Source organism: Trachurus trachurus, assembly GCF_905171665.1.
Source record: "Trachurus trachurus genome assembly, chromosome: 17".
Taxonomy (NCBI): domain Eukaryota; kingdom Metazoa; phylum Chordata; class Actinopteri; order Carangiformes; family Carangidae; genus Trachurus; species Trachurus trachurus.
The window spans coordinates 19,835,203-20,123,560 of record NC_139900.1 but is presented as its reverse complement, the minus strand read 5'-3'; the positions used below and the strand labels follow the sequence as shown (position 1 = coordinate 20,123,560).

At 43.0% G+C, this 288,358-nt stretch overlaps 1 protein-coding gene across 1 annotated transcript; it reads right to left on the bottom strand.

Annotated features, from left to right (window-relative positions):
* Positions 1-184,080: 184,080 nt before the first annotated feature.
* Positions 184,081-194,011, bottom strand: LOC311000028 (G2/M phase-specific E3 ubiquitin-protein ligase-like; the record flags this gene model as incomplete). Its single annotated transcript, XM_083990665.1, has 11 exons — positions 193,944-194,011; positions 193,309-193,367; positions 193,002-193,207; positions 192,799-192,892; positions 192,512-192,671; positions 192,302-192,405; positions 192,059-192,203; positions 191,682-191,808; positions 191,385-191,405; positions 191,008-191,249; positions 184,081-184,167 (listed from the first exon to the last, which is right to left on the bottom strand). The coding sequence occupies exons 3-11, from the start codon at positions 193,189-193,191 to the stop codon at positions 184,081-184,083; spliced, it is 1,170 nt and encodes a 389-aa protein (XP_083846791.1). The 5' UTR covers positions 193,192-193,207; positions 193,309-193,367; positions 193,944-194,011.
* Positions 194,012-288,358: the final 94,347 nt, after the last annotated feature.

Sequence of the window (288,358 nt, the reverse complement as noted above, 5' to 3'; positions counted from 1 at the left end):
CACGCCTGTTAAAAGAGCTCTGGAGGAGCAAAGGTTTGTAAGGAGGCTCTTCAGCACAGCCAAAGCCAAAGCTCCAGCCAAAGCTCCAGCCAAAGCTCCTCCTACTAAAGGTAGAGGTTCTTCTAGAAGATCATCATCTGAGTCAGAAAAGAAGGAATACTTCTGTCTTGTCTGCCAAGAGGCATTTTCCAACAGCCGACCAGGGGAAATCTGGATTCAGTGCACTGAGTGCAAGGAGTGGGCACATGAGTTGTGCACTGAAATGGGCCAGACATCCTACGTATGCCAAAACTGTGATTCCAGTGATTCTGATTAGGCCTAAATGTGACATAAAACACAGTCAGATGAGGAGAAATAAAAATGGGTGATATGCTATAGTTCAGTGAATATTTTCTCTTTAAAAAAAATAAAATAAAAAAAAGCTCTTACATTTTCTGTTTGATGTTCCATGTTTTATCTTGTTCGTGGCCTTAAACGCCCTGTTTAAATGTTATACATGCATGCATATACATGCAATCTTCTTAAATTTTAATATTTATCTTCATTGTTAGGATTAAATTTCGCATTTATTGTATATTGGTTGCATCATCAATTAATTTTTACATTGTGCCAACCAACCCCATGAAGTGTGCCAACCAACCCCATGTCGGGGGTGGTTGGCACAAGTGCGCAGCATGATTTTATTCATTCATTTTCTATACCGCTTATCCTGCACTAGGGTCACGGGTGAGCTGGAGCCTATCTCAGCTGACTTTGGGCGAGAGGCGGGGTACATCCTGGACAGGTCGCCAGTCTATCGCAGGGCTAACATATATAGACAGACAACCATTCACACTCTCATTCACACCTATGGGCAATTTAGAGTCACCAATTAACCTAACCTGCATGTCTTTGGACTGTGGGAGGAAGCCGGAGTACCCGGAGAGAACCCACACATGCACGGGGAGAACATGCAAACTCCACACAGAAGGGCCCCAGCCGGCCGGCGGGTTCGAACCCAGAACCCTCTTGCTGTGAGGCGACAGTGCTAACCACTGCACCACCGTGCCGCATGATTTATTCATTAATAAAAAAAATTTAGAATATAACTGTGGACATTGAAGTGTGTTTAATTGAAGCTGACACCTTAACCTTTCATTTAATGCTGGTTTGAATATTCTCACATAAATGATGCCAGAGTGCTATGGCAAAGAGTGAAAAGTGTGCCAACCATCCCCGGTCTCCCCTACTCCCTGCAGGCATTTCATATTTATCTTATGTTTTTGTTACTTCTTTAAACAGAATACTTTACCCAACTGTAAATGATGGCCCCCAGAAAAGTGATACATACGAGTAACCATAAGACAATAAAGAAATTTAGCACAACATCTTTCATACTTGTGTTCCTTTTATCTATTTAGCCTTAGCGGGATTAAATGAAAATGCTATAGTGAGCTTAGCGACTCGTGAATTATGTGCTTTACTATGTGTAAGCGTTTTAGCGTGTCAGACCTTCTTCATCTTCAACCTACAAATATACCGTTAATGTATACACAGAGTTGAACCCTCAGGACCCCTTGGTAGGGCCGGTCGATGGAGAGGAGCGCTTTTTCACCTCCTTCCAAGCTGTCTTCTGGGTGCAAGGGTAGACTACCCTGCCCCGATGGACCACTCCAGAGGATTATTCTGCCTCTTTGTTGGAGTAGTCTTTCTCAGAACCAGCCGGTTCTGGGCTCGTTTCCTTCAGGTCCTTGTGGATCTCAGCTACGGACCTCTGTGGGGCCGTGGATGCGGCGCACTGGCTCCAGTGGAACCAGGTGTCCCCTTTACCTCTCAGCCGGACTGCGTGTGAAGTTCTCTCGGTGACCTGGAAGGGGCCGGTCCACCGTGGCTCGGTCCACTTTGTTTTGATGACTCGGAGCAGGACCCACTCAGCCCCAGGTACAGCTCCACTGCTGCCTCCTTGTTCTTTCTCACCAACCTGTTTGGAGAAAGCTGACAGCAGGCCTTGCAATTCAGCAAAATAAGCTTTGGTCGTTAGCCTGGCACAATCCTCAGTGTTTACCCCTGGGAACTTACTATGTGGCCCTGGAAATGACCTGCCAGTCTGCAGCTCGAATGGCGTGAACCCCGTTCCCTGATTTACGGCACTACAGATTGCCATTAGTGCCAGTGGTAGAGCATCTACCCAATTCATATTTGTTTTGGCACATATCTTGGCTAACTTATTTTTTACCGTCTGGTTCATGCCTTCCACTTTCCCTTGTGACTGGGGGTGGTAGACGGTTCCAAAGGAATGTTTTAGCCCTAGAGCAGCTTCCACCTTTTGTAAATCCTGATTTTTGAAATGAGTTCCATTATCTGACCTAATTTTCTCAGGGAACCCATGTCTTGGAATATACTGATTGATCAGGGATTTAGCCACTGATTGGCTGTCTTCTTTTTTCGTGGGGCACGCCTCAGGCCATCCTGTATATGCGTCAACGCACATTAGCACATACCGGTACCCCTTGTGTGTTTCGATCATGTCGGTATAATCTATGATGATCTCCGCCCCTGCCTGGGTTCTCAGAGGGTACCGTCCTATTTCTGGCTTGATTGTTGGCCGTGAGTTATATTTAGAACAGATATGACAACCCCCCAGCCATTCTTTCAACATATCTTTTAAAAACGGATGCCACCATTCTTTTAGGTTTCTCATCATTTGTGTGACCCCTACGTGTCCCACCCCGTGAGCTTCTTCGAATGCTGTTTGTCGTAAGCCTGGGGGAATGATCAACCTGCCATCCGGCCCTCTCCAAGCTCCACTGTGGTTGTTTCCCCCTCTGGCTTTCCACACCGTCTGCTCTTGGGGCAAGGCTTTCCTCTGCATTTCACCTATTCTGTCTAACTCCGTGTTGTGTCTTATTTCATTCTCTGCACACATCAGTATCAGTTTGGCATTGTACCCTGCGACCTCTTTGGCTGCTGTGTCTGCATTCCCTTTTGCTGTCATTGACTGACTGATGTCGTGACCTTTACATTTGATCACGGCAACTTGCTCAGGTAAGAGTAGCGCTTCTGCTAAGGTTTTCATTTCTTCTTCATGTTTTATTGGTTTGTTTGAGGCTGTCAAAAAACCTGTCCTGATCCATTGCCCCAACTCCACGTGTACTGCTCCTACTGCGTAGGCTGAATCTGTATAGATGTTAACTTTCTGTCCTTCTCCTAGTTTTAGGGTCTCTATTACTGCTATAACTTCGGCTCTCTGGGCTGATTGTGGTCCGGTCAGTCTGTCTGTTTTTCTTACCTCGAACTGTCCTTGTTTTTCTTGTACTACTGCATACCCTGCTTTGAGCCCTTCCTTTTCGTCTCTGAAACAACACCCATCCGTGTATAAATTGATCCCCCCTTCTATTGGGTCTGCCTGTAGATCAGGTCTAACTTTTTCTTCCTTCACCACTTGTTCTGCACACATGTGTGGTTGTCCCGTTCCTATTCATTCTGCCATGTTGATTCCTTCGTGTGTGTATGTTATATTGGGTGCTTCCAATACCCTGCTCAGTTTCTGTTGTCTTAGTGATGTCAAAGTAAATGCTTGTGAGTTCACATATGCTACTACACTATGTGTGGTCAGTACTCTCAGTGGGTGGCCCATCACTACGTGTGCAGTTTTTTGAATCAGCTTCGCTAGTCCTGCTGCATGTTGTGTGCATTGTGGGTGTCGTTTTTCCATTCTGTCTAGCATCACACTTCCATACATCAGTACCCTTCTCTCTCCCCCTTTTTTCTGGAACAGAACGCCATTAACGACACCTTCTGTTCCGGAAACATCTAGGCAAAATGGTGTTGCGTAGTCAGGAGTAGCGAGGTCAGCTGCCGTAGCAAGCGCTTGTTTTAATGTAATGAACGCCTGTTCAGCTTCTTGGGACCACATTATGTTCGAGTTGAGGTTCTGCATACCTTGTTCTCTGATGCATGTGCGTAAGGACACATGTTGGGTAAGACCTGTATAGCTAGGAATGTACTGTCGACTGTACCCTGTGAGTCCCAGAAATGAGAGCATGTCTTTCACCTTTTGGGGCTGTGGATGGTGTAAAATACTCGCCCTATGTTCAGGTGATAAGCCTGCCCCCTTTTGAGATATTACCCGACCAAGAAATGAGACTTGCTTCCTGGCTATCTGATGTTTCGCCTTACTCACTTTGAACCCCTTCTTAGCGAGGTGGCGCAATACCTGTTCTGTAGCGTCCAGACAGGATGCTCCGGTCGGAGCCGCCAGAAGTAAGTCATCCACGTATTGTATCAATGTCGTGCCCTCCGGCATCTCACAACCAGACAACGCATCTTTTAGTACCTGGTTAAAGAGGCCGGGCGAAAGTGCAAACCCCTGTGGCAACCTGGTGTACCTCAGTTGTCTACCCTTAAATGTGAACGAGAAAATGTCTCTACATTCCTCCGCCAGCGGGAGGCAGAAAAATGCATTTGCCAGGTCAATACATGTAAACCATTCATGAGAAGGATCCAGGTTAGTCAGTGCGACGTATGGGTTAGGCACAGGCACAGTGGGTGTAAGTAAGATATCATTAATGGCCCTTAAATCATGTGCCATTCTATACTTGCCAGTTCCCTTCTTTTCTACTGGCAAAATTGGGGTGTTCCATGATGCTTGTGAGGGCTCTAGAACCCCTTGTGCTAGTAACCCCTGGATTGTATGTGCAATCCCTTCCTCAGCCTGTGGTTTATGCGGATACTGTCTCACCCAGATCGGGCGTTGTGTTGAGACTGCAAATGATATTGGCTCGCAGTCTGTGAGACCTACATCCGTAGGTCCCTGTGCCCAAAGTGTATGTGGTAGTGAGTCAATGATTTGTGCTGCCTGTGGGTGATCTGTTTTTTCCCTCCCATGACACCGAGAAACTTGAGCCTCTTCCAGGACAGCCGTATTAGAGCCAGAGACCTGGATGAAATAGGTTTTAGCCGCGTGTGAGTACAGTACCCCCCTAATTCCCTAGCCTGATGGCTTGGGTGTATTGCGAGTGACACATGTGGCACAGCCTCCCCTCCCATCCTGTACCATTCTAACTGTTCATTTGTGAGGTTTACCGCCACTGCCACACCTTCTGATGCTATATAAATATTGCGTGTGGTAATTTCCCACGTTTCACCCTGTAGTCTTTCACGAAACTGTTCCTGATACCATTCTGTCTGGTTTCTATCATAAAACAGGGTGACATGAGGAGGATCAGGCGGAGGCATGTAGGGTTCGAGAGAGGCAATCCATGGTTTCCACCGCATGAAGGCAGAGAGGATACCCATGTGCTCTGGTGTTTCAGGAGTTAGCAGGGCCCAATATATGTCAGCGTACTGTTCTGTGACAGGTTGCACCAAATATTGTCCTTCGTGGGGGTGGGGGTGTGTGATGCACGGCAGAGCGGTACCATCCGGGAGAGTGACTACGAGCCCGTCCGGGCCGCACATGATTGACGCTCCTAATTTAATCAGGAGGTCCCGTCCCAGTAAGTTCACTGGTACCGTGGGTGAGTAAAGGTAAGAATGACAAATGTTCTGACTCCCCAAGGTGGTTAGCAGCGGTTTAGTAAGTGGCAGAGTTTGTGATTCCCCAGAGAACCCCATCACTGTGGTGGTTTGTTCTGACAATGTATCTGGTCTGATGGTGTTCATTGTGGAGCATGTAGCTCCGGTGTCGACCAGAAACGGCAGGATGTGTTCGTCGACCTTGACGGGCAGCATCGGATCTGCCGTTATGATGCTGCCTGAGTCTCTCTGTGGGGTGTGTCATTGGGAGTTGGACGGTCCCCAGCTGTCCCAGGAGTGTTCGTTCGTTAGGGGCATCTGTCGTGGTGATGCCCCGCCCCTGCCGTTGTGACCCCCAAAATGAGGGCCGCTTCCTCTCCCCCGACCCCTGTACCCTTCCTGTAGATGTGGACAGTTTCTGACCCAGTGCCCAGGCTCTCCGCAGTAGAAACACATGCCTCCTCCCCGCCCCCCTTGATAGTCCCCACGGCCGCCTCTCCCTCTAAAGCCTCCACGCCCCCTTGGCTGATCTGATCCGAAACCCCCTTGGTACATCATCATGTCGCTTGGTGGGTGTGGGCGGGCCTCCCAGGAGGGACACGGATAGAGATCCGGAAACTCCGGTCTCGCCGAGGCCAGCATTACCTTGGCTTTCTCGACCTTAGGTTCTTTTTTCTTTTCTGTAGCTTTTTGTCGCGCCTCACCTAATTGGAGTTTAAGCAATTGTGCCTGCAGCTCCTTGAGGTTTTCACCCTCCTGGTAGAGGTCTTCACGGGTCCAATTTGATGGACCCGAACCCAAATGGACCCGTGAAAATTGGACCCGGAGCCGACTGGCCCTGAGCTTTTATTGTAAATATGAGCTCCGAGCCGAAATGGACCCGTGAAAATTGAACCCGGACCCGACTGGCCCCGAGCTATTATTGTAAATATGAGTTCCGAACCCGAGCCGAACCCTTAAAAACCCGTGGACCCGAAATGCCCAAGTTGCTTTATGATTTAATACAAGTTGTCTAGCGTTAAATAAAACTTGTTTTTACTTTCTGTTTCTTACCTAAACGTAGTCTTCTTCTACCTGCTCCGGCTGCGGCCGCTGCCAGCCCCCCTGGCCATAACGTGATGTAAACAGAAATAAATCCACGTCTCCTTTTTCTTGTTTAGATGGTCATGTACTGTAATCCTTCTTCTTAGCCATTGCTAATGTGACAGTTGAGGTTCCTGTCACTATGCCTCCAATTGATCATGTGCCCTGGCTACTTGGCCAAGGGGATGTCCCTTTGGGTGACTGGCAAGCGCGCATGACTCTTACCCGGGAGGTGTGGGTTCAATCCCCGCCCGGGCCCTCTTCACCTTGCCACATTCTGGCGTTGTTGGCAGGATCCATGTAGCACTAGGGGTGGGTCCATGGATTCCTAATGTGTGGCAGCCTGCGCGGAAGCACGAGGACGTGCTTGTGAAAAGAGGGGGAGAGATGTGACAGTTGAGATTCCTGTCACTATGCCTCCAATTGATCATGTGCCCTGGCTACTTGGCCAAGGGGATGTCCCTTTGGGTGACTGGCAAGCGCGCATGACTCTTACCCGGGAGGTGTGGGTTCAATCCCCGCCCGGGCCCTCTTCACCTTGCCACACTAACGTCAATCCACCGGTCATTTCCTCTTGTTTAATTAACGTTATAATTTTGGAGTTTCCATGTGCTTTGCGGAGCATACCGCGGTAACAACACGCTACGGCAACTCGATTGTTTAACCATTTTGAACCATTAACCATAACGTTACGTTAATAAACAAACTTTTTAACTGCCCCGAGTCCTGACCTAGGCTCTAACTTTTGCTTGAACTGTCACCTTTGACGTCATCATAAGAGTCGTGTAGTTGTTTTGATCACGTGACATAAGTCACACAGGCAGCTCGCAGCCTCGCATTGGACGGAAGGGGGGGGGGCGGGGTGATTGACAGCTGTGACAGCCAATCGCCGGGTCCTCTCGGGTACTGTAGGACCCGGCCTTTCACAATAAGAGCTCCGAGACCCGAGGCAAACTCTACCGGTTCCGACCCGGCCCCGGCGTCACTTCTTGTGAGTGGACCCAAACCCGAGCCGGGTCGGGTCGGAACCTCGGGTTTTCGGGTTGTCGTTTTTTTCCGAAGACCTCTACCTCCTGGTTTTCTCTATCCTGGGCTCTGGACAGGTGGTGGACTAGATGCTTGTCCCACACCTGTGACTCGCTTCCCGCCAAATCAGGGTTGTTGGCTATGGCTTCTTTTACAGGTTTTGGCACCCCCTCCAGTATAGCCTGGCGGTACAACTCTCTCTGCAGCCCTGCTTTCCCAGGATGCGCCCCTGTGTGACGGATCCACATGTCCTTACATTTATCTAGAAAATCTCTGGGATTCTGGTTGCTGTCCCACTTTATTTTGGGCACAACTGCAGTCATGGGTAGAGGGTATTTGCTTCTCATTGCATCGCTTATTTTTGTACTCAGACGTAAAACGCACATTATCTGAATCGCGAGCTGCATTGGCTTCCTCTTCTATCTCTCTCACATCTGCTCCTGTCATGCATCTGTTTGCTACAGCCCTAAAATCTCCCAAAGCCAGAGTCTGACCCGCGGTGAGGCTGTCTAGTTTCCCTAACCATAATGCTCCTCCTTCTGACACTGGGGGTAGTTTGTCTACCAGGGCCTGCACGTCTCCCAACCCAAAAGGTCGATATTTATGACTGTGGTCGGATGCCATAAGGGGCAGTGTATATTTGATCCCGTCAGTGTGCCTATTTCTCAAAGTCATAGGGTGTCTCCCTTTTTGGATTTTCTTCTCTGCTGGCTCAGGAGATGGTCTGGGAAAGTATGATTCATCGCTTCTGAAAACCACCTTGGCTCTTTTCCTTTCCTTACTGCTTCATATGTTCTACCGGCTTCTCCTAGTTGCTCCTCCTCCTCGTCCTCTGTTTCTTCCTGTACTAATTTGTCCTTTTCGCTCCACTCTTCTACGTCCTGATCTTGAACCCAATGTCCCTGTAATTTTCCTGTTATTTGTGTTACCTGTTGATGACCATCCCAATCTCCATCTATGTGGAATCCTACCTTACCCCTACCTGGGGCGCTGTTACTCTTGGGTGTAGACATTCTAATCTCACCTGATTTCTTCCTACTCTTCTCAACTTCTGATTCTTGTCTCTGTCACCACTCTCTATTCTTTCGTTCTTTCTCTCTCGCATTCTTCACCTTCTCTTCCTGTTCAATCTCCCATAACACTTTCTTTAGCCTTTCGTCTTGTTCCTGTTCTCCTTCTCTTTCCTCCCTATATGCAAATGGGAGGCTGTCTTTGCTCTCACCTTGTGCTCCTCTTATTTCCTTCCTCTTTGTTACTGCGGGGATTGATGGAGTCTCTTTTTCTGTTTGTGGAAAGCTTTTCACGAATACCTCTCCCTCTTCCACCTTTAACACGGGTACAGACCTGGTGGGTTACTCCCTTTTGTGGGTGAGAAGGTTGGAGGAGCGTACGGAGGTGGCTGTTTTTCCTCCATCACTCCTTCCTTCTTGGTCTGTCTAGTTAAATGCTGGATGCTTTGCCACCAGAGTCCTGCTGCCATCCACCACTTTCTAGCTTTCTCTGCCAGTTTTGCTTGTTTTTGCAGTTTGTTCTTTTGTATTAGTCCTGCTTTTTCTTCTTCCTGCCTGGCTTTGTCTCTCTCTTCTTTGTATTTATTTTCCCTATCCCAGATAATGCGGCTTAATGGTTCTACCTCGGAGCCGTCTTTTCCCTCTTCTTTTATTGCTTCCTCGAGTTTTTCTCGAATCTCCCTCTCTATACCGTCCCTTTTTTTTCTTTTGTTCTTTTGATAGCACTCCTGCTGTTGTAGTCACAAGTTGAATTTGAACCATAAGAGGCTTCCAGGTGTTCAATGTACCCCATCCCCCATCATCTAATTCCCTATCAAATTCCCCATCCATTGTTAAAATGTCACCTCAGCCAGTCAGTTTGTATGACACTTACGTTCCGAGCAACTGACCCAGCGATCTTTGGGGCGGTAGGCGCAGCCGATCAGTTAGTATGGCACATACGTCCCTGGCAACTGATCAGAAGACAAGAGTCTGCTGCTTGCGTTGACACCGTGAGGTTTCCGCAGCCAGCTGTTTACGTTATCACCATTAGGTTTCCACAGCTGTTGACTCATCCGGGAGAGTGACTAGACACTGCTCCGCATCATCCAAGATCTATTGACACTGAGGCAACCCCTCCCTTTTATCTCCCTTGGTGTGGTGTTCTTTACCGTGGTGGTGAGCTTCTTTTTTTCCTCTCTGTCTGTTCTCCTCCACGCCACGATCTCTCGTGCAGAGAAAAAATGATCCTGTCAACACTTTTCATAAGACATATAAAAACATTAATTATCAGTACAACAATTTTTTGTTAATTTGGGGGACCCTCAATTTCCCCGGGACTAACTACACCCAGCCGCCTACCTCAGGCTCTGTCCCCTCGTCAGAGGACAGTGGGACTTGCCACAGTCTAGGGTGACTTTAGTGGTTGCTTTTAGGAGGGCTGTTCCCTCCACGGGGCTCTAAACCGACACTGTTAATTTGGGGGACCCTCAATTTCCCCGGGACTAACTACACCCAGCCGCCTACCTCAGGCTCTGTCCCCTCGTCAGAGGACAGTGGGACTTGCCACAGGGTGACTTTAGTGGTTGCTTTTAGGAGGGCTGTTCCCTCCACGGGGCTCTAAACCGACACTGTTTGTCCTAGTGGTTGCTTTTAGGAGGGCTGTTCCCTCCACGGGGCTCTAAACCGACACTGTTTGTCCTAGTGGTTGCTTTTAGGAGGGCTCTTCCCTCCACGGGGCTCTAAACCGACACTGTCCTTTAAACTCTTTTTTATTTTTTTATTACTCTTATTCTCTCTGCTTTTTACTGATCTCACACTCCAACACTTTAACCAAAGCAATTTGAAATGCCCAATGTGCAGAATTCGTTAAACAGGTTTCTGCTTACCTATGTATTTGGGTCGACCCTGGTTGCAGTGTTGTTGGTGCTTGATCCTATTTTGCCGGATTCTCGTCTCCCTCCTTGCATCCCGGACTGAGCCCCCAAATTGTTGAAGTACGCCTCTGACTTCCCCGCGGTTAGTTTGATGCAAGGAAAGAACTAGTTGCACGAGAGAATTAGAGTTGATATATCATCAGCATTTATTAAGCAAAGATCTTTGGAGAACACACTACAGCAGATCTGTGTCTGGGGCCAAGCGCCCTGTGTTCAGGTGATGCTGAAACTTCTGCTGTGGTCCTTATATGGACTTCTGCTCTGAGACAGGCTTCGACAGAACACAGTGTACATAAGCAAATCACACACACACATAGTGGATGGCCACTTCAGTGCCACATATTATAAGCAAATCACACACACACATATTCAGATACATAGTGAATACATAGTGGGTCTCATTCATGAAACGTGAGCAGCACGGATTTGCGTGTAAACCCTGAGCAGCGCAAATTTACGTGGATTTCCGCATTGATCAATCTTTTAGTAGTGCTGATTTTTTCGTAGCTACTCACAAAATCTACACCTGCTCCGGACTGTGTGTAGCGCTTGTGTAAATGTGGGAATGCAAATAAATACTGCTTGTCACTGTTGAAAATTACAATTTTAATCCGTATTACTCTCTCTCATGTTCAAAATACACCGACGCCTTTGAAACACGTCATTTAAACATGACAAACAATTAGAAATATTTGGAGAGAGAGACGTTTTAGGGATCGGACACGCACAAACACGTCAAGGCTCCATCTAATGATGATAATAATCTGATATAAAACCGGAAAAAAACTTTTTTGTGTTGCTACACGCTTGGTGGGCGCACACTTCACCCTGCGCAGCAGCGCAGTCAGCACCGGTTTGGATGGAGCTGTGACAGACGGCTGGTGCTTCTGTAACAATATAACCTGCCTATATAACTTCATGTGTTGATACAACCATGCTCCTCTACAGCTGAGGCTGTGAAGAGCCTCTTCCTCCCGGCGCTGCTGTAGCTCTGGAGTTGTGTGTATTTTTTTTTTTTTTCACGTTTCATATCGAACTATTCTGGCTTTATTTCTTAAACGGTTCTTTAATCAACCAAGGATAGGCCTACTTAATTCACTAAATCTGTTTCTTCCCTCCACGCCTTTGACCTGTCCCAGTCACACCACCACTAACAGAAGAGAATTAAATATTTTTTCTGGACTCCACTTCACCCAAAATGACTCTCTTTTTTTCTCTCTCCCTCTTTCCTCGTTTGCGTCATGGCCGCAGGTGAACAGGATGCACCTACCTCCTAATATGGTGGTCAGGATCTCCTTATATGGCTATTCATGTATGGAGATCTATGCTAATTGCTGATCACCAGGGGCGTGTTGTTAGTTTACGATGGGTTGGCATTCATGAAGTTACACGCGTGTTTACGATCAAATCTGAGTTTCCCGCACCGTTCATGAATCCGGAGTAGAGTTTTAGTAGAGTGAGCTTTTATGTGCAAATCTACACACAGATTTACTCACGTTTCATGAATGAGACCCAGTGAACGGCCATTTCCCACATTATCAAGAAATCCGCTTCTAGTGCTCATTTTAGTTCATTTTATGGATGAAAACATGCGCAAAAACAATTTAAAAACTACGGTAGCCTATTTATTTTATTTCCGGCGGTGTCCCTTTTATGTGCACTGCTGCAGCAGCCCGCACACGTCGCCTGCTGTGTGTTGTTGTGCTGTGCGTCAGCTGGCTGGCTGAGACACATGACTGTGGGTGCAGCGCGGCTGTTTGTGTTTGTCAATGAATGAAACCAGCTATCGACTTTATATCGACCGCAGACGTCAGGAATAGATATTGGGCTTTTGGCTCGTTCCGTTCATCTCCGTATAGCGCTCGTTGTCCGTTATTGGCGTACAGAGAGAGAGATATTCAAGATTCAAGATTCTTTATTTGTCACATGCAAAGTTAAAGTGTACACTTACAACAAGCAGTGAAATGAAGTCCTGACTACACCCCCCAGACTGTGCTGACACCCCCCAGACTGTGGACAGAGAGAGAGAGAGAGAGAGAGAGAGAGAAGCTAAAAGCTAATTATAGGCCTAACACGTTCTTCCAAACAACCAGCTGTTATAATTTCACAGAAGTAAAAAAAAATAGTGAACCATATATGGTTTAGAAAGAGGACAGTAGTCTATAATATACGCTAAGAAGTTAGCGCCAGCAGGCTAAACTATTATTTTGACGGTTTTACACTTCACTTCCGCTTCCGGTCTGTCCGCCGTCATATCATATTCATAAAAAAAAGAAACGAAAAACGACAAAATTAATTTACAAAAACCAAATTTCAGCCGTTATTTGGTTTTGGTTCTTTGGTTTTCTCGTTTTTTAAGCTGACAACAAAAACCCAGCAAAAACCGTTTTTCCGTTTTTGTTTTAAAACGAAAAAACGGATTATACTTTTATACCCGGACCACACACCAGGGGCAGACTGGCCATCTGTGTGATCTGAAGAATCACACATATTAGCGCTAGCTAGTGGTCAAGTGTGACTTTCTGTACTTTGGGGTTAACTAGTTACTCCAAACTGATTGATTGATTGTAACCAAACCTTAGTGATTGATTATATTTTTATGTTTTACAACGAAACAAAAAATAGAGAATAGCATAAAGAATACACTTCCCTATTCTCTTTCAAGCTTAAAAACAGCTATTGATTGATTTTTTAGGCCATGTGGGGGCATGGAGAAAAAACTGTAAACACAACACTGAGAACTCTGTTCACACATTTTATTCTTTCACCATCACACAACCTACTGTGCCTACCACACACTCACAGTAAATGCCATAATCATTTACAACCTTGCATACATGTACCATGTACGTAGTATTTGCAGAACAAACACACAAGTCTCATTAAAACCCACACTTAAAGTAATTTCTGCTCCATACCATTAATTCTAGATAATGAAGTGATACAGCAGCTGGAGCTGCAGGAAAAAAATGCATTGTTCTTTTTGCTTCCTTTGAACATTGGTTGTCGTGGCCTGTGTTTCTTCAAAGGAAATTACATATATATTTTAACAGATAATGAATGGGACTTCTCTTCAGACTCTTGACATTTTATTAGCTCTTTGAGAATTTCACCCTCTTGGCACAAGGCAAAAAAGAATGTGAAAAATCAAACAGCAATTTTAGTAAATCATGTTTCTGGGTGGTGTCGCCCTCTGGCTAACTTTAAATATTCTAATATCTGCTCACACGCCGCCAACTTACCCAATGACAGTTCCGTTTGTTCAGTAGGTGACTGAATAAAGCCTATTTAAAACTTTGAATCTAACTTTGTGTGAAGCAGATCATGTCTATAAGGAGACTTAAGCTACAGTATTTTCAGAGTCAGCTCCCCCCAACACTGGGTGACCATCAGGACAACGATTTAGGGGTCAAAAATGGCCGTAATTCTCCTTTAAGATTCTCCTTCTAAATGTATCAAAAACCAAATGTATTATTTTTGGATCAAACTTTGCACTGAGGTAAGATATCAAATTATGCGTCTCCATAAATGGCAGCTGTATTGAGCAAGTTAATGAGGTTAAACCTCTAGGGATTAACCTTGACAGTAAATTATCATGGCAGAAGATAAAATTGTAGGAAAAATGGTAAGAAATATATCTATGATAAGAAGATGCTCCTCCCTTCTTTCTCCGAGCACCACCTTGCAGGTTATTCTAGCGTTGGTACTTTCTCATATTGATTATTGTTCACCTATCTGGTCAAGTGTAGCTAATGACGAACTTTATAAGCTGCAGTTGGTGCAAAATAGAGCAGCGCGTCTTGCCCTTCGGTGCTCAATGAGGAAAAGCATAGACAAAATGCATGCTGGCTGAAAGTGGAAGACAGATTTAAGACGAAGTCTTCTAACTTTATTTAGATATATAAATATATGTACATTTTTTCAAAACAGACATGGTCATGAAACAAGACAGGTGAGAAGGGGTCATGTTATGATTCCTAGACTAAGAACCAATGCCATAAAAAAACGGTTATGTTTAGAGCCATTTCTCAGTGGAATAATAATAATAGTGGAATAATAATAATAATAATAATAATAAATTATTACAATAAGTTGCCATTTATTACAAACCCAAGCAGCAAGTAAAGATTTTTTTTTTTTTTTTTTTAAACAGCTAACCCCCACTCCGAACGGACAGATGGACGCAATCAGAAAGGAAACAGAGGCTGTGTATTGACCCTTTTTTTCCTTTTTGGGATCAAACGGATCATGTGCATAATTAACTGCAAAACAAGCAAATACTTCATATTAATGACGTTCATTATGCTTCTAGCCTGTCTAGCCTCTACCTGGTCTTTTTACTCAACTTAACCAACTCCTTTCTTCATTACCTAAACCCAAACAAAGCAAAATTTATTATTTTTTTCTCCTTCAGTCTGCTGTCAGCGGAGCGGCGGCTGCAGCAGGCTCGCGCCCGTGAAGTGGGCTCAGGCCGGGTTCAGCCACGCTTAAGCGGAGTGGGGGGAGTATATTTCTTTTACTCTGTGGGAGATCTCCCACAACGGACTGGGGGAGAAAGCGGGGTGGGATCTGCCCAGTCCCTGAGCAGCGCACGTTTCACAGACAAGCCACAACGCAGAATGTAAACAACGTCACGCGGTTCAGCACCATGGACAGCTGAGGGGGGGTTGGAACAGCGGTGTGTCGGGGGAACATTCGGAATAGCAGTGTTTCGGAGTGGGGGGGTTTCGGAACAGCGGTGTGTCGGAATGGAGAGCTGTCCCCATTGAGTGTCTGTGACTCGGCTTGTGCCTGGAGGATGATCAACGTAGTTGTTTTTGTTTTTTTCTGCAGTTATAAAACACACACGGTGCTAGTTAGCGTTAGCAGCTAGATCTTACAATGTTGAGCTGTTCTTATATGAAGCGCAGCGTAAGTAACCTGTAAGTCCTCCTGTGTAACTTTTTGCTGTAAAATATGACTGAAAAACTAAAAAAGAAAGACTAAAAAAAACCTATAGTTATTGGTCAAAGATATTGTTATCAGTTAGCGGTTAGTTTGCAAACGTCTTTGTCCTCCGCGGCCACCGTCACTTTGCTGACGGGAGGGGTGAGCGAGTGAGCGCTGCAATCTAGAATCTGAATGCTGGGTGTCACGGTTTAGCCCCAATACTACATACTGCTTTAATATTTCATATGCTAGTATTAAAATGGTTGCATCTTCAATGACCACTTTCAGCAATATAAAACCAAGCTATCTTTTAAAATTTACCATCATCAAGACAGTTCTTGACAACATAGCAAATCCCCTCTATAGCAGATAATTCTGTGAAAACGGTTTCATCCACCTCAGTGCCAGAATCATCTTCCACAGTGACTTTATCTACGTTTATAGAGAACTTGTCTCTCACTGCATGATGAGGTTAAGAGACAAAATAGCACAACATTGTGTTTATAATATAATGACTTTAACTCAGTTTCGATTGGTCATATCTCAGTTGGGAATTTACCTTCAGATCAAAATCAGCTTCTGGGGCGGTGCGTGACGCAGTGGTTAAAGCGGCCGCCTCATGTGGAGGCTATAGTCCTCAACGCAGGCGTCCCCGGTTCGAGTCCTGCGTCGGGCAGACATTTTCTGCATGTCATTCCCCCTCTCTCTGCCTCCCCCTTTCCTGTCTATGACTGTCTATCAAAAAAGCCAAAAAATATACTTTAATTAAAAGAAAAAAGATCAAAATCAGCTTCTTGCTGTAACTTTATGTACTTCTTGCCGTTTTGATACTGCACCTTAAGGATGGCGTTCCACATTACACTTTTTACCGACCGACACACTAGCACCACAGATCAGACACACACACTTGTCGTTAACGTTGGTAAAACAAAACTCTGTTAACCATTCTTTGTGGAAATTATATACAGGCCTAGTTTTTTTTGCCTCTTACTCGTATGAGCTGCCCCCACGGACATGACCCATCTTTTCTTTTTTCTCTCTCTCTCTTCACCACTGACTTACATTCATTGATGTCCCTTTCAGCTTCTCCTCTAGTGGTCATCTGAGATTCATCAGGACCATAGCTTGATGCATCTGTGTTCAGGTTTTTGAAAGGACACTCCATCTCTTTCATGACTTGAACTACAGTACAAAATTTTGCATTAGCCAATTCGTTTTTTGCTATAAAGTAGGCTGTTTTGAGAAGCCCCTTTGTTTCCTCCTTGCCCTGCAACTGTGCCTCTTCAATAGCTTTAGCCATCAAATTTTTTTCTGAATCTGCTTTACATTTCTTTTCACAGCTGCTGTATAAGAAACACCATCTGAGTGGCGACACAAAATTGACATTTTGTAACATCAGCTGGAAAAAGGCACAGCACCGTACATCTTACAAATTGAGCAGCTCATTTCACCATTGTTATGTTCAAGCCACTGATATATACAGAGCCAGTTAGACTGTAATTTGTCTTTTGGTTGCTTAGTAACGTTAATGTAGGGGTGTGCGATATTAGATTGTGAAGGTTTAGAACATGTAAACGATCTGCCAAAGTGCAGAGATCGTAGGGATTGTCTAGGGCACATTCTACAAATTGCAGTTCTTTTTGTGTCTCACATTGGGAACACCTACAGCGTGACCTCATCAGAAGCTTATATTCCATTCTGCCAGCCAGGATTGGCTGGAATCAGGCGCGTCAGTGTCAGAGAGGGCGGGGACCAGGGGCGGATTGGCCATAGGGACTACCGGGAGTTTTCCCGGTGGGCCGGTCACTAATGGGCCGATAAGCGGCCGTTTTTTATTTATTTATTTATTTAACTTTTTTTTCGCCATGCCTCGCCTTGCCTATTGTAACTCTCCTGGCCCAGGGAGAGAGACATGCATCGGCTCGGCCCACAGTGCTCAGCTGCAGACACAGCAGAGAGGTGACGATTGGCCAAGTGGCTTGTCTACCTGGCCCAATGGCCCTATGAGAGGCTACAGAGGCCCAGGAGTCCCACCCCCGCATGTTCTAGACCCCCCCTCGTCCAATCACTTTTAATGATGAGGAGTCATGATGAGAGAGAGAGCGAGAGAGAGAGAAAAACAAAAACACCAGTGCACGAAAACGGAAAAGAAAAGTAAAAAAAACGCAAAGGCAGCGCGGAAAAATGGAGGAAAGTAACAGAAAAAGAAAAGCTCTAGCAGCACAGACTGCTGAAAGTACAACAATTACGCAGATGTTTGCTGCAGGGGCCACCTGCCTGGCCAGGGCTAGAAGCACCGATGCTGCAGCTTCAGCAGCAGGTCCTTCACGTGAGTCTGAAGGGAGTGAGGCTCCCATTACCACTGCCCTTATGGTGCAGGAGGAGGCTGAAAAAATAAGTGTTGAGGAAGACTCTCCACCATGTGAAGGAGGTAGTGATTGTTAAGCAGGTAGGCTATGTGCTTTCCAGAATGGTGTGGATAAACATTCATTAAAATACTGTAAATGGTCCAGAACGGTTGCTATGAACTTTACTTGACATAATAAATAGCTATAGCTAATAACTCTGATGGTGTGGTGTGTTACAGCTAAATCTAGTTATCTAAAGTATTGGAAAACAATAACTATATTCATATACTATCCTGGTTAATTGATTAGTTGCTTTTATTAAAGTGCCCTCACTCAAATTTGGTCATGAAGGACATTGAGCTAACAACTAAACAAATATGTATGCTTTCCATATTTTTTTCAGTCAGTGTTTATGGTTTATTGTCCTTTCAACAGTTTAACATTATACAGTTAAAATTAATAAAACACTTATTAACTACTGTTACAGTAAAACATCATTCTGCATACATATTACTCATGATGCAGTACACAAATTACAAGTAGGCTATTTCTTGTCATGCTTCATTGTCTATACATTATGTTGAGCTGTACTGTCTTTCTAAGATAAAATTAGTGTTTGTCCATTTTTCAGATCATTGTACTATTGTTTTCCATACTTTAGCCGACTAGCCAAAGTTCTGATTGCATGCAGACTCATTATGTGCATGTAATTTTGTCCAAACTTAACTTATTCCACACTATTCCTCTACTTTGTTGTATATTGTATATCGTTTAGTAGTGGTGTTATTAAGAGCTTGTGTGTTTGTATGTACATCAACAGTGCTAGTTGGCAAAATATCCGCGTGCAGATAGTGGGCCGGTCTGGACCAAAAAGTCCAGGGCCAAATTTTTGTCCCAGTCCACCCCTGGCGGGGACCCTCCCCTATGAAAGGGCTTGACACAGCGCTGTCAGTTATTCAAAAACCTCTTCTCGCCACGAGCATAAGTTCCATCCCTCGTCTTCCATGCTAACTGTCTCTCCAGGACCTAGCTTAACTGTCAACAGACTCAAGCGGAATCTCGGTCACTGGGTGCTTGGTTCGAGCTTGCTCTGTTGCTGGAAGCTAGCTCATAGCCTGTTACCAAACAGCAGTGAGCCGCCACCTGTCGAAGAGTAGAATTACTTTTTAACAGTTGGTTAGACCAAGTGGTAACACTTACACGGTAGCAATACCCTCCCCCAGCATGGTAGCAGTACCGCCAGAAGTCGAAAGACTTCCCCAAACCACCAGGCTAATAGCAACACTTTCAGTAGGTCCTCGAGCTAGCCCCCTAGCCACACTAGGTTAGCTACAGCATACAGCTAAGCTGCCGCTGCCGCCAGCATCCCCACTAAAGCAGAGGTGAAAAAAATACACCCTAACCCTGCACCTGTGGAAATATAATTTCTGGTTGGGATACTCACTAGGTTCAGATTCATCTTTGCGAAGGACGCATGAATCCTGTCATGTACAAGGTTATCCTTGAAAAAAAACTTGCTTTATTCTGCTCTGACAATGTTCCCCAACTCAGAGGACTGGTTTTTCCAGCAGGACAATGCTCCTTGCCGCACAGCTAGGTCAGTCAAGGTGTGGATGGAGGACCACCAGATCAAGACCCTGTCATGGCCAGCCCAATCTCCAGACCTGAACCCCATTGAAAACCTCTGGAATGTGATCAAGAGGAAGATGGACGGTCACAAGCTATCAAACAAAGCTGAGCTGTTTGAGTTTTTGCACCAGGAGTGGCCTAAGGTCACCCACCAGCAATGTGAAAGACTGGTGGAGAGCATGCCAAGATGCATAAAAGCTGTCATTAAAAGTCAGGGTTATTCCACCAAATATTGATTTCCGAATTCTTCCTAAGTATTGTGATGTTTCAAAATAAATATTAACTTGTTTTGTTTGCGTTATTTGAGGTCTGAAAACACTGCATCTTTTTTGTTATTTTGACCATTTGTCATTTTCTGCAAATAAATGCTATAAATGACAATATTTTTATTTGGAATTTGGGAGAAATGTTGGCAGTAGTTTAAAGAATGAAACTAAAATGTGTATTTTACTCAAACACATATAAATAGTAAAATCAGAATCTCTTAATTTTTTCCAGAGCTGTAATAAGGAAAAAAGTGAGTATATAAAAACAATAAATACAGATTAACAAAATAACAAAATGCAACTCAAATCTCAGATCTTACAGATCAATTTGTGTAATCAAAAACACAAATTTCCACAGGTGTATCCCCAGTCCTTTGGTTAACTCTTTGACTGCCAGCCATTCTCACAGCAGCTACCTCAAGCCCAGGCATTTTCCAGCTTTTTGACCATATATTATGTACTATTACTATACACATCCATCATCCATCAATTTAAAGAAGAGAGTCTCTACTTTCCAACTGTGTGTTTCTGTTTTGTTCCAGTCTTGAGTAATTGGCGGTTGAATATAGGTTTGTTTAGCCCAAAAAGCCATTTTGTCACCAAAATCTTGAGAAAAAGAGGTTTTAGTGTGACGTTCGGAACAGCTGTGTTTCAGAGTGGAGGTGTTTCGGAACAGCGGGGTGTCAGAGGAGCAGAAGAGCTGTCCCCACTCCAGTGCACTCCTCTCCTTTCCTCTCCTCCCTCTCCAGTATCTGGGTGCTCAGCTCTGGGACCGGTACTGAGAGACCTCACCTCTGCCTTCACCCCGTCTTTGATCCCAAAGTACAAAAAGTAAGCATGTCGCACGTGTGTGTGTTGAATGCTCCCTTTATCTTTGTATTTTTTGTGAGGACAATGCTCTGCTCCTGTCAGTCTTATGAAAAAGGTATTTTACAAAGGAAACAACAAAATGCAACAAAGAATGGCCTCCTACATGCTGGGGCTGACGTCTTTGTGCCACGTAACTAACGTCAACACAGAGCATCTGTCTGTTTATTGTAATTACAGCCATTTTGTTTTGTGTGGTTGATTGGTGAGGGGTTTAGTGATTGTGTTTGGGCACAAGAAAATTCTCTATACTGTCGATTTGGGCTTCCTGTGAATGATATGTGCTTGAACTGAAATGATTATGACAAATAATACTGGAACATTACATAACTGTTGACATCGATTCTTGTATTTAAATCATTCACCTCATGCTGTTATTTGGAGCAAACATGCGTGAAGTTGCCCTGAACTCAAAAGTTCTTAATGCCGTTTTAAAAGGGGCCTCAGGCATTCATAATCAAAAACCAAGTGCTTCATCACATCCTGACTCACTTTCAGACACTGGATTCATAATGTCATTGAAGCTGCATGTTTTTCACCTACATTTTCACAACGCAAAATTATTAATGTCCCCTTTGGCTATAATATCATTGTGTTGTAACTCTCTGAGCAGAGTGATCCTGGATGTCAAAGTAGCTCTCATAATGATTAAGACACTTTAATATACAGCAGTTCTACATTTACAGCCACCATCTATCACAGTCACCTGGATTTAATACATCTGCTTTAACAGTAGGTATCTTCTTTTTCTATTAGATTGATAAGCATATGCTTGAATTTGTATAGTTTGCACAACAGAGACCTAGTCTTTTGTTTCAAAAAATATATTTGTCTCCGAGTGATGAAGACTTTCTGGAGCGAGCTGCTGATCCAGAGGAAGCTCTCCCTAGCTCTGCTCCACAGACAGCAGGTACATCTGCTGGATTCTACATCAACCAGAGATCAACTGGCCGCCAAGCAGCATGCCCCTCCACTAACAGATTATCTGCTCCACCCCCACATTCTGATTTGGAAGAAAGGCTGCCGAAAAGAAGAGCAATGACACCTCGACCAACTCCAAAATCAAAGCGTTCAAGAGCGGATGAAGAGGAATCCTGAAGAAGACGAGGAAAATGAGAGAAAAAAGGGTACTGCATCATATGACAGGCTGTTCAAAAATCAAGCCCTTGTACACAGACATAGTGACTCTCAAGGCTCATTTTCAACCCTACCAAAATATCTGTATCAATGAGAGGATGGTGTCATCGAAGGCCCGCATAAGCATGAAGCAATATATGAAGGACAAGCCCACAAAGTGGGGGTACAAACTGTATGTCCTCAGTATTCTGCACCTGAAATTCGTTTGTGTATTCTGGCAAGAATGAGTCTGCCACAGGCAAGGGTCTGGGTTACTCGTCCATCAACACCAAGCAATTAATGACCACATATCAAAATTTCCATTGCACCATCCATTCAAACATGTTCACCGCTATCGGCATGCTACTTCATGCTACACACACAAACACGGTGTCATATGAAAGCTGAGACTCAGACGATTCCATCAGTACCATCCATGTCGCTCTACAACCAAAACTCTGTAGGCCTAAACCAGCAGCCAGAGATGAGCAAAAATAAAAACACTTTTATACCGCTAGAACCATAAATGATGTCTTACCTTTGCTGTTTTGTGATGAAAGTTGTGTTTGAAGGCAATAAACGCTGCTTTTAGTTAGTCCAATGTGTTGGTCCGTCTTTGAAAACATTCCTGACACTTTAGATTTCACAGTGTCAGTTCCGGAGGACTTTTCGTTCCCAGGAGGGGGCGTGTGTCATTTTGGCTGCCACTGGCTCCTGATTAGCCGACTAGCTGATGATCAGCTCGGGATTGGCCGATTAGGGATGGGCGATATGGACTAAAAAATGTATCACAAAAATTTATCCCGATAACGATAAAAAATACCAATTCACCTGTACTGCAAAACTGTAATGACTCAAATCAAACAAGTTTGAAATGTGAGAACAGATTCAACATTTATTCAAATGCTGGAGCCTCGCTGTCAGCTCCGCCTTCCGTCATGTTTGTTATTGTTCTTCACGTGAGCCAAGGGATCTGCACGCAGGTGCCTGTCACGTGAGCTGGGCTGCGAGTGCGTGGTTGCACACAACGTCATCAATATATCCCACACAGCACCCTCCGTCGCAGCGACGTCGGCGTTACAGAGGATCGTCGCTACTACATCGCGTTCCATTTGTGTATGTAGAGTAGACGTCGGCTGGGCAGTGGCAGCGCGATGACAATCAGCCGCAGATTCGAGACATCGGTAAGGCGTCGGTATCACGTAGCACCCAAGGAGGGTGATTGCTCCAGTATTCCCACGTTCTCAAGGACATAAACTGCAAATTCACATGCAATGTCAGGGAGTGAGTGGGTACACATGATATTGATCACTCTAATGTTATCCCTGATTGGTGAAAGTGATGCTGTTACAACCATCCCTTTGTTACAACCATCCTCAGTCTCCCCTATATAAGCTTGACATACTAACAATAAATATACTTTTTGTATCACGTTACTTTCTTTCTCAATCACTCACTGGGTAATAATATGACCTTAAAGGGCCACTCCGCTCCGCCGTTCTAAAAATAGCTTGCACCGACAATTAAAGGTAACAAACCTACTGCTATGACTTTAGCGATTATGGCAATGGGCCAATTTGCCAAAATGTTGAACTATCCATTTAACTTTTAACACCGGTTTTGTATGCACTTTCATTTTGTCATTATGTCTGCTCAGATAGCTTTTGGAAAACAAATACAACTAGGACAAATGTTTTATTCCATCCTTCTCACATCAATAAGCTATTCACAGAAATACCCATTTAAACCAACACTAAGGAACTTTTCAACCTTCATATAATATTTTCATAACTTTTGTGATGGTACATCGACTTACAACAGGTTGAATGACACCTCTGTCATGGCCTGAGGGGGTCTGTATCTCCCTCACTGGCACTAAGCAACTTTGAGGAGCATGGGTTAGGGTTAGGGTTAGGAACCCTGCTCTCACTTAAGTTTCACTTTCACTTTTGCGAGTCACGACAAGGAGGGAGCAGCAATGCAGCACCTTTCCGTCGGATTTCACAGTGTGTTTACTGAGAAATGATCCGAGAAATGATCTGCTGTTAACAGAAACTTAGTTTGGACGTCTTCTGTTAATTTCCACGTGCTAGTGCTCATGGGAGATGGAGTCTTCCTTCAGGCAAAACACTACCGCTTTGGGCCACTGGCGCCGCCAAACTCAACCAAAACTGAAAGTTGTTTAGTACTGCTTTAAGTAATCACACATTTTAAAAATATTCAATAATCTAAATGGGCAAAGTGTAAGGGAAAAAAGTCATAAGTAGGAAGCAGTTGAGTGAAAACCTATGGGGCCCTAGTTTCGTAGACCGGGCGAAGTCTAACCTCAGGGCAGCTTCGCCACGTCAACGGGGTGTGGCCCAGGTCCATTTCGCAAGTTTGCTGGGCCGCGCAGTCAGACTTAGACCAGCGCAAGCCCTCCCCTCGTCCCTCCTACCGGCGCAAACGGTGAAGAGGGAGGCCTGGAGTGGGTTTGACACAGCCGAGTCAGATCTTCACCAATCAAATGAGCTCCTCTCCTCACCTTTAAAGCAGATATCAGCTTCACGGCCGTTTCGGCTAATGCTGCGTTCAAGGCAGGCTTTTGAAACCGTAAGTTACAGCTTCAAGTCACAACTACGACTTGGTAGCGTTCCAGGTAACCCGTAGCTCGTGTTTTTACCATCCTGTTGTCTGTGAAAGTTCCCTATAACGGCCACTCGTAACTTCCGACCCGTGAACTCGTACCAGATCGAACTGGTATGACTTCACAGGAAGGAAAAACACAAAGTACGAGTTTCTTTGAACGCACCATGAGTTAGCAGCCCCCGCCCTTGTCAGGCATCAATTCGAGGGCTTAGAACCAAAAGGGCGTAAGTGACATTTGACAAACTTTACAGGAGAGGCAAAACAAAATTTTGACCAGACGTCAATCAACTGTATTCATTAACCTTAAACCACAACATTGCAACCACAGATATGCTTATATGAATGAGTATTTATGTAATAAACTTATGACATATTAACGCAATGAACATGCTCTTAAACATTTTAAAATAAAAAAAATATGTAAAAAACGTCACATACGCCTTTTTGGCACCAAACATTTCCAAGTCTTCTAGGACATATTGGGCGTATCTGCTGAACAATGCATTGAACTGATTGAATAATTAACACTCGAATAAGTAATTAATTGTCATGTAACTCATTCATTAATTATTTTAAAAGGGTCCTATGTTCCCCGCTGTTGCTGGTTGATGGACTCTCTCTACTTATCTGGACTCTATCCATCTATCTGGCCTGTCTAGCCTCTACCTGGTCTTTTTACTGTACTAAACTTAACCAACTCCTGTCTTTATTGCCTAAACCCAACCAATGGGACAATTCCACTTCTCACTCAAAGTCACAACTCAACTTCTCACTCAAAAATAGGCAAAAATCTGCAAAGTCACAACTCCACTGCAGGTATGGGACAAAAAATGGCATGTTGCCCTGGTCTTTTTGGGGAAAAGCGGGGAACATAGGACCCTTTTTCTATGAAAGGGTTCTATGTTGCCCAGTCACACACATAACAGGTACATAGGAGCCGGGGAACATAGGGATGACTCCAGTAAGGCTCTCAAGGCATGATTCTGTCTTATTGTAATCACTCTTGTGAGGGCATACATTCAAAAACAACTCTGCCTCATCTTTAACTTCTTTAATATAGGATTCATCAGTTTGTTTCATAATATTCATCAAAATCTTTTCTGCCTCAGACAGTTCCATGTCTTCAGTTTTCTCTGCCATTTTCAATGCTGTTTAAGGGCAACAACTACACTTACGCCCTTCTGGCTCTGAACCAACATGTGGGTCCGACATGTATTTAGATGTATTTTTCAGTGCCAGAAGGGCGTAAGTGCACTTACGCCCTTCTGGCTCCAAACATTACTCACATTTTTGAGTTAGGTCTTTATGGTTTTGTTGCTTTATTCAATACAGTTTGATCTCAGATGGGTCATTTTGGCATCATTGGATAGAGCTCATCAAGACCTTTCTTTTGATATATAGAACTCATTTTCGCCCAAAATGTCACTTACGCCCTTTTGGTTCTAACCCCTCGAATTGGTCCTCGTGCTACGTCACCACATTCACGCGCATCCCTTGGCTGCACACATAGCCCTTCATGCCGTTCTCTCTCCTCATTGGATAACACTTGTATCCCACAAGGAAAATTTTCTCCTCGGGTTACAGCAGAGCAGAGTGACGGAGAGACTCGTGTTTAGGCTGAAATACTTCATGTAAGTGATTGCTGACGGAAAATAGGACTATTTAGGACTTATATTAACAAAAACATTCCACTGATATCTGCTTTAACTGCGCGGCGGGCGATGCGCGCTGCAAGTTTGTCATTTTATACTTGGACATGGACGGAGGAGACAGCGACGCCAGAGGCCGAACCTCTCCCAGGAGGAAACAGCTGTGCGGTCCGGAGGTCCGAGCTCAGAGTGACCAATAATGAGTTTACTAATATACTTAACCAGGATTGATCTGATATACTGATGCCCAGTGTAAGAAACAACAACTAATAAACTAATAAAGAAACTCACATTTATTCAAACCCTGTGTAAGCAAGATGAGAGGTGTAGCCTACACTAATCACAACATAAACAAACACCATGCGGAATGAAATCAGCGTAAAGGACGCGCTCTCTCTCTCTCTCTCTGTCCGTCTCTTTTTTTTCTGTGATAGAGATGGGCCGGTGCATATTCTCATTTGCCCAGGTCATAGTATTTCAAAGGAGGTTAAATCGAAAGCAACTGGACTTAGTTATTTGTCTAGGAAGACGTTTCACCTCTCATCCAAGAGGCTTCATCAGTTCATGTACGCAACTGACCAGGCTGGGACTGGTCCAACTATCTGGTGTGGAGACTCACTATTTAACCTCTTGTGTGGGCGTTCACAAGGGTGATGATGTCACTGGTTCCCTTTTGTGCTCCAAGTGCCAACGACAGTCGTTGGAGTGACAGTCGTTGGTGGGAAGTTGGTTTCGACTTCGTTAGTGCCCTATTGTGTTCTAACAACAGTCGTTGGAGTCACTTGCCACTTGTGAACAGTGGTTGTTCTTTGAGGCTAGATTGTTCACAATCTAGCCTCGAAGAAAATGCAGTCATCCACCCTCAGTCCTGCTTGGGACATCCACAGCTGCTTTTCAGTGCCAGTTCGTCCCTGCTGTGTTAATTCAGGTGGAGTTTCCATTACGCTGCCGACAGCCTTTGATCTCTGCTTTGATCTGACGTCAGATGTGACGGGAGAATCTATATAGATATAAATCCACGTGTTGATTCCGTTAGTTGCATTAAATAGTGGTTATTGTGGATATGTATTGCATTGAAATGTGCCTGGAACTGTGTAAATCTGCCTGTGAGGTCTTGGTGACGTGTGTGCACTGCAGGTCAGTCAGCCAAACTTCCACTGCACCTGCTGCGCTCCGCCCTGCGCTGACAGTAGACCTGGTTGGAGGTGGCGAGCTTTCAGCGCAACCTCGGCGGGACATTTTCGCACGAAACTTCCACTGCACCAAGCTGAATCTGTGACGCCTATCTCAGCGCAGCGCGATCTGCCAATCTTCCAATCTGACTTTGCACTAGGCTGCGCTGGTCGAAACTTGCATTAGACCGGCTGCGTTACCTTGCGCCACCTGCACTGCGCCACCAAACTAGGGCCCAAGGTCTTTAAATAAATTGTGCACTGCAACAAGTTTGCAGTGGGCATTCCCAGCAGTCATGAGTGTGGTATTTCATGACAAAAACATTTAGAAGTTACTTTATTGTTAAATCTCGCAATTTTGAATGTTGTGTTTATAAACAGCAATGGTCATTCTGCCTTTAAACTGAATTCTACAGACTTCCTGAGGTTATCCCTCACTTTCCCCCCCTTTACTAGATAAGTTTTTTTCTGTTGTTGTTTTTTGAAAATACAAAAGCTTTTAGCCTTTTGTATGTTATGCAGAAACTATGCCAGCAAAATTGGCTAACTTAGACCAAATATAATTATAACTGGAGTATTGTGAAGCTACAGAGATGCCCTGTTATGCCCCAGGTAGGGGTGTCCATGACACATGAAAGAACAACCCCCTAGTCTCAGATCTATAAAACAGATGCCGACTGAATGACTGCTGAATGGGTGAATTTATTTATAATGATGAGTTTTAAGCATTAACGAAGGATTGACAGGCTGCACGAAAGGAGTACTAACAACCAAATTAACAAAAATAAATTAAGATGAGGGACAAACCAACCAAAATAAAGAGCCCGAAATACAATGAGCTCTCTAACTTAGCAAATGCGGGGAAAATTAGATCCTCTGCAAATCTAGACACTACAATGCTGGAGCCTTGACAGATCACAGATCACATCATTCAGATGTGTGTCAAACACAGAATGACAGCAGTTGGGTAGGGAACTAAGGCAGAACATGCAGCTCTGCTTCCATGGGTTGCCGTCTCCTGTTTATTGAAGAATGAAAACTGGGGCTCCCGGTGGTGTGCAGACATCTCCTGGAAATTGGCCGATCATGTTGGAACCACCACACAGTTTATTTGACTCTGAAAAAACACACAAAAAAGACATCTCATATGATTACAAAATCTTTAAAGAAATCACTTTTTTTCCAGGTGGAAATTTAAATTATAATGAAAACATTATTTACGCATTATCTGAAAAGATAATCATGCCAATGACTGAGCGAGATGTTTTCACCTACAGTCTGTGGCTTCCACTCCACTTCCAAACGTTATCGTTAACACATGGTGCAAAGTGCCGCACATGTCAGCAGCTTTTGAAATATGATTTTATCATGAAAGAATATTATGAACTGTTTCAACTGTTTTCTTAAAATACCCACAATATTTTTTTTCTGGACAATGTTCGACCTAAGTAGTTAAAGGAGCTAAATTTTGACTGCTTTCTGAATGATTTATTAGTCTTAAACTTTCATATAATCATAAGAGAAATTAGTTGATAGTAACAGGTTTATCAACATTGGCATTAATCAATTGATGAGGCTAGCTACAATTATCTTAGTTATCTTACTAAAGTATCATCTTTTCCATCACAACAAGTATAGAGTTCTAATGGAAACGATAACATTTAAAAGTCCTAATGTTCAGTCGGGAGAGTGGGGGGTATTGGCGGGGGGCTGGCATCATTCAGCCAGGAAGTAGGGGACAACTTTGAATGTTGTGTTTATAAACAGCAATGGTCATTCTGCCTTTAAACTGAATGGAATGCACGACCTGAAAGCATTATGATATGAGCAATCTCCAAAAATGTGTGGGTTTTTGGTGAATGAGGCTACAAAACTAAAAGTGGCAAGTCACGTGACAGCGATGATTTCTAACTTCTCTGTTTTCACGGTTTCAGTACGTGCTCAGTGCATGTTTGTCAAAATACTATGTCGTCAATATTTAATGAAAATATTTCTCCCTGGTGCGTACCTGCTAGCAGAGTGGCTAACCTTTGCAAAGAGATGACACTATACTTTTCACTACAACCATGTAAAAGCCAATGTACTGAAGATGTTACGCCAGATTCCAAAAAAAATGTCACATGTATTTCCATATATATGAATAATCTTAATAGAAATGGTAGAATACCCTCAAAATGTCTTTTGTTAGGCATAAACGGCTATCTTATGCAATTCTCCCATACACTGTAATTTACTCTGCACTTACTGAGCTCTCGACAGCCCTCTGTTGGTAAAAGAGCTGACCCTCTTCTTACATACAGCCTCTTTGGCACAACCTGAAAAAAGAAAAGTGTCAGTATCAGTCACAGTCATCATTGGTAACAAAACACTCAAACATAATGCATTAATTACAAGCACACACATGCCACATCTTTTTATTGAACCTTTTTGAGCACCATTTGACATTCAGCACTCAGGATTAGGCTGCACGATATCAGGAAAATGTGCGATGTGGCTGTTCAGTATTGCGGGGTCCGCCCGCTATTCAGACATCCCGCTATTCCGACATGTCTCTATTTAGACATCCCGCTATTGCGACATCCCTCTATCTAGACATGCCGGTAGTCCGACACTTTTTGATACCGCTATTCCGACACGTGGTCTTTTTTTTTTTTTTTTTTTTACAGCTGCGATACCCAGGCGCGTCTCTCTCTCTCTTTTCTTTTCAGCATGCCTACTGGTTTGATGGAGTGATGTTCTTAATCAAAACAAAACAACTAAACTATCAAGTCACAAACAAAACTGACACACACGATAAACAAACAGAACTATGCTGCAGTTTGTTTGTCAAGTTAACCTGTGACCGTCAGCACCACAGACAGCGCTGCGGATGAGCCGCGGAGCTGCAGCTGTGAGCGTCTCCGGGCTTAGGGCCAGGGGCCCTCATTTATCAAAACTGTAAGTAAGCAGTGTAAAACTGCTGCTATTAATTTTTTTTGCTTAGGCCTACGGCGAAAAGAAACCCAAAATATTTATACCTTTTTCAGATTTTCAGCACGTGCATATTAATTAGCCATGTGCGCTCTGTGGAGCGGCAACAAAGTGACAATGAAGACAACGGGCGGAGGGTGGGGGAGAGAAAGCGAGATACATGGCATCGGGCAATAAATCAGTCAGAAAAATGATCTTGCATTTTAATAAGCTACAATAAAAACAAAAACCTCCCAAATCTCAGCTGCCTGTGTGTTTTTAAACTTGGAGGGTTTGTTTTTTCTTCTCTAATAGGCCTATGTATTTGTGTATGAGAAACAGTGTCTCAGATGAAAAAAAAAAAAAAATCAGAAGGACACGTCTGACTATAAGGTAATCAATCAATGTCGGAAAAGCGGAATGTTTGAAAAATAGTAAAGTGCCGCTACTCCGACAATGAAAAAAAAAATGTCGGAATAGTGGGACGCTTGAAAAATAATGTTAATGCCGCTATTCCGACAATTAGAAGTCAATGTCGAAATAGCGGCATGTCGGAATAGCAGCATGTAACCCAGTAATGCGATGACGATATGACTTGCGATAAATAATCAAACATTCAGGTGTGCTGCATATTAACCATACAGTTCCTGTGTCTTTCTGAAAACAACCTCAATACACTGAAGTAGATACACCAGGGGTCTGTTTCAGGAAGCAGGCTCAACAAACTCTGAGTCAAATCCCAAGGTCAGGGTTGACTGATCAGAATTAGTTCAATCAACCCTGAGTATGTTGAGCCTGAGGGAGGCGCGTTCACAGTGGAGCACAGATGACACGATTCACAACGACAGAAAGAAAGAAACAGAGCCGCGAATCTCACACCGACCCAACTGGAGAGTTTAATGACGGCGTATGTGGAGTATGAACACATTAAAAAACATCAGATTCAGCCGAAACGTAGCTCACTCGGTAACGCGTTACACTCTGAAGCCACTTTCAAACAGAGATCGCGCTATATTGCCGTCATGGAAGACCGTCACTATGCTGGCAGCCACCACAGTCTCTCACTGGGAAAGAAGGAGTTAGTCTAATGTGTTTTTTTAAACAGCCTTTCACCACCTCTCATCCCTGTCAGTCAACTCCTCCTGCCGACCTCGGCCTCTCTATCGCACGCGGATACGCGACCACACACGTGCGGTGTGCATGGACAGAGTCCTGCTGAAACTCTAATAAAAGCTAAATGTGCTAAATCGCGCTAATAACTAATTAATTTTCCCCACGATTCCGATCAGCGACCGCTCCTGCTGCCGCCTGTTTGTTTTCTTTTTTTTCCCTCTTCTGTGTGTGAGCTGCACTTTCAGTGTGATGGGGGGGAGTCACTGGCTGTGTTCGAAACCACATACTCCATACTACATACTTCCATACTGCATACTTCCATACTCCATACTACATACTAATCGATCATACAGTATGCAGAGCGTTCACACTGCTGCGTACTATGATAACCCACAATGCATTTCGCTCCTGCCCGAGCCGAAATCAGCCGCCCTGAAGCTGATTTCACTTAAGCTCTAAACTCTGTAAATATATAACTTCAGCAACATTTGAAACATTTTCAGGCGAGAAAGTACTACTTCGTATCCCCATGGTGTTGAAAAAATGACAAAATAACACCTATTTACAATTTTAGTCGGACGAAGTCGGACTTCTCTGGCGTTAGTAAAACCAGCCGTAGTGAGCACTGTACTTCCGGTTTCTGTGTCAAAATAAAGCACCCGTTGCAATTGACCATAAAGAAAGCCGTTACAATGACGTCAGTGCTCTTACTTTATAAACAGGAAGTGAACCTGTCCCCACTGTGGCTAGCTTGGAAACGCCGTTTGGACCGACCTCGTGCCGTTAACGGAATTTGCCCGTTCAAAATGCCTTACCGGAGAGTTTTGCCTGCTCTGAGACGAAGATCCGCCCGCCGTCTTCGCTACATCATACTTGCTCTGGACTGGGGATTGCTCCAAGATGTAAGTTTACTGTTTATTCCCATAAAGACAGCAAACATTATGAAAAAACAATAAAGGCTAACATACCCCACTGTAACACAATAGGAGGGAAAAATGAGCATCATTTAGCAACAAAGTTGTTGTGAATCATCCGATTAAGTTTAATAATTCAAATAAATACATACATAAGTTAAAAATATTCCATTTTTAAACATTTCAGACCATTAATCATTTCAGATGGGCAATTGTCCTGAAAAAACATATTGATCTATATATATAAATAAAGTTTGATTGATTGATTGATTGATTGATTGATTGATTGATTGATTGATTGATTGATCATTCATCTGTTATGTTACAGGTGGCTTCAAGAGGGCCATACTGCCGGGTTAATCCCCATGTCCCACTGGTGCGCCTCTATTTTAATGGAGGTGATATCAGGAAGGACTTTCGTTTGTCCCGAGAGTCCCTGGACAGCCTCATCCAGCTCCTGCCACACAAGGACCATGGCTGGGCAAAGTCCTTTGAGGTCTTGGTGTTTTTGTTTTGGTTGGCCTGTGGAACATCGTACCGGGTCGTTTCAGAGGCATTTGAAGTCCCCCGCACCACATGCCATGACATGATTCACCGTGTCTGCAGAGTCATCCTTGGTGTGTTCAGGAGGCTGATCCACTTCCCAGACATGGAGGAGCTGGAGGAGATAGGTGCTGGGTTCCAGGAGCTGTCTGGCTGTCCAGCTCTGTCCAGAGTGGCGGGGAGCATTGATGGTTGCCATGTCCGCATTGTTCAACCTGGGCAATTTGCAGCGGACTACTTCAATAGGAAGCTCTTCCACTCGGTCCAGTTCCAGGCCATCTGTGACCACAAGGGGCATTTCCTGGACGTGGTGGTGGGCTTCCCTGGCTGTGTCCACGACGCCAGGGTCCTCAGGAGCAGCCCCTTCTACGTGCACCAGCTGTACCCACCGCCTGGATGGTACCTGATCGGGGACAGCGGGTACCCGTGCCTGGCTGAGCCAATCCGCCTGCTGACGCCATTCAGGGAGCCTGTGGCAAATACAGTGGAGGGGAGGTTCAACGCTAGGCTGTCCAGGGCACGCTGCGTAGTGGAGAGGGCTTTTGGAGTCCTGAAGACCAGGTGGCGCTCCATCTTCCTCAAGGCACTGGAGGTGAAGGTGGAGTTTGTGCCTGAGGTGATCACTGCCTGCCTGTTCCTCCACAACCTCTGCATCACCCATGGGGACATCCTGGAGCCTAAACCTGCAGAGGAAGAAGAAGATGGTGGTGATGGAGAGGAGGGCCACGAGCCTGTCCAGCGGTCTGGGGACACCCTCAGACAGAGGCTTGCAGCTGCGGTGTCTGCCCCAGGACACAGAATCGCAGTTCTGCAAGAACATGACTATTGTTAATTTGTACATATACAGGGAGTTCATTTTTTAGTTCAAGTTGTTGTAGTATCTAACCCTGTTGTAAATAGTTTTTGTAAATAGTGCCTCTTACAAATCCAACCCCACGTCCAAGTCGTAAGAGGTGGAAACAAGTAAAGTACAGGATTGCCAGACAGGGCCAAATATGGTGGGTGGTCCACTCATCCTGGCTGATACAGTAACCAAGGAGGCCTGTCTGGGTTGACCTAGAAATACGCTGGCTAACGGGGCTCTGGTAAATGTGCTATACAACAATGTCTCCCTTTGGTGAATATACTGTGAATAAAGCTACTCTTGCATTTGTTATTAATCTGTCTGTGAAGGTTGTTATTCATCCCTGTCATGGCTATCCAAAGCTGTGAATGCTCAAACTTGCACATCCCATACTGTTGTCTAGTTTAAGGAAGGTGTAGATGTAATACCGGCACTGTAAAATGTAATCAATTCTATTACATGTCATTCTAAAGAATCAGATTGTGTAAAGCTAAACTTGGTTTGTGGGGTCATCAACCTAATATTTCTGCATTAGTCTGTTGCTATTCTCAATCACTCGTCTTCAACACATTCGTTTATAACATCACAACAGAAACACACTACACACTCAAAACTTTCTGTCCCTCAACTTTTAATTTGACATAGAATAAGCTCCTTATTTCTCCAAAAACTTATTATTTCAACAAAAACTTCTTATTTCTCCAAAAAATTATTATTTCAACAAAAACTTCTTATTTCTCCAAAAACATATTATTTCTACAAAACCTTATTTCTAAAACAACTTGTTATTTCTACAAAACCTTCTTATTTCTACAACAACTTCTTATTTATCCAAAAACTTCTTCAACATCGCCATCAGTTTCTCCTCTCTTGCCCAACTCTCTCTATCTCGCTCCTCTCTCTCACGCCGCTCCTCCCTCATCCTCATGTCCATCCATTCTCTCCATTCCCTTTCTCTCCTCTCCAAGCTCCGTTCCTGGTCCTGTCGTCTTTCCCTCTCCAGTTCTTCCTCTCTCTCCTGCATCTCTCTCATTCTTCTGTCTGCCCTCTCCTCTGCTCGAGCCTCCCTTTCGTCCAGCTCCCGGAGGACAGTGGCCCAACCGTCACGTTTCCCCCGGGAGCCGGCTGATGTTGATGGTTGGGGGGTTAGGGGGGGTGGGGAGGGAGGGGAGGGGGGAGAGGCCACTGCTGCAGTCGGTGCCACGGATGAGGTGATGAGGATAGGGGGGGTTATTGATGGCCTGCCCCCCAACACCTCATCCATGGCACCAAACCACTTCCAACTGGCAGCAGTGGCCTCTCCTCCCTCCGTACTCACACCGGTGCGGGGCGCCTTCAGTTCCTACAAAACACATACACCAAGCACGACACACACACAGACATACTCACTCACATTTCTCTATCATGCAATCATGTCATTTTTCAGCAATAGTCAAATAGTAATCATAATCAAATTTACTTACTTACACTGACACTGTCCTGTTTCTTTATTATTCTACTCACTTTGTACTTCTGTTTTAAGTTCTCCCACTTCTTTTTTACAAAGGCTGCCTCCACTTTGCCCTCCAGCCCATGGTCATGGATGAACGTCCTGCATAAGCATGCAATGGTAGTACAGTTGAGGATACTCGATTCATCCCTAACAGGGAATTTGTAAATAGTCCAGCAGCTCACACAACAATGGCACCAAAACGACAGAGAGATGAATACAAAAACTGTGGAGATTATTCCCCCATGACAGGCTACTTTAAAATGTATTATGGTAAATCAGAAGAAACACATTTCTTACTCAAACCCCCGTACAGCCGCATTTCGCCTGCCTGTGAAGAGGGCCTCATTCTCCCCCCTCCACTTTATCAGGCGCTCCGTGTCCTCATCAGTCCCTTGACAGACACACATAAGGATGAGATATGCGACCTAACTTGGGTTTTTGGTTAAAGGTTAAACTGTCCTCCTCATTATTACCTGTATAGGCTATTAGCTTATTACGCTATTTCTACTGCCGACGACGTTACGTGTCATTACACGCTAATTAGCAGGAGCGATAACATAACTGTACAAGTAACACTCTAGACAGCTTATGGACACGGACATCTTAATCTGATATGTCGACATATTACTCCACCACACACACACCGGCTGGTTGCAAAGTAGGTATTTAACAAAATTACTACTCACATTTGTATTGCTGCCCCTCCATTTTTCCTCTCGTCCGCTCGGCTCCTCCTTCTCCGTTCTTTTTTTTTTTTTTTTTTTTTCGCGGCAAGGAAGAGGCGGTCCTTGACGTCACGTTGCGTTGCATCTTGGGTAGTTTGAGTATGAGTAGTGACCTCATGATGTACACTCAACATTTCGGCCGAATCTAGTATGCATCCGGGAACTTCTCGCCTACTGCAAATCGCATACTGCGCAGTGTGAACATACTGCATACTCAAATCGTTAGTATGAGTAGTACGAGTAGTAGGAGAAGTATGCGGTTTCGAACACAGCCACTGTGAGTGTGTGGAGGCCATAGGTTGAGGCTCAACAGTGATTGGACATCAACTCATGGGGGCGGGCTTTCGCCTTAAACGGCCAGGCACACACATACACGGCACAGCTGCCTGTAAAGCAGTAAGAGCTGATGCAAGCTGAATCTGAAATACCGCGGTCCAAGAGCGTATTGCACCGTGCAGGCCGTACCGAACGGATCGGTATTTTACCGAGAACCGTTGCATCCCTAGTTTCCACTAATCTCACTTTCTGAAACGGACCCCTGGCCTGTAGTGGTGGTGCTGTAACGCTGCCACACAAATACACCACAAACAGAGAAGAGTGGAAAACTTGCGATGCAGTAAACCAGGGGTTGGCAACCTTTGTGACATGGAGTGCCGGTTTGAAATTTTCTTGTCAATAAGTGTGCCACTACAATAAAACAATGTGACACAGAATACACACACTGGCCCTCATTTATTAAACTTGCGTACACCAAAAAAATGGGTGTACACCAAATTCACCGCAAGGATCGGCATTTATTAATCTGAGCGTGAGCGTACGGTACGCACAAATCTCACGCCAGCTCTGACCAGGTGTACGCACATTTGGAACCAGCGTAGAACATGCAGGAACGAGTGCTGCTGTGTCAGAACGATTATTAAACCATAGTCTAATAACGCAGCGATGTGGATGTTGTTGTTGTTTATATTGATAAAAAAGATAAAAAGTAGCCAAAAAAAAAAAAAGAAACGATAAAACCAAGTCCGTGTTGAAAATAGTTCCCGAGTTTTATTTTGGGCAACTGAGATGAATTAAAAACCACGACGTGACAGATGCTCATTAATCAGCTGTGTAAACAGAAACAGTCAATGACAGACAGACCTGTTATTGTAGATCACACACACAAACTTCCAACATCTCCTGCACCAGAGCATGACCAGACGGCTCCTCAGTCTCTCTCTCTGCCGGACACCGGAGGGGGGGGGGGGGCTCTCTGGTACCGTCCAGGTGCAGCTGATCTCCGCGGCGGAGTGTTTTTTTTCCTTTTTTTTCCCCCGGTCACCGGGACCTGTCAGCGGGACATCGGGCCGGTGTTTCACATCCCTCCATCAGCCGAACCATGCCAGCGGTGCTGATGGTCATAAAGTAGCGTTCGCAGCAGTAATATGCCTATGATTTCTCCTCAGTCACTTGTGTTTAGTAAACTGCAGGAGCATTTCATGAGATCGCTGGGTTTCCTGACGTGGTCGGTGACACGTGCGTCTGCAGCCTCCATCCACCGGGATGACGCTTATCAATCACAAAATCTATCAATCTATCAATGTCCAGATATTTAATGTTGCCGCCCTCTCCCTGTTCAACGCGGTAATGTCGGTAAAGTCCGTCTTCTTGGCCGTCTTCCGTGTCTCCATGTCGTAAAAGGGGCAGGGCGACGCCTCTAAAGCAGGAATATAACGGGGCGTGACATTTAAATGACGCTCGTTTTCAGCCGCTGGATTTATCAACACCACGCCGGTTCTACGCCGAAATCAGCAGCGTACACACTTTTAGTAAATCACACGTGACACTTGCCGTACACTGATATTTACACCAGAATCTACACCAGATCCTGCGCAAGTTTGATAAATGAGGGCCACTAAAACACAGAAACACTACACACACACAGAAAAACACAACTGTGATTTTATGAAAATCCCAGTTATGTTGTTTATATATGGATAGATAAAATCATTTAATCTATATAGCCCACATGTAAGACCGAAGGAGAGGAGATTAACAAGAGACGCGTAGCTTGTTGGTACGGTAACGGTAACGTCTGCCCCGACAATAAAGCAGCAGCGGCGTTAATGACGCAGAGTCAGTCCGCTCACCGTCACTGAAACACTTGAATGATAGAATCTCTGACGAGCTGCGAGCGTTTTTCACCGACAGCGGCTTTTGAAAAGTTTTTTCTTTCTTTTTTTTAAACATTGGACAGAGATGGTGAACGCAGCAACGAGACAACGGCTCGCCGGGCCGTACAGCGCTCTGTTACAAGACAAGACTACGCAGGTTTTCATGTGGGACAGTGTGAAGATACAGTAGGAACCTCTGTCGGCCCCTCGATGTCCATAGCCTGTTCATCAATTAAATGAACCGAAGCCAAATACTGAAATAATGAAGTACCGTAAGCTAAATGTTTTTGTTTGATCTGGATTACGGCTGAATAAATCAATAGATCTATCAAATTAAATTAGGGATTTTGAGACACCACAGATTACACACAACCACATAAGATACTCTTATAATCATGAGAAAATGCATTGCCAACCAAAATCTAAAATTCATCGCTGGATTCGAACCTGGGTTAACTGCGTAAAAGTACGATACGCTACCAAGTGAGCTATATCACACCACTCAATCATCGTCAATGAGCTTATCAGAGCTTTTTTAGAGAACACACTTGCGCTCTTTTTCTAACGTCAGCTCACGCGTTTTGCATGTTGATATTGCAATGACAATGGAAGTACGATTTATCGGGCAGCCCTACTCAGGATCCGCCACGCAGACAGGCATCTTCTGAAATTTGCAGACACAGTATAGAGGGATTATTTGTTTACCAACACGGCGGATGCATGCGCAACCTGACTGCAGAAAGAACCGGAACCAATAGTGTGAAGCTGCAGTACTGGAGTTCTACAGCAGCTGTAGGACCCCTTCGATTACACAGCACCCCCTATGTCACAGCGCCATGCTGTGTTCAAGCAGAAGCTTCTGAAAAGAAAGAGGATGGAGGGATTTAATTTTTATTAAAAATGGAGGAAAAGGGCAGAGGAGGGGGACAGAAAAGAAGGAGACAGAGCAGCTGCAAACTGGAGTTATTTGATCGGTCATCATGCAAACCAACAGTTTCCAGTGTGTGTCTGTTTTTAGATTATTGCAGACCAAAGATGACCAAATTCCTTTTCTTTTAAAAGTATTTATATAAGGGACGGTGAGGTTCAGGGCATATAGATAAAAATAAAAGCCGCCAACCGGTTTCGACTGTCGTGGTCTTCTTCAGGGCGTGTCGGTAAAGGACCAGAGCGACAGCTGGGAGTCCCTTATATAGACTCAGAGGGTGGGTTAGAAACTGGCTGCTATATAAAGACAGTATTGATAAATTAATACAGTTATTCAATTGCAAGTGCATGTCAATCAAATAATAGGCTATGTTTATAAATTATGAGGACATGCCAAACAATTATTGACACAACATCAACAACACTTGTGTGGACTTACTCTGTGAGCCAACATAGCTTAGAAGGTGTTCCTGGTGCCCTTTGAGGGGAAATTTGTTTGCATTCCCCTCTCTGTGTTTTTTATTTTTGGGTTGATTGTGGCATTTGGGTTGATTGTGGCATTTAAACCTGATGTCTGTCAGGTCAGCAATGTACTCCCTGGTTGAGTTTGGCTAGATGGCGTCCTTGTGTGGCGCGATGTGGTGCAGAGGGGGAAGTTGTCCAACAACGCCACCTGGGGAATTGCACCCCAGGAAATAAACTTGACCCGGTACTAAGACTACTATGAGGTCACACAGGTTCGTTACACAAAGTTTTAAAGAGGACATGAGACGGACTTCCAAAAAGATATAAATTATTTTTATTTAACAATGGTTTATTAGATTTAAAATGAACATGTTCTTTGGGGACCCGAGTGTCTGCTTCACCACGGTAAGTTAAGGGGGAAATAAACAAAAAAGGGGAACAGGGCCAAACTCAGGGAGGCGGACAGACTAAAGAAACTTAAAACACACAAAAATACTACAAACCAAACCACCACGTGCCACAGCAAACTTAAGGGATGTGAGATGGGGACCACCACCAGGGAGTCTGCCACGCACTACCCAGCTCCTGTCCAGGGAGAAAAGAAACAAAATTAGGTGAGCGACACTCAAGGGTTGGGTTAGACAATTAGTTAAAATGGCCTATCCTAAAACACTCACACACAACATTCACACCCACATGCACACCAACATAAAGAATACAAATTATTTGTTTTAAAGTGAGTACAAATACTTAAATTATAACTTAAATAATAACTCAGCTATGGGTGGCAATCAGGTGTTGCGTTAGAGCCTACCCATAGCTAAATAAACAAAATCAAAAATATAACCAAAATAAAACTAAACAAAATAACCATATGTGACTTAAAGAAAATGGATAAACAGAAAGAAAATGCTCTAAACAGCTGGCCCAACAAGGAACCAGAAAAACAAATAAATTATTAACCAAAAATAAACAAAGAAATAACCAAATAAACCAACAAACAAAGAAACAAAAACAATTGCGGTGGGGCTTCAGTCTGTTGCTGCGTGGAGAGCTGCAACCAAAAACAAAACAATGGCGTGGACGACAGAGTGAAAACGGAGCGGCTGCACCAGGGCTGGAGGCCGCAGATGTTACACTTAGATGGCCGTGATGGTCAGCAATAGGCGGTGCAATACATCCTCGGAGCGCAGGAGGAGAGACGAAACCGCTGCAGATACCGCAGCTACAGCAGGACAGAGCAGAGGGCAACAGCTGTTAGCCTAAGGCTACTATAGACAACAAAGATTAATAAAAGAGCATGCTTACCGATAAAGAGAGCTTTAACACTCACGATCAAGTCCCAGTCTGCAAAACGGCAGAGAGGGGACACCACACTTCCTCCAGCTGCAACCCAACTGACACGGCCAACACTGAGAACAAAATCACGGCGGTTGTTACCCCATAATGTGCCATAACGTTACACAACGTTGCACGACGCACCCACACTTACCTTGCGAACAACCACACAATCACGCCAACACCAAGCGAACAGAGCACGCCAAACAGCCGGAGCACGCCGACACAGGGCCTTTCCAGATCAGTGCCAGGGAGAGAATGCGCCCCGCAGGAGCGCAATGATTAACAGGTGCTGGCAATGTGCAATCAAGCACCGGTCGATTGAGTGGGAGGGGGTGGAGCAGAGCAACACCCGACCTGCCACACTTGCATGGTGGCCACCGTACAACAATAAAGCTGCGCTTCTCAGCTGTGCAAAATCAGATGCATAGATGAGAAGGTGTTCCTTTGGTTCCACTCCCCTCTTACATGGAACCCCTCTTCTGTTTTTTGTTTTTTTTTCTTGCAGGGGCTTGTGTTTGGGTTCAACCTCGGGCCCTTTGCTGCCTGTTGCCATCTCTCTCTCCTTCCCTGTCTATGCTGCAGCTGCCAAGAGAAGCAGAAATGTCAATATACATTAGGACTTTTAAATGTTATCTTTTCCATTAGAACAAAACATTAGAACTCTATACTTGTTGTGATGGAAAAGATGATACTTTAGTAAGATAACTAAGCTAATTGTAGCTAGCCTCATCAATTGATTAATGCCAATGTTGATAAACCAAAAAGGATGTTACTATCAACTAATTTCCCTTACGATTATATGAAAGTTTAAGACTAATAAATCATTCAGAAAGCAGTCAAAATGTAGCTCCTTTAACTACTTAGGTTGAACATTGTCCAGAAAGAAATATTGTGGGTATTTTAAGAAAACAGTTGAAACAGTTAAAGCAGAAGTGAGTGGTCCGGTCGTTTTCGCTAATGCTGCGTTCCAGGCAGGCTTTTGAAATCGTAAATTACAGCTTCAAGTCACAACTTACGACTTTGTAGCGTTTCAGGCAACCCACTCGTGTTTTTCCGACCTGTTTTACCGGTGAAAGTGCACTATAACGACCACTCGTAACTTCCGACCGGTGAACTCGTACCAGATTGAACTGGTACCACTTCACGGTCGGAAAAATACGAGTTTCCTTGAACGCACCATAACAGTCACTCGTCCCTACGTCGCCACAATCACGGCGTTCCTTGGCTGCACACACAGCCCTGCATGCCGTTCTCTCTCCTCATTGGATAAAAACTGTAGGATACGATAAATGTTTTCTCTTCGGCTCAGAGCAGAGCAGAGGGACTGAGAGACCCGTGTTTCAGTCCAAACACTCTATGTAAGTGATTGCTGTCGGAAGATATAACTATTTAAGACTTATATTAACACAAATATATCACTCACTTCTGCTTTAATAATATTCTTGGAGGTTTAAATGAGAGACAACAGGATGGAATGGGAGTCATTTTTTTGGAATTTAGACAGGAGTATTTTTATACAATAAATTCACACACTTCCGCAATGTTTTTTACAACTCAAACTCTTGGACAGCTAATTCTGAAAAAATACCTTCAATATTTAAGACTTTATAAAGTCATGAAAAGACTTTTTAATACTTTTTAAGGGTCTTAATTTTCCCCAAATTGATTTATCACCTTTTAATACTTGTCAAGACCCCGCGGATACCCTGTGTATATGTCTGCTGTACGGGACCGTGTGTGTGTGTGTGATGATCGCGACCAATTATCGATTTAGCGCGTTTATGCAGCAGCAGGAGGAGGAAGAGGGGCTGACTGACAGAGAGGAAAGGTGGTGAAACGCTGTTAAACACCACAATATATTTTTTGGGATGAGAGCCCAAACCAGACTGTGGCAGGACACCTAACCCTCTGCAGCCTGTGGAGCCAATGTTTCACTTTATGTTGTTGGTAAATAATGTTGTTGTAAAAGTAGTAAGCTAAAGTTAAATTATTTTGTATGCACTAATTTAAGGGTCAGAGTTTTAAGAGACATTTTTACTTTTATGTTTCATTAGATATATTTTTTGTAAGAACCACAATTGATAAATGTAGGTTATACTGTATATTTCAGTGAATAACTAGCCTACTTGTTCTTGAGCATTTGTTCAAGATAAATGTCTTTGCTAATTCCAACATGCTTTTCATTTATTGGGCAATGTCTTCTTTCTTGCAGTGCCAGAATCTCACCTCTTTTTAACCTCAGACTGTCACAATGATGTATCAGATTTCACACTGCCTCATTCTTTCAGTTTTACAAGACATAGGCTATTTGACTTTCCCAATGATCAACGTATACCTAACTGAACCAAAAACCATAACCACAAAACCGTGAACTGAACCGAACCGTGGATTTTGTGAACTGTTACACCATCAGTTATTATTAATACATGAAAAATCAAAATTGCTAACAGTCAATGCCAGTTTGAAATAACCTCTGATGAAGCAAATGAAGGTGCAGTACTTGCTCCCTCCATTCTAAAGTCTTCATCATCTCAGCATCTACTTCATGTCTGGAGTCGTCACTGAAACAGCGGCAGATTAATCAACTTCAGTCACATTTTCAAGGTAAGATTACCAACTCATCATGTATATTACTATGTCTACGACAAAACATGATAATTTTGATAGACATATGCGGCATTATTATTATGTGCAGCAGGAAAGAAAATAGCTCCTAATCATACTAAAACAAAAGGAAGAAGAAACAAGAAAGGAGGTTCATTAGGATAATTTTGTCAGTTTGTAGACCTAATGCCAAATCTGTCTGTTTTATCTTTTATGTGTGATCCCATTACATTTGGATGCTAATACTGAAGCAACTGGACACACCTAAACTCCCCATATAGCTGAATTTAATTAGACTGGGTCAGCTATCATAACGGTTGCGTTGTGGTGGTAGGCGCGAGCGAATTCTTATCACCGTCTCCAGGGCAACTCCAAATTACTCTACTCTCAGCTCTGCTTTACTCGTCTGCTCGATCTACACGTCTCCCCGATATCGTTAATAATCAATATTTGTAAATATTTTTTGGAATTTTAAATCTGTAAATATATCATTATTAAGTATAATCAGTTCGTTTTATTGTAGTTTTGTATTCAAGTTTAGACAACAGGTAAGTGAATTCGCTTTTACTCAATTGTGTCCATATTAACGTTAACGTTTCCTTGGATTAACGGCTGAAGTAACATGTTAAGATCTGATGGTGTTATAGTTACAACATACCGTAGTTATGTTCTACTCAGACAAGGTGTCACTAAAACAATTAAAAAGCAACCAAGCTACCGTTATCGTTACCATCAGCAAACAAAGATTTGTGCCCGGTAACGATAAAGGGCTAGTGTTTACAACATGACCAAGCCAACGTTAACGCTAGAAGAGTTAACCGTTACCGTGAAAACGACATATAAAATGTTAGGTTACGTGTGTCATAATAAGATTAATAATAATAATTATAAGTGAACGTTAAGGTAAAGCAGTTGTGCTAACGGTTATTTAAATTGACAAACTGACACGTTTAATGACGTTAATCTTATTCGTTTCACTTGCCTCACGTGACTGTTAACTTACTCGCCTTGCCTCGAACGCTTGCCAGTCCTAACCATAGCCCTACAGACGACAAAAACCCGCTTTTAGCCATAATAATGATCCACAAAGCCACTAAATGCCATAGCCTGACGCAGATGGCTAATTTAACGCACATAAGTTAGCAAACTTTAGCAGAGTTTGCAGACTGCGCCCGTGCATTCCCAAATACAAATCAATTAACGCTTGCGTGCGATTACGTTAAGTATGTGAACACGCACACACAAGCATGATAAATAATCTATGCATTATTATTTTTGGCCAATTTACCTGTAAGCATGAATATGTCAACGGCCGTCCCCGACTCAGCCTGTGCAAGACCTGCAGGATTTCTCCTTTTCGTCTTCTTCTGTTGATTTTAATGGCGGCCGGCATCCGGCTTACAGGTGCATTGCCGCCAGCTCACAGGTGCACTGCCGCCACCTACCGGACTGGAGTGTGGTACATTCAGTTAGCAGTAATAAAAAAAAGTAAATAAAATTAAAATAAAATAAAATAAATAAGTAATAATAATAGTAACTAAACCCTGTCCATTAATCCTGTTTTCCTCAGGTACTTTCTTACACACTTTCCCGATCGTTGCAGCAGGTTTCCTATAGTAAAACTCACCTTTTCTATTTGCAGGGCTGCTTTCAATTCTCTCAGCATGTTTCCCTGTTATGTGTAGTGTGCTATGGGCCCTATGCACAGCTTCACTCCTTCATGCTGCTCCTTTATTTCCTGTCTTACATTATTGGACAAATTGATTAATCCAGGTGTGTCTGACCATTGTGGCTACTCAGACACACCTGGATTAACCAATTTGTCCAATAACATAAGACAATAATCGTAGTAAATAAAGGAGCAGCATTAAGTTCAGGAAGAAGTGGAGCTGTGAATAGAACCCGAGCCCTGTATGCCCTTGCCTGAGGCAGGTGATTATGCATGATTCCTCTAATTACTGCTCAGTCTTAACCCATTTAATCCCAAATTGTTCCCAGACATGAAAAAAATCAAATTCAAATCATGTGCCATTAGCAGATAATCAATCTTTTTTTTCATTTTTTTTTCATGAAAACATAGGTGAAAGTGTGTTTTATAGTCAGCCACAATTGTGACCGGTGGGATAATATGCATACTAATTTTACATATCCATCATAGCTATCACATTTTTTATATTCCAACTTTTTTTTAGAGCAAAAACAAAAAGACACCTATAAACATCACCATTGTCACTTGTGCAACATTTAAGACATAATGTTGTAACTTTGTTGTTGGATTTACATTTTAGTGCAATATTGCTTTAGTGTGCTTTTCGTTTTACCATTGTAAAAAGAAAATTTAAACATAGGGGGGTCACTCAGAATAGATGTAACCTGCATAACCTCAGTCTTACTTTTGTTCAGGTTCAAATATAATTTCAAAAGACCTAAAACCAACATGATTACAAAATGTACATTTTAACAAATCTGATGCAAGCTTTTAAAACAAATTTTTAATTAAAAAAATCATAAATTGCTCATCTTGTCAACCCTTATTTGTCACTGAGCCATCATGTATGAGACTTCCTTTCAACAACTTGTCTGAAGAAGAGACACTTAAACCTGACTTGCTCCTCTTCTGAAAAACTCTGACATGTCAAACTTTAGGATGTGTTAGCGGACTAATTAATCTGTTTAACCATCAGAACTATGACACATGAAACTGTAAACATAGCTGATCGATTGAAAAAAAATTACCACCCAAGTGAATTCACTTTCTGTGATTGAGAGCAGGTTCTTGAATGTAACTCGGTCAAAGTCAGACGTATCCTCACAATGTTTTGCAGTTCTGTTAGGTCATGCATGATGTACATGCTGACAAAGTTAGACATGTCAAACTGGTACTGGAGAAAATCGCCTCATTACTTTCCTCGTTTCACAACTTTGGCAGCTCTGCCACTCGTCTTTTTGCCACTCAGTGAGCGTTCTTCAGTGACTTCTGAATACCGTGACGTCATTTGCATACCCTCTATATTGGCCTGTCTCACCCTTATAGTCCATATCACAGTCAATTGGGACAGTGTCTATTTCACTTTGAGAAATAGGTTAACTGAAATGCTTTAGGGTCAGTGAGGTCCAACATAATGTATTTGATTCAAATGTTTTATTTTTTTTAAAGGAAAAGAGTAGAAAGTTACACTGTGTTATCCTACCGGGCACTATTGATGACATCAACAGTTTTACACATTCTGTGATCACACTTAACACAGTTGAATGGTTTCAAATGAATATGTCAATACTAGACACCTTAAAGATGATGTGTCCCAAAAATCTTGTCTTATCTTTGTCAACCTTCTTTATTGACCTTCTTTGTCGAGGCTTTGATGCAGCCATCTTCCACGGATCGTGCAACCAGGAAGTAATCAGCTCTGATCATGTAACAATTGAACATATGAAACTGCACATATGTGATCAGAAGGGTTTCTTGCTTCAGTATTTTTGGAAACATGAGGATACTCCACTTACTAACCTTTTTAGGGCCTTTCTACTGGAAATATCTTTTGATGGGATTAAATGGGTTAAAGGCTGCACAGTGCTTCCCCCAGCAGTCAACACAAAGGCACAGTGTGTTATTTAATTATAGATAATAATAATAATAATAATAATAATAATAATAATAATAATCATTATAATTATAATAATCTAATTTATATAGCACCTTTTATACAAAACGTCCATCTCAAGGTGCTTTAAACAAAACATCTAGACCTTGTGATTGCAGAGATATACTCTATTCATTATGAACGGGGACAGCTCTCCATTCCGACACACCTCCACTTCGACACCCCGCTGTTCCGAAATACCCCCACTTCGAAACACCGCTGTTCCGACACCCTCCCCCCCGCAGTCCAAGGTGCTGAACCGCGTGACGTTGTTTACATTCAGCTTTGTGGCTTGTCTGTGAAACGTGCGCTGCGAGACTGGGCAGATCTGTCCCACTTGCTTTCTCCCTGACTCCGTTGTTGGAGATCTCCCACACAGTAATAGAAATACACTTTTTTTCTCCCCCCCTGCTCCGCTCGAGCGCGGCTGAACCCGGTTCAGGGTTTCCCCCAGTGTATTATAAGCCTGGCGGGCCGCCAGGCCTTACTTGCCCCCCCCCCCCCCCCGCCAGGCTAAGCATCGTTTATTAATTTTTTTAAAGGAGTCATCACCTGGTTTTTTATGTATCCAATCCCCCGTAAATTGCTTTGAATCAGTTCTTAAAACTAATTGGAAACATTAAAAAAAAAAAAATTCAAACAGAGCTTGTTCTGACACTTTTTCATATGGCAACTTTCTCTCGTGAGAGTAAGCGCGAGGTTTTGACTGGTCCGGATGTTCATTGTATTAATATGTAATGAGGAACGCATTGATTGGACGCAGGGAGGACAGAGCCGGAATGGTGACTGGCCCAGTGGGCTACATGCAGGCTGTATTGGAAACCGCATACTATGCTGCTCTGTTGTGTACCGTAACCATGTTATAACTTCATAAAATAAAACAAAATTGTATCGGTTCATTGTAAAACATGTATTTATTGATGCAAATGTTGTGATTTCTGTACGTAGGCTACAGAGCCCCGGGGCAAAGCTGCTGCTGCTCTGTGTGAAGCTTCACTTTTCATTCAAACAAACTAATACGACTGCCACAATTGTTAGATTTCATCAATGAGACCAACATTTATCTCCTAAAAAGAATTTAACCAGTCGGCGGTAAACCTCTACAAACCTGCGGGTAAGTTAATTAACGACCGTTTCCTCCGCGGGCATGACAACGTAGTTTGACCGGTTAACGAGCAGCTGCAGGCGGGTTGCTGACGAGTCACTCTCCGCTCCTCTGCCTCGCTGGAGCACTTCTCCCAACGCGAAGCAAACTTCTAAGCCGTCATTTGTATAAACTAACCGCACATTGGGGATCTAAACCCTTACTTTCTCGCATGAATAAATATTAAAACTTAATAAATTAACGATCCTTTCCTCCGGCGGCACGACGACGTTGTTATCGGCCGGCTAAACGAGCACTGCAGGCGGGTTGAGGAGTCACTCCTCCTCCGCTCCTCTGGTGCTCACTGCAGCTGGCTGCACCTCACTTCTCCCAACGCGGAGCAAACTTCTAAACAGCCGTCATTTGTATAAACTAACCGCACATTGGGGATCTAAACCCTTACTTTCTCGCATGAAAAAATATTAAAACGTAATAAATTAACGATAGTTTCTTTCGGCGGCATGACAATGTCGTTCGGCCAGGTAAACGAGCGCTGCAGGCGGGTTGAGGAGTCACTCCTCCACTCCTCTGGTGCTCACTGCAGCTGGCTGCACCTCACTTCTCCCAACGCGGAGAAAACTTATAAACAGCCGTCATTTGGATAAACTAACCGCACATTGGGGATCTAAACCCTTACTTTCTCGCATGAAAAAATATTAAAACGTAATAAATTAACGATAGTTTCTTTCGGCGGCATGACAATGTCGTTCGGCCAGGTAAACGAGCGCTGCAGGCGGGTTGAGGAGTCACTCCTCCACTCCTCTGGTGCTCACTGCAGCTGGCTGCACCTCACTTCTCCCAACGCGGAGAAAACTTATAAACAGCCGTCATTTGGATAAACTAACCGCACATTGGGGATCTAAACCCTTACTTTCTCGCATGAAAAATTATTAAAACTTAATAAAGTGACGAAATAACAGCGCTACAGTGGGAAATAAAACAACCCGTAATGGCGGCGCGGCAGAAGTCGGGGTGGTGGAAGAGAGGTGTGTTTATGAAAGCAGGCTCCTATGGTGACGTTTTGTTGGAGCAGAATCAAAATCTCGTAATGTTGTGGTGTGCAGCCTTATGAGCTACTCTGGCTTAAACAAAGAGCCCAAACGAAAAAACTCAGCCACTTTCAAACCCCAGGTTTCCAGGCAAGTTTCCACTGAGGTCCAACACCAGTATACATGTTTTAACAAGGAAAAATGCGATTTCCGGGTGATGACTCCTTTAAATCAGTTTTTATAGTCCATAAACACGTGATCCGGTGTCTTTTTCATCACCTGACAACGTCACAACTTCGTCGCGCATAACGGGACACGTCACGGACATCATGCTCCTCAGACCGCATCTATGATCAGACCGCTGCTTCACCAGCTGACCGAGAGGAACACATTGAGTCCACGTTAACGTGAGCCGAGCCGCGGCTCCAAGAGGCAGTCAGCTGCTGCAGCTGTTAGCTGGTAGCTGTTAGCACGTCGTCCCCTGCCATAGATATCCCCTGCAGCGTCAGAGCTCCGGACTCCTGTGAGCCGCGGGGCTTTGACCTGATGTGAAAATGATCCATTGTTTCATTTTTCAGCTCGTAAAGTTCGCGATCACACACGTTTGTTTTCTCTGGTCCAAACAGTAAATCCGCCAGTGTCACGTTTCCATGACAACTGACTGGAAAAAGAGCATGGTACGTCATTACGTGACTCCAAATCTTTTACAGTCTATGCTCCAGATGTAAAAAATCTCAGAGAATAAAAAAAATAAAATCTGAGAAATAAAGCTAAAGGAGACACCAGGCAGTTGTTCTTTTTAGTTTTTAATGCAAACAGTTGATGCTATTTATTTAAATATTATTTTATAATTATAATTATCATTTATTTATTTTTGTGGTTATTGAACAGCATTTCAAGAGTCCCTTTCTGTAAGACTTTATTAATGAATCTGTTACCTACAGGGCCCTGCCATCAGTCAATGGTCAGGGTCAGGCCCCTGTCACAAAAAAACATGCTTGGGCACCGGTGGCCCGGCGATGGGCCGCGGATGGGCCGCCGGTGCCACCCTACCACCGGGCTTAACAAGTTTTCTGGGGGAAACCCTGCGGTTTGAGCTCACAGGGGCGTGAGGCTGCTGCAGCCGCCGTTCGCGCTGACAGAGGGAGATGCTTTGGTTGGGCTTAGGCAATGAAGAAAGGAGTTGGTTAAGTTTAGTAAAAAGACCAGGTAGAGGCTAGACAGGCTAGAAGCATAATGAACGTTACATGTCATTAATATGAAGTATTTGCTTGTTTTGCAGTTAATTATGCACATGATCCGTTTCGACCCCAAAAAGGAAAAAAGGATCACTGCGCACTGGGGGTTTCCCCAATAGCCTTTTCGGAATAGCGGGGTCTTTAGAAAAAATAGAAAACCCCGCTATTACGATGAATGGAAGTCTATTGTCGGAAAGGCGGGGCTTCAGAAAGGCGGGGTGTAACCATTATGAACATGTCATTTTCAAGCAGAATTCCAAAAATAGAGGCTAGTTCTTAACAGGTTGCCCCGTGTGCTCCCTGCATGCTGCAGGGGTTTAATCTAAAAATGAATGTGATAATGCCTTCTTGAGAATGGTGTTTTGTGTTTGATGACATATGATGCCACCTGCTGTATGTTCCATTGGTGTCAGGTAAAAAAAAACAAAAAACGCACGTCACACTGTCACACTCTGCGAAGACATCATTTATCGTAATTGCAGTAAATGCAGCACCTCTGTCAGCCTCTCCTTGCCTTTATTAACCTGGCAGCCTGATGCAGTGTCTGGATTTGATGAGCCCTTTGCAACCTCTACTTAGCCATGCTGAGGGAGAGCCACTCCTGAGCGTGCCTGCTTCCATCAATGGTGATCTCAACAGTGATACTTAACTGCACCTCATTAAACTAGTTTGTCTCCAGGAGCACAGGAAGGAGATGGCTCAAGAACCAATTACAGCGAGTGCAGAGTATCAGGAAAGGTATTTTCACCATAAGAAATGTGTAGGGAGGAGAGGAGAATATTATTTGATAAAATAACCACCAAGGTAACATAAGACATGTGAAGTGTTAAGGAACGTAATTTACTTAACGCTGGATTGGACCTACGCGTACACAATGCGCCATGTCTGTGCATATACATATACGACACCTTGACATGCTTGACAGTAAAATTATAATTATAAATTATAATTATAATTATTATTATAATTATAAATTATAATTTCTTGTAAAATTATAATTATAAATTATAATTTTACTTATTTAGCAATTTGCGATGGAAAAAGAAGTAATGGAGGTGGTATGTGCGGCCCCTCAATCAAAGCCATCGAGACAACAGGTAATTTGTTTTCCTTGTCTTAAAGACATAATAATAATAATAATAATAATAATAATAATAATAATAATAATAATAATAATAATAATAGTTTATTTGTATAGCACCTTTCATGCACAAAGTGCAGCCCAAAGTGCTTTACAGGTTAAAAGAATAGTACAGTAAAAGGCAAATACAGATGAGATACTAACATTAAAACATAGTGCATAAATTTTACAGTTTACAACAACAGTAAGGGAAAAAAGGGAAGTAAAAAGATTAAAAATAAGATAAAATAGATCTTTTTAAAAAAAACAGAGATAATACCGGTGATTAATTAAAAGCCAGAGTATAAAAATAGGTCTTCAAGTGAGTCTTGAAGCACTCTATGGAGGTTGCTTCTCTGATATAAGTGGGTAATCTATTCCAGGCCATTGGGGCATAAAAACAGAATGCTGCTTCGCCGTGCTTTTTGTAGTTCATTTTGGGGACGTTGAGCAGGCCAGCACCAGACGATCTGAGAGTCCGGGTTGGAGTATATTCAGATAAGCAGTCGGAGAGGTAGGAGGGGGCGAGGCCATGTAATGTTTTAAAAACCAGCAAGAGAATTTTAAAATCAATCCTAAAAGCTACAGGCAGCCAGTGGAGAGATGCTAAAACTGGGGTGATGTGTTCTCTCATCCTAGTTTTTGTTAAAACTCTGGCTGCCGCATTTTGTACAAGTTGTAGCTTATCAATACTTTTCTTTGGAAGACCAGTAAAAAGACCATTACAATAATCTAGGCGAGAAAAAACAAATGCATGCATCAATTTTTTTACATCATCCATAGAAAGATAGGGCCTAACCCTAGCAATGTTTCTGAGGTGAAAATAGGCTGTCCTAGTTACACCGTTAATATGACTTTCAAAATCCAACTCGGAGTCAATAATGACACCTAGGTTTTTCACCTTAGCCCTATTTTGTGCGACCAGAGCACCAAGTCTACTTGAGACCATTTGCCTCTGTGTGCTAGTGCCGACTATGAGGATTTCTGTTTTTTCTTCATTTAGTTTGAGGAAATTTTCACTCATCCACCGTCTAATGGCAAACAAACATTCAATTAAGGGATCAAGTGCCTTTGGGTCGTCTGGTGCCGCAGACAGATAAAGCTGAGTATCGTCAGCGTAAAAGTGGAAATTGACTCCGTAGTCACCAATTATTTTTCCAAGTGGTAGCATATACAGGCTGAAGAGCAGCGGTCCAAGGATGGAGCCCTGTGGAACACCAGAGAAGATGGGGCGTTTTGTTGAGATATGCTCAGAGAGTTTGACCTGATAACTTCTGTCGGTAAGATAAGAGTGAAACCAAGAAAGAGCATTTCCCGAGATGCCAATCCAGCTTTCAAGGCGGTGGAGGAGAATGTTGTGATCAACCGTGTCGAAAGCAGCTGTAATGTCTAGGAGCATAAGAATGGAGGTGTTTTTATTGTCACGGCTCACCCTGAGGTCATTGACCACTTTAACAAGTGCAGTCTCTGTGCTATGTCCTTGTTTGAAGCCAGATTGGAATTTGTCATGAATCTTATTTTCATGTAAGAAGGCGTCCAGTTGTTTATATATTACTTTTTCGAGGATCTTACCCAAAAAAGGAAGATTAGATATTGGCCTGTAATTACTAAGGTTTGAAGGATCGAGGTCATGTTTCTTTAGTAATGGTTTTACTATGGCCATTTTCAGAGAGTCTGGAAAAACACCAGATTCCAAGGAGCTGTTTACAATGATCAGTAAATCCTCAAGCAGACAGTCTAAAACCTCCTTGAGGAACGCAGTGGGGATAGCATCCAAAGAGCAGGTAGTTGACTTCATTTGTAAAATAGTTTTGCGGAGTTCTTCTTTACTAGTTTTGTGAAAAAAGGTCAAAGAGCTTGGAGGAGGATTAACAGAGGGATGGCTGCTGAGATTGGTGGCGCTATTCGAGATACCAGCCCGAATGCTGAGCAGTTTACAGTCAAAGAAAGTTGCAAACTCTTCACACTTTGAATTTGATGCTAAACATAGCTGTGCAGTGGACTGGGGGGGATTTATAAGGCGGTCAATCGTGGAGAACAAAACTTTAGGGTTATGCCTGTTTTCATTTATAATGCCAGAGAAATATGCCTGTCTCGCATGACGCAGGGATTTGTTATAGACAAGTACAGAATTTTTTAGGATGTCACCATGAATGGTAAGCTTACTTTCCTCCACATTCGCTCAGCCCTACGACACTTTCTCTTGAGAAGTTGTAATTGCTCATTCTTCCAGGGTATTGATAATCTCTGTGATCTCTTCTTAATTCTTAGAGGAGCTACTGAGTCGAGGGCGTGCTGTATTTTAGAGTTGAAGTGGTTAACTTTATCGTGGACTGTGGAGTCAACTGTTAAATGAGGTAAACTATGCAGAAAAAGAGGGAAATTGGTGGCGGCCGATGGATTAAAAATACGCCTCTTAGTCAAGCTCTCTGTGCGGCTACTTATTAAACCAGAGGTGGACATGGTAAAAAATAGGCAGAAATGATCAGACAACCTAGTATCTACAACCTTGCTGACATTAATATCCAGGCCTTTAGAGATCAATAAATCTAGGATGTGACCACCAGTGTGGGTTGGCTCCCAGACATGTTGTGTGAAGCCTAGGGAGGATAGAAGGTTCAAAAATTCTTTATCTTTAGTGTCTGAAGTATTATCTATATGCAGGTTGAAGTCACCTGATAGAAGAATTCTATCAAAATTTGTAAGGCAAAGTGACATTAATTCTGATATTTCATGTGAGAAAGAAGCTGCATATTTAGGAGGCCGGTAAATAGTGATCAGTAACACTGGGAGATTACTTTCTAGTAGGATGGCCTGGTATTCAAAAGTTGCAAAACTCCCAAGGTGTTTGCGACTACATTTAAAGTCATTTGAGAAAATAGCTGCCAAACCGCCACCTCTCTTTCCTTCGCGGGCGGTGTGGATAAAGCTATACTTTGGAGGAGAGGCTTCAGCCAGGAGTGCCGCACCGTCAGAGTTGAGCCAAGTTTCAGTCAGAAACATAAAATCTATTTTTTCATCACAAATGAGGTCATTAATAGAAAAGGTCTTATTTGTAAGAGCCCTGGTATTTAGCAGGGCTAAATTTAGGCTCTTATGGTTTGAACCTGCTATGTTGTGACATTTCAGAGGGACTCTGACCGAGGAAGACAGTCTCCTCAGGGCCTTCTTTGTCTTGGTGGCATCTCTGTTAGAAATAACGGTTTTAATTTTGTACACTTTAGTTTGTAGTGGAGATGGACAGCAGAGGGCGCTGTCAAAGGTCCCAGCAAAAGCTCCAATATTATTTGTATTTTTCTTAGGGAGGTCAACTGTTGAGGGGGTTGTTACCAGGTGTGGCCAGCAGAGGGAGCACCCATGTGAAGCTGTGGTCTGTGGCGTCGCTATGGGGATGGAGGGGGAGGACTGGGGAGGAGTGAGTAGTCAGTCGAAATCGCATGGGTGGGAATGAACAGTGTGCTGCAGGTTCGCCGCTAGGAGGCGGCTTCCTAATTTGTTGGGATGGATTCCGTCAGATTTGTAAAATGAGAGGCGGTTCCAGAACAGATTGAAATTGTCAATGAAAATTACACCGTGTGCCCTACAGGCAGACTGGAGCCAGGTGTGGAGGCAAAGGATTCTGCTAAACGACGCAGAGCCACGGCCGAGCGTTGGGATTGGGCCGCTGATGAAGACGGACTTTCCACAGCTAGTTAGGAAGTTTAAGAGTCGGTTGAAGTGGGTTTTGGTAATCTCGGACTGATGCAGGGATGTGTCATTTGTGCCCACGTGAATTATAATTCTTCGGATGGAGGTTGGTAGGGATTCTAGCAGAGGAGGGAGCTTCGCTAGTATATCAAGGATCTTTGCGCCAGGAAAGCAGCGTGTAGTAGCATTAAAATAGCGGATGTGTCTGATAATAGAGTCACCAACTATTAAGAGTCTTCGGAGGAAAGAGAGGGCGGGTAGAAGTGGCAAGTGAGGCCAGGGAGGGCGAGGAGGATGGAGGGATTGATGAGGAAGACTTTTCCTGGGGGCAGATAGATGGGCCAGGGGGGATAGAGGCTGATCGCGGCGCTGGGGGGGGGCAGAGATGGCAGAGGGCAGGAAGAACCTTCGGGTGGCTGTGGGAATGGAGATGTGGGCTGAGATGCTGCAGTCAAAGGAGGAAAGTCCTGTTGGCTGAGGATTTCATATTTGTTCTCGAGGTGGATATTGTAGTGAAGAGGTGACAGTTTTTCTTTCTTGCCTTTCCTGTTGTATGTAGGCCTTCTGACTTGGGTCCAGATATCATGGTGGGATGGGGTGGAGCTGACCGGGATCTTGGGTTTAGCCCCAAGCCGTAGCCAGGAGGTCTCAGAATCAGAAAGAGTGAGGGGAGGGGGAGCAGTATTTGCAGGACAGTGAGTAGTAGTGACAGGCTCTGAGAGAGGGGTGGGCGTGGCCGGGGTGGCATTGTGGGGGACAGTAGTGTCAGGCTGCAGGGCACTGGCTGCATCAGTTTGGGCTGGTCCGAAGATGATGGTGGTGTCCAGAAGTTTCTCGGATTCCTGGATCTTGTAAAGATTGGAGATCCGTTCTTCAAGCTCGTGGATCTTCCCAACCATGCGGGCGCAGCTGTCACAGCCGGAGGGAGAGGTGAGAGGGGGCATGATGGCACGGTGCAGGTCCGCTGAAACAGAGGGAAAACAGCAGCCAGAAGACAGCCAGAGAACGCCGGACAGACCAGGCAATGGGTTCAAAGGATAATCAGAGACAGGAGAGTGTCGAAGAGGACACGTACACACCAGGGCTCCGACCTGGAGCCCGCAGCGGTGAAATAGAAGATCGACGACGCTGGGCAGAGAGGGACACTTACGGCGAAGCCCCCGGAAGAGGGGGCGCTGATGGTGGAAGCTTCAGGTAAATCTCCGTCTGCGGATGTAGCAAGCGAGCTAGCTGCTGGATTGTGAAGAATCGAGGTGGCTTCGGCCCCTCAGTCCTGAGCCGAAATGTCCACGGGGGGTTCGTCCAGGTGACAGTCGGCGGTCGTGTCCGTGTGATGATCGTAGACCACGGAAAAAAGAGTGTTTTACGAGAAAACAGTGTCGCTCCAATGGCGGTTCCGGGTTGTTGGCGGTGCCACACTTGAGCACAATAAATCCAGTGATCCGTCAGTCCGATCAATAAAAACGGTGATCCTATGTAGTGTAACACTGTTTAGGTTGAGGATCTTAAAGTTGAAACTGTTTAAAAAACAATATAAATAGGTTTAAAAGGAGTTTCCAAGGAGCTGAGGTGACGGAGGTTTGTGAGACGCCACGCATGCGCATTCAGTATACTTGCAACCTACATAGGCTACACCAGGCATGTTCGGCCTCTGTCATAAAATCAATAATATGCGGCCCGCCAGCACGTACAACTTTATTTTTTTTCCAGCGATGATAAATTGCCATGTGCATGCCTGTTTGTTTCCCTCGTCTGTGGACTCCAAACAGGCTGAATGACAAGAGGCTTCACTCTGTGAATCGGTCTCAGCACCTGGGCGCGTTTGTTCCATAGCGGAATGAAATGAAGGGAGTGAACCCTCTTGTCAGTCATCCAGGATCTTTGTCTCTGTGGGGGGAGGCGGGGCCGCTACCACACACACAGTGCAGCATGTGAGCCTGTGAGGAGCAACGCAAGGTAACGTCAGTGTTGCCAACTTGGCGACTTTCTCCCTAAATCTGGCGACTTTCCAAACCCTCTCATCGACTTTCTTTTTGACAAAAGCCACTAGCGACAAATCTAGCGACTTTTCCGGTGCTGTTACTGTTACAAACGTTTCTGGTTTGGAGACTCGGACGTGAAAGCACGTCATCACTGCGACATACACAGCCTCAGCTCAGTCACTACTCACCTCATCTACTGTGATGACACGGTCAATATCTATTCAAGTGCAGTTTTGTTGAGACTTGATAAGCATTTTATTTATTGTTTTGCTTGTGTGTGGTTTTATATTTGAGTGCATCTTTTCTTAACACTAGAAGTGCCAGAATTAGAGGGTGGATCGGGCCTGGAAATTAAGCCCGTGCCCGGCCCGAGCCCGAGACTTTCAGACCCGACCCGACCCGATACCCGAAATATTATTATGCAAAATTCACGTTATTTTCAATGACGACAAACAGCGGCAGCGCAGCTTCTCCTGATGAGACGCGAGCCAGCTCTCTGTCCACACCAAGGGGGCAGTTGTGGGTCTGAGAAGTGAAGCTCACTTCCGCGTTCAAAAAACTGCAATCCCCCCGGCTTCCTCTGGGGGCTGGTGTCAGAAGGGAGCATTCCCCATAGACCCCATGTTAAAATCGCCGATTTTACATCCTCAATAAACATGTTAAAAGCCTGGTGTCAGAACGTTTTTTTTTCTCAATCGATAGTTTCTACCCCCGCACACACTCTGAGGGGGGTGAATTTTTTTTTAACTCTACCGTTTTACTAGCCTGACAAGCCAGACTATATCATTAAAATGTATAGTCTGGCAACGACCGGTAGACCTCGGCTCAATCCAGGGGGCGGGATGAAGGCTGTCTTTCAAACTGCCTCTGCACGCAATAGGGTAACGCTACGACCAATCAGAGCAAAGAGCAGGATGACGTAGTCAGAGCGACGGAAATACATCAGGGTGAGCTGGATGCCAACGCCGTAAAAAAAACGTCTTTGCTAAAACGAAAAGAAGAAGGAGAAGAAGTGAAGTGGTGATGGAGACCCATGATGGAGACTGACGACTGTTGTCGATTGTGCAACAAAAATCTTAGGATAGCTGGTGTATTAGTACACGCTACAAGTTTGTTTGACAAGCAAAAGAAACCGCAGAGTATATCAGAGAGACTTCAGCATGTTGGAGTGGCGGTTGCAAATAGACCAGGAAAGTCCAAACGGGTTTGTCATCAGTGTGTCAACATGCTATCAAGACTTGAAAGAGACCTGCCTGTGTATTGGAGATGGGTGGAAGGCGACAAGAACGACGAAGCCTCCTCAGACGCAACCACGACATCTTCGGACAAAAGAGACCGCAAACCTACTCCGTCGAAAACACCGAGGAAGCTGAAAAAGTTTTGCCGCAACCCTGCAAGTAACGTTACAGGAGGAGTTAATGTTCGACGGAGTATTACTGAGGTAAGTTAGCCTAGAAACCTAGACGCACCCTATACATTTTAATGATATAGTCTGGCTTGTCAGGCTAGAGATAAGTTTTATGTGGTGTTAAATTTTATTTAAACGATGTGTTACAGTAACTTACAGAACTGCATGACCTCGGTTACAGACATGTTGTCTAACGTTATTTATAACGTTATCTTCGGCTCCTTAGCTAACGTAACGTTAGAAATCTTGATTTGTTGAGGTGGGCTAGCTTGTCTACTCGAGTATTTTGCGTTCAAGACAACTCGGAAGTCGGAAAAAAACGAGCTCCGAGTTGTAAAAAATTAATTGAACGGCGTCGAACTCGGAAATTACAGGTCGGGAACTCGGGTATCATATCAGAGCTCCGAGTTTCCGACTTGACGTCACGACAACATCAAAACATGGCAGCCCTCATCTTAAATGGTTAGAATTTAGACATTTTATGTTATTTGTTGAGGTTTGAATGCATATTTTTGTGTAATATTGCAGTAGCCTATATGAAATACGTTTATATTAAGCTGTGATTGTTGTATGGTGTGAAATTGTGTTCCTCGTATGTGACGTAAATAACGTTTAACTGTTATCAAGGCTATAACATTATATGTGCACTCATCTGCAGCGTCTCCTCTCCTCCAAAATAAACATAATTTACTGCTGCATTTATTTTTCATATTCAGCTATGAGCCACAATATGTCAAACTCCTTCAGGTATCCATGTTTTTTTCTTCCGAGTTCCTGCAGCGTGAACGCAATGATGTCGGAAGTCGGAAATTTCCGAGTTGGAAATCCCGACCTCCGAGTTGTTATGAACGCAGCAGCATTGTGTGTGGCATATATGTTACCTACTTGTGGTCATGTTTTGATGTGATGTAGTGTGATATAGTAGCCTGACAAGCCATACTGCCTTTAGGGTACGTTTAGATTTCAAGGCTAGTGATATAGCTTATTCTTTCTCATGCTCCCCATTAACTATCATGTTAACAAAATGTCAAATCTTTTTTTTTTTTTGAAAATCAAAAATATTTCCCATTAAAACTTAATGTATTATCTTTCAGGCCGTCACCAATCCGAAGGTGTGTGACCCAGAAGAGGCTCTTATGATGAAACACATCAACAACAGAAGATGGAAAGCGGCAGCCAAGTCAATTATGAACCACAAAGACCTGTCCAAAGAAGTGAGAATCCTCTTCCTTTCACTCGTTGAGAGGGAGTGCAAGACACTATGCAACCCCAACAACAAGTTCATGTTATGGAGGTCGTCGCCAGAGGACCTCAAGTCCTTTTCATTTGCCAGCCTTGAATCAGACCTTCAGCGTCTGTCACCAGTACTGTTGTCTGTCTTTGCAACCACCTCCAACCACTCCCGTCCTGTCACCTGTGCTGCTGCAGCGATAGCATTGAGAGCAAGACAACCACGTCTGTCAGCATTTTCACATTACATAAACAGTATTCTGCAGTATGGGGGTGCAAAAAAGGCAGTTTTTGATCGGCTAAGCAAACTTGCTATTACAACTGCTCACTCTAACGCAATAGGCAAGCAAAAGGAGCTATCAAACTCCCATAGAGCTGGTCTTTCAAAGTTAAAGGTGGACAACGAAGCATTTCTGAACCTGGAAGCTGAGCGTCATGACACAGTCAGACTTGAAGAGGATGAAACATTGCAAGAGCCCACAAGTGAGTCTGGGACATTACTCAACAATGTCTTCAGGTGCTTGGAAGAACTTCAGTTGTCAGGTGAGATATAATACACACACACAAACATCGTTTCATTAATATGTGTGGGGAGGTGTTTTTTGTGTCTTCATGTAGGTATATTTGTTGCATCCCAACAGAGGAGGTGGCTGAAAGCAGTGCTGAGGACCAGGTTCCTGAAAACGAAGATGTGAGGATCCTATCCCTGCCATTGCCGGAGCAACAGCCAACTACACCACCTACATATTCGATAATATTCGACAATTTGGATTTTTTCATGCATGCGCACCACCAGTCCACCCTCCGCAGTAACAGATCCATACACTGGATCCATCACATGGCTGTGCAGGACCGGATCCCTACATATCACCTCTCCGACAACAAACCACTTGTGGATCTTCTTCAGTACGACCTGAGTATGTCGCTCCCTTGCCTGGAGACACAATCGCATATGCGAAGAGAATTCATTGTCCTTGGTAGCCGAATCCTAACAAAGTATCTGGATGTTTTCAAACCATTCTCCAACGTTGTGGTGCATCACATGCCACATCAATACACTGAAGAAATGACACAGCGTTCAACTGATGTAAGAATTGAAAGTAATATTCAATTAATGTCTCTACTAACCTCTAACCGTTAGTGTAGTAAATTAAATTTGTTTCTATTTTTCTGATTACAGTACCCATTGGGACTGCTGTTCAAAGACGAAAACAAAACCGGTGACTTGTCAGAGGTACTTCAACACATTCAGCACAAGTAAGTAACAAGTAGGGCAACACCATTTTTGTGTTCTCTGTATATGTATCATTGGGCCAGCCATGTAGCCTATATTTCTAGACATACTCTAGTGGTACCAGCCATGGCCTACTGCTTTTAATGCTTACCAGATATGCAGAATGAGGGCAGGGAGGTGGTCAAACATTGCTGTCTCCTCCACATCCATAGATTGAATTCCCTAGAGCAAGGCACTTAAGCCATCGCTGCCCTCAGCTCTGGGGTTCTGTGTTTCACCTCAATTTGTGCTGTATATATCAGTGTAACTAATTGACAGATGAGTTAAATACAGAGACCAAATTGGCTTCATGGGATAAATGAGTGTACATGTATATCGCTGAATATTGTTTGTAAAACTATCTCTGTCTTCACTACAGTTATGTTCCAAAAGGCCCTGACGGTGTGTCAACAACGTTGGTCGGAGGTGACCGGCTCACTGAAGCAAATTGCAGAAATATACAGTGGGCATTTGCAGATGGAGCCACCAAGGAGGAGAGGCTGGAAGGTATGGTGTTCAAGTTCGAGGACTGGCATGCCATTAGGGTTTTATTTGAAGTAAGTAATCCATCACAACAAATTAACATCATATGTACATCAATTGTTAATTGCAGTTAGTTATTTTACTTGAGACTTTCTGTCCTGGAACAGTACTGTGCTGTGCTGCACTGTATTGCAAGCTGACTTCTCTATCAATTTTGTTTTAACTTTCCTTTGCTTTTGATTGTAGATCCACTTTAAAGTTTTCTTCAGTGTCAAGTCTGGCAAGGACCATGGGACACTCTGTGCCAACATGACAAAGTTGAGGTACATCTGCCGTATTGATAATATGACTTAATGTTTTTTTTTTGTCAACTTCTGGTCACTCAGCCAGCATTAAGTGCATGCTTCCTAATGTTAGGTTAGGTTAGGTTAGTTTATTAGTCTCCACCAGGGAGAAATTTGTTGCGGAGACAGGGAACATGTTGCATAGCCTACATAAAAAACACATACAGTACAAAAAGAACATCAAGTTCAAAGACTGGTGGAGTAAACAGACCACTGGACAATCCTGCACATGCAGCAAGCTGATGTGAACGTCATTCAGATTCAGATTCAGATTCAGCTTTATTTGTCCTTTGCAAGGAAACTTGTTTTCACCCCCGTACGCAACACACAACCTCAAGATACATAAATACATACATTACATTACCCACCCATACACATTAAACAGGAACACACATTTAGCGACGCAATCGATTTAGTTCTGTTATAGCAGAGGGGACGAAGCTTCGGCTGAACTTGACCCTCTTCCAGGTCAGGGACCTGTACCGGCGGCCAGATGGAAGCAGCACAAAGTACGGGTTTAGGGGGTGACTGGGGTCCTGGGTGATGGTGAGTGCTCTGCGTGTTATGGCTATGGTGTTGAGGTCAGAGAGGATGGGGGTGGGGAGGCCAATGATTTTGGCAGCTCTGTGAGTGATTTGTGTCAGTCTTTTTGTGTTGGGGGATGACAACATGTTGAAGAAACAGGAGGAGCAGTAGAGGAGGATGGGCTGAATTATGCTTTTGTACAGTAACAGTAGGAGGTGGGGGGCCACTGAGAGGGCTCTCAGTTTCCTGATGGCAGAGAGTCTTTGTTGGCTGCGTTTATGGATGTCGTGGATGTGTGATTCAAAGGTGAGTTTATTGTCTATAATGAGTCCCAGGTATCTGAACGTATCTACCACCTCTACGGCTTCTCCATTGATGCTGATGGGGTTGTGCATTCACATGCATCCACACCACTACTCTAACTGTAATCATAAATATACATTCATATCAGCATCACATAACCTCAAGCATACATTAATCCATTCACTCACATATATCCATAGTTTGACTCATAATACATTCATTTCCATATACACATAGCCTATGTTCGTATACATATACAGAAACATCACAATAATTTCCTGCTGTTGAGAAGCTTGGTTGATACAGGCACAAAGGAATGTTTGTATCGATTGTGCCTGCACAAAGGAAGCCTATATCTCTTTCCAGAGTTCAGGAGAGTATATTCACTATTCAGCACATGAGAACTATCTGTTAAAATGGCATTTGCCTGTCTGATCGTCGCCTGCTCAAAAAGGTCCTGTGGATTAAGGGGGGGTGTTATTCCCATAATCTTGCCAGCAGTTTTGACAAGGCTTGAGATTTCAGATCTAGATTTAACAGTTAAATTACCAAACCAGCTGGTGATACCATAGCGGAGTATTGACTCAATTGCTGCTCTATAAAAAATGTGTTAATGTATACATTATTGATTAATTTGTTGACAATGTTTTCTACAGTTTTACCCGTGCATAAAATCCTGTCGCCATGGACATCTGGATACTTGATGAATTTATACTCTCTGTTGTGGGATTGGAAATGCACTTTTGCCATCATGAAAAACAGAGTCATTCCCTGGTTCTATGAATTGACTAGTATGGTATGATCTTATGAATTCTGCATTATATTTTTATATTTTGAGAGGTGATTGCACGTGCACATGTGAGTATATGCATGCATGCTTGTGTGGGTGTGTATGTGTGTGTACACCAAGGCCCATGTGAGAGACACTGATGCACAGAAGAGGATTTTCAAATTGAGTTTTGAATTTTATATGCATGTGTCACAGGTGCAGCAATGCCAAGCAGGGTCCCAGTGGTGCCTACAATGCCTACAAGCACTTTTTCACGACCGACACAACTGCACTGTTCCTGGCGGCTGCCATGGAGCAATTCGGGCTGCAGGATGTATCAGGTAAAGGTGTTATTAAATAGGACTGTGCTGTCACACTTTGTTGGGAAGTGATGAGTGGATTGTTATGTTTCACTTGTTTGTCTCAAATTTTCTTTTGTGTGATTTAGAAATGCCGGATTCCTTTGTTCCGGAGCACATTGCATCAGGATCACCCGAAGTAAGGAGAGCCTGGTTGCATGAAAAAACGTCTGAGGTGGTGGATAAGTGCATCATGCTTGGGGATGTGCCCGAGGTTGTGGCCGGTGTCTGCGAAGCTTCTGTGACATCGACTCAGAAGAAACAGTTTCCTTGTCGGGCCCAGGGATGTCCACAGATTTTCACTTATCTCAAAGCCAGAGACAACCACGAGCTTAAAAAACATCACATGGACCGGTTTTCCCAAACACTGCCTGAACAAACACCACCTTCCAACCGTGACTACAAACACGAACACACCTTGGCACGGCTCAGCTTTGGGTTTTTTCTTATGGACATGTTAGATGCTGTGAAAGAGGGTGATGGCGAGAGACTTATGAGGCTGTACAAGGTTGCTCTCCTGTACTACAAAGCCTATGCACATAGCCACTATGCCTACAGTACATTTCTTCTGACACTGCAGGTCAATGCTTCTCTGTCCCCTCGGATGGCGCACAGCGTGACCTGGAACAGGTTTTGGAGCACCAGAGGAGGGAAGGGTGGCAACATACCTCTAGATCTTCATCTGGAACACCTTAATAATTTCCTGAAATCTTTTCTGAAGGGTTTGGGTCCAAACCTTTCCGAAGCAGCAGCACGCCGGATCAGTCAGTCCATCGGTGTTCTGAGAGAAATGATGGAGAAGGTGGATGGGGAATTGTGTGTCAGAAATCCAGCTGGCACGCATCGTTCCGAGCAGCAGGAAATTGATGTGATGACCCTGGTCGGTGTTTTCAGGGAAGGGCAGTTGTTTTCAGAAATACCTGGTTGACAATTTAATGCCTTTCCTCGCTTTGAGAAGAACCTCTTGGGAAAAATTCAACACAAAGAGCTTTGGCTGTGGATGAAAGCGAAACTGAAGGAGTGGAGAAATCTCCAAATTTGAGGGACATGTTTGTGCATTTTAAGTTTGTCTCTAGAGACCTTGTAAATACTCTGTAGATATCAAACTTTAAGTTAATTGCATATTTACTTAAATTGATTGCATACCCACCATGTTCAGTATGGTTATATATGAATTCCCCTTCATTGCTTTGGATTGTAATGTTAATAAAAAAAACCCACAAAAGTTTGAAATATATCTCCATTTTTATTTAAACATGCAGTCATTTGAAAACACTTGAGGGACTATTAAATCAGAAACATCAATGACAGTCTGAAAGTTTCAGAGGTGAAAGCCCCAGAGGTGAAAGCCCAGATTCTGAACTGCTGCATGCTGATAGGCTGTTTTGATCATCAGTGTCTTCATCAAAGTAACCCAGGTAATATGGGTCTGCCACCAAGAAGTCTTCACGAGGCAGATCAACCTCAGTGTATTGAAAATCCTCAAAAACTTCAAAAAAAATTCTGAGAATTTCCTGTGCATGCATTTTACTAAACACAGGGAGATTGTCCATAATGTAAGTCAGATCAAATATCTCTCTGCAGTGCTCCAGTACACAACTGATTAGCTCATCACTGAAACCGGTACAATTTGTGCTGTTAGTGTACAGATGTGTCTCCTGAACTAAGCTGATCTTGTACTTGCACAAAAGATCCCTAATCAAAACTTTGTCACCCTCAGTAACTTCCCTGCTTTTGACAGGGACCTGAATCTCCTTTTTTGACAGTTCATATTCTGGAGTTGCCACATCACAACCTGTAGAGGCACATGAACAAACAGAATGACAGTATGTGCAGCACAAATGCCCTGGCTCAACATTGTCAGTGTGCCTTTCAAAGTGTGAGAATAGAGCTTTCCGAAAGCAGCTATTGATGCTTTGGTCTAGTAATGTTTTCACTCCCTGTTCCATTCTTGTGTGCTGCTTTCTGTAAACAATAGCATGTGATTGAGACCCATCTCTCCCAGCCCTCCCAACCTCCTGTAGAATGGCCTCAACATCCTCCGGTACACCATACATAACAACATGGGATATCTTTTGGAAGTTTAATCCCATTCCAAGAGCTGTTGTTGCCACCACAACTCTGCACAAACCATATCCAGCTAATGAAGTCAGTACTCTATTTTTGTTATGGGGAAGGGTCTGGCTATGAAACATTCCAATCATTAAATTTTCTGCCCTGTGCTCTGGATCCCTATCAACCCAACAGTCATCACCAAGTTCTGCTTTAAGGTAACAGAAGACCTTGCCAACAGTCATTAATGTCCGACAGTAAATTATTACTGGCGTCATGATGGGCCCACGCTCTTTCAGTTCCTTCACAATCCAGTCCAGGCAGTCAAGACTATGGGAAGACACAGTAGTAACTCCAAGTCTGATGTTTTTCCGGTTTGGGCTTATGGTGACTTGAGTGGCATTCTCTAAATGCAGCTGTCTCTTGATAATGGCTCTGGAATCAAGGTCTGCTGTTGCAGTCAAGGCCAAAATAGGTGTACCTGAAAGACAAAAGAAAATGCATACATACCTAAATAAACTGCCATACAAATTTTCAAAGTGCTACACTGAAAAGATGTAAATAATGTAACACATACATTTCTGTAAATGATTGGTTGTAGGCTGTGTAAGTTAGTAATAAATATTCTCAGCCAAGATTTGAGTGTAACTCTAGCACAGTGTCAAGTGTGTGTGGAAAAAAAAAAGGCATCTTAGGCGGGAGGGGGAACAGAAAAACAAGATGGAGTCTGTCTTGAGGTGTGGGGAAAGGGAGCTCCTGACAACTAACAAGAAGCATCAGAGCCTTTTAAACATGCCACATAGACCTTTATATTCTTCCAGACAATGGGCTGAAGACAGAATCAGGGCCTGGGTCACGTGAGGGGCAGCTGTTACCTACAGGTTGCAGTGGACCAGCTGCCCACTGCTCTTGGTTGATGTGTCTGTTCACTCACTGGGTAACCAGTGTGTGCTCTGTGCTTGTGTACTTGTAGCTAAATATATGTAAAAACAAAAAAAATTACTCACCTTGTTTGACGATGGATCGAAGTTCACCCAGCTTGGCAAAACACTCTCTGAAGGCCTTCTCCCCTTTACCAGCCTTTCCCCTGATGGAAAAATCAGAGTAAATTTTAATGATAAAATAATCATTGTGCCAACATAAATGACTATATCAATATGGCAATGCATTCAACATCACAAATCAGTTAGTTTTGATCAATCTATCCATCAACACTACTGCCCATCCCTGTGATCCTAATTTATCAGCTACTTCAAGTTTAACACATAATAGGGCCATGTGTAAACAGGGTTTCTGCTGGTACCAGCAAATCTTATTTAATGTCTATTAATGCCCTTTTAATGACATTTCAAACTTATTTAATGTCCACGACTAACTGCAAATGCTATACATGTGCATATACATACGCACAGATGAAATATCCATATCCATATTAAATGTAAACATACTAATAAGAGCACTCTTGCAAAAAAAGAAAAAGAAATGGCACTTGGCTTAGCCTGACAAGCCAGACTATGTCTAGATTTCTAGGCTAGAAGTAGCTTACAATTAATATGAAAAGAACAAATGTTGTCTTTATTGCTCTTGCCTGGATGCTGCTGCATGACTCCGGTCATGTTACTGTATATTAAGTTACTAATATTGTAGGCAATAGTAGGCTACTAGCGTTTAGCTCGGCTAGCCACTTAGCTAAAGTAAACTGGCTTTACATTCAGTTCACATTACTTCTAAATAATATACTTTATTGCTATAACTTTGTTTACTATTATATCTTACCATTTGTAAATCAGATGTGCCTCATCCACCACGATTCCAAGGAGGTCATCCTGGAAGACTCTGGAGGCTAACATGTCACGCCATTGTTTTTGCAGGAGCCAGGCTTCAGGACTACCAAATAACAACTGACAATGGCCACTTCGAATTTCATCCGTCTTGTCAACACTTAGTTGCATGGCCTTTAGTCCGAATTTCGTAGCCTCTTTCACCTGGTCCTCCATAAGGGCGATCAGTGGCGACACAACCACCACCAGTGGGTTTTCACTCAGTCCCATTTTTTTCGCTACCAGCGGAGCAAGCTGGTAGATTAAACTTTTCCCATATCCCGTCGGCAAAACACCAAATACATCCTTCTTCGAAATGAATGACTTCAGCGCCGTTTCTTGCTCAACTTTTAAAGAAAATGACAAGTTTAATTCTTTCAAAGTTGATGCCAACGCCGATTCAAACGATTCCTTTGCCAAAGAAGCCATCTTGTCATGTTTTTCACCGTCGCAAGTATGTCGTCATCGCATTAAGCCCGCCCAACGACTCAAACAGATGGAGCGCTGTGATTGGTGAACACAATCGGTGTTCGAGACTCAACAAGTTCCAATGGCTCGTTTCTAGACCCACCTACGGAGCAAATATTTTTGCTGCCGCTAGGGGGCGTCTAGATTTCTAGGCTACCGTTTTACTGTTATTAGGTTAAAACTCTGGCCAATTAGGGCGCGAAAACGTTGAGTGACAGGTCCGAGCAGCTCCGTGGACAGCTGCTTCGAGGCCAGTGGGCGGGTTCTCGGCCGGCCAATCCAACATGGCGCTGTTCAGGCCGCCATATTTGAGTCACAAAAACGACTCCCCAAAACCAATGGGTGACGTCACGGACGCTACGTCCATTCTTTTTACAGTCTATGGTCCACACTGAATCCGTGCGTCTGTTGGAATGGAAGCACATCAGCTGTGCGCTCGTCCGCTCGACAGACTGGAGACACAACTACCCAGTTAAAAGATGGGTGAATACTTGGTTACGTTTGTACCTAAACATAATGCAGGATTTTCTGTAACATTAAAAGACGGCGCCACAGTCCAGTCAAAAGCACGTAGAGGGTCCGGCGGCTCCTGTTCTTACATTTTTCATGTATTAAAACGAATAAACACACTTGGCATCCGAAGGAGGCGATGCGTAAACGGGAAGCAGAGCAGACCGTGGTAGTTTTCATTCACACACTCCCCTACTTTACCTAACCTACTGCCTGCTGCCTCTGACCTGCTCCTGCTATACAGCCCATCATCAAAGGCTCCATGATCGTTTCTCTCTATCTAGCTCCTCGGTCAATGCCGCCCACTGTCCCCAGTGAGGTGTCAGGTGTGGCCTCTGCCTTTGAGTGACAGGCCCTGTAAGCAGGCTGTTACCTGCATGGTTGGGTTAGGTCTATAGGTTTTTTTCCCTTCCCTCCATCGGTCAGAGTGTCCAGGTCCAGGTGTACTTCACCCTCGGTCCTGCTTACCTGTTGTGTCTTCTCCATGTCTGTTGGTTTGTTTAACTCCTCCTGGCCTTGCCGGTGTTGGGTGGTGTGGACGGTCCCTGTAAAAGGGCCCCACGACCTCCTCGGCCCTGGTTTCAAGGGGTTCGTTTACATTTGGATTGACCGTTGTTTTCCCTCTCCTCCTGTCTCCACCTCCTCTCTCCCCTCCCACAGTTCAATCAACGAGTTCCACAATGTCTTCACCTCAAGAGGAGTTCAAGCAGCTGCTCCAGGCTCTGGAAACATACCTGCTCGCCCACAACAAGGGCTCCCTGCTCCCTTCTGGGCCAGAGGATCCTCTGCCTCAATTTCTGGCGGAGGCGGAGGCCTATCTCATTCACCTGATCTGCCCCTACCAGCCGTCAGAGGAATTCCGCCTCTGTGCGCACCACAACGCTAAAGCTTGGACGGCTGCGACCCTGGACACGCTGAGGGACCACTACCTTCGGATTCAGGATGACGCCATCAGGACCATTGCCACCCTCTTCGTCCCCACGTGGGAACGGGCTCTCCTGGTGGCCACGCGATGGACCACACGTCGTACGCCTGGGCTCCGAGAAGCGTCAGTGCTGGCTGCACGCACTATGCTCACTAGGATCATGTCCCTCTCCCCCCCGTTTGTTGCAATTTTAGAAAATATAATCCAGGAAAAAATAAATTACAAACATGGTCCAAAACAGCTCCATAATACGCACAAAAATCCAAAAGAAACGAAAATTTAATAAAAATTAAATAAAAAAGTTAATTAAATAGCATGAAGGGCTCAATGTGCATGCCTCTGTGACGCACAGAGAAATAAAAACACACTTGCAAACTGAACCACTGCAGGGGGGTTATTATTATTATTGTTATTATTATATGATTGCTGTCAAATACGACGAAGAGAGGGAGAAGACAGTGTTGAGTTCTCTTTCTGCATCATAACTATATGGACAGTGCCATGGATTTATCGGTGAAGAGTGAACTGCTGACATTTTGTCTTAGTAGTGCTGAAACATTATCAAGCACGCTGTCCGCTGTCTCAGTGCTGAAATAACGGGCAGTACAGCATAGGGGAGCTCTCCCCAGTGCTGAACGCCCGCCGCGGATGCATTTTCTCCAAGACGATGCGCAGCGACCCTGGGTCTGCCTCTTTTTCTTTTCTTTCCCCCCCCCCCCCCATCAGCATTACTGTTTGTGTACACTTTTGTCCTCTGGCTTGCTTATGAGAACCTATACATATGATTTACTATTGCGCATTTTCTTTTGCTGCTATAATAAACATCTGCTTAGGATTGATTGTGATACAAAATGGAAACTGGTAAAAAAAAATTTAAAAAAACAACAAACGTGCATCAAAATTAGCTGTCACCTCTTTCAAAATTACAAAGAAGTTTTGCTCGGTGCAGAGTGAGAGAGAGCGTGAGAGCTGCATGAGCAGAGCAAATGAATAATTATTATTTAATAGGCCTATATTTTACAGAAATTACTCTCAGAATAAACAGCCTACAAAATATATTCGATTTTGTATTTTAGACCTATTTTAACTAAATAAAGATAACACCTCCAGGATATAAACAAAACAGTCACTACTCCACTATAACAACAAAGCATCACTCTTGTTGGTGTTTAAGTCGTAAATCAATCAAAAAAGGGAAATATTTTCATTTTCAAGCAGAAATAAACGAGAATCGTCAGGCTTAACCTTTATCATTACGCACAGACATGGCTGGTTCTCAAGTCAATAAAAAACATATGCATATTGCATTAATGCATGCTAAAAATATATGTAGTTTTACTTTGAGTGAACAAAAAAAATAAAGTTTGTCCCTGACAGTGGGCTAACAGGTGACTGACAGCCACAACTTTATTAAAGCAGAAGTGAGTGATCCAGTCGTTTTCGCTAATGCTGTGTTCCAGGCAGGCTTTTGAAATCATAAATTACAGCTTCAAGTCACAACTTACGACTTTGTAGCGTTCCAGGCAACCCACTCGTGTTTTTCCGACCTGTTTTACCGGTGAAAGTCACTATAACGGCCACTCGTAACTTCCGACCCGTGAACTCGTACCAGTACGTCTTTTTGTACAGTCTGAATCCCTGTGTGCCTTCCACCATCCAAGAACATCTCTGTCGTTGTCCATGGTGTCTACCGCACTGATATATCTCTGTAATTCATCCTCCTCAGTGGCTGTTTCTTGTGAGTTTTCCCACTCCAACTCCAGCGCGCACGGCGCGGCTCTTTTCTTGGCACGGGGTGGCCCTTCACTGGATACAGAGGCAGGTGGTCCATCTTCTTCTGGAGGTGTAGGCCTGCCTGGAAAGTAGTGAGCCATCCGCAACCTGGCTTCTCTGTGGACTCTCGCTCTGTCCGCTGCAGAGAGAGAATTGGAAATTTATGTTATTAATATTATTAATGATTGATGATCATCATTATGGACAGGACAGGAGACATGTATAGTATAGGCTTACAGTAGCTACATTAAAATTAATAGCCCAAATATGGTACTCATTTTAGATCGTAATTATATGGCAATAAACTGACCTGTGTTCATCATGCGTAGTTGGCTGAATTTTGGCCAGAGAAACAAGGCCAACTTGTGGAGTGGTGTTATCTCTATTTTCCTCTCCAGCCATTCCAGGTGCCTTCTTCTGATGGTGGCTTGTTGTGGGGTGTCAGACGGGTCAGGCTCGCAGTGACGTGTAAGTTTCTCATACCAGATCAGGACAGGCTGTATTGTAGCATATTTATCACCCTCAAGCTCCTTCTGGGCTTCATGGAACGGACGGAGGAAATCAACCAGGAAAGAGAGGATTTCAGGTGATACATTATCCATGCGGTGGCTCTCGTCGCGACTGGCCAGTTTATCAGTGAGCTCTCCATACACTGCATTGACAGATTGTAAGGTCAGAAAAACGCTACTGAATCTGGTGTCAGCCATCTGTTTAGCAGTAGTAGACAGTGTGCTGTTGATTCCTGACTTCTTCACATATTTTACGAGGGCCTTGGCTGCCACTATAGTCTCTCAGACTTCAGGGGCTTCCTGTTTTAGCTCTTCTAGATCGAGTGCATGTTTAAGAGCAGTGTTGATGGTATGATCGATGCAGGACATGTGGGGATATGGCTCGAGTGCTTTTGTTACAACCCGGCTCAGAGATTGCAACAAAAGCATAGGGAGGGACGCAAACGGCGGAGCAAAAATGATAATTTATTTAACACAAAGGTCAAAGTAAATGATGCAAACAGGTGAGATGTGTAAGTCAGTGATATCAGTAGTGTGAATGTGGATGTGTGTGGAAACGTAATGTGTGTGAATGTTGTAATGTGAAATAAAACAACAAAAAGAAACGAGCTGGCTGGTGGAGCTGCTGGGTCGAAGCAAGGGAAGAGAAAGAGCTCATCAGAGGCAGGGCTTAAGTAGCTGCAGAACACCGGGCCCAGGTGCTCCACATCAGGTGGCAATCAGTCCATGGCAACCTCGGAGAAACACAGGTCTTAGACACACCCACCAGACACTGTCACACAGACACCTATACAGGGGTCGTCACACTTTCAAAATGTTCGCACCCTGGTCTGTAACCCACATCACCTTGTTGAAGACACTGGCATCAAAACCCAGCACAGAGATCAGTAGTCGTTTAAGCTCCCTTCTGATATTTTCGCCACTTTTGGCTTCTTCGAGAGGGAACTTGGCTGTGACAAGGACACGACTCTTGAGCTGAAAATCTGCTGTCACATAATGACAGGTAACAGAGGTGTAGCTGGCCTGTCGGAAAGAGTCACTCCACATATCAGTGGTCATGGAGACATTTACACCAGTAGAGATGAGATCTGATATCTCCTTAACAAGCACTTTCCTGTCATTTTCCGTCTCTGTGGCTGTATTATTGGAGACAGTGGTAACATCAGGCAGCACATCTTCAACTTTAGGGTAGGTGGTGGCGTAGGTCGCCCCGACATTGATGAGCTCCTGAGCAAGCGCCAAAAATCCCTCCCCCTCGATGGTCGCGAAGGGCAGCAGAACTTGACTGTTTTCTTTGTGACTTGACATTTTGCCGAAGCTGGAACTTTAGGTGAACTTCAGACGGTGAAACCAGTTAGTTGCAGCTGTCTCCCACTTCCAGCCCCAAAACGATTGCACCCTCCCCCTTCAAGGTGACGGCGAAGGCTGTTGGTCCCCGTGCCCTTACTGTGATATGATAGGACACTGTGACACTTACGGCACTGCACAAAGCCGGTCATTTCTTTGATCTGAGGATCAAACACCAGGTCATAGTGCTCCCATAATTCAGCATTAGTTCCACGTCGGGTATTTGGCACCTTAATTAGCTCACCTGTAGCTAATTTCTCCCTGATTGCGGAAGCATTCGACATGGCTGCCGCCACTTGTAATTAAGCTAGTTGGTGGCTCCCGCGGCGCGAATTTGTTTGTCGCGCTTTGATAACATAGGCTATCACTTTATTGGCGCGATCAAAATAAAAAGTTCTATCTATTGTTCTAGATGCCACACCCACCCCCATCCACACGTCACACACACACCCCCACACACACCCACCCCCATCCACACGTCACACACACACCCCCACTCCCCTCTCTCTCTCTCTCTTCTCTCTCTCTCCCTCTCCGTTATTTGAAATGAGAAGCGGTAGTGGAGGAGGAGGTAAGGCGGCTACCGCCCGTCCATCATTTTAATTCACCAACTGAAAAACAGCCATCCATCATTTCATGAAGTGTGCTTAATGAGCGCTCATGAGGAACGTCAACGTTTATCTCATCACAGTCCGTCGTGCAGCCCGGCCCGGCCCGTTACCCGGGCGGGCTGCCCGACCCGAGCGGGTACCCGGCCCGATTCCAGCCTCTAGCCAGAATTCCAAACCTACTAGAACGGCCATAAGCAGTCAAAATGACCGTTTGATTCAAAACCCTGTCATCTCTTACAAAAAAAACTAAGTTGAAAAATTAATTAATTTATTGTGTTGTGATATCTTTTTTAAACAACATAACACCAACACATATATTTCAAAAAGGTAATAACTTAAAGTAATTCACATTAGAACAAAGAACAAACTCTGTGGCCGGGAACAAACTGACAACGATATGATCAGAAACTCTTTCAAGTATGTGGACTGTCTGTAAAGACTGACTGGAGTGACGCAGCTTCATCCAGTCCCTCCAGGAATTCGCGATGTTGCGAACGCAACAATTAACGCAAATTCAGCCAATCCCCGCAAATTTTTGCGATCTTGCAATTTTTAACAATCACCGCAACTTTTCCGCAAATTGGACCAATTGTCGGTGCTTTCCGCAAGTTACACAGCAGAGAGTGCGAGTCTGGACGGAGCGGTGGTTGAAAGTGAGTCCACGGAGGAACAGCGTGGCTGGGCTGACGGCAAGAAACTTGATACAACGTGCACAAAGTGATAAGTAAAGGAACACAAGCTGAGTTGAACGTGTTGAGTGTGTGAGCTGTCCTGGTTGACCACCCGAGGCTGTGTCAACCCTGCAGCACTCGCCGAGGGGGTATCCGCGGGTCATTCCGACATACCGCCACTCCGACATTGACGTCTAATTGTCGTAATGGCGGCACTTCCATTAATTGAAAACGTCCCACCACTCCGACAATTTTTGTTTCCATTGTCGGAATGGCGGTACTTTCCTTTTTTGGAAACGTCCCGCCATTCCGACATAAGGTCATTAAATGTGTAGGTTAATAATGATCACCGCCTCCCTGCCTGCCCATCTCTCTCCTCTAACAGCACTTTGACTCTGGTCAACGCCCTTGTCACATCCCATCTCGATTATATGCATTATTATTATTATTATTATTATTGGCGCTGTGCTACTTCATTTGCAGCTGTGGTCGAGAGAGCTAAAGAGTTAATGGAGAGAGCGACCGCTACGCCGGTGAATCAGATCAGTGATGTTGTTTTTTATTGTATCACAGTGGTTACAGTACGTTCAACAGGATCAGTGGTTCTCATGGGGGTCCTGGACCCCTGCATATTTTTGATCTCTCCTGTAGCCTGGCCGGGTCTGGCTCCAAGTTTAATTATAGACAATCTGATCTGCAGACGCACAGAGGCATGCGTAAAACACATATTTTGACTACTTCGTGCTGTTGCTATTTTTTTTAAACTTACTTTTCGTTTCCTTTGGATTTTTGTGCGTATTATGGAGCCGTCCTGGTCCATGTTTGTAAGCCTTTTTACCAGGAGTAAATTCCCAAAAGTTGCAACAACTTGTAGTGATCCACTGGGTTTTGCCTGGCCATAGTCTATTGGAGCTGGGGTAGTTGATTTGCAGGTTTGCTGCAGGCTTTTTTCATTGTGTATTAGGCCAGGGAAATGATCAATTATCCTTGTGGTTTGTGCACTTGGACGTGCGGACCTTTAATGAATGAATGAATGTTTCTTTTTTGCTGTAAGTTGTGTGCGTAATGCGTAAAAGTGCATTAGTGGGACCGAGGGTTTAAATGGAGAAGTGACGTGGTGAGAGGGGAGGAGAGGCGGCATAGTGGATTATTTTTCCCGGTGGATTACCCTGTGGATCATAACGGCCCGTTTGGACACCGCACGGCCCGTTCTCAGCCAAGCTGGACGAGGGAGAGGACTGGTGGTCACCTCGGCGGAGCCGCGGCGTCTCTCCCGTGTGGACAGTAGGACAAACAAACTCTCTCTCACTCACCCTCACCACGCACCAACACGCGCACGCGCGCACACACACACACACACACACACATGTCCGGCACGGACAGTGACAATGCGCTCGCGCACCCACACACACACTCATTCCCACTCGGATTTAATGGACAGTGGGAGGGGGGAGGTCTTTCGGGTTCTGTTGATCTGTGTGTAATAGTTTATTATATGCCGCCTGTGATGGGCACGTTTTGAGTTCAGTGAAATACAGAGACTCAGACTAAGTAGCGACTTTGATTATTGCTTCCCTGGACGCACCAGTAGCGCGAGCCTAGGTCCGCCTGCAGCAGGACTGCGTTGTGCCAGTTCCCCTTATATCCTTATTGTAAGGGAAATTGTTACAAACTGACATCGGAGTGTGTGATTGTAAATGGCGAGACTTTGTGTTTGTGTTTATTTATTAAGCTTCCACTGACTGTATCGCATCCGTACACATGTCTTAAAACATGAAAAAAAAAATAAAAAAAAGCCTTGTCGGAATGGCGGGACGAAACTGTCGGAATGGCAGGACGTTTTCATGTCGGAATGGTGGTATGTCTGAATGGTGACATGTCTGAATAGTAGAATGTCGGAATGGCGATATGTCGGAGTGGCAGCATGTCGGAATGGCAGCATGTAACCCGCCGAGGGGGAATCCAGTAAGTGCGCCACTGCAGGGCCAGAGTGGAGCAGCCGGCGGCCAGGTGCCCCTTCCCCCATCCTAAGGCCCTGGCCCTGGACTTGAGTAGCCAGGCTCCCCTTTTTGTTCAAAGACTGGACTGTTTTAATGGCATTTTAAAACAGTTTTACCACGATTTTTAAACAGACATTTTAATTAAAAGTAAAACAACTTTCAACTCTATATAATTTTCCTGTGCCTTTCTTAACATGTGGGAAATTGCTGGTATAACAGGACCTCACATTATTTTGTGACATTTCAATATTTTCAATTTTCCTATTTTTGCAACTTTCGCTGTCTCCCGCAATGTAATCGCAACAAAAGCGCTTGAAACATCGCAACACGCACCGCAATTTTTTCAAAATGTGGCCGCAAAATCAGGCATTTTAGGCCGCAACAATCACAAAAAAAGCCCGCGAAATCCTGGAGGGACTGTTCATCCTCTGCTTCAGAGAGGGACAGCCTTGCACTGTCGGACCTATGTAACCCCCGTAACCCCGTAAAGACACACCAAAAAACATCCAAATACCTCCATAGTGCTCGTCTGTAATGTCCCTCTTGTATTGAAGCCCCAACATGAGAAATTGTTCCGAAAATAATGAATTTAGTATATATATATTGTATATATATATATATATATATATATATATTGTCAGGCGTGTTCGTTTATTTGAGAGAGGACAAACGAAGTTCCAGTTAACTATTTATTAAATTGGATCATTAAAAAGAGTCTTGTACATGGATCGTCTCTGATTAGGAAATCGCAGTCTGCAAGCAGTTACCTGCAACCACCAGCACAGAGAGAAGATGATTCGCAAAAACGTTTGCATGCGCATAATATATTTCGCACTATGTGTGTGGAATTAATTCTATTGGTTCAAAACTGGTGGGGAGGAACTTCGGTTTAGACTTAGCCCTCCCATCGTTGGTGCACAGGCTGGTCCCAGCCTCTTGGCACACGACCCGTCCAATGTGGAAGTAATATAAAACACTATAAACATCCTGGCCTCTGTCTTCACTGCTTGCTCTTCTCCATCAGGTCATACCAGGACATTACAGCTCAGTCATTACATTTCTTAATAGTCTTCACTTCATTCTGAGAGTAGCTTAAAGTAATGAGGATAACTTGTAATCAGTAAACATTTCAGTGTGCAGTTCTACCACGTTCACATCAATCTGAGGTTATATGTTGAGTGCTCTCTAAATTCTACAGTGTAAACTCATTCTACAGCAAACATGTGCGTGTGCCTTTAATCATTGAGGTAATAATTGGTAGGTGTAATAGTCAGTAGAGTACAATAATCAATGTTTGAGGAGGATTCTACCTAACAATATTATATATATATATTTTTTTTTTAAGTATATTTTTTGGCTTTTTTGCCTTTATTTGATAGCACAGTGAGATAGACAGGAGAGGGGGAGTGACATGCAGGAAAGGTCTGCCCGATGCGGGATTCGAACCGGGGACGCCTGCGTTGAGGACTGTAGCCTCTACATGGGGCGGCCGCTTTAACCACTGCGCCACACACCGCCCCAAAATAAGTATTTTAAGCTTGTTTGTAGCGGAAGCTCCCAGCACTGCTCTTCCTGATCCGTCCAAATCGCGCAAGATTTGGACGGATAAAAATATAGTATATAATATAATCAAAATATATATTTATATATATATATATATTTGATCCGATGCATGCAATGACAGCATGTGTGTTCATCTCTCTCGCGCTCTGTTTAGATAAATAAACACAAATCGCTACAGGGCCCAACTCGTCATATAGTGACGAACAGGCAGCAGCTGCAGCGACCATCACACACCTATAATATGTGTGTGTGGGTTGTGTGCGTGCGCCGCCCATGATCCAGTGGATTAATAGAGAGCTCAGGTGGGACACACAGATCGAAACGCTCTGACCACTGACCAGAGGGATCAAAGACGGGTGAAGGCAGCGGTGTCCCGGACTGAGAGACGGAGCTGAACAGCCAGGTACTGGAGAGGAGAGGAGAGGAGCGCACTGCAGGATAGACGTGCCCCGTGCGTAACGGCACGTAAAAGACTTTTAACACTGCTGAAAAACTGTTACAGAATTATCCAGACGTGAGGAAATGCAGAGATGTAAGATCATGGGGCTCTAGTAGGCATCAAATCAATAAACGCATACGTTTTCACAAAGTTGTATCAGTTAGTACATGGTTTTCAGACGTGGTAAATAAAGACGCAAAAACAACCACCGCAATCTCTTCCTGGTTCACATTGGGTGCGCTAAATAAATCGATTTGCATCTACTCCTCCCAGTATTTTGCGCGTTCTGGCAGAAACGCCCATATTTACATATTCATCAAGGCAAACACGCTAAATGGATTGCATGTGCTATTTTGCCCATTTGAGAGACGCAATCCTCGGTGCGCCCGGTTAGTAGATCAGGTTCCACATGTGTTTGCGCGTGCAATCACGTTTGCACACGTTTTAATACACGCAAACCTTTAGTAAATCCGGCCATCAGTGTGCAAGGGCCTTACTGTCTCCTTCAAGGGCTCTCATTTTCCCTGCATTCTTCTGTTTTGAATTTCGCTCGCTTGACTTCTGGACCCGACCTGAACGTCTCATGGGGCGGGCGCAGCTGACCATTCAGCCAATCATGCTCGTTTTTCTGAGACAAACGCATTAACGTCACTCGTGATTGGCTGGAAACTTGTCACATGGGAACAGATGCCTTCAGGGTTCACAAAAAAAATCCGGCAGATAGTTGCGGCAGGCTGATTACAACCACACATTCACGAAATGGTCAAATTATCGTACATTTGGCCCTTTTTGGGATTATTGATCGTACAGAGGGCCAAATTATCGTACAAATACGATAATTATCGTACACCTGGCAACACTGAGAATACGGAACGTATTTGTTCCACTTCCACAATCAGTCGCTCATCATCTATCGGGCCGACTCTCCGAGACTCTCTGGTAGCACCGGTAATGATGTAAAGTTGATGTGAAGCTGTATGACGTGCATATTTTGTTTTATTTTGAAAGGGGGCGAAAGTGTTTTACTTTGAAACTGTGTCAGACTTCCTGTCTGGTGCAATCTGCTCTGTTGAGCTTGCCGCGATTTAACAACGGCCGCGGCAAAAATAGAACTGCTACAGATTGATAGCGCTGCGGCGTGGAGAGCCGCTGCTGAGACGCGCCCAATGGAATTATTAATATTGATTAGTGTGGCAGCGATTAGCTGCTGTGACCGCGACACTGACACTCCTGGTGGAAATCCGGGGTAGTCGACATGAGGGTGAGTAGATAATGAGTGAAATATGAATTTTGGGTTAACTATCCCTTTAAATATCAGGAATAAATTAGCGTAATTCGCCGTTTTGAAAGCTACATGACATGGCTAACTGCTACCCCTAGCCGAAGTTAGCATCGAGCTAGCTCACTATAACTGCCCTAATACTTGTTACCAGTCGAGGCTTTAGTTGTCAGTGACGGTTGGGAATCGGTCCGCGGCTCCAGCGCTTCACTCAGAGACTGTATTTCTTTTTCTTTGCAGTCCTGCCTGGTGCTGCTGAGAGAGACACTCAGCAGCATCAGAGACAGCTAGTGCAGCTAGCAGTCCTGAGCCCTCCTACTCTGCTGCACGTAGCTTCACCTGAGCTCCGTCATTGGCTGGAGAGAAAACACAGACTCTCTCGCTTTCCACCCAGAAACGTCCACGTGCATAACAAAACACAGCAAAAGACCAATACAGGCAGGGGGAGAGGGCTGCAGACACAGCCCCCACCACAGGACGAGAAGCCCATAGGTGATTAAGACAGATTTCATTTGTATTGTCAAATGTTTATTTTTGGGCACAAAACTCCAGACCCAACCTTTAACCAACTCCTTCCTTCATTAAGCCCAACCAGTGCAAAATCTCTTGGGGGATAAAATACTTTATTCAAGGAATTGTCGCAAAGGCAGGATGTTTAAAAAAAAAAGAAAAAAATATCGTCATTTCGACCATAGGAGGCAAAAATTGTCGGAATGATGGGACATTTGATAGAAAATTAAGTGTTGCCATTTAGACAATTAGAGGCCTATGTCGGACTGGTGGGATGGCGGTTGACCCCCTGATTTCAGTATCACTCAAAGGGACTAAGGCTACCTATATTTTTTGGATAGATGTCTGTAGTTTATTTTTTTGTATGATAGCCTTTCCAGGTGAGTAGCTAAATCTTGGTTATCAGCTCATTAAGTTAACCACCCCCTAAGGAAAATTGCATGTTAGACGTGGGTGCATGACCTTTTTTACCCTCATGGTTAGGACTTTTCTCAATGTTCAATAATATTGTGTTTTTGGTATCATTTTAAAGGGGACCTTCTAAGCTTTCATTTAAACCGATGTGATGCTTCCATGTGATCTCAGCAGCCTTTGCATACAAGGCTTGGTCAAATACGCAGACAATCTCTTTCAGGCCTAAGTCTTGCATGATGCTCAGTGACTGGTTGAGCACTTCATTGACAGTAGACATTTGTGTCAGATTCAGATTTATTTATTTAAAAAAAAAATGGGAACAGTACATATTGATGGACATTGACATGTAAATATGTGGGATTATAGCCAAGTGGCCAAGTGTCATTGGAGCATTGATGGTAGGCAGGTAGCCTACATTGTCAGGGATGACGATTATGTCACCTCCAGTCAGGATGTTGAAGCCAGTCCAATTGCTGACTGACTAGTGTCCTTGCTGTGAAATGTGTGCAAGGACCCACACAAGGTTCTTCTCTCTGGCAAGGTGAGTATTGGCAGCAGTATCAACATCTGTACTTTTGCTTTGTGGTGGCACCACTCGTTGTCCAGCATTGTAAATTGGCAACACTGGTCATGGGTTGCACAGGAACTTGGTTGACTGGCTTTGCTGGCACAGCAATCCCATTGACTCTGTGAGATGTTCCCTCGCCACTGATGGTTTCTTCAAGACGATCAATATTGTCCCTAGCTAAAGTTGTGAATATTCCTGGATGGATGTTACCTGGTGAGGCTGTATCTCTTCCTGATGACGAGAGCTTCTGAAAACTGTCAATCTCTGCCATCTGGGAATATGACCCTTACGAAAGAAAAATATATTTACTTGAAATATATTGCAATATATTATTTTTCCATTACATTTCCCCTCCTTGAACCGCCACCTTACCGTGGTGGAGGGGTTTGAGCACCCGAATGATCCTGGGAGCTATGTTGTCCGGGGCTTAATGCCCCTGGTAGGGTCTCCCAAGGCAAACAGGTCCTAGGTGACGGGTCAGACTAAGAGCGGTTCCAAAACCCCTCAAGAGTGAAAAAATATCAAGGACGTGCACGTCGCCCAGATCGGCGTCACCGGGGCCCCACCCTGGAGCCAGGCCTGGGGTTGGGGCTCGCAGGCGAGCACCTGGTGGTCTCCGCCCACGGGACCCGGCCGGGCCCAGCCCGAAGGAGCGACGTGGGCCCGCCTTCCAGTAGGCCCACCACCCGCAGGAAGGACCATGAGGGGGCGGTGCCGTGTGTTTTGGGTGGCAGCCGTGGGCGGGGGCCCCGGCGACCCAATCCCCGGACAACGACTCTGGCTTTAGGGACATGGAATGTCACCTCGCTGGGGGGGAAAGAGCCTGAGCTCGTGCGGGAGGTTGAGAGGTATCGGCTAGAGATAGTCGGGCTCACCTCCACGCACAGCCTGGGCTCTGGAACCCAACTCCTTGAGAGAGGCTGGACTCTCTTCCACTCTGGAGTTGCTCACGGTGAGAGGCGGCGAGCTGGTGTGGGCTTGCTCATAGCCCCCCAGCTCAGCCGCCATGTGTTGGAGTTCTCCCCACTGAACGAGAGGGTCGTTTCCCTGCGCCTTCGGGTCGGGGATAGGTCTCTCACTGTTGTCTCGGCCTACGGGCCGAACGGCAGTGCAGAGTACCCGGCCTTCCTGGAGGCCCTGGGAGGGGTGCTGGAAAGTGCTCCAACCAGGGACTCCATCGTTCTGCTGGGGGACTTCAATGCCCACGTGGGCAGCGACAGTGTTACCTGGAGAGGTGTGATTGGGAGGAACGGCCTCCCCGATCTGAACCCGAGCGGTGTTTTGTTATTGGACTTCTGTGCTAGCCACAGTTTGTCCATAACGAACACCATGTTCAGGCATAAGGGTGTCCATCAGTGCACGTGGCACCAGGACACCCTAGGCCGGAGGTCAATGATCGACTTTGTAGTCGTGTCATCTGATCTCCGGCCGTATGTCTTGGACACTCGGGTGAAGAGAGGGGCTGAGCTGTCAACTGATCACCACCTGGTGGTGAGTTGGATCCGCTGGCAGGGGAGGAAGCTGGTCAGACTTGGCAGACCCAAGCGTATCGTGAGGGTCTGCTGGGAACGTCTGGCAGAATCCCCTGTCAGGGAGGTCTTCAACTCCCACCTCCGGGAGAGCTTTGACCGGATTCCGAGGGAAGCCGGAGACATTGAGTCTGAATGGACCATGTTCTCCACTTCCATTGTTGACGCGGCCGTCCGGAGCTGTGGCCGTAAGGTCTCCGGCGCTTGTCGCGGCGGTAATCCCCGAACCCGGTGGTGGACACCAGAAGTAAGGGATGCTGTCAAGCTGAAGAAGGAGTCCTACCGAGCCTGGCTAGCTCGGGGGACTCCCGAGGCAGCTGACGGGTACCGGCAGGCCAAGCGGACGGCAGCCCGGGCGGTCACGGAAGCAAAAACTTGGGTCTGGGAAAAGTTTGGGGAGGCCATGGAGGAGGACTACCGGTCGGCCTCGAGGAAATTCTGGCAAGCCATCCGACGCCTCAGGAGGGGGAAGCAGTGCTCCGCCAACACTGTTTACAGTGGAGGAGGGGAGCTGTTGACCTCGACTGGGGATATCGTCGGACGGTGGAAGGAATACTTCGAGGATCTCCTCAATCCCACTGGCACGCCTTCCGTCGAGGACGCAGAGGCTGAGGATTCAGAGGTTGATTCATTCATCACCCAAGCTGAAGTCACTGAGGTAGTCCGGAAGCTCCTCAGTGGCAAGTCACCGGGGTGGATGAGATCCGCCCTGAGTACCTCAAGTCTCTGGATGTTGCAGGGCTGTCGTGGCTGACACGCCTCTGCAGCATCGCGTGGCAGTCGGGGACAGTGCCTCTGGACTGGCAGACCGGGGTGGTGGTCCCTCTCTTCAAAAAGGGGGACCGGAGGGTGTGTTCCAACTACCGGGGGATCACACTCCTCAGCCTCCCGGGGAAAGTCTATTCCAGGGTGCTGGAGAGGAGAATTCGGCCGATAGTATAGTAGAACCTCGGATTCAGGAGGAACAATGCGGTTTTCGTCCTGGCCGTGGAACACTGGACCAGCTCTACACCCTCCGCAGGGTGCTCGAGGGTGCATGGGAGTTTGCCCAACCAATCCACATGTGTTTTGTGGACTTGGAGAAGACTTTCGACCGTGTCCCACGTGGCATCCTGTGGGAGGTGCTCCGAGAGTATGGGGTCGGAGGCCCTCTGCTGAGGGCTGTACGGTCCCTGTATGACCGGAGCAGGAGCTTGGTTCGCATTGCCGGCAGTAAGTCAGACCTGTTCCCGGTGCGTGTTGGACTCCGGCAGGGCTGCCCTTTGTCACCGGTTCTGTTCATTATTTTTATGGACAGAATTTCTAGGTGCAGCGAAGGGCCGGAGGGGGTACGGTTCGGGAGCCACTTGATTTCATCTCTGCTTTTTGCAGATGATGTGGTCTTGTTGGCTCCCTCGAGCCAGGACCTTCAGCATGCACTGGGGCGGTTTGCAGCCGAGTGTGAAACAGCTGGGATGAGAATCAGCACCTCTAAGTCCGAGGCCATGGTTCTCGACCAGAAAAAGGTGGCTTGCACCCTCCAGGTCGGGGGAGAGTTCCTGCCTCAGGTGGAGGAGTATCTTGGGGTCTTGTTCACGAGTGAGGGGAGAATGGAGCGCGAGATCTGTATAGGATGCCCCCTGGACGCCTCCCTCGTGAGGTGTTCCGGGCATGTCCCACCGGGAGGAGGCCCCGAGGAAGACCCAGGACACGCTGGAGTGACTACGTCACTCGGCTGGCCTGGGAACGCCTTGGGGTCCCCACGGAAGAGCTGGAGGAAGTGTCCGGGGAGAGGGAAGTCTGGGGATCCCTGCTCCGACTGCTGCCCCCGCGACCCGACTCCGGATAAGCGGATGAAAATGGATGGATGGACATTTTCCAATACATTATATATTATAAATATATGGAAAAATATATTGATGACACATATTATACAACATATTATATATTGTAATATATGGAAAAATATATTGACGACACATATATTATACAATATATTATATATTGTAATATATTATAAATATATGGAAAAATATATTGACGACACATATATTATACAACATATTATATATTGTAATATATTATAAATATATGGAACAATATATTGATGACACATATATTATACAATATATTATATATTGATGTAATATATTTTAATATATTGCAAAATATACAAAAAACTGCCCCTTTCAATATATCGAAATATATTAAACCTCAATATATAATATATGGGTTTATATATCCCAAAATATATGCAATTTTATATTTATAAATATCATACAATAATGTATTAAGATTTATATGGGAAAATGTATTGGTAATATATGAAGAGGTATAGTGTCACATGTATGTTTAATATATGGTAGAATACATTTTAAATATATTTAAAATTATATGGAGACATACATGAAATATATGTACAGCTATGTGTTCAATATATTGTGAAATATATTGTATGTATATGGAAACAAACACATTTAATATATGTACAGCTATGTGTTCAATATATTGTGGAACATATTTCATATGTATTATTAATATATATTGTAAAATGAATGCAGATGTGCGCAAACCTTTAAACCACACATTACAACAGGCTGAATTTCTCAAAAGTCACATTTATTTCGTATTACATACAAAAGATGCCTCAAATATATCAAATGAACCCCTCAACTCAAAAACATTTTAAACCAGGGGTTCTCAACTAGTCTCACTCTGGGCTCCACATTTTCCCATTGTCATTAAAGGACAATTCCAGGCGAATTCAACTAGGGGGTGTATTTTCATATCATTTTAGGTCTAAAAGAAGGAATCTGAAGATTTTCAGTTTAATCGCTCTTGTTTTGCGGTAGCTGCATCTGTCCCCGCATTGCCACGGCAGCAATGAATGGGAGTGGATGTAAGTTCCGCTGCTTAGGCTGTTTCCAGCCCTCAAAGCTGTAATTTTTTTCCACAGACAGCGTCAGATGGCGACTCAAGCATGCACTGAGAAGTTTATTTACTTCAAGCAAGCCGGCATGTTTGTAAAACTAGATCTAATTCAAAGTCTTCCGGAGTCTCGCGCGAGACCCAGTTGCCATGCGCGGTGTGTTCAGGCGCAGTAGGAGCTACCGTTTGTGTCATAAACACAGGAATATCAACTCTTTACTAGCTTGAAGTGTACATTTTTTTCCACAGACAGCGTCTTGTGGCTACTCAAACATGCGCCGAGAAGTTTTTTTTACTTGAAGCAAGAAAAGAGTTGATATTCCTGTGTTTATGACACAAACGGGAGCTTTCCCACTGCACCTGAACACACCGCGCACGGCAACTGGGTCTCGCGCGAGACTTTGAATTAGATCTAGTTTTACAAACATGTCGGCTTGCTTGAAGTAAATAAACTCAGGGTTCCTACGCAAGTATGGAAAGTATGGAATTTGATTTTATACATTTCCAGGTCTGGAAAAGTATGGAAAATGGAAATTATTGTATGGAAAATGGAAATTATTGTATGGAAAATGGAAATTATTGTATGGAAATATATTTATCTTAAAGGACAATTCCAGGCGAATTCAACTCTGGGGTGTATTTTCATATCATTTTAGGTCTAAAAGAATGAATCTGAAGATTTTCAGTTTAATCGCTCCTGTTTTACGGTAGTTGCGTCTGTCCGCGCGTCGCCACGGCAGCAATGAATGGGAGTGGATGTAATTTCCGCTGCTTAGGCTGTTTACATCCCTCAAAGCCGCAATTTTTTTCCACAGACAGCGTCAGATGGCGACTGAAACATGCACCGAGAAGTTTATTTACTTCAAGCAAGCCGACATGTTTGTAAAACTAGATCTAATTCAAAGTCTCCCGGAGTCTTGCGCGAGACCCAGTTGCCGTGCGCGGTGTATTCAGGTGCAGTGGGAAAAGCTACCGTTTGTGTCATAAACACAGGAATATCAACTCTTGACTTGCTTCAAGTAAAAAAAACTTCTCGGCGCATGTTTGAGTAGCCACCTGACGCTGTCTGTGGAAAAAATAAACACTTCAAGCAAGTAAAGAGTTGATATTCCTGTGTTTATGACACAAGCGGTAGCTCCAACTGCGCCTGAATACACCGCGCACTGCAACTTCGGGCTCGCGGGAGACTCCGGGAGACTTTGAATTAGATCTAGTTTTACAAACATGCCGGCTTGCTTGAAGTAAATAAACTTCTCGGTGCATGTTTGAGTAGCCATCTGACGCTGTCTGTGGAAAAAAATTGTGGCTTTGAGGGCTGTAAACAGCCTAAACAGCGGAACTTACATCCGCTCCCATTCATTGCTGCTGTGGGGATGCGGGGACAGATGCAACTACCGCAAAACAGGAGCGATTAAACTGAAAATCTTCAGATTCCTTCTTTTAGACCTAAAATGATATGAAAATACACCCCCTAGTTGAATTCGCCTGGAATTGTCCTTTAATATCTTATCTGGGTTTGGTCTTATCTGAAGTTATCTGGTTAATTATTTTTGTATGTGCTACCTATAGCTAAAATCTCCTGGAAACTATTTGGTTACACAATGGCATACACATTCAGAATATAAATGAAAACAAATGATTAATTGCATGATTTTTTTAATATAATGCACAATTATTTACTCAAATATCACAAATTATTTGAATTTTTTTACCGAGAAATCTGGAAATTAGGGTCTTGAAAAAGTATGGAATTTGGAAATTTCAAATGTGTAGGAACCCTGTAAACTTCTCGGTGCATGTTTGAGTCGCCATCTGACGCTGTCTGTGGAAAAAAATTGCGGCTTTGAGGGCTGGAAACAGCCTAAGCAGCGGAACTTACATCCACTCCCATTCATTGCTGCCGTGGCGATGCGGGGACAGATGCAGCTACCGCAAAACAGGAGCGATTAAACTGAAAATCTTCAGATTCCTTCTTTTAGACCTAAAATGATATGAAAATACACCCCAGAGTTGAATTCGCCTGGAATTGTCCTTTAAGTCGTGACCCACTTTTATAGAATTAAAACCAAGAATTTTTTTTAAAGCCTTTAAAAACTAATTTTGCTCTTTACTGAGCAAAGTGCATTTCAGGGCACATGAATGAAACTGAGGAGTTACCATGACAACTGCATGTACGGAAGTGAATACAAAAATATCAAACTGCACAAAATGGAGACGTACGTTCTCCTGTTTACATTACATGTAGGCCTACTGTATAAACAGGACTACACGTTCACATAGCCTAGTTTTCTCTTACGTTTACGTTCTTTGTTACAACTCACCATAATATAGTATCACAATAATAATGTCAGTCATCTGGGGGTGATGCTCCGTCTGTCATCTCGGTTCCTGTTTACTCTGTCACCTCGTTTTGCTGCTGAAGCTGCAGAAAACTCCGGTTCACAAACATAATATGTTTGTAATGGAAGCAGGTTTTCTGTGCTTTTGTGGCGATCTCAGGATATTCTGCTTAAATCCAGAACGCAGGGAGAGAAGTTTTCTGTGAAGTGATGAAGCGGCAGAGAGCCGGCCGGGTCCCGCACACACATTGCGGAGCTTGGAGCATGTGAATCACCTGTTGCAATGAACCCGTAATTTAAACAGGACTCGTGCTTTTTCTTTTAGAACAGCTTTCTTCTTGTTGGAAGGCGTCGGGTCTTCTGTCGTCTCATTATTGAGTTTTTCCCGGCCCGGCAACGTGTGTTTTTCACTCTTTTATGTTTGTGCCTGCCCTGCCTGTCAATTGCCTGTCAATTGCGCAGAGCTGGAACGATGCACAAACGGAAGTGGCAACATTTTCAAAATAAAACGACCGGACGTGTGAAATAGACGAAACAAACGATTTTTTTTTTTTTTTAATTATCATTTAATCTTTCTGCGGCCCGGTACCAAATGATCCACGGACCGGTACCGGTCCGCGGCCCGGTGGTTGGGGACCACTGCTCTAAGTTACACATTTAGTCTAAGCAATGCTGTTACCCATGGTATCTGATAGCTTGTAAGTTCAAAATGGTGCTGCCTCCCAAAATATTCCTAATACAATAACTGGTACGAAAGTAAAATAGTGTGAGAGTGACTTGCCTGCTAACTGAAAAACCAAGGCCTGTTCCATGGGCCATCCACTCGCAGGCTTTTTGTGGTTTGTAGAGCGACATTCCACAAAATATGTCTTGTTGAGAGCAGCTGGGTCAAAATCAATTATCCAGCTGACTGGGATAATACTGGTTTTGTCTATGTCGGGTCCATTTGTCCAGCTGACAAGAGCAAACCTGTATCTTGACATTTTCCTTGTTATCTCACAGTTTAACGGTCCTCGGATCCGCTCCTCGCGCCTGAATCACACCAGAGACGTTACTTTCCCGCTCAAGCAGTGCGCATGCGCGACGTGCGTGTCCCGCGCTGCGCAGCATCGCCTGCCGCTAAGCATTCTGGTTGAAGCATGAAGCCGTCGACGAGTCAGTGCGGACAAAAGTAAAAAATGGGCCGAGTCCGATTGAAAAGGAAATATATTCATACGGGTTCTGATCAGACGGACATTCCAAAGAGCACAAGACGATTATGGAAAAAAAGGTTAGATTGTTTTTGTTTTTAATTCTTGATTCTGGCCGATGTATGCAGCACATGCTAATGCTAACTACATGCTGTCTCAAACTGATTCCCATGGAAGGGATGATGAGGGGATAGTTTTTTTGTTTTATTTTACTGCTTTTAATGGGACTCTATAGCCATGATGTGGCCTATGCCTAGCTAAAGAAAAGCAACTTGGGTTGACATAACATTATTTGCAATAAGGCTAAATATCTTCTGTTAGCATTTAGCACAAGGGTTCTCAACTGATTTCATTCTGGGACCTCCCATGGGCATTGAAGGGATAATTAGTTCAACATTTAGGCAAATTGGTCTATTCCCGTAATCCATATAGTCATGTGAGTAGGTACAGAGATGTTCTAATATTGTTTATATTGCATAGAACTTTGGTAGGTACAGCATCCATGGTAATTCAATTGCTGCCACACTTTCTTGGTCTGGTACAGAGCTCAGCACATAGATGTGAAGTTATATTACTCAGCAAGTGAATTTATCCACAAAATACACTGTGACTTTTTGAATTCTGAACACCGACACCTCTATGCCTGACTTCATCCTTCTTGATAGGCACAATTAAGGGACACATGCTATGAAAGAGAATAATGTCCATAAGTGTAAATAGTTCATATCCCTAGTATAACTTTGGTCACTATTATACGGTATATTAACTATTTACACAATTTTAACTATACACAACCACAAGGTCTGAGGTAAACATTTAAATCATTTGATGTTTCCAAAGATAAACATTAATCGGTGTTTTCTATCATTTGCACTCAGGAAAGAACTGAGAGAGACCAATGATCCGCCAAACGAGGATCTGGTAAGTCATGAACTTTAAACATGTACAGTAAATGTTAAACTAGACCTTACTTGTGCTGTGCTGTTGTCTTTAGCCAAAGCATCCTACTTGTCACAAAATAGAATATTTATTTTTAATAACTACTATTGTATTGCCAGATTTCTCTCCTGCAATGGAGGCCTTTATCAATATCTTAAAATATGTGTAGCCTACGAGTACAATTTGCCTATGATAATATTGTAAGTCATCTTGGAATATGCTTGTTCAGACTGGTTGAGATAAAGATGTTGGTCAAATTTGTTAAAGCCATAACGTTAAAAACTGTCCTCCCTTTTGTTTAGCATGTGTTCAATATTGCAATGGCAATATTAGTTTTTATAAATGAAGAAGTAATGCCTAGCTATACAAATACTGTTTGCTTTATCTATGCTAACATGGGCCCCAAATATTGATGTCCACTTGAGATGAAACCATGCACAAAGTATTTGTGCTTTGGCAGAGGGGTGAGTAGCCTACACAATTGCCAGGGAAACATGTGCGCTGGATTTATAACATTTTTCTCTCTCTCTCTCTCTCTCTCTCTCTCTCTCTCTCTCTCTCTCTCTCTCTTTTTTTTTTAGGTAATTGATGATGATTATGAACCTTCAGTTCCTCCCAGTGGACAACAAATTGTATTAGGAGCAGAAAAGTCTGTAAGTTTAAACTGTGAGGTGTTTAGTTACAATGTAGGTTACTCTATGCTTTCAACTTCTGCAAGATTCTGGCTGGTAGCTGGTAACAGTATTGAGCAATAACATATTTGATTAATGCTGGTATCGACCTAGCCAGCTCAAGTTTTGTTGAGCATTTTGGTTTGAGCACAAAGTGTAAATGTATTTGCATGTTTAGAGTGCATAGTAGGTTACATAGAATATGCTGCATCCTGTTGGTGGCAGGTGACTGTGCATGTGACTTAATCAATACTTTGTATTTTTTCTTAAACACAGAACCTGAATGAAAACTCCTCTCACTACGACTTTGACAATGACTCTGAAGATGCACATGACTTCAGCCACATTGCAGTGATAGTGTACAGTACATTTCAGGTAGAGGTCGACCGATTAATCGTTTTGGCCGATTAATCGGCGCCGATAGGACGTTTTACAAACTATCGGAATCAGCGGAACTTGGTTCCGATAGTGGCCGATGGCTGCAGTTTTTTCCACAGCGCCATAAACTGCTTCTTCCCTGCCGCTCTCTGTCTCTCTGATCACTGAGGGGCGGGGCTGCTCTTCACACACACACACAGAACATGGGAGAGAGAGAGAGGCTGCAGGTGGAGGGGCTGACTGGAACGAAACTCTCTTGTTATTTAATGAGAAACACTGTAGTATTTTCTCTTAATCATATAAGGGTTCCTGCATAGATAATGTGGTGGCGGCTGCCACGCTAAATATCTCACCGCCACCAGCTCACGAGTCAGTGTTTTTTTTTTTTTTCCCCCTCCGGCTTTTTGTGCTTTTATTTTGAAAGGACAGCTAGAGAAAGACGGGAAGGAGGAAGAGAGAGCGCCGCTTCAGCTTCAGAGTTGGGGCAGACGCACAATAATGGCTCTTTACACTACAAAGTTGGGCTCTATGGGCTCTACTCGACTTGGTTTAGGTCCTGTTCCATAACAGCAGAGTTCCTCCTCAGCGGGGACGGGGTCGTCATATCACGGCCGCTACGTGCGTCTCGCTCTCTTTTTTCTCTCCTCCCGTCAGCTCCAAACACACTCGTTCAACTCGATCACGATCATTACAGCGTGGTTTTTCTTTTTACAGTCTATGGGATTTCCACACAGTAGGCTAATTGTAGTGAAACAGTCACCTGTTAATGTACGGCGTAACCACACCACGAGCTAACGTGTCCTGTGTAGTTACAGTCTCCTCTCCTGCAGCGTCACGTCCTCACTACAGCTGTTCAATGTAAACAAACTCACGTGTGGAGGTGGAGACGTGTGGAATATATTATTATAAAAAAAAAAAATTTAATTAAAAAAAATTAATTAATATATAAAAAAAAAATTTCGTGGGGGGGGGGGGGGGTTATCGGCCGATTAATCGGCTATCGGCTTTTTCCTGCTCCAAACTATCGTTATTATATCAGAATTTAAAAATCCACTATCGGTCGACCTCTAATTTCAGGTTTATTCTTAGACATATCTTAAGAACTAGCAATGTTAAATTTTGTTGACATGCAGGCCGGCTTGTAAAAAAAAATCTATGTATTTTTATTTTGTAATCTGTCTCTTTAGGTAACTGATGACGATTCTGAACCATGGGTTCCTCTCAGTGGACAACAAAGTGTATCAGGAGGAGCTGAAGTCTGTGTAAGTAACCCTAACCCATTGTTCATCATTTAGGATTAAAACTTACTTACTATTCCCTTTCATTGGAAGACAGTCCTGATGAGTTACTAAATGAGGAATCACATCTTGGAGAAGTCAGTCATGAACAGTTTCCTCTGGAAAATGAAGAGCCACTTTACAGTGGTTCACGACTAACTCAAGATCAGAGTTTTTTACTTATACTTTCATTTGTTTTGAGACATGGACTCACAGGCATGGCTCTCTCTGATCTCCTAGATTTAATCAATATTCATTGTCCAGAAAACACTAAGTTAACCTCGAAGTATCTGTTCTTAAAAGAGCTCAAGACAGTAGAAGGGCACCTACAATGTCACATATATTGTCCTAACTGTGAGTACTACATTGGTGACCAGGATAGTGAAGGACAATGTGCTGTATGCCACACAACATGGGATAAAAAAGAGCTTGTTAAAGAATGTAAACTTTTTTTATCTACTTACCAATCCAAACACAGTTGGAACATCTTCTTCAAAGGGAAGATATTGCACATTGTCTCAAGTCAAGAGATGGCACATGTAATTCTGAAACTTATGAAGATATCGGAAGTGGTAAAATGTACGATAATCTGTACAAAATTGGAGGCCCGCTTCACTGCACTTCTGGATACTCCTTAACACTCAACTGTGATGGAGTGCCTGTATTCAAATCATCCCTCTATGGTATTTGGCCATTATATGGGATTGTAAATGAGCTTCCTTACCCTGTGCGCAAAGAAAATGTTCTACTTTTTGGCTTGCAGTTTGGTGATAAAAAGGCAAATGTTAATTCATTTTTAAAGCCATTTACTTTAGAGTGTCAGAAGTTGTCAACTGTGGGCTTTAAGATACAAAGAAAAAGCATTTTGGAACAATGTAGAGTTGTGGCAGCTCTTATGATGTGCGATTCGGTAGCTAGGCCCATCCTCTGTTTACATCCCGGTGAACAAGTTGAAAAGGGTCGCGGCACTGTCAGGGTATACCCATACAAAGACGTTCCAAAGAGAAGCCACGCTTCAACCATAAGTGATGCAAGAGAGGCTTTACTGACCAAAAAATCTGTGAGGGGTGTTAAAGGGCCCACATCTCTGATAAAGATTCCACACTTCATATCTGGCATGCCTCCTGACCATATGCATAATGTACATCTTGGTGTGGTTCGCCAAATGGCAAGCATGTGGCTGGACAGTGATAACCATGACATTGGCAATAAAGTGAATGAACTTGATGAACAGCTCTTGCTAATCAAGCCTCCATGCAATATCACAAGAGTGCCCCGATCTCTTCAGCAAAGAAAGTTTTGGAAGGCTTCTGAATGGCAGAACTGGTTACTGTTTTATAGTATATTTGTGCTAAAAGGAATTCTGCCCTGGGTATTTTACCAGCACTGGTTAGTCCTTGTCACATTTATGTACTTACTTTGCAAGGACATTATTACAACAGAGGATGTAAAAAAATGTGAACAACTTGTTGTAGATTTTGTCAAACAATTTGAAACACTGTATGGAAAGAGCCATGTGTCATTTAACGTACATTTATGTCTTCATTTGCCAGAATCTGTCAGGAATTGGGGACCACTGTGGGCTCATTCTGGGTATATTTTTGAGTCATTTAATGGTGAAATACTGAAAATGTTTCATGGCACTCAGTTTGTTCCTTTACAGATAATGAAACAATTATCATATAGACAAATATTGCCTCTTTTGAGGAATGAGGCTCTAAGAAATGCTGTTCCTGAATGCATCCAGCTATTTAGTAACTTAACTGGCCAAAAAAGACTGGAGCAGTTTGAAAGAGTATGTGATCAAGTTGTTACCCTTGGTTTGCATTATTCTCGAAAACTTTCTAGTGAAGAGACACTGGTCATGAGAGAGCAACTTTCTGTAACCACAGATACAGTCGTGAAAATATTCAGCCGACTTCTAGTCAACGGAGAGCTGTATTACTCACACGAGTTCACAAGGGTAGTGAAAAGGAACAGCTTCACTGTGCTGTTGCAGAATAGACAAATCATCACTGTATACTACTACATTGTAGTAGAGCAACATGGTGTCAGGAAATGTTTTGCTTTTGGGAGAAAGTATGATAGATCAAATACACTGATTAAAGCAGAAGTAAGCGATCCGGTCGTTTTCGCTAATGCTGCGTTCCAGGCAGGCTTTTGAAATCGTAAATTACAGCTTCAAGTCACAACTTATGATTTTGTAGCGTTCCAGGCTACCCACTCGTGTTTTTCCGACCTGTTTTACCTGTGAAAGTCACTATAACGGCCACTCGTAACTTCCGACCCGTTAACTCGTACCAGATCAAGGTCTCGGCGTAGCAGTGCATGTCAATATAACAGTTGCAAATGGATACCAACTGTCTTTGTAACAAAAAGACACACCAAAAAACATCCAAATACCTCCATGCTGCTCGTATGTAATGTCCGTCTTGTATTGAAGCCCCAACATGAGAAATTGTTCCGAAATGTGCGCCGGCGTCGCTGCAAATCGTGTGAGATTTGGACGGACCAGGAAGAGTAGTGCTGGGAGCTTCCGCTACAAACAAGCTTAAAATACAGATTTATTTAATTTTTTCCGGAGTAATTTCTCATGTCGGGGCTTCAATACAAGAGGGACATTACAGACGAGCACTATGGAGGTATTTGGATGGTTTTTGGTGTGTCTTTTTGGACGAAGAAAAGTGAGCCCTGTTCTCAACCATCATACGGACATCCAGTGCTGCCCCGAACCCCGCTGTAACTCAGAGAAGACATGGAGGACTCTGAAACTTCTCCCAGCCCTTAGTCGACATTAGGGTGAGTAGATAATAGGGCTGTCACTTTTTATTCGACATTCGAATATTCGTTCGAATGTGGGGGAAAAAGTTTGTATTCGAGCAGTAATGACCTGCTCGATATGCAGGCTGCAGCAAAGATACTCTATTTACTAGAGTTGAGCCGGATACTCGGCTGAAACGAGTATCCGGTACGGATAAAGCACTTTTGCCGAGTACGAGTATTAAACGAGTAATATGAGTCAATATCTGTGCTCGGAAAAAAAAAAAAAAAAAAGATTGAATGAAAATCCTCATTGGATAGCTGACTGTGTCAGCGTTCTGTGATAGGCTACAGCCCCTCCCCTACACACATGCAGGTGTGTTGCTGTGTCCCTCTGATCACTCACACACAGAACAGCTGACAGCTGTCTGTCTCTCCCTCAATCACTCAGGTTCGCCGGTCTTTTCCCTTAACGTTTAGCGTTTCTTCAGCTTCAGGTTTGTTATTACTTCAGTTACTTACTTATTAACCAGAGTTCTTGTAAACGTGGGTTCGTTCAGACGTGGTGCCGACTCGCGTTGCGTCTCTGCCTGTCGGAGATTTTTTTTTTTTCACAAACACGCTCTCTCTCTCTCTCTCCCTCTCTCTGCCGGTCGTCGGAGTTTTTTTTTTTTTTTTAACCGTCAGCTGGCTCTAACCATTTTTTTTTAACTTCACGCACTGAGTGTCTGACACTTTCTTGCTGTATTTCATAAAAAAATAGTAGTGGTATAAATTACAAATTAAGCTACACTCTCTCCCCCCTCCCCTCTCTCTCTCATGATCAGTGATACAGAATAATGAGTGATACACAGAGAGTAGCTGACATTCCGCTGTCTCTGTCTCTCTCTTACTCACTCACACACACACACACCTGGTGTGGAAATAAAATTAAAAAAAAAAAGAAAAATCACTGATCATTAAAAAAAATTTTAAGTAAAAAAAAAAGTTGTTGAGTATGAAAACTTGTTCATTACATTTTCCTTCATAATTGCAACCACATGTGTTGTATTCATTGTTGCAAAACTTGTTGTGTAAATAGTTTGTTTGCTATCGTGATCAAAACCATTGATCTGAAGCTCAATGCTGATGCTGTCCTGTAAATAGTTTTCTAATTAGCAATAAATATAACAATTTCTGATCAACCCATGTCAATTGCATGCTTAAAATAACATACCGATTAAAGCCTCGCCCATTTCAAGACAACCCGACCCACTTCTGGGTTAAACCCCGCCCACTTCCGGTTTAGGCCCCGCCCACTCCGAGTACAGATACAGATACAGATAATTCATATGGTTAACAGATACAGATACAGATACAGATAATGCTGTACTCGCTCATCCCTACTATTTACCGTCTTTGGCTGCAGTGCCCAGTGCCTGCATAGCGCCGCGGAACGTCCACCGGACATGGAAGGGCCGCAAAGAGCCGAGAAGCGGAGCCAGTTTACTTTCTGTGCCCATATTAACCGCTGGTGTGGTGTGGTGTCGCGGCGTGCAGCTCCGCTGCCGGCTTGCGTCTGGTCTATTTGGTGCGAGAGCCCAAAGTCCTTCTGGAGAGCCGCGAGCAATCGCGTCAAGCTGGGCAGGAAGTCAAACATGAAACAACGAGAGTATCCGGTCAATTTTCAAAATAAAACACAGCGACTACGTGTGCGGAGGCGGCGGGGCGTGGTAATAGTCGAATATATCCGAATGAATTACGGGTCATTCAATATTCGTACGAACCTCATTTTTCTAAAAACTGACAACCCTAGTAGATAATGAGTGAAATTTGAATTTTGGGTGAACTATCCCTTTAATTCTGCTTTCTAATGCATTGGCAGCATCACAGCAAAAGGCAAGGGCATGCTTGATGAAGATCCTGAGCCGTGTGCAATTCCTAGAAAGACTAGGCCTGGCTCTCAGAGGCAATGAATCTGAGGAAGGAAATATTTCTCAGTCAGGTTGAGATCAGATTATGGGTCCTAGTTTCCTAGACCGAGCAAAGTCTAAGCACAGCGCAGCCTCGCCACGCCAATGAGGCGTGTCCAGGTGAATTTTGCAAGTTTGGTGGGCAGGGTTAGGGCTAAGAGAGATGATGATTTGTGTTTTGTTTTTCATTACGGCTGCGTGACGACGCGGTCGCTCGCCCGCTAATAAATTAATAAGTAAATAAATAAATAAAGCGGATCATCACAATGGCACAGTGCGTATCTCAACACGGCAGTGACATGCAGTCATCCTCCACCCTCAATCCTGCTCTTGGGACATCCGCAGCCCCTTTTGGGAGCGTGCCTATGTTCCCACAGCCCTATGTTCCCTCAGCCCTATGCTCCCACTGGACTCTCTCTACCTATCTGGACTCTATCTGGCCTGTCTAGCCTCTACCTGGTCTTTTTACTAAACTTAACCAACTCCTTTCTTCATTGCCTAAACCCAACCAATGGTGGGAACATAGGGCCTAATTTTCAGTGACAACAAAAGTTAGAAATGTGGGAACATAGGGCTGAGGGAACATAGGGCTGTGGGAACATAGGAATGACCCCCTTTTGGGAGCCAGTTCGTCCCTGCTGTGTTAATTCAGGTTGAGTTTCCATTACACGTGCCGACAGCCTTTGATCTGACCGTCAGATGTGACGGGACAAACAATATAGATATAAATTCACGTGTTGATTCCGTTAGTTGCATTAAATAGTGGTTATTGTGGATATTTATTGCATTGAAATGTGCCTGGAACTGTGGAAATCTGCCTGTGAGGTCTTGGTGACGTGTGTGCACTGTGCACTGGGCAGCCAAACTTCCACTGCACCTGCTGCGCTTCGCCCTGCTGAGAGTAGACCTGGTTTAAGGTGGCGAGCTTTCAGCACACCCTCGGCGGGACATTTTCGCACGAAACTTCCACTGCGCCAAGCTGAATCTGTGACGCCTCCCCCTGCTGCGCGGCCACGCCTATCTCAGCGCAGCGCGATCTACCAATCTGCCAATCCGACTGCGCTACCTTGCGCCACCTGCGCTGCGCCACCAAACTAGGGCCCTATGACTATGACATGCTGTTCGAGTGGCTTAATTCACATTCTCATGATTACGCAAGCCCCAAAATCCAAAATGAGATGTTGAGCATAGTGGCAAACTCCATTGTCAGAGATATAGCCACTGAAATCAGATCACAACCACAGTTGCAATACTCAATACAGGAATCAATCTGTCTTCGCTACATTGACCACAACCTCAAAAAACACACAATGATAAAATAATAATGTTACCTAGTGTTTTAACTTCACGACAAAAAAGTCAGGTGGCGCAACAAAATATTTATAATAATATACATTACTAATATTTATTTTAAGATTAATTCTTTGGCAACTATCCCTCAGAGTGCACTGTTAAAAAATGAGTTAAAACCGTCAGAAAAGTTATTAAATAAATGAGACTTGTTCAAACACATTGTTCTGGACTCAAAAATATGCATTACATGTATATTGAAAATACCTTTTAAAAATACCTTTTTAGAAGCTTTATTTGTCATTGACGAGATTTGAGGAAGGTGATGGTGGAGCATTTGGGATCCTTGAAGGTCATGAAGGTGAATGCTGCTTCTTTGGAGAAGATGCTCTGCAAGTTCTATGAAGAAGAAAAAACATCCTGTGGAGAAACCTTCTGAGTATGCTGATGGATTTGTGTGCTGTGATGAGGGGCAGCAAGACTGGCCTCCAGACCAGGATGCACCAATACTGCTCTATATTGATGGGGACTCCTGTCATCATATTCACAATGTGGCAAAGACGTTTTCAGAGCTCTTTGACAGCTACCTGGAGAAGCTGTTCAGTGATCCCCAGGTTGATCATCAGTGAAGTGTCTAAACCAGATAACAGTGGTGGACAGCAGCAGAGTAAATTTACTTGAGTACTGTACTTACGTACATATCCAGAGGATTTGTACTTTACTTGAGTATTAGATTTCTTTGATATGTATTACTCTTACGTGAATACATTTCCAAGACAAATATTTTTACTTTTACTCGAGTTAATTTCTAGGAAGGCTAAAAAGTATAAGTAATTTTTCTAAAATACTATTGGACACAAGCTGTGTTTGTCAAAGAAGGAAACCTATCACAGTGAATGCTCTCCACTGGAATCTACGGAAATCTACGTAAATACGTCATCCCTCCCCATCAGGATACCGCTAAAGTAGCCACGCTCTCGACTGCGTTTGTCAACTCAAAACTATACCAAAGATATTCAATAAATGGAAAGATACTCCATGAGCGGCTGCTCCAATGATATGAAATGGTATACACTTCCTGTCTCTAAATGGGCGTGGCCAACCGTCACCCCGCCCCCCAGTGTGTGTTTCACTCCTATCTGTAACACAAGACAAAAGAATATGATGTGATTTGATGCTGTTCATGTTGTTTACAGCTAGCCTAGACCAGATGTAGTTGAACCTTTGTGTGATTACATTGCCAAGAATCCATTATGGACTTGAAATGGGCTGGAGCAAACATATGTTGAACATATTTTATTTAATATTTATATTTTATTTAATAATGTAACTAACCTTCAGACCATGTTTTTTTGAAGTTGTTACGCACACACTTGACAAGATGCGGTACATCGAATATCAGGGGAATTTTCTTCCCATCCACTGATATGCAGTGTGCCACATCAGTACTGTCTGCAGTGTCCAGGCTGGCTCCTAACAGCTTCAGTGTCTATATGTTAGAAGACGATTGGTCACAGACGACAGAAATTACCTGTTGTAGGAGACACATAGTGCACATTTTAATACAACCTCCATTACATGTAAGTGAAGTATTCACAAAAAATGTTGTGCTCCAATTGAATTTTATCCAGACTTACTGTGAAACCAATCTCTCTTAGCCGCCTCACCGCCTCTGACAGTATTTCAGCTGTCTTGGCTACACCAAGAGTGGTTTTGGCCAGGAAGTATCCTATCGCCTGCGGTGAATTGATGGAAGTGGATACAGTTATGACCCTTAAAGTTAACTAAACTGTATCATGTGTCTGTAGTTTTCAGTTGCTGTAAGCAATATAGAATGAAACTAATGAACATTAACTCACTTGCTTCCACTTTGAGGCCACTCCTCGAGCCATCAATACCATGGCCTGGTTAGCCACCTCACCTGTAGCTGTGAGTCCATCTATTTTATCCAATACTGGATTGTAGTCCAGATGTTTTTTTTTATAGCCATCTCATCAAAAACTAATGACACAGCCAATTCAGATGGCTTCATTGTTTTGGCTAACTGTGCCATCTTGTGAAGGATAGGATCAAGGAAACCTGGCTGTAAAACAGAGTAGTTGTAATAGATTGACATATTAAAAACATCTGAAAGGAGGTCATTTCATTGTGGACACATTGTCATAGATTTGCAATAGCAATATGTTATCTAACCATATTATGAACTGCTGACACATCACCCTAGGTGATAATTATGTCATAGGGTTAAACAACTCTTACATGGAAATGGCCCACATTGGTAATTATGAACCGCCTCAGTGTGGGTGGGGACGGAAGATTGAAATGCCTCCTCAACGTCCTGTATGCATTTGGGCTGTGATGCAATATCTGCACACGGAGCTGTTTATTGATGTTGGGAATTTTCTGGCTCTCTGTTTCCCTCCACAACATTTCACCTGATGGTGAAAAAACTCCACAGTCTCCTGCGGAAGGACTTCAGGGCATTTTTTGCCTGTTCAGCTTTCAGCCTGAGAGAATAGAGAGTTCGATTTTTAAAGGGAGGACTTGAGACCAAAAAACAACCAATATACACACAAAGTAGTTACACATTAGCGCTATTGTGAGGAATTCCTACTTTACTTTGAGGTCTTTCACTTGAGCCTGCAGTCCACTTTTCAGGGCCTTCTTGCATGCCTTTTGTCTGTATAGCTGTGTACTAATCTGTCTTTTCCTCTTAAGCTCTCTTTTTAGTTGCTGCTCAAGCAGCAGTCTTTTCTCCCTTTCCCGCTTCAGTTGTTCCTCAAGCTTTCCCTATCAAGAAATGTTCGTTGAAATCCACCTTACAGATCATTATCTTAACTCTAGTGAAATAAATTGTTTTCTTTATTTGTAACTCCATCAAAAGTCTGTTTTTTTTAATTATAACAACCACCTTACCTCAACTACAACTACCTCCTCTTCTGCTATTTCCTCTTCCATTCTCGCTGTTCTGTCCTCTCCTTAAAAATGACAATTTTTTAGCATAAAACTGGTGTATGGTATGGACTGGAAATTATTGCATGTAGTATATCACTAGTACATTTTTTAAAATGGCATCTGTTTAATGCAATTTTTTCTGTGTTTCATTTGGCTCAAGGGCTTTACAGTCTATTCAATGGGGTCCGCCCGCTATTCAGACATCCCGCTATTCCGACATGTCTCTATTTAGACATCCCGCTATTACGACATCCCTCTATCTAGACATGCCGGTAGTCCGACACTTTTTGATACCGCTATTCCGACACGTGGTCTTTTTTTTAATTTTTTTTTTACAGCTATGATACCCAGGTGCGTCTCTCTCTCTCTTTTCTTTTCAGCATACCTATCACCGATTTGATGAGGGAGTGATGTTCTTAATCTCAACAACTCAACTATCAAGTCACAAACAAAACTGACACACATGATAAACAAACAGAACTATGCTGCAATTTGTTTGTCAAGTTAACCTGTCACCTTCAGCACCACGGACAGCGCCGCGGATGAGCCGCGGAGCTGCATCTGTGAGCGTCTGGGCTCTGGGCTTAGGGCCTGGGGCCTCATTTATCAAAACTGTAAGTAAGCAGTGTAAAACTGCTGCTACTAATTTTTTTGCTTAGGCCTACGGCGAAAAGATACCCAAAATATTTACACCTTTTTCAGATCTATCAAACTGTGCGTGCACAACTCTCCACAATTTATCTTTGATAAATCAAACTGGATCCAAGAATGGTGCGCAGTTGCGCACGTGAACACACCTCCGCCCCGGAATGCCTAGACACAACCATATATGGTCAGCACGTGCATATTAATTAGCCATGTGCGCTCTGTGGAGTGACAACAAAGTGACAACGAAGACAACGGGCGGAGGGTGGGGGAAAGAAAGCGAGATACATGGCATCAGGCAATAAATCAGTCAGAAAAATTATCTTGCATTTTAATAAGCCTCCCAAATCTCAGCTGCCTGTGTGTTTTTAAACTTGGAGGGTTTGTTTTTTCTTCTCTAATAGGCCTATGTATTTGTGTATGAGAAACAGTGTCTCAGATGAAAAAAAAAAAAAAAATCAGAAGGACAAGTCTGACTATAAGGTAATCAATCAATGTCGGAAAAGCGGAGTGTTTGAAAAATAGTAAAGTGCCGCTACTCCGACAATGAAAAAAAAAATGCCGGAATAAGTGGGACGTTTGAAAAATAATGTTAATGCCGCTATTCCGACAATTAGAAGTCAATGTCGAAATAGCGGCATGTCGGAATAGCAGCATGTAACCCTATTCAATGTGTAAGCACTGGAATGTTAAACTACCTATGTTTATCTCAAAAATACATTTTGCTGACCAAAGCAACTGTGTGTCAGAAGTCATTCAACTCCATTGTCTTCCAAAAAGCATGATTAAACAAGGCACAAAGATGTACAGATGCTTTAGTCAGTTTATTGTTGAAATAAACATAGGTATAAAAAAAAAACACTCCAGTACTTTTTCCAGCAGCAGGATAGGTATTTAGAAGAAATGCATTAAGATTTGTTACTTTCAGACGTTGTGTTGATAAAAAAAAACAAAATTTTGCTCTTAATACACACTTCAGTGGATAACTGTTGGTATGCAAATGTTTTAACTGTCACATTGTTTTTTTCTGTTCAACTATAGGTAGGGGCAATACCTACCAATACTTTCAGGTCTGTGAAGCTCACGTCTGCCACTAGTTGATGGAGGAGGATTAGGGCAGTTGAGTATTGTGGGTGTAGCATTGTCCGTCAGACGTTGTCTCTTTTGCTGCAAATTATATTCTCATTAGGATGTCTTGTCTTATTAAATTGGAAAATTAAAAAAAACTGTGTGTATGGCTGTACCGTTTGAACAATCATGCTACGGTGGAAGTGGGCTTCACAGACTCCATTTCTGAGGGCATCCTGGGACAGATGGATGGAAAGATCTGCTCGTCTAATATTTACAAGCCATCTCTTTCTCCTGAGTAGTCAGATAAGATGATATGGTAATGACAAGGTTTAGTCTTTGGTAATGTGTCAGACCTTATTTTGCTCATTTACTGTATACATGTGTCACTGAAATTTGCCCATTGCACTCTGCTCTGTAAAGCACTTTGTGACTGTCGTCTGTGAAAGGTGCTACCGTAGATGACCAAATAATCGCCCGCGTGCAAATACGCGCCTGTGCTCTAATAGCCGCCGGGGTCCGAGCTCATTTGGCTTAATAAACGCCGGTTCAATTAAACGCCCGGGCGATTAAGTGTTTACCATAGTCTTGCACAGAAAACAAAAGTTTTTTTTAACAGCGCTTTACCGGCTCTCACCTCTTCTGTCAGTCAGCCCCTCCCCTCGCTCTCTCTCTCTCGCATGCAGGCGCACACACACACACAGACACACAAACACAGGCGCGCCAGACTGAGGGATATAGGGATATATATACATGCACCAATGTACAGTGTTGAAATTACCGCGATCGACCCCCCCTTCCGTTATCATTCATAACACTGCTCTGATCAGCTCCCTGTGTCGCGGTTACACAGACAAACTGTCTTTTTATTTATTGTCTGATGTCAATAAAGATGCGTCGGGGAAAAAAGTAGTTTTGTTCCAGTGGTCCTATGGTGACCTCCTTGTTCTTTGCATGATGGTCTGGTGCTGCTCATTGCAAAAATAAATTGTAGCCTGTTGCAAATACGCGCCTGGTTCTTATTGAGAATGAGGAGTCACGTGCCGATGGTCGGCCATGATGGAAGGAGACGCTATCGGTTGCCAGGGGCAACGCCATCAGAACAGCACAGAGACGGACTAAATTCTAGCTCTTTTTTGCGCCAACAGATCAACAAATTACTAGAAAGAATAAGGAGAAAGTAAATCACTGAAGCAGTTTTTAACACAGCAGTGATTTCCGGCATTGTAAAACAGTAAATTACGGAGTAGACGATTTTGTTTTGCCCATAGACTAGTAAGGCTTTTGCCACCGGAATCCTTCCATCATGGCGGAGAAGGGGGGCGGGGCTCTGACATGGATGTATTAGGGCTCTGAGCTGTGACGACAACTCCTCACTCTCAATAGGTTACATGCTGCCATTCCGACATGCTCCCACTCCGACATACCGCCATTCCGCCATTCTACTATTCAGACATGTCACCACTCAGACATACCACCATTCCGACATGCAAACGTCCTGCCATTCCGACAGTTTCGTCCCGCCATTCCGACAAGGCTTTAATTACCATAAGGAAATGTGCCTTACTCCGAGCGGCGGTTAGGTGTATGTGTGTGTTTTTTTTTTGTTTTTTTTTAATGTTTTAAGACATGTGTACAGATGTGATACAGTCAGTGGAAGCTTAATAAATAAATAAACACAAGTCTCGCCATTTACAATCACACACTCCGATGTCAGTTTGTAACAATTTCCCTTACAATAAGGATATAAGAGGAACTGGCACAACGCAGTCCTGCTGGAGGCGGACCTAGGCTCGCGCTACTGGTGCATCCAGGGAAGCAATAATCAAAGTTGCTACTTAGTCTGAGTCTCTGTATTTCACTGAACTCAAAACGCGCCCATCACAGGCGGCATATAATAAACAATTACACACAGATCAACAGAACCCGAAAGCCCTCCCCCCTCCCGCTGTCCATTAAGTCCGAGTCCCAGCTGTGGGAATGAGTGTGTATGTGTGTGGGTGCGCGAGCGCACTGTCACTGTCCGTGCCGGCGTGTATGTGTGTGTGCGGGGGTGCGCGAGCGCACAGTCAATGTGTGTGTGTGCGTGTGTGTGTTGGTGCGTGGTGAGGGTGAGTGAGAGAGAGTTTGTTTGTCCTACTGTCCACACGGGAGAGACGCCGCGGCTCCGCCGAGGTGACCACGCCAGTCCTCTCCCTCGTCCCGCTTGGCTGAAAACGGGCCCGGCCGTGCGGTGTCCAAACGGGCCTTTATGATCCACAGAGTAATCCACCAGGAAAAATAATCCACTATGCCGCTCTCTCACTCTCCTACATTTAAACCCTCGGTCCCACTAATGCACTTTTACGCATTACGCACACAACTTACAGCAAAAAAGAAACATTCATTCATTCACAAAATGTCCGCACGTCCCAGTGCGCAAACCACAAGGATAATTGATCATTTCCCTGGCCTAATACACAATGAAAAAAACCTGGGGAGCAAACCTGCAAATCAACTACCCCAGCTGGCCAGGCAAAACCCAGTGTATCACTACAAGTTGTTGCAACTTTTGGGAATTTACTCCTGGTAAAAAGGCTTACAAACATGGACCAGGACGGCTCCATAATACGCACAAAAATCCAAAGGAAACGAAAGGTAACTTTAAAAAAAAATAGCAACAGCACAAAGTAGTCAAAATATGTGTTTTACGCATGCCTCTGTGCGTCTGCAGATCAAATTGTCTATAAAATTTGGAGCCAGACCCGGCCAGGCTACAGGAGAGATCAAAAATATGCAGGACCCCCATGAGAACCACTGATTCTGTTGAAAGTAGGCTACTGTAACCACCGTGATACAATAAAAAACAACATCACTGATCTGATTCACCGGCGTAGCGGTCCCTCTCTCCATTAACTCTCTAGCTCTCTCGACCACAGCTGCAAACTAAGTAGCACAGCGCCAATAATAATAATAATAATGCATTTTATAATCGAGATGGGATGTGACAAGGGCGTTGACCAGAGTCGAAGTGCTGTTAGAGGAGAGAGATGGGCGGAGGCGGTGATCATAACCTACACATAGCCTACATTAATGACCTTATATGTCGGAATGGCGGAACGTTTCCAAAAAAGGAAAGTACCGCCATTCCGACAATGGAAACAGAAATTGTCGGAGTGGGACGTTTTCAATCAATAGAAGTGCCGCCATTACGACAACTAGACGTCAACGTCGGAGTGGCGGTATGTCGGAATGACCCGCGGATACCGTTCCTATAAACGCCTGGGGTCCAAGTCGATTTAGTATATTAAACGCCCGGGCTAATAAATGGTCATCTACGGTATATAAATAAACTTCTATTCTATTCTATTCTATTCTATTCTATTCTACATGTGTATTTTTAATCATTAAAGAAAATAAATACTTTACATGTATCAAACAGAATAGTTGCATTTTTACCACTTCAATGCTTTTGATTTATTATTCAGTTATGTCAGATGCATGCTCCTGCTTCTGATCCAGATTATGACTTTGGGCCTTTTTAAATAATGTGCTACATGACCACTGTATTTCTACTGTATTGTGTGCTTACATGTTTGTTTCTTTGTTTGTTTTACCTGTTTACATGTTAAAGGATAATTTCCGTTTTTTACAACCTGGACCTTATTTCTAGCATAAAATAAGATCATTTTACTCACCCAGAAACTTTGGTGTCATTTGGAGTTGTTTTGACGAAATTAGCCCCAGTGGAGCGGCGCGTATATCCGTATAATGCGAGAACACGGGGCACCCAATGCAGCCTCTAAATAACACATTATCCGCTGCAAAACTCGTTCATTTCGCCAATATTTTGTTATGATACACTAGTGCTATTCCCCTCCGAGCCCGTGGTGGCATGTTATCAACATGCTGCGCCTGTAGGTTGACTACTAACGTCCGACCTGGATGATGTCATCTCCGACCGCTGCCCGGCGCGGCTAACTTGCTACGGCTAATGCTATGGTTCGTTTCTGCGTGTTTCTGACTTGTCAGAACAAAATGAGCAGCTGGATGAAGTTCAGCTTCCACAGGCTTCCTCTCCGCAGCCTGGACTCACTAAAGCTCCGGCTAGTTGAGCTAAAAATGGACCCGAATGGCGAAGCAGGATGATTATTATCAGAATGAGCCGGGCAGCGGTCGGAGATGACATCATCCAGGTCGGAGGTTAGTAGTCAACCTACAGGCGCAGCATGTTGATAACATGCCACCACAGGCTCGGAGGGGAATATCACTAGTGTATCATAACAAAATATTGGCGAGTTTTGCAGCGGATAATGTGTTATTTAGAGGCTGCATTGCGTGCCCCGTGCTCTCGCATTATACGGATAGACGCGCCGCTCCACTGGGGCTAATTTCGTCAAAACAACTCCAAATGACACCAAAGTTTCTGGGTGAGTAAAATGATTGTATTTTATGCTAGAAATAAGGTCCAGGTTGTAAAAAACGGAAATTATCCTTTAATGTTCTTTCAAAAATAAAGGCTGAGAAAAAAAAACACTGGTAAAATCCTGTATTGCACTGGTAACTGATATTAACTAGCTAAAGGGGCATTTCAAAACCACAACAGCCACCTTATCCAGATATGTGCAGCTAATATTAATAACTAGTTAATTACTTACCTTTCTGCATCCTTCGGGAAATTAAATATTGACACAGTCTTGCTCCTGTTATTGCAGCCTATTGCTGCACAAAATTTGGCCATTTTAACATTCACGTTTGTAGAAACTAAACTAACTAAACCACAGGAATACTTTTGCTAAACTACAGCAAAGATTACAGTACAGTAGAGACTACAGAACAGTACAGTATTTGCGCCTTATTTTGGCGCTCATTTACAGTATATCTGTTACCGTACCTCAATATACAGTAAGATATCAATCTAGTACAACATCATAGGATTCGTATAATAACATTTATTTTCTCCTCCATTAACAGTTCAACAAGAATGACAATAAGACACGTTTTATGACAGTTTATTGGAAAAGCAGCACTGCAGTGAAGACTGGAAACCGGCACGAGTGGACCGCTCAGTTTGTTTGACGTTGCCTAGGAGATAGGTGCCAAATCTCGCGAGAGTGTGTCGTAGAGACAGAGACAGGTCTTGAACAAAGTGGATTTTCTCCGGATCTCTCCATCTGAAAATTACCATTTTCGTGTCAAACTGTTCAGAAGAGATGTGGCTTGTGAAAAATGAGTCCAAAATTTGCTTCAATGACTGTGGGGAGAAAGACCCGACCATAATCGGTGTTCACATTAAATTGTCCCATAGGAATCAATACACTCCAGGCTGCCTCTGGTCTTTCTAAAGGGGCGTGGCCGTGCAGAAGCCCACGTGACATGCATACAGGAAGCTGACTCGTCATGAAAGGTCTTGGTTTATAAACCGTCTTTGACTATACCGCGACAATACAGCATTGAATTGTGGACAAAGTCATGTCCCCTCAGTGAGGGGGGGGGATGCCTTGTCTGATGTGTGTGGGGGAGCTGGGGGGTGTAAAACGTGAAAATGACAATTGCTGTCCTCTTATGATCTCATTCATTTTATTTGTTTTTATAGGTGTTTCTGCAGCTTTATATGTGTGGCGGCCTGGGAAAACCCGTCGGATGTCGCTGACGTTCGATTGTGGCAAATAGCCAAAATAGGTGGAAAAGCACTATTCCCACGATTTTGATATTTTGTGTGATTCTGGTACTTTGAACTCTACTACATCGAGGTGAATAAATATTTTAAGAAAACAAAACGGAAAGTACTTATTTTTATGTTTTTGTGGCGAGTAAAGCGTTTCATTGTCACCTGAGACCGCACAGCTGAGCTGCAGCAGCAGCGCTAGAGGAGAGGAGGTCCGTTGTTGTTGTTGAGGTAACATTCAAGGACCCTCGGAAAGCAGAGAATCCCGCGATTCAGATGCTTTTTTACAGCTTATCTTTATCATAAACGGTTCGGAAGTTATAATATGTTGTTGATGTTTTGTAAAACATGTGCAAGTGCCAATGATAAGTTCGGTTTAGCGCCGATGCTACGTTCTGTTTAGCATTGATGCTACGTTCGGATTAGCATCGATGCTACGCTCGGTTAGCGTCTGTTCCCGTACCACGTGATTACACGCACCCTTTACGGTCCCTTCTTATCATAGAGGTACCATTCAAAGACCCTCGGAAAGCAGAAAACCACACGATTCAGATACAGTTTACAGCTCGTCCCTATCATAAACGATTCAGAAGCTGTTTAATGTTTTGTAAAACACTCGTCTTTAGAGGGTTAAGACAGCAACGTTCTAGTTAAAGCCATTTTTCTCACTTTTCAGTTTTTTGGTCATAATAGATTAAAATGCCCATAACTTTTGATCTGAAAGGGCTATCTCAGTTATTCAGACAGTTATGAATGGCTGAAGACTTCTAGTTTATGGAAATATCAAAAAATGAAAATGTCAAAATCCCACCATGTGAAGGGTTTTCCCAGGCCACCACACATATAACATTGTGGTTCTAAAAGCAGCACATCAGTGCAGGTGGTTTCAAAGAGTTAATTCTCATAGTGGGGTCGTTTAAGGCTCAGTCATTTCAAATTGGTGTTAAAGTTTGGTTTTCACTTCCAAGTTGAAGTTTAGGGTCTATAGAACAATTTGAGTCAGAGTGTCAAACACACAGATAATAAAATGGCCTCTAGGGGGCGCCGCAAAATATGTAAACTGCTACAACTTTTGATTAAATTATCCAATTTTAACATATGAGGTATGTATGGATTCAGAATTAAAAGGAGAAACTGGTATACCAAGCATTTGGTGACCAGATTAAAAATAAATACACTTTTGGCCCAATATATTAAAGGACACAAGCAAAATTGTGCTTTTTTTGAAGATAAAGTCTGGAAATGTCCTCAAAGTTGCTATGAAACATGATTTTTTAAAGTTATTGTAAATAAAGGCTGTGTAATGACTCAACTGGATTTCTTCTTCTTCTTCTTTCTTTCTTTATATAGCACTTTTCGCAGCACAAAGTGCTTCACAAAACATAAGACAACACAACAAAGTGCAGCAGAGTGCTTCACAAAACATAATAAGACAACGCAGTATATACAAAGATGAAGAGCAGCAAAGAATAAAACAACGACAGTAATTAAGTGCCATGCAGTTCAAAGGCCTGTCGAAACAGGTAGGTTTTTAACTGCGCCTTGAAAGCTTCAATCGACGCAGAGGCTCTTAAGTCTGGGGGAAGAGCGTTCCAGAGTCTGGGGGCCACCGAACGAAAGGCTCGGTCCCCTTTCATTTTGAGGTTGGTCCGGGGAAGAGCAAGGAGCCCCTGGTCGGAGGACCTTAGGGACCGGCTAGTGGAGTAGGGCTGGAGGAGGTCGGAGATGTAGGCCGGGGCAGACCCATGCAGGGCATTGAAGGTGGTTACCAGAATTTTTAGATTTAAGATTGGTGTTCAGAATATCCCTATAGCACAAAGATAGCTAGGATACACAAATATAGCTGCATATAGACTACGTGATATGAAGCACCCAACTTGCATGCCTTTTGTTATTGTTGCACGTCTTAATTATTTTGCTGCTTTCAACCCCGGGTTGCACCAAGAATGTCTGAAAATCAACTCAAAGAAAGCAGCATAGTAGGACCCACCCTTCCTCATACGTATACATTGGTACCACCTGTGGGCCGAAATCTTGTTACCCAACCTCCAGTTAAAGTTGTGCAGCCAATGGTGAGAGGTTCATTCGATGCAGAGAGAAAGCATGAAGAGGCATGGCTGAATGCAGTAAATGACACCCTCTACTGTATGTCAATTCTGATTTAGAAAATGGCCCTCCAACAATGTGGTCTTCATTCCATGCTGCTCGATCTGATGTTGTTGGACAGCCGGAAAAAAGCAATGAGGCCCTTTTTCATGACAAAGCAGCAACCCCAGAAATGGTTCACCATGGAATGAACCTGGTGAAAAAAAACACTGAGCACCTCAACCCACAACAAGTCCCTGTGATGGTAGTGGACCAACCCCTCTTGTCTGTAACAACATCTGTTGCACGTCTGCCTGTCCTGGGTGAGGGATCCCTCCTCTATTGTCACCCTGAGGTTTCTCCAATTTTTCCCTGTTAAAAGGGTTTTCCATGGAGTTTTTCCTCAGTCGATGTGAGGGTCTAAGGGCAGAGGATGTTGTTGCGATGCCATGTAAAGCCCTTTGAGACAAACTGTTTGTAAAAAATTGCCTTGCCTTGCCTTGCCCTCTATGACCTTAGGAGAAAATGCAGTGGACCTTCCCTGACATCTTCGGAGAAGACAAGTTTGTGGTGATGTTAGGTGGGCTCCACATTGAAATGGCTTTGTGGAGTACCATGTGTGGCAAGGTGAAGAGGGCCCGGGCGGGCTTCAAACCCCAGACTCCCAGGTAAGAGTCATGTGCGCTAACCATTTGGCCAAAGGGACATCCCCTTGGCCAAGTAGCCAGGGCGCATGATCAATAGGAGGCATAGTGACAGGACCTGTCAACTGTCACATCTCTCCCCCTCACGTCCTTGTGCTTCCGCGCAGGCTGCCACACATTAGGAATCCATGGACCCACCCCTAGTGCTACATGGATCCTGCCAACAACGCCAGAATGTGGCAAGGTGCCTGACCAACTGTCACACATGGGAGATCTTCTGCGTGGATCTGGATGTTCCTGAAGCCCCGAAAGAAGCTGGGCTAGTGAATTCAGTGGCAACAGCCACATCATTTCTGAAGGCATCCAATGTGATGAGAACAAGATATGCCCATCAAGTTACTGTTGTGGTACTCCACAGCCTTCTAAAGCGAGCCTATGAGGACAGTGGAACCGGGATGGTTCTTGAGGACTGGGTTGAGAGAGTTGCCCATGAGAACCCAACATTCTCCTTCTGGCTGCTTGTGTACAAGTACCAACAGAGTATCTTCATGTTCATACAAGCACATCGCGAACGGAAGATCGAACTCATAGTCACAACCCTGCAGAAGCTTGTTCCTCTGTTCTTTGCTCTCGACCATCATAACTATGCCCGGTGGCTTCCAGTCTTTATAAAGGACATAGAATGTCTCCCAGATAGAGTTTGAAAAGGGACATTGGACAGTAACTTGCAGCAATCGGCGTTTTTCAGCTATGCCGATTGACCAAGCACACGAGCAAGCCAACAAAAGGGTGAAAGGAGTGGGTGGCATAATTGGCCTCACAGAGAACCCGGACATGTTGGAACGCTGGATTGTGACTTGATGGCTGGATGGCTGGATGGATGGATGGATTGATTGATTGACCCCTTAGGGCATACACTGTAAGAAAAGTCCGTAGTTTTACGTCACAAAGTACCGTGTTTATGTGAAGGAATTTTCCGTAATATTTTTTTACGGGTGTTTTCACCGTATTTGTTAAGGACGCATTGCATTGTGGGAGAAGCGGAAGCCACCAACCGCCGTTAACGGATGTTTATCCTTGACAGAGTCTCGTCTTCGGAGTTGGGAAAGCCTTTTATTGCACTTCTGTGGTAAATTTTTTAAAAATATTTTCTAACTAAAATAACAAGTAATTAACTTAACGTTGATTTAACGGTTAGTTTTAAGCGGAACGTGTTCTCCAGCCTGTTAACCTGTCTTTTTTTTTTTTTTTACCGGTCATTACGTTAACGTTACACGTTAACCCGACATGGAAGCCGGCTTTTAATTAGCGATAACTCTCATTCTAAACCCGGCTGGGAAAAAAAAGAGGGAAAAAGCAGCCAGTTTTTTTTTGACGGCGATATGTTTTGATATGAGCGTTAGCTGCTGTTAGCCACTGCCTGTAGCTCAGCTAGTTAGCTTCAACCAACTTTTACATCGATATCTTAGTGCTGGTCTTGTTGCTAAGGTAACCCTGCTGCCTGCCAGCCCCTGGGTTCTTAGCTCTGGCCCCGCAAGGAGTTGGTGCTGGTCTGGAACCAGTTTTAAGAACCAAGAACCGGTGCTTAGGCAGTGGAAAAGCAAAAAAAAAACTGGTGCTAAGCTGGTAAGTTACAGAGAATGACTGTAAATATTTCGGAGTGGATAAAGTTTTCAGTGAGCTTGTGTCAGACTTGTGTGAGCTGGAGAAAAATGGCATATCTTTTGAGGATAAGATATACAGAGGTACTGTTGCATGCATAATGGGGGATAACCTGTTTTTGACGGCGATATGTTTTGATATGAGCGTTAGCTGCTGTTAGCCACTGCCTGTAGCTCAGCTAGTTAGCTTCAACCAACTGTGTTTACATCGATATCTTAGCGCTGGTCTTGTTGCTAAGGTAACCCTGCTGCCAGCCCCTGGAAGAACCGGTTCTTAGCTCTGGCCCAGCAAGGAGTTGGTGCTGGTCTGGAACCAGTTCTAACAACCAAGAACCGGTGCTTAGGCGGTGGAAAAGCAAAAAACTGGTGCTAAGCAGGCACTGGCTCTGGTGGAAAAGGGGTCAAAATGATAACATAGCCAAGCCATTAGCCGTTAGTTAAACCGTGCCACCTTAACAATGTACTTCTGTCATGTGGCCATAAAGATTGTGGAAGAAGGTTTTCCTCATTCAACTGCCTTGCTGTTCACATGTCACGAACACACCCAGGCACAGGGATCAGACAAACTTGGAACAGGAGTGTGTCTGTGCAGTTAAAGTGTTCGTTCAATTTTTGCAGCAGAGAATATGCCGATGTTAAACAGCTTGTGTCTCACTTGAGTGCCCACATACAAGAGGGTCTGGCTGTAACGTGTCCCTTTGATGGATGTTCTAAGACTTTTAATGTAAAGACATCCTTTTCATCTCATATTTCCAGATGTCACAGAGGGTGGAGTGCCATCCAAATAGCACCTGTTCATCTCTGTGAAGCTGCAGAACAGTATTTTCCAGGTGAGAGGGCAAATGCAGAGGATATACCTGAAGGAATTGATGTGAGTAATGCAGACCAAAGTACGGATGTTGATGTAGACCAAAGTAAGGCTGCCGAGAGTGATGAAGTGCAAGATGCCTTCACAGAAAATCTAGCTCTGTTTTACTTGGGTTTGCAGACAAAGTATTTAGTCCCAGCCTCCACAATTACAGAGATAGCAAATGAGATGAAAACTCTTCAGGATATTCAACAAGAGTATACAATAGATGTGCTAGCTCAAGAACTTCAACAGTATGGTGTTCCAACAGAAGCATTAAGATGTCTGGGGAAGAGTGTATATGAGCGGAGCCCTATGCACGAGGCCTTACATGCAAGTGGGCCTTTAACTACACACCATCGAAGGCTGCAGTATTACAAGACACACTTTAACTATGTTCAGCCTGTTGAAGTCACACTTGGCTACAATGATCAGGGTTTTTTCTGCATTATAAATTTTGAGGCGGCCGCCTCGCTCAAATTGTCGGCCGCCGCGCTGGAATCTTGATTGAAAATCAATGTAGCTAGTTATGGAAGCTCAGTGGCTGTTTCCAACTCGGTTCAACTCAACCGCAGCAGAAGGGGTGCGTTTGATTTCAGCTCCGGGCCGCAAGATGACGTTGACGTGCTGCTTGTGTGCCCGCGGGGGCGGGGCTCATCGGGGCTCCGCTCCGTTCAGACGTTGTGCTGAGCGTGAACCAACGCACCTCACCGGCGCAGCGTGAAGAGAGAGAGAAGGAGACGGAGGAGTGTACTGTGAAGCGAGTGTTGAGTCCGCTCGCAGCAGGACAGATAATCAGATGGATAATCGGTAAAGTTAATAATTTCACTTAATGTGGCCGTGAATAAATTAATTCTGATGTTACGATCGCCTGCAGTGTTGCCCAAACGCAAATATTGAATAGGTCTCCGCTGTTTTTACATTTACAGCACCTAAAATGCACTGAAACCTATTTTCATACGCACACCAGCCTCGCTTTCAATAAAACACACACTCGCATTTCATAATTGCGATCAGTGAAATACCTATATGAAAACAATAAAATAAAATTTAAAAATTTGAGTTGTTGCTGTAGTTTATTTAGTTTAAATGAATAAAGCTTCATATTTAAAAGTAGCGCAATGTAGAGCTGTCAGAAATTAAAAGCAGCCTCATCTCGTCATTTTGCATTAACACTGTTGCTTCAGGCTGCGATCAAGCTTTTTTGTATCGCTCATCCTCTCTCTCCATCAAAACAACCTGCTGCTCTTGGCTGAAATCAGCCCGTTGTCGCTCCATTTAGTGAGGAAGTTGAATAATATGACGCCAAACGCCTTAATTGATGTGAACGCGCACAGAGCATGAAGCTGAGAGCCGGACTTAACAAACCAAGTTGATAACCAGCTTCATAGTAGCCTACCGTGGTAACTCGGACCGGGACTTAGTTGAGCTGCAGCATGAACACAAAGCCTGGATCTGTTGAGTCTCCTTCGCAGTACAGGAGCTCAGGAGTCGTTTTTTTTTCTTCCTCGGCCTTTATTTTGAAGGGACAGCTAGAGAGAGACGGGTACGCCGAGATGAAGTGTGTGTGTGTGTGTGTGTGGGGGGGGGGGTTGACACGCAGCCCCCCCCCCCCCCGCCTCAGCCGAAATTTTGGCCAGAAAAAACCCTGATGATAGAGGGCAGAGGAGACACTATCATTACATTCCGTTACTGGACAGCCTCAGAGCACTGCTCAAAAAGGGAAGTGAAACTCAGCAGAGTTGTAACCCTCTTCTTGTTGAAGATAGTACATTTCGTGATTTCACTGATGGGCATGCTATTAGATCTAATGCAATGTTTGCCACAGACCCAGATTCTTTAAAGGTGATGCTTTTTCAAGACGCTTTCGAGGTGGCTAATCCTCTTGGATCTGCCAAGAAAAAACACAAAGTTTTAGCTGTGTACTTTACTCTTGGAAATTTCCTTCCACACCTCAGATCAACTGTTGATCAAATCCAGTTGGTACTGCTGTGTACAGAGAATGACTGTAAATATTTCGGAGTGGATAAAGTTTTCAGTGAGCTTGTGTCAGACTTGTGTGAGCTGGAGAAAAATGGCATATCTTTTGAGGATAAGATATACAGAGGTACTGTTGCATGCATATTGGGAGATAACCTGGGCTCCCACATGATTGGTAGGTTTACAGAAAATTTTAGTTTTGCTGAGTATTTCTGTAGATACTGTCTAGTCACAAGGGATGGATTTCTGTCTAACCCTCTCACAGTTTTCACTCATCGAGATCCTGCTGGTTATAATGAGTCTGTGCAGTTTTTGGAGAGTCACCCTGAAGTGACCATGCATCAGGGCATTAAAGGCAACAGTGTTTTCAACAAACTCTCACATTTCCACGTGTGCCAGCCTGGACTGCCGCCCTGTTTGGCACATGACTTGTTCGAGGGTGTTGTGGACTATGACCTGGCAATGTGTTTGCAGTGCTTAACTAAAAAAGAGAAGTGGTTAAGTTACGAGTCACTAAATGACAGACTCAAATTATTTCCAGGTGAAAGCAGCAACAAGCCAAATGCTATTCCAAACAAAGGAACAAAGCTTGGAGGCCATGCAGCCCAAAACAGGTGGCTATTGCGGTTCCTGCCTGTTTTGGTACATGACAGAATTAAAGATGCTGACAATGCTATATGGCAGCTGGTACTTCTTCTGAGGGAGTTAGTCGAATTTGTCTGTGCACCTAGCCTGTCAGAGTCTCAGATTGCGTACATGAAGGTACTAACTGAAGAGTATGTGGAAATGAGGCAAGAGTTATTCCCGCATTCAAAACTGAGACCAAAACACCATTATCTTCTTCACTATGCAGATTTGAGTCTACAGTTTGGTCCACTCATACATACTTGGACCATGCACTTTGAAAGTAAGCATAGCTATTTCAAAAGATGTATCAGGTCAAGTCAAAACTTCAGAAATGTCACTAAGTCACTCGCTGATAGACATCAGCTCTTTCAGGCTTATCAGAGTCAGGGCAATTTTTTCAGCCCCCAGGTTCAGGTGTCAGACTCCACTACCTTTTATCCAGAGCTCTATGATGGTGGCATAAGGGCAGCAGTTGCACACTTTGGACTGGACTAATCTAACTCAGTTGTTACAGATAAACTACAAGTTAAAGGCACTTCATATGCAAATGGTATGCTTGTGATACAGAGATATACCAAAAGACAACTACAGTTGGGGGAAATAGCAAGCATTGTTATCATAAGTGAAACAACTGTTCTGCTTTTGCTGCGGGAGAAAACTGCCAGCTGGGTACCTGAGCTTGGCGTCTATGAAATGGACAAAAATAGTTCAGAAAAGCTCATTTGTGAAAGTCTTGACAAGCTTAATGATTATGCTCCACTTTCTTTTTACCACAGAGGTGCAAGGTTACTCATCCCACTCAAGCATATGCCACTATGGAGCTTGTGAAAGACTTGATTCATTGAATGGACTCACTCATGGCTAGACTGGAGGCGATTGGAGTTAACAGTGTAGATGACCTTAACTTTGTCAAGGCCGAGGATGTCGATGGAATTCTGCCCCCCATTCAGCGTAGAAGACTAATTCAAGCTTTCACTGCAGGTAAGTTTAAAGTTACTTTGATTTTTTTTCCCCACAGATATTGTCTGTGGACACAGACAGACAGGACACAGACAGACAGATAAACGGGACACAGACAGACTGACAGGACACATAAAGACTGACAGGACACACAGAGACAGACAGCAGACAGACAGACAGACAGACAGGACACATACAGACAGACTGACAGGGCACACACAGACGGACAGACAGGACATAGACAGACAGCAGACAGACAGGACACAGACAGACTGACAGACAGGACACATACAGACAGAGTGACAGGACACAGACCGCCAAGAAGATTGTAGAACAATATCCCTGCTCTTTTCAAGACAGAGAGATCAATGGAAACAAAGTCATTGGAACAGGATATGATGCTCTCTTCATACAGCTAGAAAATAGACTTGAAAATATTAGTAGGCCATTTACCTTCAGCTCAACAACGAGGCCAGCAGAGAGTGAAGACGCAGTGAGGAGAAAGTCCACACTCTCAGATCGTTATGGGTGTGTGGAGTGGCAGCCTGCTATCGAGAACATAACAGAACTAGAGTCTAAACAAGAAGACTTGAAAAGTGGCTTCAAAACCCACCATCTTCAGGAGTCGTATGTTCGCAAATTGATGACTGAAACATATTCCATCCAGCGTGCAATGATCAACAATGGAAGCACTGTAAAAACAGTACTGGAAGAGTGGCCCTTCCTTTTTGAAGCTGTTCACCTGTTTGACCACACATCTACCCTCCTTGGCTTACCAGTGCAAACAAAGATGGCAGAGGAAATGTCCAAAAAGGGAAAGAGCATCAAAGACTTCCTCGACTCAAATGGAATGAAGATGTCAGGGGAAGATCCAGTACAGCTGATCTCAGGAATTGCAAAATTCTTTAAGGAAAAGCCTGATCTGCTTTTCTATCAAAGTGAGGTAGGTTTCCAAAGAGATCAGTAATATCCCACTTACTTGGTTTGTTTCCTGATAAATCTAATTCCTTATGTGCTGCCCCCTCTCCTCCCCTCCCCTCTCACACATACAGACAGACAGACAGGACACAGACAGACAGACAGACAGACAGACAGACGGACAGACAGGACACAGACAGACAGACAGACGGACAGACAGGACACAGACAGACAGACAGACAGACAGACAGACGGACAGACAGGACACAGACAGACAGACAGACAGACAGACAGGACACATACAGACATACAGACAGACAGGACACAGACAGACAGACAGGACACATACAGACAGACAGACAGACAGGACACAGACAGACAGACAGGACACATACAGACAGACAGACAGACAGGACACAGACAGAGTGACAGGACACAGACAGACAGACAGACAGGACACATACAGGCAGACAGGCAGACAGGACACAGACAGACACCTCTCTCCTCCCGTCCCCTCTCCTCTCTCCTCTTTTCCACTCCCCTATCCTCTCACCCCCCCTCCCCTCTCTTGGTGAAATATGTTTGAGTATTCATGATCTGAAAAACAAAGGGTTCTAATATTAAAGGTACACAATAACTGTTTAATGGCCCAAAACAACAATTTTTCTCTTTTACATCTCAAAATATCTTTTTGCTCTGACAGAGCTCTTGATACAAGGATTATCAGTTTGTAATAGCTAAAAATGAATTTTGAGGTTTAGGCTTATTGTAGTTACTACGACCTAGTCATATATGATGTAAATATTTGTATGGGAAATACTGTATAGATTGGAAACATAGTTCATGACATTCAGTGTTTCTGAAATATTTTATTTTCCAACAACAGGAGTCTACAGCAACAACAGGACTGAGCATCCCGAGCACCCCCTGCATCCTTATCATGGGTATGTAGTCTGTATAATATTATGGCATGCATGTTATGGATTTAACTTTTACTCTTTATTCTTACTCCTCAACAACCGTCGTTGAGTCACACAAGGCCACTCCTGAACGACAGTCGTTAGAATGTCATCATCTTTATTTTCCTCATCTTTGTATCTTCCTCTGCTTCTTTCTCATTTTCTGTGTTTCCATCTATTCCCCTTCCTCCTGCTGTAAACCATCCTTGCATTTCTCCTTCTTTCTCTTCTTTTTTCCTTTCTCCTCCTTCCTCCTCTTCCTCTCTCTCACTTTCTTATTCAATCTGTTTCTTCTCTTTATCCTCTGTCTCTTCCTCCTTTCTTACTCCTGACTCTCCTGCTCATCTTCTCTTTCTCCCCCATCCTTTGTGACCTTCTCTTCTTCCTCCTCTTTTTCCTTCAGCTCCTCATCTTCTGTTGTATTTCTCCATCTTTTCCTTCCTGATCTGTTCATTCTCTTTATTCCCTGCCATCCTCCTCCATTTCCCTCATTTTTTGTCCTTCTTATTCCTCTGTCTCCCCCTCTCCTTCTTTTCATGTTGCTCCTTCTCTCTTTCTCTTCTTCCTCCACCATCTTCCATCTCCCGCTAACCATCCCTACACTTCTAATTTTACTCCTCTCTCCTGCTTATTTCTTTCTTCTTTGACCTCCTGACCTTTTCTTTATACTCTTCCTCCCAGCTGTCCTCCTTCCTTGTTCTCATCTTCTTCTCCTCTTGTCTTCTATTTTTCCTTCTTTCCAACCATTCTTCTCTCCCTCCTGCTATCATCTTTGTATTTCTCCTTCTCTTCCTCCTCCACCTCCTTTTTTCCTGCTCCTCTTTCCCTTTGTCTTCTTCTTTGTCTCTTTCTGTTCTCTCCTCTTCCTCTCTTCCTGTCTGTTGTTCTGTTAGAAACTCGCTCTGCTGCTGCACAAACCATTGTACTTAGTGATCAGCTTGAACAGGCATGACAATGATTGTGTAAACATGATACTAGTGTAACTATGGCAGCTCTACTACTTATTACCAAAAACTGAAAGTGATCATTAGCAAACCAAAATGTTGGAGTATAGTGATTTAAATAATTATGTTTGCAGTCGTTTTCTGAAGTGGATGTGCATTGTTTTTCTTTTTTTGTTAATATTTTCTATCTTCTAATATCTATATGTTTAAGGTGATCAAAGATTCAAAGTTGCTGTGGACCAGGAAGTTGTGAATGGCCATGTCAGTTCACTCATTGTGGCCCTCAGCTACACCTTCTCTTTATTTTATGTGCTGAACATAAAATACCCCAAGGAGCTCTCGCTTACCCTGGAATTCATACAAAGGTAAGCAACTCTTTGTCTTTGTCTTATGTATAGAACATATTTCAGTTTAATTAATTTCATTACTTGCCGGTGCATATTCTCATTTGTCCAGGTAATAGTATTTCAAAGGAGGTTAAATCGAAAGCAACTGGACTTCCTAGACAAATAACTAAGTCCAGTTGCTTTCGATTTAACCTCCTTTGAAAAATTTCATTACTTGTGTAGCTAAAAAAATATATATCTATTTCTTTAAGAGTTTTCCTTGGAATAAACCCAGAGAGAGGGTCGAAGGCGGAGAAGAAGGGCACCAAACACCAACACATTCCTCCAAGACTGCTTAAATTCCTGTGTGGACTGAATAACTTCGAAAATCCTTGGATGGCAGTTTAGGAAATGGAGGCTCCAGTGACACACACACGCACACACACACACACACACACACACACACACACACACACACACACACACACACACACACACACACACACACACACAGAGTCATGCCTCTCACACTAGTTTCACTTTGAACAGTGTTGTTTAATAGGTTATTTTCATTATTAGGGTCAGTATTAGACTCCCCGAGTCTATTTGAGAAGACACACAGCAGGTCTCACTTCCAGATAATTAGCTCACTGAGTTAGGAGCTGGTTCTTGGTGTTGGAGGATGTGGGATCAAGACCCAACCAGGGAGTTGACTAAAATACCAGATGGTCTTTGTGAAACAAATGTACAAAATCTTAGAGTCACAGTAGATGTTTGACAAATACATATCAGAATTTTACCTCTTTTTACAGTGGTTTCAAATCTGTCTGCACGACAGTGAATGGCTTACTCAATTTGTGAAGCCACCATAGTACTGCCACTTGCCAAGTAGCTCAGTGTGATAGACAACGGCCTTTGTTTCCAGAGGTCGCGGGTTCAATCCTTAACTGGTGTAAAGTGAACATTACAAGGTCAACTGTCCTGTCTTCCTATTCTCCTGTTTGTTGTTCAGAATTTGCCTAAATTTGCCAAAATATAGCCCGGACCCAACCCATCGCTGCGCAGCAGCTATAATCAATTAATCTGTCTTTTGTTTTGAATAATTGATTTGTTTGTTTGGTCCACATATTGTTGGCAAAATGAGAAAAATGAAATACAGTAAAATGTTGAAATAAAGGTGCCAGCAGGTGGACTTCACACATACTTGCAGCTAAAACAAGTGTGTGTAGAAGTTAAAATTAGCCTGCGGCCTCTACCAAGTGCTGTTACCTTTAAATTGAAGTCGTGATGAAGTGACTGGGCTGTTTATTGGATAATAATGCTGACTGTTCATGCTGAGACTGCACCAAAAACCTAGTTCTTGAAAACTTTGTATCATTGTTTATCGTCTACAAAATTAGCACTTTTTAAATGGTGCTTTGCACTGTAGTTAAATTAATTTAAATATTGTTTAAGTCTGTTAATTGCTAACAACATTCTGTTTGTTGCTGTTTTAAGCAAAAAGTCTGAAACCTTTTAATGTTGTTTTTCATATTGTTAAAATCATTCTTGAACGACTTGTTTTAAAGCAAGCAAAACCTTTATGCATATGTCTCAAAATCGTTCATGGCATAAAAAAATAAACATGTGCAATTTAAATATGTTGTAGTGATTGTATTTGATCATGTTGCTGTGGTGTTATTTTAACTCATTACATTGGTCTGGTGATGGATACCATTTGTTATTGTATTTTAGCATTAGAGTGGAAGAAAATACATGTTTATTTAAGTCGCAACTAACTTTCTTGAAATTTTATGTTTCATTTAGACATTTTTAATAATTTCTAAATCCTTCCTTCCAGTGAAGAAGGAAATCAACTTTAAATCTACGGAATTATCAGTTTTCTGACTAACAGAGGTGTCTGTGAATGAACAGAGAATTTACTGTAAATATACGGAATTATCCGTTTTTGACTAACAGAAGCGTCTGTGAATGAACAGATAATTTAATGTAAATATACGGAATTATCCGTTTTCTGACTAACAGAAGCGTCTGTGAATGAACAGAGAATTTACTGTAAATCTACGGAATTATCTGTTTTTATTTTTATTTTTTTATTAATCATTTCCTCGCAACCACTTTTACAATATTAATTCAGCAACCATTTGGACAATTCATTTTACAAGTGGTACTAGTAGACAGACAATCGTCTTTTGTTTTTTTGATTTATATACAGGTATAAATAAAAAAATAAATAATAAATCAGAAAACCAAAATTTTAGGATATTTAAGAAGAAAACAAAAGAGAAAAAAGAAATCAGCAACAGCAACCATAAAAAAATAAAAAATAAAAAAAAAACATGCCAAACAAAAAAGAACAAAACAAGACAAAGACTAAACAAAAACAATATATCATAAATAATAATATCAGTCATGGGTTCTCTCAATCAATTCATCAGTACGTACATATAAAGAAAAAAAAAGAATAATCTGTTTTTGACTAAAGCGTCTGTGAATGAATAGAGAATTTAATGTAAATATACGGAATTATCCGTTTTCTGACTAACAGAAGTGTCTGTGAATGAACAGAGAATTTACTGTAAATCTACGGAATTATCCGTTTTAGAATTAACAGAAGTGTCCGTAATATTAACGGATAAGTTACTGGTAATTTTCTGCCAGGACTTTATCCGTTTTTTAACGGAATTTTTTCTTACAGTGTAGAATAGAAGAGTGATGAGCATTTAAATTTCAGTTTAATCACCACACAGTCTTGACTTAATGAAATAACATTAATAAGTAAAATTCCTTAGCAATTGTGAGGATATTTTCAGACTTTATCTTTAAAAAAGCATAATTTCGCTTGACTCCATTTAATATTTTGGGCTAAAAGTGTATTTATTTTTAATCTGGTCACCAAATGCTTAGCATAGCAGTTTCTCCTTTTAATTCTGAATCCATACATACCTAATTTGTTAAATTTGGTTAATCTAATCAAAAGTTGTAGCAGTTTACATATTTTGCGGCGCCCCCTAGAGGCCATTTTTTATCTGTGTGTTTGACACTCGGACTCAAATTGTTCTATAGACCCTAAACTTCAACTTAGAAGTGAAAACCAAACTTTAACACCAATTTGAAATGACTGAGAAAAATTACACATGCATCCGACCCCACTAGTTACCTTACCTAAAAAAAATATTGACAGTACAAATATGTACATAGTTTTTTAATGTCACTAAACACATGGATTTAAACATTTTGCTCACAACACAAGCTTAGACAGCAGGCTACTGTCAGATGTTATTCAAATTTGAAGCCCTTTCTATATAATATCATAATATCATAGGACCAGTAGGTGTCGCTCATCTTATGTTTAGCTGTATTCAAAATCAATGAGACCTGACATTTTTCTGATGTTAGAGGACATATCAGATAAGTGTTTTTCTGCCTTCAAATTGCTGTGAACCAACGGCAGACTGGGAAATGGCACAGGTTTTGTGATTTTGGCTAAAAATTATAATCACAATTTAAAAACCACAGAGAATGCTTTAGAATAACCAAAAATGATCGTTGGAGGGGGACTTTAAAGCACCTTAAAATTATATTATTGAACTTTTTACAGTAGTGTTCCTTTAGTTTCTGTGACATCTCTACAGACTCACTCTCAACATGGATGAGACTACAATAAGCTTTCTTCATGTAAGAGTAGATCTATTTGAACATTGTAGCGTAATGTCAGTCCTTAATATTTGTGTTTTTATTGTGAAGGTATAATGTCACAGGACAGTTGGGACTGGTTTTATTGATTGTTTTGTTGTGTATATTTTAGTAGAGATTTTATGCATGTTTTTATTCTCTTGTGTGTTTTAGTTACATTAACTGTGTTTTCCCACTGCCTGTGAACCCACCATCTTGATGAAATGCACTGCACCTGCGAGGCTCTCCTGTTCTCCTACAGACCAATCATCGGCGGAGGAGGAGGGCCCGGACCGGAAAAAGACCGGAAACAAAAGACCGCGGAGCACCAGAACACAAAGAGAGCTTGGCTGGAGAAGTTGCCACGGGGAGACCGGACATTCGAGTCGGACGAGGAGAGAGACGAAAGGAAATCCAGACGTTATGATGTGTAACACTCGCAGCGGCAGGGCTTTAACGCTCTGCCTCATGTGTGAGTACCCTTTTGGGGATATTAGTAACGTTCTGGTGTGGAGGTCGCTAAGAGAGCTTTGCTCATTTTGAACGTGTATACTGGCAGTGATCTCGTGTGTTACAGGTGGCCCTCCAAAGAAGGACGAGGCGTTGCACACGAGTTTCCCCTCCAATCCCACTCGCCTCCAATCCCACTCGCCATCCCGGTCTGGCTGAATCCTTTTTAAACAGAGACTGCTCGTTTTATGGATTTTACCCCTGTTAGCTTTTTAACCCTTTTAACTGGACTGCAGCTGTTTTAGAGGGTTTTTATCAACTGGGTCTTATTGTCATTTTAAACTGTAAATAAACCTTGTACATGCATTGGCATCTGCGCCCTCTTTTTTTATCTTCACTGACAGTGTGCTCCCACCCGATCGTAAGAATCTGCAAATAATCCATAAATATTTATTATTCAATCTTTATTCACTATCCACACCTTGCCACATTCTGGCGTTGTTGGCAGGATCCATGTAGTACTAGTGGTGGGTCCATGGATTCCTAATGTGTGGCAGCCTGCGCGGAAGCACGAGGACGTGCTTGTGAAAAGAGGGGGAGAGATGTGACAGTTGAGGTTCCTGTCACTATGCCTCCAATTGATCATGTGCCCGGGCCCTCTTCACCTTGCCACATTCACGGTGAGAAAGAGCAGGGAAGGGAGAACAATCCAAACAGCTGACTGGAGAGCACAGGGAAGGCTGGCTGGAGGTTGGAGGAGGTGAGTCTGATTGGAGGGTGGAAGGAAGACAGGCTATATTTCTCAACATTACTATGAAATTGACCGTTATTTCTAGGCTATTTCTTGACATTACTACGCAATTAATTATAATTTCTTGGTCATTTCTTGACATTATGACGTAATTAACAGCCTGGAAATTAAAGGGTTGCCCAATTTTATTGATCCCTATTTACAATAAAGGTTTCAACTGAATTCAAATGTAGTGTCGGATCTGAACTTGAGCTTGAGACTAGAGATCAGTCTGACAACAGGTTGGAATACGTAACAGGTTAGAGGTTCAGATTATCTGTGCTGGCTCTTTGTTCTGGACAACATCTCATTGGTGCTGAGCTGATAGGTCTGACTGATCCAGAGGGAACAGGATCAGTGTCATGTTGAGGAGAGTGGATCCTTATGACAACTGTGGAAACGTCTTGCTCACAACACAAGCTAAACTAATTAGACAGAAGGCTACTTCCAGACAGACATTCAATGCTTGCTTTACTCCTCGCCATCTTAATGGCCCTCAATAACATGCAAGAATCTATTACAGCTGTATGAAGTCCATTTAGCATGTCACAGGTTTCATCATTACGACAATCAACAAACAAGAACGACCCCTGCTGGACCACTTTAGTACATTACATGCATTCACACAAATGGCTCCTACAATAAACTTTCTTCATGTAAGTGTGGCAAGGTGAAGAGGGCCCGGGCGGGGATTGAACCCACACCTCCCGGGTAAGAGTCATGCGCGCTTGCCAGTCACCCAAAGGGACATCCCCTTGGCCAAGTAGCCAGGGCACATGATCAATTGGAGGCATAGTGACAGGACCACCACTGTCACATCTCTCCCCCTCTTTTCACAAGCACGTCCTCGTGCTTCCGCGCAGGCTGCCACACATTAGGAATCCATGGACCCACCACTAGTGCTACATGGATCCTGCCAACAACGCCAGAATGTGGCAAGGTGAAGAGGGCCCGGGCGGGGATTGAACCCACACCTCCCGGGTAAGAGTCATGCGCGCTTGCCAGTCACCCAAAGGGACATCCCCTTGGCCAAGTAGCCAGGGCACATGATCAATTGGAGGCATAGTGACAGGACCACCACTGTCACATAAGGGTAAATCCTCTATTTGGACATTGTAGCTTAATGTCAGTCCTACATAGATACACAGATTTCAGCCAGACTAAGTAGCAAAGTCAGCTACTGGTTTTGTAAGTAATGCATATTTAAACTTTATAATTAAATTCCTAAAAAGACAAACTTCAACAACTTAATGGCACCATATTGGTTGGATGGAGTTGTTGGAGGGCTGGAGCCAGCAGACACAGGGTGAGGGTGGGGTGCATCGCTGGTCGCCTACAGACAAATCTGGATCCTGCACTGGAATCTCAGAACCTTGGTGCTCTCTTGTGAACTAGCATACATTCACACTGTTTTTTTTTTGTTTTTTTGGGGGGCATTTATGCCTTTATAGATAGCACAGTTGAGACAGACAGGAAACGGTGAGGCAGAGAGAGGGGGAACGACATGCAGCAAATGGCGCCCGACGCGGGACTCGAACCAGGGCCGACTGCAGCGAGGACTTCGCCTCTATACATGGGGCGCCCGCCCTAACCACTACGCCACGCGACGCCCCTACATTCACACTGTTTAAGTAGAACCAAAGTGGGAGTGTGTTGCTCGGCAATACTGAAGTGGAAGTAAACACTGCACAGCTGCAAAATGGCTTTTTTTTTTTTACTGTCTCAGTAATCCTTCTTCAGTTTTTTTTAAGTTTATTTTTTGGCTTTTCAAGCCTTTATTTGAAAGCACAGTCGAGAGGGACAGAATAAATGGGGAGGCAGAGAGAGGGGGAATGAAACGCAGGATAGGGCCACTAGACACGGGAATTGAACCAGGGTTAGGACTGTAGCCTCATCACATGGGGCGGGTGCTCTACCAACTGAGCTAATCACCACCCCATCCTTCCTAAGTTTTTTGAGTTTATTTATAGTTTGGTCCGGCGTTGTAGTGAACCCAGCTATGACTGTCACTTCCCTGAGTTCAGCGTACAACAACTCTTTCTTGTTCTGCTATCTAGCTTTTCTTGGAATTTTGTAGGTGCCCAAATTACCACCAAACATTTAGTTTCCTAAGCAAACTACTGCAAATTATTTTTCACCATGTTGTCAGTTTTTGCCTTCTCTTCCTTCCTGCTCGTCAACACAGCCTAAAATATATCACGCGGTGCCCACTGATGATGTCATGGTTTGCAAGGAAAAAACAACTATTTTTTGGTTCCATTGAGAACTGACTTTTCACGTTTTGAAATATTTTTCAGTCTGAACGTGCTGGCTGGTTTGAAATTGAGTTTACAGAGCCCTGTCGGTGTAAAACCCCTCACAGACTGTTATGCCTGTCGGCCTGTAACGTTCAATTCTTAAAGGGAGGTCAGCCTTGTCAGGGTCCGTTAGTGTCTGTTAGGGTTTTAGTTGATTTTCTGTTCTTGTTGTGCCACTTCCTGTTTTATTTTGAAGTCCTTGTCTTACCCCTGTCTTCCTGTCAAGTTTCCCGCCTGTCTAATTAGGTGCGTTCGAGATGAGCCAGGCCTGCGCAGAATCGATCACCGGTGATCAGCGCACAATGCATGCCGGTTAGATTTGTGTCCGACTTGATCCCGACTTGCTCTGACATCATGCACGCGCCTGCAACGATAACCTCACAAGATCAAGGCGGCCGCAGTTTTTAGAGCAGTATGGAGATATTTGGATGTTTTTTGGTGTGTCTTTTTGGACGAAGAAGGTTGGTATCCATTCACAACCATTATAGGGACAAATACTGCTGCGCGGACCCCCCCCCCCGTAACTCAGAGAAGGCACGGAGGACTCTGAAAATCCTCACAGCTCTTAGTTGACATGAGGGTGAGTAGATAATGAGTGAAATTTGAATTTTGGGTGAACTATCCCTTTAATGAAATTGATGGGTTGTTCGACTCTATTCCAAAATGACTGGTTAGTTGGGAGTAATGTCCCACCTGGAGGACTTGTGAACTGAGAGAACTAGGAACAGACAGTAAGGGCCATGGGTGGGTTAGGGTTGGAGAGTTAGAGAGTAAAGCCACACTCAGGTCCTACACACATTCACACAGAAAGGAGGCTGGAAACTGTCCGACAGGAGACACCGGGGAATGAAAACACTCTATGCCTTTCCATCTCATGCATTGACAACCGTATCAAAGTATTTTCAAGTGTATTTAATATGGCAGTCTACAGGGCAATATGGGCAAATGCCACATGAAAATGTAGCCGTGTTGATGGGGCCGCAAAAAAGAAAAGAAAGAAACGTGCACCGAGGCTGGCTACTCTAAAAGACTGAAGACTTAATAATAATACATTTCTATGTAGAAGCACTTTTCTATTTCTATTCCTATGACTTTGACCATGTATTTTGATTATATTGTGTTTTCCTATTTGTGATTTGTCTGTCATGATGTCTGTGTGTGGCTGTTTTTCCTACTGGGATTGCCAAGTGCCTGTCTGCACAACAAATTTACCAGCTGGTATTAATAAAGAAACCTTGACCTTGAATATGGGGATATACTGTAAGGGGGATATAAGGGCAGTGCATAGCTCACTTGGTAGAGTAGCCTCTTGAAATCAGTAGAGCGTCCTGGGTTTGATTCCACTCCGAAGAAAATAAATTTGGTGGTCAATTCTTACTATCATCATTGACAGATCATTTATATACAGTATATATAGGCTATTTTTTTTATTTGTATCTCTATCTCCAAAAGCATTTTACAAAATATTTACATACATATTACAATATTATAATTTATATTTAGTACGATACAATACAATTTTATACAATTAGATATAAATCCATGCATTTTGGGATGTTATAGAGTCCCTCAGGCTGTGGCAGGCAGATACATACTGTATTTAGCTGCCAGAGGAGCTCTCTCTCTCACACACACACACACACACACACACACACACACACACACACACACACACACACACACACACACACACACACACACACACACACACACACACACACAGTTCTGAGGAACTAGCTTTTTGTGGGAGAACAGTTTTAGCCACTGAGTTGAATCATTTGCTTCCCAGCTATAACGAGGCAGCCTCCAAAAGAGGAACTATGCAAAACTTGTACCTTTGTTAATTTTGATTTATTAATTTACTAATCAGCTTTGGAGTAATTGCAATGGTTAAATGACTTGTTAAAGGGAGAATGGAGGCTCTCTGTCTTCCACCTATCGTCTCTTCCCCAAAAACCAACCTTTGAGATCAGAGCCTCTGACCCGGTGTCACCGTGACACGAACACACCCCTTAACCTGTAATCTCTTGTTCATGAAAGATATAACTACACAAATATACACATCGTAACAATATAGTATACCGTTATCAACCGCTCCATGGATTGCCTTTTCTTTGGCTTTGTTGCAAACAAATGTATAGTATAAGCTTCCTATGGTAGATTCACTATATTTCTATTGCATGCTACAACTTGTAGCATGTAACATGCTAATTATAATACACTGTTCTACCTTCACTCCCTCGACCAGGAGAGCAGGTTGCTGCACCTTAATCAGTGAGTCAAGAGACACAGGAATTAGACAGAAACTGGGCAGTTTCTCCACAAGGTAAATTCCTTTTAAATTTTCATGCAACAGACAACAGTTTTTTCCTGAGCTGTGAAGATAATTCTAGAAATTTTCTGTAAAAGTAACACATTAGTATTCATATTTTATCATCAAGATGATGAGATTTACACCTCACCTCTACTCAACATTTTGAGTTATATATTCAATACTTACATTCATTTATTTATTTTTGTTTTTCTTATGTGACAAAGTTTTGTGAATCTGTTACTTCAGTAACTATTTCTAAATGGGAAGTGAGGTTTGAGTAATATACCTGACCTCATGGGTCACATCCTTGTATAGCAGAAGTAGTGACTTCTACTGAGCTGTCCTTTGGGGTCTGGGAGGAGTCATTTGTGTAAAGCAGAACAAGTGAGGACCTGCAATACTAAGACAAAAGATCCATGTCATTAAAAATCAGAAACTGGTCCGATCACATGCATGTTGTTCTATGAACCAACAAGGCAGTTTGAACCAAGCCCAGACAACAAACAACTTGGGATGAGCAACAACTTAACCAATTTCCCATTTTGTCTTGGCAGAAATAGAAATATTTTTTCCTTTCATTGACAGACATTGGACCAAATGGGACTGACTTCAGACATGGATACTACAATGGACACTACAGCAGCAAAGTATTGGAGTGGGAAGCTCTGACTATGTCATTGAAATCACATTGGATGTAGACAACACATGGGAAAATGGATGTCATCTCTATAAAACCATGTGTTTTTAATCACTTGGAAAGAGGACATATTTCACAAGTGATTCAGTTAAACACCTCAGGTAAGCTGAGTTGCATCAGTGATGTCATATTATTCTTCAGCCAGAGACAATGTTGAGGTACTGACGCTGTAGATTTGACAGAACTCTCTGCTGTTTGACGAGTACCTAGACATTAGTGATGGACAGCTGTATGAACATTAGAGCTGGGTGAGAAAAAAAAACACCTGGAATTTTTTGAATATGGAGTTTCTTGTACTAACGAAGAAACCTGGGTTCATTTAACAGGCTTTATTCGGGGACCGAAGGACAGTACAACGATGTCCCACCATGCTTCAGCCTGTCTATTCAGTCACTCTAACTCATGTACCAACCCTGTTAAAAGTGTATCTTACGAGTCGTAGCTGCCCTCTGGTGGTGTCACCACAATAGCACAGCGTTAGGATGAGAAAAAAAGTTTGCTTTAAAAATCTCTGCATCTCTGTCACCTGGTTCACCTGTAGGAAACTGTCAATATAGTCGATCAATTACATCAGCGATTTAAAACGAGTTTCACTCTAAACAAACGAAGATTAATTGAAAAGCTGAACAGGGTGTGATGACGTAAGGCGTAAGACGTAAGGCCAAGGATAGGTATCGCGAGAAGTTACGTGACTTCCTGAAAAGTTAACGGAGTCCACCAGAGTCCCCGCTAAAACGTTGTGTTGACGAGCAAATTGAGACCAAAATGGTAAGATATGTGTAAGACGGTGAAAATTAATGCAAGCTTGAGCTACAGTAGGTGTGAGCTGATTTCTACTCTCACAAAAGAAGTGATTCATCGTTTGGTCAGCTGCGTCAACGAGGCAGCATGCACATGTGTACGGGATAATGATAGTCTTTTTTCTCGTGCTTCGGTGTTGATCCTGACACACACACAAAAAAACAGTTTTTACTTGTCCACCTATTCATATTAGGGCAATGTTTTTTATTTCACATGGTTAATTGTTTAGAGATTGTCCAGACAGCTCATTCCTTTGAAACAATGTGATGTTACGGCAAAAACTAAAGAAAGAGGCATAGCCTTCCAAGCTAGCAGTTCACATTCAAGTTGCGATTGTGTACTTTTGGATAGAAGGAACAGCTCGAATAGAGACAGATGAACTTTTTTTTTTTAACATCATCGACAACATCATCTTCTGTCTCTTTGTCACCAAACAAACAACAGACCTAGACCATGGTAAACATGAGGAGGTTTCTGGTGGTTACTGTAACTGTAGCTGACTGGTACTCACATGTATACACTTCACCATGTGTATGTAAATAATAAATACAAAGATCATACAGAATCTAAACCTTACATTCTGGTTTTATTATTGGACTTTTATCTGTTTTTCTTTAATTAAACTGAGGACAACACTTAGCCACTTAGCTGTTACACATTTATTAGTTACTTTTAAAGAGTATGGCATGGAGTTAAATTACAAAACAAAACACTTTAATTTTATAGTATAGGGAGAATTTGTTGAGAACCTTTGTTGACTCCAATCCCATGCTCCAACGCACCTGTCTTTTTAAGATTTTTTTTAGGTGTGCATCGGCCTCTATACCGGGAGAAAACAAAGACATCAGGCAGCACAACAGTGTAAACAACATCAACACAGCAACAACATAAAAACATGGACACCAATCAACAGTGTTCTTTAATGAGTTTGAATGGTTGAATATTAATTATATTAAGTAACAATACCTGACACTCTTCCTAAAATTACATATTTTCAGGCTCATGTGCAGCAAATTGAAGAGGAGGTTTCTGTTCCAGTGAGTATACACACACACACACACACACACACACACACACACACACACACACACACACACACACACACACACACACACACACACACACACACACACACACACACACACACACTCTCTCTCTCTCTCTCTCTCTCCTCTGGTACTCCTTGGTCCAGCTAAAACATAACAAATCAGCTCTTCATAAAAAAGACGTGTATATCCCTGCTCTGTGTTTACAGGTGCAGTGTGAGACTGACCCTCATGGATTAAATGGTGTCATAGTGTATGATGAGGAGACTTATACAAGAAATGATGTGAGTATTATGCACACGATGATGGTTTTGTTCTACTTACTCACCAGAGCTTTCAATGGGTCGGGTCGGTCAGACAAACCCGACTGGAGGCCGAAAAAATATTGACTCGGGTTGGGTCAGGCCACAGGCTTCCTTTATTCCCAACATAACACATTTCATTGTGCCGCTATGAGCAGAGACAGCAGCACGCGCACTGGTTAGGGGAAAAATTTGCTAATTCTATCTCCAATCTCCACAAACCGCAGCGTTTCTCTGGCTGAAATTTAAACAGTTGCGCCTGCTGCCCGCTGACCAAAGGGCAAATGTACAGCAGTACATTAAAGGGATAGTTCACGCAAAATTCAAATTTCACTCATCTACTCACCCTCATGTCGACTAAGGGCTGAGTCCTCCTCTGAGTTACAGCGGGGCTCCGTGCAGCACTGCATGTCCATATGACGGTTGCGAATGGGCCTCACTTTTCTTTGTCCAAAAAGACACACCAAAAAACATCCAAATACCTCCATAGTGCTCGTCTGTAATGTCCCTCTTGTATTGAAGCCCCAACATGAGAAATTGTTTTAAAAAAATTAGATTGTAGCGGAAGCTCCCAGTGTCTCAGTTCACTGCTTTGCCTGTGTCTGTGCAAATCTCGCGCGATTTGCATTGACACCCAGTTCACGGCTCCGCAAATCGTGCGAGATTCCGGCAGAGCAACACTGGGAGCTTCCGCTACAAACAAGCTTAAAATATAGACTTATTTAATTTCTTTCGGAACAATTTCTTATGTTGGGGCTTCAATACAAGAGGGACATTACAGACGAGCACTATGGAGGTATTTGGATGTTTTTTGGTGTGTCTTTTTGGACAAAGAAAAGTGAGGCCCATTCGCAACCGTCATATGGACATGCAGTGCTGCACTGAGCCCCGCTGTAACTCAGAGAAGGCACGGAGGACTCTGAAACTTCTCCCAGCCCTTAGTCGACATGAGGGTGAGAAGGTAATGAGTGAAATTTGAATTTTGGGTGAACTATCCTTTTAAGTCCCGCCTGTTAGCTGACTGTTAGCTGCTTTTTTTTGTTGGGCCAGGCCGGGTTCAGGTTGACAATTAATGATGATGTGTCGGGCTCCGTTGGGTCTGGGCTTAAAAACCTGGGGGCGGGTCGGGTTGTCATTTTCAGGCCAGTTGAGAACTCTACTCAACAACAGTAATGATGTAAATAAACAACATGGTGTAAACCCCTTGTTACTTGTCACCTGTTCTCCAGGTCGGGAACCACCAGCGTGGACGTCGGGCTGTCGGCGACTTCACTGCTGGAGGTAGACGAAGGAGAATCAGCCTCAGGTGAGAATCATCTAAACCAGGGGTTTTCAAAGTGTGAGGCGCGCCTCCCTTGGGGGGCGCCAGAGAGTTTGAGGGGAGGCGCGACATGAGAAAAAGAAAAAAAGAAAAACTGAAAACATTCAAACAAAAGATGAGTTACATCATGTCACTTGCACATAGGGCTAAATGATTAATGTTTTTGCACTAGCCTATAGTTTGCAATATATTAGCCTATTATACTGCGATATGATAAAACACGATCTTGTAACACACAGACTGCGATTATGCACGACTGTCAGGGAGCAGTCTCACCCCCGACGCGTCATAAACTGACGCTTGGTCAGGGCCCTTTCGCATTGTGCACTGACGCCCAAGGTGCCCCAATATATCTATTGCTCTGCCCCAATGCAATCCCCTCCGCGGCGATATGTGACGCTCAGAGCGAGTGATCAGAGAGACTGTTGCAGGGAGAGCTGTTTATTTTTCATTAAGGGGGGCTCACTCTCTCACACTTTGAAAACCCCTGATCTAAACAATCCTCTTCTTCTGAGTTTGAGTCACTATTATTGTCTTTATCTATTGTCTTTTATTGGGCTTTAAGTACTGTTGTATTGTGCACATTATTGTTTATACTTGGGAGCACTTGAAAGTTTGAACTTTAAATTTTGTTGTACTAAGTGCTGTACAATGACAATAAGCTATTCTGATTCTGAAATCAGAATTTAACTATTCTGAGATACAGCGGCATGCAAATGTTTGGGCATCCCTGGTCAAAATTTCTGTTAATGTGAACAGTTAAGCACGTAGAAAACAAAATGATCTCTCAGACACTGGAACACTGTGCACAAGCTCCTTGTCTGATGTAAAACCACAAGTTCAAGTTTTAAAGTGACAGTCTCAGACCAGAGTACATGTTCTGACAATATAAGATTCAAGTCACTGACCAGTTCTTGTAATGTAAAGATCACTCTGCCTGGGGGGGTTTAGTCTTCAGGCACCGTTATCAATATTCTCTGCACTCGTTCATCTGTCTGTACATTATAACAAGTTCTTGAGATGGTGAGGGTCACTTTTGAAATTCAAGTGTGTTTTCTGTTTTGTCTTCTACACAGGTTGGGCCAGGTTAGACCATGGATGGCTGTGACTCTCATCATGATTTTGCTGGCGATTCTATTTATTGTTCTTGCAATTGGCCACATTGTGTCAGCATTTAGAATGTTGATTTTGTTAAATTATTATTTTTAATAATAAAAAAAATCAAAAAAATCAAATGTGGTGTCATATCTAAGTTTGAGGGATACTTCACCCAAAATCAATAATTCACCAATTTTCAACTCACCGTCATGCCAAGGAAGGGTTTGGAGAACTTTTGGAGTCATCATCAGTTATCAATATATTCAAAACTATTACAGAAACAAGGAAAATTGAGAATTTATGATAACTACTTTATTTTGAGGACAGACATTCAAATAACTTGGTAAAGTAGTACTAGTAAATTACTGTTTAAAGTTCCCAAAATTGACACTTTTTCTGTCTTTAATTTGAAGTGTTGATAAATTATAAAGGTGGTTTTATATCGCCTCTCTTGGGCTATTCCCTGATGCTCCAGTAACAACAGAACATGCCAGTCACCATAGAGGGAGCTCAGATCCTCTCTGCTCATTGGCTGATTATTTTCTGAGTGGTTGAAAAAAAAGAAAAAAGAATTCCGATAATTACTGAAAAGATATCAAATACATGGTGGAGCGCACAACATGCAGGCTTCTTCGCTGCAGAGGCAATGGGTTTGAATCCAAACTGTGGCCCTTAACAGAACAGACATGACACATATGGTTAATTTGTTACTGTGCAACAGAGCAGGAAGAATAAAGATAGTGAACTCTCATAGTTGACAATAAAAGATCCTCATCTTGCACTCTTTAATTTATCTTACACCCATGTCCTCTTGCCTCATTTGAATTTGTAACAGTCCAATGGCGGCCCTATGGCGTAACACTATTCACTAACGAGTGTACTTTAATAACCTGAGCTTGATTCCATAAATTCCTCCAACGCTCTCTTGGTAGTGCAGCAGAACATTTTCTTTTTATTGTGGGTGTTGAAAATGCAGTTTGAGACATATCATCCTTTATCCTTTACATAATCTGAGCACTTCACTCCTCTGAAGTAACTTTCCTTTGTCTGGTGAGTTGTCTGAAAAGTTGATGACAGTCCATGACCTGACCTAAACTTTGGGATGGACCCTGCTGTTTACACATATGTGTTGCACACTCCTCTTTTTACTCATTATTTGCCTTGCCTTTGCCATTGCCTAATTAAAACTAATTCACTCTGTTTATAAGCAAGCTGTGAAGGTCATGGATAAGAAACCCCTTCCAGCATCACCGCTGCAGCGTTCTGGGCAAACATGCCCCCTTAAGTTGGAATAATGTTGTAAAATTTCACTACACAAACATGGTATTTAAAATTCTCCATAGCCACACCACCACTTACTGGCTTTTTTATTTTATTTTTTATTTTTTAATCCAAGTAGTAGATGTAGATTCACCAGATCTGTCTCAACAGGTGCTTTGCTTGTTCCAATGAGAAAAAACTCTTTTGGTCAATCAGCCTTCTTAGTGCGCACTGCACAGTACTGAAACACCATACCACTTCATATTTGTAACACTGAAACACACAAAGCTTTTAAACAATTTCTGAAATTAGAGAATCAAGTCTGTGACCATTACCAGTAATTCCAATGCCATCAGATATTCCTACAGTAGTCTACCTCCTCACGTCTACATACCTGCATGCCCTAATGCTTGTATTGCTTGCCTTAAAGGGGACCTGTTCTGACTCCTGTCAGTGTTTGAGTAATGTTATTGGCCCCCTGGTGGCGAGTCAGGGTTTTACACCAAAAAAGATCTGACTAGAGAAGTGACCTGCATAACACACACAGACTGTGCTACACCGCAGTGTTGTTGTCTGAACCTTGGAGTAGATCCATCAGTAAGTACGGCTGATCGTAGCTCATTTAAGTTAAGTTTAAGGTTGTTAAAGGTGCATTGAAGTTGAAAATCCTTTTTATCTTTTAGTTGGTAAACAATGCTTACGATGCTAATGCTAACAGGATCGTATGCTAACGCTAACAGGTTCGTAGCTAGTAGCATAGCAAACTCGGTTCATTGTCAAGCCTCATTCATGTTGTATTTTGTGTTTATGTGTGAACCACTGCCATTTACTGTGTTTATGGTGTTATTTACCTGTGGGAAGATACTGTGCTGTAAAAAAGATGTGTTTGCATTAGCCTAGTTAATATTGTGTTGATCTGATTGACCTGATCTGTAGCCTGAAAAGGAAAAAGAAAGTGTGACCAGTGTTGTTGCATATATTTAATTTCAATTGTAACATTCTGTATATTTCATTGTGTTGCAGTTTTACAAAGAAAAAATAAGAAAGTCTCAGTAGATTTCAAGATTTCAGTAAACAGCCTCAACCTGGAATCAAGCCTACGAGTCTTCAATTGTTAGCTATCTGTCTACAATACAGCTCACGTGTTATTCAGGACAGAATAGGACCTATTATGCTTTTCCAGCTTTTCAGACTTTTATGTTTAAAATGTTGGATAATGGTTCTAGAGGCCGTGGAAGTGTCATATCCTGAGGTTAATGCATTTGGAGGTAAACCCTGCTAGATGATTGGGATTTCTCTGCACACCGTGTTACACTCGTTGTACACTCGGTTGCACTGACTTTTTTTTGACATGAGGTCGCGTTGACGTCATGGCGTGCCGGACTCCCCTACATGGTCATGCCGAGGTCTCTGCTCCAGCCGGCCCCGCCTCCTCCCATGCTGCTCTGTTGTGGCTGGGGTCACAGCGGAGAGCGGAGCGGACTACTTCCTGCTTTTCCCCTGCTTGTCGTAGCGCTGTAGCGTCACTTTACTGAGTTTTATTTAGAAGTTTACGCCGACGTTTCATGTAAGTGAAGCTGTACCTGTGTGAGCAGCGACGTACCGCCGGGGCGACGTTGTTCGTCGGACCGACGTAACGCTGGACCGACGGAGCACCGGAGCTCCAGAGCTGCAGCGGCTCCTCACACAGGCAGACGTCCGTGCTCATCGCGGTAGAGAAAACCATCGCTAATAAACATACTTGCAGGGTTTTTAGACGTTTACCGCCGTGTGGTTATTCTTTTTAGGAGATAAATGTTGGTCTCATTGATGAAATCTTACAATTGTGGCAGTTGGATTAGTTTGAATGAAAAGTGAAGCTGTGAGAAGGAGGAGGAGAGGAGGCATAGTGCTGCGGAGCTCTGTAGTCTATGTGCACAAATCACCACATTTACATCAATAAATAACTGTTTACAATGAACTGACCAGTCTGCATATATTTTTAATTTAATTTATTTTTTTATTTAGTTATATTACATGTTACATGGTTACTGTAGCCTACATGGCAAAGACTACTCTATACCATCTTTGGTTAGGGTGAGACTAGGTCATGGGCGCATTTCATTACACAATGTAGACTGGTCAGATGCATACTGGAGATACGGCAATTTGCCTACTGCAGATTTAGCTTTTGTTTGCATACTACATTTTGGCCAAATCAGTATAGGTACTAGTAGTAGACATCGTCATGGTAACGCAATGCTGAGGGAGTGGTTAATTTGCATTTAAAGGGAGGGGCCACTGAAACAGACCGTTTTGCACAGCCCTGTTTTTGAGAGTGCAATCCTGCGTTTGACATATCAAACAAAGATCACTAAGGACTATGGATGTTGCCGTAAAAGAGAGAGAGAGAAAAAAAAAAAGATTGTTTATATGGTGGAAAACCCGGCTTTGGGGGGGGGGGGGGGGGGGGGGCTAATTCATGGCCCAGAGTAGCTGTTAAAAGACTACGACAAATGTAACACCTATACAGCACTAATTAACGCTTTATTACAGTTCGTCCAATGAACGACTCATGGCGGTTATAGGTATATAGTGTGCAACGGCGGTGCTAGTGTTAAGGAAAACCATTGAATGATTTTAAAAGCATCTGAAAACATCTGATTAATTTTAGAGGCATCTCAAAACATGATTTTGAAAGCATCTCAAAACTGCAATATTTAAAAGCATCTCAAATTTAGGGAATGATTTTAAAACGTCTTGAAAATGAGTAAAAGTTGTATTTCCCCTTTACAGCTTGGGGATTGTGCATTGGTTGACATTAACGCGCCGAGTTTAAAATAGGCCAATCAGCGCACTGTATCTGACTCCCGTCTGTTAACCTCCGTGTATCTCCGGAGTTGGCTAGCGTTGTGTCGGACTTCACCCGTTCAGATCCACCGAATGCATTGGAGGAGTTTCAGCAGCGTTTTTTTGGGACTTTGCCTGAACCAGAAGTTGGAGCTGTCTTCAGTTCAAGAGAGTCTGGCTGCAGACCTCCACCGTCAGGCTGCTTCCGGTGCAGGCTCCACGCTCAGGCTGCCTCCACTGTCAGACAGGAAGTGCATGCAAGAAACTTCAAAATAAAATCATGTAGACATTTTTGGAGGAAACGGCTTTGTCGTTAATTTATATATTTAATTAAACAACAATTAACGTGAGTCTGTCAGCAACATTATTGCATTACAAAATAGAACGTCTCTGATTACATTAACTGTCAAAATGGGGTATAGGCCTAAACTCTGTCCACATTTAGCGACAAGTTCATATAAAAATATTTAATATTTAATTAACTTTTAACCTCAGTTCCAGTCTTTGTCAAAAAACAAACAAACAAAAAACACCTCTCATATTTACCATTGAATAGTTTAACAGTAGGCCTGCCTAAATAAGATCTTATTTAATATGAAAAATGTATTTAAAAACACAACTCTGCTCAAAGGCTTATAGCCTGCATATGTAACTTTACAGTAGGCTAATCTCTGCACACGTAGAGGGCAAGAGTAGTTATTTGAAACCATCAACCAAATTAACATAATTAACTTGATTGTTTTAATTGCTCCACATTAGTATGTCTATTGCATGATTCCACTTGAGTCTTTTATATGATAGGCTATACTTATTAATAGTACTAAAATAAATTAAAATAAAATAAAATATAGCCTATCAGAGTCGGACTGAAAAAAAAGAAAAGAAAAAGAAAGATACGCTCAGAACAGGTTGGACTCGAGTCAAACCCCTATTACTTGTAACATTTGCAGTGGATGCGGTGACTCTACCAGGGGAGCTAACTCACAAAGCCACAGATTATATAATAAAAAAAAATAAAAAAATTCCGGTACCACAGTAGGCATACGTAGTAGTTTAAGTTAACGGTCCCGTGAAAAACAACCGGACATATTCATGAATTCATTCAATTCACCGGACCCAGACAGAACGTGAAAGGTGGACATGTCCGGCCATAAGAGAACTCTTGGTCACCCTAAATTAAAACTGTAGCCTACTAACATACCTGGCATAATGAAAATAAATTATTAGGGTAGCCTATCAGGTGTTGATTAAATAGGTGATGAAAACACACAAAATAACAAAATTTCATTCTGTTGCCTTTTATTCAACAATAGCCTCCATTTCCCATACCCTCGTCGGTCAGAAATAGGCTACGTGTTTTGAAATTAAACGGCAGGATGACTTCTCTCTCCACATCAGAACTAGCCCACACGCATCGTGTCGTGCAGCCTCCACCAGTTATTCCTCCCGGACTGGACTAAACTATAGCAAAACATTAAATCCTTATTTTATGTTCATTTAGACAACAAATAACCTGAGCGTCAGCTGCTAACCACTGTTAGTAACTAATTTAAAAATTACAACAGCTCACCCACAGATAAACATTCAGTCGGTAATTTAATAAATAATACAAATAGATGTATTGATAAAGGTGGCTACTAAAACGGTAACGCAATCCGTGTTGATGTCATGGTGGAATCAAATGCAAATGACGAAAATACCGGACTCCTTTTGAGGACGCCAAAAAGTTTGTTTTTTCCTGTCCTGACAGTGGAGGCAGCCTGAGCGTGGAGCCTGCACCGGAAGCAGCCTGACAGTGGAGGTCTGCAGCCAGACCCCTCTCCTTCAGTTACCTCGGTAAGTGAATCGGGAACTGCCCATTGGTCCGACCTCCCGTTACTCCGACAAAATCAACCACAAGTCGGACCAATAGGAGGTCGAACCAATGGGTGGTCCCGTTAGTTCGAACTGTCATCGCTACTTTCTGACAAGCTCTTCCATTGATAGGAGCATGCAAAAGAGAGAGCAAAATAACGACAATTACTGAAAGAGAGAGAGCTCTCAGAAACACACATAAACGCACATCACACACACACGTGGCCCAGAAAGGAGCCAGATCATGTCAGATTGCGCACAACCATCATACATGCTGATCAAGATATGTAAACTGATAATCAAAGCCCCCCCCCCCCCCCCCAAGAGTACAAAGTAAAAGAAATACACTTTTTTTTCTCTCCCCCCCTCCGCTGTCCCCCCCCCCCCGCACCCCGAGACTGCTGGCTTTCACCACTCTCCTCCACTGATCAAGAGAATTAACGTAACCGTAAATTCTCAAATTAAAGCTAGTCTCAGTTAGAAGCCGGTTCAATTTCTATTTTCTGCAAGTTCTTATGAACGAAATCTTTCAAAGCCCACAATCGCCGTGGTTGTTGAACCTCAGACCCGACGCACGGGAAGCCCATGGTCCGACCTGACCATAATTTCCACTCAAACACAGCAAGATGAGAAAGTAAATTAAAGCCAGGGGTTCTACATGGAGAATTCACTCTACATTTCCGTTTTCCACATGTTTTTTTTATTTCTCTTTTGGAAGCAAAACTAACAAACCAACAAAAAAAAAAAAACATTTGTGGATTTAGGGTGTTAGGTATGTGTGTGGTCTTTTTTTTTTTGGCGTCGGGGGTGGGGGGTTCGCTTGTTTTGGGCTTGTTTTCATAGTTCCAGTTGCTTGTTTCTCTTGCGAGATCTGGCAACACTGATTACAGACAGCTAACATTGTGATGTCCCTATAGCTTTACATTTAGCTACATTAGACTGTCATAACAGCCTGGAAACGCCTATAATACATGTGCAGACGTTTTTAGGAGACAGACTGTTTTATTAGTAATTGTTTTTCATTAATTTGACTGCTTTTGAAAAATGCGGTGTGGGTTTATCCGCCTGGCGGGCTAAAGCAGGATCTGTCTATGTGCTGGAGCCCGTGGTTAGCGTGACGTGTGAGTTTACCCACCTGGCGGGCTAAAGTGGGATCAATCTATGTGCTGAAGCTTATTGTGGATATAACGGCGGCGGATTTGTCTATCTATGATGTACTCTTGGAACATATGTGGAGAAAACGTTCAGTCTTTAAAAGCATATGTTTTGCATCGCAAACTACACCGCAATGAACCCCGACATATATTTCTAAATGTGTTGGAGCAAGTTGTAAGCGGGTGTTTTCAGGCTATACAGCGTTAAAGTCGCATTTCTATCGCCACCACAACAGTACATCAACCATTACTCAGGATGTGACCATAACGCCATTAAAATGCACCGTCTCACTTTGTGAACGCCAGTGTGAGGGAACTAAACCGCTGGTTGCTCACTTGAAGGAGCACATAGCAGAAGGGCACCATGTCGCTTGTCCAGTGAAAAGTGTATTCACTGGAAAAACGTCTTTTACCTCTCACATGTCCAGAAAGCACAGACATTGGTCAGAAAATGTGATTTGTGCAGCAATCCAAGATACACACCGTGAGACTCCCACTACAAGTGCTACCATACAGGAAGCTGCCAGTGTGACAGATGCTGAAGACACTGTAGGGGATGGGTCTAATTTCTGCGACCTGTACATGAAACTTCAGGGACAGCATCTTCTTCCAGTGTCTACCATCCAGAACATTGTTGAAGAAATGCAGAATATACATGAGTTGGGAGTCGGGACAGACATACTTTGAATCGTCTAAACTTGCTTCTAAAAGATATGCCAGTTTCAGATGAAGACATTCTGACCTGTTCACAGCTTGCCACACAGGGCCCATGAGAACTGCTTATTCAAGAACCCAGTGCTTTCAAGACATGTTCAAATATGTGGAGCCCAAAAAAATCTCGTTGGGCAGAGATGAGAACAGGACAGAGAGGTGTGCCTATTATATTCCTGTGCTAAAAACTTTAATGGGTATGCACGAGTCCGGTTTTTGGCAGGGCCTCATGTCAGTGGATCCTAATAAGGTTTCCAAAACAGATGTTCTCTCTGACTGTTGTGATGTCAAACACATTTTTTCAGGAAAACCCAAGTTTTCTCAAGCTGGTTTTGTACCAGGATGCATTCGAAGTTGTGAACCCATTGGGTTCTTCAAAAAAGAAGCACAAAGTTTTGTGCTTCCCCCCCCCCCCCCCGTACGATCAAATGTTGACCACATGCAGCTGGTTTTATTGTGTATGGAGAAGGATTTTAAGGATTTTGGCCATGCCAAGGTTTTTTCTGAACTGCTTACTGATCTGAAAAAACTGGAGGAAAATGGGATAACAATGGGAGAGGAACTTGTAGTAAAGGGAGCTCTCTACTGCATTGCTGGAGACAACCTGGGCTCTCACACCATTGGTGGTTTCACAGAAAATTTCAGTTCATCTGAGTACTTTTTGCAGATATTGTCTGATTTCTCGAACTGATTTTCAGGGTGCTGATCCTAATGTCTGTGGACGGGAGCGGACTCCAGAAACCTTTCACAATGTGTGGCCTGTTGACCTCCAGGAATGCTGATTTGCTCCAACATCTGGCTTTGTCTTGAGGCTCAGTTCCACAGTAGGAGGAGATCAGGGTAACAGATCTGTTGTCATACCACTTGACAATGACCAGTGTTGTGCTAGTTACTGAAAAAATAGTAACTAGTTACTTCATGAACAAGTAACTCAGTTACTTAAACCAAAAAGTTATGTGTTACTGAGAAAGTAACTTTTTCGTTACTTTAACGTTTTTCCAATGCTCCCATTAAATAAAGGTTGATTCCCCTCTAGCCGTCATTTCAGTTCTGTACTGATGCTGATGAAAAACACATGTTTTATCTGTAAAACTTTACCATTATCATCATGCTGTATGTACAGCAGCATGACCCAACAGAACTGCAAAAAAATCTTGAGGATGCGCCTTACTTTGACCGAGTTACATTCAAGAACCTGTTTTCAATGACGGACTTGAGCGGTAATTTTTTTCAGATCGATCGGCTGTGTTTACCGTTTCAGGTGTCATAATTCGAGTCCGTATGTCGAACTCCAACCGCTGCTGCTCGGGTGGAGTGGGTGCTTGTGTGTGCTCGCTGTGACTCTCGGTCTCGGATGCTGCGTTAGCTAATGTTACTGCAGCTCGCCATCATGCCCTGCCCTGGGGAGCATACATCTGTCCGACTGCCCAAAAGTCAGACCGCTCATTTCTCCGACTACCCATTCTGCAGTGTTAAGGTTAGGTTTAGGTTAAGGTTAAGGGTTAGGGCTACTTAAGTCGGAGAAATGGGAGGTCGGACTAATGGATGCAAAAATAAAGAAATGTATGGTCGGAGAAATGGGTAGTCGGACAGACGTCATGCGCCCCCTGCCCTGAACTGTCCAGTCATGGAGAGTGTTTGATTATGTGTGGGAGTGGGACGCTAGAGGGCACCAAGCGCTTTGCTTTTCAGTGTCTCAGTGTGCTTTGTATTTCTTTCAATTCAAAGACACTTTATTGATCGCCAATATGTTACAGGAACTCCAAAAGGAATGGAGTAACACAGCGTTTGGTAACAGAAACGGAGTTACTGAATTTTAAAAAACAACGTGTTACATTATTAGTTACTGAATAAAGTAACGGCGTTACGTAACAGCATTACTAATAACGCGTTACTACCCAACACAATGACAATGCCCATGTTTACTTCTTGCCTTCTTGCCAGAGGTGGCAACCACGAGCGTTTGCTTCTGCAACGAGAGACTTATCACATCTATGCTTTAAATACTCTGTCGCTTAATGGCCTAAACGAAGAGTTTGATATTAAACCATTTCTGTAAGGTTGTTTGATAGTTATTCTCTGGTAACATTTCGTTTTTCAAATAATGTGGAAATAGTTTGTTTTTTTTATATATATTTTTCTAAATCTTTATACATATTTTTCTATTTATTCTTCTCTATAATAGCCTACTATTTTTTGTATTTCTTGTTACGGATCGCGTCTTGTTTAGTAACTAGGGATGCACATTTTGAATTTTTTTTCTGACCGATAACCGACGCTCGTAAACCGATTATTAACCGTTAACCGATAAGATTAAGAATCTTGTGGCGCACGGCCAAAAAAAAAAAAAAAAAAAAAATTTTTGGTTTCAATTTTTTTTTTTTTGCCGTTAAATACACACGTGCGCTGCGACAGCTGATCAGTGCGCTCTGTCTCAGCTGATCGCGCTCTGGAGGTTAGATCGTCCAATGTAGAACTGTTTTTATACAAAGTGCAGCCAAACACCAGGCTGAAGGAACAGCAGAGCTCCTGACAGCTCCTCTGTCGAGCTGCAGGAGAGCTAGCCTGGCTCTCGCCAGACCCTTGTAGTTCCGCAAAGCTCCACCAAGAGGCGCAACGCTCAGCATCACACAAGGGTCTGGGACTGCTCCATAGGCGATTCATTTCAGAAGGCGGGGCCTTGTAAAAAAATCTTGTATGTGATTGGATAAACCACTTGTCCGTTATCTTGAATGACGTGCTACTTCAGCCACTCACATTGTAATCAACCCGCAACGCTTAATGAGAGCGACGCTGGGAACTACAAAACAGAACAGCCGACATATTGGATATACCGACAGAGCAGAAAGTTAGAGAACTTTTACTGTAACAACGCAAATGTCGGTAAACGATCAATGTCGTTTGTGCAATGAAAATCTGCGGATAAAAGGCTACATTGGGAACAGCAAAAAAATATTTCACAAAGACGCCAACGAAAAAAGCGTAAACGAACGTCTTACAGAACTTGGTTTGAAATTGTTAAACGTTCCGGAGAGACCGTGTCGAATATGCTTACGGTGCTTTCGCTTGATAGGGAAACTCGAAGACACTCTGTCCACTTTTAAAAGATGGCAAAAAGCTGAAGAGGAACTGAGTTCTGAACATGCATCTTCTTCGGCGACGACAGCGACATCAGAGAGTGCAAAGGTGTCTGTCGCACATAAACGGGGCAGGGTGCCGACTCCATCTAAATTGTGTCCCCATCCCCCAACACCTACTGCTCCACCAGCTCCTAAACTACCGAGGCCAACAAGTGAAGGCAGAGCACGACAAAGTGTCACTGAGGTAAGTCAAAGTCGTGAATCGAAAGACATGCAGTAGCTAATGATGTAAATCCGTGCAATGTAAGCACAATAAGAGCAGTTCTCAGTTCTCTCATTTATTGTCTAATGTAATGAAGAGTTTGTCGACTTGTTAACGTTAGTCCCATGTAGCTAGCTATTGAAGTAGGCTACAGAACCAAGGCTGTGGTCAGATTATGTAAGGAAAAGTAGCTGCCAGTGTCAAATATGCTGCAGCATACAACAAACATTGTTATGCATGTGAATAATAGTCACTGAGTACAGAAGAGTTTTGTTTTGTGTTTCAGGTGCTTGTCTATTATCCCTCCAAGTCAAAGGCTGAGAGGATAGCCTGTCAAGACCACACAGCAAGCATAGTGGAAGCTATAGCAAGGAACAACTGGAGTGGGGCTGCCAAACAGATCACAAGACACAAAGAATTAATTGGGCCCATCAATGAAAACATCCTGGACATCATAGAGGACGAGTGCAAGAAGATATGCAGTCCCTTCACTGATTTCATGCTGTCCAAGTCATCACCTGAGGATTTGAAGGCATTTTCCTTTGAGAAACTGCAAACTGATCTTCAGCGTGTGTCGCCTTTTTTGTTTTCAATCTTTTTGTGCATCACTAAACAGTCCACTAACATTGCTTGTGTTGCCGCAGCTATAGCTTTGAGAGGCAGACAACCCCGTTTGTCTGCCTTCGCATACTATGTGAATAGTGTCCTACAGTATGCTGGGGTGAAGAAGGCAGCCTTCAAAAGGCTTTGCAAATTAGGCATAACAACATCATATTCCAATGCTGTTAAAAAACAAACAGAACTGGCAAATACATGCGGAGAGGATTTTCATTTACTAAAATTAGCTAATATATTATAATGAAATATTCCTCAAGGAACATGATGAACATGAAGGGCCCTAGTTTCTTGGCGCAGCGCAGGTAGCGCAAGGTAGCGCAGCCGGTCTAATGCAAGTTTCGACCAGCGCAGCCTAGCGCAAAGTCAGATTGGAAGATTGGCAGATCGCGCTGCGCTGAGATAGGCGTGGCCGCGCAGCAGGGGGAGGCGTCACAGATTCAGCTTGGTGCAGTGGAAGTTTTGTGCGAAAATGTCCCGCCGAGGTTGCGCTGAAAGCTCGCCACCTCCAACCAGGTCTATTCTCAGCGCAGGGCGGAGCGCAGCAGGTGCAGTGGAAGTTTGGCTGACTGACCTGCAGTGCACACACGTCACCAAGACCTCACAGGCAGATTTACACAGTTCCAGACACATTTCAATGCAATAAATATCCACAATAACCACTATTTAATGCAACTAACGGAATCAACACGTGGATTTATATCTATATAGATTGTCCCGTCACATCTGACGTCAGATCAAAGCAGAGATCAAAGGCTGTCGGTGCGTAAAGGAAACTCCACCTGAATTAACACAGCAGGGACGAACTGGCACTGAAAAGCAGCTGTGGATGTCCCAAGCAGGACTGAGGGTGGATGACTGCATGTCGCTGCCGTGTTGAGATACGCACTGTGTCGTTGTGATGATCGCTTTATTTATTTATTTACCGCATCACGCAGCCTATTGAAAAACAAAACACAAATCATCATCTCTCTTAGTCCACCACAACAGCCTCGCTATCAGTCAGTATATAGCCTATACTCAGCATCTCTATCACAGAAAAAAAAAGAGAAAAAAAGAGACGGACAGAGAGAGAGAGAGAGAGAGAGAGAGAGAGAGAGGAGGACAGAGAGAGAGAGAGAGCGTCCTTTACGCTGATTTCATCCCGCATGTTTGTTTATGTTGTGATTAGTGTACACCTCTCATCTGTCTTACACAGGGAATAATAAATTGAAATGAATAAATGTGAGTTTCTTCATTAGTTTATTAGTTGTTGTTTCTTAGGCTACACTGAGCACCGGTTCTCAGTGTATCAGATCAAACCTGGTTAAGGATGTTAGTAAACTCATTATTCGGCCACTCTGAGCTCGGACCTCCGGGGAAACAGCTGTTTCCTCCGGGGAGAGGTTCGACCTCTGGCGTCGCTGTCTCCTCCGTCCATGTCAAAGTATAAAATGACAAACTTGCAGCGCGCATCGCCCGCCGCGCAGTTAAAGGTGAGGAGAGGAGCTCCTTTGATTGGTGAAGATCCGAATCGGCTGTGTTAATCCCACTTCTCCTCCTCCTGTCTCCCTCCCGCCCTCTCTCCTCCCCCTTTGCCGTTTGCGCCGGTGGGAGGGACGAGGGGCGGGCTTGCGCTGGTCTAAGTCGGACTGCGCTGTCCAGCAAACTTGCGAAATGGACCTGGACACGCCTAGTTGGCGTGGCGAAGCTGCGCTGAACTTAGACTTCACCTGGTCTAAGAAACTAGGGCCCGAAGACACAAGCACAGCCAATGGCAGATCTGTTCCAGGGAGAGAAAACAAAGGTGCTCAAGGAGCTACCACATCAAGCACACCTGATGCTGTTGTGAGTGACCTGGATGAAGCAATGCATGGCATGAAGCAGTTTGTCTTGTCAGGTAAGAAAGGACTGATATTCATATTGTCAAATGTGTTCATCCATCCAGCTGTACAGGATATTACTATTATTGTCTAAAAGTAATAATAGTTGTGTAATTGTGCTTTGTGTCAACACACTGTTTGCCACCCACTCCTCTTTTTTTGTTGGTTTGTTTCTTGCAGATAACCCAATGCAAAGCATCCAGAAGAACCCCACTGTCACAGAACAGGCTATTGGCGTCACCAGTACTCTGTTACAAATAGACCAGCAGCTGGGGTCTGACAGTGATACTGCTTTGTTAGCCTTCAGTACAGTGACAGACGCTGAAATGGCAGATCTGGGTGTAGCAGTATTGCCTGCAGAAGCTCCATCAGAGCCAACTCCCCCAAATACATATTCAGTTATATTTGACAACCTGGACTTCTTCTGCCGCACACACCACCAGTCTATCAGCCGGACAAACGAGTCAATACACTGGATCCACCACATAGCTGTGGAAGACAGAGTCCCTTCAACACATCTCAGCAGACACAAGCCAACTCGGTCACTCACAGATTATAACATAGGCAAATCACTACCCAGTTTTCAATCACAAGCCCTAATGCGCCGTGACTATGTTGTCCTGGGAAGCAGAATCATTACAAAGTACCTGGACGCCTTCAAGCCACTATCAGCAACCGTGGTTCATCACATCCCTCACCAGTATTCTGCACAAATGTCAGAGCCTTCAACCCACGTAAGTATTAAATTAACTACTCTTCATTCTGAGTTTTGGCAGTTTGTAGACTTTGTGACTTTGGTAAGCATCAAAGCAGGTAGTATAGTTGGTATTTGCTATCACTCCATACGTTTATGCCATTTCAATTCATGTGTTTCTTCCTCATAGCACCCCCTTGGACTTCTTTTCAAAGACGAAAACCAGTCTTCAGATTTGGCTGATGTTCTACAGCATCTCCAGACTGAGTAAGTTGGCTGGGGTGGGCAAAACTTAGTCATACGTTCTGCTGGGGAAGGGTATTGATTAATAAAGCTTTGGCACCTACTCCATGTGTCATGTAGGTATGTTCCAAAGGGCCCAGATGGACCACAAAGCATTTTAGTCGGTGGTGACAGACTGACGGAGGGCAATAGCCGCAATATACAGTGGGCCTTTGCAGAAGGTGAAAATGCGGACCACAGGCTGGAAGGCCTTGTCTTCAAATTTGAGGATTGGCACGCAATAAGAAACCTTTTTGAGGTGAGTGACATTATCAGGACTGTGAATACTTAAAGGACACCTGTACCATACCATAACATAACACAACATAACATAACATAACATCTGGCACATATCATCAGCACCCGCCCATACGTGTCACCACAGATTTATTGGTTCAATTGGGGCAGAATTTGAACTATTCTCTCACCCCGTATACCTACTTATGTTGACAGTGGTTTTGGGATGAATGACAAACTACATTGTCCCTACTTTACAGTGCCGCAGTGTCATTTCTTCAGGACACAGTCATATTAAAAGATTGAACGATTTAGACAGATCAATTAAAGCAGAAGTAAGTGATATATTTGTGTTAAAGGGATAGTTCAACATTTTTGAAAATTGGCCCATCGCCATGATCCCCCTAGTAATAGCAGTAGGTTCGTTACCTTTAATTGTTGGTCCAAGCTGCTTTTAGATCGGGGGAGAAGAATACCGAGCGGCGCAGCTACACTACGGAGGCTAATGGAATTTCTTGGTTTTGCTCATCAAACTCAGCAAATACACAACCAAAAAACTCAAAAACGCTGTGGTGGACAAGTTGTGACCTGCACATTTACCACGCTATGAGATAATAGCGGAAAGTTAAGAGAAGTGAAGCAAATACTCGGAACTACTTTCTTCAGTGAACCACTGGTCGGAGGGACACAGTGTGCGCACCTCAGCCAGTGCCGTAGTATACGGACGTATCTGCAGTACACAGGCGCTTTTGAAATCACTCCGCCGAGCAGCCGTCTAGAGTGTAAAGTCCAACTTTGCCTCTAAAACAACTCCATCTCGCAACTTTCCGCTATTATCTCATAGCGTGGTGAATGTGCAGGTCACAACTTGTCCACCACAGCGTTTTTGAGTTTTTTGGTTGTGTATTTGCTGAGTTTGATGAGCAAAACCAAGAAATTCCATTAGCCTCCGTAGTGTAGCTGCGCCGCTCGGTATTCTTCTCCCCCGATCTAAAAGTAGCTTGGACCAACAATTAAAGGTAACGAACCTACTGCTATTACTAGGGGGATCATGGCGATGGGCCAATTTTCAAAAATGTTGAACTATCCCTTTAATATAAGTCTTAAATAGTTATATCTTCCGACAGCAATCACTTACATAGAGTGTTTGGACTGAAACACGGGTCTCTCAGTCCCTCTGCTCTGCTCTGAGCCGAAGAGAAAACATTTATCGTATCCTACAGTTTTTATCCAATGAGGAGAGAGAACGGCATGCAGGGCTGTGTGTGCAGCCAAGGAGCGCCGTGAATGTGGCGACGTAGGGACGAGGACTGTTATGGTGCGTTCAAGGAAACTCGTATTTTTCCGACCGTGAAGTGGTACCAGTTCGATCTGGTACGAGTTCACCGGTCGGAAGTTACGAGTGGCCGTTATAGTGACTTTCACCGGTAAAACAGGTCGGAAAAACACGAGTGGGTTGCCTGGAACGCTACAAAGTCGTAAGTTGTGACTTGAAGCTGTAATTTACGATTTCAAAAGCCTGCCTGGAACGCAGCATTAGCGAAAACGACCGGATCACTCACTTCTGCTTTAACATGAGTACCGGTAGGCTACTTGGCATCCTGGAAATCTGCCTGATTTTGCTACAGTCGCGCACCCCCTCGGACGTCGGAGATAATTATCATAAAATGTTCATATCAACCTTGCTAATATGGTGTGTAGACTAAGCATCTTTTTTATATATATATATAATATTTATTTATCATCAAATAACATCACCAATTGAACAAGGAACAAAAAAACAAAGTGACAGACATTCCAAGACATGACAAAGGCAAACATTATAAATAATATAAGAAATATAGAGATGATAAAATAATGAGTAAATAAATAAAATAAATAAATATGTCTAATAAAAGAAATAAATTATAAAAAAGACCTTAAAAATTTCAATTAAAGACATAGAACAAGTTATAAAGGCAGACAAGATTACTTAAAGCAGATATCAGTGGAATGTTTTTGTTAATATAAGTCCTAAATAGTCCTATTTTCCGTCAGCAATCACTTACATGAAGTATTTCAGCCTAAACACGAGTCTCTCCGTCACTCTGCTCTGCTGTAACCCGAGGAGAAAATTTTCCTTGTGGGATACAAGTGTTATCCAATGAGGAGAGAGAACGGCATGAAGGGCTGTGTGTGCAGCCAAGGGATGCGCGTGAATGTGGTGACGTAGCACGAGGACCAATTGATGCCTGACAAGGGCGGGGGCTGCTAACTCATGGTGCGTTCAAAGAAACTCGTACTTTGTGTTTTTCCTTCCTGTGAAGTCATACCAGTTCGATCTGGTACGAGTTCACGGGTCGGAAGTTACGAGTGGCCGTTATAGGGAACTTTCACAGACAACAGGATGGTAAAAACACGAGCTACGGGTTACCTGGAACGCTACCAAGTCGTAGTTGTGACTTGAAGCTGTAACTTACGGTTTCAAAAGCCTGCCTTGAACGCAGCATTAGCCGAAACGGCCGTGAAGCTGATATCTGCTTTAATATAATTTGAATAAAATTAAATCGCTGATATACATTTTTTGTTTGATTCAACATGTGATACAGACTCAAAATAAATTTTTAATTCGACTGAAAATAATGGGAATGATGCAGGGTTGTATTAGACATTTTGGCTTTATGAATATGGAATTTACCTAGTAATATGAAAAGATTAATTATGTTAAATTTATTATTGTGAGAAGAGGAGCCGAAAATAATAATTATACGGATAATAGGACATTAAGTTAATGCTCACTGGAATTTTTTCATGCTTAAGCTAACCATGTGCTCAACTCCAGCTTGTTACTTCCTACCGCTCAGTGACTTCATAAATGTATTTCTTTTGTATTGAGCCTACAATAATTCAATGTTTTAATTTTTCCCATGTTGCACAAAAAAAAGTTAATACTCACAGCGGCGATGACCAAGTCCTTGCGGACGTTGTTCGTCTCGTCGTCCTCGGCCTTCTTGTATTTCGATGGAGATTCCATGTCCTAAAATAAAATACAAAGTAAAAATAGTATCGAACACAGTTTCATTATTGGCAACAAATATTTGAACTAGTTTTAGCTGCTATGCTAATAGCCATGCTATGAAAGAAACCTACAGCAATGATGAGTGCTTCCTCTGGTAGTGGATTGGCGGGTAAACTGGCGTTTTTATGCGCTGTTGACGGCGCATTGATCACGACGTGCAGCACGCTACGTCACCAAAATAAAAGCGTAGTACATGATGGCACAAAAAACCCAACATGAGGCTACATATTTATATATTATATATTTAGGGCCCGAGCGCGACTGCAAGTCGCCCAGCGAAAGCCCTATTGTTATTGCTCTGTTTATTATTTTTATTTCATTATTATATTCTCCCTAAAATCGCATTTTTGGAGGCTTCAACATGCCCCAAAACGCGTAAATTTTGGCATGCACATCAGGACTGGCGAAAAATTTGATATTTTAAAGTCGTTGGAAATGGGCGTGGCCAAATGGCTAAATAGCGCCCCCTAGAAAATTTCAAAACATCAGCCCCGCCTTTGTGTGTCACCTAGACGCATGAAATTTGGTGGGCTTATAGAACATGGCAAGACACACAAAAAAGCCTCTTAATGTCATGGTGAAATCACAACAGGAAGTCGGCCATTTTGATTTGAATTTTTGACCTGTTTGATCTAACTCCTCCTAGGGATTTTGTCCGATTGACTTCAAATTGGCTATAGACCACCGAGATGCCACTCTGATCAAAAGTTGTGCTCCGCAGGTCTCTAGGTCAAAGGGCGTGGCTTCTGGGGCCTTGAGGATTTTGGCGACTTTTCATTTGCTCGCCATTTCACCTTCGAACAGCTATAACGCCCACATACTTTATCCGATCAGCTTCAAACTTGCTGGACATGATGACGGCTCCGCCCTGAACGTCCCCATATATTAATTTCCTAAGTCACTCATAGCGCCCCCCGGTGGTAACAGGAAGTGGCCAGGATTTACATTAACATGACACTGATGGCACATAGTTGACCCCATCAACTTCATTCCACTTCTAAAACATGCAGACTAAGGTGGTGAAGCTACATCATGAACGCTGTGAAGCTACGAGTAATGGCGTCCGTGTGGCGACGCGGCGACCATTCCTCGCCATGAAAATACGTTTGGCTTTATGATGGCTTTAATGAACTCGTATCAACATGAAAATTGGTACACAGGTCCAGGGTCACGACCTCAACGTCTCCATATGCTCATAGGCGATCTCACTCATGTTGCCCCCTAGTGGAAACAGGAAGTGGCATATTTTACATCAACATTGTCCGATTTCCACGAAACTTCACATGTGTGATGAGGGACTGACCCTGAACACACCTGCACGCATACCATTACTGCCCCCTAGTGGATGAACCATAAACTGCTCATAACTCCCTCATGCTTTGTCCGATTCACTCCAAACTTCACATGTGTGATGAGGGACTGACCCTGAACGCACCTGCACGCATCCCATTACTGCCCCCTAGTGGATGAACCATTAACTGCTCATAACTCCCTCATGCTTTGTCCGATTCACTCCAAACTTCACGTGTGTGATGAGGGACTGCCCCTGAACGCACCTGAACACATCTCGTTACTGCCTCCTGGTGGATCGAATTTTGACTACTCATAACTCCTCCATGCATTGTCCGATTGGCTCCAAACTTCATGTGTGATGAACATAACCTCTCATTTCCTTCTGCATGTTTCAGACTGGAGGGATCTTTGAAAACACAAAGAGAGTGAATGACAACAAGACAAAACTACAAGGTGCAATAAATACTGACAGAGCTTCATCCCTCCCTCTGCACTTGCAATGCTCCCTGGTCTGCTTTTCGGCCTGTTTCCCACCAGAAGTTTCCATCATCAACCATCTCCATGTTTTACTAAGTTTCCATCATCAACCATCTCCATGTTTTACTATATTTTTTGTTGCAAACTGTGTTATTTGTCTACAACATTTATTGCACATTGGCCCATCCTAGGTGAAGGATTCAGGAGGAAGGTGAAGGAAGTTGTTAATGCTGAGGTCTGTTCAAATATAATTTCTCTGATAAAAAGTTATTTAAACTTTATCTGTACATCATTGTGTGTGACATAATGGCGTCATTTTGGATCATATGCCATACATACACACTGGTTACATGGAGTCCTCTCCCCTTCCCTCTTCTCTCCTCAGCACATTTTGAACTGTCATTATCATTATCTGTTCCACTTTGTAGTTTGGCCTTGGTGTCTCTCACTCTCTCTGTGTTTCCACAGATTCACCGAAGCTTTATCTCCCCACACCAACCGCCGCCGCCTGCATCACCCCCCCCCCCCCCCCCCCCCCCCCCCCTTCCCCTGCTGTTAAATCGGCCTGCCCTCCCTTCCCATGAACCAGTCTGCCATCCAGTCCTCCCATTAAGCTGGCCTGCTCTCCCTGCTTCCTTCATTCTTGTTAAAGGCACAATGAGGAGTTTTGGAAAGCGAAGTGTTTTCACAATACCATGAGCTTCTGCATGCACCGTGAAATTATTGGACCGCCGCAAGAGGGACGTCTTGCCAAGAATATTTTCATTGATCAAGAATGAAAGGCAGAGGTTTGAAGACAATCAGATACTGTTGTAGTTCTGACCATAAACAGCGATTTGGCGGAGTTATTCCTATGACCCGCTGGACAGCATCTGTGAAACCGAAAGTAAGGAAACACTGGTCAGCTCGCCCAGCATTTCTGCCACTAATAAAAACTAAATAACGATAGAGACAAAACTATATATTTATCGAAAATGGATCCATGAGTGTGGGATCCCTCCTCTGTTGCTCACCCTGAGGTTTCTCCTGGTTTTCCCTGTTAAAAGGGTTTTCCATGGAGTTTTTCCTCAGTCGATGTGAGGGTCTAAGGGGAGAATATGTTATTATGATGTCATGCAAAGCCCTTTGAGACAAACTGTTTGTAAAAACAGGCTATACAAATAAAATTGCCTTGCCTTGCATATTCAAACAGCTCTCTTTCACACATGTTTCATCCAAACTGCTTCAAAACCTCAAAACCTTTACTGAATGAAAATAAACATATTTTCTCCATGTTAATGGGTGTGCTTACTGGAGCTTCTTTTAATCAACTTTTCACTTGCATAACACTTGATTTTGATCAACACACTTGTTTTTGCCTACATTTGGTGGTATACTACAGAAGAGATGCATGGAAAATCAGTAAGTCCATTAAATATTTGAATAACTGTCTCTCCCACATAGTTGTTGACAGGTCAAATTAAAACAGAAGTAAGCGGAATGTTTGTGTCAATATAAGTCTTAAATAGTTATATCTTTCGACAGCAATCACTTACATAGAGTGTTTGGTCTGAAACACAGGTCTGTCAGTCACTCTGCTCTGCTGTAAGCCGAGGAGAAAAATTCTTGTATACTTCCTTGTATCCTACAAGCTTTATCCAATGATGAAAGAGAACGGCATGAAGGGCTGTGTGTGCAGCCAAGGGATGCGCGTGAATGTGGTGACGTAGGGACGAGGACCAATAGATCCATGACGAGGGCGGGGACTGCTAACTCCATCGGCTGACAAGAAGTTAGCCAAAACGACCGGATTGCTTACTTCTGCTTTAACTCAAGCTGCTTTATTTGATTAATACATGTCAAATCTACACTACTTCAACAGGTTTGAACACTCACACTGAATTTGTGTGTACAAGAAATAGGTAATTAAAACTTAAAGATCAGACATGTACAAGGTTGTACGATAGAAGCAGTGACATTATGCTTAGTTGGCTACACTATTTTACACACCTGACATAAGGATGAACATGTGTTATTTTATCATTCATTACATTTGGCATTAATTTGATGTACTTCAAAGTCAAAGTCATTTTATTGGTCTCTTGTGGGAGAGATTTGTCCTGGACAAAGGGCAACTGCACTTTCATTGAACCACAAACCTTATTTGTTAAAGGATTCCAGGCAAATTCAACTCGGGGGTGTATTTTCCTAACATAGTAGCTAACTAACATAGTTGTGTCTGTCCCCGCATCGCCACGGCAGCGATGAATGGGAGCGGATGCAAGTTCCGCTGCTTAGGCCGTTAACATCCCTCAAAGCCACAATTTTTCCCACAGACAGCGTCAGATGGCGACTCAAACATGCACCGAGAAGTTTATTTACGGTACTAATTATTTTTTAAAAACCAGAAACATCCAGATTTTGATTAATAGGTTTTGAAACCAAGCTAAATTAATTGAAATCTCAAACATAATCACAAGCAGTGGTACCAGAACCATAATAGGAGAGGAAAAAGCAGTGTCCTTGACAGGGGAGGGAATCCAACTGGAAGATGTTTCGAGATGGGTCCAGATAAAGCTCATGAAGTACATCCTTACTTCATGTACATCCTGGACAGCCTACAACAACAAAGTAGAGGTAGAGACAAGACCTACACATTGCACAAAGTGGACATGAATATCCAACTGAAAATCTTCAGATTCCTTCTTTTAGACCTAAAATGTTAGGAAAATACACCCTTGAGTTGAATTTGCCTAGAATTGTCCTTTAAGTCATTATCACAACTTAGCTCATAGCTACCACAAAAATAAGGCATGTCATTTTTTAGGACAACATTAAGACTTCTTAAAGGGTAATATTTAATTCCTGAAAGTTTTTGTCTGTGAAATCATCTTTACCATTTATCATCATCAAGAAACCCACCTGTTTCAAGCCAAAAACAAAAAGCTATAGCAAGTACTTGACAGCAGGGGGACTACCGTTTTTTTTTTTAACCAGAAACATCCAGATTTTGATTAACAGTTTTGAAAACCAAGCTAAATAAATGGTAATATTTAATTCATGAATGTTTTTGTCTGTGAAATCATCTTTACCATTGATTAATAGGCTAAATTAATTGAAATCTCAAACATAATCACAAGCAGTGGTACCAGGACCATAATAGGAGAGGAAAAAGCAGTGTCCTTGACAGGGGAGGGAATCCAACTGGAAGATGTTTCGAGATGGGTCCAGATAAAGCTCATGAAGTACATCCTTACTTCATGTACATGCTGGACAGCCTACAACAACAAAGTAGAGGTAGAGACAAGACCAACACAGTGCACAAAGTGGACATGAATACCCATAATTCTATTAAAAAGACAAAAACTTCTCTAGTAAGTGCACATTTTAGAACATGCATTTGCTTCCTAAATATTTTAAACTTTACTGTAATTTAACTGTGATGGGAGAAAATTACTGTCTGTGATGCAGGATTTAAGTTTTAACAAGACTTTCATGTGTGGAATTTGACCCCCCAGGGGCTTGAACCCTGCCACTGTGTACCAAAGTACCAGGTGTACCACCTACTGGGGCCTAGCTTTTTTTTCCCACATGGAAAGGCAAAGCTAACCTGCATCACATACAGCATATAATTGTTATCATTTAACAGCCAAACATACTTTTTCTATAATTTGGTTTATGTATCATTACCTTCATTTTGATTTGTGAAAATGTTTTGTCAATGGACTTCATTAGTAATTGCCTATTGATTTTTACAATTTATCAATTCACACTTTACAAAAATGCTTTTGTAATGCAAGAAAAGAAACCTTTACACAGTAAATCACAACATAAAAATACACATTAAAGCAGAAGCAAGTGATATATTTGTGTTTATAAGTCTTAAATAGTTATATCTTCCGACAGCAATCACTTACATAGAGTGTTTGGACCGAAACACGGGTCTGTCAGTCACTCTGCTCTGCTCTGAGCCAAGGAGAAAACATTTATCGTATCCTACAGTTTTTATCCAATGAGGAGAGAGAACGGCATGCAGGGCTGTGTGTGCAGCCAAGGGACGCCGTGAATGTGGTGACGTAGGGACGAGGACTGTTATGGTGCCTTCAAGGAAACTCGTAACTCGTGTATTTCCGACCTGTGAAGTCGTACCAGTTCAATCTGGTAAGAGTTCACCGGTCGGAAGTTACGAGTGGCCGTTATAGTGACTTACACAGGTAAAACAGGTCAGAAAAACACGAGTGGGTTGCCTGGAACGATACAAAGTCGTAAGTTGTGACTTGAAGCTGTAATTTACGGTTTCAAAAGCCTGCCTGGAACGCAGCATTAGCCAAAACGACCGGATCGCTTACTTCTGCTTTAATTAGAACAACAACAACATCATCATTTTAGCTCAAGTGCTTCTGTGTCTATAAACAGCTACTACATTAACTATGAACATAACAAATACTGCTTAACAAAATGTACAGACTATTGCCTCATGATCACTAAAATATGTTGGGAGAACCATTGCCTCTACATTGTAGTGTGTGCTTTTCACATAAACATGATCAATTAATGTGCCCTTTTCAGTTGTGGCCTGTTTGACTAGTTGAACATACCCTCTTTCAGTCACAAACTGAACGATCGATGAAGACGTCCGAATGTCATCACCCATGACAGCAATGTTTTCACCATGACGATGTAGCCAATCTAGAAACTTCCCAAGATACTGTTTAAACAACGAGAGGGGATATGATGGGGGGCGATAAATGATTGCCAATAGAATGTTAAAACTAACCAAATGATACACCAAACACTCAATATTTACATCTGCTACATTAATGATGTCACCTGACACATTTTCAGCACAATACATGCCAACACCACCATGTTGTTGTCCTTGCAATACATTCAACACTGGATCACTGCTACTATACGATACACTTCGTGGACAGTGGTTAAAACTGTACCCATTGATCTGCACCGTATTTAATGAGGAGTCTGCAGAAAGCCACGTTTCTGTTACAGCAATACAGGTAGGCTGCAAATGCTGCGTACACATCAGCACATCTGCTACATGCCGAGTCAAACTTTGAACATTCATATAAAACACACTAAAACTCTTTGGACTTGATGTGCATCTTGGAATATTCTCTTTAAGAAACGGGCGCATACTATGAATGGCATCTTTAATATCATCTTTACAGTAAATGGCCTTTTCCACAAAATCTTGAATAATTAACCCTGACAGACTCCTCACACGGCTTAAAGCCACATACGCTTGTCCAGCTGTAAATATTTTTTTAAGACACACTACAGCCTTATCAACAGTGATGCCTTGTACTTTATGTACTGTACAGGCCCAAGCTAATTTTAATGGGAATTGTCTTCGCATTCCACCCTTTTTTGTAGCTCTTTCTTCCTCAGGTTCAATGCCTACAGAACCGGGTAAATGTAATGACCCTCTTTGAGCCTGCTTCATCCTCTGTGAACCAACACGTTCATCATCAAACTTTACAAAAACTTTTTGAGGAAACGCACCACTTTTCAACTGAACAATATGGGTCACTATACCACACACACCATTAACCAGGCCATCTGCAACATCAATATTTTTACACAACATTACACGTGCACCTTTGCCTAAAAGCAACTGCTCTGCCAAACACGTGTTTGAAGCTTTGGCATGATGACCTTCTAATAACTTTAATTTCCCTGTTTTCTTATCGTTAATAAAGTCTTGTGCCTGTACAACAAAATATTCTTCTCCACATGTTGTAAACAGCTGTTTGTCATTATGCTCATTCACTTGTCTATTAGTTGCAAAAATATGTAAGGCTGAGCTCACCTCACCAGTTTCACAGCGTTTTAACAACTCTACATCACTGTCCTGCATTGGTGTCCCTCTGGACCGAGTCCTAACCCTGTTCAACAATTGTGCAAACATGGAGTCCTTTTGCCTCATGATCTCTGTTAATTCAACAACACTAAACAGATTAGACCACAAAGTACTACCAACACCATCAACATACAGTGGCTTCCCTTTAACAGGAGGCAGCTGGAAAAAGTCTCCAACAGCAACAACACTAATATTACCAAAGGGAGAAAAGTCACCCGTTTGTTTTATTTGTCTTAATCGACCGTGAATGTATGACAACAGATTGTGATCTACCATAGAAATTTCATCAATTATCAACAGCTGTAGATCACGATACTTGGCACGAAGAGAATTTAACTTCTCCTCCCCTAGAGGCGTGTATGGCAGACGTACATCCATACCAATACTAAAAGTTGTATGAATTGTTGTTGCATGTACATTATGTGCTGCAATCCCTGTGGGAGCTGTCAGTAACACACACACAGAATCCGGATGACTACAACCCGGTGTCAATAACCTCATGGATTCATACTGAATCGCCTTTATTAAATGGCTTTTACCGGTGCCAGCACCGCCAGTTATTAAAACATGTAGCGGTGCAGGATTTTCCCCATTTATCCGATCCAAACACCATTGTCTAATCTGATAAAAAACATTCAACTGCGTCTTATTAAGAGACCTAACAAGAGACAAACCATCAGTTCGAGACATAATGTTGCTAGTTTTCTCCAAATGTGAGACATTTTCACGAGTCACTGCTAAATCTGGAATGTTTTCCTCATCACCTTCTACAGCCTGCGCAGACTCTTTCATTTCCTCCAAGCTCTCCAGACGCTCCAACTCCTGCTCTGGACAAAGCTGACACCATGAGTCTTCAATCACACCGTCACGGTCAATAGTACTCTGAATATTCTCTAATTCATCTGCGTCTATCTCAATCAAACTTCTATTTAAGTCAACTACTGATTTAACAGAATGCACAGACCCATCAGAAAATGTTACTTGACCGGACATATACACATCCTCAAAGGTTTCACAGTTGAAATGATTTAACTCAATATCAACTCTATGAGGAAGGAACAACTGGAGGAGAGTCTGATAAAACTTCTCTGGACTCTTTGTCTGTGAAAAGCGTGCATAACGAACTACTGCTGGCTGCGTTCGGGTTCTTTTTGTTACAAAGCCACAACCATTCTTCAATTCAATAGGTGATGCACATTTTTCATTTTTACTCAGAACCCGAAACTCTGAGGCAAATGTTGCCAGACAAATGTCAGTGAATGTACTATCATTTGGCCTATTCTTATATCGGTCTGAAATCCCTGTCATCCAAATATCATCCAAATCAACGTTACCAGATGTAGCTCTCTGCCTCAAAACACTCAAAGGTAAACTCATTTTAACAACATTGTCTCCCGTTGGAACAAATACAACCTTCCTAGAGCACTCCTTCAGGTGCATGTTCGTCAAACGATAAACAGACTCTTGAGCACAGACATCTCTGTTATGCAGGTAGACACTACCAAGTCTTTTGAACGCTTCCTTAGCACTAACATTACCTTCTTTTTGGGCCTCCCTCTGGGCGTTTCCTAACAACAGCCCCATCTCCTTTTCTGCCTTAGAAATATAAGAGATGATGTAGACAACACACGCATAGGCGTCCACGCAAAATTGAAGATCTAAATTCGCACTCCAACATTTCAACAATTGCTTATTGTACTGATTTATCCAAACCTCTTTAACTTGCCTTTTCATAACAACATGTGTGTTTCTACTCATTCGATTGTAGGCATCCTCAAACAATTCCTGACTTACACCAAGGCTGCAAAACAACTGTTCTACACTGTCATACGAGCAATTCTCCTCTGAAAGAGCCTTTTTAAATCTTATTTGCAGCATCACTTTTCATAAGTTTTTGCTCAGTCAGACACGGACAAACACGACCTGCTTCTGGGGGACATGTGCACTTCACAACTTCCGGTTTACGACTAATAAATGTACGCGCTGAAACGGGCTTTGGGAAATTGAAGCGACAGACAGTCTTGTTCTTTTTACACGATTTTGAATGCCGTTTTGAATGTTGTTGTACAGATGTGACGGTTTCCAATAGTGTGTCATCATCTGTAGGGAGCTCACACGTTACATATTTGTCAATAAACTGAACTACCTCTTCATCTGTATTCTTATCTATTAAAGGTGCATTTTCAATCCAAAACAAACAATGCACATGAGGTGAGCCACGTTGCTGGAACTCTACCCTATAGAAATAGTCCTTTATTTTACCAATTGGATGTGTGGCCGACATCAAGACCTCTCTCAAAAAACAATGCCAACGGAAATCAAACATCCTGGCTGCTGTGACAGGATTTCGCCGCAGTAGGTCACACCTATCAGCCCACTCTAATTGGTCAACAGTCTCTGTTCTTCCGTCCTGTTTCAAAATACTACTAAGGAGATTCTGCCAGCGCAAATCAGCGGAAGAAAATGAACAAAACCATGTAGGAACACCAAGCTGACGGACACAAGCTAACAGGTCCCGCTGTGCTCCCTGCCAAAATGCTGGAGTCCCTCTAATCGGTTTCAAGAAACGATAACCATCGTCAAACTGCAATAACTTATTTAAAGATTCTGTATCTTCCAAAATATTTATCTTGTCAAAAGTTTTACCTCCTTTACCTTTACGTAACGCAATGGAAACATTATTTTTGACCTGCTCAACCTCTGACATATATTGTGCAAAAAAGATATATTCTACATTTTGGGAAAACCTGCCATCAGCATGTAGAATACGGTTATTAAAATAGCGTGACAATGTCAAACGATGTTGTCTACCACTATGATAAGTAAAACGCCCATGGGGGAACAACACAGGAAAACATTTAGCTTCATTAGCATGATCAGACAGCAGCCTAACAGGACTATTTCCCTCTCCAGGGGCCACATTCAACACATCATCAAAATACTGGTCCAACACTTCCTGACCGACATCAACAGGCATCAAACAGGTATCCTGGAACATACAGTGCTGCTGTCTGTCATGAAGAAGCTCATCTTGACCCTGCTCAGCAACATCAGTACTACCATCAACCTGCTGATCACCATCTGTCCCTAAAACAACAATGTCTTCCTCCCTACAAAATTCATTTACCCATGCATCATTGAACTTAACGTCTTTATAATGGACATTATGCTGTTTTAAATATTGCAACGCCTGCCTTACACGCATTGTATCAACAAACTGATACTCATAATGCCCTTTATATGTCAATTTACGCTTTAATTTCACACGCAGCAATGACCCTTCCATATTGGAGCGGGGCAACAAATTACTTGTCTCCACTATGTTAGCAGGAACACATGTCACAGGACCATGTACCCCATTTTGCCCCCCTTTAGGCAATGCCAACATCTTCATAAAAGGAATATGTAAGGCTATCAAATGCTGTTCTAAACTATTTAAACAAGCCAATTCTTGTGGAATAGCAGGAACCATCAAATTGTTTCCTGCATATTCTGGGGGAACTTCACCTTTATTAATTTTGTAATGACATGTATAACAGATCCACAGTTGTCCTCTTGGTGAATCCAACCATTGACAAGGCATTAAACAATTGTCATTACAAATGTGGAGATAGTGCTCATTAATACACTGCTCCGCAACGACAGATGTTGCTTTCCTGGTATTATATTGTTCCTTTTTACATTTTAACACCTGATGCCTGAACAACAAGCGGTTACAACTACAACACACAAAGTCAGGCCCATGTCTAACTTTATCTAAAAACTTCTGCATAACAACATCAAATTGCTCTGCCAGTTTTTTATCCTGCTGTCTCTTTAATTTCACAGCAGCTAAAACACGCTGTTTCTGGACATGATCTTCTTTGTACTTTCTAATGCTCTGACTTTTAATTTTCTCTCTGTGATTTTTATCAGACTTGTACTTCCGAATGCTAAGAGTTTTAAGTTTCTCGCGATAAATTTTATCAGATTTATACTTCCACACACTAACAACTTTAACTTTCTCGCGAAAAATCTTATCAGATTTATACTTCAACAATCTAATAGCTTTAACTTTAGCTTTAACTTTCTCGCGATGACTCTTATCAAACATGTATCTAAGGGCATTCTTAACTTTAAGACGCATCTGATGACACTTATTTACCCTATAGTTCCTCTCACTATGACCTTTTAAGCTAAGCCTATATAACGGGTTTTCCAAATATTCCCTTCTGGTATTTGCCTTGGTCTCCTCCCTAAACAAAGCATTTGATTTATATTTAAGTATTTTTTGGGCTACCCTTTTCTTTTTCATATAGCTAGAAAGTGTTGGGGTTGGTGGGGTAATGTCAGATGTGGACTCACTCAAAACCCTACTGTTATCTTTAGTCTTCTGTCTAAGATTGTACTTATTGGAATCAGGGTAGGGGTGGGCGATATATCGATATAAAAAATATATCGATATATTTTTTAATGGGATATGGAATTTGACCATATCGCATATATCGATATAGTTCAAATTTGCGCTGTGATCCTTGCTCCATTCAGGCTGCTGATCTGGAGCTCCCTGCACTGCTCGCCGCGCTCCGCTCTGCCCCTCCTCTAACTATTTTATTCATGCTTATCAGACCGCTGCTTCACCAGCTGACCGAGAGGAACGCACCGAGTCCACGTCGACCTCGTTGCCGTTAACGAGCCGAGCCGCGGCTCTAGAGGCTCAGTCAGCTGCTGTAGCAGGGCTGTTAGCCGTTAGCTGTTATTAGCCGTTAGCCATTAGCACGTCGTCCCCTGCAGCAGCGTCAGAGCTCCAGACCTCTGTGAGCCGCGGTGCTTTCACCAGATTCAGCTCGTAAGGTTCGCGTTTACCCCATGGATCTATGATAATATAATACATCCATGGTTTACACACGTTTGTTGTTTGTCGTCAAGAGTGCCTTTCTATAAGACTCTGCTATAGCTGGTGTTTATGTTACAGAAATGTCTTATAATAAATTATACATGATAATGACAATATTTTCAAATTTCCAGCCAACTTTTAACATTGATCTTAGAAGAGGCCTTATGGAATCACGCCTTCTAAAATCCATTACTCCATTACTTTGATTTCAAAAAAGGTACTCTTGTCAGGCAGTATTTATGTTTATATTTTGTTATTTGAGCAACTGAACATTTATTCATGAACCAGATGAAGAAACCTGTTTATTATTTATTCATTTGATTTTGCAACTGTTCAGTGAAATAGCCGGTTTCAATAAAACTACCTGTGACTTGTTATATTTGGCTTTAACTTTGACTGAACATTTGCTCTCACTTTGCGGAAAAATATCGGGATATATATCGTATATCGATATTCAGACAAAATATATCGGGATATGACTTTTGGTCCATATCGCCCAGCCCTAAATCAGGGGTGTTAACTTTACAGTACCCATAACAGGTCTGTTTTTGAGGTTGTGCAACACAAACAACATTTTCATAATGATTCCCATGAACATTCTCTAAATACACACCCTGATCAGATAAATGCGCAGTCTTGCAACTATATTCAAGCCATCGACCATTATAAAATGTAAACACACTAACACCTAAATAATCAGCTGTGGCTTGAATTTCTATTTCGGTTGCCCAATTACCAACATACCCCACTCTTGACTTCTGGAGGTATTCTGCCATGGACGAATACCCACTTCTCAAAATACCCTGATATGAGACAGGATTGCTCTGCAACTGTTTCACAGCAGCGCGCCTAATCTTGCCTGAAGAAACAGTTCCCATCACCAACAATCTTCTCTGTCCTACATGGAGTACCTAAAGGACCGACAACAGAAGATGAAGAATCAATTTGCTCTGATTCTACGTTGAGCTGTTTACACAGAGCAAGAGCAACATCAGTAGAAAGGGGACGGAATTGTAAATTTCTACTTCCTACATCTGCAACAAAAACAACATCAGAATTAATTGCAACATTATCAGTGCTCTTCACCTTCTTACATGTGCTTTTACTCAGAGTGAGCTTACGCTTTTCACCTCTTTTAGTGGCAGCACAGACCACTGGTGCAACAGGACTGTTCTCAACAAGACCAGTAGCCTCTTCCTCCATGCTATCAACAGCTGGACTAACACCCAGGGCCAAAGGAGCTTTCTCAGAAACACCACTGTCCTCAACAGGACCAGTAGCCTCTTCCTCCATGCTATCACTGTCCTCAACAGGACCAGTAGCCTCTTCCTCCATGCTATCAACAGCTTCACTAACACCCAGGGCCAAAGGACCTTTCACAGAAACACCACTGTCCTCAACAGGACCAGTAGCCTCTTCCTCCATGCTATCAACAGCTTCACTAACACCCAGGGCCAAAGGACCTTTCACAGAAACACCACTGTCCTCAACAAGACCAGTAGCCTCTTCCTCCATGCTATCAACAGCTTCACTAACACCCAGGGCCAAAGGACCTTTCACAGAAACACCACTGTCCTCAACAGGACCAGTAGCCTCTTCCTCCATGCTATCAACAGCTTCACCAACACCCAGGGCCAAAGGACCTTTCAAAGAAACACCACTGATCTCAAACAGCTTGGGTGTTTCTTTAAGAGCTCCTGCAAACTTGCAAATGTGCTCAGACAAATGGTGGAGAGACCTAAAATAAACAACAACACTTTGCCCTTCACCATCAACCATCCCATCTGCACTGCGAGCATGGGAGTCAACCACAGCGTACTGCCCATCTTCACCAATGATGGCACAAGTGCTGCCACCCACTGTAAAGAAACAGGTGTCATATTTTGTGCACACCTTGTTTAAACCATCTAAGAGAGTGGTGTGCACACCTGCATCAATAAATTCTCCCGTTACCACATCAACATCGCCAGCTGCATAATCACCAAACTCCAAATCAAATGTATCTCCATCAACGACACACTGCTGAGGCAAATCTGGAACAGAAGGACGCTCAGCCCTAGCACTGATCAAGTTGCCCTCCCTCAAAGACGTGTAGAGCTGATCACCAGAGACCACTACCTTGTCCAGTGTGTCAGGCTGCCATGAAAACACACTCTCTGTGGTGTGTTTCACCAGAGCCACCAAACTAACAGCCACACACTGAAGACCTCCATATGTAAACCGCTGGTCGCCTTGATGGAAACTCCCTCTAACGGAAGTGCGACCCTGGGACTGAGTGGGAGCCTGTGGAGCCGCCGCCACCACAGGAGCACTGCAGCTCTCTCCCTCAGCAACACACTCCTCCACAGAGATGCTACCAAGACCAAACCACTCTGAACCTAACGACTCCTTCAGATTCAGGATGTGCCTCGTCAGGTCATTCCAGCACGTGTTAAAAACAACAGCAGACCGACCCGTGTCTGAACAAGCCATTCCTGAAGCATTGCGCTCCCTACAATCCACCACTGCGAAGTACGTCTCGTGCCAAATGATCAAGCTAACTGCTCTGTGGAGATGCAACACACACATTCCATCCCTCAACAGATGCTCCTGCAGCTCTTCGCCCAACGCAGTCCCATCTTCGAACTCCTTGTCGACAGCCTGACCAACATCCACTTTCCACTTCTGACCAAACAGACCAAACTGCTGCTGGCCGAACCCACCCCTTCTATTTCCCACCTGAGCTGCCAACTTCCCCCCCTCAACACGAACATCATCAATGTCTGCTGCGCGCCAGGTACAAACTGGAGAGACACTATGTCTGACTGCTGCAACGACACTGCATGATACGTAAGCATCGACATCGAAATGGGACGATGCTTTACGCAGGCTGCTCCCTGACACTACTGCGTGAGGCTGATTGTTTTTACACCTGCAAGGCAAGGGGTCAATACGCTGACCTGAAGGCTGGACAGGCAGTGGGGCCGGAGGGACAGCTGCAGGAGGAACAGCCACAGGAGGGACAGCCGCAGGAAGGACAGCCACACCGGGAGGAAGAGTGGTCGCCGACGCAGCACAGGTCGACACGGGGTTGAGTGTCGCCTCCTAACAGAAAGAGAAAGAAAGCACATTAGCAATGTCATACACAGACATTATCATTCAACAATCATGCAACCACAGTAGCCACAACAGTAGAGAATATGCAAGAGTCCTTCAAATAACTCTACTTACCTCCTGCTCCCCGAGCCGGGCTTCAGGACGGACAGTCAACACGGATGTTGAGGTCACGACCTAGAGAAAGAAAGAAAGAAAGAAAGAAAGAAAGAAAGAAAGAAAGAAAGAAAGAAAGAAAACCTTGACTACAAAGGAAATACCGTACACATTTATATATTTTCCTTAAACCTATTATATAAATGCTCACAGGGTTTGCTTAAATGCTGTGAAATACCTACATTTGTACCTTAAATAAAGTACTGTTTCACATCCAACTTTTGGATACATTAACACAACTGCACCTACCTTCACCGCCGCCGCCTCCTGCATGACACTGGCAGACACAGGAGCGGTACGTGCCGCCACCACCTGCAAATACAGAAAATAGGATCATAAATATTATCCTAAAAAAACAAGCAATGACGTCATTTTTCACAGTAACTACACGACAGACATACATTCTAGACATACATTCTAACTGCTGTTAACTGCTCAACCTGCAGCACAATCTCCATCTGGATTAAATCATTACATACCTGCTTCCTAGCATGTCTGGGCTTCAGGGAAACAGGTTTGCGTTGGCGTTTCACAGGCGGGGGCTAATGTGAGAAAAAAATAATCAAATCGTCAAATACAGATTACAACCCTTTAAGCACAAACACTGTTGCATTATTTCCAGTCTAGACGAAACAAAAACCAAGTTTATATTTCATCTATCACAAGTACTGTAAATTTCACATTATCTACCTTGTTGCCTGTGGGAACGCCGCCGAGAGCCGATGGAACAAGCGTGTCCATGGCCTCCAGAATGTTTGGCGAAAACCGGGCAGGATTCGATGGAATGTCACACTCCGCCTTCAAGGCCACCGAAATGTCATCCATCTGTAAGAAAGACATGTAGCTTCTTTGTAAAGCCTGCAATTTCTTAAATGAAGCAAACACAAACTATCACTGTTGTGTAGTTAAATAAGAACATACGTACCGTACACTGAACCACCTCTGAATCCTCGTCACCAGAGCCGTGCTCCTCAGAGTCGTGCTCCTGGTCACCGGGGTGGCTACGCTGTAATGACAAATGGCACAAAAAATTAGGATCAACTGACAATGTTCTCTCTCTTTCATCCAAGCGCAGTCACAGTGTTCAACCTCTTACCTTCCTGCCGGACCGAAAAGTTGTCCACGTGGTGGGGGGGAGTCGTGGAGTATTGTCAGGGGTCTCCTTCCCCACCAGAACCAGAACGGGAACCACCCGCTTGTCAGGCGTTGGTTGAGGCTTTGGAGAAACCAGGTACTGCACCTGTGGCGGAGGTGCTGGTCTCTCCAGGTGCCCGATGGTGGCAACCCACAGACAGTCTGCAAGAATATCCACTCCTGCATTACCGCTGAGGTGAATCTACAATGACACAAACAAAAGATTAAACATTAATTTGAAAAATGCGACTTTTACTGAACATGTTGTATCACTTCATATTGGTGATATTAAAATACATTCTACTTACACCATCACGGGCCCAGAGTCTGCGGTTACTGAGGGGGAAGCGGTCAAAATGGTGATAAAACGTAACACCTATAAAAAGAAAAAAAGAAAAGAAAAAACATTGATCATAAAAAACACGTTTCAAAAAGGCAGTGTCAATTTAAGGTCAGAAAACCATTAAGGTGATAATATTATAAATTATATAATTCTCAAATACAATTGCAGCCATATCATTATTTTCAAACATACCCAACTGTTTTGACACGGCGGAAAATTGATTCCGGAATAGCTGTTGGATCCCCTCCGTGACCTTCAAGCGTGGTACAAGGTCAGCGACAAAAACCTAGATATAACAACACAAAAATAATCGTTAATAACTAAAAAAAAACCTATGGACCTGTACACAGCAACTTCATTTTTTTTTTTTAATAAAACATACCTCTGCAGACGGCCATTTGTTCAGTACAGTAGTCAGGTACTTAGCAAAGGCTTTCCCACCGTGTTCGGGGGTGGGACTGGCCGTGAGGTTGTTTCCTGGCGCAATGACACAGACAGCGTCAGGGGTCCGAGGAACAGCGTGCTTCTCGGTGCTGAGAAGAACAGCGTGCCGAACCTCGGTGCTGAGATGATCCGCGCACGCCCCAGGAACGGACAGGAAGCCAAAGGTGTAGCGATCCCCTGGCATCCGCACGGTCCTATCCGCAAGCTCACGCAGATGGGACGCCCCGATGACAAGAACAAACTGGAACAAAAAGACAGAATTTCTCTTAGGATGAAAACAAACATTTCAAACTACTGTGTTACTTTATAGTTTGTACATACCTTCTTGCCAGGGACCTCGGCAGGAATGACCATTTTGTAGTGGTGCCCAGTGAGCTCCGAAAATGGCCATTGGCGAACTCGATGGCGCCACCCTGTGCCATGAGCTGTTGAAGATAAAATGATTGTCTTAAAAAAGGCCAACTTCCAGTAGTATTTAACCACAATATGTAAACACTAACAGACTATAGAAATGCACATAGTTAAGACTTCAACACATATGATACATTACCACATAAATGAAATGTTGATTTTGAACATGGAAGACTACTTACTGTCACCAGAAACACTGGGGGCCGGCTGAGGATGAAACACCTCAGCCCGTCGTGCCGCCTCCCTCCGCTTAGCTGCTTCGACACGACGGTGGGACTTGCCACGGGGCATCTACAAGTAGAAAGACACAGTCAATCAATCAATTACTCAAGACAATTACTTCATTACTTTGCATCTACAGAATAACAGTTCAGCCACTTTGTCCCCACAAGCATTTATGCAGCTTTAATTGTACTGAAACATGCTCAAACACATCACTGTAAAGTCAGTATTATTCTGATAAAGTTTTGGCCTAAAGAAAACTTTTGAAATCACACTAGTCCCCCCACAAGCACTTATAGTCTACAGATTACTCAATGAAACACAGCACAGGTACACAGGCTATTGTCACACCTCTCCACTGTTCTTATATTTAATTCAATTCAATACAAAAAAACTTTATTTATACCCGAGGGGCAATTAAAAGGGCAGCCTGAGCAGTTCAATTCACTTTATGCACAGCTACACTACTTCCTGAAATAAGCCAGCTCGTTTAATTCCTGTGTTACATTATTGGACCAATTGATTAATCCAGGTGTGTCTGAGTAGTCACAGTGGTCAGACACACCTGGATTAATCAATTGGTCCAATAATGTAAAACAGGAATTAAACGAGCTGGCTTATTTCAGGAAGTAGTGTAGCTGTGCATAAAGTGAATTGAATAACATATAGACAACAACAGTCACACGCACGCACGCACGCACGCACACACACACACACACACACACACACACACACACACACACACACACCATCAAATACGAGATAGATAGATTTAGCATTAAAAACAAAGACAAAAACATCACCATGCTGTTTAAGTCTTTTCACTTAACAAAACCAAAACTGTTCACCACCACAGCACATTCTGACTTTCATCAAATATGTCCACATGTCAAGTATAAAGACCCAGTCAATTAATTATAAAACACAATTAATTCAATACTTAGCATCTACAGTTAATGACTAAAAATACTATTGCTGTTAAATACCTCAATAATGAAAGTCAACCTCCAATCTCCACAAGCATATGCTACCATCGTGTGGCTACCAATAGCTCACTATCACATCAAAGAAGCCTCTTTACTGGCTCGGTTTCTCTGTCTAGCTCGGTGTTGCAACTGTGTTTGTTGGTCCTACGAATAGTTTATATGAGCGTTTAGCTGAGATTCTAAGCTTTCTGTTGATATGAAGCATTACATGTCTCTGTGTGTGCTACCTTGTTGCTTGTGCAGACTCAGGCCTTGTCAGACTGCCCCCAGATACGGGGGCTTCAGGGAAGAAGAGTACCGACTACCGACGGAGCTCACTGGGCACCACTACAACGTATCACTCCATAACTTTGAAATAACCACTGTGTCCTCCTACGTAACTGCAGCTACCTAGCTCAGACGCTAACGCTACCTAGCCACGATGCTAACTAGCTGCTATGCCAGGCTGAGCTCAACAAAACGTTTCAATTAATTTACTGCAGGGCACAGCTTAGTTTGTAACACACCAACACAATTAATACCACAAGCAAGAGCAACATGACAAGGCAACAACCAAGCTCTAAGTTACACACAATGTACTTACTGTAAAGAGTGGCTGGTCCCGCCTAGGTGAAATCTGGGTGGTGAAGTTGAAGGTGGTGTATGAGGTTTGAGGTCGAAAAGTGTTCTCTCTGCAACAAGCTTTGAAAAGCACTTCTCTAGCAAAAGCCTCAAGGGTGTTTGTCTCTCGCAGTGAGTCTAGATGCAATGCTGCTCTACACTCAGAGTTTGAAACAAACGGAATGAGCGGCTATCGGCGCCCCCTATTTATACCGCTGGAGTTCGAATTCAAGGCGACCAATCACAGCGCAGCGCAAGCTCCGACCCCTTGGTTACTGTTGCTATGTGTCTTCTGACATGGGTTTTTTTTTGTTTGTTTGTGTGGGGTCCATGATCACGCCGGTGTGATCAGATCACATGACCCCTTCACTGCGTAGTGAAAAATAAAAGTTTTTTTTTTTTTTTTTTGAAAAATAAAAGTAGGTCACCAGAGCGCTGCCATCAACTTTACTCGAAAGTGCGGACGTGAAATTCTCTCCTACTTTTTATTTGACTTCAATTGATAGCTTTCATGTGACGTCACGGCCCGTATGGAACGCCCCCCTGGCGGTCAAAACAATCCACTTCCCCGCTGTCCGCGGATTAGGACAAGGCAGAAAAACACACACTGCTCCCTGCTGCTTCAAAAATACCAGTGTTATGGCCCAACTGGTGTCTGATTTAACTAGTTACCGAACCGAACAACAGCTGTGCTGCACTTCCGTCCGCAGATTTGTCACAAATTCACAAATAAAGCCGCAGTTCACATGTTACTGCAGCCATATGCTTCTGTGAGTGAACCTGTTCCGCCAATCTACGGACAGTCAGCGCCACACTTCTCTCACTAGTCTGCACAATACTGCACACTATGGCTAAGCCTGTCATGTTAAAGTTACGAACTAATGGAAAACACTCTGAAAATACGCTAAACAACACCGGTCATCGTCCTCGCCGCGGGCGGTGCTGTTGCCGGTGTCCGGTGGCGGCGGTCCCGCCGGGTTACCATCGCCGCCGCCGCCGGTCCCGCTGCTATCGGACCGCCGTCATCGTTGCCGTCGGTAGCGGTGCGTAGCAAAGCTCCGGGGAGGGGGGGCAGCTGGTCACCGTGCAGCCCAGCTAAGGGCTCTGGTTTGTGGGTGAGAGGAGCAGGGAGCCTGGGCTCAGTGGGCTGGAGCTCAGACTGTGGAGCTCAGCGGAGCTGCGGTACCAGGACGGTGTTCCCGTACAGGAAAGTTACAGGTACATTTCTACCACTTCAACGAGTTCAGAAATATTATTTTAAGATCAAAAAACTACAAAATGGGGCTTTTAATCAGAAACCAGTTGAGCCATAACACTGGAGGTATTGGTTGCAAGCGGTGGAGGATGATGGATTCTCCACCAGGTAATAAACATCGCCCAACTGGAGCTTCGGCAGGGAACTGGTCATTTTAAACAGCTCGTATACAGCAGCTGGTGTTGAATATGGGTCACAAGTGCCCAAAACTTCAAAGTTGTTTTTATATCTTTCTTTCTCGGCCGCTGACAGATGATTTAAGTCATTACTCGGTTGTTTGTCCATAGAAAGTCCATTGCGGGGCCACTTTGGAATGTTGCTTTTTGACCGCCAGGTCCCTGGGAAGTGACGTCAGTGAAAGCTATCAATTGACCAAGTAAAACCGGAGATATGAAAATCATCATTTGATAGTTTTTAATTTGTACAAAAATGTTTTGATTCGAACGTAAAAGGGGGCGGGAAGGGAGGGGTAGGCGCTGCATTTTTTTTCTATATCTTCGTCATTTTTTGTCATTTTACAAAACGGAAAGTGGTTGAATCTGCTGATACTAATCTAAGTGATCAATATACCAGAGACGTCCGACGTCGCTCGGGGGAGGGGCAAAAATCGCCGAACCGGAAGCCCAGCTGGGAGACAGGAGTTAGCAGCAGGAGCTAGCGGAGCTAAGACGTCTTACTAGGAGGAATAAAACGTGTTTGAAAGTCGGAAAAAAACAAGGAGACGGAGTGTTTCGAGGCGAAAACGAGGCGTTTAGTGAATATCCATCAAGCCCTCAGGCTGTTTTATGGCGAGGAAGACCTCGAGGGTGAGGTGACTTCATCTTCATCGTCTGAAGAGGAGAGTGGAGTTGAAGAGGGGGGAGACACGGACCCCGACGATGTCGCCGGTGATGAGAAGTAGGTCAAACTAATCATGATTTTATAGCCTTTGTTTGTAAATGTTATAAACTACCTAAACTAACTAGTTTTATATGTATATAACGGTGTATATTTAGGTAGGGTTATGTGTAGAGAAGAGCAGGGCTGAAATAGGATACAGAGATGGGTAAATGTTCAGCATTTTATTTTTCCCTTTCCTGACCTCTCATAGTCATTTCCAAAAGATGATATACTGATTTCCATAGGGTTTATTTAGTGTTATAGCTTTTATTATTGTTATTTTATTATTTATCTATTTATTATTTGTAAGGTTTTCTTTACATGATGTGTTGTAGGCTAGGAAGCCAGAGAATTACAATTTAGTGCCCACATTTGAATTCACTATTTATCATGTGCATGTGAACACTAACCTGAACAATCTCTAATTTGTATATATATATTATTGTCATGTGTATATACAGGTATGAGGATAATGGACCATACACTGAGGCCTACCCAGAGAGGACATGGGAGGAGGACATGGGAGGAGGAGGAGACAGATGAGGTCCATATCTCCACAGGCCCAGCCACACCTTCGCTTGGAGCCCTGGAGAACTGTGAACGACCCTTACTGTATATTGTTTGAAATATTTGTAGTGTGATTACATCTTAGTGTGATTACATCTCAATTTTACCTCTTATGTTACATTTGCACTATTTTAGACTCTGGGAAGGGAACACAAAGCACTGGTGTAGCCCTCTGTATAATTTTGTACTCTGTTTTGAAGAGCTACAGCTGACATGGTAAAAAACGCCTATAAATATACATGCTTTTTATGGTAAATATTTGTATTAAATAATATTTTATTTAAATTTTACATTCATATGTTCATATTTGCAACCTATATTTGCTTTTCCAAGTTCCAAAAGAGTTCATTAAGCATGTTTGTGTTTTTTATTGAAATAAATTTACATTTACATTTTTTCAACTCGGATTTAATAATTTTTGTGTATTTTGGGCTCAATGTGTTAAGAAAATAAGGTTCAAGTGAAAAATTAATTATCAGATCAAATAGATGAATTTATGCTGAAAAAAAAGATACCAAGCATTGGCATGTTAAACATTTTTTTATGTGGTATATAAAGGCAAAATCAAAAGTATTCAAAAACGGCCAAAATAGGCTTAGACCCCTAAGGGTTAAAAGCCCACATAGACCTAAAAACGCCTGGTAATGGTTATATATCTTTGTCAATTCTGAGTTTATTTTTTCTGATAGTACCAAGTATTATACATCATATGATTCAGGGAAACCTGATTTTTTATCTGCTGCAGTGTGAAGTCTCATTCATACTTTACTTTTGGGTGAGCATGCCACATTTCACAAAAAAACAAAAATCGCCCAGTAAAAAAAACTTGTGTTTTGTTTAACATCTCCCTAGTCAACAATATAATTTTTTTTCTATGTGAGAAGTTGTACTTAGGTGTTTTGCAGCTACATGTGAAGTTTTGTGCAAATACACCTTTTCCTCTGTGATTTACAGCTCATTGATCATTACCGTAGAGGCGGAACTTTACCACTAGAGGGCCTCGTACACACCCACAATATACTAAACTTCAGCAACTAACAGCACAAAATGTACATTTTGTGAATATTTATCATATATGAATAATAATAAGTCTGTAATGAAGACGTTTTTAGTGTCTGTCTATAACTTTTGAATAGGCTACTACAGTACTGTTATACTACATTTTTAGGTATTGGTCTCTAGATTGAGCTAAACCATGCATATTTCCTCAACAACAATCAAGACTACTGCTGCAGTTACACCATTTTTGTAACACAACAGAGAAAAGACAATAAAAAATTTCTACACCACATCTGCTTCTGTGTCTATCTGAAAAAAAAAAAGCTATAATCACTGCTACAGTAGGAAGAGACTTCTGCTAGTTCTGTGTATTCTTCTATTCAAACCAACCTTTGTTTACATTACATGTGGTTTATGTAAAATTGTCTTTTCTTTTTAGCTGAGCAGCACAATGGAGAGTCCCTCAAAGTTTAGTTTTTCATCATTATTTCACTACTATGCTTTGTTTAATGTCTCTTTACAATTTGATTGAATTTACCTATGTATCCATATGTCTTGCAGTATCTGTGAAATACTATACAAAGTAAGTGCAATGTTGTTACCATATATAACAATGATCACTACAACTACTTCAGAACAATAAACACATTTATTATGAACAAAACTGAAAAAAAAATGAACAAAATTAAAACAACAAATTAAAAAAAAAAAAAAAAAATGAACACTATTTTGGGGCAGGAAGGGGGGGTGGGTTGGGTGGGCGGGGGTCTGCTGTTGGAGGGGGGGGTGGGCTGGGTTCTGCTGGATGGGGGGGTGGGCTGGGGTCTTTGGGGGAGCTCTCCATTGTTTCTGCAGACAAATGACAAAACAAAGTTACAGTGTGTAATTTCTTTATACATTTCATAACAGAAAATCTCATTGACACTTAGAAACTAGCACTCACCGTCCATTATGAAGGCTGTAGAGGCCTGGAGAACCTCCAGCTGCTGCCTCAGCTGGAGGTTCTCTTTCTCCAGGGCCTGTATTTTGGTGTCCCTAAAGGACACCTTCGATCTTTCAGCTCTCAGGAGCCTCTCCTTTTTAATAAGTAGTTTTATTGCCCGGTCATGGGCCTCATTGATTTGGACATGTTTGTCCCTCGGAGCAATCATGGGGTCATTAGATGAATACTGCACACACACACACACACACACACACACACACACACACACAAAAAGATTAATTAGCACAGATACACACAGATAAGTGATCACTGATGAGACAGAACAAATATTTAACCATTACTGTTAATATTCACATTTTATTTCTCAGGAAGACATAATAATGGATGTTTCTAGATCACAATTATGTCATTGTACATAATCTACACTCGATTAGGGCTGACCCCCCCAAAAATCGAAGCTTGGCCTTTTTTTTCTCTTTTGGACACCGGTTCTCATTGGCAATTGTTACATTAACATGAGTACCAGTAGGCTACTTGGCATCCTGGAAATCTGCCTGATTTTGCTACAGTCGCACACCCCCTCGGACGTAGAAGATAATTATCATAAAATGTTCATATCACCCTTGCTAATATGGTGTGTAGACTAAGCATCTTTTTTATATATATATAATATTTATTTATCATCAAATAACATCACCAATTGAACAAGGAACAAAAAAACAAAGTGACAGACATTCCAAGACATGACAAAGGCAAACATTATAAATAATATAAGAAATATAGAGATGATAAAATAATGAGTAAATAAATAAAATAAATAAATATGTCTAATAAAAGAAATAAATTATAAAAAAGACCTTAAAAATTTCAATTAAAGACATAAAACAAGTTATAAAGGCAGACAAGATTACTTAATATAATTTGAATAAAATTCAATCGCTGATATACATTTTTTGTTTGATTCAACATGTGATACAGACCCAAAATAAATTTTTAATTCGACTGAAAATAATGGGAATGATGCGGGGTTGTATTAGACATTTTGGCTTTATGAATATGGAATTTACCTAGTAATATGAAAAGATTAAAGGTTGATTATGTAGAATATTTATTAAAAGCTATATTTTTACAAAAATAATACATCCATGGGGCGTTTTGAGGGTTACAGAATGAAAGTAGTGCTTTTCCATAAAAAAAAAAAAAATTGTCTGAAATAATGTTTTTAAAAAATTTGACGGGCTCGACAATGATTCTCTGTCACGTTCTGTTTACATTCGCCACCGAACTTTTTTTTTTTTTTTTTCAACTTGACGAGAGCAGTGACAGCGGAGGCTCTGAGCGCAGATTTGGTTTTCAGCAGCGGTGTGGAAGGCAGAGAGCCTCCACTCTCCCTGTAACAAGCTAAAAGTCATTTATTATGCTGTTAATGACGGTAAAAATGAAACTATGATGATAATTTCCTGCATAGTTCTCCTCCTCTGCTGTCCTCTGATCAGAACGGAGTCCCTAGCAACGGCCCGTTTTACATAGCAACGGTCTGGCGTTCTGTTGTTGTTCTGGTAAAACTACAAAGTCAACCTTTAATTATGTTAAATTTATTATTGTGAGAAGAGGAGCCGAAAATAATAATTCTACGGATAATAGGATATTAACATAGGTTGACTATGTAGAATTACAAGAACAACAACAGAAAAAGAATTCCAGCAGTCGATTGCCAGACCGTTGCTAGGTAAAACGGGCCGTTGCTAGGGACTCCGCTCTGATCAGAGGACAGACAGGAGGAGGACTATGCAGGATATTTACCTTATGTTTCATTTTTACCGTCATTAACAGCATAATAAATGACTTGTAGCTTGTTACAGGGACAGTGGAGGCTCTCTGCCTTCCACACCGCTGCTGCTCAGAGCCTCCGCTGTCACTGCTCTCGTCAAGTTGGAGAAAAAAAAAAAAAAAAAAAAAAAGGAACTCCGTGGCACCGAAAGTCCGCGACGATAAACGTGTTTATGACAGATAAGACTACACAAATACACCCATCCTAACAAATATATGATAATCCATTGATCCACCGATTGATTATTAAAAAGGCTTCGTTGGAAACAAACGCATAGGACCGGGAGGAGGCAGGAAAACAGCGGAGAACTGAGCCACATGTCGGCTACGGGTACGAATGTAAACAGAACGTTGACTGAAAGTCAGTTGTTGAGCCCGTCAAAAAAATTAAAAATAATAATTCAGACTAAAAAAAATTTTTTTATGGAAAAGCAATACTTTCATTCTGTACCCCTCTAAAGGCCCCCTGGATGTATTATTTTTGAAAAAATATAGCTTTTAATAAATATTCTACATATTCAACCTATGCTCACTGAAATTTTTTCATGCTTAAAGGATCATAGGGCAGGATTTGTGAGAAAATACCGGAAAATACCCATGCGTTTTACGTTTTTTAAATAATAATGGGTGAGGAAGCGTTCAAAACCAAAAAGAACGAGCCCATCCGCGTATCTCTCCATTGCCCTGAACGGGGTCTGTGCTGCAAAATGCGCTGCAATTCAGGGGGTGAATTTCGCGCGCTGGTCGGCGGACCTGACGTCAGCGCGTCCACGACTGCCTTCGAATGGATCAATGGAATGGAGACATGAAGAGGGCAACCGCGGCAGAGCGATTGATATAGTAACAGAGTGGCGATACTCCCCGTTATATCAATCGCTCTGAACCACGGTGGATCAAAATTACTGTTACTGCCAGCAAACGACCCAGCACAACTGAAAGCCCTGTTAAAAGCCCCCCCCCCCCCCACCGCCACTCTCTCTCCCCCTCCCTTCACACACGCACACAGCAGCAGGCAGGTCACTGACTTACACACCCTCTCCCTCATCACTACTGTCTTATTATTAGCCGTTAGCCGCAGCTAGCGGTTAAAAGCCGACGTTATAACTTTAACAACGTTATCAGGCAGGTGGACAAACGTCCTCTTTTGCCCGGACACGTCCACTTTTCACGTCCTGGCCGGCGTGTCCGCGACGCGTCCGTTTTTTTTTTTTTTTTTTTTTTTATGAAATCATGAATGTGTCCGGTGTTTATTGGTTTTCATGGGACCGCGGACCCTGACAGATGCGGTCCGACCATGGATGTATTGGGTCCGACACCCGGACCCGGCACGTTAATTCTCAGTACCGGCCTGTAGGAGCCCATACAGATCCATGCAGAGGAGCTCAGAGGAACGGACAGCAGCCCCCTGCTGCAGCACAGTGAAGAGGCAGGTGGTGTGTGTGTGTGTGTGTGTGTGTGTGTCTGTCTGTCTGTGTGTGAGAGAGAGAGAGAGAACCTACAGTAAAATACCCCCCCAGATAGGAAAGACTGTAAAGAGTAAAGTAAACAGTGAAGAGTCTGTGCGCGCTCCCGTGCCGGTGGCTTCGCTGGTTGCTGTAGCTACGCGCAGCGGCCGTCGCGTCACTGGCCGTTCTCATTAATCCTGCCCTATGATCCTTTAAGCTAACCATGTGCTCAACTCCAGCTTGTTACTTCCTACCGCTCAGTGACTTCATAAATGTATTTCTTTTGTATTGAGCCTACAATAATTCAATGTTTTAATTTTTCCCATGTTGCACAAAAAAAAGTTAATACTCACAGCGGCGATGACCAAGGGCGTTTTCACACCTGCAGTTGTTCCGATTCAGCAACTAAACCGATACAACTGTTGCGTTCTTTTTTCTGGGCCGTTTGTGTTCACATTGCATGATTCTAAAGCGGTACAGCGCTTTGCGCTGTGGAACAGCGCCATAGCAACGGCCCTAACAACACCCCATCAGCTGATCAGCAACAATGTCAACAATGAACCGCGGGCTGACTTGCAGTAGTGAGGAGGTTCAATTTCTTATTAATATTTGGGCAGACGAGTGTTTAGTTGAAGTTCGATTTAAAAAAATGTCCAAGCGGTTTATGGCTGGCCTGGGGCGAGACCTTGAAGTGTGCCTATAATGTGCTATAGCTACAAATGTAGTAGCCTAGGTGGGTCCATGGCACTGGTCCGACTTCCCATTAGTCCGACCTCCCATTGGTCCGACAATTCGGAGTAATGAGAGTTCGAACTAATGGGAGGTCCTCATTAGTTCGAACTGGACTAGTTATTAGTCAAACTCTACATTTTTACCGTTCACTATGCATTTATATTATTATTCATATAGGCTCCACCTGTCAATAAGACACACGTGGAAGAATAGGTGCAGTTTATTATGTTTCACCAACGAGGAGCTGTCATTACGCACGACTTTTACGCACTGCTGCGCGCTCATTAGTGTCCGTAATTAAACCTTGACACTCATATCAAATCAAACTTACATTACAGACAGGTGGATTGGGTTCTCTGTCTCTCTCTCCCACTCCGAACAGACAGACGGACGCAATCAGAAAGGAAACGGAGGCTGCGCATTGATCCTTTTTTCCTTTCTGGGATCAAACGATCATGTGCAAAACAAGCACTTCATATTAATAACATATAAGGCTCATTCTGCTTCCAGCCTGTCTAGCCTCTACCTGGTGTTTTTACTAAACTTAACCAACTCCTTTCTTCATTGCCTGAACCTAACCAAAGCGAAATTTACTTTTTTCCCTCTCTCTCTCAGTCTGCTGTCAGCAGCAGCGGCGGCTGCTGCAGGCTCGTGCCCGTGAAGTGAGCTCAAGCCGGCCAGGTTCAGCCGTGCTCGAGCGGAGGGGGGGGGGAGAAAAAAAAGTGTATTTCTTTGATTATCAGTTTACACATCTTGATCAGCATTTATGATGGTTGTGCGCGATCTGACATGATCTGGCTCTCTGACTGAATGTGGTGATATCCTGGGCCGCGCGTGTATGTGTGTGATGTGCGTAGAGAGAGAGAGAGAGAGAGAGAGAGAGAGCTGCATGCTCCTATCAATGGAAGAGCTTGTCACAAAGTAGCGATGACAGTTCTAACTAACGGGACCACCCATTGGTTCGACCTCCTATTGGTCCGACTTGTGGTTGATTTTGTCGGAGTAACGGGAGGTCGAACCAATGGGAGGTCGGACCAATGGGCAGTTCCCGCCTAGGTTTAGGCTACATTATTATTATTATTATTAGCCTATGTGTGACCAAGCGTGCTGTCCGGCTGTCTCAGTGCTGAAATGTGAATGAATGACAGAGCGTGTCACTGCCCGTGAGAGAGAGACAGAGAGAGAGAGAGAGAGAGAGAGAGAGAGAGAGAGAGAGAGAGAGAGAGAGAGAGAGAGATGCATTGCTGACCTGGGCATTGTTTCTTAATAGGCCTAAATTAGAAAAACTTTTCTTATCATTCCCCTTTTCCGTGCATGGTTGAAGGAGATTGGCTTGCATCCACGCTCCACTCGCTCCTGCGCTGACAGGTCCCCGCATGTCACATAAACCAGCCCGGGTGTGTGGACACCGCATCAACTCGCCACCCGCATCTATTTAAACTCCGTCACTTTGTTTTGTTCTTTTGCCCTGATGAAAACCTCCAGGTCGAAACATTTGCCATGGAGACAAAACTACAGCAGCAGTTTAATTGATAAGCCAATTGATTTTTTCAGCGCAGGGATCAAGAACTAAAAGGCAAAAAAAAAAAAAAAACCCACCGCGGACAGCGCAGCGCTTTATCCATCATGCGTTCACACCGGCGTGTGTGTGTTTGCAGTGCATGTTAAATTGGGGGTCGCAACTCAAAAAGGTTGAGAACCACTGCTCTAACACCTACAGTTTGACTTTTTTTTCTCTAGTAAACGGGCAGCGTATGACTAGGGTTGTTTGCGGAGCTCTGCCCGGTGCTGATGGCCCGCGGCGGATGCTTCCTCCACACAATGCTGGTGGACTCATGGCTTGAGTTTGCGTCTTTCTTTTTTGCCACCGGCTTTCCTGTTTTGTGTAGGAAATGTTATTAAAAGGCCAAGACGACACGCTGCTGATGCTCCATTATGTTTTTGGGGCAGTTGCCCGTGGTCCTCCTCCTCCGGTTGCCCAGTAACCAGTCAATCTGTTCCGATACATGTGTCGGTTGCGTTCTCACTACAAACGAACCGCTCCAGGGCTCGGATGGAAACGAGCCGAGACCGCCTCTCCCAAGCGATCACGGCCCGCTTGTTTTGTTCCGCATCGAGCGCGATTGCTGTGTTCACATCTGACCAAACGAACCGATATATGACGTAAACGCTCCCTGTTTCGGAACAAATGGTCAGGTGTGAAAGCCCCCCAAGTCCTTGCGGACGTTCTCGGTGTCATCGTCCTCGGCCTTCCGGTATTTGGACGGAGATTCCATGTCCTAAAATAAAATACAAAGTAAAAATAGTATCGAACACAGTTTCATTATTGGCAACAAATATTTGAACTAGTTTTAGCTGCTATGCTAATAGCCATGGTATGAAAGAAACCTACAACAATGATGAGTGCTTCCTCTGGTAGTGGATTGGCGGGTAAACTGGCGTTTTTATGCGGTGTTGACGTCGCATTGATCACGACGTGCAGCACGCTACGTCACCAAAATAAAAGCGTAGTAGGCTACATGATGGCACAAAAAACCCAACATGAGGCTACATATTTTATAGTTAGTTTCATAGTTACAGTCAAGGTTTCCTGGTTTCATAGTTTCAAAGTCACAGTTTTATAGTCATAGTTTCATAATCATAGTCAAAACTACTTTTACAAGTTTTACTTATTACATGTTCATAATAAAATTACTCAATTTGGTGACAAAATGATACAGTTTAGTTGTTTTTTTTTATTCATCATCATCATCATCATCATCATCATCATCATCATCATTATCTTTATTTGCCAGTGTACATTGCCTTGTTACATTTGTAGTCAATAATTTGCTGAAGGTGATCAGTGGCACCTGTGTACATGGGGTTATTGTTATCATAGTGTTATCCTCTTACAAATAGGAAAAGAAAATAGGCGAGGATAGAAATTTCACATTTCTCCTTTGATTTATTCCAATTCACTCAAGTATAGTAACAGACACAACATTTTTGACACTGGGAATACATTCCCTGAGGTCCCTAGATGGTCCCAGACACCAAGGAAATGCATGTGAACCATATAATTGTGTAACAATTCTTCATTTACTTTGGGTGTGTATTTTTAAGCGTTTTTTCTTAAAATACGGCTAGGGTTTAACACCCACAACTATGGTTTGACAACCTTTGTCCCTTTACATCTATATCTATAAAATATTGAATTGACTCATTCCATAAAAAATTGAGTTCTGAAAATACTTTTTTGTTGTTATTTAAAAAAAAAACAAAAAAAACGAGTTTGAAATTTTTCGTGAAAAGGTGATATTTCAAAATCCTTATTTTAAAACAGGTTGAATTTTACATATGGTTCACACACTTCCTGTCCACATATGTAGGCTACCAAATTTTAGGTTGATATGTAAAACTACTGAGGCAGATGTTTATATGACAGTATAGGATTTTTTGGTGGTGAAAGAAGAGGTGTACAGATGGTACATATGTTTAAATCACCTTCGTTGTTGACGTGACGTCGCTTGTGGGCTGCCGTAGTCTGATATTGTCTGAGACATTTTCAGTGACTGTGAAAAAAACTTAGCATCTACAACCTTCATTTTTTTCCTACATGTTGCCGAAATCTGCAGTTTGAATAAACCTGTATTTCAAACAAACACATACTAATTATTGGCCTTGCAATAACCTAACAATGTGGCACAATGTATGTTTTTTCATACATCACATTGTAAAACTGTTTATCATATGTTTGATTAAAAATAAACTCCTTTAACTAGCCACACCACAACAAGAGCACGCCACAACAACGTGCCATTAGATGATTTAATGTAATGAATAAATGACATTGCATAGAGTGGAAAAGGTGAGGGAATGTTGATGTCCGGTGTGGGAGGATGAACTGGAGAGCAGCAGAGGGAGACTCAGAGTGGGGCTTCCATCTCGGCGTTGATCCGTCAGAGCTGGAACAATGCAAGATCAAAACAAAACAACTTGTAAATGACCTTTAATATGAGCATAGTATTTTTATAAATGTGTTTTTATGTTTACTTAGTAACATTCTTTAAAGCCAGGCTTTTATTTTTTATACATTAAAGGTTGAATATGTAGAATATTTATTAAAAGCTATATTTTTTCAAAAATAATACATCCATGGGGCCTTTAGAGGGGTACAGAATGAAAGTATTGCTTTTCCACAAAACATTTTTTTTTAGTCTGAATTATTATTTTTAATTTTTTTGACGGGCTCGACAACTGACTATCTGTCAACGTTCTGTTTACATTCGTACCTGCCTGTAGCCGACACGTGGCTCAGTTCTCCGCTGTTTTCCTGCCTCCTCCCGGTCGTATGCGTTTGTTTCCAACCAAGCCTTTTTAATAATCAATCGGTGGATCAATGGATTATCATACTGTATACTTGTTAGGATGGGTGTATTTGTGTAGTCTCTTATCTGTCATAAACACGTTTATCGTCGCGGACTTTCGGTGCCACGGAGCTCCTTTTTTTTTTTTTTTCCAACTTGACGAGAGCAGTGACAGCGGAGGCTCTGAGCAGCAGCGGTGTGGAAGGCAGAGAGCCTCCACTGTCCCTGTAACAAGCTGCAAGTCATTTATTATGCTGTTAATGACGGTAAAAATGAAACATAAGGTAAATATCCTGCTTAGTTCTCCTCCTCTGTTGTCCTCTGATCAGAGCGGAGTCCCTAGCAACGGCCCGTTTTACCTAGCAACGGTCTGGCAATCGACTGCTGGAATTCTTTTTCTGTTGTTGTTCTTGTATTTCTACATAGTCAACCTTTAAGCAGACGGATATTTAGTGCTTTTATTTTGAAGGCGTCTCGCCGAGACCTCGTACACATCCGGTGCTTCGGAGTTTACCGGCAGAAGGAAAAGTATGTCTGCAAGGCTAAAGGAGTGTCTTCAATGCTAAAAGCAAGCAAAGTGTGTCTAACCCACATGAAACGCCCTAGCACCTGGCTAATAAGGGGCACAAGGTTTGTTTTGTTACCATTTCATGCTATATTTATGTCCGGCTCGAGTTTGGTTGCCGTGGATATTATCATGCATAAAGCGTATTGTGGTTAGCGGTAGCTACTATTAGCATCGGCGAGCTGCCGTGTCGGTCTGTATTGAAGTGAGATGAAGCTATAAGCTAACTCGTAGGTTGTTTTGGTAACGCAACAGGACGTATTTTGTCTGTTTTATATAAGGTCTGCTAAGGTTAAAAACTGTTTATTGGGTTAAAAACGAACGGTTAAAAATGCTAATTTCATGTCAAATACTGTTTTATATTGCACTCTATGTGAGGTTGTCTTTCAGTTAAAATGTGAATTTTCCCTCATGACTGTGGCATCAATCGTAGCAGTTAAAATATATATTTAAATTCATGGAGTAAAACCTGTGAGTCTACAATAAGTTTATTAGATAAAAAGAGAGTCAACTTACATGATTGTTTGTGATAAAGGCAGTTAAAGGTAATTTCAAGTAAGAGTAAAGGTAACTGTATTTTGTTTTCTTCTTTTCATAGCTCTTACGGTGTGTTTACATTGAATACGGTCCAAGGAATAAAACATTGTGAACCATCAGTTTGAGAGTCCGACCATCATTTAGCCGGGGATGCTACTATTAAAATTTCAACCCCTAAGTGGACATTTAAGCTGCCTGACATGAATCCATTAACACTACAACAGCCGTGATGTCATTTTGATCTCTCTCACGATTACAATGCATGTCACTTGGTTTAAATAACACAATCTATGTCTCCCAGTCACTGACTTTTCCTAAAAGCCTGTGACACATCATCCTGTGAAATTCTCATTACTTCAGGTATACAACTGAATCAAATTAACTGTCCACTTAACTTGATTCTGTTGCCTAGAGATGTGTCACACCTCATCTTATGCATTTTGGGGTTTCTGGAATAAAAGAGAGGGGTAAAAAAAGAACACCACGTCATATGTATGCATACATGTGTTAAATCTGAATGGTTACCTGGCAATTTAAAGGCAGGGATAAGCTTTCTTCACTGAGAAACCTAATGTTCTCTTCATTCTCCACACCAAGTTCCTCTGCTGCAAACATTTGTATCTCACTGCAAAGGAGTGATGGAGACAGATCATTGGAATGTCACTCATTTTGTAGGCTGACAAAGTATAATAATCCATTAGGTCATCATGCCTGAAAAAAACAAAATGCTCTTACTGTCCCTAAGACACGTAGACTCCAATGACCCTGAACTTACATAATAACAACATTTTTTCATGTTTTTCACACACAGCCATGGTTAACAATTAGCTGTATCTTGCCAACCTCCAATTCCTCCTCAGTTTTCCCTGGCAAAACCTTTTTATATGAAGTACCCTGCACTGTAACTGTATGAACTGATGCTGCCCTCATGTTGAAACATGAATTGTCGAATTTTACACAGAAATCGTCCAATTTGATCAAAACTTCAAGTGATGAAATTCCACCCTTGAATGTGTAGCGTGGTGCAGAGTGAAGCTACCCTCCACTACACATTTAATTTGAAAGTTGTTTATTTTGTTCTGCAAATAGCAAAAATAGGTATTTTATCATCACAGTTCGCCACACACACATATTAACTTCAGACTCAAGTGTGTGTTCTCATTCACTGAACAGATTCACTGTTTTAACACAGAAAAAATCATGAATATCTGTAACTTACCAACATTCAAAACAATAAATCATGTGACTGCTGTATCACTATTCTTAACCAGTTTCATCTCATCATGTACATTCAAGATATCAACTTATTTAGCAAACACACAGTATCAATCACGTCTAAACATTGTCAAATTAATCATGTATCTATTTTAACCTATTTATGTATTTATTTATGAACTACACGAGCAGTCCGGGCTGACCGGCTCATAGTTTTCCTGTTGCTCGCGGTAACTACGCAACCAGTGCTAACTACAGGCTAGCCGTTTTCTGTACGGTACATTGGCTGAGTAACGTCTATAAACAACAATACATAACGTCCGAACGGGATAATAAACCAGCACATAACACATTCACCCACTCGTTACACATCTCTAACGCTCCCTTCTTACCTGCAAAGAGCAAAAATATGTATTTTATCATCACAGTTCGCCACACACACATATTAACTTCAGACTCAAGTGTGTGTTCTCATTCACTGAACAGATTCACGCGTGACTTCCTTATTCCTGAACACACCGTGTAGTGAACGCGCCCTCTGCTGGTCGGAGTTAGGTACTGCATACTGCTAGGAAACTACATTTTTCAGACAATAAACCACTCTTTTCTCACCATAAACACACAGACAATTATTACCACACTCTGAACATGAGCTGTGCTAAATTTAAATCATATTAAACATGTAAATAATAATACTAATGTAGGTATATTAACCCACTGATGGCTCTGTATTTCATTTCATTTCATTTCATTTTGATTTATTTCATTCATGGTTCTCACATAGTTGCACATATACATTGTGTACACATTTTCATCATGAATGAAAAGGAGCAGGATGAAGAAAAAACTTATAATTCCTGCCCCTCTCTGTTGTTACAAATGTCATTGGCTTACTTCAACACCAATATTATTCTCTGTTTCAAAATATTAGAGATAATGAAACATAGTAATGACAAAAAAACAAACAAACAAAATAACGGTAAACACCACTCATCTATCTATCTTTTTCTTTTTTTCCCTTCTTTTTCTCTTTCTCCTTCTTTTTTGTAAATACTTATCTTTTCATTTTTAAACATTTTCTTAAACTGAGACATACTTGTACAGCTTTTCAATTCCTTGCTTTGTGAATGCCATACTTTTACACCTGCAACAGAAATACACATTTGTATTGACACAAATGCACCAGCTCAGAATTTGTTAAACTCCTACTGCCCCTGGTGGAGGAACCATCAACTTCCCCTAACTCCTTCATGTCATCAAATTATATGCAGTGTCAAAACTCCATGTGTGATGAGGGACCACCCCTGAACACACCTACGCACAACTGCTTAGAACCCCCTTGTGGATGAACGAAATATTACTTTTTTTTTTGCCTCCTTCCTGGTTTTTTCTCCCTTTCACCTTCGCGCCACATCCCCGGCGTGCCTCAGGCCCCGCGGTCGCATGGGTGAGCGAGGGCCCGATCATCGCCGCTTGCGGCTTTAATTTTAAAATGAACCTCTTCATGCTGAGGCAATTTTTGCCAATTTCCGCATATTTTTGTATCACTGCAATTAAAACTTTATTATTAAAGCCATAACTTTTGGGAAAACAGATTACATGAGATCCTGTAAATATGGAATGATGAAGTGGTGTGTTACTCTGTCTTGTTCAACTTTCAGGACATTCAAGAGCCGGACATCGACTGGGATGTAGCGGCTGATTACGGAGAAGATGTGGATGGTGTGCTCGTGGTCCCTGAATTTGATTGTCTATTGAACGAGCAGCAGCTAGCAGAGGTTCAGATGCTGATTGATGAAAATGAAGGCCACACTGACAGGAGAAATCTTTACCTCCTATGTCGGGAGTATGTATTTACTGCTTTGTCAAACACAGACTGAAATGGGACTGCTAGTATGCCAACAAAAGCAGCTCAACTATACACAGATTTGATAGAAAACACTGGATTTTTATTTATTGTTTGGAACTGTTTAACATCAAAAGCCCCTTTAGAAATCTGAGTGTATTGGGGATATATAGTAATGGGCAAACTGTTTGAGGTTGTTACTGTTACATGTTAGTTAGTCCTGCTTTCTGACTTCATCATGGTTGTAGGCGCACAAGCAGCTTTGCAGCCAGCAAACCAAATATTGGCAAAACAAAAAAATCAACAACAATTACCCCAACAAGTGTTCAGAATGTTGATAAGCTGCTACTGTACATAGTTTATAGTTAACAAATGACAACTCAATTTTCACAAGTCAACAATGAGAGAACATTTCTATTGTAATCTATTCTAAAACTACTGGTGCAAGTAGAAACAACTTCAGGCAGATAGGGGTCCTTGGAATGCTAGCTTAGTGCCTGCTGAACCCAAAACCAAAATGGACTGCAGTAGTTAAGTTTTTTTCAAAATCGTGGTAGGTTCCTAAGTGTCGTGTAGGGAATGTAAGGCCAGCTGCACACGCATTAACAATGGGGTAACAAAGGCTATGTTCCCCATAGTGGGAGTTGCAGTCATGGTCAAAGTTAACCACTATCTTGAATGCCTCCCTTTCGGATTCAATCAGTGGAATGTGTGCATGACCCGTGACCCACTGGAAGAAGCTCCGGACTGATAGATGCTTCTCCCTGCCAGTTGTTCCGGGCACATCTGGCAGGTGATTTCTTTGACCTGAAGGGCTTCCCTCTTCTTGGTTGTCTGCTTTGCTCTCCTTTTCTTGGTTGTCTGCTTTGCTCTCCTTTTCTTGGCCGTCTGCTTTGCTCTCCTTTTCTTGGCTGTCTGCTTTGCTCTCCTTTTCTTGGTTGTTTGCTTTGCTCTCCTTTTCTTTGTTGTCTGGTTTGCTCTCCTCTTCTTGGTTGTCTGCTTCTTCTTATAGAGACAAATACAAATAAGTCATTTCCAACATTTCAGTTGGCACAATGCCTTTAATCATAAAAACGGCAGGGTTACCAAGCTATGAGATAGTCTTAAGTGTGCACATTGCGTATAGAGTTTGACAGAATACACGTGTATAAACCTAAAACTAGGGGGAAAGATATAAAAATACAAACTGAATAAAATAGGTTTTAAAAAAGTGCATATACGGTTATTAAAAAGAGTGATAGACAAAAGTTATCCAAAAAATGATTTTATGCAGTTTATTACCTCTGTCCTCCAGCTTTTGCAGGAAATCCTGCAGGAAGTTGATAACTTTCACCTCCCGCTGCCTTCTCACAGACCCTTCCTCACTGAAATCAGGAGATAGAGCACGCACAAGGAAGCCTGAATCCACCTAAATTAATGAGACAAATTAAAAACAGAAACAACATGGTAAATCCTTAGAGGGAAGAGTTCGGGTCACAGGTTCAGTGAGGTTTGCACATTGCAGATTTACATGTATACTTGATTGTATGTTGCTGCCTGTGGTGTTCTTTTAACACCAATACCAGAAGGTGGCTGTAAGTAAAATGTGGAATAAGCAATAAGAGAAAATCAATGTGCTGACTATTTTAATTAAAGAAATATTCATTCATATTACTGACTTCCTCTATAAGGCCGGGAACAAAGAGCTGCTGGCACATCTGGTGGTGGTGTGCCAAAACCTCATCTAATCCATAGAGCCTTAACCCCTCACGTAGATGGTTCAGTATCGGGATCAGCCTCACCAGTCCATGCAAAGCGATGGCACTAATAAATATTAAGAAAAAATGACTGTATTTACTCAGAGTAAAAATGTTAACACTGAAGCATTTTGTGACAAATATTTAAATATTGTGTTAACATACTGTATGATGGCCTTTTTGCGGTCAACCTTTATTGGCCCAGTGTAGCCACATGCCACAATTGCATCTGATAGGTCCATCAGTGCTTCGATCTCTGCATTTTCAACCTGGAAGTACAAACTCAACCATGTTACTGACAAAGTAGAAAAACATTTTCTGATAAATTTAACATGACATGGAAAAGTTATGCATCTATAAAACTGTTTCAAATACCTCTTTCTTCAGGTTTTTAATGTCCGGAGCAGTTACTTCATCAGGCACACCATTGTTGTCCATCTCCCCATGACACAAGAAATGATAGGACCATCTTGTGAGAAAGTTTGGTGCAGGACCCCCCTGCACCAAACTAGTAGCCAGAATCTCCCCACATGTCCTTATTGACAATGACACAAACAATTTAGATCAACATGACATTACTGTAATCTTGTGTATTATTTCTACTCGATTTCATAATAAAACTGTATTTTTGACACACACATACCTATAGCACATACTTGAACTTGTTGTCCTGGAAGTCTAATATACTGTATTTAGGGTTTTTCCCCATTTCACCACTTCCTTCAAAGAAATGTGTCTCGATTTCACGCACCATTTCTGTAATGACAAATAAATCTGATTCTGTCAAATGCAAGATATTCTTCACATTGGTCATTTATTAAATTTGCATTGCATTACTTCTTTTAGCCTTGATGGGAAGACATACCAGTAAGAAACTCTTTACGAAGAGCGCCTTGGTCAATTCCATATTCTCCAATGAAAGAAACCACAAGCCGATTCTTTGGGGAGGCTTGTTTTTGCCTGGACCACTGTTTCATCCCCCTTTGATACAGGTCCTCCCTTGTAACATTGATGTTGAATGTCTTGGACTGGTCAACTTTCTTTTCAAGTGACATCAGGATGTCTGATACACTACACAACCATATCAAGACAATATTATTGACAATTCAGGTCCACAAGCACAAGCCAAGACAAGCATCAGGTCACATAACAAACTCAATACTACTGCATACCTGTTGTAGTGGTCATGGGTGTCCTCACAGATATTTGCATACCTTTCATTTGTGTCCCTGTAAATATATAATAGCATTTTCAATTTCTTTAAAAGCATCACCTGAATCTATCAGTTGTCAAAATTTAAAACAGTCTCAGGTAAATTTAAGTAGTTTAAAATAGATAGGCCTATATGGTGATTATGGAGTGCAAAAATGAGGCTCTTATTGGAGAAGTAGGAGGAGGAGAAGAGGAATAAGGAGCAGAAGGGAAAGGGAATGAGGAGATGAGATTAGGAGGAGGAGTGAAAGTAATGAGGAGAGGGGGAAAGAAATGAGTAGAAGATTGAGGAGAAAAGTGAAATGAAGAGAAAGAGGAGAGTATGAGAAGAGAACTGAGAAGAGGTGAGGAGATGAGGGGAAGAGAGAGAGAGGAAGAGAAAAGAATTGAGAAGAGGTAAGGAGAGAGGAAGAGAAGAGATACAATAGCCAAATACATTATATATTAAAAACATTTGCCAAGAACATTCTGTTCCAAGCCTGGAAACAAGTCATCTAATTGCACACTTTTATATGAATTTTATGACCATGGGAACCCTGTAACAAAAAACTAAAATTATTGTTTCAAAAATTAGTTTGAAATTGTTTTTACCTCTCTCCCCACAGACACTGGCATGTATAAGAATGTCATCCTTTGCAAATAGCTCACAACACACTGGACAAGCAACCTATGAAGATAAGAAATAACTTAAAGTACCTACTTAAAAAACAAAAAAGGACATGAAGGAAACATTGCAATGCTGTTTCAGAGGTATGATACAACATTGTGGTCTTTGATGAGTCTTGATCTTGTCACTGCTGGTTAATTATTTCTTAAATACCAAGGTTTTACATGCGCTTGATTACCTGACTTGTGTATGCCAAGAAAATTTAAGAACTTTTGAACCCTAACTCTAGCCTATGGATGAGAAGGTAGGCATTTTGAGGAGGGTTTAGACACAGCTGAAGTGTAAGTAACATTTATTTATTATAAGTAAGTTCAGTAAAAAGTAAAGTAAAAAATAGAAATATGTACATAGGGAGTGTTTTACTTTCTGTAAAATGAGTAGTATTTCATGTTTGGTGCTTGCACATATTGTAATTGTACAATCCAGGCAGACCAAAGTGGTCAAAAATAGCTTTTCACGGGTTACATGCTGCCATTCCAACATGCTGCCACTCCGACATACCGCCATTCCGACATTCTACTATTCAGACATGTCACCACTCAGACATACCACCATTCCGACATGCAAACGTCCTGCCATTCCGACAGTTTCGTCCTGCCATTCCGACAAGGCTTTAATTACCATAAGGAAATGTGCGGCGGTTAGGTGTACAGTATGTGTGTGTTTTTTTTTTTTTTATGTTTTAAGACATGTGTACAGATGTGATACAGTCAGTGGAAGCTTAATAAATAAACAAACACAAAGTCTCGCCATTTACAATCACACACTCCGATGTCAGTTTGTAACAATTCCCCTTACAATAAGGATAAAAGAGGAGCTGGCACAACGCAGTCCTGCTGCAGGCGGATCTAGGCTCGCGCTACTGGTGCGTCCAGGGAAGCAATAATCAAAGTCGCTACTTAGTCTGGGTCTCTGTATTTCACTGAACTCAAAACGCGCCCATCACAGGCGGCATATAATAAACAATTACACACAGATCAACAGAACCCGAAAACCCTCCCCCCTCTCGCTGTCCATGAAGTCCGAGTCCCAGCTGTGGGAATGAGTGTGTATGTGTGTGGGTGCGCGAGCGCACAGTCAATGTGTGCGTGTGTTGGTGCGTGGTGAGTGACAGAGAGTTTGTTTGTCCTATTGTCCACCCGGGAGAGACGCCGCGGCTCCGCCGAGGTGACCACGCCAGTCCTCTCCCTCGTCCCGCTTGGCTGAAAACGGGCCCGGCCGTGCGATGTCCAAACGGGCCTTTATGATCCCCAGGGTAAACCACCAGGAAAAATAATCCACTATGCCGCTCTCTCACTCTCCTCCCCTCTCACTACGTCACTTCTCCATTTAAACCCTCGGTCCCACTAATGCACTTTTACGCATTACGCACACAACTTACAGCAAAAAAGAAACATTCATTCATTAAAGCAGAAGTGAGTGATATATTTGTGTTAATATAAGTCTTAAATAGTTATATCTTCCGACAGCAATCACTTACATAGAGTGTTTGGACTGAAACACGGGTCTCTCAGTCCCTCTGCTCTGCTCTGAGCCGAAGAGAAAACATTTATCGTATCCTACAGTTTTTATCCAATGAGGAGAGAGAACGGCATGCAGGGCTGTGTGTGCAGCCAAGGAACGCCGTGAATGTGGTGACGTAGCGACGAGGACTGTTATGGTGCGTTCAAGGAAACTCGTATTTTTCCGACCGTGAAGTGGTACCAGTTCGATCTGGTACGAGTTCACCGGTCGGAAGTTACGAGTGGCCGTTATAGTGACTTTCACAGGTAAAACAGGTCGGAAAAACACGAGTGGGTTGCCTGGAACGCTACAAAGTCGTAAGTTGTGACTTGAAGCTGTAATTTACGATTTCAAAAGCCTGCCTGGAACGCAGCATTAGCGAAAACGACCGGATCACTCACTTCTGCTTTAATTAAAGGTCCGCACGTCCAAGTGCGCAAACCACAAGGATAATTGATCATTTCCCTGGCCTAATACACAATGAAAAAACCTGGGGAGCAAACCTGCAAATCAACTACCCCAGCTCCAATAGACTATGGCCAGGCAAAACCCAGTGTATCACTACAAGTTGTTGCAACTTTTGGGAATTTACTCCTGGTAAAAAGGCTTACAAACATGGACCAGGACGGCTCCATAATACGCACAAAAATCCAAAGGAAACGAAAGGTAACCTTAAAAAAAATAGCAACAGCACAAAGTAGTCAAAATATGTGTTTTACGCATGCCTCTGTGCGTCTGCAGATCAAATTGTCTATAATTAAACTTATAGCCAGACCCGGCCAGGCTACAGGAGAGATAAAAAATATGCAGGGGACCAGGACCCCCATGAGAACCACTGATTCTGTTGAAAGTAGGCTACTGTAACCACTGTGATACAATAAAAAACAACATCACTGATCTGATTCACCGGCGTAGCGGTCCCTCTCTCCATTAACTCTCTAGCTCTCTCGACCACAGCTGCAAACTAAGTAGCACAGCGCCAATAATAATAATAATAATAATGCATTTTATAATCGAGATGGGATGTGACAAGGGCGTTGACCAGAGTCGAAGTGCTGTTAGAGGAGAGAGATGGGCGGAGGCGGTGATCATAGTTATTAGCCTACACATAGCCTACATTAATGACCTTATGTCGGAATGGCGGAACATTTCCAAAAAAGGAAAGTACTGCCATTCCGACAATGGAAACAGAAATTGTCGGAGTGGTGGGACGTTTTCAATCTTGTTTAAGACACAGTTTATGTGCAAGAAATCATGCTTAATCCCATTTGGAATGGTAATGCTGAAAGTTCCGTTTTCTCTGATTTGAGGTAGGACACTGGAAGACTTTGGTCATAGCAGGTGTAATCTTCTAGATAGAAAGGTCATCTTGGGCTTAAATTGAGGCTTACAAATGTGGGAAGTTTTTCATATCCATCTAAGGCAGTGATATGTGTAATAAAATGCTTGAAAATGATCACATTTGATGACAATTTGTCAGGCGGAAACACATTTTTTTGTCTTTTGGGATAAACTGAGGGTGATATTTGAAAATAGAAAGGCAGTAAGCCCCAGAATATTATTCTGATAGTTTCCCCTATGTGTCAGGATACACCATGCAAAATTTATCTGACCATGTATGCAGTTGCTGTACCCTAATATATGGCATTACATCATTTCGCCAGAAGCTTTTCCCAAAAAGGGAGTTTTTTGGCCCCTGGGGCCAAACGGCCCCTTGCTGGGGGTGGAGGTTATCAACTTGTGATGGCCCAATGTATGGGATAACAAGAAATAATAGTGAAAAAAAGGTAGCAAAAAACATCCTGAGGGGTGGACCTGGCTCCCGGCCTATAAGCCCAGAGCCCAGACACTCACTGCAGCTTCTCCGCGGCGCTGTCCGTGGTGCTGAAGGTCACAGGTTAACTTGACAAACAAACTGCAGCATAGTTCTGTTTGTTTATCATGTGTGTCAGTTCTGTTTGCGACTTGATAGTTTAGTTGTTGAGATTAAGAACATCACTCCCTCATCAAACCGGTGATAGGCATGCTGAAAAAAAAATGAGAGAGAGAGAGAGACGCGCCTGGGTATCGTAGCTGTGTAAAAAAGAAAAGAAAAAAGATGACGTGTCGGAATAGCGGCATGTCTAGATAGAGGGATGTCGTAATAGCGGGATGTCTGAATAGCGGGCGGACCCCATCTGGGATCTTAGTAGAACCGGCCCTCTGTGTATTAATATGCACATATGCACACACAACACACAATATAAACTCTATAATGTATGTATATGTATATGAATTGTGTGTGTATATATATATATATATATATATATATATATATATATATATATATATATATATATATATATATATATATATACACCCAGTTGTGATTTCAACTGTTTACGTGACATTACGGAAAGATATTATTTTATTTATTATGAACAAAAGATTCTGACCTACCGTAAGCAATCCGGGGACCCACTCTGGACAACAGGTTGTCAAACTGGGCCTTCTCCAACCTGAAGTAGCGTCTGTACAACTCTGGGAACAGACGGAGCTTCAGTAACAAAGGGATTGTATTCACCCAGCTCCCTGCGCTTTTGATTCACAGGGATGAATCCAATAACGGCGACGCCGACACAGATTCCTCCAGAGATAGAGCACAGCCACAGCAACAACTCTCTTTAGACGATTCATAGCGTGAGGAGATTTGATTTGTATTGCGACAGTATATATAGCTTTCTCACAGTAACGTATCCCTTCTTCAAAATTACTAAAATAGCGGGACGGCATTTAATTTGTCAGTAGTCTTTTTTTTTCAATCTGCAGGGAACTGGTTGAGAAATGGGGCGGAACAGCTCCCTCCCCGTCCACAACCAATGTGCGATAAGCAGCTTGACCCGTCCCCGACCCGTACCTCTACAGGAAACCTGCGAATGATACCTGCAGCATCTGCACTGTTGCTGAATGAGTGGTTCAGGCGAAACATAGAAAGCTGCGTTGAAAGTAGGTGCGTTTCCATTACCCCTTGAAATGCGCAAAACCTAAATATCGAAATTAAAAACTGGTAATGGAAACACCTACATTTCGAAAAAAACTCTCAAATATCGCAAAAAAGTTTTCTACACGTCACCGGCATCACCGGAGTTGTGTGTGTCCACGCTGTGTTGGTTTATGTAACTTGAGGGGACAAATTAACCACATGTTTTTTGTCATGCATTGCTGACCTGGGCATGTTTCTCAATAAATTAGAAAAGCCTTTCCTATCATTCCCCTTTTCCGTGCATGGTTGAAGGAGATTGGCTCGCATCCACGCTCCACTCCCTCCTGCGCCGAAATGTCACCTTAAAGGGATAGTTCAACATTTTGGCAAATTGGCCCATTGCCATAATCCCTATAGTCATAGCAGTAGGTTTGTTACCTTTATTTGTCGGTGTAAGCTATTTTTAGAACGGAGGAGCGGAGCGGCAGGCTGCTCAGAGCTACACTATGGAGGCTAATGGAATTTCTTGGTTTCCCTCATCAAACTCATCAAATACAAAATCCCAAAACTCCAAAACGCTTTCGTGGACAAGTTGTGAGCTGCACAATCACCACGCTATGAGATAATAATAGAACGTTACGAGACAGAGTTGTTTTAGAGGTAAATTCATGCAAAACCGCTGATGCGCGTTGCGTTCAGGGACAGTTTTTCAGCAAGCAGACTCTGTATTTACCTCGAAAACGGCTCCGTTTCGTAACGTTCCATTATTATCTCATAGCGTGGTGATTGTGCAGGTCACAACTTGTCCACGAAAGCGTTTTGGAGTTTTGGGATTTTGTATTTGATGAGTTTGATGAGGGAAACCAAGAAATTCCATTAGCCTCCATAGTGTAGCTCTGAACAGCCTGCCGCTCCGCTCCTCCGTTCTAAAAATAGCTTACACCGACAAATAAAGGTAACGAACCTACTGCTATGACTATAGGGATTATGGCAATGGGCCAATTTGCCAAAATGTTGAACTATCCCTTTAAGTCACATAAACCAGTACGGGTGTGTGGACACAACCACCTGTATTGCTGTCAGCACCTCATCACCGCTGAGGCTCCGTTCTTTCTGCAGTCAGGTTAAAGCACATCCGCCGTGTTGGTAAAAAAATACTCCCTATATGAACGGAGGCAACCGTGCTTGATCAGCTTGGGTTGGAGGTGGTGTGAGTGCGGGCCAGCGGGGGACAGGGGAGGGGGGGCATTCGGGCTTCAGCACGGTGCGGAACAACTGGCCCGTGTGAGTGCGCCCTTATTTGTGGCCGCTGCCAGCGCCACACGGGCTTTGCCTTTCAGCAATCAAGCGCTGTTTTTGTCTTTGTTAAAAACAATAACAGCAACAGCTGTCGGCAGCTGAGATCGCTGTGCCGTCACCATAGAAACGCAAGACGCATTACGGCTCATTCGCAAAATACCTTTCAATGGAAACACCCGCAAATAGCAATTGCACTTTTTCGAAGTTTCAGAAATATCGCTTTTATTTTGCGAAAATCTGTAATGGAAACGCAGCTACTGACTCTCTGTCCAACTCTGGGTATTTTCTCAAAGACTGTAGCATCAATCTCTCTGGCCAATTTGTTAGTTTATTGTCATATATTCAAGGTACTGTGTACAATTCAATGCAATGAAAAGCAGTGTGCCAGACACCTCTTAAACCCTCAACAATTTATAAATGAATAATCATAAAATAGAAAACAGTCAATAAAAAATTGCTCTTAGCATTGAGAGCTACTGCAGTTAAAATTAGTACAGTGGGCTTCACAATGAACGTAAAGTGCAAGTGGCTGCTCTTGTTTTATCAGTACCTGTGTGCACCTGCAGGCTTCCCAGACATATTAGCTGCCCCATCATAAATTTGATCTTGTAAACCATGCCTTGGTAAATTTAATCTCAGCAGCACATCTGTAACTACTCCTTTTTTCCTGTTGTTTCAGAAACAGAATACAAACCAATGAGCTCTTCATGGGGTTTCAGGTCATTGTCAACTTAACTCAAGCAAATACTATCTTGTTCTTGCCCAGAAATGTCTTGTGTTCCATCCATAAGAACTGCGTACTGAAGAACTGGTAGATGTCTGATTGTATCAGCTATTCCAGTGGTCGCGATCGACTGGACGATCTTGGAGACTTGCCCTGTTGATATAAAAAAAAACAGAAGAATAAATTCAGCCAATGCCTTATTGATGTTCAGTTTTGCAAGCGCCTGTCTTTGGACACAGCTTATTTGTTTTTGTTTTTTTTCAGTGTAGCGGGCGGGTGCTGCATTTAAGTAACCAATGACATAAGAGAGGAGAGACTATGATGTCGCGAATGTCGTCACCATGGTGATAGCCTGGCGTTGTTTACAGTTAGCACAGACATTTTTTTTCATAGCACGTAGCCTACAGCCCTCAATATTTCCAACTCGTCAGGAGGGGAGGAGGACAGGGGGAGAACTCCCAGCTTTAGATGCCCTATACCTCGGCCGTCTTGACTGACCTCCAGCCGGGGCATTTAAAAGTCCATGTTGAGAGAGGAGTTGAGAGAGCGAAGAGTGAAACACTACGTTTGTTTGCTTCATGCTAATGTGAACTGTCGCATCACTGATATAGCGTGACATTGTGCGTCAATTTAAATTTGAATCACAAGTTTCACTAATTTATTTATAATGTTTCAAGCATCCTAAATATTATCTACGCAATATTTCCATGACTTTTCCAAAACATTACAGTAAATGTTATTTTTCATTAACTTTTCAATGACCTAGAATTTGCATTTTCAATTTCCATAACTTTTCCAGGTTTTTCATGACCGTATGAACCCTGAAATAAGAAGTAACACCCAGGACAACAGCAGTGCCTCACATGCACAAGTGACAGAGACTAGCCTTGTCCTGTGCTTACCACACAGCATGAACACCTGAGTACAAAAACATTGTCCTTCTCTCTCCAGTAAGTGAAAAGGCTGAGAATGGGCCTTCAGCTCACTGAGAAGGAACCAGAACAAAGCCTTATCCCACAGTGTCTAGAGGGCTCAAACACTGACTTCAGGTAATTACACCTCTCTGCAGTAGACAGTGTTTCAGACACACTCTAAGGGATTGCCACTATACCAGTGTTTATGTTGTAGCCACAGAAGGACAGCACACGGTGAGAGCTCCTTAACCCTCTGGAGTCCCTGGACGCGCCCCCGCGTCTTTATCACGTGACAGATTAATGACGACGTAGCAGCAAGACGCAGCCTTGTCCCAGCTGTGTCTCAACTTGTGTCGAAAGTGCTGACCACAAACTATATATCCGTTTTTAAATTGTGTTGATAGGCCAAATAAAACCAGATTTATTATATATTATTTACGCCATACTTTTTCCTGAATATTTTCGTCACGTTCGGTGCATTTTGAGACCGGAAAAGTGAGCTATTAAGTGTGACGAAAGTGCTGGCAGCTTGCCAAAAAAAAAAAAAAAAAAAACCATGACAACCTCTCTAATACATCCATGCCTCTCTCCTATTGGTGGAAAAATGCACCACATCGATCAATCAAAAAATAGCATGGCAAAGCCCGGCATTTAGTTGCTGGGGAAAAAGGGAAAGTTGTGGGAGTTACGGCGGCGATAGATAGAGACAGAGATAGATAGTGAGTTTTGAGATTGGAGTGATTTGTGACATTTAGCGTATTTTGAGTGCATAGTTAGTGTGTAGTGGTTTAGTGTAGTGTGTAGTGTCGTGTGTTTAGTGATTAGTGCAGTCGTTTTTTTGTTTTTTGTGACAAAACAATGAGGCGGCTGATGAATGTGGAGCGGGCGGCGGAGCTCTTCTTCGAGCTGGACGGAGCGGAGGGAGACGCCGCGGAGCCCGAGTCTGACTCTGAGCCGGAGAGTGCGGACTTTGACGACGAAGTGGATGATCCCTCGTTTGTTTTGGAGGAGGAGAGAAAGGAAGAGGAGCCTCCGACGTGTGTACGGAGTCGGAGATCCGCCCAGAGGACGGGACGGCGCTTCACGCCCACCAGGGCCGGTCCCCGCTGCCTGCAACAGAGCCACGCAGCAGATCCACGCAGCAGCTCTGAGCCCTGGAAGACGGAGGAGGATGCTGACGCTGCCCCAGCAGTAAGCAGGTTCCAGCCTCACAGACCACCAGGAGTCCAGGTAGAGACACTTTCCCCCCACAGTCCAAAAGACCTTTTTCTTTTGTTTTTTGCCACTGACACAGTCAATACCATCTGCAGCAACACCAACAAAAATGCTGCAAAAAACAAAGAGTCAGGGAAAAAATACAAGTGGACTGACATAGAGAAGGAGGACCTGTATGAGTTTTTTGGTCTCCTGATCTATATGTCATTGGTGTCGCTGCCGAGTCTCCAGGACTACTGGAGACAGAATCACATTTTGTCGGTGCCACTCCCAGCCAAAGTGATGACCAGAGACAGGTTCAGGTCCATATTCTGGAACCTCCACCTCAGTGATCCTGAAGAGGATGCAGAGAACGACAGGAAGAAGGGAACACCAGGCCATGACAAGCTGTTCAGAGTCAGGCCTCTGTATGATGACATCCTCCTTGCCTGCCAGTCTTATTACCACCCGAGGAGGGAGCTGTCAGTGGATGAAAGGATGGTGGCAACTAAGGCAAAGACCGGCATGACACAATACATGAAAGACAAGCCAACTAAATGGGGGATGAAACTTTTTGTATTGGCTGAGTCAAGCAGTGGCTACACCATCAGGTTCAGCATTTACACAGGGAAGGCTGTAACTGCAAGTGAACATGGGCTGTGTTATGATGTAGTCATGGACCTCATTCAGCCATCCTGTCTCGGCACTGGGTACCATATCTACATGGACAATTTCTACACCAGCCCCAAACTGTTCATGGACCTGGCCAGCATGAAGTTCGGAGCATGTGGCACCTACAGGGAGAACAGAAGAGGATGCCCCAGAGGGAGGGAAAATGCTCTCTCCAAAAAATGCAGAAGAGGATCAGTGAGATGGATCAGAGAGGGGCCACTGGTTTTTGTGAAGTGGATGGATACACGGGAGGTGTCTGTGTGCTCCACCATCCATCCTGCATTTTCAGGTGAGACAGTGCAGAGAAGAGTGAAGGATGGAGATGGACGCTGGGCTGTGAGAGACATCCCCTGTCCCACTCCAATCATGGCCTACAACAAGAGCATGGGTGGGGTCGACCTGTCAGACCAACTCATCCAGTACTACTCCACCCACAGAAAAACTGCTCGCTGGTACCGGACCGTGTTGCTGCACTTCCTGGACATTGCAACAACAAATGCCTTCATCTTGCACCGTGAGATGAGCAATGCCAAGCAGGTGCAGCCCATGACACACAAAGACTTCATGGTGGAGCTGGTGTCTCAGCTTTGTGGCATGGACAAAGCAGGTGTTCCCCAGAGCAGGAGGGGTGATCACATTCCTGTGCCCATCACCACAGCCACAGATGCTGGCCAAAAAGCCACCAAAGGCAGACTGAAGTGTAAGCGCTGCCTTCAGGTGGACAACAGGAGGAGTGACACACCCTGGAAGTGTCAGGCCTGTGATGTGCCCCTCTGTCTTGTGGTGGACAGGAACTGTTTCTTTGAGTGGCACAAATAATTTGTGTGTCATTTGGGAGTTATGACATTGTTTTGTAAATAGTTGTACAAAAAACGCCTAAGGCATTGGCTGCATTTTAATGTAAATAGTGGTAAATTTGTCTGTTCTGTGCTAAAATTGTACAAAGGTTTTGAATTTCACAATTTATATTTGCATTATAAGTTATAAAAGTGGTTGGTTAAACATATTTGTGGTTTTCACAAATAAAAATATAACTTTTTTCTACTCGGATTTTATGTTTTCTGTGTGATTTTAGGTCCACTGTGTTAGTATAGTATATCAAAATGGAAAAATAACTGTACATCCACACAGGTGAGGTTGTGCTGAAAACAATGACACCACACAAGGCAAGGTAAACAGTTTTTAAGGTGAAATATAAAGGTAAAATCAAAAGTAGTCAAAAACGGCCGATTTTACCCTAGACTCCAGAGGGTTAATCAACCCAATAAGATGGGACTTCTGTCGACCTCACTCTGACCACTGCTGATGCTGGGTCAGGGTAGACCACATACAGCTTGATTTCAGCAATGGTGTGTATGTGTATGTGTGTGTGTGTTAGTAACAGAGAGAAAGGGAGAGGGAGACTTCCTAGGACACAGTTGACATGCAGGAAGCAGGGCCAGGATCTTTTGCTCACATCTGTAGAATGTGACTGATATACACACAAATGCATACTGTATATCTTTGACCCTGTGCATATCTGCAGCATTCATACTATGACCATGTGAAACACCCGGTTCATTTTCAAAACAAAATACACCGTGTTCACAGCGTAAACGCAATACACAACAGTGAGAAGCACGTCCGAGGACATGCATAAAAAAACCAAGCGCATCGCACCAAATGCACCCCTCTACAGCGTTGTGTTGTGAGTGCACATGACGTGTCTACATTTAAAGTAATAGGTATGTGCACATAAAAGATACTACTACTAATTATTAAATTAGTCATCAACCTTTTTGATAATCGAATATCGGTTTTAGTAGTTTTTTAAAGAAAAAAGTCAAAATTCTCTGATTTCAGCTTCTTAAATGTGAGAAGCCGGTGCATTTTCTCATTTGTCCAGGTCATAGTATTTCAAAGGAGGTTAAATCGAAAGCAACTGGACTTAGTTATTTGTCTAGGAAGACGTTTCACCTCTCATCCAAGAGGCTTCATCAGTTCATGTACGCAGCTGACCAGGCTGGGACTGGTCCAACTATCTGGTGTGGAGACTCACTATTTAACCTCTTGTGTGGGCGTTTCACAAGGGTGATGATGTCACTGGTTCCCTTTTGTGCTCCAAGTGCCAACGACAGTCGTTGGAGTGACAGTCGTTGGTGGGAAGTTGGTTTTGACTTCGTTAGTGCCCTATTGTGTTCTAACGACAGTCGTTGGAGTCACTTGCCACTTGTGAACAGTGGTTGTTCTTTGAGGCTAGATGGTTGAGTCTCATCATCACCCTTGTGAAACGCCCACACAAGAGGTTAAATAGTGAGTCTCCACACCAGATAGTTGGACCAGTCCCAGCCTGGTCAGTTGCGTACATGAACTGATGAAGCCTCTTGGATGAGAGGTGAAACGTCTTCCTAGACAAATAACTAATATATATAAGTCCAGTTGCTTTCGATTTAACCTCCTTTGAAACTTAAATGTGAGTATTTCTGGTTTCTTTGTTCCTTTATGACAATAAACTGAGTGGACAAAACAAGACATTTGAGGACGTCATCTGGTAGTTTTAGAAACACTGACATTTTTCAACATTTTATTGACCAAACAACAAATAGATTAAGCATTTACATGATCAACAGATTAATCAATAATGAAAATAATCGTTAGTTGCAGCCCTATGTTGTAACAAAGACATGGTAGCTACTGACTCAGACAGACATCAACCTCCTTGAGGTTTCAGCACCATAGACAGCGACACAAATCACTTGTGAAAATCACAAACCAACAGCTGCTTGTCCTGGATGACATCTTCACCTCCCACTGTCTGAAGACACACAACATTGTAAAGGACTCGTTCCACCCCGCCCTAGCCCTGTTTTAACTGCTGCCCTCAGGAAGGTGCAATCTGTCAATAAAAACATGCACCACCTGATTCTGAAACAACAACAGAGCACCGTTCATAAAAGACGCTGTATCTCCTTTTCTAGAAAATAAGCAGGGATTTTGGTGAAACCCAGCCATGTTTAGCTTGAGTTTTCTCAGGAACGGAGGCACGTAGAAACAGACAGGACTGTGTTGTGCCAGTTCCCCTTATATCCTTATTCTAAGGGAAATTGTTACAAACTGACATCGGAGTGTGTGATTGTTTGTTTATTAAAGACTCCCATTAGCTGCTGGACTTTTACACTTGGGAGACAATGGCTCCAGACTCGACTCGACTTGAGACAAGATGACTCAGACGACTTATAGGCCTGTTTTTTTCATTGTATTTTTTTTTTTACACGTGGATATCATTCAAGTATGACCAGAGCAGTCCGTTTGTGTGCACGGCGCGCGCTCTAGCAGGTTCAGACGGGCTCTGTTTTGTTTTTTTTTCGAAGCGGGAGCACGCACTTTTGCGCTTGATTGCATTGGTTTACTGATCCATTGTTTCCTCTACAGTGTATTTTAAATGTTTACTTTAAAAGAAAGAAGGTATAATATGCGTTGCTATCGTTTCATTACATTCATTATGATGCATTTCTCCTCTCTCCTCTGTGACGGGCGGTGCTCCCCCTCGCTCCTCTCACACACACACATGCCCTCAGTGAGGCGACTCTCCCGGTTCAGCCCATAATACTGTAGCCTAATACATTGATGGTACAGCCCTGTCCACTGCGCTTCCTGAGCTGCTTCCCCAGCTGATGTTACGAGTGGACTCTTGGTCCGAGTTGCCGCGGTGCGCAGTCCGAGCTGACCTGTTGGCGCATCAGGGGGTGTCAAACATGTGGCCCGCGGGCCAAAAGCGGCCCGCCAGAGGGTCCAATCTGGCCCATAGTATGAATTTGCCAAGTGGGAAAATTACATAGAAGACAGAAGAGGCTTTATGATGTTGAAAATGCACATATTTTTTCAATAAATGTCAGGTTGTTCATAATGTTAATTAACTGTAAACATCTTAATAATGTAGCTACTTGTAGCCTACTTCTTTGCACTAAAACAAAGGGAAGAACTTTGAAGGACTGGAAAAAATTATATTATAGCGAACAATGGAACTGTGTTTTTTTTTTTCAGGTAAAACCTCTTTTAGGCCGCGAAAATAGGCCGTTTCTTTGGGTCTGTTCACAACACTGTATGTTGTAAATCTCTGGGCAGGGCTATGGGCTGGCGTTGCTAACAGGAGGAGTGCAGAGAGTCTTCTACTGCAATTAAAGTACTTAGGGGCTATTTGTAGATCATACAACCCTACTTTAAAAAAAAATACTACTATCCCTTTAAGTACACTTTATGCAGTAGAAAGGTCTCTGCTCCCCCCCACTGAGAAACACTGGTGCATCGCGCTGCACCAAGATACAGGAAGTAGGGGAGCGCCGGGTCGATTGATACACTTTTCATTTAAACGTATTTTTCAAAGATGACGTTATGTACACAAACATTTTTATCATGTGATCAACAACTCACATGTGTATTCTCTTAGTTACAAGTGTAATTTAACACATATGTTGGATGATCGCGCTGTTTTATAACTTTGAACGTAAGTTAACATTTGTCTCAAACGCCCCACCTATGCGGGTCGTTTGAGACACAGAGGAGGGACGGTTGAAACAGCATATTTTAAACAGAAACTACTGTCATTACTCTCGTTTTTATTAAGCATATCGGACAACATACTAGTGTACTCGTTATTGCCAAAAGTTCACATAATTCTCACAATATAGATAGGTCAAATAAATATTTTTGTCCCGTGCGTAATTGTCAAGATCCGCATTTTGATTAAACTCGCCTTTCTTCTTTTGTACGAGTTGTTGGACGACTGCATTTTCATTTCATTTACTAATGCAGCAGATTAGTGAGACAATCGTTCATTTTGGTATAAAAGCATGAAATTTGGTACAGATACTCTCTAAGGGTCACTTTTTGGGAAAAAGATGTTGGCCACGCAAAAATTAAAAATGGCGGCCATTTTTTCAAGATGTTCTGTATTTAGTCTTGTAGGAAGAGGGGGGTATCATGTATCCCCTGAAAATATACTTCTAAACAGTGTTTCTAGATTGGAAAAAATGTGTAGAAAATGATGAGCTATGTTAAAAAGTTGTCAGAATGTCCCATGTATAATTTTTATGCAAATTAGTGCCGCCATTATTGTAAAAACCTAATTTCACTATATCTCAGCCAATATTGCAGATAACTGAACAAATAAGGTGTCTAGACCCATGTTTTGGGGGTCAGAGATCACAATAAAACTATTCATAAAGTGATCACATGTTGGTGGCATGCTAGTAAGCAAACCTAACCCTTTTACCAATTACAAGACGCCAATATTGGAGATACCAAATAAGGTGTCTAGACAGAGGTTGTTGTGTGTTTAACCAAGGTTTATTTGGATCAAACATCATAATAGAACTCTTCTTGATGTGACCACTCTTCTCTTTCCCATGCCAGATGAACAGTCAAGTAAATGGCGTCTTGTAATTGTACTATGTATCACTCATCATCGTTTTCACTGAAATCATCAGAGTTAAACTCATCCTGTCCTTCCTCTTTCTCCTCCTCTTCCTGTTCATGCTCTCCAGTGTCATGGGGATCAACCAGTGAAGTTGGTAGGATAGGACCACAGGACCACACCGGTTTCAACACTCCTTCATCAGTCTTCATCCATCCCTGCCCCTCATCATAGGGTTTTGGTTTTTCCAGAATAGGTTCATCAGCTCGCTTGTACAAGGCAACACGGTAGTTCACACGTCAGGCATGTGGCTTCAGAGGAAGGCGAACCTGGTCAACCTTAGACTTACAAGTGAGTTTCTTGTCCTCCCCCACCATGTTACGTAGCAACTTGGCACGGACAACATCCACTGAAGACTCACGACTCTGTCCAGACATCAGACAGGTGAATTGCTCCAACTGCCTCAGCATCTCAGGCTTGACACTCTAGCAGTCACTGAATTGACTGAATACGTGAAACCTGGGATTCTTCTTCAAGGGCCCCACCTTCCTTCTCCCTTTGATGGCACTGGTACAGTCTTCTCCACTGAACAGATAGAACCCAAGAAGAGTGGCGCGGTAGTCTTCTCCCAGGGATTCTGCAATACTACTACTGCCTGGCTTCCAGTGCACCTGTCCCCATTGATGTTGAGATGGACGTGTTACAGTACGAGCAGAAGCTGTGGGCAAGGCTGCTAAAGCTGACTTCATCAGACCCCTACAGTGTGAAGATCCAGGAAGCTTCTTTAACCCAACACCAACAACCTCTCAACATCTCTGAGCTTGCAGAATCCCTGGGAGAAGACCACCCCACCACTCTTCTTGGGTTCTATGTGTTCAGTGGAGAAGACTGTACCAGTGCCATCAAAGGGAGAAGGAGGATGGGGCCCTTGAAGAAGAATCCCAGGTTTCACGTATTCAGTCAACTCTGCTAGAGTGTCAAGCCTGAGATGCTGAGGCAGTTGGAGCAATTCACCTGTCTGATGTCTGGACAGAGTCATGAGTCTTCAGTGGATGTTGTCCGTGCCAAGTTGCTACGTAACATGGTGGGGGAGGACAAGAAACTCACTTGCAAGTCTAAGGTTGACCTGGCTCGCCTTCCTCCATGCCACTCTGCTCTGAGGCCACATGCCCGACGTGTGAACTACCATGCCTTGTACAAGCGAGCTGATGAACCTGTTCTGGAAAAACCAAAACCCTATGATGATGGTCCTGTGGTCCTATCCTACCAACTTCACTGGTTGATCCCCATGACACTGGGGAGCATGAACAGGAAGAGGAGGAGAAAGAGGAAGGAGAGGATGAGTTTAACTCTGATGATTTCAGTGAAAACAATGATGAGTGATGCATAGTACAATTACAAGACGCCATTTACTTGACTGTTCATCTGGCATGGGAAAGAGAAGAGTGGTCACATCAAGAAGAGTTCTATTATGATGTTTGATCCAAATAAACCTTGGTTAAACAAACAACAACCTCTGTCTAGACACCTTATTTGGTATCTCCAATATTGGCGTCTTGTAATTGGTAAAAGGGTTAGGTTTGCTTACTAGCATGCCACCAACATGTGATCACTTTATGAATAGTTTTATTGTGATCTCTGACCCCCAAAACATGGGTCTAGACACCTTATTTGTTCAGTTATCTGCAATATTGGCTGAGATATAGTGAAATTAGGTTTTTACAATAATGGCGGCACTAATTTGCATAAAAATGATACATGGGACATTCTGACAACTTTTTAACATAGCTCATCATTTTCTAAAAAAATTTTCCAATCTAGAAACACTGTTTAGAAGTATATTTCCAGGGGATACATGATACCCCCCTCTTCCTACTAGACTAAATACAGAACATCTTGAAAAAATAGCCGCCATTTTTAATTTTTGCGTGGCCAACATCTTTTTCCCAAAAAGTGACCCTTAGAGAGTATCTGTACCAAATTTCATGCTTTTATACCAAAATGAACGATTCTCTTGAAATATGCAATTAATCTGCTGCACTATACTTATTTCCCTGTCCTAAGTCATGTTTATGGATACACAGTTGAACATATTGTCATTTTATAAACAAAAGCCATCAGGTTAACGCGAGACCGGGCAGCTATCCAAGCGCGTCACGCCATGAAGATGAGTCTCTTTTCGTCTCGCTCTGCCTGGTGAACAGATGCATCCGAAGTCTCTGTGAACAGATAAGTGGCTAAACATATTTTATCGATAAATTACGTTTAATAGTCTGCACATTTACATGTAGGCTAGCCTATATTATGTTGAAATAATATATTAAGCAGAACTTTGATGTAAGATTGCATATACCCAGCAGTTTTTAAGTGTGCATGTCCTCTAAATTGCATTATTATTGTCATAATGAGTTAGGCTAATGTAGCCGTTATTAGCTTTGTATGCTAGCTGACAATGATGGACGAAAAATACCCTGCAAAATATTTAATTGCCCAGCTCCCACTCATAGCCTAACCCAGGCCTAATAGTCAGTTAATCAGTCTATAAGGCTAAGTGAAATGTGCTGTACATTTAAATTATTTCCATTGCAGACCAGTGAAGACACATGGACAGTATTGTAACAAAAATATTTTTATTTATTTCATTTGATTTTACTCGTCACACAGGTGACAAAGGTAGTGCTCCCCACCTTCTGTACACTCCTCATGTGACCATTTATAGCAAAAGACACAGCGCACCCACTCTTCCCCTGGCATCGAGCTGCTGAACATTTCACCACACACCAGGCAGCTGACATCATCATCAACCCAATTGGTCGGCACAGCAGAGGGGGAGGCAGCAGTGGAGGCAACAGTGGAGGCAGCAGTGGAGGCAACAGTGGAGGCAGCAGTGGAGGCAACAGTGGAGGCGGGAGCAATGGTGGCAAACTCTACTGCATCCGGCACAGCGGTGACTCCATCAGCGAGCCAGGTGATGATGGTTGGGTCTACAGCAGAGAGCCAGGTGGTGGTTATGCCAGGAGGAGCAGCTGAGGTGGCGCCAGGGGTGGCGCCAGGGGCGACTTCAGCGAGCGGTGTGGCAGCAGTTGAGAACAGCCTCTTCTTGGGAGCCCGAGAGGAGGGACGCTGTTTGGCTGGACGACGCTGCTTCACTGATTTCTGCTTTTCCGCCTCTAAAGCGGCCCTCACCGGGGTATCAGTAAGTATAGCAGTTGTCCTGAAAACATTGAAATGGACATTTTAATGCTAATTTAATTACTTGAAATGTGGTAGGGCTATATGACTGTAGACAATGGATGAACACACAAGATATGAGATGAAAGACTAAATCCACTTGCCTCCTTCTCCCTCGTCTCTTGATTTGTTTTCGAGGCCCAGCCTTAGGGTAAGGCCGGACGATCTCCGGGCTGAATTCCATGGCATCTGACAGGACAGCTTCCCCGGGCTGGACAGCTTCACCGGGCTCATCCATGCCTGCCATATGAGCAGCGCTGACCTCATCACCTGGAGCCTGGGGACGGTCTGTTGTATAGGACCCGGCGAAGTCCTCATCTTTAAAAGCGGAGGGTTTAAATGGCCAGATCCCAGGACTAGAGAACCCAGAGGTGATGTTATTCACCGTTGCTGCATCTGGCAATGCCTTGGCCACGATGGAGGGCACATCATAGATTGTGATGTTGGACCCTGGATGATCCCTCATCCAGCTGTCCGCCGCAGTGTTGACATACCCCTTAAGGGGGCCGAAGACACTAACATCCATGGGCTGCATCCTGTGGGTGCAGTGAGGAGGGAAGGACAGCAGGACTATCCCATTGGCCCTGCAGAAGTCGATGGCTGTGATGGAGAGGTGGGACGGGTGATTATCAAGGAGGAGGAGCAGCTTTGACTGCCTCGACACCCGGGTGTGCCTGGCGAAGTGGGCCAGGAACAGGAGGAAGTCCTCCTCCTTCATCCAGCCTGTCTGGTTCCCGGAGCCAGCACAGCCAGTGGGCCCTCCTCGAAGGAAATGGTCCTTGAACCGTTTACGGGGGAAGACGAAGAACGGTGGTATGTAGTCACCTTGGGCATTGCCTGCCAGGGCCATGGTGACCAGGGTCCCCCTCTCCGCAGAGGTCACTGAGCCGACCTGCTTCTGGCCGGTCTTGGCGACAATACGGTCCGGCACCTGGACTGTGGTGACTCCTGTCAAACACATGACATGATGAATTTGATTACTCTTACTGTTTAATTTTAATTTAACATTTTTCATGAAATTTTGTTGTATGTCTTCAATCAATTTCTATGTTCTATGTATTTATGTGTATGTAGTTTTCATAGTGATAGTTATATTTATGAATGTTGTGTATAGTTTTCTCATTTATATAGTTCTGTGTACATAGTTTCTATTTATGAATGTAGTTAGTTGTTAGTTAGTTAGTAGTTGTACAGTATATAGTTGTTTTATATTAAATACCTGTCTCGTCAACATTCCACAAGTCCTTTGCCTGGAACCCGTGACGGTCAAGGACTTTCTGCAGATTGGTAAAGAACGCCTCCACGTTGTTCTTATTGAAGCTGGCCAGCCTCTGCTGGCTGGTGGCCTCTGGGCGACGGAGGGAGAGGCTGCCACTCCGCTCAAAGAAACTGGTAAACCAGTCCTTGCCCGCCATTTTCTTGGTTTCCCAAGGGGCAGGGAAAGGGCAGGCAAAGTGGACAGCCAACTCGAAAGCAAATTTTCGGACCTGAAGGGGTCAAAAGAGGTTTTTTAACTTAAATTATTGGACTTGGAGTCTGTAAAATAAAGCTATCTTATGTTATTGTGTGTGTGTATGTTATTTATTCATATTTATTCACGCCCATGTTGACCAAAATAGGCAACAATAACAACAGTAACAGCAGCAGCCACACACACACACACACACACACACACACACACACACACACACACACACACACACACACACACACACACACACACACACACACACACACACACACACACACACACACACACACACACACACACACACACACACACAGGTATGGGTGGTTTACAGGGACACTTTCCCCATACCAGCCCAGACACACACACACACGCACAAGCAGCGGTTGCGAAACACTGGTGGAGGAGTAGATGTGTCTGCGAATGATGGCTGAACTTGAGCTAAATTCTCTCCTCCTGGGAATCCATGTCATATATTTGTCGTCCTTCTTAAATGCTTTGTTTACTTTCACAATCAAATGAGCTAGATGGAAAATGCACCGTGCCACCATGTTGGATTTTTGTTTTTACAAAGATTGTCAAAGCACAGCGAGATGTATCACTCTTTTAGCCAATGAAATGATAGCATAACGTAGGCTACGAGCCACAAATGTAGCACTCGTTCTGTCCTCTGGGGCAGTTTAACTAGGCGGGCGGGTGATTTTGTCCAACTTAGCCAATCACAGCCCAGAAGCCCCACCCCGCATGTGCAGGTGTATATATTAAACATATCCAGCTGCACCTGCACCTTTTTTCTTGTTTAATTGTGTGTGCGCATCCAAATTGCACCAAATTCAACAGAGTCCTGGCAATACACGCGGTAAGTGTCACATACATCTGAATGGTTGTGTGAACAGCAGACAAACAGTTCAATTTATTGGTATGGACAAATCTACTCTCTCAAAATATTGGTATGGACATGTCCATACGAAAACCTACGCCCATAGTAGGCTATGTTATTTATTCATTGTAATGTGTACAGCCTATGCATAGCATACATGTGTGCCTATCCCTTTTCAGAACACTGACCTCCTTAGGGGTCAGCCCATAATATATGGCTTCTGCCCTCTGCAGGTATTCTCTGAGCTTGCCCTCCTGCTCAGGGTTGAACACCCTGTTATATGGGTGGTAGCCTGGGGGCCTGGCTGTCTCTCGTCCCTCCTCTGCCCTTCGCCTGATGTAACGTGCCAGTGTTGAGTGGCTTATTGTATTCTCCAATGCTGCCTGCCTTATAGTGCTGCCAGCTGTCACCTCCCTGCAAGCCCTTGCATACACTTCAGCTGGAACCTGTCCACGATTCGTTTTCTTTTGCCTTACCCTCGGCATTCTCACCTCACTTTGCTGAATATCTGTGGATTCATGTCATAAAAACGTTTTATTCATTCAAAATATATGTTGTTCATTCAAATCAGTTGTTGTTCATTGCAAAACAGTTATTAATTCGGTGATTTATACAGATATTGATCGGGCAATGTGACCACAATTGCGCACAGTGGCGTGAGGGACATTTGAAACAGCTGTCTCAATCGTCCCTGCAGCGACTACTGACACTTAAACCTGTTTTGCCTCTAAACTTCAAAACTATGACATTGCATAGTTTAGGACCTGTTTAAGTACAAATTCATCTGTTGTTAGGTCATATTATTATTGCATGAAACACAAAATACAACTTTTGATCACAAAAAAACTACCGCACGTAATATTTTTTCCCTCACTTTGCTGAATATCTGTGGATTCATGTCATAAACACGTTTTATTCATTCAAAATGTTGTTCATTCAAATCAGTTGTTGTTCATTGCAAAACAGTTATTAATTCGGTGATTTATACAGATATTGATCGGGCAATGTGACCACAATTACGCACAGTGGCGTGAGGGACATTTGAAACAGCTGTATCAATCGTCCCTGCAGCGACTACTGACACTTAAACCTGTTTTGCCTCTAAACTTCAAAACTATGACATTGCATAGTTTAGGACCTGTTTAAGCACGAATTCATCTGTTGTTAGGTCATATTATTATTGCATGAAACACAAAATACAACTTTTGATCACAAAAAAACTACCGCACGTAAGATTTTACTTACCGTAGTCGAAAACCGGTTCCCGCTGATAACTTTTGAATGGCGTGACGTCATTTCACGAGCTTTCCCAGGATTGGTCGGTGTTGAGTGCTGAACGTAATGACAAAATCTGACGGCTCAAGCTTGTGTGGTTTTCGAGGAAATCGCTGTGTATCAATCGTCCCGTGTATCAATCGACCCGGCGCTCCCCTACACCGCTGTCAATGAGGGACAATTTTTCACCACCTATGGGAGGTCCCGTCCCAAAATAATACACCAGTTAAAGAGTACGATAGAAAGTACATTGACAAAAAGAAAAATGATAGAAAGATTTTTTTTCTTTCTATCGTACTCTTGAACTGGTGTACTATTTTGAGACGGGACTTCTCGTAGGTGGCGAAAATATGCTGTAAGAAATAAATATGATAGAAAGCAACTTTTAAGTGCGATGCGCCGGTGTTTCTCAGTGGGGGAGCGCAGAGACCTTTCTACTGCATATAGTGTACTTAGGTCATACAACCCCACTTCAAGCTTGACCTTACTACTGCTTATTGAGATTCAGGGCCCTAGTTTTGTAGACGAGGCGCAGTCTAGGCGCATTTTGCAAGATTGGTGGACAGCGCAGTCCGCTGCTGGCCGGCACAGGTACTCCCCTTGTCCCTCCTACCGGCACAAATGGCAAAGGGGGAGGAAACAAGGCGGGAGGGAGAAAGGAGGAGGAGAGAAAGGCGTGAAGTGGGATTAACACAGCCGATTCGGATCTTCACCAATCAAATGAGCTCCTCTCCTCACCTTTAATTAGATTTCCTTCTAGGCAAGTCATGCCACTCGGCGGCCATCTTGGCGACGCCACGAAAACCCCAAGGAGACCAGACCCCTATCTAAATGAATGGAGGGGTGGTCAAATCCACCCTTTAACGTGATAGCAGGACGGAAAAAACATACAGACGTGCTAGCCAGTGAAATAAGATACAAATAAAAACCAAAAAAACATAGACTTTACCGCAGAATGACGTTTAAATCGCTATTTTTCCACAGGGAGTACTCAACTGTGCATGCGCGTGGATTTACGACACCGCCGTCACTGTATGGCTGTAACGGCTGAGTCCGTGATCTAGCAGCAGCCCGAGCATACCTACACCGTGACCGGTCTGCCCTGCTCTACCTGGAGACATATCGGCGTCTGGAGATTTTTGCTCAAAAATAAACGCTAGACTTACATGAAATCCGTCTTAATCATCACCTATGGGCTCCTAGTTGTGTGTGTGGTGACTGTGTCTGCTCCCCCCTCCCACGATCCCCACTAACGTTAGCTGTCTCGGATGCTATCGAGTGCTAGCATGGATGTATTAGTGCTAGCATGTCGTCTCAGCAGCAGCAGTCAGTTAAAATAAATAAATACAGTCCGAGTGAACCGCTGGAGCCACGGACTGATTACCGACCATCACTGACAACTAAAGCCTCGACCGGTAACAAGTATGAGGGGCGTTCGTTGTGCTGAGCTAGCTCGATGCTAACTTCGACTAGCGGTTAGCATCCGCCGCTAGCTTCGGTTAGCATCTGCCGCTAACAGCCGCTTCTCAGCTCACAACAAGCCTCTCGTACTCGGTACAATAAAACAATAGAGGCTCTCGTTATTAATGGTGACGGTGTCTATCGGTCCACGGCTCCAGTGCTTCATCCGGACTGTGTTTTTTATTTTTTTGGAGTGGACTGCTGCTGCTGCTATCATGGACAGGAGGCTAACGCCCCCAGGGGGCCCAGTTTTAATGTTTAGGTTAAAAAATGAAACGAACAAAACTATACATTCAAAAATTAAATTAAAGAAAAGGTGGACTGATCGGTTCATTGTAAAACACTTATTGATGTGAATGAGGTGAATTATACGTAGCCCCGAGGTAGCTCTTTCGTTCAGCAGCACACACCTGAAGCTTCACTTTTCATTAAGACCAACCAATGTGGCTGCCAAATTAACAAGCCGGCAGTAAACCTCTAAAACTCCGGGGGTAAATGTTCCTCCAGGATGAGGAGCCGCTCCTGGTCGCCGGTGGCTCTGCACTTTTCCGAAAACCTTAGAGTAAATGTTCACCTGACCACATACAGTACACACGGTGCTAAAGCCGTGTTGTTGTTGCCACCAGGTAGGTTTGTCTGTCGTAAATCTACTTGTGCGCATGCGCTGGTGCAACAACATGATTGGCCTAGTTCAGCTCTGGCAACGCAGGTGATTGGCTGCTGGTGAAAAGGGGCGGGACATGCGCCATCTTTGGCGTCGCAGCTTTCCCCATTCAAAACGGGCAGAGTGGTCTGTCTCCTCATATTAGAACGTCTCTGATTACACATTGGTGCGTAGTTCCACTGTCACGTCATTTCTCGAGGCATTTAACAAATTTCAAGCAACATGATTGGCTGAAACCCATGTGGGGTCAATGCTATGGATGTCTATCATTGGTCAGTGTTTTTTTTTTTTTTTAAAGGTCACGTGACTGCTTCATGATTGGTCAAAATACGCTAGCGCGTGTCGCTTGTTTTGATCTGTCACCCGCGGGGGAAAAAAAGAAGAAAAAAAAGTGCTCCGCTGCCGCCAGCAAAATATTGATAAGGATTGAGAGGGAAAGTTCGTGTATTGAAGATGGCTAATGATAGTAGTAGTGAGGGGAGTGATTTGGAGGTGGAGAATAGTGTGTCTGAATCTGACGAGGAGGTGCCTGCCGACCCGATCACCAGAGATCAGTGGGTAAATATGATGTTTGACAATGACAGTGATGAAGATGACGAAGAGTTCCGCGGCTTCCACAACGGCTGGACCAGGAAACCGGCGGAGTTCGTGTCCAGGGTAAAGTCCTCGTACAACAGACAGCCGGGTGTAAAATTAGTATTGGCTGAGCCAATCACCCCGGTCACAGTTTTCGCTCGTTATTTCACAGAGGAGCTCTGGACGCGGCTAGTCACGGAAACAAACCGTTATGCGGAGCAAATCCGGACTCCAAGCAGCAAGTGGTACTCGGTTACGACGGTGGAAATGAAGTGCTTCATTGGACTTTGTTTGACCATGGGGATCCTCAAACTACCTGCCCGGCGGGATTATTGAAGACAAAAAAAATGGATCTTTCAGACGAAGTTGCCTGAGGTCATGTCAGGGGACCGGTTCGCCATGATCTGGAGGTAAGCCTCATATTCCTACTAGCCACTACTACTAACGTTACTACTACTACTACTAATAATAATAATAATAATAATAATAATAATAATAATAACAATAATGATAATAATGAAAATAATAATAAGTTACTTATAAAAAAATAATGATGATTTATTGAGTTTAAAGATAACATGAGTGATAATTTCTACTATAAGGTAAATGATCATGATTGATTATAATATAAATAATAAATAGCCTATATAAATAAAGACATACCTAAATTCAAATGACAATGATAACACATGATTGATAATTTCCATTTTTAATCATGTCTAAGGTCAATCATCATGATTGATTATAATGACAGGAATAATAAATAGCCTATATATGAGGACATATCTAAATTCAAATGACAATGATATCACATGATTGATGTAGATAATTAGGATGTTTGATAATCCCACAGCAACAGGAAAGGTGCTGCGAAGGAAGGGAGGGGACCGCCAGAGGGATGTCACTGTGCCTGCCTGCTTGGCCGACTATCAGAAGCACATGAAGGGGGTAGACCTCCTTGACCAGATGGTGGGCTACTACCTCTTCAACCACCGGTCCAAGAAGTGGTGGCGTCGCCTGTTTTTCTTTTTCCTCACAGTGAGCTGCTACACAACTCCTTCGCGGTGGGAAGGAGTGCAGGTTGGAAGGCAGGCTACAAGAACTGGGTGGAGGACCTGGCCATGGAGCTCATCACAGATGTCCGCCCAAAGAGTGCAGCACAGCGTGCATTTAGGCCAGCTGGGGCAATTCATGATGTGGACATCATGTTTGAAAAGTGTGCACTCACAAGTCTGGCCGTCCTGGTGCAACAAAGTACGGATGCCGACAATGCAATGTGCCCCTGCACCCCAAGTGCCTCCCTGAACACCGCAGCTTTTGCACTGAGATGTGAACACTCTCTGACTCTCTCCCTCTCCTGTGTGTGTGTGTGTGTGTGTGTGTGTGTGTGTGTGTGTGTGTGTGTGTGTGTGTGTGTGTGTGGAGTGAGAGTCTTGGGAGTACAACGGGGTACAGCTGACAACACTGTGAGGGGTGTTAGTAAGCTTATTTCCCTCGCAGTGTTGTCAGCTGTACCCTGTGTACTCTCCTCCACACACACCACATTATGATGGCTTTTATTTATTTTGAAGTTTGAAGTTGTTGTTTGAGGTTGTTTAATCCACTTTCTATTTTATATTGTTCAGTTTTCCCATGTTGTCTGTTGTATCTGTAAATATTTATTCAAAATGTTTGATGATAAATTGATATTTTTACAAATCATTATTGATTAATTACATTTTATTGTACAATAAAGTATTTTAAATAAAAGCCACATTTGTAAGCTTTCCAATGCTTTTTATTTCATATTTTTATCTACAACAGAGCCTGAGCAAAGCATTTTTTAGTAGGTGATGGTAATTTTTTTACACTTATTACATACGCTATATGTGGGTCTCATCTCATTATGTGTTTTGTAATCGCACAGATTTTTTTGATGTACACAATCCATGATATGTCTTTTGATGTTTTAATTGTTTCAGGCCTGCTACTTTAAACTGTGACCTGTATATGGATTGTTATGGATATGTAAACGTGTTGATGTAACGACTGTGATTATGTTGGGAGGGCAACAGGTGACATTAATTATTGGCAACCTCCCCCTCTTTATGTGCCCCACCCCCCTACACATCAGATGACCTGATGAAGACCCAAGTGGTCGAAACGTTGTCCTTATAATACATTTTTGGGAGCTCGATTATAGCAGTTGTGCGGACATCGTTTGTTTTTTCTAATTTTTTTACACTTGCCATGGAATGCTCAGGCTATAGGGTGCATTTTCAGCAGGCGTTACGCACTGCAAGTTTGTCATTTTATACTTGGACATGGACGGAGGAGGAGGGGGTGCCGGCGGCGGCGGGTCATGATATGGGTCTCTGAATGCAGCGGAGAAAAAAGCTGTGATAACAGTGCTTTCAGGTTCAGAAAAATTTGTAATATCACTGGAAAAAGTCGCTAGATTTGTCGCTAGTTGCTTTTGACAAAAAAAGTCGCCAAGAGGGTTTGGAAAGTCGCCAGATTTAGCGAGAAAGTTGCCAAGTTGGCAACACTGGATGAAACCAGGAGCATCTCAGCGTAAAGGACGCTCTCTCTCTCTGTCCGTCTCTCTTGTTTTTCTGTGATGAGAGATGCTTAGTATAGGCTATATACTGATTATCTGATACCGAGGCTGTTGTGGTGGGCTAAGAGAGATGATGATTTGTGTTTTGTTTTTCATTACGGCTGCGTGATGACGTGGTCGCTCGCCCGCTAATAAATTAACAAGTAAATAAACAAATAAAGCGGATCATCACAACGGCACACTGCGTATCTCAACACGGCAGTGACATGAAGTCATCCACCCTCAGTCCTGCTCTTGGGACCAGGGCTGCCCCTGACCAAAATGGGGCCCTAAGCGAAAAAATTTCTTCGGGCCCTACTATAATCGATTATAACTACAACCACTAATACTGGCAGTACTACTACTTCCATACTTATACTAATATTAATTTTAAAATGTTACAACTACAATCCTATAGGCCTACTAATTACCAAACAGACTGATATTTCAAAATGTAGCTACATTCAAATTTAGTTCCTTCTGTCAACTGAAGTATCAAATACACTCATTTCTATCAATATTTATCTCTAATATCTCCTTCAAAGCTGCCTGTCATAGATTAAATTCACCAACAGATGGCGACATTTTACATCCATTAAAATAACATTAGCCAAATCCTTGTGTGGTGATAAAATAGATTATAAACTTAAAGGGACAGTATGGGACTTTATTGGCTTTTTATTGACAAAAATCAAATATCGCTTTCATAAATACGTATTTCACTGAAGTGGAATCGCGCCCGCATACAAACGAGCGCTTTCTCGTACCTTAGAATGAGATGTTACAAGTCGTTACAAACATACAGGGGGGGGTTCACCGAACCTTCTCTGCCATGTTGAATCGCCATGTTTTACGTTCAGTGTCACCGTGGCTGTAAGTAACCTCAAACTCGGGCCGCCGGAGCTTCTCGGCTCGGGGAGAAAGTTTTCCAGACAGCGCCTGTTAAAACTGTCACCACGTAGCTGAGGAAGGACGGAGGCACTGGTGTTGCATTCAGGTGCAGTCAGACACCTGAATGACGCCGTGAGTGACGCCGTCGGCAAACCAACTGGATGTTATTTTACTCGACGAGAGAAAGCCGGTAAAACGTGGGTCAGGTAAACAATACGACATCACCATGACAACATATTGTCACGCCTGTATTGTTTTGCCTCGTGCTGGCGGACCGTTTGTTTACATAGAGGCTTGTTTATCCTGATACATGCAGCGTGTGTTGTTTTTCTGACTTCTGCCCGAGTTTACGTAAACGCAACTGCAAGAATACGTGCCGACATGCAACCGCACCGCTAGATGGGGGTAAATCTCACATATTGTCCCTTTAAAGGGCAATTCCAGGCGAATTCAACTCGGGGGTGTATTTTTCTATCATTTTAGGTCTAAAAGAAGGAATTTGAAGATTTTCAGTTTAATCGCTCCTGTTTTGCGGTAGCTGCATCTGTCCCCGCATCGCCACGGCAGCAATGAATGGGAGTGGATGTAAGTTCCACTGTTTAGGCTGTTTACATCCCTCAAAGCCGCAATTTTTTTCCACATACAGCGTCAGATGGCGACTCAAACATGCACCGAGAAGTTTATTTACTTCAAGCAAGCCGACATGTGTGTAAAACTAGATCTAATTCAAAGTCTCCCGGAGTCTCGCGCGAGACCCAGTTGCCGTGCTCGGTGTGTTCAGGTGCAGTGGGAAAAGCTACTGTTTGTGTCATAAACACAGGAATATCAACTCTTGACTTGCTTCAAGTAAAAAAAACTTCTCGGCGCATGTTTGAGTAGCCACCTGACGCTGTCTGTGGAAAAAATGTACACTTCAAGCAAGTCAAGAGTTGATATTCCTGAGTTTATGACACAAGCGGTAGCTCCTACTGCGCCTGAACACACCAGCACTGCAACTTCGGGCTCGTGCGAGACTCCGGGAGACTTTGAATTAGATCTAGTTTTACAAACATGTCGGCGTGCTTGAAGTAAATAAACTTCTCGGTGCGTTTGAGTAGCCGCTGTCTGTGGGAAAAAAAATTGCGGCTTTGAGGGCTGTAAACAGCCTAAACAGCGGAACTTACATCCACTCCCATTCATTGCTGCCGTGGCGATGCGGGGACAGATGCAGCTACCGCAAAACAGGAGCGATTAAACTGAAAATCTTCAGATTCCTTCTTTTAGACCTAAAATGATATGAAAATACACCCCCGAGTTGAATTCGCCTGGAATTGCCCTTTAATCCGAAAATACGACCAACAACTGACAAATTTACCACTGCCTTTCAACAGAGGTGAATGCATATGCAGACAAAGGTGTTAACAAGACATTTAATAAATGGTAAGGGCCGCTGGAAAATTCTGAAAAAAATCTAGTGCTGGGCCGTTAACACCATTAACCACGTTAACGGACATTAATGGCATTAACGGCGCCATTAAATACGGCCCAGCACTAACTTCAACACCCACCTTCGAGAGAAGCACAAGTTTCCTCTTGTTTTGTGATTGGTCAGATCGATTGGTGACGGTGCGTGCAGTGTCAGAATACAAAAAAAAAAAAAAAAGTCTCTTCTCCTGCCTCGCGCTGACAGCTGATCTAGTAGCGCGCCCCACGGCTGTGCATATGCGCATCCCTTGTGCAAAACGGGGCCCCTATTGGATCGCGGGGCCCTACGCACTGTGCGTGTTCTGCGTGTAGGCAGGGGCGGCCCTGCTTGGGACATCCACAGCTGCTTTTCAGTGCCAGTTTGTTCCTGCTGTGTTAATTCAGGTGGAGTTTCCATTACGCGTGACGACAGCCTTTGATCTGACGTCAGATGTGACAGGACAATCTATATAGATATAAATTCACGTGTTGATTCCATTAGTTGCATTAAATAGTGGTTATTGTGGTTATTTATTGCATTGAAATGTGCCTGGAACTGTGGAAACCTGCCTGTGAAGTCTTGGTGACGTGTGTGCACTGCGCACCGGGCAGCCAGATTTCCACTGCACCGGCTGCACTTCGCCTTGCGCCGAGAGTAGACCTGGTTGGAGCTGGCGAGCTTTCAGCGCACCCTCGGCGGGGCATTTTCGCACGAAACTTCCACTGCGCCAAGCTGAATCTGTGATGCCTCCCCCTGCTGCGCGGCCACACCTATCTCGGCGCAGCGCGATCTACCAATCTGCCAAACTGACCTTGCGCTACCCTGCGCTGCGCCACGAAACTAGGGCCCCGAGTGTCAAACACACAGATAAAAAATGGCCTCTAGGGGGCGCCGTAAAATATGTAAACTGCAACAACTTTTGATTAGATTATCCAATTTTAACATATGATGTATGTGTGGATTCAGAATTAAAAGGAGAAACTGGTATGCCAAGCATTTGGTGATCAGATTAAAAATAAATACACTTTTAGCCCAATATATTAAATGGACACAAGCAAAATTGTGCTTTTTTTGAAGATAAAGTAAATGTCCTCAAAGTTGCTATGAAACATGATTTTTAAAGTTATTGTAAATAAAGGCTGTGTAATGTGACTCAACTGGATTTAAGATTGGTGTTCAGAATATCCCTATAGCATAAAGATAGCTGGGATACCCATACACAAATATGGCTGTATATAGCCTACGTGATATGAAGCACCCAACTTTTTGAAAAATGTTGCTTGTCGCCATTTAATATATTGGGCCAAAGTGTATTTATTTTTAATTTGAACACCAAATGCTTGGCATACCATGTTCTCCTTTTAATTCTGAATCCATACATACCTCATATGTTAAATTTGGTTAATCTAATCAAAAGTTGTAGCAATTTACATATTTTTGCGGCGCCCCCTACCAGTAGCGGCGCCAGGATTTTGATTGTGGGTGGGCCTTCAGAAAACTGGATGGGCCAGTTAAAATAAGATTAAAAAAAATAATAAAAAAATAAAAAATCAGCGTCATCATCTCCATTTCAGCGCTTTTCTGCGGCGCTGAGGACAGCACTCCCATAGGACTCCGTTGTAAAAAAAAAAAAAAAAAAAAAAAACTGACTGACTGACCGAATTCGGGGTTATTTCTCCCGTGGCGCTGGACCACGTCTGTTTCTATGGCTGCACAGCAAGAAACTCCTGAGCTAAGTTGATGAAATACCGACCAATTTGAAGTCATAAAGTGGCAATCATCTTTGCCATGTACAGTAACCATGTTGACTTAACAAAATAAAATTTATTGTAGACTGATCGGTTCATTGTAAAACATTTAGCCTATTTATTTACATAAATGTGGTGATTTCAGTCCGTAGCCCAGAGGCAGTCCTCCTCACTTTTCATTGAAACAAACTAATCCAACTGCCACAGTTGTTAGATTTCATCAATGAGACCAACATTAATCTCCTAAAAAAAATTAACCAGCCAGCGGTAAACCTCTGAAAGCTTGCGGATACGTTACTTGGCTCGTTTTCTCCCTGGGATGAGGACCCCCCCCCCCCGGCAGATCAGCTGAGTAGAGCGGCTGCTGCAGCTGTGACAGTCGCTGCCCTGATCCGCCACAGACATCCTAACAGTTATAAACTGACCACAGACTCTGGGTTAAACTGTGACTTTCTCGCATGAAGAAAAATATTAAATTGTGACGGTAACAGCGCTAAATCCAGAATTAAAACAGCTTTTTATACAGCGTCAGCGTTTTACAGCGTCAGTTGTTGTGACACTGGCTGTGTGTGTTTTGAACATCCGCCACACGTGGGGTAGAAGCCGCTGATTGGCTGAGAAGTTTTCACTCAAAGCTTTCCTCAGGATGCTAATTGGATGAACAGCTAGAATGGGTGGGCCCAGCCTAAAATGAGTGGGCCCAGGCCCATCCGGGCCCATTAGTAGCGCCGCGGCTGCCCCCTACGGGTAATTTTTTATCTGTGTGTTTGACACTCGGACTCAAATTGTTCTATAGACCCTTAACTTCAACTTAGAAGTGAAAACCAAACTTTAACACCAATTTGAAATGACTGAGAAAAATTACACATGCATCCGACCCCACTATCACGGACATACATATAAATTGCTATATTGATATGGCAGCGATCTAATGTTTGCAATTAGATGGTTTCAAAATGTCTCTCTCAGCTGGGTAACTTTTTTCTTCTTTTTCTTAAAGTATCAATCATGACCTCCCCCAATGTGGCAATGGATCAAACTGCTGCATCACTCCAAGAACCGACACCGAGACGTAAGTGCCAAGCTTGTGCCTTCAACTCAATAATGTTCAGTTTTGTGGAATTTCATGTCAACTCAATTGTAAAAGGATCAAAGTCTGAATGTTATGACAATTTCCATCAGTTACTTGTGCCTTATCATTAAATTAACCTTAGCACCTATATGGATATGAAACACCAGAGGTCTTTTCATTAAAACAGACACAAAGTGTAGACACACAGCAGCACAAGTCAATTGACTTAATCACTCTGTAATTGATATGCTGTGATTTTCCCTACCTAAGTTTCCCTCATTATAGAGGGTATGCGTTTACGTCACGTTGCCCTCGGCAACGCCCCGTTCGATCGGACTGAGTGGCAAAACAAGCGTCACTCAACATGCTGGCGGATAGCGGTGGACTCATAAACTGGATAAAATATCTTATATCAAAACAAACTGATGTCAAAAGGAATCGACAACCAGCTCCCCAAAACCGTCTGCTCCACTGACACTTCCTGTAACACACAGTGTGACCGTGGTTCCTGCAGAGTGACTGACAGGCTCAGTGTTATTGTGCAGAGGGACGAGATTACAGCTGTTTCAATCGTCCTGACAGTGACTCCCGACACTAAAACACGAGCTGCTTTTATTCTGAAAAACTCTGACCAGTCAAACTGTAGGATGTGTTAGAGGACTAATTTATCTGTCTAAACATCATAACTATGACACCTGAAACTGTAAACACAGCTGATCGATCGAAAAAAAATGACCGCTCCAGTGAATTTACTTTCCGTCATTGAGAACAGGTTCTTGAATGTAACTCGGTCAAAGTGAGACGTATCCTCAAGATTTTTAGCAGCTGTGTTAGGTCATGCATGCTTTACATGCTGGCAAAGCTAGACATGTCAGACTTGTGTGGGCTCGGAGAAAATCGCTTTGTTACTTGCTCGTTTTTAAACTTTGGCGGCTCTGCCACTCGTCTTTTTGCCACTCAGTGGACGTTCCACAGCGACTTCCGAGTACCGTGACGTCATGTGCATACCCTCTATAGGCTCTGGAACATATTAAATAGTTAGTATGTTTACTATAGGAGCACAATGAAAAATGTTTAAGTAGCAGGTTATTTAAGCCTTAAATAATGTTGAGGTTCCAACATGACCCATTTTTACATTTGAGAACAATAAAAACACCTTAAACATTTTTTGTCTGACTTAAAGTTGACTTCTAATGTCAGACATTGAAATATTTCAACTTTTTTTTTAAATCAACAGGCAAGCAGTAACTTGTTCTAGGGATTGCATGGCCAACACAATATTTGGGGAATTGGTCTTTCCTGCCACTACAGTGACTACACTATTATGATGACATTAACTCTGATATGAACTATCTTATTACTGTATTTAACTACTTGAACCACAATCACAGACAGCTCAGGACAGTCTGAGGACAGAGAGCTTGGAGGCTGAAGTTTATATTAATGGATGGTGATTCACTGTGAGACTGTGACCACATGTCAGCTGTAGTAGAGGAAAACTCTGATGTGTGTGTTTTTTTTGTTTTTTCCCCCCCAAAAGCTCTGTAAGCGACATGGCACGGGAGGACATGTTGTACTAGTGTAGATCAGGTGTATTTATCAGAGCTTGGTCACCGTGCTGAGGCACCGGGTTGGTTTGAGCTACGTTCATTTGAAGTTATACTTTCAAACTCTTAAGGCAGTGATCAGTCGGCAGATTTTTGACTCATTATTCACTGGTCGTCTGCATTTTAATTTTACGCGCCAGGCCAGTGTACAACAGGCAACAGTTGTGCTGTCTTTTGTCACCAACAGCTCCACTCTCCCTTATGTGATTAGTGCGCTGTGCACTCTGAAGCCCGTTTTCAACAGAGATCTGAATTAGATGATGTCACTTCAGGTGTCAAGGGGGGGTTATTACCAGCCCCCTTGTAATGCTCTCGGCAGGCACGCCGATTTTTCCCAGTGGCCACCCGTGGTACTGCAACAAAAAATCCCATGGGGCCCAAAAAGGATTTTTCCCATAGACCGCAATAGTAAAAGAGAAGCCTGTAAAACTGTTCACAGGACACCTCCAGCTGTAACCTCCGTTAATTACTAATCTTTGTATTCTATATTTTTAAGTCATGGACTTTCTATCTGTCAAAATGTTTTCTAACGGTCAGAAAAGCCACAGAAAAGTCTCATTTCTGAGCGTGACGTCACAGCTGTGTCCGTGCACTCGCAGTGCGCGGTCGTGTGTGTCTCGGGACAGAGGATGCCTGTGAGACGCTGTCCGGCGCTAAAATCACTCAGAAAAGTGGAAAACACGCCTCAAGGTGAGTTTTTGTTTGGTCACATCGAGTTAATTTAACTTTATGATAGTTAATGTCTGTTATTAGTCTCTTGTCAACTCGTATTCTTAAATGTAACGTTTTAATTGATGAGATTGCCTCGTAATGACTGCATTTACTGACGTGAAATCGGACTGTTTTACATTACTGCTCCTGTAAAAGTCATATTTTTCGGTAATTTTAGCTTGATAAGTCATTTATGCTGTATGTGTGTGTGTGTGTGTCAACAGTGTCTCATCGCGGCTGATGTCCAACACCTGTTGCTCCGTTCACAACGTCCACGTTAATTTATTTTTACGGCTTAATCAATGCCACGGTGGTAAAATGTAAAGCGAGACTTCTCCAGACTCCTCCATGGTCGGTATGTCGTGTGTGTGGCCTGACGGTGCAGCTGCTCCCTGTCTTCCACCGGGGCCGGAGGAAGAACCGTCCTGGACGTCCTCCTCCTCCTCACCGTCGTCAGTGTGTGTTTGTTCAGTGTCAGTATGCTAAATGATCACTTAAACTCATAATCATATTATTGAATTGTTCGGAAAAAAACAAACATGCTTGTGACTTTTTTCTTCTTCTACCAAATCCAACATCTGCAACTGTGTCTGGGGCATTCGTGTTTAATTAAAATGTCTGGTTCTGTAACAGCTGTATTAGTGGACACTGATATTCTGCGTGTTGTGGAAATATTGTAAGGTTAAACTGTTGAATTACAAAGAGTCTCATCCACCTGAAGGCTTAATGATGATGATGAAACTATGAACACAGCCAGTACAGACAATTATTAAAAGGAAGATGCATTTGCCAAAGAGCTCTAACTTTCTTTAATCACAGTGTGGTTGATAAAAACAAAACACGTGTGACTAAGTTTATAATACCTCCACCAACGTCCTGTAAATACAACTGGTGAACTGTGCAGCAAGTTAAATATATAAAAAAGGTAAGAGTAAAGCCCTCATTACATTATTTGAGGTGTTCTGGGGTCATCTCTGTCATGTTTAACAAAAATACAGTTAATTATGATTTATTTTCCATTGTGATTTAAGCTTACAGGTTCAGACTAACTCGTTTTCAGTGTAACATCGTATATTAATTAACTGTCAAAACGATTTAACGATCATATAAACGATCGTAGTAAACCTACAATCGGCCGTCTTACTTTTTAAATCATTATCTTTGTTAAAGTCTGAGTCCTGTAAAAGTCTTAATACTCATTCCTTAAATCCACAAGTAACACATACATGAACGCGCAGCGCCAAAACTAGAACGGCGGTTGCTCGTTCTCATTGCCCCAGGGCATGATGGGAGGCCGCAGAACATCATGGGGGGTGACTCAACTGCGCATGCTCTATGGGCCCGATAACGCGGAAGTAAACCCGGAAGTCAGAAACTTTTTCAGCGTATGCACCAAGCGAGCAACTTCCATTGAAATGAACGGCGGCCATTTTCCGGTCCGGTATCCAGTTAATATAATACATCCATGGTTATTACATATAATACAAGTCTGAAAAGAAAAAAAACAGATAGACACAGCTTAGTAGGCTACTCCAGAATCGGATGTAAACTGCAACACTGTATCTACGTACGGCGGCAGCGACTGTGTAACGTTTACCAAAATCAGAAACAATTAAAACTATACAACCATTATAAAACAATACATACAATAACTTAGGTTACTAAAATAGCCAGGGTGCCACAATTGCACCTCTAGTGATAACTCAAACACTGAATAAATGGACACTTCATATCCTGTTGAAGCGGCATGTAGCTTTTGTGGGTGTAGTTGTCTTGCCCTGTTATATCTGCAATCTGTCCTTTAGTTTTGCAGGTAGTGAGGTGAGGCATTCCCCAGAGTGTCGGCACAAAGTAGAAAGAAAAGTAGTTTAAACTTCACTGTTTCTGATTAATACTTCTGCCAGCATTTAATTGTACTCGCTATTTTAAAAAAAAGTTTGTATTATTTTTTCATTATTGCAACAGACACAACGAACATCAAATACAACAGACAAAATGGACGTCAAAATTAGTAATAATAGAAAAAACAAATAAAATAAAATAAAATAAATAAATAACGTGAAAAATCTGAAAGTAAATTAACTAAAAATAAGACAGGCAGGTAATAAATAGGCAAAGACAGGCAAATTAACACATCTGTCTACCAAAACTATCCCATTTTTCTTTTATCATATCATTTTCACAATTTAATCTCCCCAACATCTTCTCGCATGCCACAGTCGCCATCATCTGTGTTTTCCACATACTCAGTGTGGGAGCTTGGGGTTCCTTCCAACACCTCAGAATAGTTCGTGCACATGTTATTAGGCCAGTTTTTAATATTCTAAAACTGTATTTGTTCAACAGGGATACCACAGTTCTGTCTCCGAGGAGACAAGGGGCCCTAGTTTCCTGGCGCAGCGCAGGTAGCGCAAGGTAGCGCAGCCGGTCTAATGCAAGTTTCGACCAGCGCAGCCTAGCGCAAAGTCAGATTGGGAGATTTGTAGATCGCGCTGCGCTGAGATAGGCGTGGCCGTGCAGCAGGGGGAGGCGTCACAGATTCAGCTTGGTGCAGTGGAAGTTTTGTGCGAAAATGTCTCGTCGAGGTTGCGCTGAAAGCTCGCCACCTCCAACCAGGTCTACTCTCAGCGCAGGGCGAAGCGCAGCAGGTGCAGTGGAAGTTTGGCTGACTGACCTGCAGTGCACACACGCCACCAAGACCTCACAGGCAGATCTCCACAGTTCCAGGCACATTTCAATGCAATAAATATCCACAATAACCACTATTTAATGCAACTAATGGAATCAACACGTGAATTTATATTTATATAGATTGTCCCGTCACATCTGACGTCAGATCAAAGCAGAGATCAAAGGCTGTGGCACGCGTAAAGGAAACTCCACCTGAATTAACACAGCAGGGACGAACTGGCACTGAAAAGCAGCTGTGGATGTCCCAAAAGCAGGACTGAGGGTGGATGACTGCATGTCGCTGCCGTGTTGAGATACCACTCTGCCCTTGTGATGATCGCTTTATTTATTTATTTACTTATTAATTAATTAGCGTGAGCGACCGCATCAGGCAGCCGTAATGAAAAACAAAACACAAATCTTCATCTCTCTTAGTCCACCACAACAGCCTCTGTGTCAGATAGTCAGTATATAGCCTATACTCAGCATCTCTTTCACAGAAAAAAAAGAGAAAAAAAGAGACGGACAGAGAGAGAGAGAGAGCGTCCTTTACGCTGATTTCATCCGTTACGCATGGTGTTTGTTTATGTTGTGATTACACCTCTCACCTTGCTTACACAGGGTTTGAATAAATGTGAGTTTCTTTAGTGTTAGTTTATTAGTTAGTTTATTTAGTGTTAGTTTATTAGTTGTTGTTTCTTACACTGAGCACCGGTTCTCAGTGTATCAGATCAATCCTGGTTAAGTATATTAGTAAACTCATTATTGGTCACTCTGAGCTCGGACCTCCGGACCGCACAGCTGTTTCTTCCTGGGAGAGGTTCAGCCTCTGGCGTCGCTGTCTCCTCCGTCCATGTTCAAGTATAAAATGACAAACTTGCAGCGCGCATTACCCGCCGCGCAGTTAAAGGTGAGGAGAGGAGCTCATTTGATTGGTGAAGATCTGACTCGGCTGTGTCAAACCCACTCCACGCCTTTCTCTCCTCCTCCTGTCTCCCTCCCGCCCTCTCTCCTCCCTCTTTGCCGTTTGCGCCGGTGGGAGGGACGAGGGGAGGGCTTGCGCTGGTCTAAGTCTGACTGCGCGGCCCACCAATCTTGCGAAATGGACCTGGGCCACACCCCGTTGACGTGGCGAAGTTGGCTGAGGTTAGACTTCGCCTGGTCCACGAGACTAGGGCCCATAGTCTTGGTGATCTGGGAAGTTCACAATTTAATGATTTGCTCATATAATCTATAACTTTTTCCCATAAGGGGAGGATCTTAGAACATTCCCACAATGTATGGATAAATGTGCCACTTTCTGCCCCACACTTCCAACATAGATCATTATTAATTAGGCCCATTCTGTTAAGTCTTGATGGTGTAAAATAATATCCATGAATTATTTTATACTGAATACATTTGCCTCTGGTTTCTCTTATGTATACTTCAGTGTTGGAAAGAATCCCCTCCCATGTTTTTTCATCCAGTGTACAAGACAGATCTTTCTCCCATATCATCCTGAGATTACTACAACCATTATTATTTGTCCAAGGACACATCTCATACCATCTTGAAGCCTTATGATGTATTTTGGGTAATTGTAAATAGCATTCAATCTGGCTTCTGTCCTGACCCACAGGAACCACCTCTTTAATACAGTGTCTAATTTGTAAGTATTTCCAGAAGTGGCCTCTACCCTCTAAATTAATTTTTTCTTTTAATCCAATATATGAAAGAAAATTGCCGTTTTCAAATAAATCATCTATTATTCTGATGTTTTTTCTTAACCACTGAGCCCAATAGATTGGCTGTATTTCTCTTTATTTTCAGATTGTGCCATATGGATGCATATTTTTGAGTATACTGAGAGATTTTACATCTCTTATGTACCTCCTGCCAAACCATTTTCGAATGTCCTAGAATAGGGTTATTCACCTTATTTTTCTCATTTTTAACTGTTTGTGCCAGAGCCTCCATATGTTTAAAGGGGGACGTGAGTTCCCGCTCAATCAGGACCCAGTCCAAATCAGCACCAGCTTCATCCCAATGTCCTGTAAGCTTGGACATCTCAAAGGCAACACTGTAATATTTTATGTTCGGCAATGATAAACCCCCTCTCTTCTTGGACTCAAATAATTTATCCAAAAGAATTCGCGTTTTTTTTTCCATCCCATAGAAATTGTTTTATCATTTTGTCATATCTAACTAGTAGTTGTTTTGGAATGCATATGGGTATCATCCCAGTTAGGTAATTTATTTGTGGTGCCACAACCATTTTTATTGCATTTACTTTACCCCATAAAGTCATGTGTAATTTACTCCAATTATCCAAATTAGCTTTAATTTTGTTTAATACTTTTTCCATATTGTCATAATTTCCCTTATATCTGGATCTAATTCTATACCTAAATATTTAATCCCCTTTGGTAGCCATTTGAAATTAAAAGCTAATAACTGATTATGTAAGCAGGTTTGAGACACTGGCATGGCTTCTGATTTATGCCAATTGATACAATAGCCGGACACTTTAGAATATGCTTCAATAGTTTCTAGCAAAACTGACACAGAATTGGCTGGGTCCCGACACAGTACCAAAATATCATCAGCATAAAGAAAAAATGAATGCTCCCTGCCACCTCCAATGATACATTTAATTCTCGACTCTTCTCTAATCGACGTGGCCAAAGGTTCTAAAAAAATTGTGAACAATAATGGACTTAGACTGCACCCCTGTCTGGTTGACCTGGATATACTGAAAAACTGAGATATTATCCCGTTAGTAAAGACTGCAGCTTTAGGGCTGGAATATAAGACTTTTATCCATCTGCAGAACCCATCGCCAAACCCAAATTTTGAAAGAGTTGCAAATAAAAAAGCCCATTACACCCTATCGAATGCTTTTTGAGCATCAAGTGATATGGCTGAAACAGGGTGAGGGTTAGTTCTGTTCATCCAAATTAAATGCAACATTCTCCTCATGTTATCAGATGAAGATCTGTGTTTTATAAATCCAACTTGGTCTTGTGAATAATTTAGGTAGAACCTGATCTAATCTCAGTGCTAATGTCTTGGACAGTATTTTACAATCAACATTTATTAGGCTTATAGGTATATAATTGGCTGGGTCCGTTGAATCCTTATCTTTCTTTGGTATCAGTGATATAATAGCCTGGTTAAGACTTTCTGGGAGTGAGCCATATTGAAACACTTCATGGAAAACCTCTGTGAGAAATGGACAAAGAATATCAACATATTTTTTATAGTACTCTGCCAGGAAACCATCTACACCAGGTGACCTCCCAGTTTTCATACCCTTAATTGCAGTTCTAACTTAAGCTTCCGTTATGGGAGCATCCAAACAATCCTTTTCCCCTGAAGACAATTGTGGTAGCTCTACCTTCTGGAAGAAAGAGTTCAAGTCTTCTTCACTAGCCAAACATGTAGTCGTATACAAATCTTCATAAACGTTTTTGAATACTTCATTAATTTTTTTAGCTAAAGTGAATAATTTATCATCTTTTCTAATTGCTGTAATAGTGTTATTTGAATCCATGCGTTTTAATTGTCTTGCCAACAATCGTCCAGTTTTTTCACCATTTTCATAAAAATTTGTTTTGAGTCTAAATAGTGAATACTCTGCTTTTTTATACATATTTCATGTAATTCAAATTTTAGTTTACAGATTTTTCTGAAATATTCTTCATTGTATTGTTCAGCAAGTTGCTTCTCCAATTTACCTATTTCTTTTTCCAATTGTACTTTTTCTTTGTTGTCCTTTTTCTTCCATGAACTATAAGCTATACACTTCCCTCTGATGAACGCCTTGAGTGCATCCCAAACAGTAGCTAATCTTTCTGTTGTTCCTCTATTAATATCTAAAAAGTACTCTCTATTTTTTAATGTATGAACCATTTTATAAATTGTTCCCACAATGTGCATCTTTAAGAATTACAATCTTTGCTAATTATGCTTTGCCTGTGTCTCACAGCAAAGGCAAGAAATCCATACCCAATGTCTCAAGAACGTAAGTCAAACTTGTTAATCACACGGTTGCTGTGTCATTACCAATATTGGAATAATCTCAAAAGCTTTTCTTTGGCTGAGTAGTTCATTTATTATCAATTCAGGATTCCTTGAGGCCTCTCTTGGGACTGTACGGGATCCCGAAATCTCAGTTGAGCAACTACAAAATGATAATGATGTGGCCAATTTCGAGGACAAGTTGAAGAAAAAGGCAACAATGGAAACAATGTAGTATTATCTCAGGTAAAGCATTTGTGTTCTGTCATTACAGATTACCTTGTTGTCCAGAGTTAGGGGAAAAAATGTCAACTGAGAAAAACTGTTATAAGGAATGTTGACATGTGCAAGCGATTGGTGTAAAAAGTGGAGACTCTTGATAAATGAAAAGAAAACAGAAATTATGCATTTTAAGAACCCTGTTAAGCAAACAAGTGATTTCCAATTTCATTTTGGAGAGTCAAAATGTAATTATTCAAGAAGCTACAAATATTTGGGTCTCTATTTGGATGAACATATGACTTTCATGAAGGGATCATCGCTACTGGCTGAGTCAGCAAATCGGGCACTAGGGGGTGTTATAGCTAAAATAAAGACTCTGAGGGATGTTGGGTACTCCACCTACTCCAAATTATATCAGAGTTGTGTGTGTCCAGTGTTAGATTATGTAGTAGGAGTATGGGGATTCAAACAGTACCCTAAATGTGAGGCTGTGCAAAACAGAGCCATGCGGTATTTTCTTGGCGTACATAAATTCACACCAACACTAGCCGTTATGGGAGATATGGGCTGGGAACCCAATGAGGTACGGTGGAGTGTATATATGGTGCGTTTATGGAATAGGATACTAGGATTAAATCGTAACAGGATTGCAAGAAAAATCTTTGAGTGGGACACTCTGACCAATGGGGCTTGGGATAGGGACATATATGACATCTTGCTGAGAGCTGGATATGAAGACCATTATTATAACAAAGAGAAAGTTGAGATTAACGTATTAAAAGAAATTATTTTTCAACAAAGTCAAGATAGATGGGCATTAGATATCTGGGGTAAACCAAAGCTGCGTACTTACTGTGAAATAAAACAGGTATTTGGCCCAGAAAACTATGTTTTGTATAATTTGTCTAAAAAGAAAAGATCCCTGTGTGCTCAATTGAGAGCTGGTATTCTTGGTCTTCATATCGAGACAGGCAGATATGTTGGCACAGCAGAAGATGATAGAATTTGTAACTTATGTGACATCCGAGAGGTGGAGAATGAAATGCATTTTGTGGTCTACTGTCCTTTCTATGACTCTATAAGACAAAAATTAGGCTATTTAGTAAAGTAGATCCAAATAATGAATTTGTGTGGTTGGACGATGCTGAGAAGCTAAAACTTCTTTTTTATTTGAATATTTTTGCATTTTCTTTGTTTCTTGAAGAGGCTTGGGCAATGAGACGAAGAGCGATATATTGTTGAGTACTGAAAGTAATCTGAAATTGTTTATTTATGTCACACCTGTGTGGCAAGTAACACCAACAGGAAGGACTGTCTAGTTTTTGTTTTTTTGTATTTGTTATTGTGTCTTGTAATCCCATATGGGATGGGCCACAGTGGTGGCATGACACGAAAATAAAATATTCATTCATTCATTCATTCATTCATTCATTCATTCATTCATTCATTCATATATATAAGGGTTTTATTTTGAAATGTCCAGTGTGGTCTTCACAGAAGAAGCACAAGAGGTATCAAAGAGGTGTGTGTGTTTTTTTTTTTTATTGTTTTGTTTTTTATATATAGTATATACAGTCTGGCTCTGGAAACCGGCCGACACAGACAGACCTGGACTCCCAAGGAGGACAGACTCTGCTCGCTCTGCTCACAGGGAGAAGTAGAGACTGAGCAACATTTTCTACTCCACTGTGACAAATATGAACAAATTAGATGTACTTCCCCAGATTTAAAAACCACTGTGAAGAATTTGAGACACTTCCAGATGGAGACAAATTAAAATATGTTCTAGGTGAGAAACCAAAGTGCTGCAGACTAGCAGCTGAGTATGTATCTATAAATGTCACAATTAAGTTGTTTATGTTTATTGTTAATGTTCTGTCATTGACTGTCACTTATGAATCTGTTTATTTTTTTATTCATATTATTTCATTGTTATATGCTTTGGCAATGTAAGCACTGTCTTGTCATGCCAATAAAGCTATTGAAATTGAAAAATTGAAAGTGATTGATAGAGATGGATAGATTGATACATGAGAGAGAGAGACAGAGAGAGAGAGAGAGAGAGAGAAAGAGATAGATAGATAGATAGATAGATAGATAGATAGATAGATAGATAGATAGATAGATAGATAGATAGATAGATAGATAGATAGATAGATAGATAGTTGTCCATCCACTCTGATCCCATTAGTCTGTTTCAGTCATGAAGACCTTTGTCTCAGTTGTTTCTTGAGATACCAACTGAGACTTGTTGGGGATTGGTGGAAGACGGACATGGGCAGGTTTGTGCTTGATGGTGGTTTTGGGGGTTAGGTTGGGCTTCCCCTTCAACACAACCTGATTGGTGGGAGCCTTGGCCTTGACAATGCAAGGCTCCCCTGTGATGGTGATGGTTTGGTGTTGTTTCTGTTCAGCCCGAAGCGCAGCCCTTCTGGTTAAGAGGGATGTTCTGACCATGTCATTGCAGGGGCTGCTTGTGATTGCGGTAGTCTGGTGTGCATTGTCTTGAGGCTGAAGCACAGCCCTTCTGGTTAAGGTGGAAGTCCTGACCTTGTCATAACAAGAGGTCCTTTTGATTGTGGTAGTTTGGTGTGGTTTGTCATCAAGCTGAGGCAGAAGTGTTTTGGTGGAGGTGGAAGCCTTGGTCTTCATATTAGAAAAGCTTGTGGTGATTGTGGTAACTTTAGGCCTTAGCACAGCCTTTCTGGTGGAGCTGAGAGACTTGGTTTGGACAGATTTTGTTCCAGACTTGGAAGCAAAATCTGTTGAGTCTTGTTGGACTTCAGTGGAGACAGTTGGGACACAATGTTTTTCCTGAGTGACAAGCTGATTCTGTAGCCCTTTAGACTTGACATGGATCTTGACTCCACTCTTCTTCAAGTCTTCCAACAAATCCATGTGCATCTGTTTCTCTTTCAGATAATGCTTTTTGATGGTGTCTTTCCTGTCAATCAACATCTCATTCTCTTTTTTGTAATCTTCAGCTTGTTGTTTATACATGCCAACTTCCGCTTTTAATGATTTGATTATGTCATTTAGCTTTCTGATTTTCCATTTGCACAGTGGGAGCTCACCATCTGCAACTACTTTTGGAACCACCTGCTTTGACATATTTTCATTTAGCTCCTCAACCTGCTTCTCTTTTTCAGCTATTATGTTTTCTTTTTTCTTCAACAGTCTGTCCTTTTCGACCAGTTGTTTGAGTTTGGTATCCCTGTGGGTTTGGTGTTCAGGAAACTCCACGTACTCATCGGCTTCATTTTCGGTAATATTTATAACAACAGATTTTGGGACTTGTGAAAGACGGGCCTCTTTGGCTTTGGTCACGCATTCCAGTTGTACCGTAAGTTGAAAGATTTTTTTATCTTTTGCATACAATGCTTTCTCTTTTGTGACAAGTTCGTCCTTGAGGCCTTTTGCAAGGAGTTCAGCGTGTTTGAGAATATTGTTCTCTTTCATACGTTTTTCTGCCTCCATTTCCAGGACATGGATCTTCTGGCGTTGACATTCCCCTTCCTGAGTCAGTGTTGTTTCCAGGTCCTTGTTTGTCTTTTCCAGCTGTGAGACTTTTTCTTTGTAATGCAGCAGCTCTTTGTCGAGGATGTCTCTCTGTTTGGTCACCAAATGCAACTTCTTCTGATATTTTAAGAGAGATTTCTGGTCTTTCATATGCTGTTTTTTAAATTCTGTTTCGGTGTTGAGCTGTTTCAGTTCTCTTAGGTCTTTCATGGGGTCCTTTTTTTCAACTTTCCGGCTGTTATCATCGTCCTCATCAAAATATATTTCAGTCGCACTTCTTTGTTGTCTGATATAAAATCTCGTGGTCGGTATATCCATTGCTCTTCTCTTTAAGGGCAAGAGGTCACCTAATTCTTTATCCTCATTATCCATCTTTACAAAGAAATTATTCTTTGTTTATGTTAATGCGGTGTGCTTTGCAGGTTGTATCTGCGAAGAGTTTAATAGCAATGCAGTGGTTGCAAGTTGAGTCCTATATATAAACTTTCATAGATGACAATGATGACAGCACAGCCTGTGACATCACAATTCCATCAAGCCAGTCCTTTGAAAATTTTGTGATGTCACTGATGGAATCACAATTTCTGACATTTCTAATTGTGTGATGTCACTGTAACATCATATTCCAACATTGTATCTGTGACATCATCATGACACATTTTGATCCAATTGATTTATGGCTAAGCCCCGCCCTCAAATGCAATGAGCCAATCACAGTGCGTATACTCATTCCCATACAATCGGACATTCTCTGCCTGGACGTCTACTGAGAAAGTAATGGTGCGTTCCAGGCAGGCTTTTTAACCCGTAAGTCACGACTTCAAGTCACCAGTTACGAGTTTGTAGCGTTCCAGGCAAGTTACGAGTTACGAACTGGGAACTGGGAGTAGATCGATCTAGTACGAGTTCACAGGTGGGAAGTTACGAGTTTGACTGAACGTTCTAACGGGTAACCATAGGAACAGGTCGGAAAAATACGAGTTACGGGTTGCCTGGAACGCACCATTAGTTACGCTCAGTTTTAATAGTTTTTTTTTTAAGATTCTAAGTTTAAAACATGGACAAATAGTATGTATTCCTCAAAGTGCATCTGGAGACCCAGGAGGCTGGTTTGTAGTCCAACGAAAAGTTTAGGCCAGCGGTACTCAATAGGCGGCCCACCGAACCTTCCAATCAGACCCGCGACTGAGTTCTACTAGTTTACATATTACTGTATACTGTATTTCTCGGGCTCCGTGTGCCTGTAAGTCAAAGCGCTGGGACATGGAAACACGTGCGGAGCGTTTGTGTGTGCCTGTGAGGCCCTGCACTGGGATACAGAAACGCCGACGAACCCAAATCACCATGCGCGAGTGTTTGGGGAGCCGGCTGGACTGCAGGGTTTTCCCTGCCTGTCTGCAGAGACCGTGGGTGATTTTCACCGCCGTCTTGGTTCAACTGTGTGTGCATCATGCATGGGGGGCCGTTCAGATGAAGCGTCTTTTGCGCGCGCTCAAACCCATTCAATGAAGCCGCGCGTCATGCACGCTCACAACTCAAAAGCCGTAGCCGCGCGCATTTGATGAGACGCAATTGTTTTTCCGTGCACGTCCACGGTGTACAGCTGCACGACCTGCTTCTCCCCTGGTGTTGTGTCCCGCTGCCTTCGGCCTGTGTCTCTCCTACTGTTTCCCACTGAGCTCAGCCTCATTTGAAAGGTGAAGGAAGCCCGTGTGTGGAAAGACGTCGCCTCCGAGATGTAGAATGTGTATTATAGAAGAGAAACACACATTTCAGGACCAATGACTTGTATCCTCAGAACAGAGTCAGACATGTCCTGTGATGGTCAGGTCATATTTAAGCTGAAAATCACAGGGCATGTCTGAGGACATGTCAAGACAATTACAAAACACCGTGAAGTGTATAAATAAAAAATTATGTGCTTACAAGTAAAATAAAAATATTTAAATTATTAGACGAAAAAGGTGAATTTAATTTCAATCTAGGCCTATTTGAATGTTCGGCCCCCAAGGTGTCTGTTAAGAAAAATTTTGGCCCTTCGACAAATGTATTTGAGTACCCCTGGTTTAGGCTATATGAGAAATATAGGGCCTGACACAAAAACGTCCATAAAATTACACAAAAACCATTTAATATTCCTCCACGCTACTCTTCCACTGTAATCCAAGTGTCCTGAATTTTTTCCAGCGGATATCCTAGTTACAACATGATTGAGCTAACTGGAGTAGTTTCATGTCGTGTCCGACAACGGGAGGGTTTTGACAGCTGACGTCCTGATGTTAGTTTGCTGCTGCTGTTAACTTAACTTAGCTTTCAGCAGCAGCAAAGCTAACAACTATGATAACCATGACTAATTACAAAAACGTGCACACAGAAATAGTAATGTTTGTTCAATAATTCGTTTTATAGACTTAACAAACATCAGATTTAGTCAAAATGGTTTTGGCAGCCCGAAGCCCCCACATTTGGTACCTACACCGGTGGCTAACGCTATCAGTTAGCTGCTCGCTAGAATGCTACTAAAACCAACTTCCGTTGTGGTGTGACGCAATGGATCATGGGAAAATAAAGTGGTGGATAGTCCAGAGTTTACTCGAAACGTTTTTTGTGTTGGGCCCTATTACTCTTATATAAAGTTTTTGTTGGCCGGCCTCCCAGGTCTCCCGATGCACTTTGAGGAATAAAACATTACTCAAGAGTATTCATCAGCATGAGGGTGAGTCATTAATGACTGAATTTCATGTTTTGGTGGACTATTCCTTTAAACCTGCTTCTTACACCCCGTCCTGACATACAGCGATGCGACGACGCGAGCGAGGAAAAGTGATTAGAATGCATACTTTTCAATCAGCCTGTCCTGACGCGCTGCGAACGATATCGCTCTGTCCAGCGATGTCGTTCAACCCAGATGCATGTGGTGCAGGTAGTAATGGCGTGTTGTATGCAGACGTGTGCATTGCGTTTTTGGCACATTTTACTTGTTTTGACATCACTCTGGCGAGGGCAGAATCAGCACCTACCCCTTTTGTGTGATGGGCCAGGAGCTGGGCAAGGGGCAGCTCGGAGAGGGGGAGCTGCTACAGAGCTGGAGCAGAACTGCTGGATCTCCATAACCAATCTGGCATCCGGGGACAAACCTGTCAAGTCAAACTTTATTATAACAAATCACAATGCAAATATAAATAGTTAAATTATGAGGTCACCACAGAAGAAAAACAGAAATGTAGTTTAATGCTGACCTTTTTGACCTCCTTGTTGCTCACAGCCGCATTACGATGTAGGGTGCTCATCAGGAGGACATTTTTTTGTTTTTTAGGAGTGTGATCACTGAGAAACTTCATCTGGACTGCAGTCGGATGGAGATTGAACGTGCACATAGGTCTGGTAATCCATCTGGCTACTCTGGTAAGAGGCCTAGACCTGTTGTGATCAAATTCCTCAGGCACAAAGACAAAATGGCTGTGCTGGGAAAAGCTAAGGAACTGAAAGGAACCAGTATCTATATGAATGAAGATTATTCTGAAGGTGTCAAGCAAAAGCGCAGGGAACTTGATGATTCTTTAATATCTATCAATGGTTTTTCTGTATTTCGTAGGGACAGAAATTGTTTTGGTGGAGGCATAGCAATTTACATACAAGATCACCTACCAGTCAGGCTTCGATCTGATTTAATGAACGAAAATATTGAAGCTCTGTGGATACATTTCATTTGCCACATATCAAACCAATAGTGGTTGGCTGCTGCTATAAGCCTCCGAATACTAACATGGAGTACCTGAATGATATGTGCACAATGATTGGCAGAGTGACTGATGAGAACAGAGAAATGTACCTGCTTGGTGATTTTAATGTAAATTGGCTTGCAGACAACTGTCCCATGAAGAAGAGACTACTGCTAATGTCCAGTACTTGCAATTTAACTCAAATAGTGTCTGTGCCTACAAGGATGGTTGTTAGTAAGGAAGGCATTTTATCATCTTCCTGTATTGATCACATACATATACCAATGTGCCTAATATATGTTCAATAGCTGTGTCCCTCCCAGTTGGTTGCAGTGACCATAATCTGATAGGGGTATCTAGAAGATCCAAAGTACCTAAAGCCAGAATGAAAATAATCAGTGCTAGGTGTTACAAGCATTTTACTGAGGATGCCTTCTTGGAAGACATTAAAATGGTTCAGTGGTCTAATGTTAATGATGAATCTGACCCTGACATTGCTTTGAAAATTTTCATGGAATATTTTGAGAATAAAGCTAATAGACACGCACCAGTAAGGAAATTCACAGTAAGGTCTAATGGTGCACCCTGGATTGATAAGGACTTAATTATTTTTAATGAAACAAAGGGGCCAAGCTAAAAAGGTTTATATAGCCTCTAGCTCAGTGAGTGACAAAAAAGTCTATTGTACTCTACGTAATCAAGTCACTAAGCTGAACAGAGAGAAAAAGAGGGTGTACTATCAACAACAAATAAAGGGGGTCCAACACAATGGTAAAAAGTTGTGGAATGTGTTAAACAATATAATGGGTAGACAGTCTAAGATTAATTCAGCCTACATTGAATCTGATGGAGTGTTTATAACCAAACCATTGGATATGGCCAATTATTTTAATAACTACTTTGTAGAAAAAGTTAATAAATTAAAGCAGAAGTGAGTGATCCGGTCGTTTTCGCTAATGCTGCGTTCCAGGCAGGCTTTTGAAATCATAAATTACAGCTTCAAGTCACAACTTACGACTTTGTAGCGTTCCAGGCAACCCACTCGTGTTTTTCCGACCTGTTTTACCGGTGAAAGTCACTATAACGGCCACTCGTAACTTCCGACCCGTGAAATCGTACCAGTACGTCTTTTTGTACAGTCTATGTACCAGATCGAACTGGTACGACTTCACAGGTCGGAAAAAAACGAGTTTCCTTGAACGCACCATAACAGTCCTCGTCCCTACGTCACCACATTCACGGCGTCCCTTGGCTGCACACACAGCCCTGCATGCCGTTCTCTCTCCTCATTGGATAAAAACTGTAGGATACAATAAATGTTTTCTCCTCGACTCAGAGCAGAGCAGAGTGACTGACAGACCCGTGTTTCAGACCAAACACTCTATGTAAGTGATTGCTGTCGGAAGATATAACTATTTAAGACTTATATTAACTCATTGAGTGCCGCGCTCCTTTCCAAAGTTTTAGTCAAGTGTACCGGCAATTTAGACCATTTTTGACTTTTTATGTAGAGCCACAGTGTATTCTATATTATTGCCACCAACACATACTGTGGCTCAATTGAAAGGTTTACCTTAATGCTTCAAGTGACCACAAACCGTTTGTTTCTACGTGCCTCTGTTCCTGAGAAAAGTCAAGCTAAACATGGCTGGGTTTCACCAAAATCCCTCCTTTTTTTCTAGAAAAGGAGATACAGCGTCTTTTATGAAAGGTGCGCTGTTTGTGTCTGTCGCTCTTCTCACACTCGCATTTCTGGATCAAAGGGCTCGTATAAGATAAATATATACAACAGTTGTTGTTCTATTCACAAAACCACCATCGGGGGCGGGGGGGGCGCCACTAAACAACAATAACACAGACGCACCGTGCCGTGTCACAGCTTCTCGCCGCGGAGCGTGAGGGTCTGTCGGCCACCGCGGCTCGGGAAGACCGGTCCCGCCGGTGGTCGCGGTCCTTCTGTGGTTCGGGTCGGTGATGCCGGTCTGCTTTGGCCCAGAGACCATTAGATTTTACCGCGGGGGGACTTTGGGGAGGACACGGTGTTGCTTGAGGTGAAGACCGGGCGGACTGTCGGCTGAGAGCTTCCTGGTTCAGCTCCGAGCAGCTCGAGCAGCTGGAGCAGCAGCGCGGGTGAGTGCGGAGCAGCTGCGGAGCAGCTGCGCTGCATCTGCATGCAGAACTCGTTTGCAGAAGCCGAGTTATGATAAAAACTTCCAGATCATGAGCTGTCATGTGACTTTGATCGTCATCTATTTCAGTTCTCCTCGTCGTAGAGTCCCCAAATTTACATATAATGTGTATTAAAGTGTCTATTTTCATAATTTAAAAAAAAAGCAAAAAACGTAAAATTACGTTTTTGGCACTCAACGCATGGGAACGAAAAACGAGAAATTACGTGGTTGGCACTCAATGAGTTAATGCGTATATATATATATATATATATATATATATATATATTTTTTTTTTTTTTTAAAGGGGTAGGGGGTATATAAGCTTTGGCTTCAACCTACACCCTTTCGGTTATATAAGCTTGATATACCGAAATAAATAAATTCATTCATTCATTCAAAACGTGCCCAAAATGGGCTGCTCGGGCCAGCCAGCTTGCCTGCTTGCTCTTCAACCCCCCCTCCATCGACCCCTTTCTTCCCCCGCCGTGATGTTGAGACTACGAATGGTGTCCTGGAGGTGACTGAGGTGTGAGCCTGGAGGTTGCTTATCTCCTGCCTCTTTAATGTGGCTGATGGTCGCAATGGTACCTGAGGGCACCTAAATATATAAAGAGAGCTGTTTTAATTTAGAGTCAACCAAAAATATCTATCTAGGGCAATATCAATTTAGGGGCCACTTAACATATTCTTTGATCGCCAGAAAGTTAACATCTTCTCTCTGAAAGAGCTTGGACAGGCGGCTGAGATGGGGAAGACTGTCAGCTTGGAGATGGACTGCAGCAACAAATCTGTATGTGGCACAGAACGTGTAAAGGCCTCTAGCTACAGGATCTTTCTTGGTGTCTACCTCCTCAGTACAGCAGGAAGATTCCTTCTCAGGTTTGAGATGGCTTGGTCTTGAGAAAGCCATCTTGTATCCTTCACCTCCTAATGAATAATAGAAAGAGTTGTCATTCAAGTAAATAAAGAAATAGTGTAGTTAACTTAAGTTTTATTTGTATGGGTAGCTCACTTACAGTCACTTTTAAGTTGTCTACTCCCAGCACTGTGGCAGCTGCCTTGAGCACTGCTGTGCGATAGCACTGTCCCTGGAGTACAAATGCAGATCGTGCAGGTGTTCTCTGCCCTGCTAAGCCAGACCGCAGTAACTACCGAAAATTCGAAATTGATTTTTTTTGTGAAATTTAACTTGTCAATAAATGTTTTATCTTGTGTAAAATTTTCAGCGGTCAATGTTGCTCAGTTTTAGAGATATGAGGTATGAAAAATTGCAGTAACTACAAAATCACTCTTGAAACTAAGCCAAACCGCAGTAACTACAGTTACTGCACTCTGTATCTGTTTCCCTGTACAAAATCACGCTCAAAACTGAGCCAAACCGCAGTAACTGCGCAGTTACTGCACTCTGCCTCTTTTCCCCTGTACTCCAGCTGTAGTTACTGCGCTCTCTACACACCGCTAGCCAGTTACGGTAGCTAGCAGGTTAGCACCAGCACAGGGACGGTTTGCTCCCCCCCCCCAACTCCGAAACACCGCTGTTCAGACCCTCGGACCCTCGGACCCCCCCCCCCCCCCGGCCCTCGGACCTCCACCCCCAGCTATCCATGGTGCTGAACCGGTGACGTTGTTTACACTGTGCGCCTGTCTGTGAAACGTGCGCTGCTCAGGGACTGGGCAGATCTGTCCCACTTGCTTTCTCCCCCACTCCGTTATGATCTACCGTCCCACAGAGTAGAAGAAATACCGGTAGGCTACACTTTTTTTCCTTCCCCGCTCCGCTCAGCACGGCTGAACCCGGCTTGTATGCGGCTTGAGCTCAGCCCACACGGGCGCGAGTCTGCTGCAGCCCGCTCCTGCTGACAGCAGACTGGGGGAGAAAAAAAGACATTTCTCTGCTCTGATGCTTTGGTTGAGCTTAGGCCATGAAGAAAGAAGTTTGTTAAGTTTAGTAAAAAGACCAGGTAGAGGCTAGATAGCGCTAGAAGCATGCTGGAAAAAACAACAACATTGTAGTTAGGCCTACTGCGCTTTGCCGTAGCATTACCTGTGTATTTATTTAAGGAAACCTGGCAGCAGAGCGCAGTATCTTCTTTTTAGGGGTCAAATATAAAATATGTGGTCATATATTTTATTGCATAAATATTACTTAATGAAAACCTGTCAAATCTGTGTATTTTCACTAATCTACCTACAACACATTTGGAAGGCTAATCAAAAAACTTTAAAGCCATTTTTCTCAGTTTCACTGTTCGCGTAATTACTGCGGTCTGGCTTAGCAGGGCAGTTCTCTTCTGGATCTTTTTTCCACATAAATCCACCTAAGACCAAATTTTTTAAAATTCTTGCAAAAATTATGCAATACTGCTTTAACCAGATAATCTCAATCTTCTTTGTTGCAGTTCATCATAGCATTTTAAACATTTATGACAAAAAAAAAATACACGTAACACAGTTGACAGGATGCCTGCTTTTGAGAAAAGCTGTTGGAAGTCCTGGGAGGAAGAGAACCCCCTCAGCAACCAGAAGGGGACGGGCCAGGTCCAGAGGTGGATATAGGTCCAGGTCTCCTCTTAGACCACAGTCAGCAGCCTCTGCCACATCCTGGAAAACAGAGGAGCATCCAGAGACAGCTCCAGAGCAAAAGAGGTTCCTGCCAGCAAGAACCCCTGGACATCAACTGAGCTCCACCAGCACACCCACTGGACCTGTTCAAACTGTTTTTCACAGATGATGTTGTGAAAACACTGTGTCAGAACAGCAACAAACAGGCTGCAAAAAATGTTGCACAGGGCAAATATGCATGGACCGACATCACCACCCAGGAGTTCCAGAGGTTTTTGGGACTGAACCATTATTTTGCCCTGGTGAAGCTGAACGCAGTCCAGGATTACTGGAAAACTGGTTCCATTTTCAGCCTGACTTTCCCAGCCAGTGTCATGCCACGGAACAGGTACCTGGTAATCTCTTGGAATGTCCACATGAGTAATCCTGACCAAGATGTGGAGAATGACAGGAAGAAGGGGACACCAGAGCATGACCGCCTGTTTAGCCTGAAGCCCCTTCTGGTCTCCATCCAGGATGCCTGTAAGGCCCACTATCACCCCCACCAGAACCTGGCGATTGATGAGCAGATGGTGGCAACCAAGGCTCATACTGGTATGACTCAGTACATGAAGGCAAAACCTACAAAATGGGGTTTCAAGCTTTTTGTACTGGCAGACAGCAGCAACGGCTACACAGTTGATTTTACTGTGTACACAGGCAAGACCCAGTTCCCATCAGGAGTTGGACTTGCCTACGATGCAGTGATGTCCATGATTAAGCCAGCATATCTGGGCAGTGGCTTCCATCTGTACATGGACAACTTTTATACCAGCCCAAAGCTTTTCAGGGATCTGTATGATGTCAACATTGGAGCATGTGATACCTACAGGGACAACAGGAAAGAGTGCCCCCGGACATCTGAAAATGCCCTGACCAAAAAAGTCCCAAGAGGCTCCATCAGGTGGATACGCTAAGATCCACTCATCTTCGTCAAGTGGATGGACACACGGGAGGTCTCTGTCTGCTCCACAATCCACCCAGCATTTGATGGAGCCACTGTAAAGAGGATGAAAAGCCAGGATGGCAGCTGGATCACAGCATCTGTCCCATGCCGAACACCTGTTGTGGAGTACAACAAGCACATGGGAGGTGTTGATTTATCCAACCAGCTGATCCAGTACTACTCTGTGCAACACAGATCCAACAGATGGTACCGCACTCTCTTCTACCATTTCATGGACATTGCAGCTACCAACAGCTATCTCCTTCACAAAGATCTCTGCAAAGAGAAGCAACAAGAACCCATGACCCACAGAGGCTTCATGGAAGAGCTGACAGCTCAGCTCTGTGGTGTGACTCTGAATGTCCCTCCTCAAAGAGCGCAGGGCTCACACATACCGGTGCCAGTCTCCCAAATAGATGACAAGAGCAAGAAGGCCACAGCTAGGAGAAAGAAGTGCATCCTTTGCAGAACAAGCAGGCAGGTCCAACAGTCCACCCCCTGGAAGTGTGAGCAGTGTGATGTGGCCCTCAGTCTTGTTCCAGACAGAAACTGTTTCAAGGAGTGGCACAAATGACTGAGGGAGTGAGTGAGGGAGGAAAAAACGAGTGGAGAAAAAAATGTAAAAATGGGAATATTTTTTGTTGTGTGTGTCCTAGACTGTTGGGATCTTTTTCTCCTGATAGCCAAGGCCTGAGAGAAACATATTTGAAAATGAAAAAGCCTGTTCATTGCTGATCTGTGTCTTTTCTAAATTAAAGTCTGTGACATTCAATTTCCGTTTTGTATTTATACTCACATAACTATTATTCCATTCATGTGACGCCACGTCATTTTAGCATACATAATATTATAGCCCATGTTGTCCTGATAAAAAAAAAGTTTGTTACTTGACTGTACATGGAAGGGTTGAGATTATACATGCATTAATAGCAAAAAGTGCAAAGCTGTGTACCACCCCCAGCAAAACCTCTCCGTGGATGAACGCATGGTAGCCACCAAAGCCCGGATTGCCCTGAAGCAATACATCAAGAACAAACCCACAAAATGGGGGATTAAACTTTTTGCATCATTTTATTGACATTGCTGTGACCAACAGCTACCTACTCCACAAGGAGCTGTGTGGCAGACTGGAGCAACAGCCGATGACACACAAGGCCTTCCAGGAGCTGTTGACAGCTGAGCTCTGTGGAGGGCCCCAACAACCAGTCCCACAGAGCTATCAGGCTCAGCACATCCCTGTTGCTCTTGTTGAGGGGACATCTGGGTAAAAAAAAAAAAAAAAAAAAGCCACACAGGGACCCAGGAAGTGCAGGCTGTGTGGGAAGTGCACTCCCTTCATGTGTGAGGCATGTAAAGTGCCACTATGTGTGATCTTGGACAGGAACTGTCACAAGTCCTTCCACAGCTCCACAGGTGCTATTGAGCAGTAATGCTGGAACTTTGATTGCACCTTTGTAAATAATTGTGCATGTTGTCTGTTTTGCAAATTGTTCCGTAGCCGCTCGGCAGTTAGCCGGTGTTGCTTTAGCTTCTCCCAGCACTGCACGAAGGTCCTTTTGTATCCGTGTGCTACCATCTGCTCTGCGAGTTGTTGATACACCCTCTCATTTCGATGTCTTGTGTTCTTCTAAAATGTATTGTTTGGAAAAGTGACATGTTAACTGTGACATGGTTTTTGGTTTATTTTAGGTCACTTTGCATTTGTGACGTTTGAGGATGGCTACACGGCCAAAATATTCAAACCGTGTGATATACTTGACAGCAACGACAGCCCCATTGCACAGCTTGAGCTCTTAAGGCCAGGAGAGAAAGTGCTGGCAAAATGGAGTGACGGTAAATTCCTTGCTTGTTGCTTGTCTGTCTCCTGCCCTGAGACACACCGGTCTGCTTTTCAGTTTGTCAAGCTGAAGTGCTAAAGTTCTCCCTCTTTGTTCATCTGACTTGGGGGCAGTTACATTTGGTAACTTTTTTTTCTAAAAATAACTGTCTCTTTGTTACCATTTAAATATTAGTTAGCTGTGTTTTTGGACATGTTCATTTGGTGCGTGAGAACCCAAAGTGGGTGACAGTTGCAAGCAGGGAGAGGACGCTGGAGCACACAGTTGGTTTTTTGCTGTTAATTAAGGTGTGGCTGCTGACATTTCGGTCGAAACGTCAGCAGTTTCGGTCGGAACGTCAGCAGCCACACTGTGTCAGCCAGGCAATTGATTGACGACCGATATGATTTTTGATTCTCTTAATTATATCTGTATTTCTATTCTATTCTATCAGAGCTGCTTTGTTTTGTTTTTTTGTGGCATGAGGTCGAAGGCGGCCGAGGATCATCAGAGATCAGCTTGTGTTTACTCGTACCTTTCACAACTTAATCCTTAAGTCAAACATGCAGTTCTTTATTCAGATACATGTGGTGGACAGAATAGAAATGCTGCCTTTAGCACAATGTGCCTGCATGCAGTCAGCACATTGCCCCTCTCCACTATTGACCATAAGTATGGAGTCTGGTCACAGTCAAATGGAGTGTGATAGTGTGCATGCTGCGGTGGAAACTGCGAGAAGAAAGGTTCCAATCTACTCCCCTGATGGCTACTACACCCTTGTGAGAGTGGCAAGAAAGAACAACCCATACACGGGCGCGTAACGTCCGTCCGACTACCCATTTCTCCGACCATACATTTCTTTATTTTTGCGTCTATTAGTCCGACCTCCCATTTCTCCAACTTAAGGAGCCCTAACCCTTAACCTTACCCTAAACCTAACCTTACTTAACACTGTAGAATGGGTAGTCGGAGAAATGAGCCGTCGGACTTATGGGCAGTCGGACTGATGTATGCTCCCCCCCATACACTGTACATGAACTTGGTTACAAGGACTTCCTGGACTTCAAGTCATTCTAACCTTACAATATTTCCACAACACGCAGAATATCAGTGTCCACTAATACAGCTGTTACAGAACCAGACATTTTAATTAAACACGAATGCCCCAGACACAGTTGCAGATGTTGGATTTGGTAGAAGAAGAAAAAAGTCACAAGCATGTTTGTTTTTTTCCGAACAATTTAATAATATGATTATGAGTTTAAGTGATCATTTAGCATACTGACACTGAACAAACACTGGCGACGGTGAGGAGGAGGAGGAGGACGTTCATGGTTCTTCCTCCGACCCGGTGAAGACGGGGAGCAGCTCAGTCCCTCCAGGAATTTGCTATGTTGCGATCGCAACAATTAACGCAAATTCAGCCAATCCCCACAAATGTTTGCGATCTTGCAATTTCGTACAACTAACGCAACTTTTCCGCAAATTGGACCAATTGTGGAAGAGAAGTTGCAAAATGGCTACCAGGTAAGATCATCTTTCAAGTTCTTCCAGTAGATATGTTAAAAACTGTAATTATATACACCCCTTGGCATAGCCTACTACTACTGTTCATTACCATAACAGGGTATATTAAAAATAGTTTTGTAGATAATAATTTTATATTCTGTGGAAAAGTAACTTTTATAGAGCTTAAAGGTTGACTATGTAGAAATACAAGAACAACAACAGAAAAAGAATTCCAGCAGTCGATTGCCAGACCGTTGCTAGGTAAAACGGGCCGTTGCTAGGGACTCCGCTCTGATCAGAGGACAGCAGAGGAGGAGAGCTAAGCAGGATATTTACCTTATGTTTCATTTTTACCGTCATTAACAGCATAATAAATGACTTGTAGCTTGTTACAGGGAGAGTGGAGGCTCTCTGCCTTCCACACCGCTGCTGCTCAGAGCCTCCGCTGTCACTGCTCTCGTCAAGTTGGAAAAAAAAAAAAAAAAAAAGGAGCTCCGTGGCACCGAAAGTCCGCGACGATAAACGTGTTTATGACAGATAAGACTACACAAATACACCCATCCTAACAAGTATATGATAATCCATTGATCCACCGATTGATTATTAAAAAGGCTTGGTTGGAAACAAACGCATAGGACCGGGAGGAGGCAGGAAAACAGCGGAGAACTGAGCCACATGTCGGCTACAGGCAGGTACGAATGTAAACACAACGTTGACAGAAAGTCATTGTCGAGCCCGTCAAAAAAATTAAAAATAATAATTCAGACTAAAAAAATTTTTTTTGTGGAAAAGCAATACTTTCATTCTGTACCCCTCTAAAGGCCCCATGGATGTATTATTTTTGAAAAAATATAGCTTTTAATAAATATTCTACATATTCAACCTTTAACTGTTAGTGAAAATATTTCTGCCCAGTCATGCTAGCTATGCTAATTATTGCTAGCAACATGGAACTGCCATTCATTACCGTAACGCTCTGCATTCATTACCGTAACATATGCAAGGCTGTTACGGTAATGAAAGGAAGTGTTACGGTAATTTATTATATATGTATAATCAGGGCTACAGATTTTGTGGTTCGTTTTCTCTGGGTTATACTGTACTGTAGCAGCAATTATTCTCATATCTACTAACTACCTAGCTAGCTGTAGCCATTTTAGCTAATTTAATTCTTTTTTTCTTTAAAAAGTCATAAAAAATTACGGGAATGGGTTACAGACTTACTTTGGTAACACTTTACAATAAGGGTCCCTTAATTAACATTAGTTAGCACATTATTAAGCATTAATTAACAGTTTACAGATCATTATTACGTATAACTTAGGATTAATTAATGTAGCCTATTAGTAAGCAGTTAATTAATGTTTACTACTCAAAGTTGGTCAATAAATTATTAAGTAATAATAAAAGTTGAATAATTAGGGCCCGAGCGGCGACTACAAGTCGCCCAGCGAAAGCCCTATTGTTATTGCTCTGTTTATTATTATTCTTTCATTCTTTTTCTCTCAAAAGGATCGCATTTTTGGAGGCTTCAACATGCCCCAAAACGCGTCAAATTTGGCATGCACATCAGCACTCGCGAAAAATTTGATATTTTAACTCATTGAGTGCCAACCACGTAATTTCTCGTTTTTCGTTCCCATGCGTTGAGTGCCAAAAACGAAATTTTTCGTTTTTGGCTTTTTTTTTTTAATTATGAAAATAGACACTTTAATACACATTATATGTAAATTTGGGGACTCTACGACGAGGAGGGGGGGCAACCGCCATTCCGACATGCCGCCACTCCGACATTAGGCCCTAATTGTCGGAATGGCAACACTTTACCCTTTAATAAACATCCCATCATTCCGACAATTTTCGTCTCCTAAGGTCGGAATGGCGGTATTTTTTTCTCTTTGAAACGTGTTGCCATTCCGACAAATCTTTTAAAAGCCTACCCCAACCCACCGCAACCCCCCCCCCCCCCCCCCCCCAAAAAAAAAAAAAATAGGCCTTAACACTATTTTGCACTAATGATATGCCGGCGCAAAATAGCAGTTTGCCCACGTTTGTCCAGTGCATCTCATTAAAGCACACAGATTGGTCAGATAATTCAAACGGCAGACGATTTCAAAGCCTCAGATTTTAAGCAGAGGGACTCCACAACCTCGTAAACCAACGAAGGAGGAGATAGGCCTTGAACGGGAAGCAGACCGTGCTTTCAATCACACACTCCGAACCCACTTGTTGCACTTTAGAAAATATAATTCTGGGGGGAAAAGGCTTACAAACATGGACCAAAACGGCTCCAAAATACGCACAAAAATCCAAAAGAAACGAAAATTAACTAAAAGATTAACTAAACAGGTCGGTGTTTTACGCATGCCTCTGTGCGTCTGGCACACGCGTTTTGGAGCTCTCCCACATTGGTTTGTGAATGAAAACTATATGTTCAGCTCCCCTTACATGTGAAATGTATTACTTATTATTATCTAACTATATGGACAGTGCCATGGATTTATCAGTGAATAGTGAAGTGCTGATATTTTGTAGTGCTGAAATATGACCAAGCGCGCTGTCCGCTGTCTCAGTGCTGGAGAGAGAGAGGGAGAGAGAGAGAGAGAGAGAGAGAGAGAGAGAGACTCTGTACGCAACGAAATGTCATTTTACATGTAAGCGGAGCTGAACAGGCAGATGCGTAAAACACATATTTTGACTACTTCATGCTGTTGCTATTTTTTTTCAAGTTACCTTTCGTTTCCTTTGCATTTTTGTGCGTATTATGAAGCTGTTTGTAAGCCTTTTTACCAGGAGTAAATTCCCCAAAGTTGCAACAACTTGTAGTGATCCACTGGGTTTTGCCTGGCCAGCTGGGGTAGTTGATTTGCAGGTTTTTTTCATTGTGTATTAGGCCAGGGAAATGATCAATTATCCTTGTGGTTTGCGCACGGGGACGTGCGGACCTTTAATGAATGAATGAATGTTTCTTTTTTGCTGTAAGTTGTGTGCGTAATGCGTAAAAGTGCATTAGTGGGACCGAGGGTTTAAATGGGGAAGTGACGTGGTGAGAGGGGAGGAGAATGAGAGACACGGTCTGCGTTTGGACGGCTGGCGTGGCAGCAATTCCAAAGCGGCATAGTGGATTATTTTTCCTTTTGGACACTGCACGGCCGGGCCCGTTTTCAGCCAAGCGGGACGAGGGAGAGGACTGGCGTGGTCACCTGGCGGAGCCGCGGCGTCTCTCCCGTGTGGACAGTAGGACAAACAAACTCTCTCTCACTCACCCTCACCACGCGCCAACACACACACACACACACACGGACAGTGACAGTGGGGGGGGCGGGGGGGCTTTCGGGTTCTGTTGATCTGTGTGTAATTGTTTATTATATACACACACCCTAACCACCGCTCGGAGTAACGCACATTTCCTTATGGAAATTAAAGCCTTGTCGGAATGTCGGGACGAAACTGTCGGAATGGCAGGACGTTTACATGTTGGAATGGTGGTATGTCTGAGTGGTGACATGTCTGAATAGTAGAATGTCGGAATGGCGGTATGTCGGAGTGGCAGCATGTCGGAATGGCAGCATGTAACCGACGAGGAGAACTGAAATAGATGACGATCAAAGTCACATGACAGCTCATGATGTGGAAGTTTTTATCATAACTCAGCTTCTGCAAACGGAGTTCTGCATGTGGATGCAGCAGCTGCTCTGCTGCTCCAGCTGCTCCAGCAGCTCGGAGCAGAAACAGGAAGCTCTCAGCCGACAGTCCCGCCCGGTCTTCACCTCGAGCAACACCGTGTCCTCCCCAAAGTCCTCCCGCGGTAAAATCTGATGGTCTCTGGGCCAAAGCAGACCGCCGGCACCGACCCGTACCACAGACGGACCGCGACCACCGGCGGGACCGATGTTCGCGAGCCGCTGTGGCCGACAGACCCTCACGTTCCGCAGCGAGGGGCTGTGACACGGCACGGTGCGTCTGTGTTATTGTGGTTTTGTGAATAGAACAACAATTGTTGTGTATATGTGGCGAGGTGGAGTGGTGAGTAGTGGTGAGTGGTTGCCAACAACGCCACCTGGGGAGTTTCGCCCCAGGAAATAGTTACTGTTTTTTATAAAAATGAAAAAGGTCACGCAGGCTCGAATCACCACAGGGGAGAGTTCAGGTATCAAAAGAATAATAATTTATTGTCACAATATTGTTTCTATAAAACTTCAATAGTTGCCAAAATATTTCACATTCACAAAAGACTGGGCCAAAGAAAGGGGAATGGACAGGGCTGGGCCAGCCACGGCGACCCTAAATCAAACCAAGGGGAAGGAGAAACAAACCAAGAAAATAATATCACCCGTGACACTGCACACACACGCAATGGAGGAGTGAAGAAGCCACCACCAGGGATTGGGCCGCCGCGCTGGACTACAGCACCTGTCCACAGGGAGAGAGGGAAAAATTAAGATGGCCGCAGTCTAACTGACCTCGCACACACACCACAAACAATTAAATACTATTTATAATACAAAACCAAATTAAACATAATATCTTCTTAAAATATTCAAATGCAAATTAGAGGAAAACAAACAATTATCAAACCCGCCCCCCCCACAAAAGAAAAAGGAAAACAAGAAAAAAAGAAATAAATTGTTAAATATCTCCGAGGTCACTGTCGTCGGCAACAACAATCATTTAATCAAAACCATGTAATCGAGCCAAACAAAACAGCAGCAAACATCATGGTGGCCGATGACCGGAACACACCAGGACGCAGGATAGTGTGCAGAACTAGGAGAGTGGGGGCCGCTGGTTACCGCGCCCCGCTCTGAGCTCTACTGCACCCAACACGCGCCCACCAGAACCGCTCGCTCCCTCCGGCTCACCGCCGCTCCGAGCACTTAGTGATATGACGGGGAGACTCGGGCATGCACGCCAGCCCGCTCACCGAACGCGCCGCACAGCAGAGGCAGAGAGGGAGAACAGCGACCCTGTCGACACCTGTCCCAATCACACACACACAGCGTCGCTCCACCAGCTCGCTGTTGCTCCAACACTTAATGGTACGACGGGAGGACACAAACAAGCACGCCGGCCAGCTCACCGGACGCACCGCACAGCAGAAGCAGAGAGGGGAAAATGTCGACCAACACAGCTGTTTTAATCACCTAACAGTGCCGTCCCCCCATTAACCTGCGCCAGGCTGACAACAGCGCCATGCAGTGACCAGGAGGGAGATGACTCACCCGGTCACATATATTTATCTTATACGAGCCCTTTGATCCAGAAATGCGAGTGTCAGAAGAGCGACAGGCACAAACAGAGTACCTTTCATAAAAGACGCTCTATCTCCTTTTCTAGAAAAAAAAGGAGGGATTTTGGTGAAACCCAGCCATGTTTAGCTTGACTTTTCTCAGGAACGGAGGCACGTAGAAACAAACGGTTTGTGGTCATTTGAAGCATAAAGTTAAACCTTTCAATTGACCTACAGTATGTGTTGGTGGCAATAATATAGAATACACTATGGCTCTGCATAAAAAGTCAAAAATGGTCTAAATTGCCGGTACACTTGACTAAAACTTTGGAAAGGAGCGTGGCACTCAATGAGTTAAAGTCTTTGGGAATGGGCGTGGTCAAATGGCTGAATAGCGCCCCCTAGAAAATTTCAAAACATCAGCCCCTCCTTTGCGTTTCACCTACATGCATGAAATTTGGTAAGCTTATAGAACATGGCAAGACGCACAAAAAAGCCTCTTAATGTCATGGTGAAATCACAACAGGAAGTCGGCCATTTTGATTTGAACTTTTGACCTGTTTGATCTAACTCTACAGATTTCGTCCGATCGACTTCAAATTGGCTAGAGACCATCGAGATGCCACTCTGATCAAAAGTTGTGCTCCGCAGGTCTCTAGGTCAAAGGGCGTGGCTTCTGGGGCCTTGAGGATTTTGGCGACTTTTCGTTTGCTCGCCATTTCACCTTCGAACAGCTCTAACGCCCACATACTTTATCCGATCAACTTCAAACTTGCTGGACATGATGACGGCTCCGCCCTGAACGTCCCGATATATTAATTTCCTACGTCACTCATAGCGCCCCCCGGTGGTAACAGGAAGTGGCCAGGTTTTCCTTTAACGTGTACTGATGCCACATAGTTGACCCCATCAACTTCATTCCACTTCTAAAACATGCAGACTAAGGTGGTGAAGCTACATTATGAACGCTGTGAAGCTACGAGTAATGGCGTCCGTGTGGCGACGCGGCGACCATTCCTCGCCATGAAAATACGTTTGGCTTTTTGATGGCTTTAATGAACTCGTATCAACATGAAAATTGGTACACAGGTCCAGGGTCACGACCTCAACGTCTCCATATGCTCATAGGCGATCTCACTCATGTTGCCCCCTAGTGGAAACAGGAAGTGCCATATTTTACATCAACATTGTCCAATTTCCACGAAACTTCACATGTGTGATGAGGGGCTGACCCTGAACACACCTGCACGCATCCCATTACTGCCCCCTGCTGGATGAACCATTAACTGCTCATAACTCCCTCATGCTTTAAACATCGGCAAGGCACACCGACGGTGGAGTGAATTGAAGGAGCTGTATGGTTTCGACTCTGACGCCCAGGTCGCCTTGTTTCTTCTGGACAGGTGAGTAGAGCTAGTGCTAATAACTCAGTTGGATGTGAATAGTAAATTGTCATTCCGAGAAAAATTGAGGAAAGTTCGTCTAACGCTATAGTTTTGTAAGGGTATTTTTCAGAAGTAATCAATGTCGGTCAAAATGCAACGGTAGAGAGATAACGTTAGCCGTTAGCGAGTTAGCGACCGGCGGCTGGCAAGCTAACGCTAGTGAGTTTGCTAATTCTGTCAGTTGTTGTATTCCTGTAAATACAAATTTCACGGTCGAAGAATGTATAATCGCATGATAACCCGAAGGTCTCACAACTGGGGGGACCTGGAAAAATATTTAGCAATACAGTACTAGAAATGCTAATTCTGAAGCAATGTTAAGCCCTGTTTAATGTAGGAGTTTATTGTGAAAATCAGAGACATTTCCGTTCGGAAACGGAGAATTCGCCTCTGAAAACGATTATTTATAAGATTAAAAAAAACTCCGGCCAGTGTGGAGAAAACTCCGTTTGCATGTAAGCTGAGAAAAACGGGAGTTTTAAGCAGCTGGCAGGGGCAGCTGGCAGCTAACGTTACAGCTAACAGTAGCAGCTAAGCTAACATCAGGACGTCATTTTGTAAAACAGACCCAGACGCGCAAGAACCTAGGCCCCCGATCCACTTCCTTACATTGTGCCTTTTCAATATTTCAACAGGCGATGGTCGAATGGATAGCCCAGGATTTTGTGCCCAGTACTGCACCTACTCTGTAATGGAAAATCAAACCAAAAATATCATAGCCATTGAAAATATTGACAAGAGGGAGACCAACTGAAACTCAGTGGCTATGGAGAAGGAGGGATTTGTCAGAGCTTGTGATCGTCTTTGCCAGGAGGTCACACTAACCGAGGTCTGCACTGATGCCAGTACTCAGATTAAAGCACTTTTCAGTAAGTAGTAATGATCACCTTTTACAATGACTTGAATAAGGGTAAGTGTGAGTGTCTTACAATCATTCCTACATTACAGATCCAAAGACAGGCAGGTTCAAGGATAAGGGCATCCACCACTCCCTTGATGTGTGGCATGGCTCAAAAAACCTCTCCAGGAGACTGACAACGGTGAGATAGTCCTTTCTCTTTCCTGCGATGTTTTAGGATGCTGTCAGTCTCAAGATTTATACAGCCTTGATGATGAAATCATCTTGGTGTCATGATGGATGATCCATTACCATTGTCAGACCATGTAGCCTAAGTCCACTAGCCCAGCTGCTCCTTTCTCATATTTGTGTTATATCTTATAGTTCTTCTAGCCTGAGGAATGGAAGGCAGTAATTATTTAGTTATAGTATATAGTTGTATCTCAGCTTTACTGGTGTCTCCCAAAAGCGCCTGCCAAATGACTGCAAGCCAATTGGTCATGTTTTTCTTTACAGTTAGCCCAGCAGAAGGGGTGTTCCATAATCAATCAGTGGTCAAGGGACATTTGCAATCACTTCTGGCATTGCTGCAGGACTGCTGAAAATTATGATGAATTCTTTGTAAGTACAACAACTGGCTAAATGGTTTGTATAAACTTGGCAAACAAGTAGCATGTGAATGGAGGTTTATGTGAATGTAAATGTAGCCAAAAACTTGACTGTCTGTCACAATGCCATGTAATATTTTCTGACATGTACTGCACAGCGTGTTCAGATGCCACGTAAGTAGTTCTGCCTTTATTTATATTTCAGGATATGTGGGTTGGCCTGCTCCACCATGACACTGGGGTCCACGCATGGGCACTTGGCAGCTGCCACCATGGTCCACTCGATGACCAAAGGGACAAAGAGTGGATTGAGTCCAATTCAGTTGCCCACCAGAGACTGAGGGAGCTGGTTCTGGATGCCCGATGGCTCAAGAACATTACAAAGTACTTGCGTTTCAGGTATATAAGCTGTTGTGTTTATGATGTTTGAAAAAGAAGAGTTCCCGCACACATGGCCAACTTGCAGAATTTATTATGCAACGTTTCGGTACTAGACCTTTTTCAAGCAAATGTTTACATTTATGATGTTAAAAATATGTACCAAAAGTAACAAGACTGGTCCGCACTGCATACTTAGGTTTTGTTGTCTAATTGCGTCCTTGTATCCAACTTGGAAACATTTCTCAACTTCATTTTTCTTTTCCCAGATCGACAGGTGACCTTGAGTCGTTTCACAATCATATATTAATGTATGCCAGCAAGCGGTTCAGTTTTACTCATGCTGTGTACAGTGCACGGATCCATCTGGCCGCCCTTGACTACAACCATCATGTTCAAAGGGCGCCCAGGACAAAAAAGGACAGCTCTCTCCAGTAAGTATACTATGCATGTTGACGGCTCACAAAGGGAATTGCAGCAAGTGATTATTAGCTGGTGCAACACCCGAGAGGTCTTGGCTTAGTGTCATTTCAAATCTGTGCTTTATGACTTCATGGATCTCTTTCAAAGATTAGTATGTCCTTCTACCCCTCCAACCCCGCCTTCCTTATTACAGATTCACCAAGCTCTACAACAAAAGATCTCGCAGATGGTGGCTGTACACCCTGAAGACTCACAAGACGTATGATTACATCCCTGAGCTTCAAGGCCACATCCTGCTGAAGAACCTGACAGCCGTTGGCGGGGTGCCCCTCACGAGAAAAAACAGGCCTGGAGACACAAGATCACTTGGACCCCTCTCTGGTGTGCCGGCACCCTCAACTGAAGAGCTTTTGAGGACTGAGCGCAGCAGAGGAGTAGGTGAGGCTTCACTTATCTTGGCTGTTTCGACCATTTTATAACATGTATTTATTTGTACCTGTTACATAAGCCACCACACTGTCATTTGCTTGTGGTTAGAGCAACCAAAGTGGGTAACCATGATTTTAAAACTTGTTGTTGTTGTTGTTTTCACAGGTCACCCAGGGCCACAAGAGTGAGAGAGTGATCCTGCTCTTGCCTTCCACACCAGTAGCACTCAGCAGTCTTGTCACATTACATTAGGCTACCCTAGTGGGTACCCCCAGGGATGGGGCTACCCGTGGGTAGCTTCATCCCTGTAGGTGTTTTTCTTTCTTTTCTTTTTTCCCTGCATAAAACAACAAGGTTCATTGTGTTAATGTACCCCCCACAAGGAAACTACAGCGGAATTTGTTGAATGCATCATACAGTGTGTACCTCCCGTTTTTTAGGTGACGGTGGCACCTGTGTTCACAATATGAGGATTTTTATGTGAAGTTCATAAGCATTTATACTACCTTCAATATTTTTAAACAGTATTGTGCACTTTGTTAATTTTCTACTTGTGAGGCTCATTGTATCCCTTTTGCAGTATTAGTGCCAAAAATGTCCACTAGGGGTCACTTTTTCCTCCTAATTTGACTGAATTTTGACTTTCACTATATTGCAGCAAATGGCATGATTTTTGCTGACAAACCCTATTTTTACATACAATTTGAAAATATGATTTCGAAATTTTCAAAAGGTCAATATTACACTGTCGGTAAATTTACTACCCTTTAGCGGTATTAGTGGCTGTTTTTGGCAACTAACTTTGACTGCTGTAAAAATATATCAGATAAATATTTTTTTCAAATTTTTAAATCAAAATTTTAACCCTTTGAAGTCCAATTAAAAAAATGAAGTCACTGATATGGGAAAAAATACACACAAATTGAGCTATTTTCAATATAAAAAGTGATCGGACAAAGAATTATCACAGTCTTGGACATGTCTTAGATTAGTAACATCAATGACTTTTATGCATATTTAGTTTTCGTGCAGCAACAGATTTTTTTGATCAAGACTGAAGTTGATTAACAGATTTAGGCAAAAAAAATGAAAAAAATATTTATCTGATATATTTTTACAGCAGTCAAAGTTAGTTGCCAAAAACAGCCACTAATACCGCTAAAGGAAGTTTCTTTTTTTAACACTGTATGTATACCCATACGGAAACTGTAGCAGAAACTTGTTAGGTATTATGCATTGTTAGTTGCAATGCATTATCCACTGTGCCGTGTGTACCTCCCGTTTTTTAGGTGACGGTGGCACCTGTGTTCACAATATGAGCACTTTCTGTGAAGTTCATAAGCATTTATACTATTATTATTATTTGAATAATCACTGCAAGCTGTACTGCTATAAACTACAAAAAATAAATAAATGTGTATTGCTTGCAACAGCTCCTCTTTGCATCTATGTAATTGATGACTTGAGAAAATGCTGGGTAGGGTAGCTATTCCTACAGTAACTAGTACTGGAATGTTGTAGAGCCTGGGATGTAGCACATGAACTCACTTGGTTTAAAAGAAAGAAACTTTTTACTTTCAGGATTTGTAGTTTGTGATTGAACACTTACACATGTGCCATTTAAAGAAGTGAAGATTCAAATAGAACAAGGAAAAATTATGTTTATAAATACAATACAATACAATAACAATGTAACAGGAAAAAGTACAACTATTTTTTAAAAACTATTTACAAATATACAAATATTTACAACAGGCGACTTGGTATATATCCGGTATACTGGCCGTGAGGGTCAGGATACCGGTCCCTGACTCTCCAGACGCAGCAGCTGGGGATGACAATTCTGTGCCCCTGGCCAAGGGCCCCATATTGCCACACCATATACTGCCTGTATGCTGCATATCGGAACTGCTCTCTCCGGGATCTGGAAGATCCTGTGTGGCCCGGATGTCATTCCAGATCCTCCTGGACAGTCTCAGCACCCCCTCATCTAAAATGTAAAGTTCCATGTGGGGAAGGTGCGCAATGCAGGAATTTGGAGGCTGCCCGCAGCACTTCCTCTCCAAATCCGTCGGCATCTCCCGGCAATTTTGACAGACGCACCATGGTAGCACAGTTGACACTGGAGGGGTTGGTGGAGGTGTGGCCATCAGTAGGTCGAACATTGTGGATGGGTCCCTGGCCAGACAGCGCTGGAGCAGCAGGCGACAGTCCTGAAGACTGAGGCACTGAATTCTCTCCTAAAATAAGTTTACAGTAGTTAGTACTGCCTTTGTAAGTCACACAGAATGTTTATTTTTTATTTAACCTTTATTTATTCAGGAATGATCCATTGAGATTAAAATCTCTTTTTCGAGGATGTCCTGAGGAAATACAGGTACAAGCAAACATACACAACAAGATCAAGGTAACAAGAGACATCAGACATCAAAAACAAGCAGCACAATTACAGAATTAAGTTAATTGTCACAGGTGCAGCTGGTGACTAAAAGTTCTGAGATTGAGCATTTGAAGCAAGAAAGAGGGATGAGAGAGCCCAATCTCAGCCTGGTTTGTAGGTCATTCCACGACCATGGCCCAAAATGGGAGAGGGTCTTCATCCCTAACACGGTCCTCATATGGGGGACCTTAAATCGCAGCCAACTGTTGGCTCTAAGATTGTGTGTCAACTGGACAGCAATAAACTTAGAGCAGATGTAATGCGGCAGCTTGCCTAAAATAGCTTTGTAAATTAAGGTGTACCAGTGCAATACCCTTCGAGTATTAAGGGAAGAAAATCCTGTAAGTGTGTATAAAGTGCAATGGTGGGTTCTGAAGGCTGAGCCTGTTATGTATCTCAGAGCAGCATGGTAAATGGGATCCAGTTTTGCTAGGGTGGTCGGACAAGCAATCCTATAGATAGTATCGCCATAGTCAAGCTGTGATAAAAATAAGCTATTAACTAGACGCTTGCGGGCAGTGACAGAAAAGCAAGATTTAAATCTGTACAGAAAACTCACAATAAATTTCAGTTTTTTTGACAAGTAGGAGATATGATGCTTGAAATTTAAATCCTTGTCTAGCCAGATGCCAAGATATTTATATGTGTCAACTACCTCTATGATGGTACCATCCAGTGCCATAAATGGGGGCATGGTGACTGTGGAGTTGTGATGGAAGAACATAATTTTGGTTTTACTGGCATTGAGGACTAACTTCGCATGATAGAGAGAATGCTGCGGTATAGTATATAGTATAATGTAGGACTGAGCTAGAATAGTGCTGCTATTCACATTGGTGATGTGGACTGGACAGGTTTGGTGAATTGTTATTGAGGTAACAGGAAGTGTAACAACTTGGGTTAGGTAACATACTTGCTCTGCTGCAACTCTTTGCGCTCGCAGCATCCATGTCCGCTCCAGGTCTTCATTTTCAAGGCGTAGAGAAGCAGCTGCACCACGTCCCTGCCGTCTTCCTCTGCCTCTGCCTCTCCCTCGACCTTCATTTCCATTACTGTCAAGAATAAACAGTAGACAGCATTATGTCTATGTATATATTCACTATATCTATCTATCTATCTATCTATCTATCTATCTATCTATCTATCTATCTATCTATCTATCTATCTATCTATCTATCTATCTATCTATCTATCTATCTATCTATCTATGTGTATATTCATATTCACATCTACTAATATGTGAACATGAATATATATACACACACTATATATATATGAAGAGCTCTTTTCCAAAACGCTATAAATCCATTTTCATCATTTCTAGAAAAATGACATTATTTACCCAGACCCACACATTTTTACAAAGATTAATTTTATTATGTTAAAACAGTGTATTTGCTCAGTCTGAACATGTTCAACAACAATTTTCAAATATCACAACAATATTGTTGATTTTAAAAACCAAACATTAATATATTTTTAGCAAAACGCTATAAATCCAGGTATTAATTTTATCTTTCTTACATTTTTAAAACAAAAGAACATGCATTGACCTTCCTGTAATATCAAAAGCTCATATTTGAAACAAAATCCAACCAATAACAAATAAAATAAAATAAATAGGTGCTAAATCAAATAAATAATAACAAAGTACATTCATTTATGTTTAAATGTCATGTTTTTAAAGCTCATATTTGAAACCAAATAAATAAAATAAATAACTGCTAAATCAAATAAATAACAAAATACATTCATTGTTTTTTAAAGCTCATATTTGAAACAAAATCCAACCAATAACAAATAAAATAAAATAAATAGGTGCTAAATCAAATAAATAATAACAAAGTACATTCATTTATGTTTAAATGTCATGTTTTTAAAGCTCATATTTGAAACCAAATAAATAAAATAAATAACTGCTAAATCAAATAAATAACAAAATACATTCATTGTTTTTTAAAGCTCATATTTGAAACAAAATCCAACCAATAACAAATTAAATACCTGCTAAATCAAATAAATAACATAAACTAAATTAATTTTTGTTTAAATTTCATGTTTTTAAAAATGGCTTGGAGTAGGCACGGCTTACAATCATTACAATACATTCAATAAATCCAATTAAATAAAATCAGAGTGGGTGGCCCACTAATGTTTGCTTTTTAGATCAGCAACTGAACTGAAGATGAACGTATGAAGTCCTGACGAACATGACTTTCAAGAACACTGTAAACAATACCTACCACACTGAGTGGCTTAAGTGGTAATATTAGTTCATCACATCACCATCAAACTCTGGGCAATTTACTCTTCAACATCACTCGGGCATACATCGTCAGTAACTGCAGACAGTGCATCATCATAAAATGCCTGCACCTCACCTGACACACCCATTTCTGTCAGAAGTGCAAACACATCACGTTTCTTTGCATCCTTTACAGTGGTCTGCTTAGGGAGTATGTCAGGTTTCAAGTCAGCCCACTGCTTTCCCGGTTTCAGTACACTGTGGAAAGAGTATTCTCCACTGTAAGTGGTTTTGAATCCAATCTTGTTGGAACTCAGTTCAAGCATGCGCGCTTCACTTACTTTAAAGCTTCTCTGAGCCTTCACACACTTCTTAGTAGCAGATCGGAAATCAAATGCCTCCCAATCTTTGCCATAGATGTGCACATTTCCAAAGTTCTGCAGTAACGAATGATACTCCTGAGGTAGTAAGATGGTGTCTATTTTGCGGATCCTCTGCTCTATCCTTCCAAACACACGGTCAGCCGGTAGATAACTATGTCCCCTCACTGGGAATGTGTACTCAATGGCAAGATTGGGAAAGTTCTTGCGAAAATCCATGAGCATGGACACCATGTTCATATTTTTGTTTTGTCCATAACAAGAGTCACTAAAAAGACGAAGTGCCCTGGATTGACGGATTTTCCCCTGAAGACGGACGTTTAAGCAGTCTCTAAGTGCAGATGCAGTCATGTTGCTATCTTTACTGTTTTCATTTTCTTGCCAGACGTAAAGATGGACATCGTCTTTTGTTTGATGACTGTTCTCTCCGTGATGTGTTACCACTCCAAACAGGTACATGTATAACTGGCGAGAATAATAAGCCTGTCCAATTGGAGTTTTAGGTAGGATCAGGTTTTGCATCATATCAAAACACAGTGTGACACAATTTTCAGTGACCCTACCTAGGAGGTCATAGAAGACACGAGCTCTGCGACGATGCAAAATGAATGTAGCAGATTCAATCTGCTTCTCTCTCTCTGTCAAGCTTGGATCTTTAATTTTGAGCTTGTGCATGGCACAAACCGAGCATGCATCAGTGGCTGGGTGGCCAAAGCCAAGATTAAACTCACTGGCAAACACTGAATAGTACAGGGAGTAACTGACATGAGCATGATTTAGACTTTCAAACAACTCATGCATTTTTCTCACATTTAAGTCACTCGGTAGATACTTGCGCCCTGGGGCTCCCCTCCGCCCATGATGGCTGGCTCTGCAGGTGAAGGATTGTATGTGCTGGATGACGTTTTGTCTTCTTTCCTCATTGTCTTGCACTTGTCGTGCACCACCCCTTCTCTCTGGACGTGCTTCTGCAGTCTCTGCATAATATTGTGCGACTCTGGAGGCACGGTCCTTGCTGATGCCTGAAAAATGTAATAATTGAGGTTGTCAGTCATCTATAGGCCACTAGATAAAAATCATTAGGTTCAGGTAATAAACTTTTTTTCTGAACAAACTTAAAAGACCTCTAGATAAAATACAACAGTGAAAGTAGTGAGAACTGTCTGTCTTTCCTTAAACCTACCATATCCTGAACACACACAAAACTACATAAATGGATTAACACTGATATCTGCACTTCCACACCGAACACACAAAAAACACTATTACTTTGCCATAAATAAATCTTTCCCAATCAACATAACATATTTGGGCCGAGTCTGTGATTAATATGAAATTTCTACAATTTATTTTCTATACTACAAACGCCTGCGCTGTGTTTAGCGACAGAAATATTTACCACATAAAACTGTAGTTTGTATGGCCAAGCTACATACTGAAAAGCAACTTGATTCAGGAAATAATGAAACTACTGAGAATTGTAAGTTACTGCCATGTAGTTAAGCTACTGATTATACCAAATCAATATGGGTTTATTTATGTATGCACAACCAAAGGCCCATGTCTGATTGCCCAGTTGTACACTACTTCATAAAGTTAATGTTGTGTGTAAGCATTTGGTACAAACTATCTATGAAATGGTGTTTGGTGACCATATTTTGATTTCCAAAAAAGAGGACAGTTGCTCCGACGTCTGCTCCCTCTGTATGAGCGCGTTGCAGAGCCGCTCATACAGAGGCAGCCACTCGTCAGAGACGCAACAAAATACCGGAGTATTCTGTGCAAAGCGCCAATCAAGTATGTTTAATGGTCCCATGAAAAACATTGAAAACCGGACATTTTCATGAATTTATAAAATCCGCCCGGACGCACCGGGCAGGACGTAAAAAGTGGACATGTCCGGGTAAAAGAGGACGTTTGGTCACAATATACATCACTCACACTACATTAAATGAAAACATTACTCACCTAATACTGTGAGGAATGTTGCTTTGCAGACAGGGACTTTATTTGGGTGATCGTTGCAAAGCAGACTGTATTTCACGGACACGTTCCTGTCCTTCCGTCTTTCCTCATCGTCAACCTTCTGACGGTGTCGCTGTACGTTTGATATGGTCATCAGATGGAGAATAACCTTGTCCTGTTCAACTTTTTCTGGTTTGCCATACAACTTTCTAAAATTCATCAGCAAGTCATCCGGTGTCAGTGAATCTGCATGGCAAAAGCTTGTAGTACCGGTATGTTGACATCCCACTGCCGGGATCAATCCACCGCCAGAATGGCGAATTCTCTTTATTTGCTCTCGTTTGTGATTGTCCTTGTTCAATTTACGCCGTCTCCCACCTGGTGCAAGTGCCACCTGTTCATCCGAGCCGTCAAATGTGTTCATTTTATTGATAAATAAAGTTAAAACACTCAAAACAAACTTCGGTTCAGGTCGCCGCCATCTTGGTTCCGTTGAGAACTCTGATCGAACGCTGATTGGCCGAGAGGAGATACCGCGTTCAGTCAAAAAAACAAACAGCGCTTATCGCGGTTTGGAAAGGAACTGCACCTTGACATACAGTTTAAACAGGGTTATATAGCGGTCTGGGAAGAAACGTTCATAGGGCAGTTAATAGGATCGATACACAACAGAATGGCATTGAAAAATCATTTTTTTTAATTTTGGCGTTTATCGCGTTTTGGAAAAGAGCTCTTCATATAGAAAGAAATATAAATATATATATATATATTTAAGCAATATCACACAAGAGGGAGTGCTGTTGTACTGTATATCAGCACGGGTGTGATTCGGTCGCAGATCAGTCTGATATACAGTAAAACAGCACGTACAACAGCACGACCTCGAGTGTGATATTGCATTTTTATATGTATTCATATTCACACATATAGTAGGCTGTGTGTGTGTTTGAGTGTGTGAGTGATAGAACAGAACAGATAAATAGTACAGCACGGTATGTACATTATATTGAGAGAATAATGTAAACAAACAACGGAAATACGGTAACCGAGACGCTCACGACAGTTGGGGAATCCTTTGTGCAGCCACAGAGAGCAGACTGACAGGCTGCTTGCGTGGAAGCCGCAGTTAGTCAAATAACGGTCGAGTAACGGCTACAATGTTATAACGGGGGGAAACAGTAACTTATTTGACTTCTCGTTACTGAAAAAAGTAGCGCCGTTAGTGACGCCGTTTGTATATTAGTCCATGGCATACTGGTTATGGTAAACCTTAGCTACTAATCATTTTATAAGTATTTTATAAGTGTTGGAGGAAACCAACAGAAGAGCGAGTTGTCAGCTGCCAGTTGTTGTCAACTGATTTGTCAGCTGTCCGTTATTGTCATTTGTCAGTCCGTTGTTGTCATAAGCTGTCAGAAGCTGTCAGTTTTCAGTTGTCAGCTAGGTAGCCTACCGTTAGCTTCTACGGACTGTGATAGCATTTTTTTTTTTTTTAGATTCATGAACATACAATGAATGGACTTACCCAGCTGAGTGAGACATAATTTCCCTCGGAGATTCCGCAAGAAATGCGCGTTCACGTTTCAAACTGGTGAAGGAGGGGCGAGAGAGGGCTCTATTCTGTTTTGAGAACGTTTCAACTGTAAACAAAGGTGACGTCATATCGCTGATACAGCCTTTAATGACAGCCCCCCATCTGATGGATCTGAGGACCAACCCCTACAGCCCAGGCCAGTGCTACAGCCAAGGGATGAACAATCCTGTAACAAGGTGTTATAGCTTTTATATCTCAGCACTCACCCATTCACTCACTCACTCACTCACTCACTGCCCTCTCTGTCACTGGCTCGCTCACTCACTCAAGGCTGCATCAGACACAAAGGAAGCTGGCAGACAGAAGGAAGGTTGCACAGAACAGACGCCACGACATGAGAAGGCAGATCCACACATTCCTTCACAGAGATGACATCACAACCGTGATCAATGGAAAAACTGGAGAAATCAGGAGAAATGGCGCAATCTTTAGGAAGAGATCTCTCACTGACACACTAGAGAATCTCCACATGGTCTTTCTGAGCGAAAATCCCTCTATGAAGATTTCCCGCTCGCAGTTCTGCAAGCATCGTCCATTCTGGATTGTGAGCCCAAAAGTGAAGGATAGGGAGACGTGTGCCTGCAAACTCCATGCAAATTTCACATACAAAGTGAAGAAGCTGCATCAGCTTGGGTTGATAAATTGCAATAAGCCGGCAGACCTGGTCACATTAACGGTGCGTGACTTGAGCAACATCGACTGCGCATATAACCGTTGCAACACCTGCAGAGACAGCCCATTGCCAGTTGTGATGGACCCAGCCACGAAGAACAACATCGTGAGATGGAACGAGTGGGTGACAAAAACGTCACCATACTCAAAAAAATCCTCTGATGGTACCACAACTGAGGTTGAAGGCAAACACACTGCTCTGGAAATTAAAGCGGCCAGCCTAGAACAACTGGTGGAGAAAACAACCAATGACCTGCCACGTTTTAAGGTGCACCTCTTAAATATAGCACACCAGTTCAGAGAGATCAGGCAGCTGAAAGAGAGATTGGTGGAAGATGAAGTAGTTGTACATTTTGACTACAGTGAAAATTACAACTGTAAGTGGAGCAAAGAAATAAAGGACACACACTTTGGTGGAGGTCACAAACAGGTTACTTTGCATACTGGTGTCCTGTATGTGAGTGAGGGACAGCCGGAAGCCTTTGCCACGGTATCCAGCAGTCTAAAGCACGATGCTGTAGCGACGTGGGCACACCTGGGTCCAGTGTGGCAGCATATAAAATCCAGTCACCCCACAGTAAAACATGTCCACCTGGTGTCTGATGGGCCAACTTCCCAATACCGCAACAAGGTTTGTTATGAGCAATAACTTTTGGACTGATATTGATTGGTCAGAATTTTAAAAATCCATCAGTAAAACATGAGACAGACAAAAATACCCTATATATTTATACTCACTCACTGTCACTCCTGTCTTTTTCTTTCACTCACTCACTCACTCACTCACTGCCACTCCTGTCTTTTTCTTTCACTCACTTGCTCACTGTCACTCCAGTCTTTTTCACTCACTCACTCGCTCACTGTCACTCCAGTCTTTTTCTTTCACTCACTCGCTCACTGCCACTCCTGTCGTTTTCTTTGACTCACTCACTCGCTCACTGTCACTCCTGTCTTTTTCACTCACTCACTCACTCACTCACTCACTCACTCACTCACAACATTTAACCACTCTATCTTTCTCTCCCCCCACCCCCAGGTCTCCTTCTACTTGGCGTCCACAGTGCCTTTTATAAAAGGTTTCAAGTCCGTGACCTGGAATTTTACAGAGGCATCACACGGGAAAGGTGCGCCAGACGGTGTCGGAGGAGCACTGAAAAATCTTGCTGACAGGCTGGTAGCCTATGGAACGGACATACCTGATGCTGAGGCCTTGCTGCACAACCTCTCCGAGCAGAGTTCAGTGAAACTTTTCAAGGTGACTGAAGAGGACATTGAAACATGTGGAGAGTTAGTGCCCCCATCACTTAAGACAGTGCAAGGCACCCTGAAAGTACATCAAGTAAGGTGTCACTCAGTAAACAATCAAATTACGACGATTCCCATTATGTTCACAGAATAAATGTGTAACGTAATATACTTTTCTGTTGTTGTTTTTTTAGCTTATCGCAACAGAACCAGGGAAGATCAGAGTGAGGGAGGTGTCATGCTTCTGTAAGCCTGCATGTGACTGCTACACTCCAAAAGAAGTCATTCTCAGAGAAGAGAAGGAAAATGAGGACTCTATTGGAGTTGGGCAATGGGTGCTTGTTAAGTATGACGGATGCCTGTATCCTGGTACGGTAACACAGGTAGGAGTGTGTTGGTGTTAAGTGACGTCAAGGTTTTAAGATTATTACATTGTAATAAGATGGTAATTTCTCTTCACACTATGTCGTGCCACAGCCTTCAGCAGGCCCACGACCACTGGTGGGGCTGGTGTTCCTGACCTGCTTCGGCCACTCCGCGGCGAGTGGCTGTTGCATGGCACGGTGCTTCTCTCGCCCAGCAGTAGAAATATGTTATTGTTGTTCTGTAGCGCCCCCCATGGTGGTTTTGTAAATAGAACAACAACATTTATCTTATACAAGACCGTTGACCCAGAAATGCAAGTGTCAGAAGAGCAAAAGGCATAGAGCACATATCATAAAAGACGCTATATCTCCTTTTCTAGAAAAAAAAGCAGGGATTTTGATAAAAATTGGCCTGTTTAGCTTGAGATTTCTCAGGAACAGAGGCACGTAGAAATAAATGGTTTGAAGCAGAAAGTTTCACCTTTCAAACGAGCCATAGTATGTGTCCATAGATATAACATAGAATATGATGTGGCTCTACAAAAATCGTCAACAATGGTCTAAATTGCTGGTACCAGGATTAAAACTTTGGAAAACATTGCGGCACTCAATGAGTTAAGCTGCACGACCAGGATTGGTTGCTTCTTAACGTGGCTTATCCATTCGCCTGAAGCATGATTGTTCATTGCTTGAGCTATTGTAGGGCCGCTCACTTTGCACTGAGTGTGATTTTTTTTTTTGTCTTCTCTAGATCGTAGGTGATGAATTTGAGGTTGAAACAATGGAGTCTGCAGGTGGAAATTGTTTCTACACCCCCGCGACCAGGATCCCAGGGGACAAGGTCTGTTATTTTAAGCAGAACATCTTGGACCTCATCCCTGAACCCATGCTGACCACATCATCAGCCAGGCATTTCAGTGTTGCCCAAGAAATATGGGCAAAACACAAGTAAGGGATGGTAGAAAGGGGGAGGAGGGTTGTTTATTGATTATTGTATTAATTATTGTATTGTATTGATTATTTTTACATTTTATTGATAGTGGTTCTGTTATGCATATGTTATACATAACATTCTGTTATGTTTTAATGAATTGAAAATGTTATTGTTGATTGTGGTTACATTAAACGTTCTCTGAATTGCTCTTGATTCATTGTTTTTTTTCGTAAAGTCAAGCTTAATTTTTCTTTACCCAAGACAATCTAATCATTCAGTAGTTCTAATGTAGCGTTACATAATAAACAGTGAAAAAGATTGGACCATATACTAATTACTAAAAACATGGCTTCTATGTAAGAATGCTGTGTGAGGTCATTACCGTAACAAAACTTTTCATTACCGTAACAGCTTTTCATTACCGTAACACTTTCTGTATATGTAAATATTTGGATGGGAATGAGTGATAACTTCAAATTTTATTTTTGTACAGGAGCTATTTGTCAAGTCTTTTAAGATTACTGAATTGACTTTTTTTTTTTTTTTTTGTAAAATTTACACTACAAGAAAGATTTAGTGTAAAACATGTAATTTTGTTACGGTAATGAACATAATCACTAAAATTAATGTATCAATAAAAAAAATTCTGAATGTTTACACTATGTGGCTATTCTGAACTATTAATAGAACATACATGAAAAAAATAAAAGGTCTACTTTTCATACATATTCAGTTATCATCAATTGAAAATGTGTTACGGTAATGAACTTATTTGGTCAATGACTCAATAAAACATTCCAAAAATTTATTAAAAAAAACATGTATTGATCACTCATTTTAATTGAACCAGTTAATTGAGACCCTGCTTGCTACTAATGAGAGAAAAACCTAGCAAAATTGACCCCAAATTGTTTTTGCAAAAGTTAGGACAGTTTCGTGAGAATCACCCACATGGCTAATTAATATGCACGTGCTGACCATATATGGTTGTGTCTAGGCATTCCGGTGGCGGAATATGAGGTGTGTTCACGTGCGCACCATTCTTGGATCCGGTTTGATTTATCAAAGAGAAATTGCGGAGAGTTGTGCACGCACAGTTTGATAGATCTGAAAAAGGTGTAAATATTTTGAGTGTCTTTTCGCCATAGGCCTATAGAACCAGTTATTAAAGTAACATTGCGGAGTTTTTCGACCTTAAAATAATGTTTCCAGACTCATTGCCATGGTAGAAAAATGGTTAAAGAGGAACTAAACCCCTAAACCACTTTTTTCTGCTGAAAACAAATATATTTGGGTATAAGGTAGTGTTGTCAGTTGATTCTGGTCCAACTTTTGACATTTTAGTCAAAATATTTCAATTTGGTGTATTTTGTAGTAAAAATGTAGAGTGACTGCCCCCTATGGGTTGAAACGCGGCTATTACAATCGATTTTTTCTATTGGCTGAGATGGAGGCAGATGACGTTTTGGAGGCAGCTTTCGTCACCGGCCACTAGCTCCCCGACCAATCAGCACCGGCTGCTGCCTGCGGCTAACGGTTGCTAGGCACTCTAGCTGCTCTGCTGCGGCTAACGGCTGCTAACAGCTGCCTGAATGGGAATCATTAGTGCGGCCGGCGCTGGCGCTAACGAGCCGTTAACGAGCTAACGAGCCGGCGGATCAGCTGTAGATGCTGTGTCACGGCTCTGGCGCCCTCTCCTAGTAGTGTCCACGCTACTAGTGCTGTTAGAGTCGCTCGTTAGTAGCTCGTTAGCGCTAGCAGAAGTGTCGATGTGTGTTTATTACTTTTTTTTCTCTTTTGTGTGATTTCGCGGGTGTGAATGGGGCGCGGGGGGAGGGGGGATCGGAGAGTGCTCCTGGAGCTCCGCCCATAATCAAGGCATTTTTTGAATTTCAAGCTTAGAGCACGTCATCCAAAACTGAGGGGTTTAGTTCCCCTTTAATAGGATGAATGGTGCTGCCGCCGCAGCCTGAGCCGGGTCGCCTCGGCTGAAACCGGACTATGTAACTTCCCTGCACGGGTACGAATCTAGCCCCTCCCCCCTCTGTGTAGAGCTGTGGAGTGCGACCTGCTTTACGGCATACGTCACACGCTTACCTGAGCCCGGCAGCAGAGCAGAAAGGAGAGCTAGACAGCAGCTGAGCTAACCAGAAAACAAGAAACACTTTCTGTATACTGTTGAGATCCGCTCGTGTGGATCTCACCCAGGCCGGGAGGCAAGACACAAAGTGGAGGAGGCGAAGGTTGAATCAGATAAGTGTTTAATCGCAGTCTGCAGAGAGCGGAGATCATACAGTAACACATAGACAGTGTTACCAGGAAGAGCTGAGAACGATCTGATCTGTGTATGTTTCTGTTCCGTCTTACACGCTGTGGGTTTGGTCCCTCCCAGCATGCAAGGCGTGGACTACTGTGATGGTCTATGTGAGCTCTGACGTGTGCTGATGTGCAGGCCTATGGTCACATGATCTATGTGTAGTGAAATTCTGTGTGTAGCTATCTTAGAGTCATGGTGACTCTCAGTTCTGCTCTTTCTGGTACATCCTGTTATGCACATGTCATTTTGTAACATAGGTATTATTATTATTGACAATCCCCCTTTTGATCTCTGAACAGAGATCACACAAATGAAAAGAAAAACATCTCAAACAACCTCAAAACCAACACCACATATAAGGCACTCTGTGAAACTGAGCTGTAAGCAAAAAATCAACACTCATTCACTTTATTATTCCATTCAGATATATCACAGACCTATCAATGTGACTATAACAAGAGATATGACACTGAGTCCCAACAGAGGTTTCCATTTCCCATATTGTAACATTTTAGCAAGCAGTAAAAACCTTCAGTGACGAGAATTTTCCAACAAGTAGTCCAGGGCAGGGTTACTCCCAAGACAGATTCAAACTCTCTATGTATCTCAGTCACACAACTCTTTTAGCAATATGCGCAGTACTTTTAAAACATAATAAGGTAAAATATGATAAGAAGATAAAATGTACCCATCAAGATGTAATGCTATAGGTATTATAATGTAGTTGTACCTGTGGTGTACAGGTGGTGGAGACCCCAAGCAAAAACCAACATTACCACAAACCAACAGATGATGAGGAAGGTGAGCGGCATGTTCTTCTGGGCGCCTCGACGATCCTGGTTGGTGGTTTGGCACACCACTTGTTGGAGAGGAACGCTATTTCACTTCCTCCCTAGGGGTATTGGTTAGACTACCTCACCCTTTTGCCACCAGGGGATTATTCTGCCCCTTGTTGATCGGTGGGCTTTGCTCCTTTGTTCTGCTCACGCAGTGTTTCTCGGATTTCCCCCAGGGTTCTGGCGGGGGCTTCAGCTGCTGCACATTGGCTCCAGTGGAACCACGTGTCTCCTTTGCCGTTCAGCCGAACGGCGTGTGAGGTGCGCTCCTTTACCTGGAACGGACCTGTCCAGCGTGGCTCTGTCCACTTTCTCTTGGTCACTTTCAGCAGTACCCACTCGGAGTCGGGAGTTGTTGTTGTTTCTCCTCCAGTGTTTTCACCAACCTGCTTTGCGTATTCTGAAACAAGAGTCTGCAGAGCATGAAAGTACTGTTTTGGGGTTAGAGACTGATCATTCAAAGTTAACCCCACGAGCTTTGTTTGTGGCCCTGGAAACATTCTTCCAGTAGATAACTCGAATGGGGTGAACCTTGTACTCTGATTCACTGAGCTACGTACCGACATAAGTGCCAGTGGGAGTGCATCCAGCCAGTTCATCTTGGTCTGGGCACAGATTTTAGCTATTTTACTTTTAAGGGTCTGATTCATCCTTTCAACCTTTCCCTGTGACTGGGGATGATATACAGACCCAAATTTGTGTTTGAGTCCCAGTACCTCCTCCACCTTCTGCAGATCATGGTTTTTAAAGTGTGTGCCATTGTCAGACCTAATTCGTTCCGGAAAACCATGTCTTGGAATGTACTGATTAATGAGGAACTTTATCACCGTCTTACTGTCTTCCCTCCTTGTGGGAAGAACCTCTGGCCAACCTGTATATGCATCAACACATACCAACATATATCTACAACCTTGAACCGAGTTTACCATATCTGTGTAGTCTATGATAATTTCTCTTCCTGCTTTTGTTTCCAGAGGGTAACGTCCAGGGTGGGGTCTGACCGTTGGTCTGGCGTTGTACATCGTACATTCAGGACAAGTATTTACATGATATTTACACATTTGTTTCATAAAAGGGTGCCACCAATTTTCCAAATTTCTCACCATCTGTGCTGCTCCGACATGCCCCACCCCATGTGCTTCTTTTAGTGCTATTTCTCTGATTCCTGGCGGTAAAATGATCCTTCCATCAGGACCTCGCCACAAACCTTCTGTTTCTGTACAACCCCTACTTTTCCACATATATTTCTCTTGTGGTGAGGCTTTTCTTTGCTCAGTTTTTATATGTTCGATTTCAGCATGTTCATTTATGTCTGTGTCAATGTCTTTCTCTGGACAGACCATCATCATACTATGTACATATCCTGCAGCTTGTTTGGCTGCTAGGTCCGCGGCGTCATTTCCGCGCTTTGTGGCTGTATTTAGCTTTTCATGCCCTCTACACTTTATTACTGCCACCTTCTGTGGCAACATCAAAGCTGCTGCGAGTTGCTTCATCTCTTCCTCATGTTTAATGGGTTTGTTGGATGCTGTGAGGTATCCTATTCTCTGCCACTGTGGTAGCTCTAGATGTACTGCACCTACCGCATATGCTGAGTCTGTGTAGATGTTAACTACCTGTCCTGCTCCTAGTTTTAATGCTTCTATAACTGCCAATATTTCTGCTCTCTGAGCTGACTGCTGTCCTGAGACTCTTTCTGCTTTCAATGTGCGTGTGTTCTGTCCTATCTGTTCTATTACTGCATAGGCTGAGATTAATCCTTGCTTCTCATGTCTGTAGCAGCAACCATCTGTGTACAGTTCTCTAGCCTCAGTAAAAGGCTCTGCCTGTAGGTCTGGTCTGACTTTTTCTTCCTTCTGGACCTTATCTACACACTGGTGGGGCGTACCTGTTCCCATTTGATCTGCCATGTTGGTGCCTTCATGCGTGAATGTGAGGTTGGGTGCTTCTAAGATTTTTGACAGGCGTCTTTGTCTCAATGCTGTGAGTGTGAATGTGGCGGAATTGACGTACGCTACAACGCTGTGTGTTGTTAGTACATGTAGTGGGTGGTCCATCACTATGTGTGCTGTTTTTTGAATGACTTTTGCGATTCCGGCCACGTGCTGCGTGCATGGTGGATGTCTTTTTTCCATGTTGTCGAGCATCGTACTGATGTACATTAATACTTTCCTCTCTCCCCCTTTTTTCTGGAACAACACCCCGTTAACACAGTGTGGTGTTCCAGAAACATCAAGGTAGAAAGTGCTGGAGTAGTCGGGAACCGCGAGTTCGGCGGCCGTGGATAACCTTTGTTTCAGATCAATGAAGGCTTTGTGGTCCATGTTAGTGGAGCTGTTAATTTACGCATGCCATGTTCACGAATGAGGTCACGAAGGGGCGTGGTGAGAGAGGTGTAGTCAGCGACGTAATTCCTGCTGAACCCCGTGAGGCCAAGGAAAGAAAGCATTTCCTTGACCAGATGAGGTTTTGGGTGGTGCAGTATGGTGTCTCTGTGTTGAGGGGAGAGGCTGGAGCCACTCTGAGATATCTGTCTGCCTAGGAAAGAGACGGCTCTTCTGGCTAACTGCAGCTTAGATTTACTAACCTTGAAGCCTTTCTGAGACAGATGTAGTAGGATCTGTTTGGTAGCTTGGAGGCACACAGCTGCCGTGGGTGCTGCTAATAGCAAATCATCAACATACTGCACTAAGGTGGTGTGTGGTGGCAGGGCACATTCTGACAGTATGTCTTTGAGTACTTGATTGAACAGACCTGGTGAGAGGGCGAAACCTTGGGGCATACGCGAGTACGTCAGCTGTCTACCGCGATAGGTAAATGAGAAGATGTCTCTGCAATCTTCAGCTAGAGGAAGACAGAAAAAGGCATTAGCCAGGTCAATGCAGGTGAACCACTGGTGCCGGGGGTCAAGATTGGTGAGAGCAACGTAGGGGTTTGGGACCGGTGTCGTGGCGGTACGTAATGCACTATTAATGGAACGCAGGTCTTGAACCATCCGATATTTGCCGGTACCTTTCTTTTCTGTAGGTAAGATGGGTGTGTTCCATTGAGAGTGTGAGTCAATCAACACCCCCTTTTTGTATAACCCCTCAATGGTGTCTGCAATACCGAGTTCGGCCTGTAATTTATGCGGATATTGAGGAAGCCAGATTGGATCCGTGGTGTTCAAAGAAAATGTGACAGGTGGGCAGTCTACCAAACCCACATCAGTGGGACCAGTGGCCCACAGAGAGTTTGGGAGAGAGTCCAACATGGCGGCGGAATCTGGGTGATCTGTCTTTTCACGGCCGTGGTGACGGGAGATCTGAACATGTTCCATGAGTGCCTGATCTGTGCAAGAAACCTGTATTTTATATGTTTTAGCAGTAGAGGAATACATTATTTGTGGCGTCAGCTGTTTCCAATCTGTCTGTTGTTTTGCAGTTTTTACAATAGAACCTAATTCTTTAGCTTGGTGGTCAGGATGGAGAGCGAGGGAGACATGTGGTGCTGCCTCATCCTCCATCATGTACCATTGTAACTGTGCAGGTAGTAGGTTAACACTGGCTACTACACCTATGGGAGCAACATAGATGCTGTCTGTGGCTATACTCCAATCAGTACCCTCTATCTGACTGCTGAACTGTTCTTCATACCACTCTGTGTTTTGTCTATCATAAAACAATGTAACATGCGGAGGATCAGGAGGGGCCACGTAGGGGTGTAGCTGGGCTATCCAGGGCTTCCATTGTAGGTAGGCCGACAGGATCCCGCCATGCTCTCGTGTTTCACTATGTAGTAAGCCCCAGTAGATGTCTGCCGACATGTCCACTACAGGAGACATGAGGTATTGTCCAGAGCGTGCTGTGTTGGTGCTGTTACAGTTCATCTGGGTACCATCAGGGAACGAGACAGTTAGACCATCAGAGGAGCATAGAATGTTAGCTCCCAGTCTGGTCAACAAATCTCGGCCCAGTAGGTTTGAAGGGACATCAGGAGAGACCACGAAGGGGTGCAGCACAGTCTGGTTCCCCAGCTGCGTGGTGAGAGGCTTGGTATATGGCAGAGTAGTAGGAACCCCAGAGAAACCCATGACTGTGATGACTTTAGATGAGAGCAAGTTCTTTTGTACAGTCTGTATAGTGGAGATAGTAGCACCTGTATCCACTAAAAATGGCAGCGTGTCGTGGTTGACCGCCACTGGCAACACTGGTTCTGCCGTTAAGTGTTGCTCAGGACTTCTCTGTGGGGTGTGTCACTCTTCGAACAGCTGGGGGAACTGCCCAGTAGCTCCCCCTGTGGTGGGTTGGGGATCTTGTCTACCCCTGCCTCCTCTGTTTTGAAAGCCTCCCCTCTGCTGACGGCCGCCCCTTTGCTGGTTGTCATTGTTTTGTGGACACTCCTTCGCCCAGTGGGACGGATCTCCACATAGGAAACAAGCAAGGCTTCTTCTCTGTGACCTCCCCCTGTAAGCTCCTCTCAGGCCCCCACCCCGTGAGCCTCCCCTTCCCCTACGCATGTTATTACCTCCCCTATGGTGCGGCTGCGACTCCCACGGGGGAGTAGGATTCATGTCAGGAAAAACAATATGATCATCCCATTCCGGTCCCCTGCTGACTGCATCAGTATTTTAACTTGCTCCTTTTTCTTTTTCTTATCATTGACGTCATCCCTGGCCTTAGCTAGTTGCAGTTTAAGTAGCTGAGCTTGGAGGTCAGAATGTTCTTCTTCCTCTTTCTGTGTCTTATCTTGAAAGATAGTGAGATGGTGCACGAGGTGCTTCTCCCACGTGGAGGAGTCACATCCTAACATGTCAGGGTTATTTTTCATTGTGTCTTGCACAGACTCAGGGAGGCCGTTCAATACAGCCTGTCGGTACCACTCAGTTTGGGAGCCCGAATTCTTAGGACAATGTCCTGTTTGGTTCGTCCACATATCTTTAGCGGCGTTCAGGAATTGACGTGGATTTTGTTTAGGATCCCAACGAATTTTGGGCATAGCTGTAGAGTCGTAGCCTGTAGCTTAGCTGCGTGTTCCATCAGCATTTCATAGTGTTCTGTCTGTTCTGCCTCCAATAGCACTTTCTGCTCTCGTTCTACTCCTGCTCTGTCTACCCTATCTTGAAACGGTGGGGGCTGTGAACCGGCTGATGACGCCTGGGAGGGTGCAATCGATGCTGGGCAGACGGCGGTGGGTGCAGCCGACGCGGTGATGGACGGTGGAGACGAGTTAAAGGCGGAGGTAAAGACGGAGGGCGGAGCCGACGGTGTGTGTAATGGCGCAGCCGGTGAATGGGCGGACGTGAAAGGGTTAGTGTGTACGGCCTGGTGTGCATGCAACTCAGCAGTGGGGTATAACTGGGCCGTCCCCGTGCGTTGTTGGTCGGCGTCATCTAACTCATCTTCTAATGTGGGTCCACCTACGGGCATAATATGCATGGTACCTTTACCAATCCTATATGTGGGAAACATGCCAGGTGGGTTTAGTGCATATGGAGGTGGGCATGTGGGCGAGCATGAGAGGATGTCAGGTGCAGTTACCATTTTGGAGGGAGTTGGACTCCTGTGTTTGTGTTTCATCCCCTGCCAGCAGATAGCCAACTCAGACCAACCTCGACAGTCCTCCTCCCACGCGTCCTCCTCCTTTTTCCACCCATTCCTGTGAAACCAATTTGCTGTCTTTCCCTGCTCTACAGCCTCTTTCTTTTTTTCTGTTGCTGCTTTTACTTTAGCTACTAAGAGAGTATGTAAAGGCTCTCGATGTTGCAATGTTTTCCCCATATCAGTGATTAATGTATGCATCTTTTGTTTGGCTTTTTCAACCTTCTTTTCTCTACTGCCCTGTTTTGTGAGGGCGCCTAGGGCGTCTGCAGTGGTGTCTACTTGAACTAAGAGGGTCTGCCAGGGACCCCAACCACTGCCATTCATTTCTGTATCAAATTCTCCATCCATATTTTATCTAGACTCTGAGCTCCACAGCTGGTACGTTTGCAGGGAATGAAGTGATAGCTGCGTTAGCCCCTTGCAAATCCTCAGGAGACAAGCTTCTAGATCACTCTATAGTGACCCGGTCTCACTCTGGGTGTTCTAATCACAAGGATTTTGCAAAGTTTACACTCATACCCCACACCGTTTATCAACTGGGTGTTTTAGCCTCCAAAGCGCACAGCTGGGCTGCAGAGTGGCTTTTACGCACTCGCTGCCCTAAACAACAGTGAACTGGTGGCGTTTGTTAACACCGCAAGGTTACCCCGCCACTGAGACCATACACTGCTGACGCTGAGCGAAATGGATATTCACACAACGAGTTTTCTCAGAGTCTTATTCTTCCCCACCCATATATTGCTCACAATAACTCCAACAACACAGACAAGTTAGAACTTTTTCATAGAAAAAATAAATTTCAGCGCTTTCACAAAGGTATATCAAACTGTGCATGCTTCAGAAGTATTTGTAAGAAATTATTTTGTTTTTCCTACGGGCCTCGCACCCTTTAATTTTAGACAGACAGACGTGCTTGGTTTGGAAGCCTGTTCTTCCTCCCCGGGCCTTTCACCCTTACCGCAATAATTCAACCAATAGATACTTTAAATATCTCCAAGATATTAGGGCCTTCAACCTGCTTTTAAATGTTGATAATTCTCCAAGAATGATATCAACAAGTATAATTAGGGGACCTCACCCCCGGGAATCCAACCCAGCCGCGGTATCAACCGCTCCTGGACCCCGTCGGGTCGTCAGGTGGAGTTACGCCACTCTCAAGGTTTTATCGTCTGCTGTTTTATGTCTCTATTTTTTTTTTTTTTTTTTTTTTTTTTTTTATATACCTTTGTTTTTAAGTTTTAAAATACTTTTCTGATTCTTTTGCTACTTTACTTACATGTACATTGGACAGGACACAGTTCTAGTGATAGTCAATATGCAGAATTCGTTATAACAGGTTTTCTGCATACCTTTTATGTGCCGGCTTGTGTCCTTATCCTCTGTCCATGAAGAAAAGCTTTTAGGTCGAATGGCCCATCCACTGTCCTGCACCCCCTTCAACGCAGACGAGCCCCCATTTGTTGAGATCCGCTCGTGTGGATCTCACCCAGGCCGGGAGGCAAGACACAAAGTGGAGGAGGCGAAGGTTGAATCAGATAAGTGTTTAATCGCAGTCTGCAGAGAGCGGAGATCATACAGTAACACATAGACAGTGTTACCAGGAAGAGCTGAGAACGATCTGATCTGTGTATGTTTCTGTTCCGTCTTACACGCTGTGGGTTTGGTCCCTCCCAGCATGCAAGGCGTGGACTACTGTGATGGTCTATGTGAGCTCTGACGTGTGCTGATGTGCAGGCCTATGGTCACATGATCTATGTGTAGTGAAATTCTGTGTGTAGCTATCTTAGAGTCATGGTGACTCTCAGTTCTGCTCTTTCTGGTACATCCTGTTATGCACATGTCATTTTGTAACATAGGTATTATTATTATTGACAATACTATGCCATGGCTGAACCAGCGAGGAAAACGAAGAGGTTTCTCTCTGAGGAGGCAAAAAAAAGAAAGAGAGAAAGCGATAAAGCACGATCCCGAACACGAATCAATATAGGACCAGCTTACACCCGGTGGCGCGAGCTGAAGGAGAACAAGTCCTGCAAGACTGATGGCGACCTGGCCTTCCTACTACTGGATTTGTAAGTCATATATCAACATATTTATTTCCGTACCGCCTTCTGCTTTCACTTGACTTGTTGTTATGCGGCATTCACTGGCGCACTATTTGTCCTTACTGTATAACCGTAAGACAGCCGGGAGATAAACTGATCCGTGTTTCCTAATCATTCGTGGCAGCCCACGCCGGCCACAAATGAATTATGTCTGCCACAAATGGATTTGAACATGTGGGAAACACTGCTGATGTTTTGAAATTCTATGTAGTGACTGTACACCGTGTACAGTACATTGTAGAGTCGTATGCAACTAACAAACGTAATTGTTGAGTAATGTGGTCGGTAACGTTAGGTAGCTACAGTACTAAGCTAACGTTATTGGTGTTGATAGGTAGCATGCTAGTTACTGTGATCAACTGTACCGAGTTGATTATAGTGATTACACAAAACACAACGTCTGGTTGGGATTGCATTTAGTAACTTCAGAGAACATGCGAAACACATTCACGCCCAAGCGTTCTGTTTTTGAAGTAGTTCATGGAATCACTATCAATCACCAACTTGATGTAGCAAGAATCCCCAATAGCATTGACTTTTGGGCCACATGTGGCATTTAGCTGGCACCTCTGGTTGAAATGTGGTATGGCAAAATGTATGAGGACCAAATCATAACCACATACGCATTGCCATATATTCAAATTTGGAGGGAATTATTCTTCTGGTACACTTATTTAACTGAGGCACTTGGCCCAGATAATAGAATATTCTTTTGGGCCGCATGTGGTATGTGACTGGTAAAATTGGAGGGAATATCTCTTCTGGGGCAGTTCTGTAATAGAAGCACCTGGCCCTATGTAACTGACAAAATGGCAAAACACATGAGGTCCACATCATAACCACGTTGGTTTTGCCATACCTTCAAAATTGGAGGGAATTTTTCTTCTGGCACAGTTCTGAAATAAGGCACTCTCCCAGATGATAGATGTTAGCTTTTGGGCTACAGTTGGCATGCAACTGGCACAAGTGGCAGTGGGTGGAGTTTATTCTGCGACACCCTCCGGACATTTTCATTTTCTCTCACTCAGTTTCTGGACTGGCTGCTGCTTTGGGTAAGTGAATTTTAAACCTTTTACATTTTTGTTGAACTACTGATAATTAATGGCACACACTAGACCTACATCTTTAGAGGAGAAAGCTACAAGTTAGCCGAACAGAACTCGGTTTTAATTTAATAAAGCGTGTGTTTGAAGCCCATGGTGGCAAGAGACAGGCTATGACTGTGTTAGCAGCTTTAGCAGCTTTGCTAACCCTACTGCTCCTGGGATGAAAAAGCTTGATTTAAGTTACTCCAATGTCTGATTTATTTTATTTTGATTCACCGGAACTTCACACAATGTTTTTTATAAACGCGATAACGCAAAAATGATTTTAACGGCACTATTTATTTTATTTTTTTTTAAATTTAAATTATTATTATTTTTTAAATAACACGAAAAAAGAAAACGCACGATTAAGTTAACGCCGTGACATTGGAACCTCAGCCGTTGCCGTCTTGTAATGTTACAGAAAAGCTGCATGATGACTACACTAGAACTTGTTCTTCTTATCACCAAACAAGGCTGCTCTCTCTCTCTGACAGCTGATTTTTAAATACCATGAATGGAAAGCATAAGAAACATCCAGATGTTTCTTTTCTTATGTTTCTTATCCATTCATATTGCTGTGATTTCAAGCAAAAAAGAAAACGATGCGATTAATCACGATTAACTTAGGAAATTTTGAGATTAATCGCGATTTAAAATTTTAATTGTTTGACAGCCCTAACACTACTCTTTCAAAATGTCCTGTGTTCTCAAGGTGCCGTAGACGAAACCCTGACTGCAGCTGTTTCAGACAAGGAGGTGGAGGTGATGGGAAACTGGGCCTTGGTGTGAAGAGAGACAAAAAATACAAGCTGAAACTGACAGTTAAGACAGACAGTTTTGATGCACAAATTAAACTTTCTTCATTTCTAATATTTCTACACTGTTCTTGTATTTTTGTACAGTATTACTGTAACCTATTTGATCAGTTTTTTTCTGATTCTGTTTTTATATGGATGTAATTTCTACATGATCTGTACAGTTCATTAAAGGCAATTTTGAAATATGAAAAAATACAATTTTAAAGGGAAACTTGTGTGTTTCTTAATTTCTCATATTGATTTTGTGTGATTTAAGTGATCTATATAGGTATCGAACAACTTAATCAGTACTGCTATTGCACTAAAATTATCATTTTTTAATTTTGGTGCCAGAATTGACCTGTCATTCTCTTCATAATGTGGGGCAGATGGAAGGTGTACAGATCTGATGAAAAAAAAAGTACCAGTTTTATTCTGTCAACCACATGTGGGCCACAATGATTCAACAGAACTGAGCCACACGTATTCTGTATGTGACCCATGAGCATAATTATTTGAATACTCCTGGTAGAAGTCTGGTTTTGCTATGGTTCAGTTTGGGCTTATATACCTTAGGGCCAGATGTGGCCCATCATTCACTTCCAAAAGTCGGCCAGATGAAAGGTTTGGTGTATATTAGTTTAGGTTCTGGGTAAAATCTGGATTTTGGTCTGTCAGCCACATGGGGGCCACATAAGAGCCAGTAGGCTTTACCTGAACACAGCCATACAGGCAGGCCCTATGAAGCCCAGCTATAAGCCATATGTAGTTGGTACAGTTCTGGTAGAGGTCTGGTTATGTTATGGTTAAGCATAGCTTTCATATACTTGGGCCAGATATGGGCCGTCATTCACTTCCGTAAGTGGGCCAGATCTTTGCTGTTTATTTGGGCCACATCCAAGCCAAAGGAACTTTGCTATTAGGGATGTTGATGTGCTATGCAGCTAGCACGCCATATACTAAAAACAAACCACCCACTATTATCTCAAAATCTAACATGCTGTTGGCACTTGGTAGTCGCTTTTTTCCTGTTTGTAATGTATCTGCCAGTCAAGGTTTCACCTAATGCTGTACAATGTGTGTTCTGCAGTGAGGCAGGATACTACAAGCACTCTGATTTTTCCTCTTTTTTATTTTTTGAAGTTATCAAAAACACCAAGTCACATCAACACCTAGCAAGGGACTCAGACGCCTTCCTCAGCCTCCGGTGTCTAGTCTGACGGAAGAGGAATCAGACCGTGATCGGTATGTGTTCCTGCACAGGTATTATTCAGTCACCTTTACATGAGGTTGAGCTCTGATTGTGACCAATGTTCTGTTTTCTGTTTACTCAGGGAAGACTTTCAAGTTGAAGGAATACAGCAACTAAGAAACGAACAAGAAGTTGCAGTGTTAGAAGCCAGGTGAGTTTGTCTTGCGATGTTGACATAGTGATTTCTTGATTGAATGGCCCTTGCATTTTTCTAATGGTATTTATTTTCTGCTGTGGTTGTAGCATGCACTCCCTCAGTGTGGCAGAAGAAGCGCTCCACGAGTCTCCAGATGAAGACGCACTAAATGATCTGAGGAATAGCACGTAAGTGATGATGATGATGAATTATTTTTTGTTGTTGTTATTGACAAAATTCCAATCAGGGTGTCTTTGTGTTTATGTTCAGTATTGACATGGATGAGCAGTGGACAAACCGCAGATGCTGTGAAGATGAGGACAGCTCTGATGATGACTATGTCCCCTTTCTTCAGCTACGGTATGTTGCACATAACAGCTGCATTTCAAGCAGAAATTTGATGATGGGTAGTTTCATAACCAGCCTAAATATTCATGTTTTATTTTTCTTGTCCATTCAGTGTCGGTGGTGAAGCCTCAAACCCTGCTGACATCAAACAGCTTCACGAGATTAGTGTGGATGAGGCTGTGATTGATGTTGAGTTGCCCAATCCACCTGAAGAAGACACGTTAGACCCTCCTGATCAACAAAAAGTTGAATCTGAGGATTACCTCGTTGGTAGAAGAGCCTGCATAACATACCATGACAACCTGAAGATGCTTGCAGGATATCTCCAGTTGCCCCTAAAACAGTGTTATTATGTTGACACAGCAACTGGAGCTCAGTGCCCCGGTAAACCACCATTTGAGGTGTCATTGCAACCTCGGGGAACAGGGGTTATCTTGGAATGGGTAAGACAACAGTACTTACACCAATAATGTAAATGTGTTAGACCAAGTACATTGAAAAACACCACATTCCCCCGACCTTGTCTGCTTGGGGAGGAGATTGATGATATTTTGACTTGAACAAATCATCTGAACATGTGTAACTATATAATCTGTTCTTGTTTTTGCCTTTCATTATAGTTTTGATCTTTTTTTCTTTCTTTCTTTTTCAGCTCTGCCCATGTGGACACAGTGTATGGAAGTGGAATTCACAGCCCTTGTTGAAGTATGGCATGCAAGGCGGTGACTTCATGCTGTCCACAAATATTTTGCTCTCTGGAAACAACTACAGAAAAGTAGCATTACTTTTCCAGTTCATGGAAATGGGAATGGTGGCCCAGAGTACATTTTTCCAGATTCAGGATACCTACTGCATTGAACCAGTTGACCAGTTCTGGCAGAACATCAGAGCAGGAATTGTAAACCGTTTGCAGCAGAAGGAGGAGGTGATTGTCCTTGGTGAGAGATGATTTTATTGCCTTTATTTGTATGTGAATTGCCATGGAGGTCAAACACTTATTGTCCTACATCTTTGTAACATTATTTTGTGTCTTTAGGTGATGGAAGAATGGATTCCCCTGGTATGTACTGAGTGTGTTATGATGCATGCTGCTTCATACTGCCACACCCCTGAGTATGTGTAATGCTAATGTCATAAAGCTGCTATTTGATAAACCTAATGTGTTTTATTCACTTGTACTTATTTGCTTTTTAGTAAGTTATTTATCATGTAAAACAGTGAATGAAAATATTTACTGTTCAGATAC